Genomic DNA, 219,909 nt, shown 5'->3' on the forward strand with positions numbered 1-219,909 from the left:
GGCACACTTCCAGGGAGCATTTGCATCCTTGGTCAGGGCAAACCCCTTGCAGGCCAGCCTCTTGTTACATAAATAAACTCACAGAGGTACAGCTTTGCCCGTTAATTTACATATTGACATACTTACTGTTCCTCATTACTCAGGATGTCAGGCTGGCCAGAGGAGGATCCATGACTCATGGTGCTAAAACAGAACTTCCCAGATGACCAGGGGTGACTGGCCTCTCTTTGGGAAAGATGTCTGATTAAACATTCAGGGGCGGGGAGGGGCCAGGGGAGGCGTACAACCATCAAAGCTGTCAGCACGGTAAAAAACAAAAACGAAACCAGAACAGAAAATCAAACACAGCCCTTGTCTCAGGGAAAGGCCTTGAGCAGGAATAGCACTGGGAGGCAGGGGGTTCTGGGCCACAGTCATGCAGTCAAGGCGTCACATACTTTTTACGTATCTGAAATACATAGGAAACGCATGTTCCTTACTGCAGTCATCACCTCACATCTTGCTTTTTTCACCTAACAACTGGATTTAGGCAGAGATTTTAAGGTTGCTAACTTGACTTTTGAGGTTAGAAACAAAGCTGAAACACCACATCCATGACATTTATCTTTGTACACTTGGGGGGGGGGACAGTTCTGAACATAAGTTCCTAGAAGTAGAAAAAGGGGTAAAAGTTGCAAAACTGACCTCCACAAAATTATTCACTTACCTTCCCACTGTGAGAATCTTAGTCTTCCTTCCTTACATTGTATCATGTGGGTGTTAGTTTTTTAATTGTTACGAAAATGATTGCCATTCCCTTTTCTCTCACTGATGTTTTACTTTGCATTTCTTAGATAAATGAGGTTGAGCATCTTTTGTTTACTGTGCATGTCTGCTTATGTGAATTTCCATCCCTTGGCCATTTCTCTTGGATTTTTTGGTATATTTTATGTTGAATCATAGGTGCTTGGTGCCTTCAAAAAAATTTTTTTTTAATTTTTTTAAGTTTATTTATTTTGAGAGAAAGAATGAGCAGGGGGAGGGGCAGAGAGAGAGGGAGACAGAGAATCCCAAGCAGGCTCTGCACTGTCAGCGCAGAGCCCAATGTGAGGCTCGAACCCATGAACTGTGAGATCATGATCTGAGCCAAAAGAAATCGAGTCAGACCTTTAATCAACTGAACCACCAGGCACCCTTGAATCATAGGTGCTTTTTATTTTATTTTTCATTTTATTTTTAATGTTTATTTTTGAGAGAGAGAGAGTGAGCGTGAGTGGGGTGAGGGGCAGAGAGAGGGAGACACAGAGTCTGAAGCAGGCTCCAGGTTCTGAGCTGTCAGCAGAGAGCCCGACGTGGGGCTTGAACTCACGAGCTGTGAGATCATAACCTGAGCCAAAGTCAGATGCTTAACCGACTGAGCCACCCAGGTGCCCCTATAGGTGCTTTTTATGATGAAAGAACATTAACTTCAGTTTAAGTAACTGGCAAAGAAGTGCAGTTTGTGAATTCTTAAAACATTTTATTATGAAATTAAAAAAATGTTTATCTTGAGAGAGAGAGAGAGATTGAGCCAGAGAGGGGCAGAGGGAGAGGGAGAAAGAGAATCCTAAGTAGGCTCTGCTCAGCACAGAGCCCCATGTGGGGCTCGATCCCATGAACTGTGAGATCATGACGTGAGTTGAAATCAAGAGGTGGCCACTTAACCGACTGAGCCACCCAGGTGCCTCTGAAATTTTTTTAATATAAAATTTTAAATAATTGCATAGTATTCATATACCTTAGTGTTGCATAGAATTCATATACTTTAGATTCTACAGTTAACATTTGGCTATATATGCTTTACCACATATTTTCATCTATTAATCATGCTGTTCTTCCATCAGCTTACTTTTTTAATGCATTTCAGAGTAAACTGCAGCCAGAAGTACACTTAACTTCAGTTTGCCTTTTGTTAACTAGAATTCAACATTTGTTTATGGTTCTTTTTGTTCGTAGGAAAAATTTACATACAGTGAAATGTATAAATCTTACGTGTACCATCTGATGAGTTTTGGCATGCATGCCAAATGTATGCATCTGTATAACCCCAAACCAGATGTTCTGTATCAAAATGTGGAACATTATCTCAATCCTGAAAATTCTGATGCCCCTTTCCTGTTCACCCCTGTTCCCATACCCTCCAAAGCAAACATTGTGCTGATATTTGGGGTTTAGCTTGTCCTGGAACTTAATTTTAATTTTAATGAGGTTGCGTAGTTTATACTTTTGTGTAAGGGTTCTTTATGTCAGCACAATGTTTTTGAGTTTCATCTATGCTCCTGTATCAGCACATTCCTGTTTTATGCTGCATGATGTTCCATTGTATAAATATAGTTGTAGACTTGCGCTGTTTCCAGTTTTGGGCTATTATGAGTAGAATAGTAAGATTATTTTTGTGGACATATGTTTTCATTTCTCTTGAGTAAATACCTAGGCATGAAATGCTAGTTCAGAGAGGATAGAAATATGTTAGTTTTAGAAGGAACAAACGTTTTTTTGAAGCAGGTGTACCATTTTACATCCCCACCAGCAAGGTGTGAGGGTTCCAATTACTTCACATCCTTGGTCCAACATTTGGTGTTGTCAGTCACTAACCTGAAATACAAGAATTTTACTTTTCTCATAGATGTGTAGTTGCATTGTGGTTTTAATTTGCATTAATTTGCAATAATAATAAAATTATTAATTAATTAATTAATTAAATTATTAATAATAATTAAATATTATTAATATTATTTAAATATTAATTAAATATTTAATTATAAATATTAACAATAATATTTAATAATATTAATAATAATAAATAATAATAATAATAATAATAAATAATAATATTTATTATTTTTATATTTATATTATTATATTATTATTATATTATATTATATATTATATATATATATATTATATATATAATATATATATTATATTATATATATTATATATATATAATATATATTATTATATTATATATTATATATATATAATATATATATTATTATATTATATATATTATATTATATATAATATTATTATATTATAATATATATATAATAATATATATATAATATATATATAATATATAATATATATATAATATATATATAATATATATATAATATATAATATATAATAATAATATATAATATATATTATATATATTTATATATATAAATAATAAAAAATAATAAAAAATAATAATAATAAAAATAATAAATATTAATTAAATAATTAAATAAATAAAATAATTAAATTATTACTAATTAATTAATTAAATTAATTAAATTAATTAATTAATTAAATTATTAAATTAATTAATTAATTAATTAAAAATTAATTAATTTAATTTGCATCTTCCCAATGACTAATGATGTTGAACATCTTTTTATGTGCCTCTTGTCATTTGTTTATTTGCCATTCCTGTCTATCTCTTTGTGTAAGGGGAGGCAGACTATAGTCCACTGACCAAATCCAGCCCATGACCTATTTTTGTAAGGCTTCTTGAGCTAGGAATGTGTTTTACAATTTTAAAAGGTGGTTTAAAAAAACTGAAAAAAAAAGTTTGTTTTAAAAAAATGCAGCAGATTGGGGGCACCTGGGTGGCTCAGTCAGTTAAGCCTCTGACTTCTGCTCAGGTCATGATCTCACCGTTCCTGAGTTCGAGCCCTGTGTTGGGCTCTGTGCTGATGGCTCAGAGCCTGGAGCCTGCTTCGGATTCTGTGTCTCCCTCTCTCTCTATCCCTCCCTGACTAGTGCTGTGTCTCTCTCTGTCTCTCAAAAATAAATAAATGTAAAAAAAAAAAATGCACAGATTGTATGTGGTCTACCAAACCTAAAATATTTTACAGGAAAACATGTGCTTGACACTGCTATGGATTTAAAGTGTGTATCTTTTATATTGCATGTTGTTGGATATTGACTTTTAAAATTATTATGCTAATCTCTGCCTCTTAGTTGGAATTTTTAGTCCGTAAACATTTGATGTAATTACTAAGTTGTGTCTACCATTTTATTATTTGATTTTTTTGTCCTTTCTTTTTTTTAATTTTTTTTTAAACGTCTGTTTGTCTTTGAGAGAGACAGAGACAGAATGCGAGTTGGTTAGGGGCATAGAGAGAGGGAGACACAGAATCCGAAGCAGGCTCCAGGCTCTGAGCTGTCAGCACAGAGCCCAACGCAGGACTCGAACTCACGAGCTGTGAGATCATGACCTGAGCCAAAGTTTGACGCTCAACCGACTGAGCCACCCAGGCGCCCAGTCCTTTCTGTTTTTGTTTCTCCGTTCCTCTTTTTCTGCTTTCTTTTAAATTATTTATATATTTTCACAATTCCATTTTAAGTCCTCTCTTGGTTTTTCACTATACTTCTTCAACTTTTTTTTTTTTTTTTTTTTTTTTTGGGACAGAGAGAGACAGAGCATGAACCGGGGAGGGGCAGAGAGAGAGGGAGACACAGAATCGGAAACAGGCTCCAGGCTCCGAGCCATCAGCCCAGAGCCTGACGCGGGGCTCGAACTCACGGACCGCGAGATCGTGACCTGGCTGAAGTCGGACGCTTAACCGACTGCGCCACCCAGGCGCCCCTTAAATTTTTTTTTTTTCAACTTTTTTTTTTTTTTTATTTATTTTTGGGACAGAGAGAGACAGAGCATGAACCGGGGAGGGGCAGAGAGAGAGGGAGACACAGAATCGGAAACAGGTTCACTATACTTCTTTACATTATTTTTAGTGGTTGCTCTAGGGATTATAATCTACTACTTAAAATTTCACAAACTACTTAGAATTAATATTTGACCATTAGATATAAGATGTAGAAACCATGTGGCGGAAAAAGTCTATTAATATCCATTGCCTTTTATGCCATCTTCATATTGTGCTTACATGCATTATAAATGCCACATGACAATGCTATAACACTTGCTTTAAATAATCATATATGTTGAAGGAAGAGGGGGGAAAGTCTCTTAAATTTACCAAATATTTGCCATATCGGACACTCTCCCATCCTTCCTGAAGATCTGAGTTTCCATGAGAGCATTTCTTGTAGTGTAGATCTGCTGGCAGTAGATTCTCTTTATTTTACTTGAAAATTTCTTTATTTCATTTTCATACTTGAGGAACATATCTGAGAATTCTGTGTTGGTGATTGTTTTCTTTCAGTGCTTTACTTTTTTTTTTTTTTTAAAGTTTATTTTGAGAGAAAGAGCATGAGCTACCGGGGTAGGGGCAGAGAGAGAGGGGAGAGAGAGAATCCCAAGCATGCTCTGCATTGTCCACACAGAGCCCAAGGCAGGGCTTGAATTTATGAACCATGAGATCATGACCTGAGTCAAAACCAAGAGTTGGTTGCTTAAGAGACTGAGTCACCAGGTGCCCCCTTTTAACGCTAAAAAATGTTGTCTCAGGGGCACCTGGGTGTCTCAGTCGGTTAAGCGTACGACTCTTGATCTCAGTTCAGGTCTTGATCTCACGGTTGTCAGTTTGAGCCCTGCCTTGGGCTCTGCACTGGGCATGGAGCCTACTTAAAAAAAAAAAAAAAATGTTGTTTTGTTGTCTTTTGGCCCCCACAGTTTCTACAAATTTTTAAAAATTTTTTTAATGTTTATTCATTTTTTTGAGAGAGACAGAGCGTGAGTGGGGGAGGGGAAGAGAAAGAGGGAGACACAGAATCTGAAGCAGGCTCCAGGCTCTGAGCTGTCAGCACAGAGCCTGATGCAGGGCTCAGACCCATGAACCATGAGATCATGACCTAAGCGGAAGTCAGACGCTTAGCTCACTGAGCCACCCAGGTACCCCTGGTTCCCACAGTTTCTGATGAAAAGTCATTTGTAATTCAAATCATTGTTTCATTGTATGTCACCTGTTACTGCTTTCAAGGTATCTCTTTAATCTCTCCTTTTGAGGAGTTTGACTCCTCAGGTATGGGTTTCTTTGTATTTATTCTGCTAAGTTTTGAGCTTCTTGGAGCTATAAGTTGTTCTCTCACCAAACTTGGGAAATTTTTGGCTTTTATTTCTTCAAATACTTGTTCTGCCCCATAGTCTTTCACCTTCCCTCTCCTTCTGGGACTCCAATTACATGTATGTTAAACCTTTTTTTTTTTTTTTTTTTTTAACACATTTATTTTTGCGACACAGAGAGACAGAGCATGAGGAGGGTAGGGGCAGAGAGAGAGGAGACACAGAATCTGAAGCAGGCTCCAGGATCTGAGCTGTCAGCACAGAGCCCAACGCGGAGCTTGAACTCACAAACCGTGAGATCATGACCTGAGCTGAAGTAGGACGCTTAACCAACAGAGCCATCAGGTACCCCTGTTAAACCTTTTGATATCGTCCCATAGATCTCTGCGGATCTGTTCATGTAAACACATTCTCTTTTTGCTTCAGATTGGATCATTTCTATTGATCTGTCTTCAAGTCACTCTTTGCTCTGTTCTGCTGTATTAGTTATTTTTTCCAGATAGTTTTCAGTTCTATCTAGAATTTCCATCTGATGATTCTTTTTCCTCCTCTTCCCAGTCTTCTCCTCTTCCCCTCCTCCTCCTCCATTCTCTTTTACAATGTGTACTTCTCTGCTGAGATTTCCCATCCTTTCATGAATTGGTAACATATTTCCTGTAACCCACAGAGCATAGGTATAAAAGCTTCGTTGAAATTATTCTCTATTAAGTTCAACATCTGTGTCATTATATGGCAGTTTCTGTCAGTTGTCTTTTCCCTGAGAGTAGATCACATTTTCCTAATTCTTTGTATGTTGAATAATTTTGGATTGTGCTCTGGCTAATGCGAATGTTCTTTTTTTAGAGATTCTGAGTTCTCTTATATTCCTCTGAAAAGGATTTTTTTAAAGCAAGCAGTTAACTTGGTTGAGCTTAAATGGAAAACGGTTTAAAAGCCCAAATCTTGGGGTGCCTGGGTGGCTCAGTCAATTAGGCGACCGACTCTTGTTTTGGCTCAGGTCATGATCTCACGGTTTGTGAGTTCAAGTCCCGCATCAGGCTCTGTACTGTGACAGCACGGAGCCCACTTGGAAGTCTCTCTCCTTCTCCTTCTGTCCCTACCCCACATTTGTGTGTGTGCTCTCTCTCTCTCTCTCAAAATAAATAAACTTAAAAAAATTAAAAGCCCAGATCTCACGATAGTTGTTTCATCCTCCATTGAGCTGTCTGCAGTTTGCCCCCTGCCTGCTCGCTTAGGGGTCCGCTGGAGGTTTGCACAGAAGTGGGGCTTCCTGAAACGCCCCTGTGGCAGCACTGGAGTGGTGCTACTGAATATCCAGCTGCAGGGGAACTGACAGGGCCAGGTGCAGAGAACATATTTCACTGACAGCTCCAGCTGCCACACCTTTGGATCTATTGTGACCTTCATTCCTGTCAAGACCATTTTTGTCATTCCTGCCTGAAGCAAGATTTCTATAATGGGCCACTTTTGCTTGAGGACTCCATATTAGCTGGAGCGAGGCTTTCATGGAGGTGCCCTGCAGTCTGGAGCCCATTCTACCCAGTCCTTCCTTCCCTGTCCCCTGCCCTCCACAGGGTTGGACCTGCATCACCCTTCCTCTCCCTTCCTTTGCTCACGTGGCCTTGCTGATTCTAAAGGTTGGTGTGTTGGACATGGAGCCGAGTGAGTGCCTTTATCACAACCGTAGTTTATGAAGTCCATCACCAAGGTCACTCACAGTGTGGACAGTTCTCAGAGGGATGGAAGGGAGTTTGGGGTCTGGGCCTCACTCTGGTACCCATCCCAATGGTCAAGTTTCCTTAGAGGGTCTTGTGGTTTCAGGAGCACATGCATGCCTTCTCCTTTGCTTATTGGCCCTGGTGGAACCTTTTACTTAGACATTGAGCTTCTGGCCCAGCACATTTCCAGGAACTCTGGAGACCCTGTTGGTGATTCTGAAGCCAGGGGCTGGGGGTTATAGGTTGGGTCTGTGTGTAGGAGGAGGACACAATGGATCACCATGCCCAAACTCAGGGCTGGTTCTGCTTCTTGGGTGTGGGGAAAGAAATTCATTTTATATTTTCTTTTATTTTAATTTTAATTTTTTAATTTTATTTTAAGTTTATTTCTTTATTTTGAGAGAGAGAGAGGGGCAGAGAGAGAGGATCCCAAGCACTGACAGTGCAGAGCCTCCCACGGGGCTCAATCTCCCCAAATGTGAGATCATGACCCAAGCCAAAATCAAGCGCCAGATGCTTAACTGAGCCACCCAGGCGCCCCAAGAAATGCATGTTAAAAGTCATTTTGAGTCCTCTCTTGTTGGAGAAAACATCCCCCAGCTTCCAAGAGAGTACCTAGAACATGTCAGGTGCCTTGCAGGAGGAAAATGAGGAACCAGACCTGGGGCACACAAGGAAGGTGGGTGGGGTCCTGGTCCTCCAGGGGCTCTGGGTCCAAGGGAGAGACCGTGTGGGAGGATGACAACAGAAGTTTAGACAACAGCCTGGGAGATAGGTGAGCTGTGGGCAATGATGCCTCCCTAGACTGGATGACATTTGAGATGTATTCTGAAGAAAATTCAGGAGTTTCTGGGAAAAGAAGAGGGGGAACCACCTTCTATCCCGATGGGGTTTGAGGGGGAAGCTCTTGCTTAGATGGAATCACAGTGATTGTGGCTTTTTCTGTGGGGCAAGGGGATGTGAGCTGTTTGGGGGTGACTGGAACATAATACACGGAAGGACACCTATTTTAAATGCACTCCTTTATTTTTATGACAGCCAATTCTTAATTCATTCAACAAGGATTCATCTGGGTACCTACTATATGCAAGAAATTGGACCAAGCATAAATAGAACAGAAAATAATCATTCCATGTCTCCCAGTAAGAACGAACATCTATCAGTTGTCCTGACTTGCTGTTGCTGAGTGGCGTGCAAGCACTGAGCTAGGCGTAGGCAGGAAGCTACACAGTCCTGCTCTGTGTAGGACGTGTCCCTGCAGCGTATCCACATTGATCGAAGTATGGGATTCACTGAAAACTAGGGAACAAACTGGAAAATGCACCAAAGCTTAGGCTGAATGTGGCCCAACCTGGGCAGCCTTCGGTTTGAAGCCAGCCTGGGGCCTGGGGGTGGAATTGCCAGGAATCCTGGCAGCCTCAGAAGAGCAGGCTGCCAGCAGTTCTGCCCCAGGGCCGCCCGGTGTGCCTGCCTACCTGGGCAGGCTGGAGTCTGGCTGCTGAGCCCAGTCGCGGGTAGTCGGCCGTCTTCAAGGGAGACTGGCCCGGGTGGCCACTTAGATGGCCACGCTATTGGGAATCCGGTCTGGGGACAAGTAGTAATATGGCAGCTTCTTGTTCTTGTTGCGCTCAGCAATCACGCTGACGATGGCAGCAAGGTTCTTGCGGAATCGGGCCATGGCCTCTTTTACAGGCTTCTCGATGAAATGCTCTTCTGGGTACATGCCCAGGAATAGCTAAGGGCCCGGACACAGACAGACAGACAGGTTACTCTTTGACAAGGGGGTGTAAACTGATAGGCCTTGCTTGTCTCACCCCCAGAGATGATCCCTTGGAAAGTCAGCAAGGGAGCACCTGCTCATTTCCCCCTCACCACCTGCCCCCCTGCTGAGAGTACCCCAAGAATGCTCCTGGGCTGGGGTCTTCAGATGAATGGGCAAAATAACTGCCGTGCTGCAGGGTGGCCACAACAGCTTGTAATGGCGGCAGGTGAATGCGGACGCTGTCGGTGGTCCCAGCTGTGCTGGGAATGTGGCTGTGCAGTCCTGCTTGGCCCTGTTCCTGTGTAGCATCCCTGCCTTCCCATCTGGGCTCTGGGCAGCAGGGACACAGGGGTTAGCACTAGCCTTTCCAGCCCAGGAGAGCCATGGCCACACCCTGTTGGGGTGCTGTGCTCATTTGTATACTCACGTGGTGACTGCAAACTAAAACTAGGCATATTTAAAAAAAAATTATTGGATTGTTAAAATTGGAAAGTTTCATACCCAGGGCTGAAAAGGGTGGGATTTTGGACTTAGTTTGTGGAGGGCAGATCAATCTCAACGTTCTTTGACCCAGAAATTCCTCTACCAGGAACACATCCTCTGGCCCTACTAAACATGTGTGCAAAGACACATATACAAAAAAAAAGACGTGAGGGACCAACACATTTGCAAAGTCCCCAGAACAACCTAAATGCCCCCTAAAATGCCCACAGGCCTGGGGGTGGTTGGAGTGGTAGTCATTCTGTGAAACACTGAGCAAATGCCATGGGGTCGTGTTTGAGATACTGAGAAACCCAGCTTTGACATTAGGTTAAATAAGGTGTATGTGCATGGGAATGTCTGGAAGGATACCCAGAAACTTCTTAGTTGTTACCTCCGGAAGACAACAGTGGAACAGAGTGCCTGTGCTCTCCTGTCCCTCCCTCACCCTGAGCTCCAACCTGGTGCAGACCTAAGAACCCCCTGGGTACCCAGCCCTGGAAGTCAGGACTCCCTGAGAGCAGGCGTCCAGCCTAAGCCCTTAATCACAAAGCCCAGAGAGGGAGAAATGGGTTAACTCTGGGTGACCTGCCCCTAGAAGGGGCAGAATGGTGTCCAGTGCTCACCTCGTTGTCTTGGAACTGGCTTAGTGCCCACACTGCGCCCAGGTGCCAGCAGGAGCGGCCACGGTCTGGCAGCGTATCCACAATCTGCTCGATGGTGACCACGCCCTTGGTTGTTGGCGGTGGGGCCCGCATGGTTGGGGGGGCATTGGGGATCCAGGAGCACCAGTCATACTGTAGGGACAGCCACAGACACATGGGGGTGCCTCCTCAGCCAGCCACCACCCATCTGCGGCTGGCCATGCCCCTACCTGCCCGACAGAGCAACTGCCCAGGTGCCTCCCACCCTCCTCCATCTCCTCCTGCTCCAGCAGGACTGGGCCACAGTTCCCCACTCCGGCTGGCACCCTTGGCTTAGTGGGGAGAATACACTCAGGGAACGCGTAGTTTCTGGCCCCGAGGCTGCTGGAGATCAGTCCCGGAAGACGAGGAAGAGAGGCGGCCCTGCCTGGGCCCTTTAGGAGCGGCCTAGGTGACTCTGGCAATTTCCTGCCCAGAAGACTCATCCTGCCTTTGCCTACCTGGCCAAAGTTCACTGCTGCATGCTGGGCGGAGGCTGTGAAGATCACTACTGTCAGGTACTCCGAAAGCTTCTCTCTGGTCTTGATGGACTTGGGGAAGCCTAAGGCAGAGTCAGAGGCTGGCTGGGGAGGGACTGATGACCCACAGGCACCCTCCCCCAACCCTATCCCAGGACCTGAGCACCCCCACACAAGGGTTTGAGGGGCCCAGGCATGGACAAGACACTGTAAGGGTTGGCCCAGTGTTCCCGATGTTTCTGACCCTGGTTTCAGTAGCTGCAGAGAGTCCCTGAGATGTCCCCATAAGACATATTTGTGGGCAGGGCTCCCTTGGGGGCTCTGGCCCCAGCACCAAGTGCTAAGATGGATGTCATGGGCCATGATCGCCCGAGGAAAGTCAGAGGTGAGGAAAGAGCAGAAGAGACAGCTAGAAGGAGAGCTGGGGGCAGTCTGTACCTGAGGTCTTCTTGCCCCGCATGCCATACACATAAACGTCCTTCACAAAGTCCTGCAGCTCCTGGTCCTCTGCCACCACCTGGTCACTCTTGTAGTAGATGCCTACCACCTCGGCCGTGAACCTGGCTCAGGAGGAGGGCCCAGCTAGGAGTGGGTGACTTGGCCAGGGTTTGCAGGGCTGGGCTCCTGAGCTCAAGGGCAGGGCTACACTGGTGGCCCTGTGACTTATTCCTTAATGTCCAGGCTCAGGTCACTCACCCCCGCCCCCACCCACATACCTTCCTTCCTCTATCAGTGCCCTGACAATGGAGCCATCCACTGGCCCGCTGAGTCAGTTGTCAATGCCCTGGTCCTCTTCTCCTCCAGGACACCCTGCTCAGAGTGGGTCCTACAGCCCCAGCGTGCACTCACGTATTGATGGCCTCCCACACCAGGAGCCCATCGTCCCGGTAGAAGTAGTAGGGAATGTCTTCTGTGCTGTCCATTCCCCGAGCTTTGATGGCCTCTGGGAAGCACAGGGAGGTATAGGTCAGGTCCTGCATGGCCCTCTGCACCATCTGCACGTGTCCACCGCCCCCTGTGGCGTTGGCCTTGAGTGGGAGGGAAGAGAGCACTGTGAGCTGAGGTCAGTCGCCATTCTTCCTTCTTGCCCAGGGCTCACCGTAAGAAACCATGAGCGGGCACTGGGAGACCAGGCACATGGAGGGGCAAGTCCACATCCTGTGGGTTTAGGAGGTGGGGTAGGAGGGATGCTTAGCTCCGAGAATGCCAAGGGCAGCCCAAAGAGGCGGTTCTAGAAATGCACATCTGCTCGATCTTATGCAAGGGGGCTGCAGTGGAGGGGAGTGTGCAGAGACCGGGGGTGGGAGGGAAGCTGTGGGAGGGCGGGGCCTGCTCTGGTTCTGAGCACAGGCTGCCCTGGGGTGAAGAGAGGGGCATATACCAGCCACCATGACCCACACAGGTCTTTCGAGGGCCTGTTGTGTGCTTAGGTGAGGGCTGGAGAGAGGCCCAGGGAGAAATGCCGGTCCTCATCCCAGCTGCTGAGATGTAGGCACTCATGGTGGCTGAACAGTCAGGCCCCAGAAGCTTCAAGGAGGACTCGGGTACTGGGGTGCCACACATTGGGCCACAGGTCATTTGACCCAAGCCGGACTGTTCAGAGTTGCTCCCTGGACTATTTGGATGGGGGGTGATGGTCATCACATGGGAACATGAGAGCCTAGAGCTCCCTGTGATGAGGTGCCATTACCCCGCCCATGTCTGTCTGCAGAGCCTAGCTGGGAGAATGAGGCCAACACAGTTTTTAAAGAGTGGTAGAGTGCCGCCAGTGTGCTTGTCCCCTGGGGCCATTTGAGTGCCTGGGTTCATTTTGGGAGGGGTCGGAGGCTCCCCCACCTCACTATTGTCCAGGGTTTTGAGATAGTACACTTCTTTTCCAGCTTCAGCTGCTTTGACTTGGGTTTTGTCATTTGTAACCCAAACGATGGCTGAGGCTTACTGGTGACCTGGCTGCCTCACTAACAGGAGACGGAAGAGGAAGAAGGGCAGTGGTGAAGGCTGCCGGGAGGGTCCAGGCTTGGGAAGGCCACAGGGGGTCGGAATGGGCCAGGTGAAGGATGGGGAGGGAGGGGAGGGATCGTCTGCCCAGAAGTGCAGAGGGTGGGCGGTGGTGCTCAGTGAGGGCGCCAGAGCAGGAGGCAGGATCTACACCGCAAGCCAGAGGATGGCGGAGCAGCGGGAGGAGGCGACGGGGCCACATCGGCCGGCAGCGGAAGACGTGACAAGCAGGCAGTGCCTTCCGGAGAGGAGAGGTCCCTGGTGTGGAAGGGGCCAGAGACTGGCCAGAGGACCCGGGGCGCCTTCCCTCTGAGCGCCTCCTCCAGCCTCCCACCCTTCCCAGGCATCCACCGCCGTCGTGGTACCGAGGGGCCCGTCTCCCGAGAGGAAATCTGGTGTGGGCTTGGAGGTGTGGAGAAGTGGGGCCCTGCAGGAGGTGGGTAGGAGGTGCTCACCTTGTCGAAGAGGCCGTACTCGCAGATGAGCTGCTCGCGGGCCTTGGTGTTGATGGCGATGGTGAACCGCACGTGCGCCACCAGCAGCTGGGGGAGGGAGGAGCAAGGAGAAGGCCTCAGAGAAGGTCCCTCAGGCCTCCTGACCAGGTCTACTCTTCCCAGGTGCCCCCAGAGCCCTCTCGGCGTCCCACACCCCTGTCCACTGAGGAGGGGTGATGCTAGGGCCGAGGGAGGAAGTGAGGGTGGCCATGCTGATCTTCACTGCTGAGTAGCTGCTGGAGGCTGGTGGGGCTGGGGGGCGTGCAGCTTCCATGCTTAGTGACATGATGACGGTAAAAATGGGAATAGTGAACACGTGTACAAAGCTTAACTATGTGCTAGGCACTGTTTCAAGCTCCCCGAATTTGTTAACTATTTTGACTCTGACAATAATCCGAGGAGGCAGATGTATTATTTGCTCTGCTTTACGGATGGGGAAATGGGCCCAGAGAGGTCTTTAGGGCCTGCATCACCCCAGCAGTCAGTGCGAGGAGGATTCAGGGAGAGAGAAGGGCAGGGCTACCGCCTAGGATCAGACAAGGGTGACACTGACCTCATTTGCCTCTTCTAACTCTGCTCCCAGGCCAGGCCCGGGCTTCATGTGCTCAGGAGCCCGTAGGCTCAGAGCTGTAGCACTGCCCCCTGAGCATCTCTCCAGGGGCCCGTGTCTGCTGGCTACTCCCAGCCACAGTCCTGTGGGGGTGCCAGTGCCCCACCTCCCTCCCTCTGTCCACCCCCATATCCCAACGCCCTCCTCCACCGGCTGAGGCCGTAGCTTGCCGTACCTTGAAAATGGGGTGCACAGCGGGCAGCTGGCGGTACATGGCAATGCCAAAAACCTCAGACACCAGATGTGTGCGCAGAAGGTGGGTGATGGTCTGGTGGACGTGGAAGTCACTGGAGCGCACCCAGATTTTGGCCAAAAGCCAGTCATATTTTGCATCCGAAGGCAGAAAAATCGGGTTTTCATCCCCCGGGACTTGGTTGAGCTGATACATTAGAGAAAGAGAATACATGGCAATGTTTTGTTCTACATAGCTTACGGGAGAGCCTGGCTTCTCAGGAAACCCCAGAAGAATCCAAGTGTCTTACAACAGTGGTCTCTGAGTCACAAGAGGCTCACGGAGGAGGGCAGAGGGTCCAGGGTTTGCATTTCCCACCCCAGCGGCATCACTAGGATGCTGAACACCTTCCTGAGCCTCTCCTAGCTCTGGTTCCTCCATCTGCAACACTGCTTACCTCCCAGAGTTACGGCACGTGAACAATATGGCTAAAAACACCAGCAAGGAGCAGGTTGGTGTTTCCACTCCTGCCTTCATCTCTCTCGCCTCCCTTGCCTGCTTGCTCCCTCCTGGTTTCCGCCCGCTGCTCTGACTGCTGCTTTTCCATGGCCCACACTTTCCTCTTTTCTTCCCTTAAAGGCTGCTGTTCCCCAGGCTCTGGCCGGTGTTCCTGACTTCCCTTCTTGCCCTTGATGAGCGCCTCCAGTTCCCAGGGCTCTCGGGCGCTCAGGATGCAGTGGCCTAGGTCACAGTCTCTTGAGCCCAGACCCGCAGCCAGTTGCCTCCTATAGGAGAGAACAGGCTTGCCTTTCCAGTTTCACCTCCAAGGTGGGGCCAGGGTGCCTTTTTTTTTCCCTAAAATGCAAATCCTGTTATGTCAATCTCCTCTTTGAAAACACTCAGTCACCTCTTAAAGCCAGAAAAGAAAAACCCCCAAACTCCATGATCTGGCCGCTGACGCCCCTGCTGAAGTCACCCTATGTTCAGCCCTCCCTGACCACCAATCCTTGGACCCCAGCTTTGCCCATGACAACCACCAGCCTGCACAGCTCCAGGCCTTGACAGTGTGATGTCACGTGAGCTCTGTTATTGCCTCCTCTTTGAGATGAGGCCTAGCCTTCCTGGGATAAGAAGGCATTTTCCGGAGTGGAGGGAGCAGCATTCAGGCTGCTGGAACTGCGGGCCAGGGCTGGGGCTGGGCCGGGCCTTGGGCTCTTCAGAGACGGTGTGGCTACCGCAGACTGACCCAGGAGGACAGCTGCTGAGACCGTGGGGAGGGGCCAAACCTGCTGGACTCCTCAAGGTCATGCTAAGTATTTTGGAAGGTAGTTTCCCTGTCTCTCCTTTGAAAATAGTGCTATCTAGTCGAAATACAATGTGAGTCACATGTGGAATTTAAAATTTTCAGGCAGCCACAGTAATAAAAGTAAAAAAAAAAAAAAACTGAGGTGAAGTTTCTTCTAATGATGTAATTTTATTTTACCCAATATGTCTAAAATATTATTTCAACATGAAAATAATACCAACACCCTGCAAGTCAGGTATTCCTTGCCATGTTACATAAGGGGAAATTGAGGCTCAGAATGGTTGTGCACTTCTGCCAGGTCACACAGTGGATAAAGAGCTGAGCTGGGTTGGGGCCCATGCTCTGTTCCTTCTCAGGCACTGCCTTCAGCCTTTCTCTCCGCTGTACTGCCTAATCCAGACTCTCACATGCTTTCCCCTTGAACTCTTACACTGGCCTCAATGGCCGTGCTGATTTGGGCATCCCCCTCCTACCCATTCTTCTATCTTCCCCCCTCCTGCCCAGGCTCAGTGACACTGTGGCCTGATCGTGTCCTGAACACCTTGTTGGTTTTGTTTTTTAAGTTTGTTTTTTGGTTCACAAAGTCGCTGTTTGTTTATGATTAGAAACTTATTGATAAAAAAAAAATTGCTGTCACTTCGGAACAACATAATAAAAAAATCCCCCCATCATCGAGCTTCTTGGCTTCGGTGCGTATTTGTCTGTTCAGCTTTCCGTAAATTGGACACTGTTACAATGAATGTCTTTCTCTTCTTTCTTTTGCTCACTTGTGCCCCAACCAGCCCATCCCAGTGTTCCCTTCTGCACTTTCCCACGTGTCCCCACAGGACATGAGTGCTGGTCTTGTCGTGTGTATGGTACGCCGCGTCCTGCATTCAGGTTCTGTAGATGACCTCTGCCCTGTGTCTTGCTTTTCTGCTTAGTTACTCATTGTGGAAGCCCCTCAGGTCAGCTGCCATACGTCCAATTCCTTCCTTGTAAAGGTGGCATCACATTTTGTCGTCTGGACATACACGATTTCATTCAATCGATCCTCCGCTGCCTCCAGATTGTCTTCAAGTTTGTTTTCCCTCCAGGAACAATGCCTTGTGATGCCCTCACACGTGCGTCCTTACTGTGAGTGCCTTCATTTCTACTGACTGGGCCGGGAATGGCTGTGCTAGGGACAGACAGGCCCTACTGTGGGCTCCTTCAGCTGGGACACACCCGCTCAGTGAACTGCACAGCCCTGAGCCCCTCCTACCCCCCTGGCCATGCCGGCCCCTCCCTCGGACCCTCTGACCACCCACTGCAACCCAGAACCTCAAAGAGGCGCACCCCACAAGTGCTGCAGGACCTGCTCCCGTGAAGGCCCAGGTACTGACTTTGAGCTGCCCAGGCCTGCCCGTGATTAGAGAGGGAACGTGCCCCGGGCTTCAGTGACTCATGGCCAGTGGTGGGGGGGCGCTGTCCCTGCTAGAGGTTGGGTGTTATCACTGGTTTTTGGTTCCAACCTAATGAGTCAGAAGTAGTGTCTCATTGTAATTAATTTCCATTTCCTTAACTACTAGTGACATGGGAGGGATTCTTCCATATGCTGATTTTTCCATATGTCGCCTCTTCTTCCAACTGTCTATTCCTTTTCTCTGCCCATTTTTCTATTGGGATATTTGCCTTTTCCTTGTCAATTTAAAGCAACTATGTGTACATTATAGATATTCATATGTTTTTTTTACACATCAAATATGCCTGTCTTTTCCTTTATAACTTCTGGGTTTCCTGTTTTTACTTTAAGGAGTCTCCTTAGCATCCACATTATACATTGTTCTCCTAAATTCTCTTTTACTTTTTCCATTTTAATCTTTACTTCATCTGAAATTTATTTCTGTAACTAGTATGACATATGAGTCCAATTTAATCTTTTCCTTATGCGAAGACAGTTGTGATAGTACCACTGAAATTCTATCCCTTTTTACTGAGAAACCACCATTGTCATACTTTAAATTCTTATGTATTGGGCTTATTTCTGGCCTCTTTATATACCGTTCCCCCCACTCTGTCTGTTATGCATAGCACCTGCCTTGAACAGGGACCTTATGGTATTCCTTAATACCAAGCAAGGAAAGCCCTCCTTGTTTTTTCTTTTTCAAAGAATTGTTGGCTATCCTTGGACACTTCTTTTTCCATATGTATCTTTAATTTCTTCTATTTGGTTTTCACATCTCCCCCTCACCCCCCCCCAAAAAAAAGAAAGAAAGAAAGAGAGAAAGAAAGAAAGAGAAAGAAAGAAAGCCTGATTGAAAATTTAATTGGAAGTGCATTAGATTTATATGATTAAGTTTGGTAGGACTGACATAAACTTCTCTTGTTCAATATGAAAGAAAGCACGTGTGAAGATTTCATTTTATAGCCTTTAAAATGATGTTACAGTTTTTCTTTATATGGTATCATATCGTATTGTTAGCAGGCAAAACGCAATTGGTGCTTTTGAGGAGCATATGTATCCAGACGCATTGCTAAATCCACGTGTTAATTCTAATAGCTTTTTGACAAATGAGAGTCTTAGGTTTTCCAGGTCCACCATCACATCATTACCAAAAGATAGTTTTCTCTCTCTCTCTCTCACATTGATTATTTTCTTCTTTGTTGCGGATTCCAGGACCTCCAGGACCATGTTGAGTGACAGTGGTGACATCAGCATTCTTATTTATGATTTTAACAGAAATGGCTTTAGGCTTACCATTTTTGAATGAGATTTCCTATCTCTATCGCAGGGAAATAGATTGCTTCTGGCACATTTTAATATTTACTAGTTGGGGCTGCTAAATGCTACCAAGTTCCCTGTTGGAGTCACTTGATACAATCAGAAGCCTTATTGTGTTTTCTTGCTATTGAAACATCTAGGAATAAACCTGGCTCGGTTATGACCCCTTAGTCATTCATGACACTGCTACATTCACTTTGCTATTGTCGTATTTGGATTTCCTTTAAAATCTGTCTTTGTAACTTGGATTGGTCTTCTGTTCAGCTTTTTTGGAGCCTGCCTGTTTTGAGTTTCAGCATGAAAGTTATGCCAGCTTCAGAGAATGAATTCAGGAGCTGAAATACTTGAAAGAGCCCTGGAAATGTGTGCTGTTTACAGGCTAGCTGGAGCTCAGCTGCTCACCACATGGGCCTTTCACCAGTCTAGACATTTGGTCAGCTTCCCAACTGCTTACACGGATACTGGCCTGTTTTCTACAGTTTCTTCTAATAATTTATACTTTGCCAGGTTTTTACCCATCCCTTTCAGCTTCTTCAAATTTGTTGCCATGCTATTACTCTTAAAAAAAAAAAAAGCACTCTTGCGATTATGTCTTCTTATTCCTAATCTTGTATATTTTTGCTCCCCCCCGCCCCCTTTTCATTAGCTTCATGACAGGGTGATTTATTTTCTTCGACCTTTTGAAGAACCAGATTTTGGATTTACTTGCTTTCATTTTTGTGGTTCTTTACAGTTTGCAAAGATTGCATTTTCGGTAGAGGGAAGAGATTCAGGAACACTGTGACTTGCCCAGGGTCCCACACCTGCTAACAAGTGGCAGAGCTGGGACTGAAGCCAGGCCCCTGACTCCAGGCCCCTCCAAGAAGCCTCTGGAGGACAGGCTGCTTCCAAGGTGCCTGCTCGTGGTCAATGGCTCCTCTCCTTGATCTCCTAGCTCTGTTTGCTTCTCTTGCATTGCCTGTCCCTTCAGTTTCTGAAGCACAGGGCTTCTCTCTGATAGGCTGGGAATCCCTCTGGGGGAAGATGTGCTCCTGAGACCGGGAGATGGGAGCTCGAACTCTGGAGCCAGACGGCCTGGCGTGAATACCGGCTGTACGGACTGTGTGCGCCTGTGTCTGTTTTCTCATCTGCTGAATATGATCCACAGCAGTGATCCCCGCCCTTGGAGTTGTAATGATGACCACGTGAACAGAGGCGGGGCCTGCTCTGAAACCCTGACGGCCAAGTGTTTCAGAATCCAGAATTTTTAGGATTTTGGCAGTGCATGTACTTCATTATGTGACACCTCTCTCCCATGCCCTGTAATATTTCACAATCAAACACACATATTTCGGTAGTGCTACACACGCCTGTCACATCGAATGAGGCAAAGCTTCTAAACAGTCTCTCCTTTCGGTTCAGAGCAAGTTTTGCTGCCAATGAATTTGCCGCAAATTTTTGAAAAACCTAGCAGTTTTAGAACTTTTTAGATTTCAGAATTGAAGGTAAGGGATTGTGGACGGTGTCACCTTTGGGACAGTCTTGTCACATGGTGAGCACCTGGCAAAACCATCTGTGATTACGCCCGCAGCACTCAATGCCCGGTTCACAGCTGGCTCAAAGTAAAGTTTGCTGAATGCCTGTCCACCTGTCCCCCATGGGGGCCCCTGTGCAGCAGCCCCCCTTCACAGACCTACATCTGGTGCTGTCCTGGGTGGGGGTTCTTTCCTGCTGTCTGAATACCAGTGGCCACAATGTGCCTGGTGCTCTGAGGAAGCAGAGGGCAGCCAGGAATGGGAGAGGTGACGCTCTGCCTCTGCCTCTTTTCCCCAGACTGCTCCTCTCTCCTTCTCCTTCCTCCTTGGTAGAGAACAACCCGTGGACACTAGAAGGCAGCATTGCAGGACTGGGCTGGTTCGTGAGGCCAGCCTCCACGATGCCCCCTTGTGACCTAAATCTCCAGCTCATCCTGCAGCCTCCCCTGCCTGGCCCCTTCTGGTGTTTGGACTTGTGTCCCCCGCCCAACAACCAGGATGCTGGGAGTCGGGGTGGGATGTAGTGTGTTATTCCAGGGTAGGTCCTCAGCGGAGCACCTGGCTCTGCAGGAAGATGTCCAGTGTATCTTGGGGGAGGGAAGCCCTTTTTGCTCCTCACGGACAGCCCTCCCCATGGCTGGCAGGCAGCCCTAAGTTCTGGCTTTTCTTGTTCACCTGGCAGAGGCCTCAGCATTTGGCACCCTCCCGAGGAGATGAGAAGCAGAGTGGCCTCTTCCTCCTGGAGGTTCCGGTGGAGACCTAGAAAATTCCTCCCCGGGCCCTGGCTGCCGAGGGCAGAGCCGTCCGGGAAGGGAGCAGGGTGGGCCGCCTACCTGGATGGCAATGGGGACAATCTTGTTGGCCAGATTCTTGTACAGCAAGCAGATGGGCGCTGCCAGGAACTGCAGAGTGCAGGGGTCCGTTTTGTTGGCATCGATGCCATCCAGCAGCTCAAAGTCCACGATGAAAATGTTCCCCTGCTGTGGGAGGCAAGGGGAAATATGTCCACATCAGTCTCAGCCAGGGACGGAGCCGAGAATCAGGCCTAAGGGAGGGAGAGGTGCTTTCGAGGCCCCAGCGTCTGAATGGAGTTCAGAATTGATAGTGCTGGCCCCCGACTCAAGGCCGATGCACATCAAGAGCTTTCAGAGGTTGCGGTGGTTTTGTGGGGATGGAGGCTTCTAGACCCTCATGAAAGATGTTGAAACCCACAGCGGTAGGTTGATAAGAAAGAGAGAGTGCAGATAAAGTACACAAGAGAACATAAATTCCAAAGAATGACGCTGCAGGACTCCATTTACATGGTGTTCACAACTAGGCAAAGTTGAGCGTCTGGAGGAGAGACAGGGGCAGGTCTGCAGGGGTGGAAGCTCGGCTGGAGGGGGGCAGGGCTGAAGGGGCAGGGGGGCAGGGTCTGCAGAAGTGGGGTCTGCAGGGTCCAAGGAGGTCCTCAGGGTTTGGGGAAGGGTGGGCTCTTCAGGGTCAGGGGAGAGCCTACAGGGGCAGGAGGGGGTCTGTGTTCCTGGGTAGGGTGTTCTGTGTCCTGGTCTGAGGCTGGTGGCATGCTGGGGTCACTTGGTGAAAATGCATCAAGCTTGCTGACACTCCTGATTCCTACTCTTTGCTGTGGTTATTAAAAAAAAAGTTTTAAGTTTGTTTATTTTGAGAGAGAGAGAGTGCAAGTGGGGGAGGAGCAGAGCGAGAAAGGGAGAGAGAGAGAGGATCTCGAGTAGGTTCCTCACCATCAGCGCAGAGTCTGATGTGGGGCTCAAACTCAGGAACTGTGAGATCATGACCTGAGCCGAAGTCGGATGCTTAACTGACTGAACCACCCAGGCGCCCCTCTTTTCTGTGGTTATTATACTTCAAAAAAAAAATTGAACGTGCCTGGGATTTGGGGAAGGGAGAAAGCCACCTTTTGCAGAATACACTTGGATCTTCTAGAGGGGGCCCAACCTGAGTGCTGTGAGGGTTCCTTTCACAAAGCTGGGGCCCGCTCAGTCAAGAGCTTGAAGAATTTGTCTTAATTTTGTTTAACATTTATTCATTTTTGAGACAGGGAGAGACAGCATGAACAGGGGAGGGTCAGAGAGAGAAAGGGAGACACAGAATCTGAAACAGGCTCCAGGCTCTGAGCTGTCAGCACAGAGCCCGACACGGGGCTCGAACTCACAGACTGCGAGATCATGACCTGAGCCGAAGTCGGACGCTCAACTGACTGAGCCACCCAGGCGCCCCAAGAGCTTGAAGAATTTGGGTAGAGGACCGGTGGCAGGTCGGGTCCACAGGTGCTCGGGTGAGATGTGTGTCCACAACTCTGCCAGCTGGGCCACCGAGCACATGCTTCAGGAATCCCGCTGAGGGGGACCAAAGACCAGAAAGGAGCTAGGGGACTGGTCCTTAAGGACCTTCCTCCTTCCACCTTCCTCCTTAAGGGCCATGGCCGTCATCTGACACCAGTGATGAGCTCGGAGCAGTCTGTCCGCAGTGCATGTGGGACAGGGGTGGGGAGGACAGAGTTTGAGGACCATCATAAGTACTGCACAGAAGGAGTGGCTGCTGATCAAATCTTGAGAAGACTCAGGTTAGTTAAGGTGATGATGCCAGGCTAACAGGAGGCCCTGGGAACCCAGGCCAGGGAACCAAGAGGCCTGGGATTTGGGCCTGTACCTGGGGCATTTCTCTGTTATTTTTCCCACCTCATCTCTCTGGGCCTCAGTTTCATCCTTCTGAAAAGTGAAGGGGAAAATCCTATCTCTTAGTTCTGATGTTCTGGGATTCTGTAGTAGACATTGGTGTTTTGTCTGTCTGGTGTCCCTGTCCTCTCTTTTTGGTCCTCGTATTCCATTTTCCTGGCCCTAAGGACTGACTCAGGAAATGAGGAATTGTGCCATAGGAGATGAGAGATGTGTGTGTAAGAGATGGGATAGTGTGTGTGAATGAGACGGATGGTGTGTAAGACTCTAGTCAGTGGCGGCTATTAAATTATTGCTTCATGACCAAAACTACAGCTAAACCTCAAGACCATCACTCACAGGAAAGATGACCATTCTGACAAAGAAAGCCACCACGCACCCCCCCACCCCCCGCCACCTCCGGAGGTGGCAAGGACTCCCAGGCAGAAGCTGTTCCCCTGCCAGAGAGCTACTAAGTCCCTTCCAGTTCTAGGATTCTGTGGCTTTCAAGGTTCTTTGATTCTCTGATTTGAATTGTGAAACCTATAGCCCCTGAAGCAATATAAATCTATCCAGAAATTAAGTCTACAAAAGAATACTGCTCTGTGTGCATGCATGTGTGAGTGTGTACCTGTGTGGGGGCATGTGTTGTCCTTGTCAACTGTCCATGTGACCAGGTAGTGTGCTGGGGCCAGGGCAGGGTCAGGGCGAGGGGGTTGGGACCACCTGCCATGGGGCGGTGGGACTCCCAAGGGATGTGAGCCTGGCAGGTGTCTCCAGAGTCAGGTAGGTAGGATGTGGGGCTGGCAGGTCTGTCCACAGATGGCACAGACCATCCCTCTCTAGCTGGGCCCCAAGGCAAGCTGAGCAAACAAGACGTGGTGACCGGAAACCGAATGCCACCTAGACACCTGGGGGGGGGGGCAGGTGTCAAGGGCCCCGCTATCCTGGATCTGGTGGAAGAGGTCAAGTGACTGGAGAGCAAGGGCCATTCCTGTCCCTTAAGTCCCTGCAGGTGATCCAAGAGGAGGTCTGGGGAGAGGGTGAGGGCAGAACCAGGAGACACTCACATTTCTAATTTGAAAGTTAAAAATTCCATCCATTTTCTCCCTTCTTTTTCTGTTCTGATACAAGGTTTGCTTCTTCCTCCAGTTTCCTCACCTTTGCAAGGTGGGTGACAATTTGATGACCGTGTGTGTAAAGCATCTCTCACAAAGCCTGGCCCACAACTGACCTCCTGCTCAGAGGGAGTTCTTTCCGTTAGTGATATCGATGTTGAAAATATGGATACGTTCCCAGCCCCTGAGCATTGAGAAGTATCCTCCTCAATCCCTCCTCTGGCACTGGTCACGAGAGTTTCCATAAATGCCCAGGGAAGGGAAGAAATCGTTTCGCAGAGGGCAGCCGATTTCGCCATGGGCCCGGCAGACAAGCCCGGAGATCGTGGCCTGTGGGCTGGCGAGCACTGGCCAGCAGAAAGCGGTTTCCGCTTGACAGAGGGTGACCTGGCCATTTGAGCTGGCCCTGGCCAGCATCACCAGACAACCCGGTCCTACCTCGATCTCCTGCTCCAAGGTGAGGTTCCTCTCCAGGCTGCACTCCACCATCTCCGTGGTCACAGGGAACTTCTCGGGCAGCTTTGTGCAGCGCTGGATCATCACCGGGTTGCAGCCATTCAGGAACTGGTAGCCAAACATGAGGTCTTCCTGCCAGTGCTTCATGACTCGCTCTATGGGGGAGAAGATCGTGGCCCTGCCTGAGCTCCGAGTGGGGGCAACCCGGGCTGCAGCCCTCCTGACCCTGGCTGAGGGCCAGAGTCGCTGCTGGGTCCCTTCTCCCAGGTGTTTGCTGCACAGCTGGTCAACCTGGAACTCTGCTTGCTGTGCCCAACTGCTTGGCCACTGGGTCAGGCCATGGCACCACCTTGTCTTCCCCGAGCTGCCCTTCGCGGCTCAGAAGGTTCCGGAGGAATCCCTTTCTCAAGAACAAAACCAAAAATGGGCAAATGGGATCACATCAAATTAAAAACCTTCTGCACGGCAAAGGAAACAGTCCACAGAGTGAAAAAACAACCTGCAGAATACAAGACACTTGCAAACTGCACATCTGATAACGCATCATCTCCAAAATCGGTAAAAAACTCCTACCACTCCACAGCAAAAAACCCTGATAACCTGATTAACAAATGGGCAAAGGACTTGAACAGACATTTCTCCATAGAAGACATACAAATAAATGGCAGGTATATGAAGAGATGTCCGATGTCACGAATCATCAGGGAAATGCGTTTCAGAACAATGAGATATTGCCTCACACCTGACAGGATGGCTGTTATAAAAACAAAAGACAACAGGTGTTGGTGAGGACACGGGGAACCTGGAACCCTTGTGCATGGGTTGGTGGGAATGCAAAATGCTTGGCCGATGTGGCAAACAGTAGGGTGGCTTCACAAAAAATTAAAAATAGAACTTCTGTAGGATCCAATGATCCTGCTTCTGAGTATTTATCCCAAATAATTAAAATCAGGATCTGGAAGCGAAATCCGCACTCCCAACGTCACCGCAGCACACTTCATAATAGCCAAGATGCGGAAACAACCTAAGTGTCCATTTACAGAGGGATAGATAAAGGAAGTGTGTTGTATACATATGATGAGACAGCATTCAGCCTTAAGAAGAAGGATATTCTGCAATATGAGATGAACGTCGTGGGTGAACGTGGAGATGACATTATGCTGAGTGAGATCAGCCGGTCACAGAAAGACAAATATCACACGATTCCACTCACATGTGCTGTCTAACACAGTCAAGCCCATAAAATCAAGGAGTGGGCTGGTGGCTGCTGGGGCCGGGGACGGGAAATGGGGAGATACGGATCAGTGAGTGTAACATTTTAGTTAAGCAAGATGGATACGTTCTAGAGATCTGCTGTACAACATTGTGCCTCTGGGGAAAAAGAGACTCAAGGCCTTCCACCCCGGATGGAGGGAGACGGAGGGGGATGGAGGGGAGCAGAGGCGGGGGAGTCTTGGGGAGGAGTCCACAAAGGCAGTTTTCACCTGGTGCTTACTTCAATACCCGTCCCTCACCCATCATTCCCATTTCCTTATGTTTCTGTTGCCGTGTTTTCCTTCCGTGCTATCCCTGGCAAGTACAGTGCTATTGCTTCACCAAACACATCCTGCTCCAAGGGAACCCAAAGTCGCTTTCATGCAAATCCTTAAACACAAGCTACGTTCTGCCTTTACTCTGCTCAGAAGCGCCACAAATGGCCGATTCATGTAAACACAAAGCTCTGATATTTCTGAGACTTGATGAAGTGAGGGTGAAGGTGCTCAGTCTTGAGTGTCCAAAGGAGGAGAAACCTCTGGGCAGGAGGGTGAAGGCCAGTGAACGCGGGACCCGGGGCACGGGTGCCCAGCCTGTCGGAGAGGGGCGGGACAGCCCTTTCCAGTTCCCAGGCAAGTCTCCCCAGCACCACGAGAGACCCCAAAGGCACACTCACCCGAAATAGTGTTGCTGATCTTGACGAAGATTTTCTCGAAGTCGGCAAAGTCGCTCCAGGAAGACTGGAACATGTGCATGAAGCGGTTGATGAACAGGTTCTCCATCCTGCAGACCAGGAGACAGCGTCCCCACTGGCACTCGCTCTGGCCTTGCCCCCCTCTGCAAAGCCCCTTCATATTGTGGTCTCATGAGGCCTCTAGACACCTCCTGGGCAGCAAGGAAATGAACCCAGGGCAGCTCTGAGGGGGCAGCTTTGTGGAACCAGGACGGAAGCAGGTACCTACACCGATGCTCTCCCTACGGCATCTCCCCTATGAAAGAGACTGGCCGCTGCCCTTGAGAACTGTCCACAGTGCCTCCTGTCCCGTCCACGCCTGCTTTCGTCCATGCCTTCATTCATTCACTCATCAAACTTTTGCTGCCCCCCCCCTCGGTGCAAAGCGTCCAGGCACAGAGCGCCGTTATCTCCTCTGCAGCTGCTCTACCTAGTCCTCTGGGGTTTTAGGGGATGAGGGATTCCATCGAGCGTATCCTTTGCTTTCTGCTTAACTCTGGCTCTGTGCCTGGTGCTGAGGGAGATAATTTTCCAAATGCTCGTTACACAGGATAGCAAAATAAGCCAGGACAGGAGCTTGATGAATTTAAAATGCAGGCTGCAGGTACTCAAGAGTGAGATCTGAGTGGCCTGAGCAATCCCAGGGGCTGGCTGGAGGAGGCGACTGTGGGATGGGCCTGGGGAAGGTGGGGGAGAGTGAGAGGTGTCCCAGACCTCCCTACTAACTCAAGCAAGATGGAGGACAGAGGCTAGGGAATTCTGGCCAGTGCTCATGGGACACACTCTGCCTTAGTTTCTCTCTCTCGGCCACACCCACCGCTGAGGATACCAGGCAGTTATCGTGTCTCTTCCCCACTGTCAATGTTCACTGTCCACTCCTCCAGAGTCCAAGACTCCTACCTGTATGTCCTCGCTTGGGGCTTTGCATGGAATACCCAGTGCCCCTTTTGTCACCTCCTGAGCCTATGGGGTGTCTGGAGGGCTCGCCTGGAGTACCCCCAACTCCTCCTTTGATCTCAGGGAAGTCGTCCCTTCCCCAGACCGGGCTGCCTGTGATGCTGTGTCTGCAGTGCTGATGGCAGATTAAGTACAGTAAACACGAATACCTGAGTCTACCTTAGTCCCCTGGAGGGCAAAGGCGAGTCTGTGTTGCTCAGTGCTGAGCCTAGACCTCCAGGTGCTCCGGTGGCTCAGGCAGCAGGGATCACTGAGCAGGGCAGTGCAAATACCTGGGGCAGGGGACCAAGCTGGCCGGCGCCAGGGAACTCCCCTTCCTATCCACCCACCTCCCAAGCAGAGCCCAGCCCCTCCCGGAAGCAGTACCCCTAACCCGTGCAGGCCCGGGGAACCTCCTTGGACTCACTACTTGGGGGACGAGGGGGATGGGGGAGGTGCTGGCTGGGGCCCAAGTGCTGTCACAGAAAGGCTCAGGAGTCCCAAAGCCACCGCACACCTTTGCCAGCAGAATCAAAGGACTGAAGTTTGGGTGTTTTGTCCAGAGTCCACCTGGCTGATGGGGACAGATGGCTGTCTCATTGCAGGCGAGGCACCAGGGAGCATGCATGAGGGCGGCAAGTCTTTGTGACTGAGTGCAGCGACTTGGCAGATAAGCAGGAAACTCAGGGGGCCCCTCCCAGCCCTGCCAGACATGGAAAAGGCGCCCGAGGCAGAACATGACATGCCTTTATGACTCCCCTCCGCATCCCCCCTCAGTCTCACAAATGCCACCCTGGGACCCCCTAGGAGCCCACACTGCCCAGGATGCCACATGCCCAGGGGCCATGAGCCTTGACTTCTCTGTGAGTTGGATGACCCAGCTGCCTTGCAGGCTACTGACAGGTTGAATCCTTGGAAGGTGCTGGAGTGCAGCCTGGGTATAGTGGCAGACACAGCAGGTGCTCAGCACCCCGGGGGGCTGGAGAATGACCCTGGTGTCTTCCTCTAGGCTGGTGTCTTCGACCCTTCTACCCCAACCCCTCCCCGGGAAGGAGGACCTTTCACACGTGTGCTTGTTTTTTGTGTTTTGGGGTTTTTTGGGGGGTTTTCCCCACACGTTTATTTTACACACTTGCTTTTGTGCCTCACCACCGCTAGGCAGGCCCCCAGGGAAGCTTCTTTCAGACTTGTTGCCCCTTCCTCCTCCACCTCCCCCCGTCGGCTGAGCCTCCTGGCATAGAACCACTGTTAAACTAGAGGAACAAACGTCCCTGTGACACCCACTGTCAGATGGAAAAGGACTCGTCTCTGAGGGAGGAGACGCCTTCCCAGGCCTCTACAATCCTGGCAGCCCCAGCCCAGTACGAGATGGTGCCCAGGAAAGAGGTCCTCGGCCCTGGGGGATCTTGTGAGGAACCAGGGGTGAGTCACAGCCCCATGTGGCTCACGGTCTCCCCAGCTGGGTCTCTCTGACTTCAAAACAGAAAGCTGGCACTGACAACACGGTGGGGTGTGGCAGTACTCGGAGGAAGCCAGAGACTCAGAAAGAAGTGGAATTAGGAGGAAAATATTTGCATGTCATCTACAGGCAAAACATTTCCACATGCTTATCGCAACAGGGATACCAGGGCTTCAAAGGTCTGTTACGGCACGAAGAGGACCTGCCCAAAAGAGGGCGTCTGGCTCACACAAGGTCACACAGCCAGGCGGGAAGGTGCTTGCTCTGAGGCAGGACAGGGGAGAGCCCTCGCCGCCTCTGCTTCCCCTGCCCCTTTCCTTCTAACAGCTTCTCCATTTTCCACTTCACAGTTTGGCTGTTTGGAGTTGGGGGCAAAGCTTCCTGAGGAGGGCTAGCCGCGTTCCAGGCAGAGCAGGTGGCCCGGAGGACACAAGCCACCGGAGTTATCCAGAAGTGGCACGGAAACGACTGCCCCGAGCTGGAGGTTCAACGGGGAGGGTGTCTCTGGCGACCTCGGCCACAAGTTTGTTTTCCGCAGGCGGGACCGGGTTTAACCATGGGCACAGTGGCACGCTATGGCGTGGGCTGCGGGGATGCAGGCTAGCGAGGCTCTGGGTCTGCGGGTTCTATCAGGAACTGTCCATGCACAGGGGACTGCCAGGCACTGGTCGGGGGCCGGACCAGGGAGTCTCAGAACCCCCGACCCAAGTGTTTGTGTTCGGACACAAATCTGCATGGGGCTGGGAGTCCCCGACAGATGGCAGCTGAGATGGTGCTGGCCAGCACAGGGGTTAAGGGCCTGGCCTAAGATCCCGCCCCATCGCCTCCCGGCCACGTGGCCCTAGGCGAGTCCCTAATCTTGCTGTGGCTCGGTTTTCTCATCTATGAAATGGGCACATGACTGCCCCACCTCGCAGGGCTGACGTGATGTACAGAAAACACTGGTACAAAAAAGAATTCCACAAACATTAGCAAGTCGTGCCATAATTATCACTCACTGTTAATATTAAAGGCTGCAGCCTTAGGTACTGGCGTTCTGGGGGACCAGCAGACAAGTCCAAAATCCTGTCTGCAGCACAGCTTTACCCTCTTCCTTCCACTGGGTCTTCCTCTCTCATTCACTCATCCTCTTTCTTCCTTCACACCCAATTCACGGAAGAATCCTCACCTCCTTCCTGGTCTTTTCTTCCTGTCCTCTTTGTCCCCGGAAAGTGCTCTCATCCAGGGCACTGGTGACTTCCTAGCGGCTGCATCCGAAGGGCCCTACAGCCCTAACCTCCCCCGATCTCTCTAGTGCATCTGACAACCAGCTCCTTTCTTCTTGACACTAAAGTGCTGAGCCTCTTGGACCACCACGGTACTTTCCCCCTCTCCCCTTCTCAGGTAAAGGCTGGGCTCCTTGCCCACCTTCTGACCATTTCCCCACACAGACCTCTACTCTGGTCCCTCTGGCTCACCAGAATTCTCACTGCCTAAAATGCCATCCCCTCTACTCCTCCAATCAGCATAGTAAACTCCTATGCATCCTTCAAAACCCAGGTTGGGCATCTTCTCTCTTGGAAAGCATATTTCTAATGCAGTCCCCCTCCCCCCCCGCCCCGAGTTACTTCCTCCCCTGCACTCCTTTCCTAAGGAATAGCTACTCCATGCTATTATGATGAACTATCCACAACTTGGTCCCACTATACTGTGAATTTCTTGGAGCTGGACCAAAGGCCACTTTTGATTCCTCTCTACCCCCCCCCCCCCCCCGCCAGGAGCTCAATAAGCATTTGTCAAAGGAGGAGTGGGAGTGGCTCCTCCAGCCCTGCTCCCATAGGGGTAGAGGAAGCCCAGCAGAGCTAGCAAATGGGCAGTGGCAGTGCCTGAGGAGGCAGCTCTCCAGCCGGCTCCTGCCTCGGGCTCAGGAATGAGGAGAAAGTCCTCCCTAGCATCCAGAATGGAGACACTCGAGGGAACTCACCTAACGGTGTGCCGGACAGCACCGTGGGGCCACTGCAAACAGGAGCTCACTTAAATCTCTTAATTCTAGCAGCTAGACCTCATCAGTCTCATCTTACAGAGAGGAAACCGAAACAGCTCTCCCAAGATGACAGCTAGAGTTTGAATCAACCCTGGTTGCCAGGCTCTAAATGAGGCAACCTTTTGCTTTAAAGGGTAACAAGTGATGGGTTGATACTTGTTAGTGTAATTTTAATAGATGAGTAGATTTTTTTTTTTTTTTTTTTCCCAGGAAAGCAAAGTACAACCACTCGCTGCTCTGAGTCAGGTCCAGAGACCAGCACGAGGGCTTGCTGGGAATGCAGACTCTCTCCCCACTCAGACGCCCTCATCAAAACCTGTGTCTACCAATGTCCCACACAGATCCACGTGCATGAGAATGCTTGAGAGAAGGTGTTTGGACTCCTGTTCCCTCACTGGGCAGCCTGGCTGATTGCTTGTCCTTACCACCTTAAGCAAGGATGGCTTGGGGCAGCTGCCCAGTGTCCGGGAGGAGCTCAGCTACTGTAGAATGAGCCTTGCAAAAACAGCCACATTCAGTTAAAACTCCACCTTCCTTTACTGAGTTTGTTTCATGGCAGGAGTTGGCATTTTCTTTTTCTAGTCCTGGGGCAGGCTTGAGGTAGACGTGGGGGAGGGGCACAGGAAAAGAAAAGACAGGGACCACTGGTACTGAGAACAGTTCCAGGGTCCAGGCATACAGTAGGCACTCCATAAATGCCAGTGGAGCTAACTAAAGTGAAGAGCTGAGAAGGACACAGGGGAGTGAGGAAATAAGAAGGGGAAAGGTCCTCCTCCCTCCTGTGCCCTGTGGGACACCTGCTCCGTGGGGTCTCCCGCCCAGAAAGGCAAGCCAGTCTGAGGAATTGGGAGAGCACAGGGACCTTAAACAGATTTCTTTACACCAGGATTTGTCAAGGCCTAACAGTCCTGGAGAGCAGGGGTTCTCAGTGGTCCCAAGACCTACAGCATCAGCATGCATGGGACCTTGTTAAAAATGCAGATTCTCAGGCCCTGCCTCAGACCCCCTGAATCAGAAACTCTGGAGGTTGGGCCCAGAAATCCAGATTTTTAACAAGCCGCACCCCCCCCCCCCGAGAATTCTGCTGCAAGCTACGGTTTGAGAACCACTGCTGAAGATGTTGCAAGGTCTTCCAAAGTAATCTGACGGCCGAACACACCCTTTTTTAGGGAAACCATACTTAATGTTTTGTTATGTCTTCTTTTATGATCCTTTTAAAAAAAATTTTTTTTAAATTTATTTTTGAGAGAGTGCAAGCAGGGGGAGGGGCAGAGAGAGAGGGACAGAGGATCCAAAGCAGGCTCTGTACTGACAGCACAGAGCCCGGTGTGGGGCTTGAACTCACGAACTGCGAGATCATGACCCGAGCCAAAGTCGGACACTCAACCGACTGAGCCACCCAGGCGCCCCTTTTATGATCCATTTTTAACAACAACAACAACAACAGCAACAACAACAACAACAAAATGCTACTTTAGCAAATATAATTAAAATTCCCCAGGTTGTCTGCCTTTTAGGTGGGAGGTTGCCCCCCCCCCCACATTTCCCCAACATATTTATCTTCCAATGGGACGCATGTCTGATTGTCTAACAAAATTTGATAGAGGTAAACAGGGTTGATATATAGACGTCCAGACATCAGTTAGAAGGAGGACATACACGGCTTTTAAAATTTCCCAGATCAGGGGCTTTTGGGTAGCATTTGTGAAGTTAACGGAAGAACACTATTTTCTGAGTGCTTTGGTCACGTGGAGCCGACTTGTTTCTGAGCTGGGGTGACACTAAGAGGGCGTGGGGTCTTCTTCCTGCACAGAACCCATCACGGCTTTGGTTTCTGGAGAAACGAACGGCCCCACCCCAGGCCTCACCACCCTGCTCCCCCTCTTAGCCTCCTGCTCTGGAACTCTGCCCCATCCACTCATCCCCTCTATCCCCTCTAGGCTCCTGACCTTCTTCATCTCAGACACCTGATCCCTTCTTTTCACCACCAACTCCCCTCAAGGAGCTGCCATACATGTGATTTTGCCTGGTCTCCAAACAAGCTGCAGAGACTTGTCTAGGGGGCCGGGAGCAGGGGGTAATGGGGTTACAGCTGTCAGACCACACTCCCCCCGGCCCCTCCCTGGCACAAAGCCTCTGGCCCTCGGCCCTGAGCCTGGACGGCACCTCCAGAGGCTGCTTGGGGCTTTCAACCTCAGCAATGCCCCTAAGCTGAACTCATCTACCCCCTGCTTCTTCCCCACCCCAGCTTCCCTTTTTTTTTTTTAAGTTTATTTATTTATTTTGAGAGAGAAAGAAAGCACAAGTAGGGGAGGGATAGAGAGAGGGAGAATCCCAAGCAGGCTCTGCACTGCCAGCGCCGAGCCCAACGTGGAGCTCAAACTCAGGAACTGTGAGATCGTGACCTGAGCTGAAGTCGGTTGCTCAACCGACTGAGCCACCAAGGTGCCCCCACCCCCTCATCAGCTTCCCTTTGTAATGATCACTCCATTTGCCCAATAACCCAGATGCACACGTCAAGGATGCCCTGGGTGCCCCCCTCAGTCTCTCCCCATTTTGATGAATTCCAACGGGATCCCGGGTCCATCCACACGACATCCTACATTCTTCCCTGCTCTCCCACTCCCCGTCTTCAGTCAGCCCCTTCCCCACCTCTGGGCTCTCTCGTCAGGCCCTCAAAGGCTGCCAGGCCACACTTCTGCAACGTGGCTCTGACTTCTCGCCCGTCTCCCTGTTTCTCACTGAGCACTGCAAATGCAGGTCCAGAGCAGTCCATGAAGGCTGTAACCGTGCTCCCCCCGGTCCCCAGGAAGATGTCTGTGCTTACGGCGAGGTGCCCCTGTGACTTTGGGGAGAAGGACGCTCCTTCAAGGAGCTGCCTCCACCTGGTCTCATCTGGCAGGAAATGCACAGTGGGTAAGGGTCGAGCACCTTGGTCTTGGCACCAGGCTGGTCACCTCTCCCAGAACTCAGTCATATTTCTGCACTGTTCTACCTTACCAGGAAGGAAGCTCTTTTTCTCAATTTCCTTTAAAGGTACATTCCCTTATCAGCCTGCCAACCTCCTGCAATCGAACTCCGGGGCTGCAAACAGTGAGTAAACATACAAGCTGCTCCTGCTTTGATGCCCCCAGGAAATGTCACAACTCACTCGGTTCTGTGAGCAGGCTCAGCCACAGCTGACCTCTGCCCAGAGCTGACCTTGCCAGAGCATTCTTGTCCCATCCCTCTAGGCCCCTGCCTGTGTGCCTGGCCAGTGACAAGGCCAAGTCAGATGCCCTTCTACTGTGAAGCCTTCCTGGACTCCGTGACAAGGTAACACCAGACAGAGTGACGGTCCCTCTATGAGTCCTTGAGGGGAGAGGCCGATCTGAGGGCAGGTGCTCAGCCAGGTCCTGGCTGGCCTGACCCCATTACCAAAAATGGATGGAAATTAATGCTGTTTTTAGGGAGAAACTTCTCTGTGCAGGGTTGACACATAGCCCCATTATATTCTCACAACGACCCCGAGTAGGAGCCGTGGGTGAGACACTGAGGCTCAGAGATGTTAGCTTCCCAAGATCACCCTCCACTGGCCTAGAGCCCTCTCCCATGCACCCTTCATCTCCCTGGGGTGGGGGTGGGGTGCTTTGAGCTACCTCCCTGAGGTCTAGTCCCCTTGGCTCAGGCTGTGCTCTCCTCGAATGCAGGGACACATCTCTTATCTCCTTCCTAGAACCTCATGGTCCTTAGCCAGCAGAAGTGAGGCTTAGCTGATGTGGCCAGCTGTGCTGTACCAGGAGGGGCTGAGGGCCCATCTCAAGATTTCCTAGCTGTGTTCCTTCCAAACAGTCCATAGCTCAAGGGGCCAAGTTACACGGCAGACGTGGAGAAAGGTGGGTCGATGTGTCATTGGAGAAATGGTGGTTTGTGTGGCCAGTGCTGGGGAGCACAGGGGAGGAGACCTCACTCAGGCCTAGGGGCTTCTAGGCACTTCTTGGAGAAGGGTCACCTCATCCAAGTCCTTAAAAATGAGGAGTTGGATTTCTCCAGGCCAAGAAAGGAAGGATGGTGTTCAAGGTGGAGGAAATAGCTCATGCAAAGCAAGGGCAAGAAGATGCCCTGCAAACTGGTGCTGGGCGCACATGGCTAAAGTGTCCCCTGTATCTGGGGGCAAGGGAGAGGGCAGGGGAGCTGGGCAGAGAGGTCTGGACTCTCGCCTGTAGTTGGGGTAATCACTGAGGGATTTTAGATGGAGGAGTAAAAGAATTAGATTTGCCCTTATAGAAGGAGCCTCCAAAAAACTGTATGTGTGCTTGAGAACGAACTTCCAATTGCTGTGTGGGATGGATCCTGGGGAAGCAGGTCGAAGGATGTTCCTGAATGTCCCAGGGAGAGATGACAGAGCTGGGAGGGAAGGAGATGCACTCGGAGACCCCAGGAAATAGACGTCACCCCACATGCAACTGAGTGGAGGATGAGGCCAAGGGAGGCATTGAGGCCAGCGGTTTCAACCCTGACTGCACACTGGAATCCCCCCGGGAGCTTTTAAAATATAGGTAGAGGTGGGCTACAGATGCTGGTTTAACAGTTTGGGCAGGACAGGCTGGGCCGAGGCAGCATGGAAGTAATATTAAACACACTTCTAGGATGGGACATGTGAGAGAAGAAAGGTAATTGTGTGTGTGTGTGTGTGTGTGTGTGTGTGTGTGTATGTGTGTGTGTGAGAGAGAGAGAGAGAGAGAGAGAGAGAGAGAGAGAGAGAGAGAGTGTGTGTGTGTGTGTGTGTGTGTGTGTGTGTGAAGTGAGGGCCCATGAGGTGGTAACAAAGGCCCCTGAGGGGTCAGAGGCCAGTGGGGTCAGACTCCCATTTTGACAGAGTTTACTGAGCACCTATTCTGTGGCAGCTGCTGTGCTAGGCTCCGGAGGTACGAAGATGACAATTAATTCCAGGAACACTGAGCAGACATAAGAAAGGCACAGACTGGCCTTCACTCCACCGTCCATCCACCCACTCACCATCTATCCATCCACCCTCCAGGTATTTCTCCACCAACCGTCCACTCTTCTGCCCTCCTTCCATCCTCCCTCCCTCTTTCCATCCACCCCTCCACCCACCATCCATCCATCCATCCACCCACCATCACTCCACCATCCATCCCTTCCCCATCACTAAGTAGAGGTAGGATGATTCCCCAAAGCAGTATCTTCTCCTCTGACCTCGCTGCCTCTCCATCCTTATCATTTTCTCTTCAAACTGCCCCTCTCAGAAGGCGTTTCTGTCCTGCTTGCACCATTCTGGTCAGGGCTCTGCCCTACCAAAGCCACCTGCCTTTGGGGATCCCTGGGTGGGAAATCAGATGTTTAATTGCCCTGATGTTTCCAGGGAACCAGATGTTGGGTACTACTGCATTACTAGTCCAGATGTTGGGTTTTAATTTTTCTCCCCAGTTGGTCCCAACTGTAGCAGGGGAAAAAATCCCCAGCTTTGGACCCAAAGAGATCTGAATGCAAATTCGGGTTTTGCCGATTTCTGCCTGAATGACCTTAGGCAAATTCCTTGACCTGGACCCAGGTTATTTACCTGGAAGCGTTCAAGAACAGTATCGACCTCCCAGAAAGTGAAAACAGATGATTCTAGTAGAAAATGCCCACACCTAAGAGCCCGGCCCTCGGCAGAGGCTTGGTAAGTGTTAGACCCCTACCACTTGTTCCCTCTCAGGCAGCCTGAGGGACACCAGTGCAAATGGCCTTGCTAATGTGAGGGGGTTCCCTACAGAGGCTGATTGTGAGGCTGTGTGTGTGTGTGTGTGTGTGTGTGTGTGTGTGTGTGTGTGTGTAGAGCGCTTCCAAAGTGTCCAGAGGAAGAAGACTTTGGCACAGGCCTGAGTGTGGTCTCTTGTGCTTACCTTTCAGAAGTCTGACCAGAAGACACCCTTCTCAAGGGGAGCAGCTGGGCACTGAGCAAATGTCGCCCCAGGATATGCCTACCTGAGGCCAGGGCCCCGTCCCGGGAGACTCTCATCCTGGCTGTGGGGCTGGCCTGGCACCAAGAAGTGCTGAAGCTCCACAGGGCATTCTATGGCTCCATCAGGTGGCAGAACCACGGATGGAGAGTTTTCTAGATTTGTATGCTTGCGGGAACTCCCCAGAGTGTCAAAGTACAACTTCAAAGGCTCCTCCACTAGCCCTGGGACGGGACTAGGGCTCCCTGTTTTTAACAAGCACCCAAGGAGTCTCAGGGTTTGGCACACTTTAAAAGCCCTGCCGTTATTCAACTGCAAAGAAGGAGCACAGAACTTGGGTCTCTACCATTTATTAGCAGGGGCCACTGGGCAAGGTATGTGACTTCCTTATTCCTCAGATTCTTCAACTCCAAAGGGAGGGTAATCGTGCCTACCTCAAGGGGTTGTTGTGATAGACAACCTGGGGGGATGGGTGTCAGCGATCAGCACAGGCGTGGTGGCCATTACTACCGCAGAGCCCTTCTATCCAGGGGACAGCGTGGACCCTCTCCAACCCCGAATCGGCTATAGGGGGATGAGATATGGGTGGGGTGGGCACTCCAGGTAAAGACCTCTACCTTGGGCTGACAACAGAGCTATGTTTGGTGTCTGGAGCCATCCAGGTTATAACTTGGTTTAGATACAGGCTACCCTGCGGCTGCACATCGGATACAATCAAGTGATTTGGGAAGACCAGCTGAGCTGCTCCCCAGCCCAGAGCTCCCACAAGGAAAGGACTGAGGGTTCCATCCGCGGCCCTGGCCCCTGGAGGGACTGCCCAGCATCCTTAGGTTCTTGGAAACTCACGCTTTGGAGTAGTTCAGAACGAAGTCCACACCCTTCTCACTATCAAACTGGATGTCTCGGGGTAGATCCTTGTGGTATTTGGCATCGATACTCAAGGGGAAGCCAGGGTTCCACTCCATCCATCTGAGCATGAATAAAAAGAAGACAACTGTGTAAAATGCCTGGCCTTTGGGCTGGCCCCTCAGACTAAAGCCTGCCCCTGCGGTCTGAGGATGTGCCCTCCGTCAGGCCGAGACGTTATAGCTGAGTGTGCATCCGTGACGTACTGGGACCCCTCCCGGGGTCCGGCAGTAGCCTGCTTTGCTGTGCCCTGAGCTTCACAGCAGGAGGTGTGAGGTCCCCTGAACCTGAGACTGGGCTCACAGCAGAGGAGTGGCGAGTGCAGTAGGTGTGCGCCACTGCGTAAAAGGAAGCTGAAAAGGAAGCATCAGAAGACCTCACGGATCTGACGGGACATTCTACTGCCTGTCTCCCTCGGCACAGAGTTGCCTTGCCGGTCACCGGAGGTAGAAAGGGTTGAGGCCGCTCCACTTCCAGGCTGAACTGAACAGCCGGTGTCCCACCAGCTCGGTCAATGTGCCCCTGGACTGTGTGTGGTGGCTGGGGAAAGGGGACAGTGGGCACGCCTTCCAAGTAAGGTGTCCAGGGCAGCACGGTGATTGGACTTCGGACACAGACTGCCACCAGAGGCAGGTTTAGTGACTGTTAAAATCAAAATAGCTCCCCCCCCAAGACAGGCCATGCACTGTATCCAGCCCACATTTTCAGATACCGGTGTCCTTGAAACTTATCCTGCAGCATTGGGCACTTACATTTTGTTTTTTAAATTTTGCTGTTTTTTTTTCTTACGGCAAAACCAAAACTAACCCAAAGTGTCTGTTCCTTTAGGGCAGGGAAAACGATCTTGCATTTATTTAAAAATCAAAATTTACATTCTGGGTTAACAGCTTTTCACTTGTATTCCTAACTCTCCTTTTCTGAAAACTTTCTCACAACAGAAAGTAAAGCACTGAGAGTTGAGGTCATGAAAAAGTCTGGAGTCCCTTTAATATCATCTTGTGCTATTACTGTCCCCAAAATCCCCATGGTTTTTCATGCTGTCCTGTTGGCCAGGTAAGACTCCCATTGGGACCACAAGAGGCGAACAGGAGCTAGGTATGGTCGCCCGGGGAAGCAAATGCATTTTGAGAAACATTTTCTGTTGCATGGCACTGTCATTTATCACTGTTGGTTTACTTACAGTATTCCATTTTCCTGGGCTTTAAGAAAACCTTCTCTATTTGTTGTTTGTATTAACACCAACGCTGATAAAATGTAGACAAGTGTACAACGTCAACTAATCTACTGATTTTTTCCCCCTTTGTTTTAGAAAATAATTGATTTTCTTGGAACCTCCTGCCCCACTGCTGTCCCCCCCCACCTCCTGAAGGTGGCAGCACTAATGGATGGAAGTGCCCACCTTCCGTGATCTAGAGACTACCTACCGCCTCTCAGTGCGTGGAGACTGTGCGGTTTGCCAGCTCTCCACCAGACACCTGTGTCCCTTCCACTGCAGGCCACTGCTACCTGAGACAGCTGACAGGCTGACCTGCACAGGGGCCAAAGATCTTCGTGCCCGTAGATAAATAGGCAAAGAAAAAAAATCACACTCCACAGGGAGTTGAACACGCCAGGCAGAGGAAATGAAGATGCAAAAAAGACATTTAATTTCTTTTTTAAAGACATTTAATTTCTTAAAAAAAGAAGTGTTAAAGAGATACAGTAGAATGTAAAAAGATTTTCTTTTTTTTCCTTTTTTTAAAGTAGACCCCATGCCCAACGTGGGTCTTGAACTCACAACCCTGAGATCAAAAGTCAGATGCTCTATGGACTGAGCCAGCCGGGTGCCCCTAAAAAGACCTTCTGCAGCCACAAAACATGATTTCTGAATTGAAAATTCAACAGAGAAATGGGAAAAGAGAAGAGTCACTGTGAGATCTAATTTGTTTCCTGCACAAAATGTATTCATTAAGGAAGTAATTACTGAGCACCTGTCATGTGCCAGGTACTGCTCTGTACAAAATGGAAGAAAACATAACACAAATACAGAGCAAAAACACAAAGAAATGGAAGCCATGATGGGGATTACGGAGGGCACTTGTTGTGATGAGCACCGGGTGTTTTATGGAAGTGATGAATACTGTGTACCTAAAACAAATATGACACTGTATGTTAACTAACTGGAATTAAAATAAAAACTTAAAAAGAAAAGAAAACACAAGAGACATGAAAGGCAGACCTAGAAGATTTAATATGCAGAGACTAAGAAGTCCAAAAGGAGAGAGAGGAATATAGAGAGAAGTAAAAATCAAGAAATAAGAGAAAAACCTTCTTAAGTTGAAAAGACCTCAATTTTCTGAGTAAGTCCTAGGTAGAAAGAAAGGGGAAAAGGGCATGTATTGATATATACTTATTACATATTAAAATGTCAAAGAGGGAGAAGACTGTGGGGTAGGGAGGGAGGGAAACAGAGAAAGTAGGGAGGGGGAGAGGGAAGGAGGGAGGGGATGGAAGGGAGAAGGGAAGGAAAAAGAAGTGTGGGGAGAGAGGGGAGGGAGGGGAGAGGGAGGGGGAGAGAGAAGGGAGGGAAGGGGAAAGGGGAGGGAGGGAGAGGGGGAGGTGGAGAGGAAGGGAGGTGGAGAGGAGAGGAAGGAGGAGGGGGAGGGAGGGGGAGAGGAGAAGTGGAGAAGGGAGGAAGGAGGAGGAAGGAGGGGGAGAGGGGAGGGCGGAAGAGGGGGGGAGAGGGAGAGGAGGAAGGAGGCACACAGAGACCAAACAACAGGATGGAGTAAGTGGGAGTGGAGCTCAGAAACTGGCTGCAGAGCCCACGCACATCCCACCAGGCTGTGCCAGCTCTGTGTGCTATGGGCATCATCCCTGGGCAGTAGGAAGGAGTGTGTTATGTAATAAGTGACACCGGGATGTTTGACCCCCTACTTCACATCATGTATAAAAATACATGGCAGGTGAGTTAAAAGCCTAATGTTAAAAAACTAAATTGTAAAAGTTAGACAAAAATATAGGTATATTTATGTAACACAGGGGTGGGGAGGGCCTTGTTACGTAAAGCAGGAAACCCAAAAGTTATAAAGGAAAACCGATACATATAGTTAAGAAAATAAAGAACTAAAATCTGCGACACAAGCAACAGTAGACAAATGACATATACCATACTCATAATGAAAAGGTGCTATCCGAACACACAAAGGGCTCCTTTAGATGAATAATCACAAGGACACAGAAAAATGAAGCATATAAACAGACAATTCAAAGAAGAGGCAATGCACAGAGGCTTAACTCACCAGTGGCAGATTAAAACAACCATGGGGTCCAATTTAGGGGTTTTTAGATTGTCAAAAATATAAAAGATTGACATGATCAGGTATGTCATATATATACATATACAACTGGAAAATTGCACCAAAAATTACTATAACATTGTGAGAAAGGATTTTTGTTAGTACTTTTAAAAATGAAACTGCTAATTTGACCCAGCAAGGTGAGTTCTGGAAATTGACAGTAATGAAATCACCAGGACATCAAGCTGCTTGTTATGAGGTTGCCTCCTGCCACACTGTTGGTAATGCCAAATACACACACACACACACACACACACACACACACACGAAGCAAACAACAGGGGAATGGCTGAATTCACATACAGCGAGAAATATGTGGCAATGTAAGAATGAGGAAATCAATGAGATACTATTTCAGACACATCAGACCGACACCAATGAGAATGTCTCAAGATGCAAAGTGTGTCAATGATGTAGGGAAAGTGCAACCCTAAGAAACAGCTGCTAGGGGTGAACACTGGCAGAACCCCTTTGGAACCCCAGTGGCAATATCTAGAAAACTCACAGTGTGGTCTGCTATCCTGCAGGTCTACTTCTAAGAATATTCCCTAGAGAAATTCTTCCATAAGAGCACCAGGAGACAGATGAGAGAGCTCACTCTGGTGTGGCTTGTGACAGCCAGATATTAAAGACGGTCTACATGTCCATCAGCAGGAGAGTGGGTGAGCCTGGTGGTTTGTTCGTGCAATGGTGTGCTATACAGGAGCTAAGTGAATGGATGACACCTGTCTGTGTCAACCGGCTGCCCTTCAAAACAGAATGACGAGTGAAAAAAAGCAAGTCACAAAATGATCAAACGCTGTAGGTTACAAACCACTACTCTATCCGCTGCTGTGTGTGTGCGCACACCAGCCAGGTGCATACGGTCACAGTGAGAATGGGGTCAGGGCGTTATGACCTGCGTGGGCTTCTCCACTTCCCTGCCAGGCTGACTGAGGGACGAAGGCCAGCTGGGCTTGCAGCTCCCTGACAGATTGGAGACTATTCTTACTTTACTTCCAACTCTCATCTGGAAGCTCGAGAGTTCGTGTGAAAGAGGAACTCCTAGATTATGCAGACGGTGCAAAGTTCAGTGCTTCCTGAACGGAAGCAGAGGAGGGCGTCTGAAGAGGGCAGATGAGTGGAAGGAGGAAGAAACAATGACGATTAGATCTAAGAAGAGGGATAACTATTTCACTGGAAAAGCCCTTGGCCCCATCTCCCTAGACCCTGTCAAAGCCCTGTCCCTGGTGGTGAAACAAACACACCACTGAATCCATTGCTCCCTAATAAAGGGGTACTTCCCAAAGGGTGCTCCACGGAGTACTTGTTCTGTGAGATGTTAAGAATTGTATGTCCAACTCTCTTGGGAAACACTGGGTGGGAAAAAAAAAATTAACCACAGTCCACTACCCCAGAGCTTCTCAGAATTCTCACTGCTTATGTGCATCAGGAACCTCCAGGAGGAGGAGGTGATGAACAGTTTCCCAAACTTGTCTCACCACGGGGAGAAAGTTATGGGGCCGCTGCTCCAGGATACACTTTGGAAAATACTGCGTTAAGACAACATGCCTGTAAGACTAATTTATCTGCCATTAACATCTTAGTCTGAATGACAGTGGAACTGATAAAACTTCCTGCCCACTCTCCTAACAGGACACAAACTAGCCTGATTCTCTGCAAGCTGTTTAATGTCACTGCAGACTAGGATTCCTTCTTTCCACAAGGCCAAACGCCCATGGGATGCTCACTGTAGGGGCTGAAGTGGGGAGGAAAGCTGAGGAAGGAGCTGAGAAATAACAATGTTTTAAGATGGGAATGGTGGTGCAGAGCTTTCGGACAACGCCTTGTGCACTGCACCAAACACAAAAGTCCCAGAACGCATCACATGGTGTCTGAGCCCAGAGGCTCACACACGAAAGTTTTAAAATAAACCACAAATTCATAAATCTTTAACATTACTCAAGTATAATCAGATTACCCTCCTTCACCTGATATAAAGACATAAAAATTTTATTTTAAAATTTTATTATGAAATCAAACATAGAAACACATGTATGTATGTGTGGATATGTATATGTATGCACACATATGGAGAAAAATGCACAAAACATCTGTATAACAACCAACATCCAGATCAAGAATCAGAATGTTACCAGTATCCCCACACCGCACCTGCTTTCCCGCTTAGCCTCCCCTGATCACTGTCCTCCCTTTTATGAGAATCATTTCCTTGCTGTTGTCTATTGTCCCACTGCTATGTAACTGTCCCTAAACAACAGACTTCCAAACTCTATGGATTGGTCAGACACGGTGTGCCTCACTTCCGGTATCCAACACTGTACTTGTGAGGTTTGCCTATGTTGCTCTGCATAGCAGCAGGTCATTGACTACCCTTCTTTTGCTTTATTGGATTAAAAAAGCCTGACATACTGCATACTCTTTGTAGGAAGTTACACCATAGAGAAATACGTGGAAAGGTGTCATGGTCATCACTCCCCAAGAGCCTCGCCATAGCCCAGGTAACCATGCTGACTGGTTAGCATGAGTCCATCCATTCTTCTCCCTTGGAAGGAGTCACAGACTCAAGGTCTACAAAGGCCAAAGTAGGACCTGAAAGATGCCTTGACACAGACAGTGGACAGGTATTGGACTGAGGAAACCTGGGCCCTGTTTACTCAGAACTCCACAGCGACCATGAAACAAATTTATAGGCTGAATATAGCCCACTGACCACCGTTTTCTAGATGAGTGCTCTAGATCATGTGTTATTTCCAAAAACAGCTATATTGAGTTGTAATTTACATACAATAAAATTCACCCCTTAAAAGTATCCGATGAAGTTTTTTAGTGTACTTACAGAATTGTGCAGGCTTCACCAAAGTCTAATTTGGGGATATTTTCACCCCAAAAAGAAACCTTGTGCCTATTAATAGTCACTGTCCGTGTCTATCCCCAACTTCCAGTCCTGGGCAACCAACAGTCTACTATTCTGTGTCCACAGACTTGCCTGTTCCAGACATTTCATAAAGTAGAATCATACAGTATGTGGTGTTTTGTAAATGACTTTCCTCTTTAGCATAATGTTTTTGAGGTTCATGCATGGTTTAGTATGTATCCATAGTTCATTCTTTTTAATGCTAAATAACATTCCATTATATGAATATACCACATTTTGTTTATCCATTCATCAGGTAATGGAATTTATGTTGTTTCCACCTTTGGGCTATTATAAGTGATGTTCCTATGAATATTTATATAAAGCTTGTGTGTGTGTGTGTGTGTGTGTGTGTGTGTGTGTGTGTAGAAACCTATTTTCATTACTCTTGTGTAGCCACCGTGCACAATAAGAAAAAAGGGATAGAACTGCTAGTACGAAGTCTGTTCAAGATTTGAGAAGCTGTGGGGCACCTGGGTGGCTCATTTGGCTGAACATCTGACTCTTGATTTTGGCTCAGGTCATGATCCCAGGGTCGTGGGATCGAGTGCCATGTCGGGCTCTATGCTGAGTGAGAAGCCTGCTTAAGATTCTTTCCCTCTCCCTCTGCCCCACTTCCCTGACTTCCCCCCCTCTCTCTAAAAAATAAAAAAAAAATTAAAAAAGGTTTGAGAAACTGCTAACCTGTTTTTCAAGGTGGCTGTGCCATTTTATATTCTACCAAAAATGTTTGTGGGCTCCACTTTCTCTTTTTGATTCTAGTCATCCTAGGGGTGTGACATGCTATCTCACTGTGATTTTGATTTGCACTTTCCTGATGATTAATGATGTCGAGCATCCTTTCAAATGCTTGTGGGCCATATATTTTCTCTGGAGAAGTGCTTCTTCATTTTTTTTATGGCCAAAATAGTTTCCATGTATAGACATACCACATTTTATTTACAGATTCATCAGTTAATGGGCATCTGGGTTGTATTCACCTTTGGTTCTTATGGATAATGTAAACATTCATATACAAGTTTGTGTGCGGACATATATTTTCGTTTTCTTAGGCATATGCCTAGATGTGGAACTGCTGGATTATCTAGCAACTCTTGATTTAACAACTTGAGTAACTACTAGACTGTTTTCCAAAGCAGCTGCACATTTTACATTCCTACCAGGAGTGTATGAAGGTTCTGATTTCTCCACATCCTCACAACTTTTGTTATTATCTGACTTTCATAGTAAATGTGAAGTGGTAATGATTTGCATTTCCCTAATGAATAATGATGTCAAGCATCTTTTCATGGACTTATCGATCATGTATATATCTTCCTTGGAAAAATGTCTATTCAGATCCTTCTCTATTTTTAAATTGGATTATTTGTCTTTATTATTGATTTGTAAGAGCTCTTTATATATTCTGGATACAAGTCCCTTATCAGATCCATGATTTACAAATATTTCATCCCATTCTGTGAGTTGTCTTTTCACTTTCTTGATGGTATCCTTCGAAGCATGAAAGTTAAAATTTGATAACATGAGCTTATCTATTTCTCCTTTGTTGTTTAAGCTTTTGTTGTCATATCTAAAAATACTTTGCCAATGCAAGGCCATGAAAGTTTACCCCTGTCTTTTTCAATGTTTTAGTTTTAGCTCTTACGTTTAAGTATTTGATCCACTTTAAGTTAATTTTTGTATGTGGGGTAAGGGTCCAATTTCATTCTTTTGCATGTGGCTAGTCAGTTGTCCCAACACCATTTGTTGAAAAGACTATCCTTTCTCCATTGAATTGTCTTGCTGCCTCTGTTGAAAATTAACTGACCATAAATGCAAGGGCTAACTTCTGGACTCTCAATTCTATTTAATTTCTCTATATATCTAACCTTATGCCAATACCACGATTGTTTTAATTACCACAGCAGTGTAGTAATTCTGATATTGGCAACTGTGAGTTCCCCAAGTTTTTTTTTTCAAGATTATTTTGACTATTATGGGTTCCTTGCATTTCCTTATGATTTTTAGGATCATCTTGTCAATTTCTGCAAAAAAGTTAGCTGAGACTTTGATAGGGATTGTGTTAAATATGCACACTGCTTTGGGGAGTACTGCTATTTTTATAATATTAAGTCCTCTGGTCTGTGAATGTAAGATGTCTTTCACCTTATTTAGGTCTTCTTTAATTACTTTCAGCAATGTTTTGTAGTTTTCATTGTGTAAGTCTTAGACTTCTTTTGTTAAGTTTATTCATAAATATTTTATTCCTTTTGATGTTACTGCACATGGAACTGTTTTGTTATCTTTATTTTCAGATTGATTATTAGCATACAGAAACACAACTGAATTGTGTATATTAGTCTTTTATGCTGCAACCTTGCTGGGTTATCAGTTCCAATATTTTTTTTTGGTGAACGTCTTAGGATTTTCTACATACGAGATCATTTCATCCGTGAATGGCAGTGGTTTCACTTATCGCTCTTTAACGTGGGTGCCCTTTCTCCCCTCTTGCCTAATTGCCCTGGCTAGAATCTCCAGTACAATGTTACACAGAAGTGGCAAAAGCTGACATCCTTATCTTGTTCCTGGATCTTAGGAGGAAACCATGTAGTCATTTCCCATTAAGAACGATATGAACCGGGGACACCTACCCAGCTCCACTGACTGAGTAGAGCTTCCGACTTCAGTTCAGGTCACAACCTCACAGTTCGTGAGTTCAAGCCCCACCTTGGGCTCTATGCTGATACCTCAGAGCCTGGAGCCTGTTTTGGATTCTGTGTCTCCCTTTCTCTCTGCCCCTCCCCCCACTCACACTCTGTCTCTCTCTCTCTCAAAAATAAATAAATGTTAAAAAAAATGATATTAATTGTAAGGTTTTTTTATAGGTGCCCTTTACCAGGTTGAGAAATTTCTGTTTAATTCCTATTTTTTTTTAGCGTTATTCAATCATGAAAGAATGTTGGATTTTGTCAAATGCACTCTTATATGTCTTTTGAGATGCTCATGTGTTTCTTTGTTCTTTACTGATATGGTGCATTACATTAATTGATTTTTGGATATTAAACCAACCTTGCGCACTTGGGATAAATCCTATATTGTATATCTTTTACATGCTGTTGCATCCAGTTTGCTAGTATTTTGTTGAAAATGCTTACATCTATATCCATAAGAGACATTGGTGTATAGTTTTTTTACGATGTCTTTGCCTGATTTTGGTATAACACCGATCTCATTCAATGCACTGGGATGTGTTCCCTCCTCTTGCATTTTCTGGAAGAGCTTATGCAGGATTGGTACTAATTCTTTAAGCGTTTGGTAGAATTAATCAGTGAGGTCATCTGGGCCTAGGATTTTCTTTGTGGGAAGTTTCAAAATTACTGATTCGACCTTTTGGCTTGTGATTGTTCTATTCAAATTATTTATTCTTAAGTCAGTTTTGGTCATTCCTATCTTTCTAGGACTTCTCCATTTCACTCAAGTTATCTAATTTGTTGGTATACAACTGTCCATAGTATTCCCTTTTATACATTTTAATTTGTGTGAGGTGGGTACTGATGCTCCCTCTCTCCTACTTTAAAAAATTTGAGTTCCCTCCCTCTTTTTTTCTTGGTCTGTTAGCTAAAGATTTGCCAATTTTTTGGAGATTATTTATCACTTTTACAATAGAATTATTACCAGAAGACATAAAAAGTGAGGGGGTAATCACTACAATAGGAGGTGAAAGAACATTAATGTAAATCCAAGCTTTTGCTGCCCCATTCCCCCTAGATGCTGATATGGTTTCCCCACAGTTTTCTCCATAATGCACTTTACCATCTCTGCCTGGACAGTGGAGGTCAAGTGGATCTTGGGGATCGAGGAGCACTACAGGGCACTGGTGGCCTGGCCATTGCTTACCAGCAGCGGTCAGCCATACGCTGTGGGCAGAGTTCATTCAGGGCTGTCTGGTCTGACGTCATAACTCACCGATACTGTTTTTGCCGTGTTTCCAGCTCTTTACGTCTGTGCTGCTTGAGAATGTGAATTTGGTCATCGCAGGCCAACTTTGCTGTGAGGAAAGGACAGGTGTGAGAAGAGCCACAGGAAGAACGGTAACAATGTCCAATATTCAGGTTTCCCTCACACACCTGCCCATGCATCATCTTTATATGCATCATCTAAGCCTCTGAACACTTCCCCAGTTCATGTATAGGAAACTGGGGCTTAGGGAGGTTGAATAGCTTTGCCTTTGAACTTTGCCCAAGGTCACACACCGAATGAGTGGATTTTCAACACAAGACTCATATCCATGCTCTTAGCCTATTATAAAAGACAAATCCAGTGCCCCCTCTTACTGCCTGCTCATTCGGCAAGCTGGGGGCCCTGCACCTTGGAGCTCTGAGAATCATGTCCACATTCATGAGCCAGGCTTGGTGGTCATCAGGATTTATGGGGGCAGGCCAATGATTCTCTGGAAGGTACAGTGTATGTAGCAAGTTGCCTTAGCTTCCCCACATGTAAAATGGGTATGATAATGCCAATGTCAGGGTTATGGTAGGGATTTAGTGAGCACTTCACACAATGCTTGGCACCCAGTAAGTGGGAACAATGACTAACATTATTGTCCTTACAATCATGATGGACCTAGGCTTCCTCTTCCTCCCCCTAAGCCCAGATTCAAAGGTCTCTTGTCTCTCATCTCAGGAGTGGGGCAAGTGGCTAAAGTCAAGGTCAAGCTGCTCAGGGCCTTTAGAGCAGGAGAAGCCAGCTCATGACTACCCTTTATACTGTTATTTAGGGTAAAGCCAGTGAACACAGTGGGAGCCCAGACTAGCAAGATTCCAGAGCATCTCCTACCAAGATTCCAGAGCATCTCCTATAATAGTGCTTCTCCAGCTCTCTGTGGTTTTAAAAATTTCCGTTTAATCACAGACTGATATTTCTGTAAACTACAATAAAACTTAACTACTAGAAAAGAAATAAAAAACAAACCAAGGACATTCAAAGCATAAACCCTGTTTTTGTTATAAGATGCAATGGTCATAGAATAATTCTTGCAAGTTGCTATAAAAGTTTGTAAATGCCTACTCTCAGTCTCGGTACCCACCTCTTTACAGACCAACAGCTAACAGTTCCTAGCCCACACTCAGAGCACCTTCTGGCTGAGGAAGCTCCAGTCCAGGGCTTGGAACTGGGGCCCAGAGAGGAAGATCAATGGGGCACCTCTTTGTTCTCCAGTGGGGATGTTAAGCCATCCAGCGGGTGGCAGGGTTAAGGCCACTGAAGGCAAGATGAATATTAACTGACAACAGCTGCCATTGGCTGTAGGGGACACTGTTGTAGGCACTCGACATTCATCATCTCTAATCCACCTCGAAGAATTAGCTTATTTGTCAGGTACCTGGCTCTGAGGCATTGAGTCTTCAATTTCAGAAGGAACTTGGAACTGCACATACCAAGTCTCAAAAGCTGTCAGCTCCATTTCTCCTGGCCCTGAGGGTGCCGGACATCTACCCCAGTGACTGATGGAACTTTTGGGAACACAGCAGGTGACAAAGCCTAGACTGAATGCCCCAGAGTTCTGGAGAGGGAGGTAGATTCCAAAAGACTGACATGAGTGCCTTAATGAAGCTGTCTTTTCACATAGGTGCTCTTGATCCCTGGGACCACAGTGATAGCCCTCTGACATTTATGTTCACCCCAGGTGCAGTGGTGGAGCATTAGATTGCAGAGGTTACCATGTCGCTCATGGGCAGGGTCCCCTCATTTCCGGATTGTCCAAAGGATTGGTCATTGTGCCATGGGGTGGATTAAAGATGGCCATAAATTCTTTGACATTCTTTCCATTGACAGGTGGGATCTATGTCCCCTTTGAGTTTGGATGGGCTCTGTGACTGCTTGGACCAACAGAATAAGGTAGAAACTACCCCCTGACAGTTTCCAGGCCCAAACATGAAGAGACCGGCAGCTTCCACTTTCTGTCTCTTGGAATACTCGCTCTTAGAAGCCAGCCACCACATAAGAAGTGCAACTACCCTGTGAGGGCCAAGCCGTGAGAAGCCCAACTCCATGGAGAAGGCTTCCAGAATGAGCTTCCAGGTGGAGAGAGAGGCCATGGAGCCCTGAGGTGCTAGACATGTGAGAAAGGAACCGTCCTCAAAGGGAGCCTTCTAGCCCATCGTCCTCAGTTGATGCTTCGTGGCTCACAGACAACCCACCCAGCTGAACCTTTCCCAAATTTCCATCCCATGATGAAAAAATGAAATGGCTGTTTAAATCCACAGAGATTGTTACACAGCAACTGATAAGTGAAACATGCTGGATGGGCAGCTTCCATGTGCCTCTTCAGAATCTACCCTTCACCTCATCCTGTCCCTGAAGGTCCCTGATCTTGTCCTCGATTTGAATGAATTGCATCAATGGGCTTTGAGTTGGGTTCAGCCCCTGGGAGCCCTGACCAGAGAGAGGAGGGCACTGGAGAGTGAGGAGAGGACATTTATTCCCCAGGTCCTCTCGTAGTGTCTCCCTGCTGTCTGCATCTCTACTAGGGGCCACAGCTACTCCCAAGGGGGCTCTGTCTCTAGGACACTCCCCATCTGGATTATTCTGGCATTCTTCCCCTCCCCTCACCCCACCAGGACTGGCAGTGCTAATGGTCTACATCTTTCTTTCTTTGTTTTTTCTTGTGATGAGAACTTTTAAATTTTTATTTTCACTCCACTGAACAGTGTAACATTAGTTTCAGGTGTACAATGTAGTGATTCAACACTTCCACACATTACCCCGTGCTCATCACAGCAAGCGCATTCCTTAATCCCCATCACCTATCTCACCCATCCCCCGCCCACCTCCCCTGATGAGAACTTTTAAGATCTGTCCTCTTAGCAACTTTCAAATATACAGTATGGTATTATCAACTATAGTCACCACCTAGGAAGTCTCAATACAATCAATTTTGAAATAATTCATCCCAAACCCATAAATTCTAAATATTAAAAAAAAAATTCAACGTATATTTTTTGAAGGCTTCCCAGTTTGTGGTAATTTGTTATGGCAGTCCTAGAAACTAATACACAGAGTAAACCAAGTTTGGCCTACACCTTTCTTTTTTTATGTTTATTTATTTACTTTGAGAGAGAGAGGGAGGGAGAGAGAGAGAGCATGAGCAGGGGAGGGGGAGAGACAGAGAGAATTCCAAGCAGGCTCCGTGCTGTCAGCAGAGAGCCTGATGTGGTGCTTGAACCCACAAATTGTGACATCATGACCTGAGCTGAAGTCAAGAGCCAGATGCTTAACCGACTGAGCCACCCAGGCCTCCTAGCCTATACTTTTCTAAACATCCTCATTTGAATGTGCCATATGTTTTTTGCTAGAAAGGGATGCGGGGTCTGTGGGGAGAAGGACCGCACAACCAAGACCCCTGGTGGGAGGGGCAGGGGAGAGACTTGGAGCTAGTGTTTTTCTGATACTAGAGAAAGAGAAGTGCCCTGCCCACAACTGTTCACATTCTGGCCACAAGACAGAGTGAATTTGGTGATTTTTTTTTTTCTGTGAGGTCAGGGAACAAAAATCTTTCTAGCTCCAATCATTCCGTTCAGAAATATTTTTGGAAATTGGTTTCTTAAATTCCATGTCAGAAACAATGGGAGGGGGCGCCTGGGTGACTCAGTTGGTTGAGCGTCCGACTCTTGATTTTGGCTGAGGTCATGATCCCAGCGTGGTGGGATCGAGCCCTGTGTTGGTCTCCACACTGAGCATGGAGTCTGTTTAAAATTCTCTCTCTCCCTCTGCCCCTCTCCCCTGCTCACTCTCTCTCTCTCTCTGAAAGAAAGAAAGAAAGAAAGAAAGAAAGAAAGAAAGAAAGAAAGAAAGGGACATGGCCTGGCAGTTTAAGAACACTAGGTAGAGAACTTTTTCCTCCTCTGTCTTGATTTTCTTAGCCAAAAAATGGGGTTAATCATCACTTCCATTTTGCCTACCCTGCCGGACCTCTGTGAAGGGGAAGTCACTGCACCTGTGTTCCCCCTCACTTTTCTAGTGGTGCACAGCTTTGGAGACATCTTATTCTGGGTTTAAAGAGTGGACAAACTGAAGGGCCACAACGTGAAGTCAGATAGAACTTTGCCGAGGCATGGATTTGACTCCCACACGCTTACAGGTTAGTGCACAATGGGGAGCCATTCCGAGGGACAGAGTGGCCTCAGCTGACTTCTGCCATCTGTTCCTCTCTCTGCTCCTCCACACCAGGCCATCTGCCCGTCTCTTATGGGGAGTGGTCTCCCGAGGAAGTGCCAGATTGGCACGTTCGAGGGTCTTGCTTAAGAGGGCCGACTTTAGGTACTTTTCTCTTTTTAGCAAAATGTGGGACTTTAGGTTTAACAACTGGTGACCGTGACCACCAGGCCTGGCCATGGCCCCTCTAGGCTGCCACTCGGGGCACTCCTGGTCGACTTCTTCCCTTCCCAGGCCTATGCGTGTTGCCCTGGAGCCCGTGCCCCACTGTGACCTCACAGAGAGGACTGGAGAACTTACCTGGAGAGCGGCCCCTCTAGGGGGATGTCCCACAGGTATTTGCTACTAGGGACTGTAGTTACCCTCTGACAAAAAGGGGGTCATAAGCTTGCCCCCGAAGGACTGTAGCCCAGAGGGAGGACACTGCTGAGCATGTGGCTGGGGGCCTCTCCCTGCACCCTCTTAGCACGGGGCTTATTAGCACCCTGAGGAAGGTCGCACCTCCGCAGGCACACGGAGGCACACAGCGGCGCTATCATTATTCCTACGAAAACATTCCTTTGAGGAAGGAGTTCCTGGGAAGCTCAGGAAGTGGAAGGGGCCTGGGCCACTCACCGCGTCCATCTCTCAGGACAATCTCGCCCTCGCCGGTGATCCAGCGGTAGCAAGGGAACTCGATGTAATCCCCGCAGGGCGTCTTCAGCGTGATATACTTCAGGTACCAGTCATCATGGAGCCAGTACTTGCGCTTCTCGATTTTGACCAGCTGGATGTCACCCAGTTCTTCATCCACTGTCACGTCGTAAGAATCCACCTGAGAGGATAAAAAAAAAAAGGCGAATGAGGTTGTCTGGGGTTCCTGAGCCTTTGTATCATCAGCCTAGATGTCTGCCGAATGCTTGCCCTCGGTAAGGCTCCGTGCTGCACCCGGGGAGACAGAGGCAAGTCCTGGGTTCTGCCCTTATGGAGATGGAGGTCTGGTGAGTAAGCGATGGACGGCGCTGCTCAGAGAAGGACGTTCTGTGATCTGCACGCGGCTCAGAGGAGACGGAGGCTCCAGGCAGGGGTGCCCTCTGCTGGGCCGTGCCCGGTGAGGGGCTTCTTCAGCTGCCCTGCTCATGATGAGGGCAGGGGGGCTGCTAGCCTTTCCACCCGACAGGGCTGCAGGGGGCACACTGGCCCTCGCACGAAGGGCAGCCCTCTGCAGCTCGCAAATAGCTTGCTGACGATTGCTATAGACCCTCCTAACGATGTCAGGACGAGGGCTGTCATGACCGTGTCACCGATGAAGAGACTGAGGCTTACTAAATCCCAGGTCAGCTATTCATTGTCAGAGATGGAATTCTAACCCAGATCTTTCTGGCACAGCCACCCCACGTCTCTCTTGTTCTCCGGGGAGCAAACAACTGAGTGAAAATGGGGAGGCTCACTTGCAAGCGAAGTTGCCTAGATGCACGCCATCCTAGGGCATCTGTGGGTCACTGGGCCACAGCGACTGGAGACTCCACTGTCCCCTCCCTCAGAGAAGCTGCTCCATCTCTTCCTCGGCTACCACCCCCAGCTGGACATCTAGCCCTCCGTCTGAGAATCACACGGTCCCGGAGAGGCTTCTTTGGCCCCAACTCCCTTCCTTTTTTATTCCAAGGTGCTGGGCTTGTCCCTCCCAAGACAGTGTCCGCCTCAGGTGTTCATGACCCCTCTTACTTTAGAATGGCCGTCCTCTCCCTGCTACCCCTGCCATCAATACCACAGACACTGTCAGCCCCCGCCAGCCCCTTGGAGCCACAGAAAAGCCACTTCTCTGGAGCAGCTGTCCGGGCCCAGGCCTCACCGCATGCTGACTTCCCTTTCCTTGGCCTGCAATGCCAACAACAAAAATGCCTCACGGCCCTTCTTCTACCCTCAGGAATTCTCTCCTGGTTTTGAGCCAAGAGATGTGAGCTCATGGGCTCAATTTCTTCCTCCCACATCTACTCCTGGCTACTCAATTTGCTGTGTGTAGTCAGGGATGGGCCGCAGTGAAGGAGCCCATGCTAGCTCACACCTGCTCACAGGCAGTGACCTCAGGAGTCCAGAAGGGAGGACCGGTTCGCTCTGATGCATACAGCAGCCAGTTGCCTGTACCCTTAGAGAAAGGAGTCCCTCAGGCATCATGTCATTTGGATTTCTCAATGGTCGGGCAAGCTAGGCATTATCCCCCCTTGCTGGGTGAAGAAACAGAGCTTCAGGGAGTAAAGCAATTTGCTGAGGCCCATGGTCAGTCACTTTGGAGCTAGAGTATGACCTCAAGACTGGGGCTGACTGAGCTTCCCTGTCACATAGGCTGGCCTTGCCCTCTGCCCCACACTGCCCACTCCCAGTGTTTGGTGGGAATTTCTGTCTTGGCTCCAGGGGAGAGCTGAGGTCTCTAACGATCTCCCTGGCAAGTGAGGCCTGGAGTGGGGGGTGGGCCCTATAGATGTCCAGTTGCGGGTCACTCAGTGCCCACTCTGCTTCTCCAAATGGACACTGGGCCTCTTGTCCCACCAGAACCTTCCTGCTAGCCCACTCATGCCTCAGCTCAGGGGGGGTCTCTATTCTCTCTCACCCCCAGAAGCCACCCCAAAAGAGCTGTGCCCTTCTTTTCCTCTCCTCGCAGCTCTTCAGATGATCCAGCCCCTAACTGGGACTCCTCTGCCAACCCTACACCCCGGGGCCTCCTGGCTTCTTCGCAGGCATTAGCACACTGCAATACAGACCTCAGGCAGGCCTGGGAGTCAGTGCCCTCTGGGACCCTGCCTGTGGATTCTGCTCTCCCACAAGACACACTGTGCGGTAGAGGGGTTCTTTCACCTGCAGGACAGTGATTTCTGGCAGCACAGATGAGCTTGCACACCTCTTAGGGACCAAGATGTGCCATCCCAGCACAAAGGCCTGGCCCAAGCCACAGGGAACAGGGAGGAGGCTTCTGCTTTCTAACCACAAGCGTCTGGCATCTTTGGTAACCACAATATGTGAGCTGCTCACTGTGCTCAGAGCCAAGAGGCTTGCTGAAAATATCCAACTTCCCATTCCTCTTAGGAAGTCCTCCTGGGGTTCCTCTGGCAGTTTGGTGGGAGGAGGGTGGAAATAGAGACGCATGGGGTCACATGCAGGATGAACACCTTTCCCCTCCATTTACCTCACTATCACACAGAGAACTCTAGATTCTTCCATCGAGGGAAAAGTTCAAGGATTGGTGAAATCTGGCTTAGAAAGTACCTTGGGAGGCACCGAGTCCAGGGCTTCCCAAACCTGCGGCCTGTAGAACACCCAATGCACCGCTTGAACCCTCTTCCTTTCTCTCCCTCTGTCATCAGGGCCACAGATACACAGATCACCCCAAAAGCCATGGAAGGGTTGCCCAGCACGGCCACTGTGCCTGCCCATCTCCTAGAATCTGGAGCCTGCCAGCACACGGCACTGAGCTGCTCGGTCCCGGGGAGCTGGCGGGCTGGTAGTCTGCACATGGCCTGCAATGGCACCTTCTAGCAGCAAGACCAGCCTCAACCTTCTGCTGTGCCACAAATGTAGTGGGAACTGATTGTCTGATTTTCTTGGCATCGCTGTGACTGGCAGTGACTGGCCAAGTGACTGGCAGGTGCTCTGGGATGGCGTGCATCTGTGCAGACTGACTTGCAAGTGAGCCTCCCATTTTCACTCAGATATTTGCTCCCCAGAGAACAAGAGAGACATGGAGGGGCAGCCAGTCTCTGGGCTGTTTGGGTCCATGGTCTGGGCTTTCCCAGGCAGGCAGTGGGGAGCCACTGAGGGTGTGACCATTTAAGGGAGAACCTCCCCTTTGGAGAGGGCTTCAATTCCCAGTCCTGACCTGGATCGGTATGTAGAACTCTGATGAGAATAACTGGGAATCTGCAACTCAATTTATTGACAACAAAATCAGTCTTATCATTTGACTGCACTGTGCATAGAGGAGTGTGGGAGTTCACCTGCCAAAGACCTGGAAATGACTGAATCCACTGCCTTCATGGTTGTTGTTGTTATTGTTGTTAACCATAATGATAGGAGCACTTTTCCAAGTAAAATGGGAAGGCCGATTCTTCTCAGCAAGTATTTTCTCTAAGGTTTCTTTTTTACCTTTACCCAATAGGGACAGCCTGTCCTTAAAGAGACACTAGCTGGAGAATGAGGAAGTAGCTCTGGACTGTGCAAGAAAGTGTGGAGTAACTTTGCATCAACAGGAACTTTCTCAAAAGTGGATTTTTTCAAAGAGACTTTAGGAGCCAGCAGATTCCCCTGTAGCACCGCAGCCCCTCCCAGCTCACCCTCTCTCACCCTGATGGAAATGGGACACGCAAACCTCTCCTGAAATTTGCTTCTGGGACTCTCACTGAAGTGTTTAGTCATAGAGGCATTTGAATGAATTCCCAAGGTGACGATAATGAACAGAACAGTGCTTTCACCCCTCTTCCAATGACCCTGTTCTGGCCACACCACAGTGTCTCCTCCTGGGAGAAGCCACACATGGGGTGCCCTGTGCGGCAGGGCTGTATGTGTATATGTGTGTGTGTGTGTGTGTGTGTGTGTGTGTGTGTGTGTGTGTAGAAGACAATGGAGCCCACTGCGACCTGCCTATTAAGGGGGGGGGGGGTAGTCTGTCCCCTGTCTTCCTTCCTGAGGTGTTAGGGGAATCCATGAACTAACGGAAATAAATGAAGGTGCTTCAGAAATGGCAGCTGTCATCTTTCCAAATGGATGTCTCATTAGTCCTCCTATACCACTGTCCCCAGGGCCAGTTCCCTAACGGGGGAAACCAAACAATAGATGGTTGTTTTTATACTCAACACTTCACTTTTCCTGAAGGGAAATTGAGCCAGGCTAACATGCTGAACTTGGCTAAGTGCCAAGTTGGCTTATCCCAAGGTTCTGAGGCTCCTGGATAGGAATCAAGCCCACTTTGAGTTTGGAGTTGGGAAAAGAAGTGGAATATTATTTACGTACTTTAGCCTCTACAGGCCTAAAACTGAACTCATCAATTTTATCCAAGAAGTATTTAGTTGAACCATATGAAATTCCCAGCTTTGTTTATTCAAAATTGTCAACTATGAGCACTTTCATATGGTTCAACCTAATAATCAACTAAGTGGTGAAAAAGACAACTTTGTGAAGTCTGAATCTTTTTGGTCCAGTTCAGAAACTGGTGGGTGATGGAAGGGAACATTCCTTGGGTACCTACTTGCAGCATGTTGGGACTGTCACAATAATCATACAGTGAACATTTCCTATGCACTTGGCAGTGGACTGGGAGAGTCACTAAATGCTCGGTAAGGACCATGACCTGCCATGCTCACGGACAAAGCCACAGGGCTGCAGTTCACGCCCAGGTCAGCGTCAAGAGCTGGCTTCTAAATGGGGCCTTATATAGCACTCAGTACTACAGACACAAGGTACAGTACACAGGGCTCCCTTTGCTCCGTGGACTCCCACAGCTCCAGGGTATCTACTGAGAAGGGGAGAGGAGAAGCCCTCCTTCCTCTTGCACTGAGCCCTCACACTTGGGGTGGAAGTGTTCCCTAGTGTATACTCTTTTGGGAGTCAGACGATCTCCAGGTTGCAAAAGTTCTCATGTTCCTTCCTTCTGATTTCCTGTGGGGACCTGTCCTGAGGATGTGAGCTACTCAGGTGTGAAGACAGCTGCTAGTATCACTCTGGGCCACCAGCTGGGCTTGGGTTCACCCAGATTCCTAGACCAGCCTGAAGTCATCCCTTCCATTTGACATTTGGGGAAACTGAGGCCCAGTGAGGGGGCAGAGTGAACTAGCAGTCAGATTCAACCCAGCCTCTGAACCCCCAGACCTGTGCTTTCTCACCACAGCTTGAGGCTGCTCCGAGGTGCCATCTGGGCGTCACAGCCGGGCAAGGACCCGCACGACTCTCCAACCCCACCCCACGACCTGTGGAAGGAGCCCTACGAAGTGGGGCACAAGTAATGCTGCCCACAGGACTTGCCCAGTTAGGGACCTCTCACAGCCTCGGGGTACCTATTTGTGAAATGGAGAGCAGACCTTGCACCTTCTCCTGCTCCCAGGGGAGAAGCGCGGCGCCCTACAGACCTCACTCTGCAAAGCCTCCCACCCCGAACTTGGGTCCCAGCCGTCCCGACGGGGTCCTGGACACTCCCCAAGCCCGGGCCCTACCGCCCCAACGGGTCTCGGGAGCCCGCCCCCGCCCCCTGCCTCGGTCACGGCCCCACCCCACCCCGACGGGTCCAGGGTGTCCCCAGCCCGGTCCCAGCCGCGCTTCCTCACCGCGCCGCGCTCGAAGTCGTTGTAGAAGGGCTTGTCCAGCAGGTGCTTCTCGCTGCAGCCCGCGGAGCCCACGAGGCTGAGGTAGATGTAGTCGTCGGTGCCAGCGAACCACTGGCTGCCGGTGGCCACGGTGACCGTGTAGGAGGGCATGGCGGAGGGCCGCGAGCGCCAAGAGCCGGGGTGCCGCGGTCCACGCGCGTCGGCACCTCGCCGGGACCCGCGCAGCAGCCTCTTCCCCCGCCCGGCCCCGCCCCCCTGCAAGCGCCGACCCCCCCCCCGGCCCCGCCCCCACTCCGCCCCGCCCCTGACGCTCTACGCCTCGCGACCCGCCGCGGACACTGTAGGGGTCGCGCATTCCTGCTTTCGCACCCAGTTGGTTTGGTGCCCGTTTTAGCAGTCTGGGGCCCCGGGCAACCTCAGCTGCCATCCCCTTACCCAGGCATAGGTGCATGCACTCACTCAGTCTCCTATTCCCTGTTTTCACCCTTCACCCTTCCTTCCTCAGCTTGCCTCCGCGCCAGGCTCCCGGAAGGCCCTAGGGTTGGGCTCCCGGGACCCCCAGAAGAGGAGACTTACAGTCCCTGCTCTCACCAAGTTCCCAGTGTGGCTCGGGCGATTACCCGTATTCCGTGGTTTCTTAGACCAGAGGTGCTTTGGGAATCTACACCGGGAAGCGGGACTCACCTGGGGAGTCAGGCAGGCTTCCTGGAGGAAGCCCCACCTGAGCTGATACTGAAGCGTGGAATCTGGAACGCAGAGACTTCAGTCAGCTGTGGCTTCCTCCACGGTCTTGGCTGAATGTCACTCCGGGCAAGGTGCAGGTGGGCACCGAGGTGAGTCAGATGCCAGCCGCTCTCAGGCCCAGAGTTGTCCGTGTACAGTGGGAAGCAGGGCAGAGAGAGGGAGGCTAGGACAAGAAAACGCAAATCTGAACACCTGGGCGTTGTCTGGAGGAGGTCTTGGGAAGAGGTTTGGGGGCCAGGAGGCTGGGGTATGGTGGGGAAGGAGTTAGGCTTGTCTGGAGGTGGCTCATAGGTGTGGACCACTGGCTGGGAGTCCTAGGGAGAAAGATGTGGACTCCACAGCAAGAATGTTCCAGGCGTGAGGGCCGGCACCTGGGAAGCGGGCTGCTGAGCGGAGTAAATTGGTCGACTTTCTAACTGGCGGTGAGCAGAGGCCTGAAAGAGATGAGTAGAAGGCTTTGTGTTCTCGAGGGAAGCTTCCCATGGGTGGTCAGCTTTCCTACTGCTGAGACCTGATCTTATAGGTCTTCTGCATTCGCCTGCACCTCCCCCACATCTCATTCCTGCCATCCTGCCCCCCACGACCCCCGCTCCGCCAACTTCAGAACTGAACCTGCCCGTGCTACACATTCAGTAATGAGCTGAACCAGATTAAAATAGAAGTTCATTCCATGTGAGGTGGTGGGTGTGTCAAGTCCCCTGCTTTGTGCTTTCTGTTGGGGACGTGCAAAGAGGCAGGCTCCCCATTTCTGGGGACCCGGGCTCCACCTGGTGGCAAATCCTGCTTCCTCCTCTGCCTGGCAGGATCGCCACTCTGAGCAGAGGCAGGGTACCTGCCAGTCCACTTTCTACAGGGCACATTTCAGTGGGACTGGCTCTATTCATGGAAAGGCACTGGAGGGATTCTCTGGGAATCGAATAGTAGGACATGAAAGAATGGGCGCAGCTGAGATGAGTAGATGGAAATAGCCCTGGGATAGAAGTGGGATCCAACCCCTGCCAGGCAAGAGACGGGCTCCAGGAAACCCTGGGCACGGTGGGAAGGATGGCCGTGGAATTGCACTTCAAATCTAAGAACAAAATGGCTGTTGTTTTTCTTTGAAAACTACATACAGTATACTTCTTTCGGACAGAAGTAATATGTGGTAGAAATCAGAGAAAACATTGATATAGAAACAAAATTCATAATGTGTGGAAAAAGTAACGTTGCACATTTTTGCACCACCAGGACCACACCATTGTGTGTGATTAGTCATATTTGGATTTTCCTTAATATTATAGCATGTATTTTCCTATGTAATTTTACTTCTTAAATCTTTTAATGACTGCATAATATTTAATTATATACCACTATTTCTTTTAATTAGTCTGCTATTATTGAGCATTTAGGCTGATTTCCCTCATTAATTGCTATAGTACATATTTGGTGCTTAAAACATTTTAAAAAGTTTTTCTTAAGATAGGGATTTAGAAATGGACCAAACTGTATGAACATTTTGAGACGTTTGTAACATGTTTTGAAGCTACTTTCCTTCCCGTGGACTAGAGAAATTTATACTCATGCCATTTACTGTCATGCAAAACATGGAATGTTGGTTTCATGGAAACTTTGCCATCGTGGGGTAGTTTCCAAAATATTCCTACATCTTGTCTTTACTGTCTCTGCCCCAGTTTAGGCTTTCAGCGTCTCCTACACAGATTATAACAACGTGTAGCCTAACTGCCCCCTCCCTCCAATTCTCTAGCCAGAGTTATTTCCCTGTAGCATTACTGGGATGTAATTAGTATACTATACAATTTGGTCATTTAAATTTTTTTTAACGTTTATTCATTTTTGAGAGACAGAGACAGAGCATGAGCTGGGAAGGGGCAGAGAGAGAGGGAGACACAGAATCTGAAACAGGCTCCAGGCTCTTAGCTGTCAGCACAGAGCCTGATGCGGGGCTCGAACTCACAAACTGCGAGATCATGACCTGAGCTGAAGTCGGACGCTCAACTGACTGAGCCACCCGGGCTCCCCTACAATTTGCTTATTTAAAGTATACAATTTAATGGTGTTTAGTAATATTCAGGGAGTTGTGAGACCATCACTACAATCCATTTTAGGACATTTCTGTCACCCAATTAGCAGTCACTTCCCATTACCCCCCCTCATCTTTCCAGCCAGGGCAAACACTAATCTACTTTCTGTCCATAGATTTGCTTATTCCGGCATTTCATATGAATAGAATCATACAATATACACACCTTTTGTGACTGTTTTCGCTTAAAAGGAGCTGGTGTCCTCCTATTCATTGCTTACCATAAAAATCTCCAATGTTCAGAGCCATTCTTGTTGCAGCCTGCGTCAGTATTTTCTTCCTTTTTATTGCTGAATAATATTCCATTTTATGGATATGCCATATTGTGTTTATCCATTCATCAGATGATGGAAATTTGAGTTGTTTCCACTTTGGGCTATTGTGAATAATAATGCTATGCATCGTGTATAAATTTTTTGTGTCGACATATCTTTTCATTTCTCTTGGGGAGATAACTAGGAGTAAAATTGGTGGATCATATGGTAACTTAATTTTGAGGAAATGCAGATTGCTTTCTAAAGTGGCTGCACCATCTGCCATCTGTAACCATATTGCTTACCGATAAGCCGTCTGTAAGATTTCATTTTCTCCACATACTCTTCAACACTTTGTATTCTCTGTGAAGTGATATCTCACTGTGGTTTTTATTTGGACTTCCCTAATGGCTAATGATGTTGAGCAACACTTGTTGCCCATTTGTATGTCCATTTTAAAGAAATGTATATTCAGATTTTTGACCCATTATCAAATTATTTTATTAAGTCACAAGTGTTCATGCATACTGGAAAGAAGTCCCTTGTCGACCATATTATTTGCACATGTTTTGTTGCATCTGTAGATTGTCTTTTCACTTTTTTTGGTGGTTCTATTTGAAGCAGAAAAGGTTTTAATTTTGAGTAAGCCCAATTTATATACATATTTTTTCTTTTGTTGCTTGTGATGTTAGTACCACATCTAGGAGACTGGTGCCTATATTAAGGTCACAAAAATTTACTCCTGTGTTCCTGTCATAGAATTTTATACTTTTAGTTCTGCATTTAGATCTATGATCCATTTTGTCAATTTTTATGCATGATGTGGCTTAGGGATCCAAATTCATTCTTTTGCACGTGAATATCCAGTTGTGGCAGCATTTGTTGAAAACATGATTCTTCATTGAATTGTCTTTATATACCTTAGTAAAAAAAATTAATTCAGCATAAGTGTAGGGATTTATTTCTGGACTTTCACTTTTGTACCAGTGACCAATATGTATATCATATGTCAGTGCCATACTGTCTTGATTACTGTGACTTTATAGTAAGTTTTGAAGTTGGGAAGTGCGAATTCACCCTTGTTCTTTATTTTTCAAGAATGTTTAGGCTATTTTATGTCCATTGCGTTTTCTTATGAATTATAGGATCAACTTCTCAATTTCTGCAAAAAAAGAAAAAAAGCAAGGTGTGATTTTGATAGAGATCATATTGAAGCTATAGATCAATTTGGGAAGTATTGCTGTGGTTTTTTTCCAATGTTTATTTTTGAGAGAGGGAGACAGAGTATAAGCAGGGGAGGGGCAGAGAGCGAGGGAGACACAGAATCCGAAGCAGGCTCTAGGCTCCAAGCTGTCAGCACAGAGCCTGACGTGGGGCTCGAACTCACAAACTGTGAGATCATGACCTGAGCCGAAGTCAGAGCTCAACTGACTGAGCCACCCAGGCGCTCTAAGGTATTGCTGTCTTAATATTAAGTCTTCTGAACCAGGAACATGTGATATGTTTCAATTTATTTAAGTCTTTTCTGATTTCTTTCAATAATGTTTTGTAGTTTTCAGTGTACTTTTTTTTGTGATTAAATTTATTCTTGAATATTTTACTTCTTTTTGAAGGAAAGCTAGCTATGTATGTATGTATGTATGTATGTGCCTCCCTTCCCTAGCTTTATTAGGGTTTAATTGATAGATAAAAATTGTATATATTTAAGGTATACAATGTGAGGTTTCGATATATGGATACACTGTGATATGATTACCATACCACAATGAAACCATTAAGACATCTGTCAGCTCACAACTTCCTTTTTTTTTTTTTTTGGTGTGGTGAGATCACTTACGATCTATTCTATTAGCACATTTTAAGTATACAGTACAATGTCATTGACTATAGTCACCATGCTCTACATTAGATATCCAGAACTTATTTATCTTATAACTGGAAGTTTATACCTTTTGACTAATGTCTCCCCATCTCTGATCCCTGGGAACCACTGCTCTACTCTCTGGTTCTGAGTTTGACTTTTTTAGATTCTACACATAAGTAAGATCATACAGTATTTGCTTTCTGTGTCTGGCTTATTTCATTGAGCATAATGTCTTCCAGGGTCATCGATGTTGTTGCAAATGGCAAGATTTCCTTTTTTTAAATGGATGAATAATGTGTGTGTGTGTATATATACACACACACACACACACACACACACAAACACACATATACATTCACACACATACACACACATATATTTTCTTCATACATTCATCTATTGACGGACACTTGGGTTGTGTCCAAATCTTAGCCATTGTGAATAATGCAGCAATAAACATGGGAGTGCAGATATCTCTTTGAGACCCTGATTTCATTTCCTTTGGATATATACCCAGAAGTGGATAATATGGTAGTTCTACTTTTAATTTTTTGAGGAGCCTCCACACTGTTTTCCATAGTTGCTGCACCAATTTACATTCCCACCAACAGTGCACAAGGGCTCCCTTTTCTCCACACCATGGCCAACACTTGTTATCTCTTATCTTTTTGATAACAGCCATCTTTCCAGTGTGAGGTGGTATCTCGAGGTTTTGATTTGCATTTCCCTGATGATTAATGATGTTCAGTACCTTTTCATGCACCTTTTGGCCATTTGTATGTCTTTGAAAATATGGTTATTCAGATCACCTGCCCATTTTTAATTGGCTTGTTTATTTCTTTGCAGTTGAGTTGTATCAGTTCCTTATATATTTTGTAGATTAAATTCTTATCAGATATATGGTTTGCAAATATTTTCTCCCATCGATTGGTTGTTGTTTCATTTTGTTCATTGTTTCCTGTGCAGCAGAGTTTTAATACGATGTAGTCTCACTTGTTTGTTTTTGCTTTTGTTGCCCTGTGCTTTTCTGTGTGTCTGTGTGGTATCATATTCAAATATAATTGCCAAGCCCAGTGTTAAAGAGCTTTTTCCCTATGTTTTCTTCTAGGCGTGTTACCATCTCAGGACTTATATTGAAATCTTTAATCTATTTTGAGTTGATTATATATATGGTGTAAGGTAAGGGTTCACTTTCATTGTTTTGCTTGTGAATATCCACTTTTCCCCATATCATTTATTGAAGAGATTATTTTTCCCCATTGTGTTTTCTTGGCACACTTGTTACAGATTAATTGACTGTATATATGGGTTTATTTCGGGACTCTCTGTTCGGTTGGTCTATGTGTCTGCTGCTGTCATTTGATTGTTTATTTTTTATTGGCTGGTCTCTATAGTGAAGTCTATGTCCTCTGCAGTGGGTGGGTGGGGGGGTCTGCTGTCACTCCTCAGGTCACAGCCTTGGGTCTGTGTATTCTTAAGCTGGGATGACAAGGTTTTTTTTAGCCGTTCTCTCTTTGTGTGTCTCCCTATCTGCTAAGTTTTCTGCCTCTTTTGGCACTATATCCTAATATTTTCCTCCACTAAGTGCTGGCTGATTGCTGTTGATTTTGACAGTTCCCTGGGGCATAAATTGCTTCATAGTCAGATTCAAATAAATTTGGGCCCTTTACAGCAGTAGTCTTTGAGTCCTGTCTTTGAAGTTTGTTTTAACCTAGGAAAGCTTTCCTTAGCTGTCACCTTTCTTGGTTTCTGCTGTATACTTCTAGTTGGTTTATAGTTTAGCTTAGCTTGTTGCTCTTATGAAGCTACTATCCTCCTCTTACTTGCTTACCACCAAAATCTCCACTGTTTTTCTGACAGCACCCTTAGGTTGAAATTTCCATGCTGGCTTCCAAATAAAGTCAATCACCTTAGGGGGACCTTTGGGGCTATTTTCTTATGGCCTGCCTCTCTCCCTGGGTAGGACCTCCATGCCACTGCTCGGGAGCTGTGTTGGAGACAGTGGCATGCTTTTTTCAGAGGACTTCTCTTTATGAGTAGGGCAGTGAGTGGGGGCAGTGGTCCCTGTTTTTCTCCTTCTTGTGGCATAGAACCTCCTTTCTTGGCATGGGATTCCCCCATTATGAGTGACCTGGGGTGAGGGCCTTCAGAGCACACTATTCTCGACCTGCTGTGCCTTGGAGAGAGCTTCTGCCCTAAGAGTAGAGATAGGGAGGAAGAAAAGAGCTTTAGACCTATGGGCCAAACTTGCCTAGAATAGAGCTTCTGCAACATAGAGCCAGATGAAATGAGAAATGCTGGTGGTCTTCCCCTCCTGGGGTGAAACTATAGTCATAGACTGGGCCAGGGGACAAGGGCATCCTATCTTCTTCACTGCACATCCTCAGAGTAGAGTTTCTGTTTTACAGGGCTGTGTGGGAGGGGAGGGAGGGAGTGGGTCAAGGCTTAAATGCCACAGACTCTCAATATTCTTACTGAGGTTAGGAGATTTTCTTGAATAAATCTTTCTTCACTTGTTGTATGCCTTTAGGACAATTTCCTCTCTCTTTAATATTTGTTTTGTTTTGTTTTTGATTTTCACCAGTTATGGTTGTTTCACTCTGAAGAATGTTTGTGGAGCTCCTCATGCTGTCCATTCTGTCCATTCTGGAAATGCTTCTTGCATCATTGCTTCCCAACCTGCAAAGCAAATCCTTTCCTTCAAGTGGAATCCTACAGGGAAGCAGGTAAAAGCAGAGATGCTCTGGTTGAACATAAAGTGAACTAATACAGGGGCTAGAAGCACTGATCGATTGGCTTTTCACCTCCCCTCACCTTTATTCTCCAAGCCCTTGATACAAGTGGGAACATTGTTGAGAATCATTTGCCTTTAGGATAAAGTGATCACTCTGTGCACTGGGCTTTCACAGTCTTGCCCTTCCTGCCTCATCCATTCACCCTTCCATCCTTCCCTTGTGCTTTGGTCAGGCTTGCATCAGAGGCACAGAGCCAGAAGCATAGGAAGAGATTTATTGCAAGGATTGGTGTATGTGACCGTGGGGACTGGGGAAACAAGTCTGAAATCTGTAGGTCAGGGTATCAGGAATGGCAGGTTGGAAACTTTCAGGCAGCAGCTGATGCTGCGGTCCACAGGAGGAATTTCTTCTTCAGGGAAAACTCAGTTCTGTTCTTAAAGCCTTTCAACTGATTGGATCAGGCCCACCCAGGTAATCCAAGATAATCTCTTTTACATAAAGTCAACTGATGATAGGTATTAATCATCTACAAAATATCTTTACAGCAACACCTAGGTCAGTGTTTTTTAAAAAAATTTTTAATGTGTATTTATTTTTGAAAGAGAGAGTAAAGGAGAGGCAGAGAGAGAGGGAGACACAGAATCAGAAGCAGCCTCCAGGCTGTCAGCACAGAGCTGACCCGGGGCTCAAACCCACGGATGGTGAGATTGTGACCTGAGCTGAAGTCAGTGCTTAACTGACTGAACTACCCAGGTACCCCCCCCCCCCCGCCCCCCGGTCAGTGTTTAATTGAATAACTGGGTACTGTAGCTTAGCCATGTTGAAACATACTGCTGACCTCATGCCATGTTTCAACTACTATGCTCTTTCGTGAACACTCCCTCTCATCCCCATGAAATCTTGGCACGTCTCCTTCCCTTGTCTGGATACTCTTGTCTTCCTTCTCTGTCTCCTGGTTTCCTCCCCTAAAAAACTACCCTAGTGTTGCTTCTTTCATGGAGCCCGCCTTGGTAGTGTTACATGAACATCTTCTGAGCTCCCACAAATTTTGCCCATGTTCATATTTTGGCATGTTGTCCTTTCGTCCCATCAGCACTTGATTCTGTCTCCATCTCCCCCGACATATTCTGGAGAGCGTGAGGGCAGGGTCTGTATCTCATTCATCTCTTGGTCTCCAGTGTGATGTCAGGCACAGAGAAGCTGTAAGTAGATCCTAGGTGTGTTGAGTTATTGGAGAGTCTGAAACTTGCTAGCAAAGTCTGGTTTTTGCGGTGGGCAAAGCAGACTGGCAGCCTGAGCCTAAGCTCAAGAGAGCAGTTCTCACTTCCCCTCTAGCTGGTCGCGTGATCCCCTGACTCATGGAGTGAAACTTGTGGCCTGTCTACAGGAATGCCTACAGCCACTGCACTTATAAGCGCAGCAGGACACAAGGGTGTCCCTCTAGCAGGACAACGTGGCTCTGGTGCCCTGGCTGGCCGGGGAAATGACTGGTGGCGGGTGCTTCTGAATAGTCCTTTTCCTCTAGAGGGTGTTTTATAGACTCATACCTTTTTTTTTCCTCTCTTTAAAAATTTTAAATGGAAATACAGTTGACATATGGTATTATATTAGTTTCAGGTATACTACTTAGTGATTTGATATTCAGACACATTACAAAATGCTCACCGCATCTATCCGTGTATCTGTCTATCACTGTCCGTCTGTCACCTGGAACATACGTCTTTTTTGGTGACTTCCAAACCTTTATAGATCATTTCAGTTTCTCCTGGTTCATTTGCATAGTTAATCGGAAATAAGGGCTGACTACCACCGAGCACTAAAAAGAAATGCCCCTTCACTGGGAATTTAGAAAAAGAAAGAAAAACAAATTCTGCACAACCCCACCTCCCCACCCCTGCCCTTGGATAGATGACCTCATAGTCTGGATGACTTCCCCTCGGGGGAAGAATAAGAAGAATAAGGTTGGGGCGCCTGGGTGGCTCAGTCGGTTAGGCGTCCGACTTCAGCTCAGGTCACGATCTCGCGGTCCGTGAGTTCGAGCCCCGCGTCGGGCTCTGGGCTGATGGCTCAGAGCCTGGAGCCTGCTTCCGATTCTGTGTCTCCCTCTCTCTGCCCCTCCCCCGTTCATGCTCTGTCTCTCTCTGTCTCAAAAATAAATAAAACGTTAAAAAAAAAATTAAAAAAAAAAAGAAGAAGAAGGCTAAGTTGTAAGTGTGCATTTTTTGTAAGGATCTTGCTGAAAGGAAAATGATAAATGCTGGTTGCACCTTCTCCAGCCTGTGATCAGAGCTCAGACGCTTTTGGATGGATGCCTCCCCTTTCTCTCTTTTTGTGTCTTTCAGAACAAGACCAGACTTTTGCTGGTTGGTCCCTCTTCCATCCCTCAAGGCTATTATATAAAAAATGAGGTGGGGCACCCCATACGACCTTACCTTGGTATATACTCTCCTAAAACCCAGGTGGGGCTTACCAGCTGTGGCTCGATTCAACTGTTTTACTTGGGAAGACAAAGCTAATGAACATTTTTCCCTTTCAAACTTCTCCACTGAGTATAGAGATACTTTTTGATCCATGAGGGACAAGATTCAAACAGACTTACTTGTTAGATTTGTGATGAGTGTGTTTTTTGAAGAGGAAGAAGAGTTCTCATACTCAGGCTGAGTATATGATATTTTTCATCCCAACATTAGATAATCACCAGAGATGATCTCTATGAGCCCTAACTGAACCAACACAAGAGAACTAATTCACTCCAGGGGGTTTGAGCACCATCATCTCTCTCCAAAGAGGCCTGCCCTAATCCCCTGTCTAAAAAGGCCACTCCCTTCAAGCCACAAGTGAGCTTTTTTCATTATGTTACTGAACCAATATGGGTCTGCTCCTTGGTGAGTTACAGACGGAACCTACACCAGGTAGAGTTGTCTCACAAAGTCATTTTTATTTGTAGCAATAAGGAGATCATGGGGAGTAATTTCCAAAGCCATGACTCCCCAGACAGGGTTAAGCAGGTTCCTTTTATTAGGGTTTGGGATGAACATCAGAGGGGGAGGTCCCATCATCACATATAATGGACAGACATAAAGCTGTGTATGCCCACTCAGAAGACAGGTCTACGCATACACTGTTATGTTTTGTTGATGAAGCTTATGCCCCTCCTAGGGTGGGGATTTTAACAGTATCATGAAGCTGATATAACTGTTGGGCACTTTATGGTTTCATCTGCCTGGGCTTCACCCTGGGGGTCACACCCAAAATGTTTCTTTTCCTATTACAGCAACCAGTTAGTTTCTAAAAGATAAAATTGATAGCTAGGCAGAAGCTTCTAGGAGTTTTCGCAGTTCAGGGGGTCTCACTGGTGATAATTGCCCTTATCGCTGCCTGAGATCATATTAGGTCTTTCCTCGTTTATTGTCTGTGTCTCCCACTAGAGGCTGAGAACCATGAGCTCTTCCTAGTTCTGTTCACTTTCAGTGTGTGATTCCCATAACAACAATTTGTAGTCACACGTAGGTGGGGAGAAAGGGAACTAGTAATGTTTTAGCCACTGTGTGCTATGAAATTTACATACTCTATCTCACTTATTCTCACGACACCCCTGGGAAGTAAATACCATTACTCAGTTTTACAGAGGAGGAAGCCCAAGTTCAAATATCTCCTGAGTGGCATGGCGTGTATGTGTGTGTATGTGTGTTTAAATGTCTCAAATATGTGAGGATTGTAATCAGTTTACAAGAAAGTGCCACTTACAGTGAAAATTCTTAAAGAAGGAAAAAGATCTCTTGTACCCAAAAATGTTATTTATGTGTGTGATGTTAGCTAACCTTTATCGGGGGCTTCATGCTGCCAGGTACTGTACCTGAATCTTATTTGGACAGGTACCATTCTCACCCTCATTTTACAAATGGGGAAACTGAGGTAAAGGGGGACCAAGTAACATTCCTGAGGCTGCATATGCAGTAAGTGGTGGGCCTGGGATTTGAATCTTGGCCGTCTAACTTTAGGGTCCCAGCTTTTAACCAAAGATATGGGGAGAAGGGAGGCATGATCTGTAGAATGAATTTTAAAACTCTACCTTTCAGAGTTTCAGCCTTTTTGATCCATGAGACTAGTGATAAGAGTATCAGCTAGCATTTGCATATCACCTGGCACATTACAAAGCATTTACCTGTGTGGGACGTCATTGTGCTTTTCATGACAGCTTTGAGAGCAGGAGAGGTAAGTGTTAGTGGTCACTCTCAGCTGACAGTTGGGAAAGAGAAGCTCAGAAGCATGAAGTGACTTGTCCAGTAAGCCTATTTCATGACGTGGCCATAATGCCTCTCGATCATCTTCTCATCTGTCTGGGACTAGAGGCTGGTGGGATTTGTACCAGATGCCAGCTCCCTGGGGCCAAGTCTTAGGGAGGGGAAGAAGGAATCCTGACGTGGGAGCAAGTGGATATGGAAGGGCACACCTTTCTCCTCCCCCAGCTTTGGGAACAGTTACTTTACGTCTTCCATCTTGGAAGGGCCCTATAGAGCTGGGCTGGTGGCAAAGTTAAGAGCTGCTCTGGAATGAGTTTAGTGGAGTGGCAGAATTTGGAGACGAATCCTTCTGGTTTTCAGCTCAATAGTATGCCCCCAAGCAGTGGTAGCAAAAGGGGTGAGTATGGTGAGTGCAGTTAGGATACAATTAGGATGCAATTAGGGCCACAGGGTATCCTCACCCAGATCTCTCTTGGAGGTGTCAGAAGTGTCTTTGAGGCGTCCTGCCGTTTGAGAAGAAGCTGACTCTATCACCAACCACTCAGCACTCATCCCTGGGATTTGCACTTATGTGCATTTCTCTCTTCCCACAGATCTTGATAACTGCAATTTTCCTTTTTCTCTTGGTGACTTTGGTTACTCTAGGTACCTCACATAAGTGAAATCATACAATATTAGTGCTTTTGTGACTGGCTTGTGTCACTTAGTATAATGTATTTAAGGTTCATCCACGTTGTAGCATGTGCCAGAATTTTCCTTCCTTTTTAAAACTGAGTAGTAGTGCATTGTATGTATACACTCAATGTTTATCCATTCATTTATCAATGGACACTTGGGGTGCTTTCATCCTTTGGCTATTGTGAATGATACTGCTGTGAATACATGTGTGCAAATATCTGTTTGAATGCCTGCTTTCGATTCTTTTGAGTACATGCCCACAAGTGGAACATAGAATAATAATTCTATGTTCCATTTTTGAGGAACTGCTGATTCATACTTCTAGGTGTAAAATATGAGGCCTCAAAATTATCAAGTAAAAATGCTAAATGTGTTTACCATGCTAGAGTAAAGAAGGCTCTGCTTATTAGCAAGATGGAAGCCAAAACTCACAACAGGAAACACTTGATTTGATTGATTTGACTACACAAAAAATTCAAAATTTATGTACCCATAGACACATATTTAGACACACACTAAGCAAAAGCTATTTGTAATGTGAGGTAGAGGAAGAAATAATTTGTTAATATATCAAGAACCCATGCAAATAACTGAGAAAAAGAACAACCATGTAAATTTAACACATATGAAAAGTTGTTCAACCTCTTTAATTAAAAAAATAAAATATAAAGAACATATTCCTCAGTGAAGATGAAATACCAAAATAGTATGGGTATATAGTTGTGAGAGTACTTCCTTGGTTGGCAATTTGGACAACATCTGTCAAAATCTCTTGTCACAGAGTTGTAGACCTTTATCTTATATTACTGTGTTTATTCTGTCCTCTAACCATAAATTCCACAATTGCTTACTGATAGGTCTGTATTTGAATGGATTTGATGCTTAGCATCAGTTTTTTTAAACCACAGCTTCTCCATTCTGAGTCCTTTATTTTTAAAAATTTTAATTTATTTAAAATTTTTAAAAAATTATGTGCAAGTTAGTTAGCATTTAGTGCAATAATAATTTCAGGAGTAGAATCCAGTGATTCATCATCTATGTGTAACACCCAGTGCTTGTCCCAGCAAGTTCTCTCCTTAATGACCCTTGCCCATTTAGTCCACCCCACCCCAAGCCCCTCCAGCAACCCTCAGTTTATTCTCTGTATTTAAGAGTCTCTTATGTTTTGTCCCCTTCCCTGTTTTTATATTATTTTTGCTTCCCTTCCCTTATAGTCATCTGTTTTGTTTCCTAAGTTACACATACGAGTGAAATCGTATGGTATTTGTCTTTCTCTGACCTATTTCGCTTAGAATAATACTCTCTAGCTCCATCCACTTTGTTGCAAATGGCAAGCTTTCATTCTTTTTGATGGCTGAGTAATATTCCATTGTATGTATATACTATATCTTCTTTATCCATCAATCCATGGACACTGGGCTCTTTCCATACTTTGGCTATTGTTCGCATTGCTGCTATAAACACTGGGGGTGGGGCACGTGCCGCTTTGAATCTGTATTTTTGTGAAGATACTCAACGTCACTCCTCATCAGGGAAATACAAATCAAAACCACAGTGAGATGCCACCTCACACCTGTTAAAATGGCTAAAATTAACACAGAAAACAACAGGTGTTGGTGAGGATGTAGAGAAAGGGGAACCCTCTTACACTGTTGGTGGGGATGCAAACTGGTACAGCCACTCTGGAAAACAGTATGGAAGTCCTCAAAAAGTTAATAGAACTACTCTTTGCCCAAGTCCTTTATTTTGATTCATCTCTTAAATGACTGTGATTTACTGTCAGGTCGGTTTTTTGTTATTGTAGTAAAAATATAATTTTAACAACTGTACTGAGATATTTGACATGCAACAAACTTTACATAAAATGTACAACGTGAAAAGTTTGTGAAATCACCACAATAAAGAAAAGTGAGAAATATTCGTCACTCTGAAAAGTTTCCTCATGCTTTTGTAATCGCTCTTTGTGTCTTCCCCAGGCAACCGTTCATCTGCATTCTGTCACTACAGATTAGTATACATTTTATAGAATTTTTTTTTTTAACGTTTATTTATTTTTGAGACAGGGAGAGACAGAGCATGAATGGGGGAGGGGCAAAGAGAGAGGGAGACACAGAATCTGAAGCAGGCTCCAGGCTCTGAGCCATCAGCCCAGAGCCTGACGCGGGGCTCGAACTCACAGACCGCGAGATCGTGACCTGAGCTGAAGTCGGACGCTTAACCGACTGAGCCACCCAGGCGCCCCCATTTTATAGAATTTTTACGTAAATGGAACTCAATATATGTTCCCTTTTTGGTCTGGATTTTTTCTTCACTTATTATGGTTACTTTGAGATATAACCATGTTCCTGTATGTATCAGTTTTTCATTTAAAGGTTATTTATTTATTTATTTATTTATTCCTAAATAAGAGAGATTTATTGTTGAATTGGTTTCCATACAACACCCAGTGCTCATCCCAACAGGTGCCCTCCTCAATACCCATCACCCACCCACCCCTCCCTCCCCCCCCCATAAACCCTCAGTTTGTTCTCAGTTTTTAGGAGTCTCTTATGTTTTGGCTCCCTCCCTCTCTAACCATTTTTTTTCCTTCCCCTCCCCCATGGTCTTCTGTTAAGTTTCTCAGGATCCACATAGGAGTGAAAACATATGGAATCTGTCCTTCTCTGTATGACTTATTTCACTTAGCATAACACTCTCCAGTTCCATCCACGTTGCTACAAAAGGCCATATTTCATTGTTTCTCATTGCCACGTAGTATTCCATTGTGTATATAAATCACAATTTCTTTATCCATTCATCAGTTGATGGACATTTAGGCTCTTTCCATAATTTGGCTATTGTTGAGAGTGCTGCTATAAACATTGGGGTACAAGTGCCCCTATGCATCAGTACTCCTGTATCCCTTGGGTAAATTCCTAGCAGTGCTACTGCTGGGTCATAGGGTAGGTCTATTTTTAATTTTTTGAGGAACCTCCACACTGTTTTCCAGAGCGGCTGCACCAGTTTGCATTCCCACCAACAGTGTTAGAGGGTTCCCATTTCTCCACATCCTTGCCAGCATCTATAGTCTCCTGATTTGTTCATTTTGGCCACTCTGACTGGCGTGAGGTGATATCTGAGTGTGGTTTTGATTTGTATTTCCCTGATGAGGAGGGACATTGAGCATCTTTTCACGTGTTTGTTGGCCATCTGGATGTCTTCTTTAGAGAAGTGTCTATTCGTGTTTTCTGTCCATTTCTTCACTGGATTATTTGTTTTTCGGGTGTGGAGTTTGGTGAACTCTTTATAGATTTTGGAGACTAGCCCTTTGCCCGATATTTAAATTCAAGTTAACATATGGTATAATCTTGGCTTCATGAGTAGAACCCAGTGATTTATCTCTTACATATGACACCCAGTGCTCATCCTGAAAAGTACCCTCCTTAATGCCTGTCACCCATTTAACCTACCCCCCGCTCCTCCAACAACCCTCAGTTTGTTCTCTGTATTTAAGAGTCTCTTATGGTTTTCTTCTCTTTCTGTTTTTATCTTGTTTTTCCTTCCCTTCCCCTATGTTCATCTTGCAACAATGTGGATGGAACTAGAGGGTATTATTCTAAGCGAAATAAGTCATTCAGAGAAAGACAAATATCATATGATTTCATTCATATGTGGAATTTGAGAAACTCATTTTTAAAAATTTTGAGAATTGTTCTGAGAGTTGTATGAGTATGTTGCTGCTAGTTTATCCATTCACCTGTTGATGAACATTTCAGTGTTTTCCAGTTGGTTATTGAAATAAAGCTGTATCACCATTTACGTACAAGTCTTTGCGAGGACGTACATTTTCATTTCTCTTGGGTAAATAAATAACCAGGAGTAGAAGGGCTGGATCAGATGGCTAAGTGTCTCTTTGAGAAACCAACAAGCTGTCTTCCAGAGTATCCATGTCACTTACGTTCCTACCAGCAGTGCATGAGAGTTCCAGATGTGTCACTTGTCAGCATGTAGTGTAGCTGTTTTGATGCTACCCATTTAGTATTTGGCTTTAATCTGCATTTACCTGATGACTAATAACATTGCACATTTTCATGTGCTTATTTATGACTTGTCTATTTTTTTTTCTTTTTTGGTGAAGTATCTGATCAAATCTCTTGCCTTTTTTTTTTTTTTTTTTGAATCAGGGTGTTTGCTTTCTTATTGTTGAGATTTAAGTATTTTTTGTATTCTGTATACAAGTCCTTTATCTGGTATGTGATTTGCACATATTTTGTCTCAGTCTGGGACTTGTCGTTAACAGTTTATTTTGAAGAGCAGCACTTCAGAATTTTGAAGTACGATTTATTAATTTTTTCTTTTGTGGATGGTGCTTTTTTTGGTATTGCATATAAGAAATTTTTGCCTAACTGATCAAAAAAACTATTTTCCTATGTTTTCTTCTAAAAATCATATAGTTTTAAGTTTAAAATTTTTTATTTTTTTATTTTATTTTATTTTTCTTTAATTTTTTTTTAATGTTTATTTCTGAGACAGAGACAGAGCATGAGTCGGGGAGGGGCAGAGAGAGAGGGAGACACAGAATCAGAAGCAGGCTCCAGGCTCTGAGCTGTCAGCATAGAGCCCGACGCGGGGCTTGAACCCACAAACTGTGAGATCATGACCTGAGCCGAAGTCGGTCACTCAACCGACTGAGCCACCCAGGCGCCCCAGTTTAAAATTTTTTAAATGCTTATTTATTTTTAAGAGATTAGAGAGAGACAGAGCACGAGTTGGGGAGAGGAAGAGAGAGAGAGGGAGACACAGAATCTGAAGCAGGCTCCAGGCTCTGAGCTGTCAACACAGAGCCTGATGTGGGGCTTGAACCCACAAACCACGAGTTCATGACCTGAGCTGAAGTCGGATGCTTAACTGACTGAGTTACCCAAGTTACCCTAGTTTTAGGTTTTTATACATTTAGAACTATGATTCATTTTGAGTCAGTTTTTGTATATTGTGTATGGTATGAATCAAAGTTCATTTCTTTGCGTATAGATGTCCAAGTTTTCTAGCTTCATTTGCTTGAAAAGACTGTCCATGAAACTGCTTTTGCACATTTGTTCAAAATTAATGGACTGTATAGATACATTGATCTATTTATAAGCTAACTAGTCTGTTCTATTTATTTACGTACTTATCTTTTCACAAGTGGCATATTGTTCTGATTACTGAAGCTTTATAAGTCTTGAAATAGGGTAATGGTAGTACTCCATCTTTGTTCTTTTTCAAAGTTATTTTGCTAATTCTAGATCCTTTGTGTATTCATATACATTTTATTTTATTTTTTATTTTTTTATTTTAGATAGAGAGGGTGAGCAGGGAAGAGGGGCAGAGGGTGAGAGAGAGAGAAATCACAACCATGGCATCATGACTTGAGCTGAAATCAAGGGTCATCCCCGGTGCCCCTCATATACATTTTAGACCTAGCTTAGCAATATTTACAAAAGATTTGCTGGACTTTTGATTGGGATTGCATTAATTCATAGGTCAATTTGGAGAGAATTGACATCTTAGCACTAGCGAGTCTTTGAATCCGCAAACATAGTATATCTCCTCATTACATTATGTCCCTTTTTATTTCTTTTAGCAATATTTTGTAGTTTTGTTAGATTTATCCCTATATATGTGTGTGTGTGTGTGTATGTATGTATGTGCATATATTTATCCCTATATATATTTTTGTATTTTATGTATTTAGTAATAAATTAGGTAATTTTAGTGTCTAATTGTTCATTGCTAGCACATAGAAATACAAGTGGTTTTTATAAATTGATCTTGTACCTGCAGTACTCCTAAACTCACTTACTTGTTCTAGCAGCTTTTTTTCCTCTTTGTTTTTTTTGTTTTATAATCCATAGGATGGTTTGCTTATACAATCACTATCTGTGAAAGCACCTATATCCTTGTCTTTTTCCTGATCTTTAGAGGAAAGCTTTCAGTCTTTTACCATTAAGTACGAGGTTAGCTGTAGGGTTTTCATAGAAGCTCTTTATCATGATGATGGTGTTTCCTTAAATTCCTGGTTTCCTGAGGGTTTTCATTGTGAATGGATGTTGGATTCTGTCAATTTTTTCTGCATCTATTGAGATGATCATATGGTTTTTCTTTTTGTAATTTGTTTATATGGTGAGTGACATTGGTTAATTTTCATATGTTATATTATCCTTTTTATATACTAGTAGGATTTGATTGACTAAACTTTTTTTTTTAATTTAAATTTTAGTTAACATACAGTGCAATATTGCTTTCAGGAGTGGAATTCAGTGATTCATCACTTATATACAACACCCAGTGCACCTGATAGGTGCCCTTTTTAATACCCCTCACCCATCTAACCCATTTCCCACCCACCTCCCTCCATCAACCATGTTTGTTCTCTATCATTAAGAGTCTCATGGTTTGTTTCCCTTTCTTCTCTCCCCTCCCCCTCTCTTCCCATGTGCTCAGCTGTTTTGTTTCTTAAATTCCACATATGAGTGAAATCATATGATATTTGTCTTTCTCTGGTTGACTTATTTCACTTAGTATAATACATTCTAGCTCCATCCATGTCATTGCAAGTGGCAAGATTTCACTTTTTTGATGGCTAAGTAATATTCCATTGTATACATAAACCACATCTTTTATGCATTCATCAGTCGATGGACATTTGGGCTCTCTCCATAATTTGGCTCCTGCTGATAATGCTGCTATAAACCTTGAGGTGCATGTTTCCCTTCAAATCTGTATTTTTGTATCCTTTGGGTAAATACCTACTAGTTCAGTTGCTGGATCATAGGGTAGTTCTATTTTTAATTTTTTGAGGAAGCTTCATAATGTTCTCCAGAGTGGCTGCACCAGTTTGCATCCCCACCAACAGTGTAAGAGGGTTCCCCTTTCTCCTCATCCTCACCAACACCTGTTGTTTCCTGTGTTGTTAATTTTAGCCCTTCTGGCAGGTGTGAGGTGGTATCTCATTGTGGTTTTGATTTGTATTTCCCTGATGATAAGAGATGTTGAGCATCTTTTCATGTGTCTGTGAGCCATCTGGATGTCTTCTTTGCAAAAATGTCTATTCATGTCTTCTGCTCATTTCTTAACTAGGTCATTTGTTTTTTTGGGTGTTGAGTTTGATAAGTTCTTTATATATTTTGAATACCAAACCTTTGTCAGGTATGTCATTTGCAAATATCCCCTATCATTCTGAAGGTTGCCTTTTGGTTTTTTTTTTTTTTACCTTTTTCCTTTGCTGTGCAGAAGCTTTTTATGTTGATGAAGTCCCAATTGTTCATTTTTATTTTGTTTCTCTTGTCTGTGGAGATGTGTCTAGTAAGAAGTTTCTATACTGATGTCAAAGAGGATGCTGCCTGTATTCTCCTGTAGGATTTTGATGGTTTCCTGTCTCACATTTAGGTCTTTCATCCATTTTGAATTTATTTTTGTGTATGGTGTAAGAAAGTGGTCCAGTTTCATTCTTCTACATGTTGCTGTCCAGTTTCCCCAAAACCATTTATTGAAAAGACCATCTGTTTTCTATTGGATATTCTTTCCTGCTTTGTGGAAAATGAGTTGACCATATAGTTGTGGGTCCATTTCTGGGTTTTCTTTTCTGTTCCATTGGTGTATGTGTCTGTTTTTGTGCCAAGTACCATACTGTCTTGATAACAGCTTTGTTTTTTTTTTAATTTTGTTTTTAAATGTACATCCAAACTAGTTAGCATATAGTGCAACAATGATTTCAAGAGTAGATTCCTTAATTCCCCTTACCCATTTAGCTCACCCCCCCACAACCCCTCCAGTAACCCTCTGTTTGTTCTCCATATTTAAGAGTCTCTTATGTTTTGTCCCCCTCCCTGTTTTTATATTATTTTTGTTTCCCTTCCCTTATGTTCATCTGTTTTGTCTCTTAAAGTCCTCATTGAGTGAAGTCATATGATATTTGTCTTTTTCTGACTAATTTAGCTTGAAGTCTGGAATTGTGATGACTCTTGCTTTGCTTTTCTTTTTTAAGACTGATTTGTCTATTTAGGGTCTTTGTGATTCTATTTTATTGAACCTTTATTATGTTGAGATATGTTCCCACCATTTATATCTTTTTGAGGGTTTTTATCAAGAAAGGATGCTGTATTTTGTCAAATGCTTTTTTGCATCTATTGAGAGGATCATATGGTTCTTATCCTTTCTTTTATTAATGTGGTGTATTACATTGACTTGTGAATATTGAACCACTCTTGCATCTCAGGAATAAATCTCACTTGATCATGGTGAATGATTCTTTTAATGTACTATGGGATTTGAATTGCTAGTATCTTATTGAGAATTTTTGCATCCATGTTCATCAGGGATATTAGCCTGTAATTCTCATTTTTAGTGGGGGTCTTTGTCTGGTTTTGAAATCAAGGTAATGCTGTCCTTATAGAATGAGTTTGGAAGTTTTCCTTCAATTTCCATTTTTTGGAACTGTTTGAGGAGAACAGGTATTAATGCTTCTTTAAATGTCTGGTAGAATTTCCTGGGGAAGTCGTCTGGCCCTGGACTTTTGTTTCTTGGGAGATTTTTTTTTTAATTACTGATTCAGTGCCCTTGCTGGTTATGGGCCTGTTGAAATTATCTATTTTTTCCTGTTTCAGTTTTTGTCACTTATATATCTAGGAATTTATCCATTTCTTCCAGATTGCCCAATTTGTTGGCACATAATTTTTCATAGTATTCTCTTATTATTACTTGTATTTATTTTTTGTTGGTTCTGATCTCTCCTCTCTCATGATTTTGTTTATTTGGGTCCTTTCTCTTTTCTTTTTGGTAAGTCTGGCTAAGGGTTTATCAATTTTATCAATTCTTTCAAAGAACCAGCTCCTAGTTTCATTAGTCTATTCTGTGTGTGTGTGTGTGTGTGTGTGTGTGTGTGTGTGTGTGTGTGTATGTGTGTGTGTTTATGTTTGGTATCATTTATTTCTGCTCTAATATTTATTATTTCCCTTATACTGGATTTATACTTCATTTGCTGTTCTTTTTCTAGTTACTTTAGGTGTAAGGTTAGATTTTTTAATTTGAGATTTTTCTTACGTTTTGATGTAGGCCTGTGTTGTATATACCTCCCTCTTATGACTGCTTTTGCTTCATCCCAAAGGTTTTGGCTATCGTGTTTTCATTTTCATTTGTTTCCATGTATTTTTAAATTGCTTCTTTAATTTCCTGGTTAACCCATCCATTCTTTAGAAGGATGTTCTTTAACGTCCATGTATTTGTGGTCTTTCCAAATTTTACCTTTGGTTGACTTCCAGTTTCATAGCATTGTGGTCAGAAAATATGCATGGTATGATCTCAGTTTTTTGTATTTGTTGAGGCCTGATTTGTGATCTATTCTGGGGAATGTCCCATGAAATTTTCTGAATATATATGTTAAGTCCATTTGGGTTGTCAGGCATACTTGTCCTAATAAAGAAGCACCTGCAGAGCACTGTGGGTACTGTGCTGCTTACTGAAGTCCCTCCATGCTGCTGGGTGGGGGGAACAAGACTCCTGCCCTCTCCCTCCATCCTGGAGTGGGGAGTTTCCACCCACTACTGTCTAGGAAGCCCTCACAGAAGAGCTAACAGTCTCCGCTTGTGTGTCCTAGGCATCCTTCAGATCCCTGCCTTCACCCTGTCTGTGTACAGGTGGTCTGCCTGTTCAGCAGTGCTGTGCATCTGTGTTTTATCTCAAGCATGCTAGAGGAGTTTGAAAACTCCAAACTTTAGGGCTCTGGAAGGGTGAGGACCCATGCTGATCCTCTAGGGGAAAGTCTCCCCACTCTGGAGCTGGTACCGGTTTGTCCCAGAAGGGCGGTCACACCAGCACAGGAGCTTGTTTAGAGTAAAGCACAGCAAAAAGCTGGTGTCCAGGTTAGCTGCTCTCAGTAGGTGTCTCTGCCCCTATGCTAGTGAACAGGGCAGCACAATGGCACCTGCTGGCTCTTTTGTCCCTGGGAGCAGTGCTACCATTCCCAGATGTGCTCCAAGAACAGGGAACTTTCTGTCCCCTTTGGTGTCCCAAGGGATTCTCAGATTTCACTGTCCATTCTGGGGCTTCTGCCCTCATTTTCCATAGGAAACTGCTACACCCGCCAGATTCCACACTGGCCACAGTGCAGACCCCTAAAACTTCAGTTTTTGAGCTCTCCTGGTTGTAAAAACTCATGATAACTACCCGTCTTGTTTTCCCAGTCAATGGTTTTGGGGAAGTGTTTTTCTTGTGCAATCCCCTGTGTGCTGCTCTTTCTCCCCCTTCCTGTCTTTGTCTCTATCTCTGTCTCCTCTGTCCTACCCCAAATCACATCTCCACGCCTCCTTTCTTCCACAATGTGGCTTCTTCCTCTAGCTGTGTAGTCTGGTCTCTTAGTTCTCAGATCAATTTTTTGGGTGTTCAGAACGATTTGATATTTATGTAGCCATTTTCGAGGGAGGAGGCAAGCATAGTGTTCCCCTGCTACTCTGCCATCTTAACTCCTCCCCGCAGAATTGTTGATTTTATTGATCTTTTCAAATCAGAGCTTTTTGTTTAATAGGTTTTTCTATGTTTTTGTTTTTGATTGTATTGATTTTTGCTTTACTCTTTACTATTTCCTTTCTTCTGTTTCCTTTGGATTTAACTTGTTCCTTTTGCTAGTTCTTAAAAACTGAGACTGAGATAAATGATTTGAGAACTTTCTTTCACAATATGTGCATGTAGTAGTATAAATGTTCCTTTAATTATTGCTTGAATTTGCACTTCATGATTTTGATATAGTTTCATATTCATTCAAAATATTTCCTTGATTTCTTCTATGTTCATGTGTTATTTAAGAATTTATTATTTCACTTCCAAATATTTGACTGTTTTCCAGACACCTCTCTACTGATTTCTAATTTAATTTCATTGTAGGCAGATAACCTACTTGTATATTTGATTAAAACATTTTTTTCTTGAGGGGTGCTTGGGTGGCTTTAATATGAATGGGATCCTTTAATATGTGGTCTTTTGTGATGGGTGTCTTTCACTTAGCATAATATTTTCAAGATTCATCCATGTTGTAGTATGTATAGTACTTCATTATTTTTCTGTGTAAATAATATTCCATTGTGGAATTACTACATTTTATTTATCTGTTCACTCACTGATGGACATGGGGTTGTTTCTGCCTTGTGGATATTATGAATAGTGCTGCTATAAACATTTGTGTGCAAGTTTCTGTGTGGACATCTGTTTTCATTTTTTTTTTTTTGGTTAAATACCTAAAAGCAGAATTGCTGGGTCATATGGTACTGTGTGTGTAACTTTTTGAGGACAGCTGAACTGTTTCCCTCAGGAGTTATACCATTTTACATTCCTACCAGCAACATATAAAGGTACCGTTTTCCCTACCTCTTTGCCAACACTTATTGTCATTTCACTGATTTATTCTAGTCATCCTTGTGGGTGTGAAGTGATATTTCATTGCAGTTTTGATTTACGTTTCCTTAATGAACCATGATGGTGAGCATCTTTTTCATGGTCTTGTTGGCCATTTTGTATATCTTCTTGGAAAGAATGTCTCTCCTTTTTTTCTTTTTTCTTTTCCAAGTTTTTATTTATTTATTTATTTATTTATTTATTTATTTATTTTTAAGTTTATTTATTTTTGAGACAGAGAGAGACAGAGCATGAACGGGGGAGGGTCAGAGAGAGAGGGAGACACAGAATCGGAAGCAGGCTCCAGGCTCCGAGCCATCAGCCCAGAGCCCGATGCGGGGCTCGAACTCACGGACCGCGAGATCGTGACCTGAGCTGAAGTCGGATGCTTAACCGACTGAGCCACCCAGGTGCCCCTCCAAGTTTTATTTAAATCCCAGCTACTTAACATATAGGGCAATATTAGTTTCAGGTATAGAACTTAGTAATTCATTGCTTACATAAAACACCCAGTGCTCATCACAGGTGCCCTCCTTAATACCCATCACCTATTTAACCCATTCCCCTGCCCACCTCCCCTCCAGTAACCATCAGTTTGTTCTCTCTGTTTCTTGGTTAGCCCCCCACCTCTTTTTTTAACCCCATATGTTCATTTGTTTTGTTTCTTAAAGTCCACACATGAGTGAAATAATATGGTATTTGTCTTTTTCTGACTTATTTTGCTTAGCATAATACTCCCTAGCTCCATCCATGTTATTGCAAATGGCAAGATTTCATTCTTTTTTTATGGTTAATATTCATTATATATACATATATATATATATATATATATATACACACACACGTATATATATATACATATACATATGTATATGTATATATATACGTGTGTGTGTATATATATATATATATATATATATATATATGCAATGGTGGGATTATAATTCTATTTTTAACTTTTTAAAAAAAGTTTATTTATTTTTGAGAGAGAGAGAGAGACAGAGCACTAGTGGGGAAGGGGCAGAGAGAGAGAAGGAAAGAGAGACACAGAATCTGAAGCAGGGTCCAGGCTCTGAGCTGTCAGCGTAGAGCCCGATACAGGGCTTGAACTCACAAGCTGTGAGATCATGACCTGAGCCAAAGTCAGACACTCAACTGACTGAGCCACCTAGGGACCCCTCCATTCTTAACTTTTTGAGGAACCTCCATACTGTTCTCCAGAGTGGCTGCACTAGTTTGCATTCCCACCAACAGTGTAAGAGGGTTCCTCTTTCTCTGCATCCTTGCCAACGCCTGTTATTTCCTGTGTTGCTAATTTTAGGCATGGAAAAGATATTTGCAAATGACATACCTGATAAAGGGTTAATATCCAAAATATATAAAGAACCTATAAAACTCAATACCCCCAAACCAAATAATCCAGTGAAAAAATGGGCAGAAGATATGAATGGACATTTTTCCAAAGACCTACAGATGGCTAACAGACACATGAAAATGTTACTCAGCATCACTCAACAGGGAAATACAAATCAAAACTACAATGAGATGCCATCTCACACCAGTCAGAATGGCTAAAAAAGGAATGTCTCTTCATTCAAAGGAACGTCTATTTTTTAAAAATTGTGTTGTCTTTTCTGTTGTTGAACTGTGTGAGTTTTTATATATTCAGGATAGTAAACTCTTATCAGACGTAGATTTGCAAATGTTTTTTTCCCCATTCTGTGGGTTGTCTTTCACATTCTTGATAATATTTGTTATAGAAGTTTTTAATATTTTTTAAGTCCAATATATCTATTTTTTTCTTTTGTTTCTCATATTTTTAATATCAAATCTAAGAATTTATTACCAATTCAATATCATTAAGATTTCTCTGTATGTATTGTTTTTGTTAGAGTTTTATAGTTTTAGCTCTTATATTTAGGTTGTTGATCTGTCCTGAGTATATTTTTGTATATGGAATGAGGTAGGTATCCAACTTCATTCTTTGCATGCAGTTATCCAGTTTTTCTAGCACCATTTGTTGAAGAGACCTTTTTTTCTTCCTCCTTGAATGGCCGTGTCACCCTTGTCAAAAACCAGCTAGCTATAAATGTGTGGGTTTATTTCTGTACTGTCATATTCCATTGGTTTATAGTCCCACACTGTCTCAGTTACCGTTGCATTGCTGTAAGTTTGAAATTGTGAAATGTGAGCCCTCTAATGTTTTTCTTTTTCCCTATTGTTCTTACTATTTGGAGCCCCTTACAATTATATATGAATTTGAGTATTGACTTTTCCATTTATGCCAAAAGGCCATTGGAATTTCAATAGGGATTGCATTGAATCTATAGATACCTTTACAGGAGTTTGGTATCTTAACAATATTAGATATTCCAATCCATGAATATGGTATATCTTTGTTTTTAATTAGGTCTTCTTTGGGAATGGTTTATAGTTTTCAGTCTACAAATTTTTCACCTTCTTGGCTAAATTTATTTCTAGGAATTTTTTTTATATTATTGTAAATGGAATTGTTAATTTCATTTCAGATTGTTCATTGCTGGTGTATAGAAACACAACTGATTTTTGTCTGCTGATATTGTACCCTGCAACTCTGCTGAATTTGTTTATGAATTGTAGTAATTTGTTGGTGGATTCTTTGGTATTTTCTATATTTAGAATCATGTCATCTGCAAATGCAGATAATTCTACTTCTTCCCTTAAAATATGTATGCTTTTAATGTTTTTTTCTTGACTATGTGCTCTGCTAGGACTTCTCGTACAATGTGTAGTAGCAGTGGTGAACATGGATATCTTTGTCTTGTTCCTGATTTTAGGGGTAAAACTTATAGTCTTTTCACCAGTGAGTATGATGTTAACTGTGGACTTTTCTTAAGTACCTTCATCATGTTAAGAAAGTTCCCTTGTGTTCGTTTGCTGAGTGTTTTTATCATGAAAGAGTGTTGAATTTTGCCAAATACTTTTTCTATGTCTATTGGCATGATCATGTGGTTTTGGCCTTTGCTTTATTAATATGAAGTATTACATTAATTGAATATTGGATGTTAAACCTCCTTTGTATTCCTGGGATAAATCCCACTTGGTCATGGTGTATAATTATGTTTATATATTTCTAGATTTGGTTTGCTAATATTTTGTTGAGGATTGTTGTGCCTATTTTTATAAGAGGTATTGGTTTGTAGCTTTCTTTTGTTGTTGTATCTTTGGGTTTGATGTTAGAGTAATATTGACCTCATAAAACAAATTGAGGGGGTGCGCCTGGGTGGCTTGGTTAGGAGTCCGACTTCAGCTCAGTTCATTCTCTTGCAGTTCGTGAGTTCAAGCCCCACGTCGGACTTTGTGCTGACAGCTCAGAGTCTGAAGCCTGCTTCAGATTCGTGTCTCCCTCTCTCTCTGTCCCTTGGGAAGTGTTCTCTCCTCTCTCTCTCTCTCTCTCTCTCTCTTTCTCTCTCTCTCTCTGTGTGTGTGTGTGTGTGTGTGTGTGTCTCTCTCTCTTTGTTGGAAGAGTTTGTGAAGTATTTGTATTAGTTATTGAATGTTTGGTAGAATTCACTAGTAAAGCCATCTGGTGTAGGCTTTTCTTTGCGAGTAGTTTTTTGATTATTGATTCAACATCTTAATTTGTTTTAGGTCTATTCAGATGGTTTCTTCTTCTTTTTAATTAAAAAATACTTTATTGCTAGAAAAATGATAACTATCATCCAAGTTTTCAATGAGTTGTAATCTTTCTGTTAGTGGAGGATGTAGCCTTGATGTCGATGGATCCTGACTCACCAGGGCAGTGGTTGGCTTAGTTGTGGAAATTTCTTCAAATAAGACAAGAATGAAGTTTGCTGCATCAATCTGCTCTTCCTTAAACAAATTATTTCTCTATAACATGTGATGCTGTTTGATGGGATTTTACTCACAGTAGAACTTCTTTCAAAATTGGAGTCAATCCTCTTAAACCCTACCACTAAGTCTATATGATATTCTATTTCCTTTGTTGTCTTTCAACATTCTTTATAGAATTTTCACCAGGGGTATATTTCATTCTTAAGAAACCACACTCTTTGCTCATCCATAGGAAGCGATTCCGCAACCATTCAAGTTTTTTTTTTTTAGTTTTTTTAAAAAAAATTCCAATTAGTTAATATACAGTGTTATATTAGTTTCAGGTGTATGATATAGTGATTCAACACTTCCATAGATAACCCAGTGCTACTCATCACAAGTACTCTCCTTAATCTCCATCACCTATTTCACTTCTCCCACAACCCCCTTCCCTCTAGTAATCATCAGTTTGTTCTCTACCGTTAGGAGTCTTTTTATTACCTGTTTCATGGTGGTTTTTGAAGATTTTCTCTGATCCTTTCTTGTCTTTCTTTCATGGTTTGCTGGTTTTCTTTGGTGATATATTTGGATTACTTTCTCTTTATTCTTTGCATGTTTATTAGTGGTTATTGATTTGTGGTTACCATTAGGTGTGTATAACATCTTCTGTATATAGCAGTCTATATTAACTTGATGGTCATTTAAGTTTCAATCCATTCTTTACTCCTGTTTTTAAAAAATTTTTTAATGTTTATTCATTTTTGAGAGACAGAGAGAGACAGGGCATGAGCCAGGAAGAGGCAGAGAGAGAGGGAGGCACAGAATCTGAAGCAGGCTCTAGGCTCTGAGCTATCAGCACAGAGCCTGACATGGGGCCTGAACCCACGAACTGCGAGGTCATGACCTGAGCGAAAGTTCGATGCTTAACAAACTGAGCCACTTAGGTGCCCGTCTTCTCCCTGTTTTTTAGAAATATAGTGTCATATTTTGCATCCTTTTCTTTTGTAAGTTCCTTGATGACTATTTTACAAAAATATTAATTTTTACTGTTTTGTGCTTCCTACCTTCATATTGTCACTTTTGATATTTCCTTTACTGTCAAAGACTTCCCTTTAATGTTTCTTGCAGGGCTTGTTTAGTGGTCATGAACTCCTTTAGTTTTTGTTTGCCTGGGAAACTCTTTATCTCTCTCTCTAGTCTGAACAATAACTTTGCTGGATAGAGTATTATTGGCTGCAAATTTTTTCCATTCAGCACTTTGAATATATCATGGCATTCCCTCTGCTTGGAAAGTTTCTGCTGAAAATCCCCTGATAGTCTTATGAAGTTTTCCTTGTGTGCAAGTATCTTTTGTATTGCTGCTTTAAAATTTTTTTCTTTATCATCATATTTTGCCATTTTAATTATAATATGTCTTGGTGTGGATCTGCTTTTGTTGATTTTGTTGGGAGTCTGTGCCTCCTGGATCCAGATATCTGTTTCCTTTGCCAGATTAGGGAAGTTTTTAGTTATTATCTCTTCAAATAAATTTGATGCCTCCTTTTCTCTCCTTCTGGGACTTCTATAATGCAAATGTTATGTTTAATGGAGTCACTGAATTCCCTAAGTCTATTCTCATTTTGCATGATCCTTTTTTCTCTCTTTTGTTCAGTTTCATTACTTTCTATTACTCTGTTTTCTAGGTCATTAATTTGTTCCTCTGCTTCTTCCAACCTGCTGCTCATTCCATCTAGTATGCTTCTCATTTCATTTATTGAGCCCTTTATCTCTGCCATGTTATTCCTTATTTCTGTGTTAATGGTCTCACTGATGTCTTCTACTCTTTTCTCAAGTCTAGTGAGTATCTTTGTGATCATTTCTTTAAATTCTCTATCAGGCATGTTACTTTACTTATATCTGTGTCACTTAGATCTCTGGCCATGGCTTTGTCCTGTTCTTTCATTTGGGAAAAATTCCTCTGTCTTTTCATTTTTTCTAAGTCTCTGTGCCTGCTTCTCTGTATTAGGAAAGTCAGTACTTTTCCTGTTCTTGAGGGAAATGGAGAGTTCCAGTAGTACCCTGAAGCGTAGTGTCCCCTGTTCCCCAGGGCCTAGCACTTCCAGGAGTTTCTCCAATGTGTGTTGTACATGTCCTGCTGTTGTGTTCTGGCTATTTTATCTTTCAGGCAAGTTATTTGTGGAGGCTCTCTTTGCCTGTTATGGGCAGTATTGTGCCCTGCCTGAATGTTTTAACTAGATGTGCTCTGGTCTACTTGTGAAATAAGACCTGTTGCTACCACTACTTGAACCAGAGCTCTGCAAAACTCGTGGGTTGGGAGATGTGATGTGGGCAGGGGTTTGGGTTGGTCTTCTGGGGGAGGGGCCACCATGCTGGGACTGAGACAAGTGTGACTGGGAAGGGCAGTTCCATCTGAGCATGGGGGAGCAAGGCTTGGTGTAAGCAAGTTAGGTAGCAAGTGTCAGTACTGTGCTGGTTCCTACAGGTGGCTCTGTGTTTATACTGAGGGGCAGGGGAGGGACATGGCACTTGCCAATTCCTTTGTTCCTGGAGGGTCTCTCAATGAATGCTACCTCTCCCTCTCAGACACACTCTGATATGAGCAAATAACCTCCCCACTGTGTGCCCCAGACATTCTTCAGATTTCTGTTGCCATACTATATATCCTTGGGCTGTTTGCCCTGCCTGCTCTCCAAGAGCAGCCCCAAAGCCTCCGGGCTCTCCCTGAGCCAAGCCTGCTGACTTTTAAAACTACAGGCTTTAAGCCCTGCTTGTTGCAAGGACTCATGAAATCCAGCTCCTCTCTGTTCCCAAACCAGTTGCTATGGGGATTTGTTTTCCCCATGCATTCCCCTGTGTGCTGGTCTCTCACCTTTCTCTGAGACTGTAGCTCTCTCCCCACCACAGAAGCCATGATCCATTTCCCTCCTAAACTGCATCTCCACACTTCCTACCTACTTCAATGTGGCCTCTTCTCTACCTTTAGTTGTGGAATTTGTTCTGCTAGGCTTTAGGTCAATTTCTGAGGTATTTAGGATGATTTGATAATTACCTAGTTATATTCATAGGACAGGTGAGCCTAGGGTCTTCCTGCTCATATGCCATCTTCCCCTCCAAGTCCAGTCTATTTCTTCTTGAGTCAGTTTTGGTAGTTGTGTCTTTCTGGGAACTTGTCTACTTCATATGGATTATTCAATTTGTTGGTATATAGTTGTTTATAGTATTCTTTCATAATCCTTTTTATTTTTGTAAGGTCAGTAGTAATGGCCTATCTTTCTTTTTAGGTTCTATAATTAGACTCTTCTCTCTTTTTTTTCTTGGTGAAACTAGATAAAGGTTTGTCAGTTTTGTTGACTTTTTAAAATAATCAGCTTTTGGATTCATTGATTTACGTATTGTTTTTATTCTTTATTTCATTAATTTCTGCTGTAATCTTTACTATTTCCTTCCTTCTTCTTACTTATGTTTAGTGTGATCTTTTCTGTGTATCTTAAGGTAGAATGTTAGGTTATTGATTTGTGAACTTTCTTCTTTCTTAATGTAGGTATTTACAGCTATTAATTTTACTCCAGACACTTCTTTAGCAGCATCCCATATGTTTTGATATATTGCATATTCATTATTCTTCATCTCAAAGTATTTTATGATTTCCCTTTAATTTCTTCTTTAATTCATGGGTTGTTATAGAGTGTGTTTTTACATTTCCACATTTTTTCTTGTTACTCATTTCTAGTTTCATTCCATTTTGGCCAGAGAACATATTTCTATTTAGAATTTGTTTATATATTTCGTGATCAGGTATATATGGTCTATTCTCGAGAATGTTCCAAGTGTACTTGAGATGGATGTGTATTCTGTTATTGTTGAGTGGAGTGTTCTATGTGTTTTAGGCATATTTGGTTTATAATGTTCGAGTTCCTATTTCTTTGTTAATCTTCTGTCTGGTTGTTCTATCCATTATTGAAAGTGGAGTATTGAAGTTAGTTAGCAACATAGTTAGAGACTATGGAATTTGTCTATTTCTCCTTTCATTTGGGTCATTTTTTGCTTCATTTATTTTGGTGCTGTTAGTAGGTGCATATTTGTTTATAATTGTTATATCTTCCTAATGGATTGATTCTTTTTGTCATTATAAAAAGTTTCTCTTTGTCTTTAGTAACATTTTTTTTTTGTTTTAAAGTCTATTTTGCCTGATACCAGTATAGCCACTCAAACTTTCCTGTGGTTGCTATTTGTGTGATATATCTTTTCCATCCTCTCACTTTCAATCCATTTGTGTCTTTGAACCTAAAGTGTGTCTTGTTTACTTCTGTAAACAACACATAGTTGGATCATATTTTTCTATCCAGTCTAACATCTTTTTTTGATTGTTTATTCCATTCACATTTAATGTTATTACTGATATCATTGCATTTATTTCCACCAACTTATTTATGTTTTCTATCTGTATCATGTCTTTTAGTGTTCCTCTCTTTCTTCTTTACTTCTTTCGTTTTCATTGAGTGGATATTTTTAATATAGTATTTTAATTTCGTTAATGATATTTTTCATGACTTTTTGAAAAAAATTTAATGTTTACTCTAGATTTATCATATACATTTTAACCTATTAATGTTAACTTCAGATTTATAATAGCTTAATATCAGTAATATACAGAAATGTTACTCAGTATAACTCTATTACTTCTCTCCCCCTTTTGTAGTTATTGTTATATGTTTAAACATTTATTAGTGCTACAAGGCCAATAATGTGTTGTTTTAATTATTTACCATCTGTAGCCATTTCTTTAGCCTATAACAGCTTTGCTCCTTCTGCTATTAGCAACTATATTACCCATATATTACATATGTATATATTATAGTTCCAATAGTACATATGCATGTTATGCATGTGTGACACATTATGCATGTTATTTTATACAATTTTTTAAAAAATCAGTTAAGAGAAGACAGGAAAAAACACCTCATTTCTACTATCTTTTATAATTACGTAATTATCTTTACTTTTTTCATGTGGCTCTTTTTTTTTTTTTCATGTGGATTTGAATTATTATCTGGGGATTGCTTGTTTTCAGCCTGTTTACTGGCAATCAGTTGTGTCAGTTTTGTTTGTGTAAAGTGTATCACCTTAATGTTTGAAATACAGCTTTGCTGGATATAGGATTCTTTGTCGACCATCTTGAATCTGTTATTTCATCATGGGCTGACCTCCTTTGTTTCTACTGAAAATTCAGCTGTTAATCTAGTTGTGGTAATGCTGGCCTCACAAAATGAGTTTGGAAGTGTTCCCTCCTCTTTAATTTTTTGGAAGAGTTTGAGGAGGATTAGTGTTAATTATTCCTTAAATGTTTTATAGTATTCTCTAGTGAAGCTATCTGAGATTTTCTTTGTTAGGAGGTTTTTGTTTTGGCTTTGTTTGTTTGTTGGGAGGTTTTTATTAATTATTCAATCTCCTTACTATCTACAGGTCTTTATGGTTTCTATTTCTTCATAACTTGGTCTTGGTAAGTTGTATATTTCTAGGAATTTATCAGTTTTTACTAGATTATCTAATGTTGTGGCATACAGTTATTCATAGTACTCTTTCACACTTCTTTTTTCCCTCTGTGAGATCAGTTGTAATATCCTGTCTTTCTGATTTTAGTTGAGTCATTTTTAAAGTTATCTAGGTAAGAGTATGTCACTTCGTTCTTGAAAACCAACTCCTAGTTTTATTGATTTTTTTCTTTTTTTTCTAATCTATATTTAATTGATATCTGCTGTAATTTTTAGTATTTCCTTACTAGTTTGTTATTCTTTTTGTAGTTCCTTGAGGTGTAAAAGTAGGTTGTTGATTAGAGATTCTTCTTTTACGTTACATTACATTACATTACATTACAGCTATAAACTTCCCTTTTAGCACTGCTTATTGCATCCTATATTTTTGATGTTGTGCTTTTATTTTCCTTTATCACAAGATTTCAAATCTAAGTGGATTTACCAATTTTCCTTCTTCCATTGATATCTAGTTTCATGTCATTGTAATCAGAAAGACATTGTATGATTTCAATTTTGAATTGATTCAAATTGATTTCAATTAAGACTTATTTTGTGGCATACTATGTGGTCTATCTTTGAGTATGTTCCATGTACATTTGAGAAGAACATGTATTATGCCAATGTTGAGTAGAGTGTTCTGTATATGTCTGTTAGGTCCAATTAGTCTATAGTGTTGTTCAAGTCCTATATTTCCTGATTGATCTTCTGTCTGGTTTTTCTAGTCATTTTTCAAAGTGGGGTATTGAATTTCCTACTGTTATTGTGTTGCTCTCCGACTTTCCCCTCAATTCTTTCATGTTTGCTTCATATATTCAGGAGCCCTGATATTGGCTGAATATGTACTTATAATTATTATATCTTTCTGATGAGTTGGCCTTTTGTTATTATATAATATCCTTCTTTGTTTCTTGTGACTGTTTTTGATATACATTCCATTTTATCTGCTATTAGTATTAGTATCTAATATTAATCTTGCTCTCATGTTTACCATTTGCATAGAATAACTTCTTTCATCCCTTCATTTTCAGCCTATGAGTTTCCTTAGATATAAAGTGAGTTGCTTATAGACAGCATAAAGTAGGATTCTATTTTAAAGTCAATTTCCCAATCTATATCTTTTGATTGGGAAGTTAATTAGTTTACATTTAAAGTAGTTACTGACAGGGAGGGATTTACTCTTGCCTTTTAATGATTTAATGTATGTCTTCTAGCTTTTTTGACTCTTGTTTCCTGTGTTATTCTATCATTTTGTGTTTTGTTGATTTTTTTTTTGTAGTGACATGCTTTGATTCCCTTTTCATCTCCTTCTGTGTATAGTCTATGGATATTTTCTTTGTGGAGATTATAGAGATCGTGGAGATTACATAAGATAATTTAAAGTTTTAGCAATATGTTTTAAACTGATAACAATTTAGCTTTAATTACATGTAGACTCTACTCCTTTATAGTTCTGCCCCCACCTTATGTTACTGGTGTCACAAATTGTATCTTGATGTATCGAGCACCTGTTAACATAGATTTATAGTTATTTTTATACTTTTTTTCTTTTAAATACTCTACAAGAATTACAAGTGGGTTTACATACCAAAATTATACAAGTCTCCATACATCCATATGTTTACCTTTACTGGAGAACTTTATATTTTCACATGGCTTCATGTTGCTGTGTAACATCCATGTGTTTCAACTTGGAAGATTCCCTTTAGCATTTCTTGTAGAGCAGATCTAGTGGCAGTGAACTCCTTCAGTTTTTATTCATCTGGAAAATTCTTAATATGTGCTTAATTTTGAGGGACAGGTTTACTGAATACAGTATTTTTTTGTTGATTTTTTTCAACACTGAATATATCATCCCAATGCCTGTTAGCTTGCAAGGTTTCTGCTGAGAAATCTACTGATAATCTTGTACATGGTTCCTAGCATGTGACAAGTCCCTTTTCTCCTGCTGCTTTCAAGATTCAGTTTTGGTCTTTGATTTTAAACAGTTTGAGTGTGTCTAGGTGTGGGTCTTTTTGAATTTATTCTAGTTAAAGTTCTTTAGGCTTCTGGAATGGGTATGTCCATTTCCTTCCATAAATTTGGGAAATTTTCATTCATTATTTCTAAAATATGTTTTCTTCCCTTTTCTCTCTCTCTTTTTCTGGGACTCCATAATGTATATGTTGGTCTGCTTTATGGTGTCCTTTATGTCCCTTAGACTCTCTCTACTTGTTGTCGTTCCTCTACCTTGATAATTTCAAATGACTTGTCTTCAAGTTTACTTATTCTTTCTTCTGCCCAGTAAGTCTCCAACCCCCATAGTGAATTTTTTGAATTCAGCTATTATATACTCTAACCCCAGAATTTCTGTTTGTTTTGTTTTTATAATTTCTATCTCCTTGTTGATATTATTATTTTTTCTTTTCCTGATTTCATTCAGTTTTCTGTTTCTTTTTTTAGCTAATTGTGTGTCTTTAAGTGTATTGTCTTAAATTACTTGACAGGAAATTCAGAGATATCTGTTGTTTTTAGGGTCAGGTGCTGAAGATTTATTTGTTCCTTTGCTTGGGCCATATTTTCCCACTTCTTTATATCCCTTGTGCTCGTTTGCTGAGATTTGGGCATTTGAAAATAGTGCTGTCCCATTCTTTGTGTCCTGGCTTTTTGCAGGGGAAGACCTTTACCAATCAACCCAATTGGAAGTTTTTAGACCTTTCACTCATTTTCTGGGGATGTATCCTCTCCAGGTTTTTGTATGTACCTTCCTTCCAAAACATATATGACTGCTTTCATCTGTCTTAAGTTCCTTAAGAAACTCCCTGCTTCCCGGGAGCTTTTGGTTTTGGTTTCTGTTTTACTCCTCTGTCCATAATCTCTTGCTCCTCTAGCACCTGTCTGTGGAACTTCAGATTCCTATGGCTCTAAAGGTGGTGTGGCCCCTGCCTCTGTTTTTAGTGGCCTCCAAACTGGTGACATCTATGCTGCCATTCCCATCAATGCTCCAAGGCAGATGAAACAGAAACCATTCCCTCAGGCAACCCCCTGACAAACCAAAACTCTGGAGCCAAGTTCCACTCTTTTCTTTTGATGATGAGCTGAAAATTGGGAGGTTTCCTCCTATTTGCACCGCTCTGTGCCAGACAGGGGGAGGGGTAAAGGTGAGCCAAATGCTACAAACTTTCCTATCCTTCTGTGGAGATTTTTTTTTTCTTGGCTGTGTGTGCATTCATTTGGGTACTGTAAGTCTTAACCAGTTTCCAGAGTTCTCACAGAACTATTTTGGTTCATCTGTTGTTGCTAACTCAGTATCTCCACGGGGTAAATGAAGGCCTGGAGCTTTTAGTCTATACCATCTTTCTGATGTCATCACTTCTACTGTGGATTTGTTTTTTTAAATAATTCCTATCTCTTTATTGATTGTTATGCCCAGAATTCGTGATCCCCAAATACCGCCAGGGAGCCGAGTCCGATGTAAAAGCAAAAGAGCCTTTATTCGAGCTAGCTCGAGCTCAATCCCCTACCTGCACCAACGCAGCAGTGAGATACTGGGGAGAGAGAGCGCGTTTCAAAAGGACAAAGGTTTTATTGGGGCCTAGGGGCAGTTGGTGAGGTAATGGCTATGGCCTCAGCCGATTGGCTGGGGAAGGGTCCGAGTCCTGTTAGGCAGGTGAGGGGGGGGTTACTCAAGGGGAGGAGGTGTGGTCAAGGTGAAGGACACAGAACAAGATTGGAGTGGGCCGGCATAGGCCCGCCCTTTCATTGATATGTTGTATTTGGTGTAACATTGTCATCAGACCATTCTTATATGATGATATTTTCTTTTAGTTCTGTGAACATATTCATAATGAATGTTTTGAACTCTTTCTGTTAAATCCAACATCTGGTTACTCTTGCAGGTAGTTTCTGTTGCTTACTTTTTTTTCTGGTATGTGTGTTATAATTTGGTTTCTTTGTATGACCTGTAATTTTTTTGTTGGAAACTGAACATTTTGGATAATATATTGTATCAACGCCAGTACTGGCCCCCCACCTCAGGACTTATTATTATTCTTTGCTTATTTGTTTAGTGACTGGCTGGATCATTTTAATGAAGTCTCTTTCCACCTCACAGTGTGAAATCTCTGATATAAACCTTAGGAAGCACAGCTTTGAATATGCTCGCATTCACCCATCCCCCACCCGCTTGACAGTGGTTAACTATAGGTCTTTCTTTTACTCTTTCCCGCCTCATACTTAGCTGTTCAACTCCACTAATTTCAAGATGATTGCTGTATTGTTTTCAACAATGCCCTGGGGGATATAAATGCCTCTAGAAATGAATTAGTGAAATTGTGGCTTCTTGAAATAGTTTCTGAAGTCAGTGTTTGATATTTTTTCTCATCCCTGGATAGCTCCTCCCAGCTATCTTACTCCTTGAATCTCTCCAGTTAACTAGCTGCCCTAAATCTAGGCTATCTCTTTATTTTACTCATGAATCTACCTCCAGTTGCCTTTCCTCACAGCATCCACTGTTCTTGAGAGTGTCATGTTTGACCTTTGTATTTAAATTTACTGTTTCTATTTGCTTTCTCTTTATCTCATCTACTTTTTTTCCTGTTATTTTATGCTTTTTTGGTATGACTAGAATTATTATTTATTTATTTATTTTTAAATTTACATCCAAGTTAGCATATGGCGCAACATGATTTCAGGAGTAGATTCCTTAATGCCCATTTAGACCATCCCCCTTCCCAGACCCTTCCAGCAACCCTCTGTTTGTTCTCTATATTTAAGAGTCTCTTATGTTTTGTCCCCCTACCTGTTTTTATATTATTTTTGCTTCCCTTCCCTTATGTTCATCTGTTCTGTGTCTTAAAGTCCTCATATGAGTGAAGTCATATGATATTTTTCTTTCTCTGACTGATTAATTTCACTTAGCATAATACCCTCTAGTTCCATCCACGTAGTTGTAAATGGCAAGATTTCATTCTTTTTGATTGCCAAGTAATACTGCATTGTGTGTGTGTGTGTGTGTGTGTGTGTGTGTGTGTGTGTGTATAAAGATAAAGGATATCTTCTTTATCCATTCATCCATCTGTGGGCAGACATTTGGACTCTTTCCATACTTTGGCTATTGTTGATAGTGCTATTAACATTGGGGTGCATGTGTCCCTTTGACACAGCACAACTGTATCCTTTGGATAAATCAATTGTTGGGTCATAAGGTAGTTCTATTTTTAATTTTTTGAGGAATCTCCATACTGTTTTCCAGAGTGGCTGCACCAGTTTGCATTCCCACCAGCAGTGCAAAAGAGGTATTCTTTCTCCACATCCTCACCATCATCTGTAGTCTCCTGATTTGTTCATTTTAGCCACTCTGATCGGTGTGAGGTGATATGTCAGTGTGGTTTTGATTTGTATTTCCCTGATGATGAGTGATGTTGAACATTTTTTCATGTGTCAGTTGGCCATCTGGATGTCTTCTTTGGAGAAGTGTCTATTCATGTCTTCTGTCCATTTCTTCACTGGATTATTTGTTTTTTGGGTGTTGAGTTTGATAAGTTCTTTATAGATTTTGGATAATAATCCTTTATCTGATATGTCATTTGCAAATATCTTCTCCCATTCCATCAGTTGCCTTTTAGTTTTGCTAATTGTTTCCTTTGCTGTACAGAAGCTTTTTATTTTGATGAGGTCCCAATAGTTCATTTTTGCTTTTGTTTCCCTTGCCTCTGGAGACATGTTGAGTAAGAAGTTGCTGCGGCCAAGGTCAAAGGTGTTTTTGCCGGCTTTCTCCTCGAGGATTTTGATGGCTTCCTGTCTTACATTTACGTCTTTCATCCATTTTGAGTTTATTTTTGTGTATGGTGTATGAAAGTGGTCCAGGTTCATTTTTCTGTATGCCGCTGTCCAGTTGTCCCAGCAACACTTGCTGAAGAGACTGTCTTTATTCCATTGGATATTCTTTCCTGCTTTTTCAAAGATTAGTTGGCCATATGTTTGTGGATCCATTGCTGGGTTTCCTATTCTGTTCCATTGATCTGAGTGTCTGTTTTTGTGCCAGTACCATACTGTCTTGATGATTACCACTTTGTAATATAGCTTGAAGTCCAGGATTGTGATGCCTCCTGCTTTGGTTTTCTTTCTCAAGATTGCTTTGGCTATTCGGGGTCTTTTCTGGTTCCATACAAATTTTAAGATTGTTCTAGTTCTGTGAAGAAGGCTGGTGTTATTTTGATGGGGATTACATTGAATATGTAGATTGCTTTGGGTAGTATTGACATTTTAACAATATTTGTTCTTCCTATCCAGGAGCATGGAACATTTTTCTGGTTTTTATGTCTTCTTCAATTTCTTTCATAGGCTTTCTATAGTTTTCAGTGTATAGATTTTTCACCTCTTTGGTTAGATTTATTCCTAGGTATTTTATGGTTTTTGGTGCAATTGTAAATGGGATCGATTCCTTGATTTCTCTTTCTGTTGCTTCACTGTTGGTGTATAAGAATGCAACCAATTTCTGTGCATTGATTTTATATCTTGCCACTTTGCTGATTTCATGAACCAGTTCTAGAAGTTTTTTGGTGGAATCTTTTGCATTTTCCATATAGAGTATCATGTCATCTGTGAAGAGTGAAAGTTTGACCCCCTGGCCAATTTGGATGCCTTTTATTTCTTTGTGTTGTCTGATTGCTGAGGCTAAGACTTTCAATACGTTGAATACACCCAATATGTTGAATAACAGTAGCGAGAGTGGACATTCCTGTTGTGTTCCTGAGTTTGGGGGAAAGCTCTCAGTTTTTCCCCATTGAGGATGATATTAGCGTTAGGTCTTTCATATATGGCTTTTACTATCTCAAGGTATGATCCTTCTATCCCTACATTCTTGAGGATTTTTATCAGGAAAGGATGCTGTATTTTGTCAAATGCTTTCTCTGCATCTATTGAGAGGATCATGTGGTTCTTGTCCTTTCTTTTATGGATGTGATGAATCGCATTGATTGTCTTGTAGATACTGAACCAGCCCTGCATCTCAGGTATAAATCCCACTTGGTCGTGGTGAATGATTTTTTAATGTATTGTTGGATCTGGTTGGCTAATATCTTGTTGAGCATTTTTGCATCCATGTTCATCAGGGAAATTGGTCTATAGTTCTCCTTTATAGTGGGGTCTTTGTCTGGTTTTGGAATCAAGGTAATGCTAGCTTCATAGAAAGAGTTTGGAAGTTTTCCTTCCATTGCTATTTTTTGGAACAGCTTTAAGAGAATGGTGTTAACTCTTCCTTAAATGTTTGGTAGAATTCCCCTAGAAAGCCATCTGGCCCTGGATTCATGTTTTTTGGGAGATTTTTGATTACTAATTCAATTTCTTTACTGGTTATGGGTCTGTTCAAATTTTCTATTTCTTCCTGTTTCAGTTTTGGTAGTGTGTATGTTTCTAGGAATTGTCCATTCTTCCAGATTACCCATTTTATTGGCGTATAATTGCTCATAATATTCTCTTATTATTGTTTTTATTTCTGCTGTGTTGGTTGTGATCTCCCCTCTTTCATTCTTGATTTTATTTATTTTGGTCCTTTCCTTTTTCTTTTTGATCAAACTGGCTAGGGGTTTATCAATTTTGTTAATTCTTTCAAAGAACCAGCTTCTGGTTTCATTGATGTGTTCTACTGTTTTGTTTTTGTTTGTTTCCATAGCATTGATTTCTGTTCTGATCTTTTTTATTTCCTGTCTTCTGCTGGTTTTGGGTTTTATTTGCCGTTCTCTTTCAAGCTCTTTAAGGTGTAAGGTTAGGTTGTGTATCTGAGACCTTTCTTCCTTTTTTAGGAAGGCCTGGCTTGCTATATACTTTCCTTTTATAACCGCCTTTGCTGCATCCCAGAGGTTTTGGGCTGTAGTGTTATCAATCATTTTCATTGGCTTTGATGGACTTTTTAATTTCCTCTTTAACTTCTTGGTTAGCCCATTCATTATTTAGTAGGATGTTCTTTAGTCTCCAATTATTTGTTATCTTTCCAAAAATTTTCTTGTGGTTGATTTCGAGTTTCATAGCGTTGTGGTCTGAAAATATGCACGGTATGATCTAGATCTTTTTGTACTTGTTGAGGGCTGATTTGTGTCCCATTGTGTGGTCTATTCTGGAGAACATCCCATGTGAACTGGAGAAGAATGTGTATTCTGCTGCTTTAGGATGAAATGTTCTGAATATATCTGTTAAGTCCATCTGGTCCAGTGTGTCATTCAAAGCCATTGTTTCTTTGTTGATTTTCTGATTAGATGATCTGTCCATTGTTGTAAGTGGGGTGTTGAAGTCTCCTACTATTATGGTATTATTATCAATGAGTTTCTTTATGTTTGTGATTAATTGCTTTATATATTTGGGTTCCCTCACATTTGGAGCATAAATGATTACAATTGTTAGGTCTTCTTTAAGTGGATAGACTCCTTACTTATGATATAATGCCTTCTTCATCTCTTGTTATAGTCTTTATTTGAAAGTCTAGATTATCTGATATAAGTGTGGCTACTCTGGCTTTCTTTTGTTGACCATTAGCATAGATGGTTCTCCATCCCCTTACTTTCAATCTGAAGGTGTTCTTAGGTCTAAAGTGGGTGTCTTGTAAACAGCATATATGTTTATGTATAAACATAAATTATGTTTATAAATTATACATAATTTTACATATTTTACAAAATATACATCATTTATACATAAAGTATACATAAATTATGTATAAACGTAAATGCTTTCTTATCCATTTTGTTACCCTATGTCTTTTGATTAGAGCATTTAGTCCATTGACGTTTAGAGTGAGTACTGAAAGATATGAGTTTGTTGCCATTATGATGCTTATAGAGTGGAGTTTCTGGTGGTGTTCTCTGGACCTTTCTAGTCTTTGTTGCTTTTGGTCTTTTTTTTTCCCCCCTATCTTTTCTCCCCTCAGAGAGTCCACCTTAAAATTTCTTGCAGGCCTGGTTTAGTGGTCATGAACTCCTTTAATTTTTGTTTGGAAAAATTTTAATCTCTCTTTTTATTTTGAATGACAGCTTTGCTGGATAAAGAATTCTTGGCTGCATTTTTTCTGATTCAGCACATTGAATATATCCTTCCACTCCTTTCTGGCCTGCCAAGTTTGTGTGGATAGGTCTGCTGCAACCCTATTCTGTCTTCCCTTGTAGTTTAAGGACTTTTTTTCCCTTGCCACTTTCAAGATTTTTTCCTTGCCTGAGTATTTTTGTGAATTTGACTATGATATGCTGTGTTGAATGTCATTTTTTGTTGAATCTACTGGGAGTCCTCTGTGCTTCCTAGATTTTGATGTCTGTGTGTTTCCCCAGGTTAGGAAAGTTTTCCACTATGATTTGCTCACATAACCTTTCTACCCCTTTTTTCTCTCTTCATATTCTGGGACCCCTATGATTCTGATGTTGTTCCTTCTTAATGAGTCACTGATTTCTCTAATTCTTAAATCGTGTTCTTTTGCCCTAGTCTCTCTCTTTTTTTTCTGCTTCATTATTCTCCATAAATTTGTCCTCTATATTGCTGATTTGCTGCTCTGCCTCATCCATCCTTGCTGCTGTGGCATCCATTTGAGATTGCAGCTCAGTTATAGCATTTTTTATTTCATCCTGAGTAGCTTTTAGTTCTTTTATCTCTGCAGAAAGGGATTCTAATCTGTTTTCAACTCCAGGTAGTATTGTTATCGTGATTCTAAATTCTGGTTCAGACATCTTGCTTGTATCTGTGTTGGTTAAGTCCCTGGCTGTCGTTATTTCCTGCTCTTTCCTTTGGGGTGAATTCCTTCATTTCATAATTTTTAAGGAAGAAAAGGATTTAATAACGTGAAAAAATAAATTAATTAATTAAAAATTAAAACAACATGCACACACACAAAAATCAAATAAATGATGCTATATTCCCAGGTGTGTTTTGGTCTGGTTGTTGAAAGTAGCTTGATAGAGTTGAGAAAAAAGAGGGAAAAAAAAGAAAGAAAAAAAAAGGAAAACATTTGAATATTTGACAAAAATGAATACACTGAAATAGAATAAAATGAAATGATGGAAATAGAATTTGTAAAATTTACAAAAAAGTAAGTAATATAGTAGAAAAAAATTTAAAAATATATTTTTAATAAAAATTGAAAATAAAAATAAAATTTTCTCTTTCTGTAGTCAAGAAAAAGAAAAGGAACAAAAAAGAAAAAAAAAGGAAAATTGAATAGATGGACCAACAAACAGACTGAAATACTATTGAAATTGCTTCGTTTTCCCCTAGAAGTCAAACTATGAAGTTCTTTATAGTTCATAAACTAAGCAGGCAGAGAGACTTGTGGTGTTCCTGAAGAGAGAAGTTGGCCCATTGGGCGGGTCTTAGTGTAACAGTCCATTGTCCACTAGATGGTGCTGCTTAACTTACTGGGGTGGATTGTTGTGGCACACATAGGTGTGTATGCACATGCGTGGGAGGGGTGAAAGTGTCATCACCCAGTTACCCGGTCTCTAGTATTGGAACTCTGTTCTCCCCAATCAGCAATAGCGCACCCGTCCTTTGTCTCCGGCTTCTGCCCACTCCCCACTTTTATACTGTGTGTGACTAAGCTGTCAGGTTGCCAGATGACACCTCCTTCTTGAGTTTTATCTCAGATGCAACTGTGTTTCCCAAGACCTCACTTCCGAGAGACTGCAGCTTTGACCTCTTCTGATGCTCTGGGGGAGGGTTTCACCGAGCAACGGCTGGGTGCCAGTCACACCCAGGAACATTCGCAGGACTGTGCTGCTGCTGACCCCCAGAGACTGTGGCTGGGTGCCAGCCTGCCCCAGAAAAAGTTCACGCGATTGTGTAGCAGCAGTATTTCAGGGATTATGGAAAATTACAACACACATCTGGCACCAGGCTTCACCTTAACGACCTTGTTCCAGTGCCAGTGAGTGTGGTTGTTCTCTAGGGTCTGCTGCCACCTTTGCCTGTGAGGTGCCTGCAGTCTCTACCAAATATTCTCCCAGCAGGGGAACCACCTTTCCCTGTGTGGCCTGAGGACCCCTGGATCTCACTCTGCTCCTGAGGATTTGCCCTTCCCACCAGAGGACCGCCAGGTATCAAACTGTGGAGTTTCAGACTCTGTGGTCCTCCTGTTTATAGAATCTTAATGGAATTTAAACCATCTCCTTTCTCCCTTTTTAGTTCAGTCCCTGTGACTGTTTCTACTTTTCCATTTTCTCTCCAGCTGCTTTTGGTGGAGGGTGCTTCTCCTGTACTCTCCCTCTGTCTCTGTCCTGTCTCTGCAAGCAAAACCAGTTCCCTGCCTTCTGTGGCTTCTCTCTTCCCCAGTTCATCTCTTTGTGCTGCATACCTGCTGAGTTCTGTGGTTCAGGTTGTTCAGATTGTTGTGTTAATACTCAAATCAGTTTTCTGGGTGTGCAGGATGGTTTAGTGTTGATCTGTCTGTATTTCATGGATGCAAGATGCAAAAAAAGCCTCGCATGCTGTTCTGTCATCTTGGCTCCTCTAAAAGCCCTGGTCTCATTGTTTTTAGAGATTTCCCCTCTATTATTATTTTTTTCTTATTTATTTATTTATTTATTTATTTATTTATTTATTTATTTATTTTTGAGAGAAGGGGGTGGGGGAGGAAGAGGCGGACAGAGGGAGCAGAGAATACAAAGCAGGCTCCACCCTGTCAGTGCAGAGCCTGATATGAGGCTCAAACTCATGAACTGTGAGATCGTGACCTGAGCTGAAGTTGGACACTTAACCCACTGAGCCACCCAGGTGCCCCACTATTACTGGTTTTAAGTGTGAGTCTTGATATGATTTTCTCACTGTTTATCGTGCTTGGGATTTATTGAAGTTATTACATTGTAAGGTTATATTTTTTATTAAATTTGGAAAAAATAGCCTTTATTTATTTAAATATTTCTTATGTTCTACCCAACTCCTTATCTACTTATGGGGTTTAATCACATATATATTAGGCTATTTGAAGTGGATTTATGGCTCACTGATACACTATTCTTATGTTTTATGTTTTCATATGTGTTTAATTTGGGTACATTCTTTATTTTTTTAACATTTATTTTTGAGAGACAGAGTGTGAGTGTGGGGGTGGGGCAGGATAGAGAGAGAAGGAGACACAGAAACCAAAGCATGCTTCAGGCCCTGAGCTTTCAGCACAGAGCCCAATGTGGGGCTCGAACCCATGAACCGTGACATCATGACCTGAGCTGAAGTCAGATGCTTAACTGACTTAGCCAACCAGGTGCCCCTAATTTGGATAGGTTCTGTTGGTAGTTTTTAAAATTTACCAATCTTTTTTTCTGCAATGTCTAATGTGCTGTTAATCCCATTAAGCATATTATTAATTTAAGACATTGTACTTTACATCTCAGAAATTCTATTTGAATCTTTTTGTATTTTTTATGTCTCCATTTATGTTTTCTATAGCTTCTTGAGTATTTGGAATATAGTTATTACAACTGTTTTGAGGTTCCTGTCTAGTAATTTAATTACTTTTGTCATTTCTGAGTTGGTTTTGATTCAGTTTTCTCACCTCAAATATGGGTGTATTTTCCCACTTCTTTGCATGTCTGGTATGCCAATTATGTCTGGCATGGGAATTATTATAAGATTTTGGGGATATTTTAAAATAATAATTTTCAAGTTTGTTGTGGGGATATGTGAGCTGTTTTGGGTTTTTATGCTGGTTTAGAAGGGAGGATTTAACAAAGACTGAGAATAAAGATGTAGAAAGATTGGGGCGCCTGGGTGGCTCAGTCGGTTAAGTGTCCGACTTCAGCTCGGTCATGATCTTGCGGTCCGTGGGCTCGAGCCCCACATCAGGCTCTGTGCTGACAGCTCAGAGCCTGGAGCCTGCTGCGGATTCTGTGTCTCCCTTTCTCTCTTCCCTCTCCAGCTCGTGCTCTGTCTCTGTCTCTCTCTGTCTCTCAAAAATAAATAAACATTCAAACAAAAGATGTAAAAAGATTGAGATGGGGAAGAATGAGGTTGAGGAACTCTGGTAGGATGATGTGTCCCTTTTCAGGAAGGTATGAGGCAAGGCCAGTAATTGTGAGGGACAAGTAGAAGAAGAAGGACTTGAAGAGTATGAAGTGTGCTCCAGGCCACAACTGGGTAATCAACCAAAAATTAATAATTGGATTGTTTTAACAACTGGTTCCACCTGAGGTTAAGGCACAGGGCCCAGAAAGAGGGGGGCATGGTATTGCCTAGATAGGACTCCCCATAACATCCTGTAGATCCCTAAATTTGCATAAGTTTCCAAGCATCTCCTTTGCTGGAAGGCCTTCCCTATCTGCTAAGTCTCACAGTGCAGCTCCTACTATCTTTCACTCAGTTATTCCACAGCTCTGCTTGGCACTCTTATCTATCAGATGGCATCTTTGGGGATTACACATAATTTTTCAGAGCCCCACCACTGTGGGACTCTTGATACTGCATAAAAATGTTAGAACTCTTAAATTCATTTCCTTGACTTTCCTCTCTTAACTTTCACTGTAGGTCTTTTGCCTCTGTTCTTTCACCTTCCCTTCACCTTTCCCTTCTACCTGTGTAACTGTATGATCATTCTCCTTTTCTTTTTTGGATTTCTATTTTAAGGAGTAACAAAATTCACTCTTACTGCCAGTTGTTTTTTGTAAATTCTCTTATCGTTAGTTTCTTTTTGTATATGTAGGGAAATTACTTTTTTCTAAAAATTTTCTATCCCTTTTTCCTGTATGACTTCCCTACTTGATTATATTTCCCGGTTTCCCTTGCCACTAAATGGGCAATGGAACTAAATTTTTGCTCATAGAATGTGAGCAGAAGGTATGTATGCAAATATGCCTCACTTGCTGGAAATAAATTGGTTTTCTGGGGCTTCCTGTCATTTTACTTCCTACAAGCTGAAATGTGGAGGTTATGGAAACTTTCATGATGGTGAAGAGAATAATTGCCTAGGAGATCAAGAATCATTGACTTGGGGGAACCCGGATCCCTTAATGAGATAGGACAAGGCTACCCCATCATCCTGGGAACTACCCTACTATTCATACACACTTCAGAGTATTGAATGAAAGAGAAAATATTAAGCCACATATATTTTGGTTTCTTCATTATAGCAGGTTAGCCTTTAACTTAACTAATACACATTTATTCATGAATGGTGACATATCGTTAACATCACGGGAAGGAAATTTTTTGTGTGTCTTTTATTTTGTTGGAAAAAAGATAACCTTTTTGGGTGTAATGCTGCCAGGCCACAGTCTTTCTGGGTAATTGTTTCTATTAATGACCCAACCATAATAACCTCTAACATGGTTTCTAAAATGGAGTCCTCTATATCTTCTTATGTAGTTCAAAGAAAAATTCTGAAGGTAGGTGTTGTTCACATTCTATAGATTAAAAACTTGGATTCAGAGAGATTACGAGATTTACACCAGTTCATACAGCTACTTAAGTAAGAGTCAGGTCTCAAAGCCATTTGGGAACCATTTACTTTAGTGCTTGTTCCTAGTACATCACACTGCTTAGTAAAATTAGAAGTGATTGAAGTGCCTTTTAATAACAAATCCACTGAACTCTATAGCCAAGCTAATGAGTCACTTAATCAATAGTTATACATTGAATGTCAGCTATATTCAGGACATTTTCATAAGGAGGAAGGTAATAGACATATCTAGCCTGTTCTCTGCTCATACAGAAGAACATATATATGTAAACAGGTGCCACACTGGGGGAAGAGGAAGTAAAATGTTGCCAAGCCCTTTTCATGTATTAGGTACTGCGATAATGAGGTAAGTCTTGTCATTGTTATAATTAAGTCCTGGAGAGGTTAGAGACTTGCCCCAAGTCACATAACCCAAGTAGGTTTCAGGCTTGGGATTGACTCTGTGTCTGTAAAGACTCTAAAGCTCACTAACATGGGGGAGCTCCTGAATGTGACTGAGATTTAGCAGGGAGTGATCATTTTCCTCCAGGAAGTCAGGGAAGCCTTGGCAGAGGTGATAGAGTTAGATCTGGGTAGGATTTGGATAGGGAGAGAAAGTATGGGGACAGGGGAAGGAAAGATAGCTTGGTAAAGGAGCCAAGGTATGAGTGAAAGATAGTGAGTGGGCCAGCTCTGTTGGTAGGGGTGGTTTATGTTGGGAAACATAGGGACATTGGCTCCATGGCTCTAAACTTCCATGAGAGGCAGTCTAGAAATGCTAACTGCCTTCCTGACACCCCCCTCCCCAGTCCATATGTCTGAGCACATTAGTCTGAGCACCTGAACCTGGGTCTGCACTGCCCCAGATTATGTGAACTGGGAGAGAGGTTTAGTCCTGCTCTCTGCTCAAGCTTACACCCTTTTACATATATTTGGATCAGAAGTCTGAACTGGCCTTTGTACGAACACCAGCGACAGCCAAGTACCTAGCAAAGTGGTACTTAATTGCTCCTTTAGGGTCCACTTAGAGTAATAGCTGTGAACAGGTGTCCCAGGTGTCTCCCATAGGCAGTGACAAACTTTGCTGAAGATGAGTCACAAATTCTTGGTAGGATTAGTTTAAATAGGGGCAGGAAGCCTTTGTCCGTACTGATCTTGTCCTAGGTTACATACTTCTTCAGTGTCACCATATTTCCTACCTCAATCATGATTGATGGAGAAAGGATGACTATACATAAAATCTATTAGCTCCACAAAGGTGAAGAATTTTATCCAGGTAATCAGGAGTATTCTGAAGATGGCTCATTCTATTGGGTGATATAAAAGAATGAGAAAAATTATGCCCATAACTCTAAGTCTGCTTAATTTTTATCATGAACTATATATAAGACCTGATATTTTTTGTTTAGCTGACCTACAATTAGTAACATTTGTAGATTTCTCACTCTGTATTATTACTATTTGATCAGCAAATGGAATAATAGAGCAAATAGGATGTAAAAACTGGCTGAGAGTTTAGGGTTTGTATTCACACCTCAATCAAAATAAGAATCATTTAGATTCTTGGTTAATTTTTCCTTCTCTTGACATTTTTTGGCATTTGACATTTATTTGACATTAGTTTTAGTGGGACAATAACATTACATAGCAAAGAATTCTAGGCTTGAATCCCAAAGTCTTGGGACTAGGTATTAGCTTTGTCACTAGTATTCTGTGTGAGTAGGATAAGTCACTTAGATACCTTTCTGACTTTACAATAAGTAGGTTGGACAAGGTTGTCTTTAAAGTATCTTTCAGATTTAAACCTGAACATATGAGATTTTGGCACTTTCTGATTTTTCGTTTTCTGCTCTTATGTTTACAATAGGAATATTTACCTTCATGTGTAATAGATGGACTTTGGATTAATTGGATTGTGTCTGAAAATTCTCAAACTTCTTCAGAGATAGTAATAATAGAAGTAGTCAACCTCTCCGTAATTAATTGAATGCCTTATGACAGCAATAATTCTCCACTTCTGAAATTATGAACAATAAATTGGAACTAAGATAAAATGTCACTGAAAGTAAATTGTCTTTCACATGAAATTCAACTTATTTGTATGAAAAATGAAATGAAATGAAATGAACTTTTTAATTTCAGGGATTTAAGGACACTTCATGCTGTTTCTTTAAAGTGATCAAATTGCCAAGATGCATTTTTATGTCCTTTGAAACTTGAGGGCTGGAAGTTCTGGTAAGTATGGAAAATAATCACTGTTTAAACGTCCTGTCACCTCACATGTGGAGAGTCATGTAGTTTGCAGGTAGTATGTGTTTAAACTTGGCAATTGGTAACTGAGATCTTTTTCTTTTCCCTCACATCTTTGGTAATAATTTTGCACTGCTTGATGGAGGATTAAAGCCAATGCCCTATGAACCTCAGGAGAGAGAGGTCTTTGTTATTTTCAGAAGAGGAAGCACCTGGCTGAGGTCCAACAGAGACTTCATGGTCATTCTCACAGAAAGAGTCTCTGCTCCCTTATTCTCTGATCTCCCTGTTGATCAATTGGATGAGGAGACTGTTCCCCTGCCCTGGAAATTACAGCACGAGGGTAATTATCTGAGGGGCAATTTGTTCCCTGAGTGTGAATCAGTTTGTTGACATTTCCTTGTGCTGAGCACCTGTTCAAAACTCCCATTTATGTTGTAGTTATTTATTTATTTTTCTATCGTCACTCTGGAGTGGAGTGAAGACCAAGACCAGATATAAAGTTTCCTTCATAATAGGCTCTTTTGGTCCTCCGATAGTGCTCTGTGACAGACCCACACACCACCGCTCAGTGTTTGGCGATGGAGGTGTCTATCTCTTCCCAGGTGTGGTCATAGCATTGAGTCTCTGGCTTGTAATCTGTGCGGTGGAGTGGGCTGTGAGTGATGACTGGGGGTGTCAGGTGGTGAGAATCCTAGGGAGGACATTCGTGGGAAGTGCAGAAACCTTACGTGGAGACATCCAAGGGGTAAATCCAACTCTGTTCCTTTTCAGCCTGCCTCAGCTTTTCAGTCTCATGGTGGTCCCTGGGGTTAAACAGGAGTCACTCACTAGGCTGTGTTGAGGAGGCAACAAAGTGACAAAGGAGCAAATAAAGTCTTCAGGCCCACATCTCATACTGTACAAAAGTAACATTCACTATTTTTGCATATAAAGCCAAAGCATATCTCATTTATTATCATCAGCAAAGCAATGGAGCAACCTGACACCTTGCTGCTGGGAAGATACAGATGGACCCCCATTTGTATTACCTTTGGACAGACTTTACACTAGCACAGCCTATTGCCCTGAATCAGAGGAATTTTATGCTCTTCTATTCAAAGAAAAGTTTTCACCTTACAAAATGGTGATGTGATTTGATCAGAGGTGTTTCCTCATTTTCTATAAACCCTTTAATGCTTCAGTGGTAAATACGTTTATTGAAGTTTGGTAAAAAGCAGAATTCTTAATTGAAAATGAGCATCTTTTTAAAATTAAGCCTTTTAATGAATGAAGAGTTGAAAAGAAGGAAAACGCAAATGTACCATGCTGATTTCATCTTAAACAATACAGAATTTGCACTGTGTTGAGAATAGAAACCACTCTGTTTTTATTGGTATTGGACTGTTCTTTGCTATTGTTTCAACAAATGTATTTTAGGGCCCACCTGTTTCATGCCAGACATGGGGCTGGGAGCCAAGAAAAGGGGCTCAGAAATGAATGAGGCAAATGCCCCAATCTTAGGGGAGATGGGTACCATAATCGTGAAGTGATGTGTTAATGAATTCTAGGATAGAAGCCAGTGCAGAATTTGGGGGCCATGAAGGAGAGAGTGGTCCTTTCTCTCTAGGGAAGGGATTTTAGAAAAGGAAAGGGATGATGATCGACCTGGTTCATGAGAAGGAGAGTGTTCCTGGCTGAGGGAGCTGCAAGAACAAAGCTACAAAAGTCTGGCATGGCTGGTGCTTTGGCCAGACTGGGAGATCTGGGTGTGGCTGGAGCTTTGGCCATGAGGGGTGAGACAAGAGGGAAAACATTGTCTAGAGAGGTGGGTAGATCCAGAAGTAGCAGTTGGGGGTCTTTATTCTGTCAGATCTGCCTTTTAGAAAGATTTCTTAAAAAATTTTTTTTGAATGTTTATTTTTGAGATAGAGACAGAGCATGAACAGGAGACACAGAATCTGAAGCAGGCTCTGGGCTCTGAGCTGTCAGCACAGATCCTGACCCGGGGCTCAAACCCACAAACTGTGAAATCACAACCTGAGCCAAAGTCAGATGCTTAACTGACTGAGCCACCCAGGTGCCCCTAGAAAGATTCTTAAATGGAAAAATTAGAAAATACAGAGAAACAAAGGCAAAGGAATTAAATCAACTATAATCAGTCTCCACTGTTGTTTATCATTCAGAACCAGTTGGTTTTTTTCTATAGGTATATGTACAAACGTGATTTTTTTTCTTAAACTCAAAATAAGATCCTATTGTACATACTACTTTTGAACTTTCTTCATGCTTTTTTGTAAACATCAGTAAAACACCTCTAAAGCATCATTTCGATAGGTATAGAGCATTATGCTATAGGAACATATTGTAATATACTGACCTTTAAGAGTATAAGTTGCTTTTATATTTTCAGTATTATAAATAATGCTGTTATTACACCTTGAAGATGAACTTAATTATTGCTGCAGGATAAATTCCTAGAAGTAAAAGTTCTGGCTCAAATGGAATATGAATTTTAAAAGGCCTGCATCTTGGCACCCATGCTAGTGTTAGTCAAAACCATGCTTTTCAAACTTTGCCACATGGTTCATAAAGAATGAATTACTGATTTAACTTGCATTTGTTTGAAGTTGAATGACGCTTTATGAATTGGCCATTTGTACTCTCTTTTTATGGGCTACATGTTCACACCCTTTGCTTAATGTCATATTGGTATGTTTCTCTTCATTAAGAAGCCTTCGTATCTCTGTATAATATTGCTCATTCCATGATGTCAGGTATGAATGAAACATAGTAGCAGCCTACCTTAGGATACCTCTCATTTCTCTCTCTAGTCCTGAAATCACATGGAGCTGTGAGTAGAGATTCACCTGATGATCATGGAAACCCCTCTCAGCCCAAGGACCATGCGTAACCAGACGCTAGTAACAGAGTTTATCTTGCAGGGCTTTTCAGAGCACCCAGAATACCATGTGCTCTTATTCAGCTGTTTCCTCTCCCTCTACTCTGTGGCCCTCACAGGTAATCTCCTCATCATTTTGGCCATCAGCTTCAACTCTGGGCTCCATACCCCCATGTACTTTTTTCTGTTCAACTTGGCTACCATGGATATTATCTGCACCTCTTCCGTCATGCCCAAAGCACTGGAGGGTCTGATGTCAGAGGAGAGCTCCATCTCTTATGGGGGTTGCATGGCCCAACTCTGTTTCCTCACATGGGCTGCATCCTCTGAGCTGCTCCTCCTCACGGTCATGGCCTATGACCGGTATGCAGCCATCTGCCACCCTCTGCATTACAGCACCATGATGAGCAAGGCTTTCTGCAGCAAGCTGACCACAGGTGTCTGGGTACTCTGTGCCTTCAACACAACCATCCACACTGGGCTGATGCTGCGGTTGAATTTCTGTGGTCCCAATATCGTTACCCATTTTTTCTGTGAGGCCCCTCCTCTGTTGCTTCTCTCCTGTAGCTCCACCTATGTGAATAGCATCATGGTTGTCCTGGCTGACGCCTTTTATGGCATATTGAACTTCCTGATGACCATCGTGTCATATGGCTTTATCATCTCCAGCATTCTAAAGATGCGGACTGTAGAGGGGAAGAAAAAAGCCTTTTCCACCTGCTCTTCCCACCTCATTGTGGTGTGTATGTATTATACCGCTGTCTTCTATGCCTACATAAGCCCTGTCTCTAGCTACAGTGCAGAGAAGAGCAAGTTGGCTGGTGTATTGTACACCATGTTGAGCCCTACTCTCAACCCCCTCATATATACTCTGAGAAACAAGGAGGTCAAAGCAGCCCTCAGGAAGATTTTCTCCTTCACCAGAAATTAATTTCTGTCTTCTGCAACTTTTGTTGGAGACTTCATATTGAAGTCCACGGTGGCCTCAGAGACTCTCCAATGAATAAGGCTTTGAAAACTACCACTAATGAACCAGTGTGATTACGAGGTTTTCAACATGCTGTGTAGAGCAATTATTGGTAATCGTCTTGGTTTCTTGCAATTTATATATTTTCCGCAGCTTGTAATGGATTTTTTAAAAAAATAAATAGTACTTAAATGAGTACTGAGTGATTAAGAGCACATTACTCATCTGGCAAAACAAAACTCATTTGATCTATATCCTTAGAAAATTGGTAATTCAGTTAAGAATACACTAGTACTCATGATGATGAATGTAAAAAGAAAAGGCATAACAGCGTTGCTTTGCAGGGTGTGGTGTGGATGTACAGAGAAGACATGTGTAGTGTGGAAGGAGCCCTACACTGGTTGGGGAGAAGATCTGGGTTCAAATTCAGACTCTTTCAGAGTACTCAATCCACTTCAGCTGTAGTTTCCTTCTAAGTGTAATGGGGAAAATAAATGAATCTAGAGATTGTGTCCAGACTGAACAAGAGAACTGAAGACAATGATATCAAGTGCTCTGTAAGTTTAAGATAATCCTTCTGGTGAGTGATCACTGAGGACAGGGGCAACTAAGGAAACTTGGATGTCACAGCCCCTCACCCCTGCCTGGCTCAGGGTGATATGTGTGGTGGCTAGCTGGAAAGGGTAGGTGGGGGTTAAGATACAGAAAGGGGCTGCTGGGGCAGCGGTGGATTCAACTCTCTAAAAATGACCTGGTGAGAAGCAGCATTGGGATGGGTAAATGAGAAGCCACTGTGGTGGTTTCTGATACAGAGTGGATCCTATTTATCTCAGGAAGCCTCAGGCTCATGAGTGATACCATCTCTGCTCAGGAAAGGCCAAATGAAGGAGTTCCTGTTGATGGATCTTCCACCTTTCCTTAGTTCTGGATTCTCTCCCAGCTCCCCAGAGCCTGTCATCTTTCAGTCCCCAATTTTTTTCCTGCTCTTTCAAACGCAAACGGGCCCATTTCAGTTTTCAGATCGCTTCTCTTTTCTGTTCGGTTGAACCCTGTCTCAGGCTCTGTACTCTGAGTCCTATGTGAGCAGCTGATCCTTCTCTCTGTGGCCTCTAGATCCAGGTGGAGCATCCGTCCCTGCCAGAGCTCTGTCTTGCTTAGAGTTTGCCTTCTCAGGAACAGATGCATTCTTTTCCTTCAACAAACCTGAGGTTCTTTTTTTTTTTTTTGACTCCTTTTGTAGGAACCACCACCAGTTTGCCTTTCTTAGCTGAGAAAGAGAAGCAGATCTTGCTTCCCTATATGTTATCTCTTAAAATTGGTCCTTGTGATTTAGTGCAGACAAACTCATGACTCCACTGGCATCCAGCAGGCAACATTTTCTATGACTGGCTGACTATGACTTCACATTATCGATTCTTTGAAGAGCCACAGAGAGGAACTGTTAGAACTTCAACTTATCCATTTCTCTGCTTTTTGTCTTTGATAATGTCTATCAGTTGAAGCTCATCCTTTCTTCAAATATTTCCCCAACCACAAGCCCTTACCCTTTTGGCCTCCTTGACTCAAGCACATCTCGTGTAAGTGTTCTGCCAGATTGGCCTGCCAACACCAACAACCATATGATAAGCGGTCTGGCTGAGGGAGATAAGATATGAGCCTGTGGTGCATACAGCTCCCCATCTGTGGAAGCTGCTTTATGAACTGAAGTCTTAGCCACCTTCCTATCCTTTGGCTCCAGACAATGAGGTAGTTGTATTCTTGTGTTTTATATTGGCTTTCCTTTATCTTCAGTTTAGGAATTGATCCTTGGGTACAGCTACACTAGGGTATGTCACCTTTGACATTGTTGACATTTGGGCTGAATCATTGTGGGGGGCTGTTCTGTGCATCATAAGATATTTAGCAGCATCCTTGACCTCTACCAACTAGATGCCGGTAGAACCACTCCAGTTGTGACAACCAAGAATGTCTCTAGACATTGCCAAATCTCCTTGAGGGTGAGGAGAGAGCAAAATTGTCTCTGGATGAGAACCACTGAACTAGAGTCAGCCAGCATCTCTTACGTTTGGGATTTGTGGTTGCCGCTATGCCACTTCCACCACTACTGCCCCCAGCTAATGTGAAAGCTTCTATATGTCAGGTCTGGGGATTAAGTATTGCCACAACTTATCTCTGGTTTTCCAGTAACACTATGAGACTAGGTAATACATCCAACTTACGTAATGAGCGGGAGGTGGAGGTAGGATTTCAATGAAAGCTCCAAGAATTTAAAGTGTATGCTCTTACCCACCAAAGTATACTTTAGGGCCTATCATGGACTCCACCTTCTGGCACCATACATGGTTGGGACAAGAGGCTTTGTAAGCAAGCAGCAAGCCCACTACAGCTCTTGTCCAACCTGACAGTGGACCTGGAAGAGCAGTCTTTTTGAAGATTGCTTAACAGTCTTAACAGGCTTAACAAAAGGAGAGACCTGAGCCATTTCTCCAGATATGGATTTCTTAGAGCCCTGTCTGGCAGGGGCAGGCATTTATTCCAGAAAAAGGGATTCATAAGATGGCAGAAGTCCCATCACATTTAATTTTCTGTTGCATGGGGCAGATTCTTATTTTAGCTTTTAAATTTAATCTAGGAGCCTCCCTTGTCTTAAAAAAGGAGGCTGGAGGGTTAATTTCATTGAAGGCAAGCAAGAGGCATTTGGCCCGCCTTGTCTGGGAGGGGTCAGAGCACAGAGGCAAGGCTAGTCCCTAGTCCTCCACCACCAGCTGGAGTGAGCCCAGCAGCCTCCTTGGTTGAGAGCTCTGCCCATTAGCCAGGCACCATAGCTGGGTCCTACTGTGTTGGTAGTTCAGCTAGAGAGTACACCTGGCATTCTCTAGAAAAACATGAGATTAAGAAGGGATCTGGACTTTGGAGGACAGTGTTTCCTTACATTGGTCCCATGTCAGATTTGAGGACCAAGCCATGATTCCGTCTTGTTTCATCCTTTTTGGGGGGTAAGCAAACCTCAGGTCTTTGGTGGGCTGGGATTCCTCATACATCTGAGTCTGAATCTCTTGGTAGTAGGATACTGAATTGATCTGCTGTTTTGTGCTTCCACATGCTGTCTTTTTAAAACAAAAATTTTTAATGTTTATTTATTTTTGAGAGAGAGAGAGAGAGAGAGAGAATGAGAATGAGACAGAATGATCAGGGGAGGAGCAGAGAGAGAGGGAGACACAGAATCTGAAACAGGCTCCAGGCTCTGAGCTGTCAGCACAGAGCCTGACGCGGGGCTCAAACTCACAAATCATGAGATCATGACCTGAGCTGAAGCTGGATGCTCAACCAACTGAGCCATCCAGGCGTCCTCCACATGCTCTCTTTTCCACTTTAAACACTTTTGCCCTCGCTGTGAAAGACCTATGAGAAAATTGAGACCCATCAGAATGCTTCATTTTTCTGAATTATAATGAATTATGGTGATTAGGTAGCACCATAAATGTGTACCTTCTAAAACAAAACTGTCATCCATAGTTCCTCTACTGGACAGTGTAAAATCTCAAAGCCCAAATTTTAATCCAACCTCCAGTCAGATTCCTTGGGATGCCAATTAATCTACCCGGCATGACTTTTACATGGATGTACGTGCCAGGAAACACACCACATTCTCCTGCTTCTCTCTGTGCTGGGGTAGCTACTTGAGCTAGTCTAGATGGGGAAGTCTTAAGTTGCTTGGGCAGCAACTGGTTCATTATTAATCTATTGTCTCTCAGCTCCAGTTCCAGATCTGGACTCTGGGCCTGGGGTTCTATAAACCATATTTCATGTTTGCAGCTGAATTTCTGTGAGTTTCTGCCCAGAGGAGTCCCTAGAGAAAGATTGAAACAGTAGATGCAGAAGGAACTTGCTTCCTGCTTCTGTCAGCATTGCCCTGATGCTGGTTTTTTTTTTGTTTGTTTGTTTGTTTGTTTTTTTTAACTTTGCAGTAGTGATTGGGCCCAGGGACAGCAGCTGGCTGCAGTTTTCCCACTTGCAGGAGCAGCCTCATTAGCCCTTCAGAGACACTAGCATGTTGCCTACTCAGAGGCCTACTCTGAGTTTTGATGTTGCCTACTCAGAGGTTTGAATCCCAGCTCAGTGGGAACTGTCTCGTCCAAGGTCCCAAGGAAGCAACACTCTCTGAGCAGTGCCTGTTCCTCAGAGGCCTGAGTCCTAGCTCTGTGGAGTCTCTTCACACCACAAGAAGAACAAGTCTACCCAGGAAGCACACCCTCATCAGAGGACTCTGACCCAGCTCAGTGGAGCACCTTCTCTGGACTTCTCAGTTACAACGGCTTTCAGCTCTCTTTTGGTTCCTCCAGCCCCGGGAGATAAAGCTTCCTTCTGCACTTGCTGTCTCTTTATCATCTCAATGTTTGCCTCATGCCCTTATGGTCCTCCAAAAGTTGTCTAACCAATTCCTATACTAAATCTCTGTGAAGTTGTGTGATATAGTTTGTTTCCCACTTGGGCATTGATTGATGGAGGCCTCCCTTCATTGGGTGTTTGGTTTAATGCAGCAGCTGCTGCTGTTGCTCCCATGGTCTCCAGCAGGAGTGCTTTGGGCTCTGATCTAAATTCTACTCCCTCCGTTTCTGTCTCAGACACTTGACAGCAGGTCAAGGGAAAGAGCACATTCTGCTCCAGGAGTGAGGAGACGATAATTCTGATTTTGTCATTATTTCTCATGACCTTAGGTGATAGTTCTTATAAGAATTAAGAGTTCTTTCAGTCTTCCTCTTACAAATTTCAGGATCGTTTTAAAAAAGGTGTCAACATTTCCTCATTGCACAACTGGGCCGGAGAGGAATCTCTTTGAATGCTCTAGACAACTTTTTATCCTGACCTGATTCATGGTTTCAGAGTAGTTCGTTTATCTTTATTATCCCATCTCAGGATGACTGTCCTTGTTTTCCTGGTACACCTACCGCTGGGTGTAGGGAGAAGGCCTTTATCTCTCCTTCAATCAGAGGTAATTATCTTGGCATCTGGAAACCTAACCATGTGCATTTTTGGAGGTACTTTGTGAATTAAAGTCTCCCTTATCATCCTTTCTGGGGGTCTTTCATAGATCTTAGGATCCAGTTACATGATTACATGTCAGTGTCCTTGGTTCTTTGGTTAAAGACTTAAGGCCACTGTTCTCTTATTGCTGGAGGCTAATTATAGATTTGAGAGGACTCAGAGATTATAATGCAATGTGTATAAACAAATTGAAAATAAGACCAACTATTAGGGTATTAATTGGATCAATATGTGTTATAAAACCTACATAATTTTCTCCCAAAATATTCTTTTTCTGCTGGTATTACTATTTGGCTAGGATCAACTATTATCATTATCTCAGTTCTGTCTCCTTATAGACTTCCATTCATCCTGTTCTCTTACCACAAATACTTATTCTGTCTTCATCAATCTCTGTAATACCTCCTGAGGATACAGCAGTGAGAAAGATGGGTAAACATTATCTTACCATGTGGTTGGGAAGGCAGTTTAACAAATAATGAAAGTAAAATGTCATCAAAGGGAAGGCTTAACCACAGCAAGAGAATTTCACCTATAGGCCTCCTCTAACAAATGTCATTTCAGCTGATATCTAAAGGATAAGTCATGGCTAGAAGGGCTACTTTTGAGTGAGAATGGAGAAAGGAGAGACTATTCCAGGCTTAGATTCCTGGCAAGAACATGCGGGCAAGAGTGATTGTGGAACATAAGAATGGTTGGTCCAGATTAAGAATAGTGGGAGTTGACTCAGATGATAACATAGGAGGCTCCTGAACTTCCCTCCTCCCACAGACACACTAAATGTACAGCCACACATACAGCAATTCCCTCTGAAAGAAATCCAAAAACTAGCTGAGGGACTCCTACACATCAAGCAAATGTGAAAATACCCACAGCAAAATGGGTAGAAAAGCTAAGACGTACTCTCACCATAAACAGGACAACATTTAGTATCCCAACTTGTAAGACTCCCACCAAAGTGATGGGGTCCAAAACACCTAGTTCTGAAAGCCAGTGAAGCTTGTGTCCATGAGACTCACAGAACTATAGCAAACAAAGAAATAGTTCTTAACAGTATGTGAGCAGTTGCTATGGCTATCCCCCCAGGCCCAGTGTAAATGAACAGGAAATAAGGTCCATCTTCCAGTCTTTTTTAAAAAAAAATTTTGTTAACGTTTATTTTTGAGACAGAGAAAGAGCATGAACAGGGGAGGGGCAGAGAGAGAGGGAAACACAGAATCCGAAACGGACTCCAGGCTCTGAGCTGTCAGCACAGAGCCCGACGTGGGGCTCGAACTCACGGACCGTGAGATCATGACCTGAGCCAAAGTCGGACGCTTAACCGACTGAGCCACCCAGGCACCCCTTCCAGTCTTTTTTAATATTTGGACATATGATTTCTTATGATAAAAGTACACAATTTAGTTGTTACTGCTATGTAAATAGGATTTGGTTTTATATATGACTGAAGTCCTCATTCGACCTCCCACTGATACAGTGCTAACATATGCACCCCTAAGTTTTCCTGTAGTCAATTTGGACATTTGCTTCATATACGTACAGAATGTAAAATGGATAACAAAAGTAATTTCTTAACATTGTTAAGTTAAACTTGTAACGGTGCCCAACTGAGCGATCAATTAAGACTTAATAGCATTCAGATCATTGGCTGAATTCACTTAGAAGGATACAATAGGAACCATAGCTTACTTGAAGGGCAGTGTCAAGCATCCTTCTTCAGTGGGAGTTGTCCTTGCGGTATTCTACATAGTCACCCAGGAGCTATTATCTTTGGCTCTCCAAGATGACATCTCGGGTGGAAGGAGACAAGATCTACATGTCCCACAAAGGCCAATATCTCTTGAATAATGTATTTTCAAAATTCATGTTTATCCTGGGACTTTAAATGTGAACCTACTTGGGAATTGGGTTGTTGCAGATGTAATTAGTTAAGATGAGTAAGTGGGTCCTTACTCCAATATTACTGGTGTCCTTCTAAGAGGACCTTCTCCAGAGGACTGGCATCCTTCTGTATGTCTATTCATATAGACATACAGATGAAGAAAGAGAGAAAGACATTGGAGTGTGTCAAAGACTGCCATCAACCACCACAAGCTATAAAAGGGAAAGACAGATCCTTTCCTTGAGCCTTCAGAGAGAGCATCGCTCTAATGATACCTTGATTTCAAACTTCTAACATCTAGAACTATGAGAAAATGAGTTGCTGTTGCTTTAAGCCACCCAGTTTGTGGTAACTGTTATGTCATCCCTTGCAAACTAGTACAGGTGACTTCTAAGGTAAGGGAAGCCCAAAATTATGGCTTCTCATCAGGTATTAGTTCCTTATATGGAGAAGCAGCCAACCACTCATGGGTCACAATTGGCTTTTCATATTTATGAGATTTACAGGGGAACAATTCTAGAAAGTAAACAGAAGATCAAGTCAACATGCAGAAAAGGAAGGAACTTGGATAATTCTTTACCGACAAACATAAAAGGAAGTATTTGCTAATTTAAACAGACTGCTGTCATCCTCTTTTGCACTTAGAGGAGTTAAATCCTCACTATTACTATGGGTCTTTTACTCACACACAGGTTGTAGATTGGCTGGATATGATGCGATATGATAGCCGTGGCTCTGGCTGAAGATTAGCTTCAGGGGTGCTGCACATGTCTTCTCAGATTTCGGAGATATGTGGCCAACTGGAGCATGATCTGCTCATGGCTGATGGATGGATGTAGTGCAAGAAACTAAGCCAAACCAAACCAATCCATTTAAAGCCTTGACTTGTATAATGTCTACTAACATTCCACTAATCAAGCCCTACCTCAGTGGGATGAGGAAACATACTTGGCCTGCTCTAGAAACAAGTATTGCTACATCACATGGCAAAGGACACGGATATATACTTATTACAGGGAAGAGGTGAAGAATTGGGAATGATAAACTGGTCCTCCTTGATAACCCTCTTTCAGTTGTGAAAGGTGAATGCTACCTCCTATTTCCTCTGACTTTGTCTCAAACAAAATCCATGAAGAATAACTAGAAAAAAGAGAATCTTTGTCTGAGAATATAAGAAGAATTTGGTGGTTTGATGGGGGATGGAAGAGGGAATTTTGAGGGGGTTAAGAAAAGGCTATGACAAAGATAATCAAAGACAGAGAAAGGGAAAGAATAGAATATGGTGGAAGTGATATGGCACGATATCCAAGTCTAGGAGAACAGAAGCAGTATAGCTTATTCTGTCTGGTTCTGTCTCTTGGGATATTCACTTTTAAGCCATCACATAAGATATCTACTTTGAAGCCACCACCTAGACCATCTAGAGAGACCATCTAGAAAAACTGTATGGAGACCTAGATACTGGAGGAGCCCTCAGCTCTTTGAATCTTTGTAGTTCAGATACCAGTCATGTAAGTGATGAGACCTTCGACCCCAGGCCCAGTTATTGTCTGACTGCAACTGCATGAAAGATTCTGAGTGGGAACCACCTGGCTGAGCAGTATTCCCTGGAATAAACCTCATTTTGCCATGGTATAGAATTCTTTGTATGTATTGCTGAATTCTTGCTAATTTTGTGTTAAAGATTTTTGTATCTATATTTATGAGGAAATTCTGCCTGCAGTTTTCTTTATATACTGTCTTTGGTTTTAGTATCAGGGCATGATATGGACTAAACTGTGTCCCCCCAAATTTATATGTTGGAGCCCTAACCCCCCATGTAACTATATTGGATACAGGAAATTTAAGGTGGTAATTAAGGTTGAATGAGATCATAAGGGTACAGTCTTAATTTGCTAGAGCTGATGCTCTTACAAGAAGAGGTAGAGACACCAGAGTTATCTCTATCATGTGATATTGTGAGAAGGTAGTTGTCTGCAAACCAGGAAGAGAGCTCTCACCAGAACTTGACCAAGATCAAGTGATCAGCATGTTTTATAGGCACTTGAAAGTAATGTGATTTCTTTGTTGTTGGGTGGGTATTCTATAATTGTTAGTTAGAACCTGATGGTTGATGATGTTGAGTTTGTCTATATCCTTACTGCATTTTTCTTTTTTTGTCTACTTGTTCTGTCAATTGTTGTGAGAGGGATGGTGAAGTATCCAAGTGTAATTATTAATTGTCTTTTTTGCTTTTCAGTTCTATCAGTTTTTAGGTTATGTATTTTGCAGCTCTCTTGTTTGGTGCACACATTTAGGATTGCTGTGTCTTGATATATTGACGTTCTCATTATTGTGTAATGTCCCTCTTTGACTTTGGTAATTTTCTTTGCTCTGAAGTGTCCTCTGTCGATATTAATATAACCACTCCTGCCTTCGTTTGATAAGTATTTGCATGGAAGTCTTTTCCTATCCTTTTACTTTCAAACTGCCTATATTGCTGTATTCAAAGTGAGTGCTTATAGATATCATATAATTGGATGATGTTTTAAAATCCATTTTATCAATATTTAAATTGGTGTTTTCATATTTAATGTAATTTTTGATGTTTTAGGGTTTAAGTGTGCTATTTTACATTTTGTTTTCTGCTTGTTTTTCATTTCCATGTTTTCTTTTTCCTGTCTTCATGTGGGTTAGTTGAATTTTTTTAATAATTCAATTTTTATTTATCTATAATGCTTTTGAGTGTATCTTTTTATATCTTTTTAGTGGTTGCTCTAGGTATCATTTCCTATGTTTAGAGAACTTCCTTTGGTCATTCTTTTAGGATAGATAAACTGGTGACAAATTCTTTTAGTTTTCCTTCATTTGAGAATGTCTTTATTTCCCCTTCATCCCTAAAGGTTATTTTCACTGGATGTAGGATTCTGTGTATTGATAATACTTTTCTTTCAGCACTTGAAAAATATTGTGCTACTTCCTCTAGCCTCCATGGTTTGTAATGAGAAATTTACTGTCATTTGAATTGTTCTTTACCCTGCGAGTAAAGAACAAATGCGAGTTTGGGGAACCTGGGTAATGTGTTGTTTCTCTCTTGATGCTTTCAAATTTTTCTTTCTCTTCAATTACCAGAAATTTGAATATGACATGTATTGGTATGGATTTCTTTGAATTTATCCTATTTAGAATTTATTCATCTTCTTGAATTTGTAAGTTGTATTGTTTGCCAAACTTAAGAAGTTTTCAGCCTTTGTTTCTTCCAAGTCCTTTTCCAGTCCCACTCTGTTTCTCCTCTTTTTCAGACTCCAATGACACAAATGTTAGATCTTTTGTTATAGTTCCACAGGTCCATGAGGTTATATCTTTTTTTTTCAGTCCATTTTCTTTCAGATTGGTAATTTCTATTCTATCTTGTTAAATTTTTAAAAATGTTTATTTATTTTTGAGAGAGAGAGAAAGAGTGAACAGAGGAGGAGCAGAGAGATAGGGAGACACAGAATCAGAAGCAGGCTCCAGGCTCCAAGCTGTCAGCACAGAGCCTGACACGGGGCTCGAACTCACAAACTGCAAGATCATTACCTGAGCCGAAGTTGGACACTTAACTGACTGAGCCACCCAGGCGCCTCTCTATTATTCTATCTTGAGTTCATTGATTTGTTCCTTTATCTTCTGCATGCTGCTGTTCAGTACATCCATTGAATTTTTTAAGAAATTTAGTTATGATATTTTTCAGTTCCAAAGTTTTCATTTGGAATTTTCATTCTAATTTATGCCTGTTATTTCTTGACTGGAATTTCTTTCTTTTTTTAAAATTTTTTTAATGTGTATTTATTTTTGAAGGAGAGAAAGACAGAGTGTGAATGGGGGAGAGGCAGAGAGAGAGTGAGAATCAGAAGCAGGCTCCAGGCTCTGAGCTGTCAGCACAGAGCCCGACGCGGGGCTGGAACTCACAAACCGTGAGATCATGACCTGAGCTGAAGTCGGACACTCAACCAACTGAGCCACCCAGGTGCCCCTCTTGACTGGAATTTCTATTTTTAAATTTGTTTCAAGCATGTTTGTAATTGCTTATTGAAGCATTTTTGTGATGGCTGCTTCATACTCTGTCAAGTAATTCTAATACCTTGATGTACACTAATTGTCTTATTTAAGTTGAGCTCTTCCTTGTTCTTGGTATGGCAAATTATTACCAACTGAAACCTGGGCATTTAGCTCTTATTTAAACTTTGGGTTTTATCTGGTGTTCTTTGACACTGTTCTGGCAGAGTAAGAGAGAGCTTCATCTTATTACCACAGATGGATTTCCCACTTGAGCTTTCAACTCTACCTTAATAACATAATGCAGTTGGGAGTAACTGAAGTTGGTATGTTACTACCTTAGTAACATAATGCAATTTACTTTGTAAATTCTGGGAGGATTATATGTACCCTATCTTTGAAGATTTTCATGGAGGATAATGGACATTTGGGAGTCCATGTTATTATATTTGTGTATGTAATGAAAGGGTAGCTATGATTTTTATATTATAATTTTCTTTTTTTTAACAATGCCCAATTAGTAGCCATAGGGATCCTAGAGGGACATTGACCTCTAAATAGCTTTGTTCTGTCTTCTAACGAGGCCTAGCATGTCTGGGGCCCGCCCCCTGGCCCTGGTTGATCCTGATTGGTGTTAAGAGAGTCCATTGCTAAAAATATGATGGTGAAAATTAAATTCACTTTCATCTCGGCTTCCAATGACATGTGTGTTCTTCTCAACCTAGAGAGGTCAGGAAGCGGAAATGCATTTTACCTGCCCTGGAATTCATTTAAGAAGAATACCATGTATAAGAGACCAGTTTGAGTGAGGAGGCTAATGTCTTCCACCATGCCCCAGAGCATTTGCCCAGCAAGCAGGGTCTCCTGCTGGTGGTGGCTGATGTAGGAGCAGAATGTGAGTTTGGGGAACCTGGAGGCTGCAAGGAAGGTATGAAAGCTTTTTGGAGTTCCAAATTAACTCATTCCCAGATTCCAGTAGAACACTGAGGACTATATGTATGTGATCTCCTTTCTTTCCCAGGATTTCATCAGGCAAGATTGCCATGGAGCTTTCCCTTTGGTTTACCCCAGTTTTGGTAAGTTCTGATTTTGTATGAAGAAGCATGCTTAGTCAACGTGATGCACATTTTGGACTTTTCTCTAGGACAAATTAGGGTCATTTCAAATGCAAATGTTTCTCTCTCTCTCTCTCTCTCTCTCTCTCTCTCACACACACACACACACACACACACACACACACACACACACACTTCTAAGTTCCTAGACCAGCATTTTGGTTTGCTGGAAGAATGAGGAGAGGGAGACCAAGTTCTGCTTACTGTGAGTTGCATCTGGGTAAGTACATGGCCTTAGTGTGATTGAGTTATTTTGCCATTAAATTTATTGTAAATTGAAGCAGAATCCATTCCTCTTCAAGCTGATTTACTATACTTAAAATAATGGGGTTTGGCTAAATCAGAACTAGTTCAGAAATCTGAGATGAACACTAGTTGACCAGAACGACAAAGCCTCACATAGAGAAGTTTATGGATTTAAAGGGTAATGGAGTATTTTATTTAGGTAGACAGTAGAAGAGACAGTGAATCAGAAAATAATTGCCAGAGTCAAGGCATGTAATTTCTCTTTCTGTCCTCAGGCTAGTATCTCTAAAAGTATGTACTAAAAGGGTCAGAAGATAGAGATTCTCCCTTAGACTGACCACTTAGCACAGGAGGAAGGGAAAACTCTCCTTTCTTACTGACTGGTCTCAAGCTCTGTAGGAAAATGACCTGGCTTCTATCTCCCACAGTATAATTAAAGTCCATCTGATACTCTAGTACTCTCACTTTAGAGGGCTGCATCTGGGACCATAGGAAGTTTTCCTGTAAGTAATGTTATGACATCAAATATGGATAAAAAATCCTAAGGACATCATGGGGGAATAATTTTTTGTGGGATGACCTACTCATGACTGTAGTTTTTTTTTTTTCCCCTAAGGCTACAGTTTTCCTTTTGCAATATTCACCCTTTGATGATATTGATGATATCAGTGGTATCTTACCAATAATATGTTGCATGATCAGATATAAAAGTAAAAGAAGGGTTTTTTTTTCCTGCTCGGCAATAGAGTACAGAAAAAATGGCTAACACTCTTAAAATTACATTATCCTTTATGAAAACTTGTAACCATGTGCACAGTTCTTTTTTTTTTATCATTTAACATAAATATATTCAAGATAAAATAATTTATTTTTACTTAATAAAGTATAAAAACTAGACATAAAATATAATATTTAAAATAATTAAAAAATCCAGTCACCACGCTTATACTATTTTATTTTTTATTAGTTTTTTCCCCTTCTTAAATTTGAAAAAAATTATAGTTGACACACAACGTTACATTAATTTCAGGTATACAATATAGTGATTCAGCAACTCTATATGTTATGCTATGTTTACCACAAGTGTAACTACCCTCTGTCATCATACAACACTATCGCAATATCATTGACTGTATTCCCTATGTTATACCTTTCATCCCTGTGACTTATTCATTCCATAACTGGAAGCCTGTATCTCCCACTGCCCTTCATCCATTTGGTGACTCTGTTTTATATGTTTCCCAAAGTTCTTAATTCTTCAGTCATGATATTCTACAAAATAGCTCAGAGAGTTGAAGAAATGGAAAAGTCAGTGATAGGGGATACACGAAACTGGACAGAAGTTCAGGAATTCACTCTGGAGGGCTTTCCGGCTGTCCAGAACCTTGGAAAGGTTCTCTTCCTGGTACATCTGCTGGCATACCTGGCCTCCATCATGGGAAATACACTCATAATCACCATTACCTGGACTGACCATCGCCTCCAGACACCCATGTACTTCTTCCTCCGCAGTTTCTCCTTTTTTGAATGCTGTTTTGTAACCACTGTTATTCCTAAATTGTTGGCCATCTTTCTGTCAGGGAGGCAATCAATTTCTTTTGTGGCTTGCTTCACACAAGCCTTTGTCTTTCTTTTCCTGGGAACAACTGTTTTCTTCCTTATGGCGGTATTATCCCTAGATAGGTACCTGGCCATTTGCAAACCTCTGTATTACTCAACCATCATGAACCCAAGGATGTGTTTCCTTCTGGTCACTGCCTGCTTATCTTTGGGATTTGTCCTCATGGTGGTTCCAATTATAATGCTTTCCCAGTCATCCTTCTGTGGCTCCCATGTCATCCCTCACTTCTTTTGTGATTTTGGGCCACTGATTCATCTCTCTTGTTCTGACACCAGATCTACTGAAATGTTGGCCTTTATCCTTGCTTTGTTTATCCTTTTGACATCCCTTATCGTAACCATCATTGCATACAGCAACATAGTAGTCACAGTTGTGCGACTTCCGTCAGCCAAGGAGCGACAGAAAGCTTTCTCCACCTGCTCCTCTCACCTCATTGTCCTCTCTCTGATGTATGGCAGCTGTGTCTTTATATACGTGAAACCAAAGCAAACAAACAGGCTGGACTCTAACAGGGAGGCTGCCCTTGTGAACACGGTGGTGACTCCGCTGCTGAACCCTGTCATCTACACTCTGCGGAACAAGCAGGTCCATCAGGCTCTGAGGGATGCTCTGTCCAGGGTTAGATTGCAGAAATAGAACCATAGACTGTCAGAGGGAGAATGCCTCTTCTCCATCTAATGCAATCTCCATCCTATTTCTGGAATCTCTTACATAGTCTTGCAACTGTGTTTTTAAAGTTTCTGCTCGTTTATTCTTAGAATAAGGGCCAATTTATCTTATAATCCAATGTAATCCACTACTTGAAAGCTCTAACATTCTTGTTCATATTGAAATGAAATTATCTTCCTGCTCTGTGATCTTCTGTTCACGAGTTTTAACTCGATAGGATTCAACAAATTTTAATGAGGAGTCTCATATCCATGATTCTGTTTGATGCATGTGAAATCTCAAAGTTGAGAAGGTGTGGTTTCATGTATCTACTTGTGGTAAGTACATAGGGATGGAAAATGAAATTCACAAGAATTAAGAATATCAAGTTGGTTCAAGGATAGATGTAACATGGTCACTATATTGATTTTTGAAGGACACATGTACATAACCGTCATGATATTAATAGCATTACTTGAAATGACTCAATGCAATTGTTTTCAATTGTGCATTGTCTGTATATAAATAGAATATAAATCTTTACAATTCTAGTTTACGCTATAATGAAGATACATAAATGTCTCTAATTGAAATTGAAAGTTTCCTTTGGTTATGCTCATCTGCTAGTACTGATTTCAGTACTAAAGACCCTAGGATGGAGTACCAGAGAGAGAGAAGCATTATGATTTCTGGAACAAGGAATTGAGTGGTTAAGATTGTTTCCCTACTACAGAAAAGGAATTGAGGGGAATCTAACCAAAGGTGGAAAGGAGTCTGATTGTGACTGTAGAGTCTTTCTAAGTAAATCTATAAGCAAGTATCTTTATTTGTGAAATGAGAGCTTTGATGTGATAATCTCTGGCTGTCCATTATTAGTACTAGTGTGAAATGACACGGCTGATACCAAACATGACACAAAGACACACTGTAATAGAAATACAACTTGAGCGTAGAAAAGAGAAAATGATGAGATGTTTTTGTTTGTTTTAATTTTGTTTAGTGTTAAGTTCACGCATGACATCTTTAATGTGTTTTTTGGCCATGTGTATGTCTTCTTTGGGAAAATGTCAGTGCAGGTCCTCTGCCCATTTTAAAATCAGATTATTTTTGGGGCTTTTTTGGGTGTTAAGTTTTTAAATATATTTTGGATATTATCCCCTCATTGGATATGTCATACGCAAATATCTTCTCTCATTCAGTAGGTTACCTTTTGGTTTTGTTGATGGTTTCCTATGCTGTGCAAGTGATGAGATATTTTAATGAAGAATTACAACTATAATTTAGTTATTCAAGATTTTGGTAGGAAAGGATAGATTTGGACACAAGACACAGTAAGAAAAGTCCTTGAGCTGGTGTTTGCTTGGCATAGTTGGCTATCATGCTTTGCTCTGACCACATTATTCTGTGGTTTCAGGCATAATAATTGACTGTGTTATGAAGATTTCTGGCATACAATTACTAATGAATTTGAAGAATAGACTACTCAACACATTTTTGTTCACCCTTTGCACATATAAAAATTTCCAAGTATTTTTTTGTGTAGGCTTATCTCTTTTTATGACATTTGGTATATTCCCTTTGCTCAAAGCATCACATTGTCAATGATTTTTCCCAGAATGGCCAATTAACAGTACAGTTATTGGCAGAAAGGTCTCCCCATAGGAATGCACATGTCGGTGGAGGCTGGTGATGGCAGGTGGGCTGTAGCATGCAGCTTGGGGGCCTAGCTGAAGGTGAGCCCAGTGGTGCAGGCTAGTGACAGGAGTCAAGGCCAAATCTGGGGCCACATGCAGCTAATTCAAAATATATAAAGAACTCATACAAATCAATGATTAAAAAAACACAACTCAAATAAAGTAATTGGCAAAGGACCTGAATAAACATTTTTTCCAAAGAAGACATTTAAATAGCCAATAGGTATATGAAAAGATGTTCAACATCATTAATCATCAGAGAAATACAAATCAAAAATCACAATGAGATATTATCTCACACCTAAGCTAGGTTAGAATGGCTATCATAAAAAAGTGAAAGGAAAAGAAGTATTGGTGAGGATGTGGAGAAAGGGGAACTTTGGACACTGTTGATGAGAATTTAAACTGGTGCAATCACTGTGGAAAATAATATGGAAGTTCCTCAGGAAGCTACCTAAGTGTCCATCCATAGATAAGTGGATAAAGAAGCTTTGGTGCATACACACACACACACACACACACACACACAAACACACACAATGGAATAATGCACAGGCAAAAAAAAATGAAATATTGCCATTTGCAACAACATGGATGATTTAGGGGATATTGTGCTAAGCAAAATGAGTCATTCAGAGAAAGACAGATACCATATAATTAACTTCTATGTGGAATTTAAGAAATAAGTGAACAAAAAAGAGAGACAAAAAACCAGACTCTTAAATAGAGAACAAACTGGTGATTGCTGGACAGGAGGTGGCAGGGTGGGGGCGGGGAGCGGGGGGGAATGGGTGAAATAAATGAAGGGAATTAAGAGTACACTTTCATGATGAGCACTGAGTTATGTATAGAATTGTTGAATCACTATATTGTACACTTGAAATGAATATAACACTGCATGATAATTATACTTGAATAAAAAATGGTTGAAAATTTAAAAATATATAAGAAAACTACTGTATAATCCAATGATACTACTTCTGGATATATCTCCAAAGGAGTCGAAATGAAGATATTGAGGAGATATCTGCACTCCCATGTTCCCTGCAGCGTTATTTATTATAGCCAAGATATAGAAATGACATAAGTATCCATTGATGGATGAATGAATAAAGAAAATGTGCACAGCTTTCTGTATGTTAATCATAATTGAATAAAATGGCTTTAAAAAAGAAAATTGCACTTTTTTGATTCAAAATTTTACTGAATAGTTTTAATAGATGAGATGAGTAGAATATTAGACATGCCAGATGAAAAATTAGCATATTCGAAGATATAGAAACTTAAAAACACACACACAAAGAAAAAATAATCCAACTAAAATGATAAGAGCATCAGTGAAATATGGGACAAATTCAGGCAATCCAACAAGCATATAATTCGATTTCTGAAACAGAAGTTTGTATGTGGAGAGGGATGACAAAAAAAGATTTAAGGACACGATGGCCAAAATTTTACAAATTTTCTGAGAACAGAACCAAAGGTCTAAGCAAAACCCAAGCACTAGAAACATGAAAAAATCCACACCAAAATGCATAAAACATTGCTCAAAACCAGAGATAAAGAGAAAATCTTAAAAACAGCCAAAAGGAAAAATTACATGTTTCATACTGAGGAACAAAGATAAAGATGACATAAAATTCTCTTTGGAAAGAAGTAAATGAGAATTCAGTGATACAGGCACTTTTGAAGGACTGTGAATAAAAATCTGCCGACCTAGAATTTGATACCTGTAAAACTGTCAAAAATGAAGGCTTACAAAAGATAAAAGGATTAATCACTAGCAAGCCTACAGAATAATAACTGATAAAGTCAGTCCTTCCAAGAGAAAGAAAATTACACCAGATGAAAATATGCAGAGCTATGAAAAAGAATGAAGAGCACTGGAAATAGTAACTATATGGTAGGTATTTAAGGTATTTATTTTAATTATTTAAATGTCTGAAAGATAATAGACTCCACAAAAATAGTAACAATGCAGTGTGGAGTTCATAACATACGTGGAAGGAAAATATATGACAATAATATCATAAAAGCTGAGGGGGTAGAAATAGAAGTATACTATTATAAGTTTCTTATATGTGAAGTGGTAAAACTATCACTTGGAGGTAGGTAATGATAAGTTAAAGATGTATACTGTAAACACGAAAGCAACCACTGAAATAAAAGTAAAAAGTTATAGCTAAGAAGCCAACAGAAGAGATAAAATGGAATTATCACAATGGGGCAGTAGGAAACTTGGATTGATGTATATCTTCATTATATTCATTATGGTGGTGATTTCATCAGTATTTAAACATGTGAAAATGCCATGCCAAGTCCCTGGAAAAGGCTGGCTGGGCTGCTGAGCCTGCTGGGCCAGACAATAAGAGGCCAGCATGGAAACATATTAAGATGAAGAAACTAGCAGAGACATCAGCTAAAGTAGGTAACTTCAACCCTAGGAAGATCAGCCCTTAAAAAATGTGAGAGGTATCTAAACAGTTACTGGCTGATGAAAGTCAGAGCCAGACAGCCAACCAGAGAAAGGTGTAGCTGTAAACTTAAGTACTGAGCATCTTAAAGCACAGTCCAAGCAGACAGCATACTGGGATGGTGTTTCAAAACTACCAGGACAGGCCTGGAACTTCCTTCAAGCCATGAAGCTGGGGGGAGAAACCTACCATAGCAACTGCAAAGAGCCAAATATCACAGAATTTGTGAAGCTTATGAAGGAGGCTTACCCAGACCACACACAGTTTGAGAAAAACAATCCCCATTATGACCCATCCAGAAAAGAAGACAATCCCAAATGATCCACGGTAGATGTACAATTTGTTCCAGTGATAAAGCATTTCATTACCCTGACTGAGCTCAAAACCCATCACCAAGCCCTTAAAACAATATGGCTTTCTTAGGCAAACCATAAAAGAGACTCTTAACTACAGAGAACAAACTGAGGGTTGTTATAGGTGGGGAATGGGCTAAATGGGTGATGGAGATTAAGGAGAGCACTGTTGTGATGAGCACTGGGTGTTGTATGTATGTGATGAATCACTAATTTCTACTCCTGAAACTAATATTACACTATATGTTAACTAACTGGAATTTGAATAAAAACCCAAAACATTAAAAAAAATAACATGCCAAAATGTATCAAATTATACACTTTAAATATGTCCATTTATATCAATGATCACTTAAAGCTGTTTAAAAGATAATAGAGCTGATTGTAATGCAATATTGAAAATGCATGGTTAATTCAAAAGAAAATAGGAAAGAAGAATGTGAAATATATAGCAGGGGACAAATAAAAGGAAACATCAAGATGGTAGTTAGGGTACCTGGGTGGCTTAGCCAGTTAAGTGACTCTTGATTTTGTCTCAGGTCATGATCTCATGGTCATGAGACCAAGCCCTGCATCAGGCTCAATGCTGGGTGTGGAGCCTGCTTAAGATTCTGTCTCTCCCTCTCCCTCCACCCCTCTCCCCCCTCTCTCTCTCTCTCAAAAATAAAAAGATGGTAGAGTTATATCTAACCTTATAATAATGACATTACATGTAAATGGACTAAGCACTCCAATTAAAAAAGGGGACAGAGAGAGAGAGAGAGAGAGAGAGAGAGAGAGAACTACATTGGGTAAAAAGGAAGACCTTACCATGTGCTGGTTATAAGAATAACGTTTAAATATATACAGTAAGAAATTCCAAGAAACATCAAGCAAAAGAAAGCTTGTGTGACCATAGTAATATGTATTAAAAAAATAGACTTCACAGTGTATTTTCAGAGATTAAGAGGTACATTTATAATGATAAATGAAATCACCAGGAAGACATAATTTTATATGTATATTCACATAATGATAGAGCTTAAAATTCATGAAAGAAAAGTTGGAAGAACTAAAGTAAAAAGATCCACAAATATAGAGGTTTTAACATCATTATTTCAGTAATTAATACAACAAACAGACAAAAAAATCAGTACACATAGAGATTTGCATGACTATCAACTAAGTGCACTTAATTGATAATTGTAGATTGTTATATTTAGCACCTGAAGATACACATTATTTTCATGTGTACATGGAAATTGCACTACTAGGTATTTACCCAAATGATACAAAAATATTTATCCAAAGGGATACCTGCACCCTGATGTTTATAGCATCATTATCAACAGTGGCCAAATTATGGAAAAAGCCCACATGTCCATAGACTGATGAACAGATAAAGAAGATACGGTATATATATATACAGTGGAATATTAGCCGTAAAAAAGAATGAAACCTTGCCATTTGCAGTTATGTGGATGAAGCCAGTGTGTATTATGCTAAGTGAAATATGTCAGAGAAAGACAAATATCATATGATCTCACTCATATGTGAAATTAAGAAACAAAACAGATGAACATATGGAGAGAGAAAAAAGAGAGGCAAACCATAAGAATGACTCTTAATTATAGAGATCAAACTGAGGGTTGCTGGAGGGGAGGTGGACAGGGGATGGGCTAAATGGGTGATGGTATTAAGGAGGGCACTGTTTTATAGTTTGATTTGAACAGCGGTTACATGGCTATTTATATACTTAGAAAATTATCAACCTGTACAATTAAAACTTGTTCATTTTACAGAATGTAAATTATACCTCATTCAATAAAATACCAAGTTAAAAAGGGAAACAAGCAAAGACAATTGTAAAAATTTAAGCTTGTCTTTCTTGACATACGCAATTCGGGATTTTGTAAATTTTACCATTCTAGACCACTCATGGAAAATATACCTTTGAAGACTTGTACAAAGAATTGTGTGGGCTATTGATAATGACAGTTGTATGTTACCATATGCAGTGAAATGGCAATTATGTTATATTTCTGCTGAAATTTCTCATTTCCAAATATGGACAATTAAATGTCCTCTGGGACTCTTATGATTTTAGTTCCTGCTTCCTTTTTTCATACTCCTCTAAATGAATTCTCAGTGTTCCAGAGGTTTGTCCTTTTGGACCCTGTGTGTCTCATTGGGGATGGTAAATAATCCTGTAGTAAATATATCATCAGGGCATTTGAATGTATTCTCATTTATGACTGCAATGATCCTCAGCTACTCTGAAAGGTGGGGAGCAACTGGTTGATGGGAAAGTGACTAACGAGTCCAAAGGAAAGTGACCTTTGTTATCTCTTCTTCCTGACTTTCTTGTGCTATGGATGCATAACTGACCAAATTTGATGTTTATGATGGACTGGGTCATCGTATGCCATAGACTGGATATAAATATGTTCAGGAATTTTAAATGGTTGCATCAGCAAATTCTGGTGCATATTTGCGATACTTTCTATTGTCTTGATCTAGGATTTATCAGTCCAGTTGCTATAGGGGAAAACTATGACTGTTAATCCTCCAGAGTTTAGAAATCTCTGTCTTCCATGAAAAAAAAATCAGCCTTAATCATTTCCTATTAATTTAAGACATAAGGCATTTATTGATTTCTTCAATAGTTCAAGGAAAAGTACGTCTCATTTAAGAGTGTTCTTCCCCACACTGCGTTCCATTAGCCTAGGAGAAAATTCCTGGCTGTCGGAAGAAAAGAGAAGCATATTGTCAAAGAAACTGTTTCCTGTAAGCTGCTTCTTGGTGAGTACTTGACTATGAGGATACTTGCAACCTAACAGGTCACATATTTAAAGCAGAGACTTGTTATGTTTAAGTTTGTATTGTGGGTCATGCATAGTTACTGTAATAGGTTTAGCTAAATCAAAGAATTAAGTAAAGTACAATTTAATTATGGTGACTTACTCACTAGAGCACTGATTTCCAATGGATGCCCAGATTCGTTCCCCAAAGATTACATATCAATTCATCTGGCTTCTAGGTACACACTGGCATTAACAAAACAAAGCAAAACAAAACAATGTTCCTCTAGTGATTGCAAAGGGGATACAGGTGTAATTCCATCACACCAAAATCTTCTGGTGTAACAAAAATATTCCCAGAAAACAATATTGAAGGGTAATTTATGACTAAGAGCAGAAGGAAGAATTTTTCTCTCAGGTGGGTAGAGTGAGAAGGAAACTGACTCACCCATTAAATGTTTATTCATTGATTCTGAACAACCAAGTCATGTAACCATGCCTCTAGCCCCCAACATTTAGACATGGTTTCTCTTAAACCCAAAGACTGGGTAGTTATGAGATATTGTGATAAACTAGGTTTCCTCCTTACTCTTTTTTTGAATATGAAATTTATTGTCAAATTGGTTTCCATACTACACCCAGTGCTCATCCCAACAGGTGCCCTCCTCAATGCCTATCACCCACTTTCCCTCCCTCCCACCCCCCATCAACCCTCAGTTTATTCTCAGTTTTTAAGAGTCTCTTATGGTTTGCCTCCCACCCTCTCTAACTTTATTTTTCCCTTCCTCTCCCCCATGGTCTTCTGTTAAGTTTCTCAGGATCCACATAAGAGTGAAAACATACGGTATCTGTCTTCCTCTGTAGGACTTATTTCACTTAGCATAACACTCTCTTGCTTACTCTTAAGGTCTTGGGTAAAGAACTCAGGCTGAACCAACTTCATGTCAGGAAAATAACTGGTTTGGAACATGCTAATAGGAAAATGATCTCCTTGCCAATTTCTTTTTCTTTTCTTTTCTTTTCTTTTCTTTTCTTTTCTTTTCTTTTCTTTTCTTTTCTTTCTTTCTTTCTTTCTTTCTTTCTCTTTCTTTCTTTCTTTCTTTCTTTCTTTCTTTCTTTCTTTCTTTCTTTCTTTCATGTATGTATTTATAGAGTGTGCACAAGTGGGGGAGGGGCAGAGATAAAGAGAGACAGAATCCCAAGCAGGCTCCACACCATCAGTGCAGAACCTGATGTGGGGCTGGAACTTATGAACTGTGAGATTGTGAACTGAACCCAGATCAAGAATTGGATGCTAAACCGACTGAGCCACCCAGGTGCCCCCCCCCCCCGCCCACAGTTTCTATTTCCAGAGGACTGAAGTCAGTACATAGGAGAGCTTCATATATTGCATATTATACCTGAAGTATAGAAATTAAAACTGTGACCCCATAAAAATATTCTTTGTGGGATGATAATCTTCATTGTTATCTGTTGGTTTTATACATTATGTGTAAACAATAATTTTCAATTTGCATTCTTTACCTTATGGACTTATTAAAAATATTTTCCGGGGCGCCTGGGTGGATCAGTCGGTTGAGCATCCGACTTCGGCTCAGGTCATGATCTCACAGTTTGAGTTCGAGCCCCATGTTGGGCTCTGTGGTGATAGCTCAGAGCCTGGATCCTGCTTCAGATTCTGTGTCTCCATCTCTCTCTGCCCTATCCCCACTCATGCTCTGTCTCTCTCTGTCTTAAAAATAAATAAAATATTAAAAAAATATTTTCCAAAAAAGTAAAGTTGCACATTAAAATTTATTTTCAAAAATAAACAATAAGCCTTCAATTTTTACAATTTAATAATAGAAAAAGTTCAAAATCTTTTATAATACAGCATTTAAATGATACAAAATAAGCCCTCATTCAGAGTTGTAGCTGCAAGTAGTAGTAATTTTTTTAATAGTGGCCATGATTTAAATTTTTTATTCTTTGATGATAGGAATCACTTGATGATAGTGTTGTCTGTTTAACAGATCCAACAGAGTTGATGACAGAGAAATGGAGATAAACATGGAGGTGAGGAATGAGACAACAATCCAAGAATTCATTCTGGAAGGGTTTCCTGCCATCCAGTACCTGGGGAACATCTTCTTCCTGATGCATCTGCTGGCATATCTGGCCTCTATCACAGGAAATATGGTGATCATCATTATCACTTGGGTTGACCATCGCCTCCAGACACCAATGTATATTTTACTCAGCACTTTCTCCTTCTCTGAATGCTGTTTTATTACCACAGTTATTCCTAAACTGCTGTCCATCTTTCTTTCAGGAAGGCAAACAATTTCCTTTACTTCTTGTCTCACACAAGCCTTTTCTTTTCTGTTTTTTGGGTCAATAATTTTTTTCCTGATGGCTGTGATGTCCTTGGATCGATACCTGGCCATTTGCAAACCTCTGCACTACCCGGCCATCATGAACCTGAGGGTTAGTTTCTTTCTGGCTTTCTTCTTCAATGCTTTGTCCTTCATCTTGATCACTGGTCTGGTGCTCAAGGTTTCTCAGTTATCCTTCTGTGGCCCCAATGTCATCTCTCATTTCTTTTGTGACCTCGGCTCCCTGATTCATCTCTCTTGTTCTGACACTGGGTCTGTTGAAATATATGTCTTCTTCCTTGCTCTGCTTGTCATTCTGATATCTCTCATTTTAACCATCATTGCATACAGCAATATAGTAGTCACAATTGTGCGACTCCCATCAGCCAAGGAGCGACAGAAAGCTTTCTCCACCTGCTCCTCTCACCTCATCGTCCTCTCTCTGATGTATGGCAGCTGTGTCTTTATATACGTGAAACCAAAGCAAACAAATAGGCTGGACTCCAACAGGGAGGCTGCCCTTGTGAACACAGTGGTGACCCCACTGTTGAACCCTGTCATCTATACTCTGCGGAACAAGCAGGTCCACCAGGCTCTGAGGGATGCTCTGTCCAGGGTGAGGTTGCAGAAACAGAGCTTTGGAGGGTAAGTGGATCTTCTTGGTCTTCTAGTTCAATTTCCCATTATTGCAGAAATCTTTCCTATAGAATCTCTACATATAGTGATCTAGCCTATGCTAATTTCATCTAGATGGGTACTATCTTACTTTGCAATGCAATACTTTTCACTATTTGAAAATTCATCTTAGTTCTCTATATTATGCTGAAGGATATCTTGATTTTCTACTCAGTGGTCTTTTATGAATTCAATTCAAACAACTAGGTTCTCTGTGGAGAACCTAGTATACATAAATCATAAAATATAATTTTTTTAAGCTAAGAATTTAAAAAGTTGTCAATAAAATAATAATAATAATAATAATTGCTGGTACAGTCTTATGCTTGAGTTTTCTGATACCTAAGAAAACATAGAAAACATTACCATTTTATGTATTCATGGTTTGAAATTTTAGAAACAAATTGTTTCTGAAAATTACATAAAGTCATATAATAGCCTAATGAAAATTAATGGTATTTCATTAATTGTATCTTTTATGTAAATGAACCAGCAGTAGGCTGGTTCTTTCTTTGGGTCAATTGGTTTTAGAGGCATAAGTAGCTCAGGGTAACCTAGAGGTGGTTAGGGACTTTGACATTGTCATCTTCTAGTGTATCAAATGTAACCAATAAAATTGTCTTTAATTCTTTCTTGAAACATAAATAAAAGGCAAAACTTTTTAATTTGTTCAACTTTTCCCCCTGTAATTGATATTGCCAAGCCTTGGTCCCAGTAGGTTACTGAAAAATAGGTGATCCCACTACCAGATTCTCTCCCCACATGTAAGAGATATTTTCTCCCAATGTGATTTTAGGTGTGGGAGCTGCCACCATCTTTCAGGTTAAGCTAAATTATGGTCAACATTTTATGCAGCAAACTAACAGAACTCATAATTAGGAAAGTTTAAAAGGAAAATGAATGCATTGATAATTAAAAAATGGATTAAAATTGGGTCAGTTATGGTGTTTGTAGCTTCTTGGAGTAGGTGGCTCCCTCCCCACTGAAGACAATTGGCCCTAATGGGAAGTAGTACCTGTCACATCTGACACGACATGTACATGGTGTGCATTTGATTTTTACTGTGTCTGATTTGATTGTGTATATTCCTTTCCTGCTTGATTTGAGAATTCCTTATATTTAAGGCATATTCTGATTAGGAAGAACTTTAGACTATCAAAGAATGTTGAGTGATTTAGATTTTTATGTCTGGGAATTGTCTGATTATAAACTGTCCTGGGGGTTATGGTCTTCCAAGGACTGTTGTGTCTATGTCCCTCCTTTCTCCAAAGAAGAAGATAATTTCTGAACCTAATCTAAAGGCAGGGAACTCCTGAGAATTATCTGCTTTTGGTTTCTGTGCATTAGATAAAATAGCCACCTCTTCCAATTTTCACAGCCTGACCTCATGAACCAGACTAGTGTAGGGGATGAACCTCTAGGTATTTTTGTAGATGCTGTTTATTAAGTTGAGGTAGTTACCCTGTACTCCTAGCTTATTATGAGTTTATTTTTGTTTTTTATCATGAATGAGCAGGGAAGATACTCCTTGCTTGACTCAGATGAAGCCACTAGAAGAAGGTATGGTTTTTCTGTTGGTATTTGGATGGAGTAGGGTTAGTATTGATAAAAATTCCGTTATTAGGGCATTCTTCTCCAAGTTTGGGTTAGGGGGAAAAGTTTTTTTTGTTTTTTTTGTTTTAACTATTTAAAAGAATCTGTCGGTTCTGAGTTGGAGGCTTCTGAAGCACCCTGTCTGGGATATATGAAAGGCAATGAGGTATCTCAGTATGTGGATCCTGAGAAACTTAACAGAAGACTACAGAGGAGGGGACAGGGGAAAAGTTACAGAGAGGGAAGGAGGAAAACCATAAGAGACTCTTAAATACTGAGAACAAACTGAGTGTTGATGGAGGGTGGGGGAGAGGGGAAAGTGGGTGATGGTCATTGAGGAGGGCACCTGTTGGGATGAGCAGTGGGTGTTGTATGGAGACCAATTTGACAATAAATTATATTTAATATAAAAAATTAAAAAAAAAAGAAAGGCAATAAAGAAACCCAGGGAAACGACTGCCATATCATTCCTCAAGTCCCAAGGTCCCTAGGCCATCTACTATCTTCTTTCTATTTTTCAGAATCTTTCTGTCATTCTTTGTTGTGTTATGTCCAGGGTATCTAATTTAAAGAGGGAAGACCTGGGGGGGAAAGGGTTATTTCACCTCGTGGAACAGAAAGTCCTTAATTAACTCCTTGAAATCAGTTATTTTAGAATGAAAAGTATTACTTTGTCAAAGATGTTTCTCATATGACAGCCCATGAAAATTGAAGGATTGATTCACAGAGGAAACTTCTTAGTATTAGTAGGTATACAATTTGCAGAGAAGGTGTCAATTTCAGGAGAAATAAACTAGGGAGTTGAAAAAAATTCAATGTTTTGGTTTGAGTTACTCCAGAAGCAGACCCAGAAGCAAGAATTTGAAGACAAGTAGTTTACTGGAGAGTTTATTCTATGAATGACCAGTAGGGAGGAGGGAAAGTGCTATAGTAAAAAGAATTGTGTATTACCAAGCCAGTTACCCTTCTGGGAAATTGGAGCCCAATCTCACTGTGGAATTCTGTGTGCAGTATAATACATTCTTATGAATTATTCAAACCCAGAAGAAAAGAAGATGGGGTGTGTATATAACAATTCTGCACCCATCATCCATTGAGGATTGCTTGTGGGAGTGTTCTTTTGCTAGCCCTTCTGGCTTGTCTTATGCACAGAAAAATGTGCTCCCAGGGCCAAAAATAGTGCACTGACAGAGTTTGCAGGAATTTATAGTAAACAACCTATAGGCTGCCTGTCAAGTTGAATCCAAGGTAATATGGGTGGGGCCTAGCAGTGTCTTCTTCAATCCACCCTTTACACTAATTAGATTCACTTGCCCACCACCTTAAATTCACACTGTTAAAAAAGAACCAGTCAGAAATGAATAATGCAAAACCTGAGATTGGAAACAGGCTTGATGCAATGAACAGTATGCTGGAAGAAACAGAGGAATGAGTTAGTGATATAGAAGACAAAATAATGGAAAATAAGCTGAACAAAATAGAGAAGTAAAAAATTATAGAATATGAGAATAGACTTAGGGAACTCAGCAACTTCATCAAACACAATAACATTCATATTATAGGAGTCCCAGAAGAAGAAGAGAGAGAAAGGGGGCAGAAAATTGAGGAAATAATAGCTGAATATCTCCCTAATCTAGGGAAAGAAACAGATATCCAAATCCAGGAGGCACAAAAAGTTCCCATCAAAATAAACAAAAGTAGGCCAACACCAAGATGTATTGTGGTTAAATTTGCAAAATACAGCAATTAAAAAAAATCCTAAAAGCAGCAAGACAAAAGAAGTCCTTAACTTACAAGGGAAGACTCATAAGGCTAGCTGTAGATTTCTCAATAGAAACTTGGCAACTGGAAGGGAGTGGCATAATGTATTTATAGTACTGCATGGGAAAAATATGCAGTCAAGAATGCTTTATCCAGTAAGGCTATCATTCAGAATAGAAAGATGAAGAGTTTCTAAGACAAACAAAAACTAAAGGAGTTCGTGGCCACTAAACCAGCCCTGCAAGGAATATTAAAGGGGACTCTTTGAGTGTAAAGAAACACCAAAAGTGGGGCGCCTGGGTGGCTCAGTCGGTTAAGCGGCCGACTTCGGCTCAGGTCATGATCTCGCGGTCTGTGAGTTCGAGCCCCGCGTCGGGCTCTGTGCTGACAGCTCAGAGCCTGGAGCCTGTTTCGGATTCTGTGTCTCCCTCTCTCTGACCCTCCCCCGTTCATGCTTTGTCTCTCTCTGTCTCAAAAATAAATAAACGTTAAAAAAAAATTAAAAATAAAAAGAAACACCAAAAGTGACAAAGACGAGAAAGAATCTCCAACAGCAATGACAAATCAAGTAATAAAATGTCACTAAATACATATCTATCAATAATTACTCTGTATTGGACTAAATTCTCTAACCAAAAGACATAGGGAGTCAGAATGGATCAAAAAAGCAAGACCCACCTATATGCTGCCTAGAAGAGACTCATTTTAGACTTAAAGGCACCTGCATATTGAAAGTGAGGGGATGGAGAACCATTTATCATGCATATAAATCAAAGGAAAGCCTGAGTAGCAATACTTATATCGACAAAATAGACTTTAAAACAAAGACTAGCAAGAGATGAAAAAGGGCACCATATCATAACAAAGGGGACAATCCAACAATGAGATATAAAAGTTGTAACTATTCATGCACCCAACATGGAGACACCCAAATATATAAAACAATAACAACCATAAAATAACTCATTGGTAATAATACAGTAATAGTAAGGGGCTTTAACACCACCCTTACATCAATGTACAGATCATCTAAACAGAAAATAAACAAGGAAAAAATGGCTCTGAATGATACACTGACCAGATGGACTTAGAAATATTCACAACATTCCATCCTACAACAGCAGAATACACATTCTTTTCGGTGCAAATGGGATAGTCTCCAGAATCCATCACATATTAGGTCACAAATAAGGCCTCAACAAATACAAAGAGACTAGGTGCAAATGGGACTTTCTCCAGAATAGATCACACAGTGGTAGCAAATCAGACTTCAACAAACACAGAAAGTTTGAAATCATACCACGCATTTTTTTTCTGAGCACAATACTACAAAACTTGGAGTCAACCACAAGAAAAAGTTTGGAAACCCCACAAATACATGGGGGTTCAAGAACATGCTACTAAAGAATGAATGGGTCAACCAGGAAATTTGAAAAGAAATTTAAAAAGTATATATGGAAACAAATTAAAATGAAAGCACAGTGGTCCAAAACTTTTGGGATGCAGCAAAAGCAATTCCAAGAGGAAATTATATGGCAATACAGGCCTACCTCAAGAGTCAAGAAAAATCTCAAATAAACAACCAAATCTTACACCTAAAGGAACTAGAAAAAGAACAACAAATGAAACCTAAAGCCAGCAAAAGCAGGGAGATAAAGATTACAGGAGAAGTAAATGATATAGAAAAGCACCCAAAAAGAGTAGAACACATCAGTGAAACTAGGAGCTGGTTCCCTGAAAAAATTAGTACAACTGATAAACCTTCAGCCAGACTTATCAAAAAGAAAAGAGAAAGTACCCAAATAAATAAAATCACACATGAGAGAGGAGAAATAAAAACCAACACCACAGAAATATAAACATCCAGAAGAGAATATTATGGGAGTGCCTGAGTGGCTCAGTCAAACGTCCAACACTTGATTTTGGCTCAGATCATGATCTCATGGTTCATGAGATAGAGCCCTACATCAGGTTGTGCACTGACAGTGTGAAGCCTGCTTGGGATTCTCTCTCTTCCTCTGCCCCTCCCCTGCTCATGAACATGCACTTTCTCTGAAAATAAATAAACATTTAAAAATAAAATAAATCACATTTTTTAGAACAACAAAAAAGAAGACAATATTACAAAAAATTATATTCCAATAAATTGGACAATCTGGAAGATATTGATAAATTTTTAGAAACATATAAACACCCCAAACTGAAGCAGGCAGAAATAGAAAACTTGAACAGACTGATAACCAGCAAAGAATTTGAATCAGTTATAAAAAAAAGTCTCCCAACAAAAAAAGTCGAGGGCCAGATGGCTTCACGGGTGAATTTTAACAAACTTTTAAGGAAGAATTAACACCTATTCTTCTCAAACTGTTCCAAAAATAGAAATAGAAGGAAAACTTCCAAACTCATTCTATCAGGCCAGCATTATCTTGACACCAAACCCAGACAACAATTCCACTACAAAGGAGAAATACAGGCCAATGTCCCTGATGAACGTGGATTCAAAAATTCTAAATAATGAAAGACAGATATCATATGTTTTCACTCATATGTGGATCTTGAGAAACTTAACAGAAGACCATGGGGGAAGGGTAGGGGGAAAAATAGTTACAAACAGAGAGGGAGGGAGGCAAACCATAAGAGACTTTTAAATACGGAGAACAAACTGAGGGTTGATGGGTGTGGGGGGAAAGGGGAAAATGGGTGATGGACATTGAGGAGGGCACTTGTTGGGATGAACACTGGGTGTTGTATGTGAGCCAATTTGATAATAAATTATATTTAAAACAAAACAAAAATTCTAAATAAAATAATAGCAAATTGAATCCAACAATACATTAAAAGAATGATTTACCACAATCAAGTGGGATTTATTCTGGGGCTGCAAGGGTGGTTCAATATTTGCAAATCAATCAATGTGATATACAATATTAATAAAAGAAAGGATAAGAACCATCCGATCCTCTCAATAGATGCAGAAAAAGCATTTGACAAAGTACAACATCCATTCATAATAAAAACCCTCAACAAAGTAGGGTAAGAGGGAACATACGTCAGCATTTTAAAGGCCAAATATGAAAAACCCACAGCTAATATGAACCTCAATGGGGAAAAACTGAGAGCTTTTCCTCTATGATCAAGAATAAGACAGCGATGTCCTCTTTCACTGCTGTTCTTTAACGTTGTACTGGAAACCCTAGCCTCAGCAATCAGGCAACAAAAAGAAATAATGGCCCCCATATTGGCAAAGAAGAAGACAAAGTTTCACTATTTGCAGGTGACATGATACTCTATAGAGAAAACCTATAAGACACCACCAAAAAATTGTTAGAACTGACTTACAAATTCAGTAACATTGCAGGATACAAAATCAACGTATAGAAATCTGTGGCATATCTAGACACCAATAATGAAGCAGGAGAAAGAGAAATTAAGAAATCAATTCCATTACCAATGCAACAAAAGCAATAAGATACTGAAGAATAAACCAACCAAAGAAGTGAAAGACCTGTACTCTGAAAACTATAAAACACTGATGAAGAAAACTGAAAGGACACAGAGAAATGGAAAGACATTCATGCTCATGGATTGGAAGAACAAATATTGTTAAAATGTCTATATTACCTATAGGAATCTACACATTTAATGTAATCCATATGAAATTACCAACAGTATTTTTCACAGAGCTAGTACAAACAATCCTAAAATTTGTATGGAACCACAATAGCCACAGCAACCTTGAAAAGGAAAAGTAAAGATGGGGGCATCATGATTCTGGATTTCAGGTTATATTACAAAGTTGTAGTAATCAAAACAATATGGTAATAGAGCAAAAATAGACACATAGATCAATGGAACAGAATAGAAAATGCAGAACTGAGCCACAACTACGTGGTCAATTAATCTTTGGCAAAGCAGGAAAGAATATCCAATGGAAAAAAGACAGTCTCTTCAACAAATGGTGTCTGGGAAAACTGGACAGCAACATGCGAAAGGATGAAACTGCACCGCCTTCTTTCACTATACAAAAAGATAAATTCAAAATGGATGAATGATCTAAACGTGGGACAGGAAACCATTAAATCCTAGAGGAGAATACAGGCAGTTACCTCTTTGACATAGGCCATAGCAATTTCTTTCTAGAAATGTTGCTGAGGCAAGGTAAAAAAAGGCAAAAATATTGCATTGAGACTACATCAAAAAACATGAAGAAATATTGGTATTGGAGAGCCATGAAGGCACTATCCAGAAAAATGGAACAATTTGAAATATTTGTAGGTGTCAGTTCACCACCCCTTATGCTAGATACAAAGTGTAATTACTTCAGCTCATTTCTTTGAGTGTCCCCTTTCTAAACCTTTCCATCAAACCACATGGAGACTCTCTCCTCCCACCCTCCCACTGTCATGTTGGCATTGGTGCTCCCCAGGTGTAAGGTATTTCTGCACCATGAATCTGGCACTGAATAAAATTAATATCCCATGCAAAGGATCCTTTATCTGAGCATTAAAATGTATAGTCTCACTTTGCTCCAGCTTCTGTAACTCATCTCCCATATTCTTTATTTTTCCTAACTTCCAACTGAGAATATTACCATGGAACCCAGGTTTGGCCTGGATTGAAAGCAAAGTGTGTTGATGGAGAGATGTTATAAAAATGATTTTGTCTATTAGTGGAAAGGTGGAACCCACATGAAACTTGTGAAAGTTTCTGTAATATTTGCCTTGACCTTTACAATATGACCAATACTTATGAAGGAAGATTCAAGCAGAACAAATTTCCATACAGCTACCATATGTCCCAGGGTTGCCTGCAAATACACTTGGGAGTGTAGTCCACTTCTTTGTATTTCAATGGGAAGCCAAGGCCACGGAAAAATGGATCACTCCTGCCACTGCAGCCTAGCTGAGGTACCGAGGAGAGGAAGCAGTTTTTCAAGCCAATGGTTGCTATGGATACAGCTTCTCCACCCTAAGGCTCACATCTCTTCCTCTATTCCATCTAGAAAGAATCTGAGGATCCACTTCTCAGATACTTTCAAAGAGAGAGGGTCCTGCCAGGTTAGAGATTTTATAGAAACCACTAAGTATTCCTTTTCTTCCCTGAAGAGGAAGAAGTGTGTGCTTTCCTTTTCAAGGATATTGTGGAACAAAATTAAAATACCTTTTAGATGAAAATATGCAATGAAAAGAATCATAACATTGGTAGAAGCATGAAGAATGGTTGACCAAGAAAGGTGGACTTCACCAGTATCTTCCCAAAAGACTGATGAAAGCCAGGGTGTAAACAAGCTCTTACTCATAAAATCTGTTCTTTTAACAACTATGCTCTGGCATATACCACATGTAGAAAATTGTAGTCTGGACTTGTACCTCAAATTAGTAGCAACATTCAGCTTGGGATTTTAGAAACCCTTGGGAAATTGTCATATAGTTTTCTTGAAAACTCTTGGCAGAGAACAGTGTGGACATCTGGGAATCAGTGTCGCCATAAATAATGAGAAGATAAATATAAGGGTTGCCCTAGTAACTTTTTCTCAACAGTGACCAATTAGCTGCCCCCAGGACACCAGCCGTGCCTTTACTTTCTGCCCCTGTGTCTTCATCATCTAGTAAAATTAGGGGGCTGCACTCTCTGCTCACTGGCTGGGTCCATCCTATTTGGTGACCAAACAGTCTTATGTAAAAAATATCAGAGAGCCTCAGACTTGCATGTCAGCAGATTCTCATTGTCAATGCAGTAAAACAAGGATGCTTCTCTATATGGAAAGAGGTGAAGATATGATGGAGGAGCATGGTGGAGTACAAGGTATCTTGGAGCAGGTGCACCAGTGACAGTGGAGCACTACGGCAGAAGGACCTTGCCACAGGACCCAGGGATAAACCTATAAGAAGCCGGTGAATGAGGTAGACCACAATGTTGCATGTTAGGCGGACTTTTACCCACTTGGGAGAAGAACCCTAAGTCTGAGATTCCAGCTCTAGCCCAGAATTGGCAGTAGTGAAATGTGGTTGTTTTACTCCAGCTGCTCCTTTCTGGGGTTTCGGTGGTCAAGGCTGCCATGTAGCCTTGCTGTGGTATGAAACATTTTCGGCTATAGAAAGAGGGCTTTGTCAGCCAGACACTGGCAACATGGGATGCATATTCACCCTACTGTAGGACAACAGGCTATGATAAATGCGTTTAATTCTCTCCTTTCCTCTCAGCCCACAGCAAGCTCTGGATTTCTTGGAAGATAATAGTTGCAAGAGGAGGAAGTCCTGCCTGCCATGAGGTGACTCCTATGTGTGACTGGCCTCAGGGACCGTGGTGATTTGTGGACTTACTGGGGACAACCGGAACAGAAGCAGAAGCTCCTTCAGGCTGGGGGTGAGCACTTTGGTTTCACAAGCAGCACTTCAGGGGATCTGGCCCACAGTGGGTTAGTGAGAGTGACACATTCCACACTCCCAGTGTTTAGCCTATTTTTGAGATACTAGAGCCAAACACCATCTTGAGAAAAGTCATTGATTGAGAGGACTGAAGAGAGAAGAATGTTCACTGAGTTTCATGGAAGAGTCAGTGTATGTGTGCCAGGTTCCCAGAATATCCTCTTAAGTAGGTTAATCCTGTGACCTACTGTCAGTCCCACCACCCTCACAGGCCAGCATGAACCCAAGGGGTGGGTGGTCAATTCTGGACTTACAGTTCATGTCCTGTTGTTGAGCAGCACCCAATGTCTCTGGTCTCTAGTTTCTTCTATAAAATTCTTGAGCTAAAGTAGATGCTCTCTAAGCCCTGTGTCATTCCACAGGCCAGTAACTCATCAGTGATTATAACTAAGGGTAGAAACAAGTAAGCTATGAAGCTAATCTTTCACTTAAGGTTGAGAAATCATCAACAATAAATTTACTCCCATTTTAAAATGTTTTGTCACCGCATTTGGAAACAGCAGGTACTCTGGAGTTGGGTATTCTGGCTAAAGTCCCAGCTATGTGACCCAAGTTCTCTGGAACTCTCTAAACCTCAGTTTCTGCTTCTATAAAATAAGGGGTTCATAGTTATTGTGAAGAGTCATAGAAATACTGAATTTCAATGACCCAACACAGAACAAGCATAGATCCTCAACAGATGATGATGATGACAGCTTGGGCAACAGAATGTGTTGCATTATTAAAAGGGATATTCAAAGGGAATGTTACTAACATTACTCTTATGTTTACTTACAAACTGATAATATCATTAAAAACAATAAAATATATAACTACAAAAATGTCAATAACCCTGCCTACGGCTGATGCTATATTTAAGCATTATATTAAAGATCATAACATTACAGTTAGACTTGAGGAGCAACAGGAAACATTAGCATCATATGTCAAGTGAGTTACACGCTTTAATTCTCACAAGAACATGAACAGGTAGATCTTATCAGTTTCATTTTGCGAGGGTGAAAATGAAGTTCACAAGGTTAGCTAACTTTCCAAAGATGACCCATCTGAGGGGTTAGAACACACTGTTGAGCTAGTATTGAATTCAGGTCCATCTGATTCAAGAACCAATTGACTAAACTACTTAGCCATCAGTCTAGCCACCTTCTAGGATAGGCAAATACCTTAAGCATGCTCCTCTAAAAGCTTGTGGTTGCTGATTTTGGGTTAAGACCAGCAGGGATGATGCTGTGGAAGGAGATGCCCGTGGAAATGGGGAACGGGACCACTGTCCAAGAATTCACCTTGGAGGGGTTTCCTGCCATCCAACACCTGGGAAAGGTCCTCTTCCTGGTGCACCTGCTGGCCTACCTGGCATCCATTACAGGCAATGCTGTCATAGTCACCATCACCTGTGCTGACTCCCGGCTCCAGACACCTATGTACTTTTTCCTCAGCATTTTCTCCTTCTTTGAGTGTTGTTTCATAAGTGCTGTTATTCCTAAGTTGCTGGTCATCTTTCTTTTAGGCCGCCAAACCATTTCCTTTCTTGCCTGTTTCATACAAGCCTTTGTGTTTGTCTATCTGGGAGCAGCAGGTTTCCTCCTCATAGCAGTGATGTCTGTGGATCGGTACATGGCCATTTGCAAGCCTCTGCATTACCCAACCATCATGAACCTCAAGACTTGCTTCCTCTTGGTCACTGCCTGCTTCACTTTGGCCTTCACTCTCATCACTAGTCTGGTAGTAAAGGTTTCCCAGTTATCCTTCTGTGGCCCCCATGTCATTCCCCACTTCTTCTGTGACCTTGGTGCCCTGATTCATCTCTCCTGTTCTGACACAAGGTCTGTTGAAATGTTGGTCTTTGTCCTTGCTTTGTTGATCCTTTTGACATCCCTTATCATAACCGTCATTGCATACAGCAACATAGTAGTCACAATTGTGCGACTCCCATCAGCCAAGGAGCGACAGAAAGCTTTTTCCACCTGCTCGTCTCACCTCATTGTCCTCTCCATGATATACGGCAGCTGTGTCTTTATATACGTGAAACCAAAGCAAACGAACAAGCTGGACTCCAACAGGGAGGCTGCCCTTGTGAACACAGTGGTGACCCCGCTGTTGAATCCTGTCATCTACACTCTGCGGAACAAGCAGGTCCACCAGGCTCTGAGGGAGACAATGTGCAGAATGAAAATATCAAGATAAAAAAAATTATATGGCCTTGGCATGGAAGTCTTCAGAGAATCATCGTCTTCATTCTTGCCAATGTGACAGTCTATAGGGTTGTAGTGCTGCGTCTCTGGAAGATGTCACTTCCCCTTTGTACATCCCTAGCAAAACAGAAATCTATTTTCTAGGCCACATTTTACTTGGATGTACAAAACTATCTCTCCCTAAATATCCACATGTATGTTTTGAAAATGTTTATTTCTGTAATTTGAGAGAGAGAGATGGGGGGCAGGGAAGCTCAGAGAGAGAGAGAGAGGGAAGGAGAGAGAATCCTGACAGGGTCCAAACCCCACATGGAGGCCCAATGTGTGGCTGGATCCCATGACTGTGAGATCATGACCTGAGCCAAAATCAAGAGTCAGACACTTAACCAACTGAACCACCCTAACTGCCCCTAAATATTCCACATATTGATGACAATCGATTAATTGCAAGATCCTTTACTGAATTTTGATTCTTATCTCTGATATAAGCCATGTGCTTGAAATTTCTGAAATTTAGTAATTTATACTCTTTTTATTTCATTTCTATCTAGCCATGAACATGACTCAACAGAATTAATAAATATTTACCAAAGGCACTTAGATAGCTAAAATGATAGATGCTTGTATATTAGGTTGTGGTTATGAAGAAAATGACAAAAATAGTACCAATGCTTGGGTCTACATTCCCTTCATGCTTAGCCCAAGGAAATAATGGTCATAGTACCCATTACCTTGGAATATATATGGTTTGCATCAGGTGTGCTCTTAAATGCTGTCCTTGGCCTTTAGCTTAGCTACATACATATGCATCATTCTCATCCTGGAGAGGAACAGAATTGTTCTCAGTCTTAGAACATTATGTAAGGATAGGGAATAACCACAGCATGTCACAGCTGACCAATGCTGCTATTTGCCTAAATTATTTATTCATAATCAGCCCCTCAGATGCGTGAATACTTATGATTTGTTCCTATATAAAAGCTGTTACCACAGAATGTTTGTGTGTTAGTATAAGGGAGCACATGTTTCATATTTCTGTAATTTCTTCCAAAGTCTAAGTTGGTGTAGTCTAAGTTATTTGCCTATCTTCTTCACATTACTAATGAAAATAAACAAATTAAGCCTTTTTTCCCCCTGGCTGACTTGTGTTGTCAACAATAAGGTTTTGTTCTGATTGATAACCTATTTTAAAACCAATATTTCCATCATCTCAATCTTTAAACTTTGTGTACCTTTAGCACTTATTTTCCAGCTAGAATGTGTCTCCTATTTCTTCAGAAGAATCATCTCTAAAAATATTAACAAGACAAGAAACAACAGCCTTGGCAAGGATGTTACGAAAGTGGAACCCCCTTACAATGTTGGTAGGAAAGAAAACTGGTGCAGCCACTGTGGAAAACAGTATGGAAGTTCCTCAAAAAGTTAAAAATAGAACAATCCAGCAATTGCACTACTAGGTTTTTACCCCCAAAATACAAAAATATTAATTTGAAGGGATACATGCACCTCAGTGTTTGTTGCAGCATTATGAGTAATAGCCAAGCCAAATTATGGGAAGAACCCAAATGTCCATCAACTGATGAATGAATAAAGAAGATGTGGCATGCATATATGTGGAATATTACTCTGCCATAAAGAGAATATAATTTTCCCATTTACAAAGACATGGATGGAGCTAGAGGGTATTATACTAAGCATAGTAAATCAGTCACAAAGACAAATACCATATGATTTCACTCATATGTATATTTTAAGAAGGAAAACAAATGAGCATAGGGAAAAACAAAACAAAACAAGAAACAGACTCTTAACTATAGAGAACAAACAGATGGTTACCAGAGGGTAGATGGGTGGAGGGATGAGTTAAATAGGTGATGCAAAATAAGAAGTGCCCTTGTGATGAGCACTGGGTGATGTATGTAAATGTTGAATCATGAAATTGTACACCTGAAACTAATATTACACCGTATATTAACTAACTGGAATAAAAATACAAACTTAAAAAATAAAAAGATTAAGGTAATTATTTTGTCTGCTTTTTATTATTATATTTTATTCTCAAGTTAGTTAACACACAGCCTAGTCTTGGCTTCAGGAGTAGAACCTAGTGATTCATCACTTACACATATCACCCAGTGCTCATCCCAACAAATGCCCTCCTTAATACCCATCACCCATTTATCCCACATCTCCCAAACCCCCAAACCCATCGACCCTCAGTTCTCTGTATTTAAGAGTCTCTTATGGTTTGCCTCCTTCTCTGTTTTTATCTTATTTTTCCTTCCTTTTCCCTATGGTCATCTGCTAAGTTTCTCAAATTCCCCATATGAATGAAATCATATGATACATGTCTTTCTCTGACTTATTTCACTTAGCATAATACCCTCCAGTTCCATCCATGTTGTTGCAAATGACAAGATTTCATTCTTTTTGACTGCTGAGTAGTATTCCATTGGATACATATACAGCATTTTCTTTTTTTTAATTATATTTCATTTTTTAATTTACATCCAAATTAGTTAGCATATAGTGCAACAGTGATTTCAGGAGTAGATTCCTTAATCCCCCTAACCCATTCCTTAATGCCCACAACCCCTCTAGTAACCCTCTGTTCTCCATATTTAAGAGTCTTTTATGTTTTGTCCCCCTTCCTGTTTTTATATTGTTTTTGCTTCTCGTCCCTTGTGTTCATCTGTTATGTGTCTTAAAGTCCTCATATGAGTGAAGTGATATGATATTTGTCTTTCTCTAATTTCGTTCACCCTCTAGTTCCATCAACATAGTTGCAAATGGCAAGATTTCATTCTTTTTGATAGCCGAGTAATACTCCATTGTATATATATATACCACATCTTCTTTATCCATTCATCCATCAATGGACATTTGGGCTCTTTCCATACCTTGGCTATTGTTGACAGTGCTGCTATAAACATTGGGGTGCATGTGCCCCTTTGAAACAGCATACCTGTATTCCTTGGATAAATACCTAGTAGTGCAATTGCTGGGTTGTAGGGTAGTTCTATTTTTAATTTTTTGAGGAACCTCCATACTGTTTTCCACGGTGGATGCACCAGTTTGGATTCCCACCAGCAGTGCAAAAGAGATCCTTTCTCTCTGCATCCTTGCCAACATCTGTTGTTGTCTGAGTTGTTAATGTTAGCCATTCTGACAGGTGTGAGGTGATATCTCATTGTGGTTGTGATTTGTGTTTCCCTGATGATGAGTGATATTGAGCATTTTTTCATATGTCAGTTCACCATCTGGATGTCTTCTTTGGAGAAGTGTCTATTCATGTCTTTTGCCCATTTCTTCACTGGATTATTTGTTTTTTGGGTGTTGAGCTTAATAAATTCTTTAAAGATTTTGGATACTAACCCTTTATCTGATATGTCATTTGCAAATATCTTCTCCCATTCTGTCGTTTACCTTTTAGTTTTGCTGATTGTTTCCTTCACTGTGCAGAAGCTTTTTATTTTGACGAGGTCCCAATAGTTCATTTTTGCTCTTGTTTCCCTTGCCTCCGGAGATGTGTTTAGTAAGAAGTTGCTGTGGCCAAGGTCACAGAGGTTTTTGCCTGCTTTCTCCTTGAGGATTTTGATGGCTTCCTGTCTTACATTTAGGTCTTTTATCCATTTTGAGTTTATTTTTGTGTATGGTGTAAGAGTGGTCCTGGTTCGTTTTTCTGCATGTTGCTGTCCAGTTTTCCCAGCACCACTTGCTGAAGAGACTGTCTTTATTCCATTGGATATTCTTTCCTGCTTTGTCAAAGATTAGTTGCCCATATGTTTGTGGATCCATTTCTGGGTTCTCTATTTTCTTCCATTGATCTGAGTGTCTGTTTTTGTGCCAGTACCATACTGTCTTGATGATTACCATTTTGTAATATAGCTTGAAGTCCAGGATTGTGATGCCTTCTGCTTTGGTTTTCTTTTTCAAGATTGATTTGGCTATTCGGGGTCTTTTCTGGTTCCATAAACATTTTAGGATTGTTTGTTCTAGCTCTGTGAAGAATGCTGGCATTATCTTGATAGGGATAACATTGAATATGTAGATTGCTTTGGGTAGTATTATTTTAACAGTATTTGTTCCTCCTATCCAGGAGCATGGAATATTTTTCCATTTTTTTTGTGTCTTATTCAATTTTTTTCATAAGCTTTCTATGTTTTTAAGTGTATAGATTTTTCACCTCTTTGATTAGATTTATCCCTAGGTATTTTGTGGTGTTTTGTGCAATTGTAAATGGGATTGATTCCTTGATTTCTCTTTCTGTCACTTCATTGTTAGTGTATAGGAATGCAACTTATTTCTGTGCATTGATTTTATATCTTGCCACTTTGCTGAATTCTTGAATCACTTCTAGCAGTTTTTTGGTGGAATCTTTTGGGTTTTCCATATAGAGTATTATGTCATCTGCGAAGAGTAAAAGTTTGACTTCCTGGCCTATTTGGATGCCTCTTATTTCTTTGTGTTGTCTGATTGCTGAGGCTAAGACTTCCAATACTATGTTGAATAACACTGGTGAGAGTGGACATCCCTGTCTTGTTCCTGACCTTAGGGGGAAAGCTCTCAGTTTTTCCCCACTGAGGATGATATTAGCATTGTGTCTTTTGTATATGGCTTTTATGATCTCGAGGTATGATCCTTCTATCCCTACTTTCTTGAGGATTTTTATCAAGAAAGGATGCTCTACTTTGTCAAATGCTTTCTCTGCATCTATTGAGAGGACCATATGGTTCTTGTCCTTTCTTTTATTGATGTGATGAATCTCATTGATTGTTCTGCACATATTGAACCAGCCCTGCATCTCAGGTATAAATCCCACTTGGTCGTGGTGAATAATTTTTTTTAATGTATTGTTGGATCCAGTTGGCTAATATCTTGTTGATGATTTTTGCATCCATGTTCTTCAGGGAAATTGGTCTATAGGTCTCCTTTTTAGTGGGGTCTTTGTCTGGTTTTGGAATCAAGGTAATGCTAGCTTCATAGAAATACTTTGGAAGTTTTCCTTCCATTTCTATTTTTTAGAACAGCTTCAAGAGAATAGGTGTTAACTCTTCCTTAAATGTTTGATAGAATTCCCCTGGAAAGCCATCTGGCCTTGGACTCTTGTTTTTTGGGAGGTTTTTGATTATTAATTCAATTTCTTTATTGGTTATGGGTCTGTTCAAATTTTCTATTTCTTCCTGTTTCAGTTTTGGTAGTGTATATGTTTCTAGGAATTTGTCCATTTCTTCAAGATTGCCCATTTTATTGGCATATAACTGCTTACAATATTCTCTTATTATTATTTTTATTTCTGCTGTTATGGCTGTGATCTCTCCTCTTTCATTCTTGATTTTATTTATTTTGGTCCTTTCCTTTTTCTTTTTGATCAAACTGGCTAGGGGTTTATCAATTGTGTTAATTCTTTCAAAGAACATTGATCTGTTCTACTGTTTTGTTTTTGTTTGTTTGTTTGTTTCAATAGCACTGATTTCTGCTCTAATCTTTATTATTTCCTGTCTTCTGTTGTTTTTGGGTTTTATTTGCCATTCTCTTTCAAGCTCTTTAAGGTGTAAGGTTAGGTTGTGTATCTGAGACCTTTCTTCCTTTTTTAGGAAGGCCTGGCTTGCTATATACTTTCCTTTTATAACTGCCTTTGCTGCATCCCAGAGGTTTTGGGCTGTGGTGTTATCATTTTCATTGGCTTCAATGGACTTTTTAATTTCCTCTTTGACTTCTTGGTTAGCCCATTCATTATTTAGTAGGATGTTCTTTAGTCTCCAAGTATTTGTTACCTTTCAAAAACTTTTCTTGCGGTTGATTTTGAGTTTCATAGCATTGTGGTCTGAAAATATGCACGGTATGATCTAGATCTTTTTGCACTTGTTGAGGGCTGATTTGTGTCCTATTGTGTGGTCTATTCTGGAGAACGTTCCATGCGCACTGGAGAAGAATGTGTATTCTGCTGCTTTAGGATGAAATGTTCTGAATATATCTGTTAAGTCCATCTGGTCCAGTGTGTCATTCAAAGTCATTATTTCTTTGTTGATTTTCTGATTAGGTGATTTGTCCATTGCTTTGAGTGGGGTGTTGAAGTCTCCTACTATTATGGTATTATTATCAATGAGTTTCTTTATGTTTGTGATTAATTGCTTTATATATTTGGGTTCCCTCACATTTGGAGCATAAATGTTTATAATTGTTAGGTCTTTTTGGTGGATAGACCCTTTAATTATGATATAATGCCCTTCTTCATCTCTTGATACAGTCTTTATTTGAAAGTCTAGATTATCTGATATAAGTATGGCTACTCTGGCTTTCTTTTGTTGACCATCAGCATGATAGATGGTTCTCCATCCCCTTACTTTCAATATGAAGGTGTCCTTAGGTCTAAAGTGGGTCTCTTGTAAACAGCATATAGATGGATCTTGTTTTCTTATCCTTTCTGTTACGCTATGTCTTGATTGGAGCATTGAGTCCATTGACGTTTAGAGTGAGTACTGAAAGATGTGAATTTATTGCCATTATGTTGCTTGTACAGTTGGAGTCGCTGGTGATGTTCTTTTGTCCCTTCTAGTCTTTGTTGCTTTTGGTGTGTGTGTGTGTGTGTGTGTGTGTGTGTGTGTGTGTGTATCTATCTATCTATCTATCTATCTATGTATCTATTTAATCTTTTCTTCCCTCAGAGAGTCCCCCTTAAAATTTCTTGCAGGGTTGGTTTAGTGGTCACAAAGTCCTTTAATTTTTGTTTGTCTGGGAAACTTTTAATCTCTCCTTCTATTTTGAATGACAGCCTTGCTGGATAAAGAATTTTTGGCTTCATATTTTTGTGATTCAGCACATTGAATATATCCTGACACTCCTTTCTGGCCTGCCAATTTTCTGTGTATAGATCTGCAAACCTGATCTGTCTTTCCTTATAGGTTAAGGACTTTTTTTCCCTTGCTACTTTCATGTTTCTCTCCTTGCCTTAGTATTTTGTGAATTTGACTATGATATGCCTTGTTGATGGTCGGTTTTTGTTGAATCTAGTGGGAGTCCTCTGTGCTTCCTGGATTTTGATGTCTGTGTCTTTCCCAAGGTTAGGAAAGTTTTCTGCTATGATTTGGTCACATAACCCTTCTACCCCTATTTCTCTCTCTTCATCTTCTGGGATTCCTATGATTCTGATGTTGTTCCTTTTTGATGAGTCACTGATTTCTCTAAATCTTAAATCGTGCTCTTTTGCCTTAGTCTTTCTCTTTTTTTCTGCTTCATTATTCTTCATAAGTTTGTCCTGTATGTCACTGATTCTCTGCTCTGCCTCATCTATCCTTGCTGTTGTGGCAGCTATTCAAGATTGCAGCTGAGTTATAGCATTTTTTATTTCATACTGACTACCTTTTACTTCTTTTATCTTTGCAGAAAGGGACTCTAATCTATTTTCCACTCCAGTTAGTATTCTTATTATCATGATTCTAAATTCTGGTTCAGACATCTTGCTTGTATCTGTGTTGGTTAAGTCCCTGGCTGTCGTTTCTTTCTGCCCTTTCTTTTGGGGTGAATTCCTTCGTTTTATTATTTTGAAGGGAGAAAACAAATTGGGGTAAAAAAAATCAAAATATAAAATTTAAAATCAAAATTAAAAAATTAAAGACAACACACACACAAAAGTCACATAAATGATGCTAGATCCTAGATGTGTTTTGGTCTCAGTGTTGAAAGGGGCTTGATAGACTAGAGAAAAAGGGGAAAGGAAAAAAAAAAGGAAACCATTTGAAAATTTGAAAAAATGAATACACTGAAGTAGAATAAAATGTAATGATGGAAGTAAAATAGAATTTGAAAAAAATTACACGAAAGTATAAAATATAGTAGAAAAAATTAGGGAAAATATTTTTAATAAAAATTGAAAATAAAATTAAATTTTTCTTTTTCCATATTCAAGAAAAAAGAAAAGAAATGAAAAAGAGAAAAAAGAAAGAAAATTTAATATATGGACTGGTGAACAGACTGATATATGATTGAAATTACTTCAGTTTCCCCTAGAAGTCAAACTGTGAAGTGCTTTATAGTCCATAAACTAAGTAGGCAGAGAGACTTGTGTTCCTGGATAGCAAGGTTAGCCCAGTTGGGCAGGGCTTGGTATAATGGCTCTGTTGTCCACTAGATGGTGCTGCTTAGCTTCCTGGGGTGGATTTTTGTGGCACTTGTAGGTGCACATGCACATGTGTGGGGAGGTGAAAATGCTGTCACCCGGCTACCCAGTCTCTAGTATTGAAACTCTTTTTTCCCTGAGCAGCAATTAAGCCATCATTTATTGTCTTTTGTCTTCAGCTTCCATACATTCCCCACTTTTACACTGTGACCAAGCCCCAGGCAGCACCTCCCTCCTAAGTTTTATCTCAGATGAAGCTGTTTTTCCTGACCCTTACTTCTGAGGGACTATGGCTTTGACCCGTTCTGCCACTCTGTGGGAGGGTCTCACCAAGCATTGGCCAGGTGCCGGTGCACCCAGGAACATTCATGGGACTGTGCCACAGCTGATGCCCAGAGACTGCAGGTGGGTGCCAGCCCGCCCCAGAAAAAGTTCGCACGATTGTGTAGCAGCAGCGTTTCAGGGATTATGGAAAATTGCAACATAAATCTGGCACCAGGCTTCAGCCTTAATGACCTTTTTCCAGAACAAGTGAATGTAGTTGTTCTCCTGGGTCCACTGGGGACTTTGCCTATGGGGGAGCCACACAGCCTCTACCAGGTGTTCTCCCCGCAGGGGAACCGCCTCTCCCCATGTGGCCTGAAGACCCCTCGACTTCACTCTGCTCCTGGGGATTCACCCTTCTCACCAGAGCACCACCAGGTATCAAGCTGTGGCATTTCAGACTCTGCACTCCCCATTTATAGAGTCTTAATGGAATTTAAACCCTCTCCTTTCTCCTTTCTGCCTTTTTTGTTAAGTCCCTGTAGCTGTTTCCACTTTTCCACTCTTTCTCCAGCTGCTTTTAAGGGGGGGATGCTTTTCCCATATTCTTCCCCCCGCCCCCCATCTCAGTCCTTTCTCTCACGCAAAAACAGCTCCCTGCCCTCTGTGGCTTCTCTCTCCTCCAATTCACCTCTCTGAACCATGTACCTGCTGAGTTCTGTGGTTCAGGTTGTGCAGATTGTTGCGTGAATCCTCAGATGAGTTTTCTAGGTGTGCTGGATGGTTTAGTGTTGATTTGGTTATATTTCATGGATGCAAGACACACAAAAAAACTTCCATGCTGTTCTGCCATCTTGGCTCCTCCATATACCACATCATTGTAATCGATTCATCAGTCTATGGACATTTGGGCTCTTTCCATAATTTGGCTATTGTTGATAGTGCTGCTTATAAACATTGCGGTTCATGTGCCCTTCAAATCAGCATTTTTGTATCCTTTGGATAAATTCCTAGTAGTGGCATTGCTGGGTTGTAAGGTAGTTCTATTTTTAATTTTTTGAGGAACGACCACACTGTTTTCCAGAGTGACTGCACCAGCTTTCATTTCCACAAACAGCATAATAGGGTTTCCTTCTCTCCACATCCTCGCCAACATCTGTTGTTTCCTGAGTTGTTAATTTAGACATTTTAAAGGTGTGAGGTTGTATCTCATTGTGGTTTTGATTTATATTTCCCTGATGATGAATGATTTTGAGCATCTTTTCATGTGTCTGTTAGCCATCCAGATGTCTTTTTTGGAGAAGTGTCTATTCATGTCTTCTGCCCATTTCTTAACTGGGTTATTTGTTTTTTAAGTGTTGAGTTTGGTAAGTTCTTTATAGATTTTGGATACTAACCCTTTATCTGATATATCATTTGCAAGTATCTTCTCCCATTCTGTCAGTTTCCTTTTAGTTTTATGGATTATTTCCTTCACTGTTCAGAAGCTTTTTATCTTGATGAAGTCCCAATAATTCATCTTGCTTTTATTTCTCTTGCCTTTGGAGACGTGTCAAGTAAGAAGTTGCTGCGGCTGAGGTGAAGGAGGTAGCTGCCTGTTTTATTCTGTAGGATTTTTATGGTTTCCTGTCTCACACTTAGGTCTTTTATCCATTTTGAATTTATTTTTGTGTATGGAGTAAGAAAGTGGTCCAGTTTCATCTTCTGCATGCTGCTCTCCATTTTCCCCAGCACCATTTGCTAAAGAGAGTGTCTTTTTCCCATTGGATACCCTTTCCTGCTTTGCCAAAGATTAACTCATCATATAGTTGTGATTCATTTCTGAGTTTTCGATTCTGTTCCATTGATCTATGTCTATTTTTGTTCCATTACCATACTGTTTTGATCACTACAGCTTTCTAATATATCTTGAAGTCTGGAATTGTGATGCCTCCGGCTTTGCTTTTCTTTTTCAATGTTGTTCTGGGTTTTTGAGGTCTTTTGTGGTTCCATACATATTTTAGGATTGTTTGTTCTATTTTGTGAAAAATTCTGGTGGATTTTGGTAGAGATTCCATTAAATGTGTAGATTCCTTTGGCTAGTATAGACATTTTAACAATTTTGTTTTTCCAGTCCATGAGCATGGAATATCTTTCCATTTCTTTGTGTCCTCTTCAATTTTTTTTTTCATTACTGTTTTATAATTTTCAGAATAGAGGTCTCTAACTTCTTTGGTTAGGTTTATTCCTAGGTATCTTGTTGTTTTCATTGAATCGGTAAATGGGATTGATTTCCTAATTTCCCTTTATACTGCTTCATTATCGGTGTTTAGAAATGCCACAGATTTCTATATGTTGATTTTGTATCCTTCAACTTTACTGAATTCATGTATCAGCTCTAGCAGTTTTTTTGTTGAATCTCTCAGGTTTTCCATGTAGAGTATCATATCACCCGTGAAGAGTGAAAGTTTGACTTCTTTTTTACCAGTCTGGATGCTGTTTATTTTGTTTTGTTGTCTGATTGCTGAGGCTAGGACTTCCAACACCATGTTAAACAACGATGGTGAGAGTGGACATCTCTGTCGTATTCCTGATCTCAGGGGGAAAGCTCTCAGTTTTTCTGCATTGAGGATGATATTAGCTGTGGGGCTTTCATATATAGCTTTTATAATGTTAGGGTATGTTCCTTGTATCCAGACTTTCTTGAGGGTTTTTATTAAGAAAGGATGCTGTATTTTGTCAGATTCTTTTTCTGCATCTATTGACAGGATCATATTGTTCTTATCTTTTCTTCTCTTAATGTGGGGTATCACGTTGTTTGATTTGCAAATATTGGATCAAGCCTGCAGCCCAGGAATGAATCCCACTTGATCCTGGTGAATAATTCTTCTAGTGTAATGTTGAATTTGATTTGCTAGTATCTTGGTGAGAATTTTTGCATCTATGTTCATCAGAGATATTGGCCTGTAATTCTCCTTTTTAGTGGGGTCTTTGGTTTGGGAATCAAGGTAATGCTGGCTTCATAGAATGAATCTGGAAGCTTTCCTCCATTTCTGTTTTTTGGAAAAGCTTGAGAAAAATTGGTATTAACTCTGCTTTCAATGTCTGGTAGAATTCCCTTGGGAAGCCATCTGGCCCAGGATACTTATTTGTTTGGAGACTTTTAAGAACCTATTCAATTTCTTTGCTGGTTATGGGTCTATTCAAATTTTCTATTTCTTCCCATTTGAGGTTTGGTAGTGTGTGGGTATCTAGGAATTTGTCCATTTCTTACAGATTGTCCAATTTGTTGGCATATAATTTTTCATAGTATTCTCTAATAATTGAATTTCTGGGTGTTTGTTGTGATCTCTCCTATTTCATTCATGATAATATCTATTTGGGTCCTCTCTCTTTTCTTTTTGATAAGTCTGGCTAGGGGTTTATCAATTTTATTTACCTTTCAAAAAACCAGCTCTTAGATTCATTGATCTCTTCTGTTTTTTTCTGATTTATACTGTTTATTTCTGCTCTAATATTTGTTATTTCCCTTCTTCTGCTGACTTTGGGCTTTATTTACTGCTGCCTTTCTAGCCCCTGTAGGTGTGAATTTAGGTTCTGTATTTGGGACCTCCTTGCTTCTTTTTTTTTTTCAATATATGAAGTTTATTGTCAAATTGGTTTCCATACAACACCTAGTGCTCATCCCAACAGGTGCCCTCCTCAATACCCATCACCCACCCTCCCCTCCCTCCCACCCCCAATCAACCCTGAGTTTTTTCTCAGTTTTTAAGAGTCTCTTATGCTTTGGCTCTCTCCTACTCTAACCTTTTTTTTTTTTTCTTCCCCTCCCCCATGGGTTTCTGTTAAGTTTCTCAGGATCCACATAACAGTGAAAACACATGGTATCTGTCTTTCTCTGTATGGCTTATTTCACTTAGCATAACACTCTCCAGTTCCATCCATATTGCTACAAAGGGCCATATTTCATTCTTTCTCATTGCCACATAGTGCTCCATTGTGTATATAAACCACAATTTCTTTATCCATTCATCAATTGATGGACATTTAGGCTCTTTCCATAATTTGGCTATTGTTGAGAGTGCTGCTATAAAAATTGGGGTACAAGTGCCCCTATGCATCAGTACTCCAGGGCACCTCCTTGCTTCTTGAGATAGGCTTTAATTGCAATGAATTTTCCTCTTAGGACTACCTTTGCTGCATCCCAAAGTGTTTGGACTGTTGTGCTTTCATTTTCATTGCCTCCCTTATATATTTTTTGATTTCTTTGTTAATTTCCTGGTTTATCCATTCATTCTTTAGTAGGATGGTCTTTAATCTCCATGTTGGGGGCTTTCCAATTTTTTTTCTTGTGTTTGATTTCAAGTTTCATAGCATTGTGATCTTAAAATATGCATGTGTGGTCTCAATCTTTTTGTACTTGTTGAGAGCTGTTTTGTGAGCCAGTATGTGATCTATTTTGGAGAATGTTCCATGTTCACTCATGAAAAATGTGTATTCTGCTGATTTTGTATGAAAAGTTCTGAATATATCTGTTAAGTCCATCTGGTCTAATGTTTCATTCAGAGACATTGTTTCCTTATTGATTTTCCTCCTAGATGATCTGTCCATTGCTGTACGTGGAGTATTTTTTAATTTTTAAAATGTTTATTTATATTTGAGAGAGAGAAAGAGACAATGCATGAGCAGGGAAAGGGCAGAGAGAGACAGAGATAGAATCTGAAACAGGCTCCAGGTTCTGAGTTGTCAGCACAGAGCCTGACACAGGGCTCAACTCACGAGCCATGAGATTATGCGCTGAGTTGAAGTTGGACCCTTAACTGACCGAACGACCCAGGTCCCCACTGTAAGTAGAGTATTAAAGTTCCCCACAATTAAGCTATTATTATCATCAATACATTTGTTTATGTTTGTGATTAATTGATTTATATATTTGGGTTCTTCCACATTGGGAGCATAAACATTTATAATTGTTAGCTCTCCTTGATGGGTAAACCCCCTAATTATGATCTAATGCCCTTCTTCATCTCTTGTTACAAACTTGTTTTAAAATCTAGTTTGTCTGTTACAAGTATGGCTACTCTGGCTTTCTTTTGGCCTTCATTAGCATGATAGATGGTTCTCCATTCCCTCACTTTCAATCTGCAGGTGTCCTCAGATCTAAAATGAGTCTCTTGTAGGCGGCATATAGATGGGTCTTGTTTATTTTATTATATTTATATATATAAAGCATAAGTATATTTATATATATATTATAAATATAAGTAAATTTAAGTGTATATATATATGTATATGTGTATGTGTATGTGTATGTATGTATATGTATATGTATATATATATATATATATATATATATATATATATATATATATATATATAAAATACCCTATGTCTGCTACCCTATACCCTATGTCTTTTGATTTAGTCAATCTACATTCAGAGTGACTTTTGAAAGATAAGGACACTAAATTGTCATTGTGTTATCTGTAGGTTTTGTGTGTGTAGTGATGTCTCTGGTCCTTTGTAGTCTTTGCTGCTTTCCATTTACAGAGCCCCCTTAGGATCTCTCACAAGACTGGTTTAGTGGTCACAAACTCCTTTAGTTTTTGTTTGTCTGGGAATGCCTTTATCTCTACTTCTATTCTGAATGACAACCTTGCTGGATAAAGGATTCTTGGCTGTATATTTTTCTTATTCAGCACATTGAATATTTCCTGACACTCCCATCTGGCCTGACAAGTTTCAGTGGACAGTAGACAGTTCAGTGGACATTCCCCCTACTTTCAGGGTACACTCTCTATAACACTTGGGCAAAAATTCATTTTACAACTATGTTTGTGGGCGTCAATAGAACATTTTTCCCCCAGCACTTTCTAGGTCTATCCGGAATGCCTTGGCATTATTCTGACTACCCAGATGCATATACAACTTGAAACACAATTTCCTCAATAGGCTCTTTCATCTGCTACTATTCTTATGTGTCTACCCTTGTAGGTTAAGGACCATTTGTCCCTAGCTGCTTTTAGAATTCTCTCTTTATCTTATTATTTTGCCAGTTTCACTGTGATATGTTGTGTGTTGGCCTGTATTTGTTGATATTGAAGGGAGTTCTCTGTGCCACTTGGACTTGGATGCCTATTTCCTTCGCCAGATTAGGGAAGTTCTCAGCTATAATTTGTTCAAAACCTGCCCCTTTCACTTCTTCTTCTTCTTCTGGAACTCCTATGATACGGATATTGCTTTGTTTTATGGAATCACTAAGCTCTGTAATTCTCCCCTCGGATCTAGTAATTTCCTTTTCCTCTTTTTTTCAGCTTCATCATTTTCCATAATTTTTTCTTCTTTTTCACCTATTCTCTCCTCTGCTTCTTCCATCCTCATTGTCACTGAATCTAGTTTATTTTGCATCTCATTTATAGCATTTCTTAACTCATTGTGACTAGTTCTTAGGTTTTTGAACTTTGTAGCAAGAGATTCTTTGCTGTCTTCTATGCATTTTTCAAGTCTAGCTATTAATCTTATGATTGTTATTCTAAATTCTTATTCAGTAATATGGTTTATATCTGTTTTGAGCAATTCTCTGGCTGTCATTTCTTCCTGAATTTTCTTTTGAGGGGAATTTTTCTGTCTTGTCACTTGGCTATTTTTCTGTCTTTTGCATGCTTTAATAGCTTTTTATGTGTCCTGCACCTGAGAGTATAATCGTCGTTTTAAATTTGAGCTCAGGAATCTTAATTACACCTGTGTTGATTAAATCCCTGGCTATTATTTCTTTTTGTTCTTTCTCATGGGCTGAATTCCTGTCTTGTCATTTTGGAGGAAGAAAAAAATTAATAAAATACAATAAAAAGTAAAAATTAAAAAATTAAAAACAAAACAAAGCAAAAATAAAGGAACCCAGGTGTGTTTGGCCTGCTTGTTAAGAGAAGCTTGATAGAAAAAGAGAAAAAACAGAAAAGAAAAAAAAAATTTTAAAGAAATTAAAATTTAAAAAATTGAAAAAAATAAGAAAAATAAAATGGAATAAAATATTTGCTCTTTCTGTAGCCAAGAAACAAAAAGAATAGAGAGAAAGGGAAAAAAAACCAACATGAAGAAACAGCAAAGAAAATGAACAAACAAAAAGAAACCCAAGTGAAGCCAGATCCAGTTTCTCCTAGAACTGAAACTGTGGCTCACTATGACCTGTAGACTAAATGGGTGGAAGGGATTTGGCTGGTCTTCTGGGGGAGGGGCCTGCTACTCTAGGTCTCAGGCTGACTTGCCCTGCGGGAGATATTTCTGGAGGGCACAGGTGGACAGACCTGGTATAACAGCTTCATTCTCCACTTGGTGGTGCTGCTTAGCTCACTGGGGTTGATTAATGCAGGTGTGTTAGTATTTGAAAATGGCTTCACCCCACTCTCTAGTTTCCAGAGAGGGAATCTAACACCCTCACAGATATGTGAACAAACCCCCCCCGCCCCCCGCCTTTGTCTCAGGTTTCTGTCTGCTCCTTGTGTTTTCCCTGTCTCCTAGCTGTCCACCTGCCAGGTGGTGCCACCCTCCAAAATCTTAAGGCTGTGTTTCAAAACCCCACACTCCAGAGACCCCTGCAGTTGGGACCTGGGCTGATCCTCTGGGGGGAAGGTCTCGCTGAGCAATGGCTGGGTACTGACTTGTCCCAGAAAATGGTTGGGACTCTGCAGTGGCACAGACTCAGAGTTTATAGTAAATTGTGGGCACAGGGTTTGTTGCCCTCAGCTAGCGTCTTTGTTCCTATACCAGTAGATGTGGCAGCTCTCTGGGGCCCGTTGGGACTTTTGCCCTTGGAGGGGCTGTATTGCCTCTACCAAATGCACTCCAGGTAGGGGAATTGATTCTCCTTGTGCAGTACAGGGGCCCCTCAGACCACACTGCCTACACCAGGGGATTCACCCTGCTTCCTTGCCAGAGCACCGCCAGGCACTGAGCTCCAAACTTCAGATTCTGTACTCCACTATTTATAAAAAACTGTTGGTACTGAAACCCTCTCCTTTCCCCTATTCAGTAGTTTTGGGGAACAGATTTCTTGTCAGTCCCCTGCTAGTGTTTTCACTCACTAGCTACTTTCAGGGGGATGCTTTTCTTGTGTGATTCTGATGCACTGCATTCTCTCCCCCTTTCTCTTTCTCTCTCTGTCCTCTCTCCATGAAAACAGCCCCCTACCCTCCATAGCACCATTGATTTTCTCTCCCCAAATTCATCTTTCTACATGGTACCTGCAAAGATCTCTTGCTCAAATTATGCACATTGTTGCATTAATCCTCAGATCAATTTCCTAGGTGTTCAAAATTGTTTGATGTTAATCTAGCTGTGTTTCAGGGATGAAACAAGCTAGGGTCCCATACTACTCCACCATTTGAACTCCTAAGTTATTGCCATTCTAGCACTTTAATGCTAGTGCATCCCCTATTGCCCTCAGAGTAAGCTAATAATAGCTTATCTATTTTGGTCCCTGAAAGTCTATCTATTTGAGTTCAACAACTGAAAAACTCTCTTCCTGCACATGGTATTTGACATCACTTATAATTTAGACTCTGTCTATGGCTTCAGCTCATCTTTTTCCATTTCTTTTCCCTCTCGTCATCACTGCAAACATATTGAAGCATGATTTTGTAGCTGCATGCTTCACAAATGCTTTTGACCAACTTGAAATGATCGCCATTTTCTTGTCCAAATGGAAAATTGTTTGTCTTCCAAAATCACCTTTTCTATGAATACTCCAAATTGTATAAAGAGACAAAAAAAAAAAAAAAACAAAACCAAAAACAACTCACCACCAAAATGTCAAAAAATGGGCAGAGAAATTGAATAGACATTTCTCCAAAGAGGACATATAAATGGCTGACAGGTACATGAAAAGTTGCTCACCATCACTAATGGAAAGGCAAACATCACTAAAGGAAAAAGAAGTAAAACCACAATGAGCTATCACCTCACACTTCTTTGGATGACGGTTACCAAAAAAAAACAAAGGATAAGAAGTGTTTGCAAGGATGTGTGTAAAAGGAACCTTTGTACAGTATTGATGAAAAGGTAACTTGGTGTAGCCACTCTGGTACACAATAGAGTGTTTTCTGATAATTTTCAAAATAGAATTACCATTTGATCAAGCAATCCCACCTCTGTATATATATCTAAATGAATTGAAATATGTATCTCAAAGAGATATCTGTACTCCCATGTTCACTGTAGCAGTTTTCAAAATAGCTAAGATGTGGATATAACCTAAAAGTCCAGGTAAAGAAGAATGGATAAAGAAAATGTGGCATATACACATTATGGGATATCATTCAGCCTTTACAAAGAAGAAGATCCTGCCACTTGAAACAACACGGATATGCCTGGAGGATATTATCCTAAGTAAAATAAGCCAGGCACAGACAAATACTGATCACTTATATGTGGCATCTAATTAAATACATAGAAGCAGAGAGTAGAATGGTGGTTGTCAGGAGGCAGGGAAGAAGGGAAAACAGGGAGGTATTGAATAAGTTTGAGTTATACATAATAAATAAGTTCTAGACATCTAACATAGGGCCTATGATTAACAATACTTTCTTGCCTACTTAAACATTTGCTAAGAAGGTAGATCTTAAATGCCTTTAACTGCCATGTAAGGACAAAATATCAACAACAAAGGGCCTAGGAAGAAATATTTGGAGATGATAGATAGGTTAATGGCATTGATAGTGATGATAATTTCAACGGTGTATACTTATCTCCAAACACATCAAATTGTATACCCCAAATATCTACAGCTTTTTGTATATCAATCATACTTTAATGAAGTGGTTTAAAAATTATGAGTGGAAATATCTTCAACCTAGAATTAGGCTAGGGGATTTTCTAAATAAAATGTTTTATGGCACCAGAATCTAGAGCATTAATCTGCTCATTAGGGTTTGTCCTTCACTGGGTACCATCTATGGCTGGTAACGACCATCCTGGATTTATAGATTGAGTTTTGGATTTCATTCTTCTATTTGTCAAGCTTACCCTTCAAGCATAGTCTATCTCAAGGTAATATAAAGTGCATTCAGTTAAAGTGTAATAAATTATTATCAGATCCTGACTAAACCCACACTTTTTTCAGTAGTTTGGCCACAATTCCTTAACTTATTCCTGCCTTGCCAAACTTCAGCCATTTCAATACACCCTTCAGTAGTTCAGCTCTGAACTAGTTCCTTGTTCCCACAGCATCTTGTTGCTATCTCCATGAGTATTTTCAAGTGGACCCCAGAGATTATCTGGCTCAATCTCTGTATTATATGGAAATCGACCAGTCAGGATTTTACACAGAGTATGGAAGAGCTCTCAATACTACCCCCTCCAAACCAAACTCCTTTAAAATGGGGGCAATGTTCACATTTTTGAGTTCACACCTTTTCTAGTAACGCCCTTAGAGCTTATTACATGAAATAATTTTACTGTTAATGGAGGGGAACTAGGTAGAGGAGAAGATGAACAGTGTGCAATGGAGAGAAAACTAATTTATATAATCAATCCCCTTTTATGAAATGGGATTTTTTTGGCTGGGCTTAAGACATCATCTGATGAATTAGTATTGTATTGGTTCGTGTCATAAAGTCAGGGTCCAAGATTCCTAAGATTCAGTAAACCAGACTGATCTCTTTTCACACATTTGCCTCTGGGGATGTAAGGGTGATCAGAACCTTTATATAGATATTGGTTTGGGAAAGTGTTCTCACGACTGACCACACAATCAAATTCTGTGTTCTTATCCAGCACTTATCACTGCTTGGAGACAGAGGTCCTAAGAAGAGTTCTCAGGAACCAGAGGAGATAAATTGGAATTCGTCAGCCCCCCAATATGACTGGACTGCTGAGCCTTGGGTGGAGGTATCTATCATCATCTTCCTTAGTTGGGAGGTCAGGCGACTCACAGAGCAGGGCAGGACAGTGGCCAGTGCGGGCATAGTGGGGAAGCCCACGCTCAGATTGACTGAGAGGATACTGCCAGGGTGACATGTGCTGCATCCTCAGAAGGCTGGCTTCTGCCGGCAGTGTGCCTCACCTTGGCGCATCATGTCTGCTACTGGGGAAAGATACATCCAGCCAAAAATAGAGGAGCTGGGTGAGCTCAGCTCTGCTTTCTCCTCATGCCCATCTTAGTTCGACTCTTTGTCTTGAAAAGAATGGAAATCCTATCAATCATGGCTAGCGAGGGGTTTTCTTTCACAAGTAACATCTCATTCATTAAAATCCTGAATCAGGTGTCACAATAGGCCTGGTCCTATGGACACTGAAGGTGGAGAGTGATATTACATTCAGACAGCTCTCGGAACTTCATTCAGCATTGGGTGTAGGGATCCTCTTTCCACTGCTTTTCCATTTTCCCTCTAGCTCCAGTCTTCATGTCTGCACCTTAATGGGCTTCTACTAAATAGTGTCCTCTATACTCTTAATTTCTGTCCTATTTCTCAGTGATACAGGGTTTCTTATGGTACATCTCAGTGCTTCATTGAAAGGAGGAACAATGCAAATCTTATGCACTTTTTCAAAAGGTATCAAAGAGTTAAGGTAATTTCTAAAAAACTTTATGAAGCTCAATATTTTTTTCCCACCTTTATTGAGATATAATTGACATATAACATTGTGTAAACTTAAGGTGTACAAAGTGATGATTTGGTACACACATATATTATGAAATGTTTACCACAGTAAGGTTAACTAAAACGTCCTTCACTTTACATAATTACCACTTTGTTGTTGTTATGGTAAGCATGTTAAAGCTCTACTCTCATAGCAGTTTTCAAGAGTGCAATGCGGTATTGTTAACTATAGTCACCATGCTGTGCCTTAGATGCTCAGAACTTACTCATTTCATAATTTAAAGGATATGGATATGTATGGATATGGATATGTATATATCCTTTGACCAACATCTCCCCATTTCCCCCACCCCTCAGGCCCTGACAACCACAATTTCACTATCTGTTTCTGTGAGTTAGATATTTTTAGATTTCACCTACAAATGAGATCATACAGTGTTTGTCTTTCTCTGACTTATTGAGTTATCAATAAAATATACATCACCACATCCATGCCAAAGATGATAGTCTGAGGAAGTAGGGCAGTGATAATCTTTTCAATGAATGTAACTGGTGTTGCATCAAGTGGGTACTCAAGTGGAGAAAATACAACTTGACCCTTACTTTATATCGTACCAAAAATAAAAGCTAAAAGAAGAGAAAAAAAGTAAAGAAATCCAGAAGATGAGTTGCAGCTATATATGTAAATGGTATAACAATCATGTAAAAGAAAACATGGCCAAATATGTTATCTTTGGGGGCAGATAAAAAACTACTTGACCAAGACAAAAGTTTGCCATAAAAAAGCAGTAATATTAAGTACCTCTGTTTATTGAAAGACAGCATTGAGGAATTGAAAAGGCAAGCCACAGTCTGGGAGAAGCTATTTTTAATATGACAAATGTACAAACCAGTAAGGAAAAGACAGTGGAATAAAAGAAAACTGGGCAAAAATCTCTTCACAAAAAGAGATTACACAAAAGGCTGACATTATATTAAAATGTTTCGGTTATTTATTTACTATGGAAATATAAATTAAAACCACAATACAATAATATTTCACACTAACCAGAATGTCTAAAATGCAAAAACCAGACAGTGCCACGTGTCAGTGGGAATACTGGAACCCCATTTACTCTTGCTGGAAGTGTAAAATTTGAAATCTACCGAAGTTGACCATGTTTTACATATTTGCCCTATAATCTAGCAGTTTCATAACAGTGTGTATATATATAATACATAGGAAATTTTAGATAAAATGATATACATAGATATGTACATATGTGTGTGTATTGTATATATATGATATATATATATATATCATATATATATATCATATATATATCAGAAATATATTTGTAGAACTAATTGTAACATCTCTAAACTTGTAGTGCCATAAATGTCCTTCAAGAAAAAGATGAAAAAAAGAAATTGCAGTGTATTCGAACAGAAATACTGAGCAAAACACATGTTCAGGAAATAACATGTGTAAAAATCACAAACATAATGTTGAGTGAAAAGCCTGCAAAAAGACCCATAATGTATGCCTTCTACTACTAATAAAAACTATCCAGAAAACTCGCAAAACTAATGTGCAGTTTTCAAAATGAGTATAGTGGTTACCTAGTGGTTACTTGGTTTCTTGCATGTGTTTAGTTTGAAAAAGCATAGCTATGTTTTGGAACTTTAAAAACATACACCTTATGAAGGAATAAAAATTCTATTTGAAAGTTTATAAATACTTTTTTTTAACTTTTTATTTTTTGGAGACAGAGAGAAACAGCACGAGCAGGGGAGGGCCAGAGAGAGAGGGAGACACAGAATCCAAAACAGGCTCCAGGCTCTGAGCTGTCAGCACAGAGCCGGATGCGTGGCTTGAACCCGCGGATGTGAGATCATGACCCGAACCGAAGCCACTCAACTGACTGAGCCACCCAGCGCCCCAAAGGTCCATAAATACTTTTAAAAGGAGATTAAAGGAGAACAAAAGAGAGAAGTAGAAAACAAATAGTAGGACATTAGGGATTAACTCAAATTTATAGTAATAAATTAATGAAAATAGGCTAAATACCCAATTTAAAAGAAGATTGTCAGATTAAATAAAAAATAAATAGACTGAGCTCTACGCTGCTCAAGAGAGTCACACCTGATGTATGAGAACATAGAAAGGTTATAAGTTAAAGGATAGAGAAAGAGGAACTAAACATATATACACAAACTCAAAGGATGGTGAGGTAACTGGGTAAGTACTAGACAAAGTAGACGTTAAGACAAAAACTACCACAAACTAAAGATGTAAAGATTTGTATACATACAAACACGTATAAAATGCATTATAATAATAAAAGTATTAATAGGGAGACATGATGGTCTAAATTTGCCTTAAAATATATGAAGCGACAGCCGACAAAGCTAAAATTAAATCCAAAATCATGAATGGAGATTTTAAAAAACATCTCTCTCAGTAAGCAGTAGAACAAACAGACAAAAATCAATAATAACATAGAATATTTAAACCACATGTTTAAACACTTACACATAGAACACCATATCCAGCAACCATAGAGTAACATTCTCCAGTGTACATGGAATATTTACTAAAATTTATCATCTGCTGAACAACAAAGGAAGTCTCAACAGAGTTTTGATGATAGACTTAACAAGGACATTACATAAAAAGGAAAATTATAGACTAATCTGTCCCATATATATGGATGCAATTGTAATAAAAAAATCCCACCAGGTATTTTTGTGGAAATTCATACACAGATTCTAAAATTTTATAGAAATTAAAAGTACCTAGGATAGCCAAGACAATCTTGACGAATTAGAATAAAGTTGGAGACTAGATAAGATTCAAGACTTATAAAACTATGGTGAGGACACAAAGTCCATATGTTGAATCCCTAATCCTCACTGTGACTGTAGTTAGTAACAGAGCCTTTAAGAAGGTGACTAAAATTAAATGAAGTCATGATGGTGGGACTTTTAACACAATAGGACTGGTATCCCTGTAAGAAGAAGGGATGCCAGGAGTATGTGTGTTTGAGGACTCAGTAAGAAGGTGGAAATCTGAAAGCCAGGAAAAGTCTCAACAGAAACCAAACCTGCAGTCATCTTAATCTTCAACTTCTGGCCTCCAGAACTTGAGAAAATAAGTTTTTTGCTGTTTCAGCCGCACATTGATAGTATTTTGTGATGGCAGCCCTAATGAATGAATACACTTCCCTATTATAGCACAGCCATTAAAATCAAGACATTAATATTCATACAATACACCATACCACCATCTAATATAGATCCCATTTAAATTTTCCAGTTGTCCCAACAATGTTTCTTATGGCAAAAACAAAACAAAAAAAAAACAAAGAAAAGTTAACTTCTCTTTTCTCCATTTCTAGTTCATGATCCAATCCACGATCACATGTTCATTTACTTGTTGTGTGTCTTTAGTTACCTTTGATCTGGAATGATTCCCCAATCTTTCCTTATCTCTCTTGACCTTAGAATTTTCTGAATACTGGTCAGTTATCTCATAGAATTCCTCTATTTGGTTTGTTGGATATTTCCTTATAGTTTCATTCTATATGTGCACTTTTGGCTAGAATACTAGAGAAGTGAATCTGTGTTCTTTTCAGTGTAATATACCAAAGACACATGATATGCCAATTTTATCACATGGCTCAGATGGTGTGAGCCATGTTTCTCCACATTAATGTTAACAAGTATTTTTATTGACTAATATATATAAGTACTTTATTAACTAATTAATAAATAGTTAATAAAGTATGCATATTACTTATCAATGAATAAGGAATCATTATATGTTTGTGGGACAATACTTTGAGACTATGTACAAACCCCTGTCTCTTCAAACGTTTATCCATTAATTTTAGGATCCCCTGATGATCTTGCCTGAATCGGTTATTACAAATAGTGATTTTCTAATTCATTGTAGAAAATACTAGCGAAGAAATGGAAGATACAAAAAATAAAATGGATGTAATAGAACTGAAATATATAAATAACCAATATAAAAAACTCACCAGGGAGGCTGAAGAACAGAATTAATATCACGGGGTAAAAATAAGTGAACTCAAAGATAGAACAATAGAAATAACCCAATTTGAACAATAGAGAGAAAATAAACTGGAAAGAAATGAACAGAATCTCAGGGACATGTAGGGAAATTACAAAACTTCTACCATTTATATCAGCAGAGACCCAAGAGTAGACTAGAAGGACGTGGGGCTGAAACCATTTTCAAAGAAATAATGCTAAAAACATCTCCAATTGGTAAAAGACATACATTTATGGATTCAAGAAACTGAATGAACCCCAAACAAAAATCCACATCAAGACACATCAGAAATATACTTCAAAAAACAAAAGAGAAAGGAATATTCCTGAAAGCAGTCAGAAAGAAATGATGCGTTACCTGCAGGGAAGAACAGTAGATCTCTCAGTTGAAACCATGGAACCCAGGAAGAAGTGGTATAATATTTTTAATGTGCTGAAAGGAAAGAACAATTTTTCTAGACTTCTATGCCTAGCAAAGATATCCTTCAAAAATAAGGTAAAATCAAGATATTCTTAGATGAAGGAAAATGAAAAGGTTTGTTGCCGGTAAACCTGAATTCAAACACACACACACACACACACACACACACACGAAGTTCTTTTGGCAGAAGAGAAATGATACTAGGAGAAAATTGGAATATCAGGAATAAAGAAAGAATAACAGAGAGAGGAAAAATGTGGAACGCAGCACAAGTGATGTTACAATTCTTTGGCTACTAGGACCGAAGAGGCATCACAGCCTCTGCTTTCCCTCTCTTAGGATCTTGAAGCCTCCATGTTGTGAAGAAGTCCAGTCTAGCTAACTAGAAGATAAGAGGCTTCTTCGAGGAAGAGGCATACATAACAATAGCCAGAACCATTTCTAGACATGTATGTAATGTCATTTGGGGCCTTCCAGTTCCAGTTAAGCCATAAGATATCTGTAGCTATCTGAATGATCTGGGGCAAGACCAGCAGTAAAACCACCAAGATTGCCAAGCCAAAGAACTGAAAAATAATAAATCTTTGTTGTCCTAAGCTTCTTTAATAAATGCTTAAGAGAATAAACATGAGCTATGAACTTTGAGAAAACCTATCTCAAAACACATATCTGAAAAAGGACTTGTATCCAAAATATATAAAGAACACTCGCAATTCATTAATAATAAGGCACTGAGCCCAATAAAGAAATGGAAACGTATTGTATCAATACTTCATCAGAGGGGTGCCTGGGTGGCTCAGTTGGTTGAGTGTCAGACTCTTGATTTGGGCTCAGGTCATGATCTCACCAGTTGTGAGATTGAACCCCACATCAGGCTCTGTGCTGAGAGTATGGAGTCTGCTTGGGATTCTCTCTCTCCCTCTCTTCCCCCTGTACCCCAACCAACTCATGCTCTCATGCTCTCTCTTTGTCTATCTCTCAAAATAAATAAACTTAAAAAATAGTTCATTGGAGAAATACATGGAAGCCAATAAATATATAGAAAGATATTCAAAATCATTAGTCATTATGGAAAGGGATTACTACTTAGCAATAAAATGAAACCAACTAGTGATACATGCAACAACATGGAGGGATCTCAAAGACTGTAGAATGAAAGAAGCTAGACATAGAGTGTGTATGGTATTATTCCACTTATATAAAGTTCAAAACCAGGTAAAACTATTATATGATAATGAAAATCACAGTAATCAGGTTAGAAGGAAGTAATTGTGAAAAGAGAAGGGAACTTTATGGGGTTATAGAAATGCTATATATCTTAAATACGATGGTGGATACATGGAGGTATACACTTGTCAAACTAACCAGCTTTAACTTATGAACTGTGTTTTTCATTTAAATGTAAATCATCACCCCAAAAAATGAGGAATGAAAAATATAAATGCTAAACAGAAGCCAAATATTTAACATAAATTATGAACAAATACATATTTTTTTCTCAAAATACAATGTATTTACCAAAAATTGAAATAGAATCTTACAAAACATTATAATCATCTTTGAGTTGTGAGTATATTTTCATGAAAAAATTGTTAACTGTTGCAAAACTCTTTCTACCTCTGATGGGAGGAGGGCTGCGGCCGTAGTTGTGAGCTAACCACAAAAATGTCTTCTGACTCTTTAATGTTCAATAATGTCCTCTCTTATTTGATAAGTTTGAAGAAATACTTGATTTTCTCTTCAGGGGCTAGCCTTTTTATTGATAGTAAACTGTAGTCTATTAAAAAAAACTTATTATGCTTTCATAGTCATTATTTTCATGATGTTTAGGTGGAATTTCTGATGCCAGATAACCAGGATCAAATTCAGTATTATCCTGGACATATTCCACTTGCTCAAAATTTCTCTGAAGTAAAGGAAAAAATTTTCTTGAAATAGAAGTTTTGTTTAGTCAATTGCTGTTTCCTTCTTTCCCTTGAAGATTATGGTCATATGGGGGAATGCTTTGTACACGAGGGCAAACTTTGTTCTTTTATAGACTCTAGTGAAGCATATAATTCTGTTTCTATCACAAGACATAATGATTCAGCTTCCAGATTATTTATAATGCTGAAATAAGTATTACATCAGCAAACTCATTTTTTGGTTGAATCCAAATTTATGTGATGTTAAGAACTGCAAAAAGTCAGCCAAAAAATGTCAGTGGGTTATGGAAGTAATATATGGAAAGCATGATAATGCCATATTTGTGAAGACTAGTCATTAAAAACGTGTTGTTTTTAACAAAAAATGGAGAAAAAACCTGGAAGAATAATGAATGAATTTTTATTAGAAGAATGCCACTGGGTATCATTGCCAAAGTGTTATCAGTAGCTGGAGAGATTAATATCCCGGCCAACAGATGGAGCAGGTAGACAGAAAGGGAATGAAGGCTTCTCGCATTGTCAGCCCATCTCACTCAACATTTATACTTCGCCTCCCCTCCTTCACCTCACTCAGCCACTCAGGGTACTAGCACTAAGTCTTCTTCCAAGCATGGTGGAAAACCAGTTCAATTTGCCAGGTAATCCACATCTTAAACACTCTTCTTCTTCATCCTGCCCCTGCTAAGGCAATTATTAAGTCCCTAGTTGCAATGGTTCCCAAACTTTGGCATGCATCAGTGTCACTTGGAGGGTTTGTTAAAACACAGATTACGGGGCCCCATCCCAAGAGTTTCTGATAATGTATATGGTGCCCACTAATATGCATTTATAACCAGTTACCAGGTGATGTATTACTACTGATGTAGGGAACACACTTTGAGACCCAACGAAATATTTCACTCCTTTGACATTATTCCAGTTCTCTTCCAGGAAGTATAAGTTTGTCTTTCAAGAAGATTATCAGAGAGGAAAATGAAGGTGAGGAAACTGTTATGCACAGAATTCGTGATCCCCAAAGACCACCAGGGAGCTGAGTCCAATGCAAAAGCAAAGAGCCTTTATTCGAGCTAGCTCGAGCTCAATCCCCTACCTGCACCGACACAGCGGTGAGATACCAGAGAGAGAGCGAGTTTCAAAAGCACAAAGGTTTTATAGGGGTCTAGGGGCAGTTGGTGGGGTGATGGTCGTGGCCTTAGCTGATTGGCTGGGGAAGGGTCAGAGTCCCGTTGCGCAGGTTGCCTGGTGTGGTTTGAACGGGAAGTTTGAACGGGTGAGTGGGAAGTTACTCAAGGGGAGGAGGCGTGGTCTGAGGTTTGAGCGGGAATTTCTTTCTGCGGTGTTCCTGGAAAGGGGGCCATGTCAGGGACATAGTCACTCAAGATGGAGGACAAAGAACAAAATGGAGTCGGCCAGCCTAGGTCCGCTCTTTCAGAAACAATATGCTGTTTTATATCCAGGAATAAAGTGGAGTATAAGCAAATCAATGCAGTGGGGAATAGGAGCCTCAGGCGAGGGTCTTATTAGAATTAAACTGTAGGAAGAAGGGATACAAAGAATAAAGAAGCAGGGTGACAGGCAAGAGGAAGTTTGTTTATTTTTGCTTACTTTGCATGTCAACTGGCTCTGAGAGCCCTGAGCAGAAGTGGTTTTAGAGTTAGTGGTAATTGTGATAGCATTTTCAGGGAATTCTGCAGGGCTACAGAGGACCCTAGTCATCCCTGAACACCATGAGTAAGGAGCCACCATACAGAAATTCTCTGTCCACTGGGCTTATAATAAAAAGTAACAAATTCATTAGCCTACCAGTGACTCCAGAGAGGATAAATTAGCAGATAATTAATTCTTCAGGGAGTACTTTTTCCATTGTTTAGGTCAACTTGAAAATATTTTTCGGTGAAACTTACATGCCTGTGGGAAATCATAAAATGTTGCTTTCATTATCTTGCTGATGCTCTAGGTAATTAATGCAGGGAAGTAGTTATCAGGCATTTCCCCCCAAGAAACCTCAGGGAGTCTTCCCTTTGATCTCAGGATGGGGCTAGGCAAGGCAGTTACAGCACAAAAGGTGTGCAAATGATTGAATACTACAGTGACTGAGTACTGGACTTTGGCTGGGGAACAAGGAAAATGAGTCAAGATCAGAAGGTGTTCAAACACTGGAGGTCCAAGATTGGATGTAGGTGATAGGCAGAAATAAAGAAGTAAATAAATAACTGTAGGAACCAATTTCAGGTAGGTTGGGGGAAAGATGATATGCCCTGTCTCCCCCACTGAAAATGGCTATAAAACAGGATGGATCTGGCAGCCATTAGAGGATTCTGTACTGTGAATAGTAGCAGAAGGACTGAAAAGAAGATCAGAATTTGAAGTACCACCAAATCAGTGGTGCATTTACCATGTTTTCATCTTCTGGTTCTCTCACTTCTTGGTCCAGTCAAAAGAAAGCAGCAGAGAAGAGTGATGAAGTCCCCATGCTTCTGGCCACAGAAGTAGAAGAGGTATTTAGGGAAGTGAGATATATTGTAGATACCATGATGAGGGGGAACCTGAGGAAACATAGCACATTAATTTGTCAAATAACTCAAAGATTTACTCCCAAACTCTGCATGAATGTATTTGATCTTAATCAGCATAATAAGGAGTCTGAAAGCTGAATTACCAGAAAGATTTCTGGCCAGAAGCCAGGCTTCCCTGGGTGATGCACATGTGTGACTTATGTGAATACTTTTGCAAAGGTTTTGAAGAGTTCACTGACATTGAAACTGTAGACTATAGAAGATGGGATGGAATTTATGACCTGAACTGAGTCAGGTCTATTTCTTGCCTAAATTAGGAAATAAACGCTTTCCAGAGTTTTTAAAAAGACTTAGAGTCTGCAAACATGATATCCAAGTTCAAAATGACTCAGCACATGAAGAACCAAGAAAATCTCAATTCTCATGAGAAATAATAATGAACTCAATAATGATGTTATCAACTCTCACATGACAGAGATGCTGGAAGTATCTGACAAAGACTTAAATCAATTATTTAAAAATATCCTAACACACAATTACAAGCACTTGTAAAATTAATAGAAATATAGGATTCAGCAAAGATATTTAAAGAAGAAGCAAATGGAAATATTAGATCTGAAATATACACTGACTAAAATATAAAACTCACCGGCTGAGCTCAGAAGCTAAGTGGAGATGACAGATAACATTGTCAGTTAAATTGGAAATAGATCAGTAGAAATTATCCAACTTGGAAAAGACAGAAAAAAGAAGACTTAAAACAAATGAACAGAGACTCAGGGACCTGTGGAAGAATAAAAGGTAAAACTTCTTGTCATCAGAAGGACAAGTACAAATTGTTCAGTGCTGAGAAATATGTTTCAAGAGATAATGGCTGAAAAATTTCTAAATTTGGCACACTACATAAACCTACAGATTCTAGAAGCTAAACAAACCCAAAGAAGTACCAGTCCAAAGAAATACCATGCTAGGACCAAACAAAATTAAACTGTTGAAAACTTAACACAACAAAAATATTGAAATGACTCAGAAAAAAAAAGGTATATTACGTGTAAGGGATGAACAACTTGAATGACTGTGGATTTCTTTTTTCTTTTTTTTAATTTGTTTTTTTACATTTATTCATTTTTGAGAGACAGAGACAGAGCACAAGCAGGGAGGGCCAGAGAGAGGGAGACACAGAATCTGAAGCAGGCTCCAGGCTCCGAGCTATCAGCACAGAGCCCGATGCAGGGCTCGAACTCACAAAACACGAGATCATGACCTGAGCTGAAGTCGGATGCACAACTGACTGAGCCACCCAGGCGCCCCATGAATGACTGTAGATTTCTAACCAGAAACTACAGAAGTAAGCGGCATGATGTTTTCATTTGCTGAAGGAAAAGAACTGTCAACTTGAATTTTTCTTTTTTTAAAAACGCTTATTTGTTTTTGTGAGAGAGAGAGCATAAGTGGGGGAGGTATAGAGAGAGAAGGGAACAGAGGATCTGAAGCAGGCTCCAAGCTGACAACAGAGGCCAATGTGGGGCTGGAACTCACCAACTGTGAGATGATGACTCTAGCCAAAGTCAGATGTGCAACTGACTGAGCTCAGCCACCCAGGTGCCCCTGTCAATTTGAAATTTTATACTTAGTAAAAGTCACCAATCGTGCTGGGAAAAGTGGACACTGACATGCAGAAGAATGAAACTGGACCACTTTCTTACACCATACACAAAAATAAATTCAAAATGGATGAAAGACCTAAATGTGGGACAGGAAACCATCAAAATGCTACAGGGGAAAACAGGCAGCAACCTTTTTTACCTTGGCCACAGCAACATCTTACTTGACATGACTCCACAGGCAAGAGAAATAAAAGCAAAAGTGAGCTATTGGTACCTCATCAAGGTAAAAAGCTTCTACACAGTGAAGGAAACAATCAACAAAACTAAAAGGCAACTGACAGAATGGAAGAAGATATTTGCAAGTGACATATCAGATAAAGGGTTAGTATCCAAAATCTATAAAGAACTTACCAAACTCAACACCACCCCCCTGAAAAAAAGTAATCCAGTAAAGAAATGGGCAGAAGACATGATTAGACATTTTCCAAAAAAGACATCCGGATGGCTAAGAGACACATGAAAAGATGCTCAACATCACTCATCATCAGGGAAATAGAAATCAAAACGACAATGAGATACCACCTCACACCTGTCAGAACAGCTAAAATTAACAACTCGGGAAACAATAGATGTTGGTAAAGATGCAGAGAAAGGGGAACCCTTTGCCACTTTGGAACACAGTATGGAGCTTTGTCAAAAAATTAAAAATATAGGGGCGCCTGGGTGGCTCAGTCAGTTAAGAGTCCAACTTCGGCTCAGTTCATGATCTCACGGTCCGTGAGTTCGAGCCCCGCGTCGGGCTCTGTGCTGACCGCTCAGAGCCTGGAGCCTGTTTCCGATTCTGTGTCTCCCTCTCTCTCTGACCCTCCCCCATTCATGCTCTGTCTCTCTCTGTCTCAAAAATAAATAAACGTTAAAAAATTTAAAAAAAAATTAAAAATAGAACTATCATACTGCTCAGCAATTGCATTACTAGGTATTTATCCAAAGGACACAAAAATGTTGATTTGAAGGGACATATGCACCCCAATGTTTGTAGCGGTACTATCAACAGTAGCCAAATTATGGAAAGAGCCCAAATGTCCATCAACTGATGAATAGATAAAGGAGATGTGGTATATATACACAATGGAATATTACTCAGTAATGAAAAAGAATGAAATCTTGCCATTTGCAACAGCGTGGATGGAACTAGAGGGTATTATGCTATGAAAAATGAGTCCATCGGAGAAGGGAAGATATCATATGATTTCACTCATAGGTGGAATTGGATGAATAGAGGGGAAGGGAAGGAAAAATAAGATAAAAACATATGGAAGCAAACCACAGGAAACTGTAATACAGAAAAGAAACTGAAGGTTGCGGGAGGGGAGGTGGGTGGTAGGGATGGTAGGGAGGTAGGCACTTTTTGGGATGAGCACTGGCTGTCACATGTAAGAAAGGAATCACTGGGTCCCACTCCTGAAGCCATGATAACACTGTGTGTTAACTAACTAGAATTTAAAAAAAAAGAAAAAAAAAGGAATGAAGGTAAAGTGAATGTGTTCTGAGATGAAGGAAAGCTAAGAGTATTCGTTGTGGTCAGCTCTGCTGTAAAAGAATTACTAAAGGAAATTATTTTTATTTTTTTTTGATGTTTGTTTGTTTGTTTGTTTATTTTAGCTAAACCAAGTTCTTAAAGACAGAAGGGAAATGATACCAGAAGAAAATGGTGCATCAGGGATAAGAAGATAGAGAAATGGTAAATATCTTTGCATATATTCCACTTCGAGTTCTTGAAAAATATATTTGATGTTTGAAAGGAGAACAAATAATGTTATCTGCATGGGTTTCCAAAATATACATATATAATATATAAAATAATTATAACATAAAGAGGAAGAGGGTAAAGGGATCCATGTAGTTGAAAGATTTCTCAATTCCACTTAAGTGGTAAAGTGTTGACTGTGGAAAGTTAAATATGTAAATTGTAATTTTCATAGTAACCAACTAAAACAATCTATACAAACAGATATTATTTTTAAAAACCTGATCAATTAAAATGGAATGATAGCAATATTCAAGGAACTCAAATGGAGGCAGGATTAGGGGAAATGAAGGAAGGAAAAACAGGAAAAACTGCATAAAACAAATACCAACATGGTACACCTAAATCCAAGCATATGAATAATTTCATTAAATGGAAATGACCTAAACTCACCCAACTAAAAGAGAGAAGTTGGTATTAATAAATACTGCAAGATTCCACTTATATGAGGTATATATGATTTATATGTAGAAATTAAATAATAGATACTTAGAAATTAAATAATACATTTCAGAATAATTTCTTGGCCAAATAGGAATTATTTATTTATTCCAATCTATTATTTATTTATCACCAATAGGAAGTATTAAGGAAAATATTTTCATTTCTTGAACTGAATGAGAAATGAAAACATAACATCAAAATTGGTGGGTTGAAGCTAGAGCAGTGTTTCCAGGGAAGTTTATAGTGTTAAATGGTTATAAGTAAGTCGCCAGCCTTGCCCATACTCAGTGGAAGGAGATTACACAAGGGTGTGAATACCAGGAGGTGAGATAATTGGAGGCCATGTGAGAGTCTATATGCCACACCACCTTTATAAGATTTCCAGTGGAATAGAGTTGGAAAGGTGGTCAAAGGTAAATCTGTCCTTATAGAGGAGAATGGATTTTATTAGCCTTCTACACAGAAAGTGTTTAGAAAAAAAGTGACTAATCTCTCCTTTCCCTTCCCATCTCACGTCTCTATCTCCATCCCAACACAATCCCTTCCTGCAGCCAGCGTTAGTTACAGAGTTTGTAGCCTTCCTTAAATGCTTGTGTGCTTGAATACTCATGTATTAACTATACTTAAGTAGATTCAATGGGCATTTTTCTCTTTATAAAAGTCAGATCATATTGATTACATTATTTTTAAGCTTGCTTTTTTCCTCTTAAACTTTTCACTTTGAAATAACTTTAGACTTACCAAAAAAAGTTGCAAAATGAAGGAAAAGAAATCTCATATACCTTTCATATAGCTTCCTCAAATATTAGCATATAACCACAGAACAATGATCATGATCAGGAAATTAATACTTAATTTGCATATCTTATTATATTTTTTCAGTTGTCCTAGTAATGTCCTTTTTCTGATTCAAGATCCAATCCTGGGCATATATTCTATCCAGGCAGTTTCTTGTCTTCTAGACCTTCTCCAGTTTGGGATAGTTTCTTCCACATTTCATTGCCTTTCATGACTTTGATACTTTTGAAGAGTGCTATTTATTGTATACAATGATTGTCAATGTGGGTTTATCTGATGACAGTTATGAAATTTTGTCAAAAATCCCATAGAAATGATGTCGTGGGTTTCTCAGGTATATGATGTCACCATATCTTACTACTGGTGATGTTCGTTTACTAGTAGTTACAGGTAATCACTTGTTTAAAGTGGTGTGTGTTTAAAATTAATAAAGTTAGAGAACTCAGTTAAGCATCTGACTCTTGATTTTGGCTCAAGTCATTATCTCATGGTCATGGGATCAAGCCCTGCATTGGGCTCCATGCTAACAGTGTGGAGCCTGCTTGAGGTCTCCTCTCTCCCTCTCTCTCTCTTCCCTTCCCCCACTTGCAAATGCTCTCTCTCTCTCTCTCAAAATAAATAAAATAAACATAAAAAATAAAATTAATAAAGTTACTATTTTTTCCCTTTGTAGTTAATATCTTATTGGCAGATGCTTTGAGACTACGCAAATATTCCACCTTATTCTTTTGCCCACTCATTTAGTATCCAAGGATTATTCTTACTTGAAACAATTATTACTGTGGTATTTTCAAACAGTGGTGTTCTATTTCCATTATTCCATCTACATTTATTAGAATTCTACTATAAGGAAGTGGTTTTCCTTCTCCTCCTATTCAATTCTTTACCCATATCAGTATGACCTCATGGGTATTTGTTTTGTTTAATGGTCTATATCTATTAGTACCACTGTTCATTGTGTTACTCAAATTGTTCCACACATGGCCACTGGGAGTCCCTTCAAGTTAGCTCCTGTGCCTTTTGACATGTCTCTATTATTTGGGGGGCACCTCCTAGCTTTTTGACATCACAAGGAGCTCCAAACTCATCTTGTTCTTTCTTGTAGCAACATTGTAATCAGCCATGGTTCCTTTTATCATGGTGACTTGGGCCATCTCAGCCCAATAATGGTTGATGTATGTTCTCATTGGTCATCTGAAGCTTTCTTTTTTTTTTAATTTTTAAAAATGTTTATTTATTATTGAGAGACAGAGAGACACAGAGCGTGAGCAGGGGAGGGGTAGAGAGAGGGGGAGACATAGAATTTGAAGTAGGCTCCAGGATCTGAGCTGTTAGCACAGAGCCCGATGTGAGGCTCAAACTCACAAACTGCGAGATCATGACCTGAGCCGAAGTCGGTCGCCTAACCAACTGAGCCACCCAGGCGCCCCCTGAAGCTTTTAATTCTTTAACAGAGCTTCTTACCACTGAATCTAGCTGTGTTTATTTTGCTTTCCTAGAACTAGTGGTGTGTAAGTCCTTGTGCACTCCCACATACTTAGGTTTAAAACAAATATAAATAAATCGGAACTTGTGATAGAAATTCTTCCTGGGAGAAGTACTGACTTTCCATACCATCATTTTCTTTTACTATTATTAACCAAGTTCTGAGATGACCTCTCTTTTTTCTTGCTTATTTTGTTTGACCCTTGCTTGAATGTTAAAACGGAAGCTTCTTAAGGACAGGGGTGGGATAGAGACTTTCCTACTCACCATTCAGCTGGCTTTGGGACTAATTGGTATGCATATGCTGTTAGGCCAGCTTTTGCCTTTGTTTATTGCTGGAACAATAAACTCTTCCTCTAAAAAACACTCCATGGGAAGGTTCTGTCTTGTCTGTTTAAACAAGAAAACACAGGAGGTCTTTATTCTTAGTTTCCCTACTCCAGAGCTAATGATTTCCTGGCTATTACAGGTTTATAATCAAAAGTCTAACACACCATTTCATAAGGACCACTAGATGCTGGCTATGGAGACTTGCACTTTTTTGTGCCCAAATGGATGTCTCTGTCCATACCAAACCTTCAAGCAGAACTCATATGTATTCTCACTATAACCACAATTCACGTGCTTCTTTTCTTAGATAGCACAATTTCACTAAACATGAATAAGAATTGCAAAGACTATTATGGGGAACTTTTGAAATGGTGAAGACAAAGCATCTTGGACTAACTTCTGGCAAGAAGGAAACATACCAAATATTCAGAAGGCCATTTTGGGGGCCCCTAAGTGGCTCAGGTCATGATCTTGCGGTTTGTGGGTTTGAGCCCTGCGTTGGGCTCTGTGCTGATAGCTCAGAGCCTGGAGCCTGCTTCAGATTCTGTGTCTCCTTCTCTCTCTCAACCCTCCCCTGCTCATGCTCTGTCTCTTTCTCTCAAAAATAAATAAACGTTAAAAAAAAGCCATTTTTAATTGGTATGTGGAGGGCTCAAAACAAACTTCTTACTCCATTACAGGTTTCCCCCAAAATTCTCTGGGGAATGCTGAAGTGAAGGAAACACTTTATTTGGGGCACCTGGGTGGCTCAGTCGGTTGAGTGTCCGACTTCGGCTCAGGTCATTATCTCACAGTTCGTGGGTTTGAGCCCCGCGTCGGGCTCTGTGCTGACAGCTCAGAGCCTGGAGTCTGCTTCAGATTCTGTGTCTTCCTCTCTCTCTCTGCCCCTCCCCTGCCCACATTCTGTCAATCTCTCTCTCAAAAAATAAACATTAAAAAAAAAAAAAAACCACTTTATTTGGATCTTCATACACTGGCCCTTCTTGTGCATTCTTTATGTTCGACTTGCTGTGATTCCACAACTTAGACTACTCTCAAGGTCTTGCCCAGAAGACTATTGATTTAATGGGCCATTCCTCCCTCCAGATTGCTTTGCCAGAAGGTAAATCAGAGGAAGATGAAATAAGCTGAATTTATTAGAACCATAATAAAGAATTTCCCAGACCACAGAAAAACCAAAACTTTGCTACAGGATTTTGAATTATATTAGTCATTTACTGGCCAGGGATTTTAGATCTAAACCAATTCCTCTTTTCCCATTAAAGACAAGATTTATTGAAACCTATCATGTTGGAAAGTGAAAACAATTTAAAAAATTCCATCATGGAGGGGAGCCTGGGAGGCTCAGTTGATTAAGCATCCAACACAGGCTCAGGTCATGATCTGACAGTTAGTGAGTTTGAGCCCCGCATCCAGCTCTGTGCTAACAGCTTGGAGAATGGATCCTGCTTCAGATTCTGTGTCTTCCTCTCTCTGCCCCTCCCCTACTCGTGCTCTGTCTCTGTCCCTCTCTCTCAAAAAAAAATAAACATTAAAAAATTTTTTTAAAGTTCCATCATGGAAAATACTTTAAAAAGGCCTGGAAACAGTAAGAAAAGAAAAGTAGTCCTTTTTGAATAGCTATGATTATAAACAACAACAAAAAAGACTTGAAAAGATTCTAGAATTCTGTTTCAAGAAACTTTAAACAATACTCTTGGGTTGACTCTAAGCTAATGTGGAAGGATCCCTATTCTCTCTTCGTATAAATGGGCTAAAACCTGAAATAGGAAGCTTGGTCAGAAAATTATATGAGAAATTATGGATCTGGTGGATGTCTAACATTTAGCTGAACATTAGGATGGACTTAAAAGTATTGATCCATAAAACACCTTGGAATAAACCTAATCAAAGATGTAAAATATCAGTAGGCTGAAAACTATAGAAAACTTATGAAGGAAATTGAAGAAGACAGAAAGAAATGAAAAAACATTCCATGCTTATGGATTGGAAGAATGAATATAATGTCAATACTACCCAAAGCAATCTACACATTCAATGCAATCCCAATCAAAATTGTACTGGCATTATTCTCAAAGCTAGAACAAACAATCTTAAAATTTGTATGGAACCACAAAAGACCCTTGAATAGCCAAAGTAATATTGAAAAAGAAAACCAAAGCAGGAGGCATCACAATCCCAGACTTTAGCCTCTACTACAAAGCTGTAATCATCAAGACAGTATGGTATTGGCACAAAAACAGACATAGACCAATGGAATAGAATAGAGAACCCAGAATTGGACCCACAAATGTATGGCCAACTAATCTCTGTCAAAGCAGGAAAGAGTATCCAATGGAAAAAAGACAGTCTCTTTAGCAAATGGTGCTGGGAGAACTGGACAGCAACATGCAGAAGAAGGAAACTAGACCACTTTCTTACACCATATACAAAAATAAACTCAAAATGCATGAAAGACCTAAATGTGAAACAGGAAACCATCAAAACCCTAGAGTAGAAAGCAGGCAACAACCTCTTTGACCTCAGCCTCAGCAATTTCTTGCTCAACACATCTCCAAAGGCAAGGGAATTAAAAGCAAAAATGGACTATTAGGACCTCATCAAGATAAAAAGTTTCTGCACTGCAAAGGAAACAATCAACAAGACTAAAAGGCAACCTATGGAGTAGGAAAAGATATTTTCAAATGACATATTGGATAAAGGGGTAGTATCCAAAATCTATAAAGAATTTATCAAACTCCACACCCAAAAAACAAATAATCTAGGGAAGAAATGGGCAGAAGACAAGAATAGACACTTTTCCAAAGAAGACATCCAGATCAACAGACACATGAAAAGATGCTCAATGTCACTCATCATCAAGAAAATACAAATCAAAACCACACTGAGATACCACCTCACACTGGTCAAATTGGCTAAAATTAACAATTCAGGAAACAACAGATGCTGGCGAGGATGTGGACACACGGGAACCCTCTTGCACTGTTGGTGGGAATACAAAGTGGTGTAGCCACTCTGGAAACAGTGTGGAGGTTCCTCAAAAAATTAAAAATAGAACTACCCTACGACCCAGCAATAGCACTGCTAGTAATTTATCCAAAGGATACAGGAGTGCTGATTCATAGGAACATATGTAACCCCAATGTTTATAGCAGCACTATCAACAATAGCCAAATTATGGAAAGAGCCTAAATGTCCATCAACTGATAAATGGATAAAGAAGATGTGGTTTATATATACAATGGAATACTACTTGACAATGAGAAAGAATGAAATCATGCCATTTGCAGCAACGTGGATGGAACTGGAAGGTATTATGCTAAGTGAAATAAGTCAGTCAGAGAAAGGCAGATATCATATGTTTTCACTCATGTGGAATTTGAGAAACTTAACAGAAGACCATGGAGGAAGGGAAAGGAAGGGGGGAAAATAGTTACAAACAGAGAGGGAGGAAGGCAAACCATAAGAGACTCTTAAATACAGAGAACAAACTGAGGGCTGGTGGGGGAGTGGGGGAGAGGAGAAAATGGGTGATGGGCATTGAGAAGGGCACTTGTTGGGATGAACACTGGGTATTGTATATAAGCGATGAACCACGGGAAGTTACCCCAAAAAGCAAGCGCACACTTTACACGCTGTATGTTAGCCAATTTGACAACAAGTTATATTTAAAAAAAAAAAGTATTGATAAATGTAGGGCCAACAACAAACTTACTGCCACTGTGATAAAACAACCGGTCCCTGAAACAGAAATTGAAAGGCCCTCCATCATCTAAGAATTACAGAACTATTATAGAACTATTAATGAGGATTTGTGCAGCTATATAAGCAAATAAGTAATGGGAAGACTCAATATCCCATCTTATGTATGTATGTATGTATCATCTATTTATGTGCTTTCATTGTGTGCCCAAAGGGCTCCACATGCTTGGCAAGTCTGTAGACTTTGGTTCTTCACCAATGACCCACTGTTTTTTTTTAAGTCTTTATTTAAATTATAGTTAGTTAACATACAGTATAATATTAGTTTAAGGTGTACCATTTAGTGATTTAACATTTACATACAACACCGAGTGCTCATCACAAGTGCGCTCAATCCCTATCATGTATTTAGCCATCCCTCCACTCACCTCCTCTCTGGTAACCATCATTTTGTTGTATATAGTTAAGAGTATGTTTCTTGGGTTGCCCCCCCCCCCACACCTTTTTTTCTATACTTGAAGCTTTTTATTTTGACGTAGTCCCAATAGTTTATTTTTGCTTTTCTTTCCCTTGCCTCAGGAGACATACCTAGTGAGAAGTGGCTATGGCTGGGGGCCTGGGTGGCTCAGTCAGTTAAGTGTACAACTTTGGCTCAGGTCATGATCTCATGGTTGATGAGTTCAAGCCCCACGTCCGGCTCTGTGCTGCCAGCTCAGAGCCTGGAGCCTGCTTCACATTCTGTGTCTCCCACTCTCTGCCCCTCCCCTGCTCATGCTCTGTCTCTCTTCGAAAATAAATAAACATTAAAAAAAAAAAAAGAAGTTGCTATGGCTGATGTCAAAAGGTTTATGGCCTATGTTCTCCTCCAGGATTTTTATGGTTTCCCATCTCACATTTTGGTTTTTAATCCATTTTGAATTTGTTTTTGTGTATGATATAAGAAAGTAGTCCAATTTCATTCTAATTTGCTAAGAGGGTAGATCTTATATTAAGTGGTGTGTGTGTGTGTGTGTGTGTGTGTGTGTATGTGTGTGTGTGTGTGTGTGTTGTGGTCTCAAATAAGAGTCTTTTTAATGGTAAGATTGTTGGAAAATTGAGTAATGTCTATGAACAGTGCTTTTGATTGGGGATTAGTGATTCTAGGGGCACAGGAAAGAAGTCATTTGAAATTTATATTCAGGTACCAGACATTAAAAAAAATATTAACATTTATTTATTTTTGATAGAGAGAGAGACAGACACACAGAGTGAGCGGAGAAGGGGCAGAGAGAGAGAGAGAGTGAGACACAGAATGTGAAGCAGGTTCCAGGCTCTGAGCTGGCAGCACAGAGCCTGACACAGGACTAAAACTCATGAACTGCGAGATCATGACCTGAAGTCAGGTGCTTAACTGGCTGAGCTACCCAGGTGCCCCAGGGACCAGATATTTTAATCACTGTGGCCATAAATTGCTTTCCTTCCCCGTGTACCCCAGAACTTATGCTGTTCCCAGTTCTGTTACTATAAAAATTCTTAAACGTTTCTCTGGATAAAAACTCTATTATGAATATTTGTTACAAGACTTTTTCTGGGTGCCTGGGTGGCTCAGGCAGTTAAGTGTCTGATGCTTGATTTCATCTCAGGTCATGATCTTGCAGTTCATGAGTTTGAGTCCCATGTCGGTTTCCATGCTGACAATGTGAAGCCTGCTTAGGATTCTCTCTCTCTCCATCTCTACCCCTTCCCTGCTTGCATTCTCTCTCTTTCTAGAGCTCTCTCTCTCTCTCTCTCTCAAAATAAATAAATAAACATTTAAAAAGGGTATTTCTTATAAAAAAACATATAAAATTTAGGCAGGGGTTAGTTGTTTGTCAATATTTCAATTGATTATATTCTTCATAGAATACTTTGAAGTGAAAGAATATATTGCATACTCTTGTATAGTGCAGAAAGTTTCAGATTCTAAATGTAATCAGAGATTGACCGTAAATGTAATCATCTTCCTATCTTTAGGAAGAGAATGCAGATTTTTTTTTTTTTGTAGATGTATTCAAATGTTGGTTTTTAAAAGATCCCACTCTTCCGTTAATAATATATTCACAATGTTTTTTATGTAATAGATGCTCACTCTATAATATTCAAGGAAGTGAAAATATTATACACAAAAGTCAATCTTTAAGTTACATAGAATCATTAAATGTAGGTGCCCTGAGCTTAAAACGCTGTCACAATTTTTGAGGAGTTTGAAAAGTAATAAAAATGTATCTTGACCAGTTGGGTCGACCATTTGTCCTTTTTATTCTTGATATGTAGGATGTCTGTGGGGGACGACCTGCTCGTCCTCACTCAGTGGGAGGCCTTGTACTATCTTTCTCCTCCCGAGTCCATAGGCGCCATATTTGAGGACCCTGTCCGTGTAGTTGTTTATATCATCTTCATGTTGGAATCATGTGCATTCTTTTCTAAGAGGTGAGCAGAGGTATCTGGTTCCTCAGCCAAAGATCTATTTGTTGTATTTTAAAATAAACATTTTTGATTTAAAATGGTAATTGAAACATTCTTATTTACCTTTGTAATTTAAACTTTAAGTCATACTTTTTTCTTTACTTTTTCTTCAAATCTTTATTTAAACTCTAATTAGTTAACATACAGTGCAATATTGGTTTCAGGAGTAGAATTAAGTGATTCATCACTTACATACAACACCCAGGGCACAACACTACAAGTGCCCTACTAAATACACATCACCCATCTAGCCTATCCCCCACCCACTTTCCTCCATCAGCCCTCAGTTTGCTCTTTATCTTTAAGAGTCTCTTATGGTTTGCTTCCCCCTCTCTCTTTTTACCCTTCCCATATGTTCATCTGTTTTCTTTCTTAAATTCCACATATGAGTGAAATCATGTGGTATTTGTCTTTTTCTGACTTATTTTGCTTAGCATAATACACTCTGTCTCCATCCACAGCATTGCAAATGGCAAGACTTCATTCTTTTTGATGGCTGAGTAATATTCCATTGTGTGTGTGTGTGTGTGTGTGTGTGTGTGTGTGTGTATAATCACATCTTCTTTATCCATTCATCAGTTGATGGATATTCAGGTTCTTTCCACAGTTTGGCTATTATTGATAATGCTACTATAAACATCAGAGTGCTTGTACTCATTCAAATCTGATTTTTTGTATCCTTTAGGTAAATACCTACTAGTGCAATTGCTGAATCTTAGGGTAGTTCTATTTTTACCTTTTTGAGAAATCTCCATATGGCTTTCAGAGTGGCTGCACAAGTCTGCATTCCACTAACAGTGCAAGACGGTACCCCTTTTTCTGCATCCTTGCCAACATCTGTTGTTTCTTGTGTTGTTACTTTTAGCCATTCTGACAGGTGTGAGGTGACGTCTCATTGTGGTTTTGATTTGTATTTCTCTGATGATGAGTGATGTTGAGTATCTTTTCATATGTCTGTTAGCCATTTGGATGTGTTCTTTGGAAAAGTGTCTATTGATGTCTTCTGCACATGTCTTAACTGGGTTATTTGTTTTTTGGGTGTTAAGTTTGATAAGTTCTTTATAGATTTTGTATACTAACCCTTTATCAGATATGTCATTTGCAAATACCTTCTCCCATTCTATAGGCTGTCTTTTAATTGTGTTGGTTATTTCCTTCACTGTGCAGATGTTTTTCTCTTGATAAAGTCCCAATAGTTCATTTTGCTTTTGTTTCCCTTGCCTCAGGGTACATGGCTAGTAAGAAGTTGCTATGGCTGATGTCAAAGAGGTTGCTCTCTGAATCATGATGCCTCCCTGCTCCTATGCTTGGGAACAGTGCAGCATGTTGGCACTACCCATTCTTTTTGTGACCCAGGGCATCCTCAGACCATGCTGTCTACTCCTAGACATGTTGTCTACCCTCCTTCACCACCAGAGAACCTTTAAGCAAGGAATGACCCAGGTAGTGGTGGACTTCTAAAACTTCAGGTTTTGTGTTCCGCTGCTTATCATACCTTGTGGTCGTCTCCATAAACAGGGCACTTCCCTTCTGCAGCACACACAGTTTTTTATCTCCCCCCCAAAAAAACTCTCAGCACTTCCTACTTTCCAGAATGTGGTCACTTTTCTACTTATAGACTTGAAGTTTTGTTCTTTAAATCCTCAGTTTTGTCTCGTGGGTGTTCAAAATGATTTGATAATTGTCTAGCTGTGTTCACAGGATGAGGCAAGCTTAGAGTACACTTATCCACCATCTGTATTAAGTGCTTTTACCTAGCATACACGGAAAAAAAATCAACAACAAGGGGACCAGGAAGAAAGTTTTGGAGGTGTTAGATAGGTTCCTAGCAATGATAGTGATGACGGTTTCAAGGATTTATATTTATCTCCAAACACATCAAGTTGTATACCTCAAATATCTACAGCTTTTTGTATGTCAGTCATACTTCAAGGAAGTGGTTTAAAAATTGTGAGTGGAAATATTGTCAACATAGAATTAGGTTAAGGGATTTTCTAAACAAAATTTTTTTTAACACCAGAATCTAGAGCATTAATCTGCTCATTAGGGTTTGTCCTGCCCTGGGTACCATCTATGGCTGGTAACGACCATCCTGGATTTATAGACTCAGTTTTGGATTTCTGGTCTTCATTTTTCTATTTGTCAGGCTCACCCTTCAAGCACAGTCTATCTCAAGGTAATATAAAGCACATTTAGTTAGTTTAAGTATAATAAACAATTATCAAAACCTGACTAAACCTTTGGGAAGGCTCACACTCTTTTCAGTAGTTTGACCACAATTCCTTGACTTATTCCTGCCTTGCCAAACCTCAACCATTTCAATACAGCCTTCAGTAGTTCAGCTCTGAACTACTTCCATGTTCCCACAGCATCTTGTTGTTCTTTCCATGAGTATTTTCAAGTGGGTGCCAGAGATTATTGGGCCAATTTCCATATTTTGTGAAGAAGGTCACTTCAGTGTTTTTGGAAGTTGACCAGGTAGGGTGAAGGCAGCACCAGGCTTCTCCAGTGCAAATGATTCAGAGTCTGCTATGGTCCCTTTGTATTCCACTCCCAGTGCCACTTCTCTAAGCCATCATTCCCTTTCTTCTAATTCTATAACAGTCCCACTTTCCCACTCTGATCTCAGCTTTTCCAAACACTTTTTAATACAATGTATACAGCTAATCATCTGTGATTTTTCAGGGCTGTTTGCTACTTATTCATTGTCAATAAGATGAAATCTGCAATTTGTAATAGGACCATCAGGACAAATATGCTCTAGTCATAGTTTATGTACATTTTATGAAAATGTACCTGAGATTACCTACCCTCAGGGTTTGGGATAATAAACAAAATAAAAATTGCCTTAATCTTTCTAGAGATGTTGCTTCTGAAGGATAATAGACACATTCTAGCTGGAAAATAGGTATAAAAACTACACAAAGTTTGAGGATTGAGGTAATGGAAATATTGGTTTTAAAATAAGTTATCAATCCGAAGATACCTTTTAGTTGACAACACAAGACAAATAGGAAAAATGTTTGATTTGTTTATTTTCATTAGTAGCATGAAGTAGATAAGCAAAACTCACATTCTGTGAACTTGAATCTTTGGAAGAGATTATAGAAATAAGAAATAAGTGCTCTCTTCCAGTGATACACAGAAGCATTCTGTGGCAATAGCTTTTGGATAGGAACCAATCATAAGTATGTATTATGCACCTGAGGGGTTGTAGCTAGAATAAATAATTTAGAAAAATAGGAGCATTGGTAAACCATGGGAAGCTGTGGTTATCTCCTCTCTATAGAGAATGGTCTAAACCTGAGAACAATTCCGTTTCTCTCCAGAATGGGATTGATGCATACATATGTAACTAAGCTAAGGACTGAGGACACCATTTTACACACCATTACACCTGATGCAAACCATATATATTTGAAGGTGAGGGATACTATGACAATTATTGCCTAGGGATAGGCATAGAGGTAATGCGGCCCCAAACCCTGGTACTATTAACTTGATTTCCTTCATAACCACAACGTAATATACAGCATTCTATCATTTTAATTATCTAGATGCCTTTTGGTAAATATTTATTAATTCTGCTCAGCCATGTTTATAGCTAGAGAGAAGTGAAATAAGTATACAAATTCCTGAATTTTGGAAATTTCAGGCACATGGATTATATCATAGGGAAGAATAAAAATTCAATAAGCGTTTTTGCAATTAATCAACTGTCATCAAAACGTGGAATATTTAGGGAGAAGACAAGTAAGCACATTAAGATAAAATGTGGCCTTGAAAAACAGATTTCCATTTTTCCAGGAATGTACAGAGGTCAAGTGGGTGTGCCAGAGACCCTATACTAGAAAGCTGTGGACTGCTACATTGGCCAGAATGAAGTCAAATGTTTTTCTGAAGCCTTCCATTCCAGGGCCATGTGATTTTATTTTCATCTTGATATTTTCAATCTGCACATTGTCTCCTTCAGAGCCTGCTGTACCTGCTTATTGCGCAGAGTGTAGATGACAGGGTTGAGTAGTGGCGTTACCACCGTGTTCACAAGGGCAGCCTCCCTGTTGGAGTTCAGCCTGTTCCTTTGCTTTGGTTTCACGTATATAAAGACACAGCTGCCATACATCAGAGAGAGGACAATGAGGTGAGAGGAGCAGGTGGAGAAAGCTTTCTGTCGCTCCTTGGCTGATGGGAGTCGCACAATTGTGACTACTATGTTGCTGTATGCAATGATGGTTATGATAAGCGATGTCAAAAGGATCAACAAAGCGATGACAAAGGCCAACATTTCAACAGACCTGGTATTAGAACAGGAGAGATGAATCAAAGGATCAAGGTCACAGAAGAAGTGGGGGATGACATGGGGGCCACAGAACGATAACTGGGAAACCATTACTAGTGGACCAGTGATGAGAATGAAGGCCAAAACACAGCAAGCAGTGACCAAGAGGAAGCAAGTCTTGAGGTTCATGATGGTTGGGTAATGCAGAGGCTTGCAAATGGCCATGTACCGATCCACAGACATCACTGCTATGAGGAGGAAACCTGCTGCTCCCAGATAGACAAACACAAAGGCTTGTATGAAACAGGCAAGAAAGGAAATGGTTTGCCGGCCTAAAAGAAAGATGACCAGCAACTTAGGAATAACAGCACTTATGAAACAACACTCAAAGAAGGAGAAAATGCTGAGGAAAAAGTACATAGGTGTCTGGAGCCGGGAGTCAGCACAGGTGATGGTGACTATGACAGCATTGCCTGTAATGGATGCCAGGTAGGCCAGCAGGTGCACCAGGAAGAGGACCTTTCCCAGGTGTTGGATGGCAGGAAACCCCTCCAAGGTGAATTCTTGGACAGTGGTCCCGTTCCCCATTTCCATGGGCATCTCTTTCCACAGCATCATCCCTGCTGGTCTTAACCTACAACAAAAACAACCATGAGCACAAAGGTTTGAGGGGATCATGATTAAGTTACTTGTCTATCCAAGAAAGTGGCTGGGCAGATAGCAAAGTGGTTTAGCTAGTTGGTTCTTAAAACATTTTTTTAATGTTTATTCAGTTTTCAGAGAGAGAGAGGGAAGGAGCGAAGGGCAGAGAGGGACGGACACAGAGAATCCAAAGCAGGTTCTGCAATGTCAGCTCAAAGCGATGTGAAGCTGGAAAACAGACTGTGAGATCATGACATGAGCCGAAATTGGATGCTCAATTGACTGACCCACTGGCACTTAGCCAACTGGTTCTTATAGTCTAATTATAATGTTATGATCATTAAGATAATGCTTAAATAGAGCATCATCAGTAGAGTTATTGGCACGTTTGTAGTTATCAAACATTTCATTGTGTTAATACTATCATCAATTTGTAAGCAAACATAACAGTTATTTAGTAATATTCCCTTTGAACATACCTTTTAATAATGCAGCACATTCTGTGGTCTGAGTTATCATCATCATCATCTGTTGAGGATCTATGCTTGTTCTATGCTGGTCTCTGAAATTCAGTATTTCTATGAGTCTTCACCATAACCATGAACCCCTTCTTCTATAGAAGCAGAAACTGAGGCTTAGCTCCAGAGAGCTTAAGTCACATAGCTGGGACCTTAGCCAGAATGCCTGAATCTGGAGTGCCTGCTATTTCCAAATGAGGTGACAAAATATTTTAAAACGGGAACAAATCTATTGTTGATCTCTCAACCTAAGTGCAAGATTAGCTTGATCTTACTTGTTTCTACCCTTAGTTATAATCCCTGTTGAGTTACTGGCCTGTGGAATGACACGGGGCTGAAAGAACATCTACTTTAGCTCAAGCATTTTATAGAAGAGACTGGAGACCAGAGACATTGGGTGCTGCCCAACAACATGCCATAAACTGTAAATCTAGGATTTACCACCTGTCCCTTTGGTTCACGCTGGCCTGTGAGGGAGGGGGGCTGACAGTAGTTCACACAATTAACCCACTTAGGAAGATATGCTGGGAACCTGGAATGCATACATCCACTCTTCCATGAAGCTCAGTGAACATTCTTCTCTCTTCAGTCCTCTCAATCACTGACTTCTCTCACGATGGTGTTTGACTCTAGCATCTCAATATTAGGCTAAAAGCTGGCAGTGTGGAATGTGTCACTCTCATTACCCCACAGTGTGCCAGGCCCCCTGAAGGGCCTCTCGTGAAGCCAAACTGCTCATCCCCTAGTGGCACAGCCTGAGGGTGCACCTGCTTCTCTTCCAGTTGACCCCAGGAAGTTCACCAAGTCACTACAGTGCCTGAGGCCAGTCACACACGGGAGTTAACTCTTGGCAGGAGGGGCTTCTTCCTCTCGCAGCTATTGTCCTCTAAGAAATCAAGACCTTGCTGTGGGCTGAGGGGAAAGAGGAGAAGGAAACGCAATTGTCATAACCTGTTGACTCACAGTGAGGTGAATATACATCCAATGCTGCCGGTGTCTGGCTGACAAAACCCTGCTTCCATAGCCCAGAATGTTTCATACCACAATAAGGCTACATGGCAGCCTTGACCACTGAAACCCCAGAAAGCAGCAGATGGACTAAAACAACCACATTTCACTGCCTGCAATTCTGGGCGAGAGCTGGACTCCCACACTATTTAGGGTCTGATGAAAGGTCTGGCTCTGCTCCCCAAGTGTGTGGAAGCCCACCTAACCTGCAACATTGCTGTCCACCTGCTATCCTAGTTGCTGGGAGCAGATGGCTGCTTATAGGCTTATGCCTCGGTGCAGCTGAGACAAGGTCCTTGTGCTGCTGTGCTCCACTGTCATGGGAACACCTGCTCCAAGACAGCCTCTACTGCACTATGCTCCTCCGCATATCCTCACCTCCCATGTAGAGGAGCATCCTTGCTTTCCTGCATCAACAATGAGAAGCTGCAAGTTTGAAGTCTCTCTGACATTTTTGCCACAGGACTGTTTGGTCAGCAGCAGGACGGACCCAGCCAGGGAGCAAGGAGTGCAAGCTTTCAAACCTTATTAGATGCTGAAGAGACAGAAGCAGAAAGTAAAGGCATGGCTGGTGTGCTGGGGCAGTAATTGGTCACTGTTGAAAACAAGAGTTACTGGTGCCATCGTCCTATTTATTTTCCCATTGTCTGTGGTGATGCTGACTCCCAGATGTCTGCCTTGTTCTCTGCCAAGATTTTTTGAGGAAATTATATGACAGTTTCCCAAGGGTTTCCAAAATCCCAGGCTGAATGTTGCTACTTACTTGAGGTAAAAGTCCAAACTACAATTTTCCACATGCACTGAAGCCAGAACATAGTTGTTAAAAGAATAGAGTTTATGATGAGAAAGGGCTTGATTACACCCTGGCCTTCATGAGGCTTTTGGGAGGATACTAGGGAAGTATCCTCCCTCCTTTCCTGGCCAATTGTTTTTCATGCTTCCACCAACGTTATGATTCTTTTCATTGCATATTTTCATCTGAAGAGTATTTTCGTTGTGCTCCTAAATCTCCTTGAAAAAGGAAATCACAAATTTTTTCTTCCTCAGGGAAGAAAGGGGAATGCTATGTGGTATGTGTAACATCTCTAACTTGGCAGGTCCCTCTGTTTTTAAATGGTATTTTGGAAGTGAATCCCCAGATTCATTCTAGATGCACATGAGAAACAGTTGTGAGCCTGAGGATGGAGAAGTTGTATCCATAGCAAGCAAAGGCTTAGAAAGCTGCTTCTTCTGGGTACCTCAGCTGGGCTGCAGTGGCAGGAGTGATCCTTTTTTCTGTGGCCTCTGGCTTCCCATTGCAATCTAGAGAATTGGACTAAGCTCCCGGAGTGTATTTGCAGCCAGGCCTGGGCATATACTAGATGGAAATTTGTTGTGCCTGAATCTGCTCTCATCAGTATTGATCCTACAAGGTCAAGGCAAATATTATAGAAACTTTCACAAGTATTCGTGTGGCTCTCACCTTCCTTCAAATAGACATACCATTTTTATAACAGCTGTCTATCTACACACTCTGCTTTCAGTCCAGGCCAAACTTGGACCTCATGATTATTTTCTCAGTTGGAAGTTAGGAAAAATAAGGGGTAATTGGAGAAGTGTTGCAGAAGCTAGAGGGAAGTGAGACTGTACACTTTAATTCTCAGATAAAGACACATTTGCACGGGGTTTTAGTTTTAGTCAGAGCCAGCTTCCTGGTGCAAAAATACCTCTCACAACTGAGCAAGTCCCAGTGCCTAAATGATCATGGGAAGGAGGAGGAACTGGCGTGTGGTTTAATGGAAAGGTTTACAAAGGGGACACTCAAAGAAATGGGCTGAACTAATCACACTTTGCATCTAGCGTAAGGGGTGGTGAGATGACATCAGGAAAATGTTTCAAATTGTTCCACTTTTCTGGATAGTGCCCTCATGGCTCTCCAATACCCACTATTTATTTATGTTTTTAAATGATACCTTGAGATCTTATTTATCTTGGACATTTTCCAGTATTCCTTGTGTTTGAGTGTTTAGTTCTCTAGTTAGAATAAGGAAAAGGATAGTACTTAAAATTGTATTTGTGATTATCAAAACATGGAGGGATAAAGCAAAATCAGGTTGTGGATGCTCCTCTGCAGAATATGATTATGTTTGCTACTCTGTCCCCCAGCCACCCTTGAAAAATTAGGCTAAGCTATATTCAGGATTTACATAATAAGAATATTTGGTTTATAGTGTATCTGGTTAATACGGTCTATTCCTAGAAACATTCCAATTTCTAGTATTATATCCGTAAGGAAGAAGGCTAAGTTAAGACTTGAAGAAAGGCAAATCCTGTCATCTGTGTTATTGTGGGACGACAGAGAATGGGGATGCTAGGTTGGCAAGTGGTGACTGGGATGGAGAGAAACACTCATTATGCGGAACTCCAGGCGGAAGGTGGAGCTGCTGGAATACTAATACTACTTTGAGGACCCCTGTCCCTTCATGGAATTTCCATAAAAGTAAGGCAGTAATGGCAACAGGGACCCAGGGCACATCGATTCTGATGCAGAGAGTTCATTAATATCGCATCCAATGCCCATCCGTCCATGTGAGGAAAAGCATGGTAGTGTGTGTTAGTTGCTTCCAACTTGGGACCAGGAGGGGGAGCTGAAGGTATAGGGTAATTTATCCTCTCTGGGTTTCTTGGTTTTCTTTTTTATTCATGTATGGACAAAGGAAGTCTTTTCCTTTTTAATGAACCTCCTACTATATATAGAATGATTACTTAAGTTGAATTGTGTGGGATAGAAAGAGGTAGAAAAATCTACCTATAAATCTCAGAAGTGAAACTAGTTTGTAAGGTTCTGGATCCTCCACTTGTTTTTTTAAAGTTTTCAGTTAAATTCCAGTTAGTTAACATACAGTGTCATATTAGTTTCAGGTGTAAACTATAGTGATTGAACACTTACGTACAGCAGCAGGTGCTCATCACAAGTGCACTCCTAATCTGGATCAACTATGTAACCCATCCCTCTCCTCCCCATCTCTCCTCTGGTAACCATCAGTTTGTTCTCTATAATGAAGAATGTATTTCTTGGTTTGCGTTTCTCTCTCTTTTTTCCCCTATGTTCGTTTTTCTTCTTCTTCTTCACTTCCACATAGAGTGAAATCACATGGTATTTGTCTTTTTCTGCCTGCTTATTTCACCCAGCATAACACTCACTTGCTCCATCCACCTTGTTGCAAATGATAAGTTGCCATTCTTTTTCATGACTGAGTAATATTCCATTCTACAATATACCACATCTTCTTCATATATTCATCTTTTAAAAAAGTTTTTTTAATGTTTATTTATTTTTGAGAGGGAGAGACAGAGCACAGTTGGGGGAGGGGTGTAGAGAGTGGGAGACTCAGAATTTGAAGTAGAGGCTCCAGTCTCTGAGCTGTCAGCTCAGAGCATGATGTGGGGCTCAAACCCATGAATTGCAAGATCATGACCTGAGCCGAAGTCAGATGCCTAGCCAACTGAGCCACCCAGGGGCCCCTATATATTCATCTTTTGATGGACACTTGAGCTGTTTCCTTAATTTGGATATTGTAGATAATGCTGCATGTATTCCTTTGAATTAGTATTTTTGTATTCTTTTAGTAAATATCTAGTCATGCAATTGCTGTATCATTGGGTAGGTCTATTTTAAACTTTTTGAGGAACCTCCATACTGTTGTCCACAGTGGCTGTACCAGTTTATACTCCCACCAACAGGGTAAGAGGGTTCCTTTTTCTCTGTATCCTCACCAATAACTATTGTTTTCTGTGTTGTTAATTCTAGCCATTCTGATAGGTGAGAGGATATATCTCATTGTAGTTTTGATTTGTTTTTTTAATTTTTTTTTAATGTTTATTCACCTTTGAGAGACAGAGAGAGACAGAGCATGAGTGGGGAAGGGGAAGAGAGAGGAAGACACAGAACCTGAAACAGGGTCCAGGCTCTGAGCTGTCAGCACAGAGCCTGACGTGGGGCTTGAATTCATGAACTGTGAGATCACGACCTGAGCCGAAGTTGGACACTCAACTGACCGAGCCACTCAGATGCCCCTGTAGTTTTGATTTGTATTTCTTTGATGATGAGTGATGTTGAACATCTTTTCATGCTTGTGTTGGCCATTTGTAAGTCCTCTTTGGAGAAATGTCTATTCACATCTTCTGCCCATGTTTAAATTGGATTATTCATTTCTTGAGTGTTGTGTTTTACATGTTCTTTATAGATTTTGGGTACTAATCCCTTATCAGATATGTCATTTGCAAATATCTTCTCCCAGTCTGTAGGTTGCCTTTTAGTTTTGTTGTTAATTGTTATACAAACGCTTTTTATTTCGATGTAGCCCCAATAGTTTAATTTTGCTTTATTTCCCCTTGCCTCAGGAGACATATCTAGTAAGAAGTTGCTCTAGCTGATGTCAAAGAGGTTATGAGTTGTGTTCTCCTGTAGGATTTTAATGGTTTCATGTCTCATGTTTAGGTCTTTAATCCACTTTGAATTTATTTTTGTTTTTGGTGTAAGAAAGTGATCCAGTTTCGTTGTTCCCCATGTTGCTGTCCAGTTTTCCCAACACCATTTGTTGATGAGACAAATGTATTTTGTATTTTTCCCATTGGATGTTGTTTCCTGCTTTGTCAAAGATTAATTAACCATACAGTTGTGCATTCATTTCTGGGTTTTCTTCTTTTCCATTGACCTATGTTCTATTTTTGTGCCTTTACCATACTGTTTTGATTACTATAGCTTTCTAATATAACATGAAGTCCAGAATTGTGATGCCCCCATCTTTTCTTTTCCTTCTTAAAAAAATGTTTATTTACTTAATTTGAGAGAGAGAGAAAGAGAGAGCATGAGCAGAGAGGTGGGGCAGAGAGAGAGGAAAGAGAGAATCCCAGGCAGGTTCTGAACTGTCAGTGCAGAGCCCAATGTGGGACTCAATCTCACGAAGTATAAGATCATGACCTGAGCTGAAATCAAGGATCACCAACTCTTACCAACTGAGCCACTCAGGCACCCCTGCTCTTCTTTTTCATGGGTGCTTAGCTATTCAGCATCTTTTGTGGTTCCATGCATGTTTTAGGATAGTTTGTTCTAGTTCTGAGAAAAATACTTTTGGCATTTTGATAGAGATTCCATTTGGGTAATGTAGACATTTTAATAATATTTGTTCTTCCAATCCATGTGTATGGAATGTCTTTCCATTTCTTTGTGTCATTCAATTTCTTTCATCAGTGTTTTATAGTTTTTATAGTACAGGTCTTTCACTTCTTTGGTTCGGTTTATTCCTAGGCATGTTACTGTTTTCTGGTGCAATTGTAAATGGGATTGATTCTTGGATTTCTCTTTCTGCTGCTTCTTTATTGGTGTCCAGAAATGCCACAGATTTCTGAACATTGATTTTGTATCCTGTGACTTTGCTGAATTTGTGTGTCAGTTCTAGCAATGTTTTGGTGGAGTCTTTGGGGTTTTCTCTATCGAGTATCATGTCATCTGCAAATAGTGAAAGTTTGACTTCATCATTGCCAATTTGGATGCCTTTTATTTCTTTTTGTTGTCTGATTGCTGTGGCTAGGACTTCCAGTACTGTGTTAAATAACAATGGTGAGACTGGAGATCCCTGTCTTGTTCCTGACCTTAGAGGAAAAGCTCTCAGTTTTTCCCCAGTGAGGATGATATTAGCTGTGTGGTTTCTTTTTTTTTTTTTTTATATGGCCTCTGTTATGTTGAGGTATATTCCCTCTAAACTTACTTTGTTGATTGAGGGTTTTTAATCATAAATAGATGTTGTAATTTCTAAAATGCTTTTTCTGCAACCATAATAATATGGTTATTATCCTCTCTTTTATTACTGTGGTGTGCCATGTTGATTGATTTGTGAATGTTGTACCACCCTTCAACCCAGGACTAAATCCCACTTGGTTGTGATGAATGTTCTAATATATTGTTGGATTTGGTTTGCTAGTATTTTATTGAGAATTTTTGCATCCATGTTCATCAGAGATATTGGCCTATAATTCTCTGTTTTTAGGGAATCTTTGTCTAATTTTGGTGTTAGGGTAATGCTGACCTCATAGAGTGAATTTGGGTTTTCCTTGATTTTCTATTTTTTGGAATAATTTCAGGAGAATAGGTATTAACTTTTCTTTAAATGTTTCGTAAAAGTTACCTGTGAAGCCATCTGGTCCTGGACTTTTTTGTTGTTGTTGTTGGGAGAGTTTTGAGTAGTGATTCAATTTCTTTGCTAATTATAGACTGTTCAAGTTTTCTATTTCTTCCACTTTCAGTTTTGGTAGTTTGTATATTTCTAGGAATTTATCCACTTTTCCCAGGTTGTCCAATTTGTTGGAATATAGTTTTTCATAATATTCTCTTATAATTATTTGTATTTTTGTGGTGTTGGTTGTTATTTCTTCACTCTAATTTGTGATTTTATTTATCTGGGTCCTTTCTCTTTTCTTTTTGATAAGTCTGGCTTGAGGTCTATCAATGTTACTAATTTTTTCAAAGAAAAAGGTCCTGGTTTCATTGATGTGTTCTACTGTTTTTTTACTTTCTATATCACTCATTTCTGCTATAAAGATTATTTTTTTATTTTTATTTTTTTATAATACATTTTGATTTTTTTATGTTTATTTATTTTTGAGAGAGAGAGAGAGAGTATGTGTGAATGGGAGAGGGGCAGAGAGAGAGAGGAAGACACAGAATCTGAAGCCGGCTCCAGGCTCAGAGCTGTCAGCACAGAGCCTGACGAGGGTCTCTAACCCATGAACTGGGAGATCATGACCTGAGCTGAAGTCGGACACTTAACCGATGAGCCACCCAGGCACCTCTCCGCTATAAAGATTATTATTTCCTTCATTCTGGTGGGTTTTTGCTTCATTTGTTGTCCTTTTTCTAGTTCCTTTAGATGTTAAGTGTAGGTTGTTTGAGATTTTTCTTCTTCAGGTGGGTCTGTATTCCTATATACTTCCCTCTTAGCACCACTTTTTCTGCACCCCAAATATTTTGGACCCATTGTGTTTTCATTTTCATTTGGTTCATGTATTTTTAATTTCTTCTTTAATTTCCTACTTGACCTATTGATTCTTTAGTAGCATGTTCTTGAATCTCCATGTATTTGTGGTCTTTCCAAATTTTTTCTTGTGGTTGACTTCAAGTTTCATAGTGTTACTCAGAAAAATATGCAGGCTTTATCTCAACCTTTTTGTATTTGTTGAGGCCTGATTTGTGATCCAGTATGTGATCTATTCTTGACAATGTCCCATATGCACTTGAAAAGAATATATATTCTGCTGTTTTAAGATGGAATGATCTGAATATATCTGTTAAGTCCATCTAGTCCAGTGGATCATTCAGTCACTGTTTCCTTGTCAATTTTCTGTTTAGATGATCTGTCCATTGTGATAAGTGGGGTGTTAAAGTCCTCTATGATTATTGTGTTGTCCTCAATGGGTTCCATTACATTTGTTATTAATAGTTTTAGGTATTTGGCTGCTTTCATGTTGAAGGCATAAATATTTACAATTGTTAGATCTTGTTGGATTGCCCCCCCCCACCTTTTTATGATATAGGGCCCTTCTTCATGTCTTGTTACAGGCTTTGTTTTTAAAGTCAAGTTTGTCTGATGTAAGTATTGCTACTCAAGCTCTCTTTTGATGTCCATTGATATACATGATAAATATTTCTCCATCCCTTCACTTTCAATTTGCACAAATGTTTAGGTCTAAAATGAGTCTTTTGTAGGCAGCATACAGATGGAATTTCTTTTTTGTCCATTCTGACATCCTATGTCTTTTGATCAGAGTATTTAGTCCATTCACATTCAGAGTATTTATAGGTTGATATGTATTTAATGCCATTTTATTACTTGTTTTGTCATTATTTCTGGAGATCTTTTCTTGTCTTTGTCACTTTTGGTGTTTCCTTAGACTCCGAGTCCCCTTTAATATTTCTTGCAGGGCTGGTTAATAGTCATGAACTCCTTTAGTTTTTGTTTGTCTGGGAAACTCTTCATCTCTCCTTCTATTCTGAATGATAGCCTTGCTGGATAGAGCATTCTTGGCTGCATATTTTTCCCATTCAATACTTTGAATACATCATGCCATTCCCCTCTGGTTGCCAAGTTTCTATTGAGAAATCTGCAGCTAGCTTTATGGGTCTTCCTTTGTAAGTTAAGGAATTCTTTTGTCTTGATGCTTTTAAGATGTTTTTCTTCATCACTGTATTTTGCAGTTTAATTACAATACATCTTAGTGTTGGCCTACTTTTGTTGATTTTGATGAGAATTCTGTGTGCCTCCTAGATCTAGATGTCTGTTTCTTTCCCCAGATTAGGGAGGTCTTCAAGCTAGTACTTCCTCTATTTTCTGCCCCCCCTTCTCTCTTATTCTTTTGGAACTTCTATGATATGAATATTATATTTGATGGAATCACTGAGTTCCCTAGGTCTATTTTTGTGTTCTATAATTCTTCTTTTTCTATTTTGTTCAGCTTCCTTATTTTCCATTATTTTGTCTTCTGTATCACTAACTCATTCCTTTGTTTCTTCCAGCATGCTGTTCATTGTGTCAAGCCCGTTTCCAATCCCAGTTTTTGCATTCTTCATTTCTGACTGAACTGATTCTTTTTGACTTTTTTATCTCTGTGGTAAGGGCCTCCCTGAAGTCTTCCATTCTTTGCTCAAGCCCATCATGTATCCTTATGATTGTTGTTTTAAATTCTCCATCAGGCATGTTACTTCACTTAGATCTCTGGCCATGGCCTTATCTTGTTCTTTCATTTGGAATGAATTCCTTCATGTTGGCATTTTGTCTAAGTCTCTGCCTTCTTCTGTGCCTTGGAAAAGCCAGTTATGGTTCTTGCCCTTGAGAGTAATAGCTATGAAAAAGAGCTCATGTAGTGTCCAGGGCCTAGAGCTTCAAGAAGTGTCCCTGATGTGTGCTGTGTGTACTCCGCTGTTGTATTTTGGCTGCTCTCTCCACAGGGCCATCATTGGCAGAGGTTGTCCTTGCCTGTAGTGGGCAGTGGTCCTTGGCCAGAATGTGGAGTTTCAACTACGTGTGCTCTGGCTGCTTGTGAAATGAGATCTGATATACTTCCACTAGAACTGAAGCCCTGCAGAACTCTCTGGTTAGGAGATGTGGGGTGGGCAGGAGCTTGCACTGGTCTTCTCGGGGAGAGGCCCTCCATGCTGAGTCTGAGACAAGCTTGAGTGAGAGGGTCCTTCTGGTTTGCAGGGATATGGGAATTGCTGTAAGCAACTTAAGCAGCCAGTGTCAATGCTGCACTGCTTCCCACAAGTGGTTCTGTGTTTATGTTGTGGGGAAGAGGGGACACAAACAGCTCCAGCAAGATCTTTTGTTCCAGCGAGGCATCCTCTCTAAGAATGCTGCCTCTTAGGGACTTGCTCCAAGAAGAGTGAATTACCTCCCCTCTGTGTCCCAGGAGTTCTTCAAATCAGTGTTTCCACACAATCTATCTCCCAGGTTGTTTGTCTGCCTTCTGTCCACGAGTAGGACAGCATCCTCCAGGCTCTATCGCAGACAAGCCCACTTACATTTAAAACTGCAGACTTTAGGTTCTGCTGGTTGCAAAAACTCATGACAATCAGCCCCTCTTTTTTCCCCAGTCAGTGGCTTTGGGGAAATGTTCTTCTTGTGTATTCCCCTGTGGGCGTGTGCTTTACTCTCTCCTACCCTTCTCTGTGACCACAGTTTGCTCTGGTCTGCAGTACCTGAGATCCATTTCTCCCCTAAACCACATATCCACACCTTCTATCTTCTTTGATGTGGTCTCTTCTCTCTCTCTAGTTGTGGAGTTTGCTCTGTTAGTCTTCAAGTTGATTCCCAGCGTATTTAGGATGATTTGATTATTAAGCAATTGTGTTTGTGGGACAAGATGAGCCTAAGGTCCTCCTATTCCCTTGCTCCATTCTTGCCCTCCCACCTCCCACCCCCTTTTCCAGGATGTTTAAATTTAAAAAGAGAAGACATGGAGAAAAAGGGGCCATTCTACCTTGGTGGAACAGGAAGTCCTTAATGAACTCCTTGAAGTCAAAGTTACTTTGAAATGAAAGGCATTTCTTCATGAAAGGCATTTCTCATAAGGCAGCCCATGAAAATGAAGGGAAGGATTGATTCACAGAAGAAGCTTAATATTGTTACTATGTATATAATTTGCACAAAAGGCGTGAATTTCTGGAGAAATAAAACTAGGTAGTAGAAGAAAACTCTCTTAGTTTGAGTTACCCCAGAATCAGACCCAGAAGCAAGGATTTGAAGACAAGTAGTTTACTAGAGGGTTAATTCCATGAATGACCAGTAGGAAGGGGGGAAAGTGATATAGTAAAAAGAATTGTGTATTACAAAGCCAGTTACTTTTCTGGGAAATTGGAGCCCAATGTCACTGTGGAATTCTGCCTAGCAGTGTAGAACACTCTTCAGAGTTATTCAAACCCAGAAGGAAAGAAAGTGGGGTGTGTATAAAACAATTTATCACCCATCATCCACTGAGGATTGCTTGTGGCAACATTCATTCTCTAGACATTCTGGCTTGTTTTGTGCATGGCAAAATATGCCGCCAGGGCCAGAAAATAGTGCGCTAGCAGAGTTTTCAGTAGACATCCTACGGGTTGCCTGTCAAGTTGAATACCAAGTTTATATGGGTGGAGCCTAGCAGTGTCTTCTTCAATCTGCCCTTTACACTAATTAGATTTACTTGCCTACCACCTTAAGTTCACCCTGTCCTATTACTTATTGTTCAGTGTAGTGGTTGGTCATATTTTTTTCAAATAAAAACCTGACTTACAGCAGAAGTGTAAGTAGGTAAGCTATAGTCTCTGCTGCTGCCATTGGTCATCAGGCCACATAAATATTCCGTCATCTCATTTCATGATCATTCATTCTGTATGTTTTTCTTCATCTTTCGCCAGCATGACCGCTGGCTTCATTTGCTTGCCCTATAGGGTAACATGGACCTTCATACCTGAGGGGTCTGAGTCCCTGGTTACAATGTCCTTAGCAGATCATGGCCATGGCTGCTGTTAATTTCCAAAGTTATTACCATGGAAGCAACAAGAAGCATTAAACAAATAATCCAGTGAAGAAATGGGCAGAAGACATGAATAGACACTTCTCTAAAGAAGACATCCAGATGGCCAACAGGCACATGAAAAGATGCTCAATGTCACTTCTCATCAGGGAAATACAAATCAAAACCACACTGAGATATCACCTCATGCCAGTCAGAGTGGCTAAAATGAATAAATGAGGAGACTATAGATGCTGGAGAGGATGTGGAGAAATGGGAACCCTCTTGCACTGTTGGTGGGAATGCAAACTGGTGCAGCCACTCTAGAAAACAGTGTGGAGGTTCCTCAAAAAATTAAAAATAGAACTACCCTATGACCCAGCAATAGCACTGCTGGGAATTTCCCAAGGGATACAGGAGTGCTGATGCATAGGGGGACTGTACCCCAATGTTTATAGCAACATTTTCAACAATAGCCAAATTATGGAAAGAGCCTAAATGTCCATGAATGGATAAAGAAGTTGTGGTTTATAAATACAATGGAATACTACTTGGCAATGAGAAAGAATGAAATATGGCCTTTTGTAGCAATGTGGAGGAAACTGGAGAGTGTTATGCTAAGTGAAATAAGTCATACAGAGAAAGACAGATACCATATGTTTTCACTCTTAAGTGGATCCTGAGAAACTTAACAGAAGACCATGGGGGAGGGGAAGGGGAAAAAAAGTTACAGAAAGGGAAGGAGGCAAACCATGAAAGACTTTTAAAAACTGAGAATAAACTAAGGGTTGATGGGGGTGGGATGGAGGGAAAAGTGGGTAATGGGCACTGAGGGGCACCTGTTGGGATGAGCACTGGATGTTGTATAGAAACCAGTTTGACAATAAATTTCATATTAAAAAATAATTTAAAAATATAATTATAATTATAATTATAAATAAGAAGCATCCTAGTGAATCCTATTAGTTTCCATATTTCTTCCTTCCTCTGTTATATTGTAGAAACCCTGTTTCCTCTTGTTAATCAGTGTCAGTTATCCTTGCCTATATATCCACTGACTTCTTTCATCTTTTTTTCCACCTCATTCAAGATATATAACATTTTTATCATTGAGAAAAGTTCTTTCGTTCCTGTTGTTGTCAACACCACCCCCATCGTGCCCAGGCCCTGGCATTCCATCCTGTTTTATATCACTATAGATTAGTTTTGCTTTTTCTAGAATTTCACATAAATGAAATTGAATGTGCACTCATTAGGGCCTGGTTTCTCTTTTCAATATGATGTTTTTGAGATTCATTTATTTCATTGCATCAGTTCATTTTTTATGATTGAGTAGTATTTCATTCTCTGGATAGGCCACCTATTGATGGACAATTTGTTGGTTTTTTTGGCTATTATGAATAAAGCTGTTGTAAACACTAAATACTACCATGGATATACATTTTATTTGCTCTTAGGTCAGTACTTAGATGTGAGATTGATAAGTTATATGATAAATACATATTTAATTTTATCAGAAATGGCCACATTGTTTTTCAAGTGATTATATTGTTTTTTATTCCCACTGTAATGTGTTAAAATTCCTGTTGCTTCATACCTTTGTTAACCCTGGGTTTTATCCACTTTGAACGTTTAACCATTCCAGTGATGTTGTATTTTATTATAATTTTTAAATTCATAAGTATAAGAAAAAGTTAATTTTGCCTCCTGTATAGATCATATATTAGAGCCTCTCAGAAAAAGCCTTAGAGCATATCTATAAAATTCAGTATTCCTGTATATTTTTTTGCTGACTGCCTATTGCACACCAAAGGAAACATCAACTCTGACTCTCTCACAGAGGAGTATACTCATGTTTCCATAAATGCTTCCCCCCAATTCCTAGGTCTCTGAGGATGGACTGTGTCAGCAACAAAATGAAGGAGAAATTGTGATATATATTTTAGAGGCTAAAGAATTTATAGCAAAACATAACTTTCCACCAATTTGAAATAGTCTACTTACTATTATCACAAAACATTTATTCTCTGATTCTCAGTTTTGATCTAATTAAAACCTAACCTTTATTTACATTTCTGAATCCTCCATGGTAATGATCTGTGAACTTCAATGCAGGTAGAACCCTCATGAACAATGGAGTATGACGATGATGATGATGGTGACGATGATGATGGTGGTGCAGATAATGATGGAAAGTGTAGTGGTGTTGGTTGCCTAGCACAGTCCCAGCAAGTATAGGTGCTTGGTAAATATATACTGAAAGATTAAATGAAGGAATGAAAATGGCATTTACTGAATATTTAATACTTGCATAATACTGTGCTAATTTGGGTTTATCTCATTATCCCCATGATGATCCTTTGCTCTAGTTAGTTTTATTTCCCTTTTATTAAAGAAATGAATAGTAAGGCCTAGAATAACTATTTATCTGGGTTGGATGGGGTCACTCAAAATTCTAATTCACATGCAATATCTAGATTTAATTATTCCTTCAACGTGATGTTTGGCTAGGTTCTTAGAATGTCAAGAATTAGTGTTAGAATGAATATTAATTTTCCAGACCCCCTGTTTGGTACCTTATACCTGACTCTTTCCTAATGAATTTTTGTCTGCCTATAAAAGACATTAAATGAGCAAACTGGTGTAGCCACTCTGGAGAACAGTATGGGGGTTCCTCAAAAAACTAAAACTAGAACTACCCTATGATCCAGCAGTCGCACTCTCAGGTATTTATCCAAAGGATACAAAAATACAAATTTGAGTACTGATGCATAGGGGCACTTGTACCCCAATGTTTATAGCAACTCTCTCAACTATAGCCAAATTATGGAAAGAGCCTAAATGTCCATCAACTGATGAATGGATAAAGAAATTGTGGTTTATATACACAATGGAGTACTACATGGCAATGAGAAAGAACAATATATGGCCCTTTGTAGCAACGTGGATGGAACTGGAGAGTGTGATGCTAAGTGAAATAAGCCATACAGAGAAAGACAGATACCATATGTTTTCACTCTTATGTGGATCCTGAGAAACTTAACAGAAACCCATGGGGGAGGGGAAGGAAAAAAAAAAAAGAGGTTAGAGTGGGAGAGAGCCAAAGCATAAGAGACTCTTAAAAACTGAGAACAAACTGAGGGTTGATGGGGGGTGGGAGGGAGGGGAGGGTGGGTGATGGGTATTGAGGAGGGCACCTTTTGGGATGAGCACTGGGTGTTGTATGGGAACCAATTTGACAATAAATTTCATATATTGAAAAAACAAAAACAAAAATACAAATTTGAAGGAGTACCTTCCCCCCAATGTTTATAGCAGCATTATCAATAATAGCCAAACTGTGGAGGGAGCCCAAATGTCCATCAACTGATGAATGGATAAGGAAGACGTGTATATGTGTACACACACACACACACACACACACACACACACACACAATGGAATAATACTCAGCCATAATAAAGAATGAAATCTTGCCATTTGCAATTATGTGGATGGAGCTAGAGTATATCATGCTATGCGAAATAAGTCAATCATAGAAAGACAAGTATATGATTTCACTCATATGTGGAATTTAAGAAACAAAACAGATGAACATATGGGAGGGGTAAAAAGAGGAGAGAGGGAAACAAACCACAAGGGAGTCTTAATGATAGAGAACAAACTGAAGGTGGATGGAGGGGAGGTGGGTGGAGGATGGGCTAGATGGGTGATGGGTATTAAAGAGGGAACTTGTTGTGATGAGCACTGGGTATTATATGTAAGTGATGAATCACTGAATTCCATTCCTGAAACCAAAATTGCACTGTATGTTAACTAACTAAAATTTAAGGAAAATTAAAAAAAAATGAGCATCATAGAACTGTAGTTCTAGTCAGTGATCATGTCTTAGCTGGATTTCTTTGTGCGTATATTCCCCAAGAAGTTAACTGAATGGAGAATTTTTCCAGGCCAAGGTAGCATTCCTGAGTTCCCTGGCCTAATGCCATCAAAGAATATCTTAATAATATGGCAATTTAACCATGGCCTGTGACAAGTTATAACTGTAAACTATATAGCTGAATAATTGATGAAATAAATATAAGTAAATATTATGCATACATTTAAATCATAATAATGTATACAATAATGAGTAATGCTTAAGATACTATGTTAGGGGGGAAAAAACTGTGTGTGAAATTTTAAAGTTAACCGGGGCCAAGTCTTCCCTTTCCTTCCCTTCCCTGACTGGTCATGTGGTATTATGGTAAGTACACAAAGATCCTGGAGGAACCTCACCAACAAACACATATCCCTGACTATTTAATACTCCGTGGAACTAAAATTACAGGACAACAACTGGGTAGAAGTATAAGAAAATGTCAGAGATAGATCCTAATTAGAGTTAATATTTAGAAACAGTATATCCTTGATGGATCTAGCATACATGCTTAGCAGATCTTAGGAATATAAAGGCAACCCCTGCTTAATGTCAGAAAACAATTTATGAGAATCAAATATAGTTTGTGAAAACAGAAACTGGGATCTTACTTCCCATTATTTTATTTTATTTTATTTTATTTTATTTCATTTTATTAGCTTTTTAAAATATAATTTATTGTCAAATTGGTTTCCATACCACACCCAGTGCTCATCCCAACAAGTGCCCTCCTCCATGCCCATCACCCACTTTCCTCTCTCCCCCACCTTCCCATCAACCTTCAGGTTGTTCTGTGTATTTAACAGTCTCTTATGGTTTGCCTCCTTCCCTCTCTGTAACTCTTTTTTTCCCCTTCCCCATGGTCTTCGGTTAAGTTTCTCAAGATCCACGTATGAGTGAAAACATATAGTATCTGTCTTTCTCTGACTGACTGATTTCACTTAGCATAATACCCTCCAGTTCCATCCACATTGCTGCAAATGGCCATATTTCATTCTTTCTCATTGCCAAGTAGTATTCCATTGTATATATAAACCACATCTTTATCCGTTCATCAGTTGGTGGACATTTAGGCTCTTTCATAATTTGGCTATTGTTGAAAGTGCTGCTATAAACATTGGGTTACAAGTGCCCCTATGCATCAGCACTCCTGTATCCCTTGAGTAAATTCCTAGCAGTGCTATTGCTGGGTCATAGGGTAGTTCTATTTTTAATTTTTTGAGGAATCTCCACACTGTTTTCCAGAGCAGCTGCACCAATTTGCATTCACATCAACAGTGCAAGAGGGTTCCTGTTTCTCCACATCCTCGCCATCATCTGTAGTCTCCTGATTTGTTCATTTTAGCCACTCTGACTGGCACGAGGTGATATCTCAGTGTGGTTTTGATTTTATTTCCCTGATGATGAGTGATGTTAAGCATCTTTTCATGTGTCTGTTGGCCATCTGGATGTCTTCTTTGGAAAAGTGTCTATTCATGTCTTCTGCCCATTTCTTTACTGGATTATTTCTTTTTCGGGTGTGGAGTTTGGTGAGTTCTTTATAGATTTTGGATACTGGCCCTTTATCTGATGTCATTTGCAAATATCTTTTCCCATTCTGTCAATTGCCTTTTAGTTTTGTTGATTATTTCCTTTGCAGTGCAGACGTTTTTATCTTGATGAGGTCCCAATAGTTCATTTTTGCTTTTAATTCTCAAACCAGACATAGACCCAGCAAAAAGAGAACTACAGGCCAATATCCCTGATGAATATGGCTGCAGAAATTCTCAACAAGATACTAACAAATTGAATTCAACAGCATATAAAAAGAATTACTCACCATGATCAAGTGGGATTCATTCCTGGGATGCAGGGCTGGTTCAATATTCACAAATCAATTAATGTGATACATCACATTAATAAAAGAAAGGATAAGAACCATATGATCCTGCCAATAGATGCGGAAAAATCATTTGACAAAATACAGCATCTTTTCTTCATACAAACCCTCAAGAAAGTCTGGATAGAAGGAACATACTGAAACATCATAAAAGCCATTTATGAAAAGCCTACAGCTAATATCATCCTCAATGTGGAAAAATTGAGAGCTTTCCCCCTGTGATCAGGAACATGACAGGCATGTCACTCTCAGCACTGTTCTTTAACATAGTGTTGGAAGTCCTAGCATCAGCAATCAGACAACAAAATGAAATAAAAGCATCAAAATTGGCAAAGAAGAAGTCAAACTTTCACTTTTCACAGACAACATGATACTTTACATGGAAAACCCAACAGACTCCACCAAAAGTCTGCTAGAACTGATACATGAACTCAGCAAAGTCGCAGGGTACAAAATCAATGTACAGAAATTGGTTGAATTTTTGTACACCAATAATGAAACAACAGAAATAGAAATAAAGAAACTGATCCCATTTACAATCACACCAAGAACCATAAAATACCTAGGAATAAACCTAACCAAAGATGTAAAAGATCTGTAGGCTGAAAACTATAGAAAGCTTATGACGGAAATCGAAGACGAGGCAAAGAAATGGAAAAACATTCCATGGATTGGAAGAATAAATATTATTAAAATGTCAATACTACCTAAAGCAGTCTACACATTCATGCAATCCCAATCAAAATTGCACTGGCATTCTTCTCAAAGCTAGAACAAACAATCCTAAAATTTGTATGGAACCACAAAAGACCCTGAATAACCAAAGTAATATTGAAGAAGAAAACCAAAGTGGGAGGCATCACAATCCCAGACTTTAGCCTCTACTACAAAGCTGTAATAATCCAGACAGTCTGGTATTGGCACAAAAACAGACACATAAACCAATGGAATAGAATAGAGGACCCAGAATTGGACCCACAAATATGGCCAACTAATCTTTGACCATGCAGGACAGAGTATCCAATGGAAAAAAGACAGTCTCTTTAACAAATGGTGCTGGGAGAACTGAATGGCAACATTCAGAAGAATGAAACTAGACCACTTTCTTACACCATTCACAAAAATAAACTGAAAATGGATGAAAGACCTGAATGTGAGACAGGAAACCATCAAAACCCTAGAGGAGAAAGCAAGCAACAACCCCTTTGACCTCAGCTGCAGCACGCATCTCCAAAGGCAAGGGAATTAAAAGCAAAAAAAAAACAAAAACAAAAACAAAAAAAAACCCACTTCCCATTATTTTAAATGGAAACACTATATCCGTATTACAATATATCTGTATTAGATCAGTCAAAACCCCCAACCAATATTCCAAAACACACTAAAAATATCACTATATAAATAATAACCATCTTGTTAGGGCATATAATACTTAAAACTTTGCTTCATGATTTTCAAGGAACTAATCTGATTCTTGGCAAACCATTGCTTTCTCTGCATTAATGTGGCCATTCTTAGTACCACAAAATGCCAAAACCCCATATCACTTTGTTGACCTTTATGGCTTTGTAATTGAATTTGAACCTTTCCTTGTATATAATTTGTTTTCCTGTTGTATTGATTTTTGGAGTTACAAATACTGATATTTCCCACATAAACACTGGTTGGCAAGTTTTACTGAGAGATATGTTCTCTGAAGTTTCAATACTAATAGCGAGGGTTTTTGTACTGGGAAAAAACCCAGTACAGGGTAGATGGTGAAGTTTGGATTAATAGATATATGTTCACATACCAGTCACCACAAACCCTTCATGTATTAGATTGGGTTCTCTGTTAATTGTTAGCTTCATATTTTGTAGGTCAGGTTTGGTCCATCAGAGACTGCTTCAATGATATTCAACAAAAACATGGAAAAAAATATCCAGAACAAGTTTCTATAGAAGGAACTGTTTATCCTACATAGAGAAAAAGCAGTTTCTTTGCATGTGCCCATGATCCACATTAATGAATAAAGAAGATATCAATTTAAAAATAATTGTTAAATCAGATATTATAGAATTCATATCCTCTATTCAAGAGTGAAATCATGGATGAGCACTGGGTGTTGTATGGAAACCAATTTGGCAATAAATTATATTTAATATAAAAAAAGAATGAAATCATGCCATTTGCAGCAACGTGGATGGAAGTGGAAGGTATTATGCTGAGTGAAATAAGTCAGAGAAGGACAGATATCATATCTTTTCACTCATGTGGATCTTGAGAAACTTAACAGAAGACATAGGGAAGGGAAGGGGGAAAAAATAGTTACAAAAAGAGAGGGAGAGAAGCAAACCACAAAAGACTCTTAAATACAGAGAACAAACTGAGGGTGGATGGGTGGGTGGGGGAGAGGGGAAATGGGTGATGGGTATTGAGGAGGGCACTTGTTGGGATGAGCACTGGATGTTGTATGGAAGCCAATTTGACAATAAATTATATTCATTAAAAAAAAATTTTTTACCTTAAAAAAAACAAAAACAAAATGTACAAAAACTAGAAGTTAATAATAGTTTTATAAGCAATACTTTGCTTGGCAATTAAAAAACATTCCTATATGACATTTGAAGTCACCACTGTAGAATATTAAACACGTTAATTTAACCTGCGATTTAAACTCCTGGAACTTCTAACTACCCGCCCTCCCAATCCCCCCATCTTTCATCATTGCTTTGGTTTTATGCTTTATTTCCCTTTTTATTTTTCAATATAATCATGGTTTCTCAATAAGATCCTTGGAATTCTTTTTTCTGCTTTAGATCCAGAGATTTCTGAGCCCATCATCACCACCACCACAACCACCATCACCACCATGACCACAGATATGTAGATCACACTGCTAAATCCTTAACAATTTTAAAATTGCATTACTCATATTAATTTACTCAATCCTCATCTTATTTCACAGATAAGAAAACAAAGGCACAGTTTTTACTTTTTTTGAAGGGGGAGATCATTTGCTTATTTCCAGGGAACAAATTGTCAAGAATTTAACTAGGACATGGTGTATGAAAAGCAAATTCACGGATTCCTTGTCTCCCTAAATGTTAATAATTTATTTTAGCATTTTGCTGAAAGCTGGTTACAAGATTCTACACTGAAAATCATGCCCTCAAAACTTAAAAGCCTTATCTTACTTCAAGCAATATCAAAAGTTGAAAAAGAAGTTGATATATGGATTTCCATAACCTTTCATAGAAATGCTTTATTTATTTTTTCATCTGGAAAGATGTTTTAAGATTTCTTTATGTTTCATGTTTGTAAATTTTATAGTGTCATGCCTAGATACAAAAAATTTTAATTTATTGAGTTGTTCACACAGGCATTGGGATATTGTCCTCTTTGTGTAATTAATAATTTTCTCTCCCCTTTTTTTCTGTGTTCTCTCTTCCAAATCCATAATAAACAGAAGTTCAGCATTCTGGACTAAATTACTTTCCTCACAAGTTTTTTAACTCTTTTTCTCTCTGTATTTTACTTTCTGAAACTTCTCCATTTATTTTTCTGCCCACAATGTGGATGATTCTTTTCTTTCAGCTATTACATTTTTAAATTTATAAAAACGTATTTTCTTTTGTTGTTTACCCATTCTTTATCAAAACTTAATGAAGTTTTTAGAATGCAATATTATCTTGGAGCACCCTGTGCTGGATTTTGTTTTTCATTTTCTTTTTTTGGGGGGGCGGGGGGGAGAGGTTGCTGCAATCATTTCCACTCTCCTGGATCCTACTGTCTAGATCACAGCACCTGGCCCCCTGGGAACTGTATTTTAGAGAATCCCTGGCCAGAAGGGTCCAGGTTGAATCCCACTAATGAAAGGCATTGTGTGATAGCTGGAAGGGAGAGGGAAAGCAGAGCCATTATTGTTCCCCTAGAAGTGGGTTGCTGTGTGGTCCACAAAGAAAATACTATCAAAGAATCGAAGGCTAGAGAACACTGTGTGCTTGTGGCAAAACATTTAATAAAACTGTAGATTCTGGCTAATGTGAAAGCCACTCATATCCCCACGGAAGCCAAAGTGATCTTACTTATGCAAATCTGACCATGCCTTAGCAGCATTTTAACAGGAATGGGTCCCCTATTGCCCTCAGGATAAGTAATAATAGCACCCATGTGCCTTCATATTTTGGTCCCTGAAAGTCTGTCTATTTCCATTCAAGTACAAAAACTATGCACGTGGTGTTTGCCATCACTTACAATTTAGACTCCGTGTATGCCTTCAGCTCATCCTTTTCTATTTCTTTTTCATCACACCATCACGATAAGCATACTGAAGCATGATTTTATAGCTGCATGCTTCACAAATGCTGTTGACCAACTTGAAATGCCCTCCATTTTCATTGTCCAGATGGAAAACTTGTGTCTTTGAAAATCACCTTTTTCTATAAAGTCTCCAAAGTACATGCGGACACCAACAAAACAAAACAAAACAAAACAAAACAAAACACCCACAGCAAACTATTAAAAAAATGGGTAGGGAGACTGAATAGACATTTTCCCAAAGAGGACATATAAATAGCCAACAGGTATGTGAGAAGATGCTCACCATCACTAATGAAAATGGAAACATCACTAAGGGAAATACAAATAAAACCACAGTGAAATACCACCTCATACTTCCTTGGATGAGTATTACAGAAAAAACCCCACAAAGAATAAGAAGTGTTGGCAAGGATGTGGACACATAGGAACTCTGGTCTGCTATTACTGAAAATGTAAATTGGTGTAGCCACTCTGGTAGACAATATAGTATTTCCTGAAAATTTTCAAAATAGAATTACCATTTGATCCAGCAATCCCACCTCTGTGTATATCACCAAAGGAAGGGAAATATAGAATTCAAAGAGCTATCTGTACTCTGATGTTCACGTAACATTTTTCCCAATAGCTAAGATGTGGAAATAATCTAAAAGTCCATGTGAAGAAGAATGGACAAAGAAAATGTGAGTTTCTGGTCTTCACTTTTCTTTTCGTCAAGCTCACCCTTTAAGCATAGTACACCTGTAGGGATGAGCACTGGGTGTTGTATGGAAACCAATTTGACAACAAATTATATTTTTTAAAAAAGCATAATCTATCTCAAGGTAATATAAAGTACATTACGTTAGTTTAAGTATAATAAATTATTATCAAATCCTGACTAAAACCTTGGGGAGGCTCACAGTCTTTGCAGTAGTTTGGCCACAATTCCTTTACTTATTCCTGCATTGCTGAACCTCAGCCATTTCAATACGCTCTTGAATAGTTCAGCTCTGAATACTTCCATATTTCTGCAGCATCTCGATGAGTATTCTCAAGTGGACCCTAGGTTCTGTGGCTCAATCTAATATTTATGGAGAAGTTTATTTCAGTGTTTTTGTAAGTTGACCAGGTAGTTAGTTGAAGGCAGCACCAGGCTTCTTCAATGCAAATGATTCCTTGTCTACTATAGTCCCTTTGTTATCCACTCCCACTGCCACTTCTGTAAGCCATCATTCTCTTTCTTCCAATTCCTATAACAGTCTGTACCCAGTTTTCTGCTCTTACCTTGGCTTTTCCAAACTCTTTTTTAATACAGTTTCTACAGCTAATCATAAGTGGTTTTTTGGGGCATGTTTCGTATTTCTTCATTGTCAATAAGATGAAATATGAAATTTGTAATAATACCATCAAGGCCATGTATGATCTAATCACGGTGTAGAATGTGTTTCATAACATGTATTTGAGATGATCTAACCACAGTGTTTGGGCTAATGTCAAAAAATGGTCTTAATCTTTTTAGAGATGTTTCTTATGAAATAAATAAAGGACACATACTAGCTGGAAAGTAGGCCTGATGAGCACAAGAATTTGAGGATTGAGGTAATGGAAACGTTGGTTTTAAGATAGGTTATCAATCAGAACATAACCTTATAGTTGACAACAGAGGTCAAACAGGAAAAAAGGCTTAGTTTGTTTTTTTATTAGTAATATGAAGTAGATAAGCAACTCACATTCTGTAAACTTGACTCTTTGGAAAAAATTATAGAAATATGAAATAAGTGCTCCCTTTCTCTGATAAAGATAAGCTTTCAGATAAGAATCAGTCATAATTATACATTATGATTCTGAAAGACTAGAGATAGAATACATAATTTAGGCAACAGGAGCATTGGTAAGCTGTTGGCTGTGTGGTTATTCCTTTCCTTAGAGAATGCTCTAAGCC

The 219,909-nt window shown here is 41.2% G+C and overlaps 6 protein-coding genes, 1 long non-coding RNA gene and 1 pseudogene across 7 annotated transcripts; 6 read left to right on the forward strand and 2 right to left on the reverse strand.

The window, feature by feature from the left end:
- Positions 1 to 8,699: 8,699 nt before the first annotated feature.
- Positions 8,700 to 58,394, reverse strand: ALOX5 (arachidonate 5-lipoxygenase). Its single transcript, XM_042907587.1, has 14 exons — positions 58,171 to 58,394; positions 52,499 to 52,697; positions 47,639 to 47,720; positions 37,379 to 37,501; positions 26,113 to 26,219; positions 24,165 to 24,337; positions 20,767 to 20,913; positions 14,374 to 14,577; positions 13,550 to 13,636; positions 11,946 to 12,124; positions 11,535 to 11,656; positions 11,079 to 11,179; positions 10,561 to 10,731; positions 8,700 to 9,427 (listed from the first exon to the last, which is right to left on the reverse strand). The coding sequence occupies exons 1-14, from the start codon at positions 58,318 to 58,320 to the stop codon at positions 9,248 to 9,250; spliced, it is 2,025 nt and encodes a 674-aa protein (XP_042763521.1). The 5' UTR covers positions 58,321 to 58,394; the 3' UTR covers positions 8,700 to 9,247.
- LOC122201697 lies at positions 51,485 to 54,143 on the forward strand. The gene is made up of 2 exons (XR_006194306.1): positions 51,485 to 51,809; positions 52,118 to 54,143. It is a non-coding gene; the product is annotated as an uncharacterized LOC122201697 (long non-coding RNA).
- A 7,364-nt stretch (positions 58,395 to 65,758) lies between the features above and the next one.
- On the forward strand, positions 65,759 to 112,007 carry LOC122202391 (olfactory receptor 13A1). The gene is made up of 3 exons (XM_042908750.1): positions 65,759 to 65,838; positions 108,042 to 108,134; positions 110,963 to 112,007. Exon 3 carries the CDS (start codon positions 111,002 to 111,004, stop codon positions 111,959 to 111,961), a length of 960 nt encoding a protein of 319 aa, XP_042764684.1. The 5' UTR covers positions 65,759 to 65,838; positions 108,042 to 108,134; positions 110,963 to 111,001; the 3' UTR covers positions 111,962 to 112,007.
- A 13,521-nt stretch (positions 112,008 to 125,528) lies between these two features.
- On the forward strand, positions 125,529 to 126,560 carry LOC122202543 (olfactory receptor 6C74-like). Its single transcript, XM_042908972.1, has one exon. It carries the CDS (start codon positions 125,538 to 125,540, stop codon positions 126,558 to 126,560), a length of 1,023 nt encoding a protein of 340 aa, XP_042764906.1. The 5' UTR covers positions 125,529 to 125,537.
- Positions 126,561 to 130,577: 4,017 nt separating this feature from the next.
- On the forward strand, positions 130,578 to 131,163 carry LOC122201817 (annotated as a pseudogene).
- Positions 131,164 to 135,910: 4,747 nt separating this feature from the next.
- Positions 135,911 to 146,526, forward strand: LOC122202672 (olfactory receptor 6C74-like). Its single transcript, XM_042909117.1, has 2 exons — positions 135,911 to 136,872; positions 146,460 to 146,526. Exons 1-2 carry the CDS (start codon positions 135,911 to 135,913, stop codon positions 146,524 to 146,526), a joined length of 1,029 nt encoding a protein of 342 aa, XP_042765051.1.
- A 1,379-nt stretch (positions 146,527 to 147,905) lies between these two features.
- Positions 147,906 to 148,868, forward strand: LOC122202590 (olfactory receptor 6C74-like). The gene has a single exon (XM_042909013.1). It carries the CDS (start codon positions 147,906 to 147,908, stop codon positions 148,866 to 148,868), a length of 963 nt encoding a protein of 320 aa, XP_042764947.1.
- A 45,479-nt stretch (positions 148,869 to 194,347) lies between these two features.
- On the reverse strand, positions 194,348 to 196,701 carry LOC122202572 (olfactory receptor 6C74-like). The gene is made up of 3 exons (XM_042908996.1): positions 196,620 to 196,701; positions 195,814 to 195,896; positions 194,348 to 195,326 (listed from the first exon to the last, which is right to left on the reverse strand). The coding sequence occupies exons 2-3, from the start codon at positions 195,831 to 195,833 to the stop codon at positions 194,348 to 194,350; spliced, it is 999 nt and encodes a 332-aa protein (XP_042764930.1). The 5' UTR covers positions 195,834 to 195,896; positions 196,620 to 196,701.
- Positions 196,702 to 219,909: the final 23,208 nt, after the last annotated feature.

This window comes from Panthera leo, chromosome D2, assembly GCF_018350215.1.
Source record: "Panthera leo isolate Ple1 chromosome D2, P.leo_Ple1_pat1.1, whole genome shotgun sequence".
In the NCBI taxonomy this organism is placed as follows: domain Eukaryota; kingdom Metazoa; phylum Chordata; class Mammalia; order Carnivora; family Felidae; genus Panthera; species Panthera leo.

Coding starts and splice junctions, on each gene's coding strand:
- ALOX5 (XM_042907587.1), bottom strand. CDS start 58,320: ATGCCCTCCTACACGGTCACCGTGGCCACCGGCAGCCAGTGGTTCGCT. Junction 13,637..14,373: donor CTGTGCACCCCATTTTCAAG/GTACGGCAAGCT, acceptor TCCCTCCCCCAG/CTGCTGGTGGCGCACGTGCG. Junction 11,657..11,945: donor GTGTGGGAGGCCATCAATAC/GTGAGTGCACGC, acceptor CTCCTGAGCCAG/GTTCACGGCCGAGGTGGTAG.
- LOC122202391 (XM_042908750.1), top strand. CDS start 111,002: ATGATCATGGAAACCCCTCTCAGCCCAAGGACCATGCGTAACCAGACG.
- LOC122202543 (XM_042908972.1), top strand. CDS start 125,538: ATGTTTCCCAAAGTTCTTAATTCTTCAGTCATGATATTCTACAAAATA.
- LOC122202672 (XM_042909117.1), top strand. CDS start 135,911: ATGGAGATAAACATGGAGGTGAGGAATGAGACAACAATCCAAGAATTC. Junction 136,873..146,459: donor CAGAAACAGAGCTTTGGAGG/GTAAGTGGATCT, acceptor CTTTCCTCTCAG/CCCACAGCAAGCTCTGGATT.
- LOC122202590 (XM_042909013.1), top strand. CDS start 147,906: ATGATGCTGTGGAAGGAGATGCCCGTGGAAATGGGGAACGGGACCACT.
- LOC122202572 (XM_042908996.1), bottom strand. CDS start 195,833: ATGTGCTGCATTATTAAAAG. Junction 195,327..195,813: donor ATGTGCTGCATTATTAAAAG/GTATGTTCAAAG, acceptor TTTTTGTTGTAG/GTTAAGACCAGCAGGGATGA.